Here is a 288,358-nt window from a genome sequence, read left to right on the forward strand (position 1 = left end):
GTGGAGGGTGCCCCTGGATGCTGGGGTGTGGGGGTGGTGGGAGACATGAGTGGGGGCCTGGTGGAGGGTGCCCCTGCACTGCTGGGGGGTGGGGGTGATAGGGGACATGGGTGGGGGCCTGGTGGAGGGTGCCCCTGGATGCTGGGGGGTAGGGGTGCTGGGTGACATGAGCAGGTGTGCAGGGTAGTCCCCTGTGGTGTGTGCTGCCTGCAGGGGCCGTGGAGGGTGTACAGGGAATACCTGGGAGCACACAGCCAAATCACGTGTAGAATTTCCAACGTACCCCTGTCATACACTTGCCCAGCCAAATCGCGTGTGGAACTTCCCGCGCACCCCTGAAATCCACGTACCCGGCCAAATCGCGTGTGGAACTTCCCGCACACCCCTGAAATCCACGTACCCTGACAAATCGCGTGTGGAACTTCCCGCGCACCGCTGAAATCCACGTACCCGGCCAAATCGCGTGTGGAACTTCCCGCGCACCCCTGAAATCCACGTACACGGCCAAATCGCGTGTGGAACTTCCCGCGCACCCCTGAAATCCACGTACCCTGACAAATCGCGTGTGGAACTTCCCGCGCACCCCTGAAATCCACGTACCTGGCCAAATCGCGTGTGGAACTTCCCGCGCACCCCTGAAATCCACGTACACGGCCAAATCGCGTGTGGAACTTCCCGCGCACCCCTGAAATCCACGTACCCTGACAAATCACGTGTGGAACTTACCGCGCACCCCTGCAATCCACGTACCCTGACAAATCGCGTGTGGTACTTCCAGCGCACCCCTGAAATCCACATACCCGGCCAAATCGCGTGTGGAACTTCCCGCGCACCCCTGAAATCCACGTACCCTGACAAATCGCGTGTGGAACTTCCCGCGCACCCCTGAAATCCACGTACCCGGCCAAATCGCGTGTGGAACTTCCCGCGCACCCCTGAAATCCACGTACACGGCCAAATCGCGTGTGGAACTTCCCGCGCACCCCTGAAATCCACGTACCCTGACAAATCGCGTGTGGAACTTCCCGCGCCTTTCTGCAATCCACGTACCCTGACAAATCGCGTGTGGTACTTCCCGCGCACCCCTGAAATCCACGTACCCGGCCAAATCGCGTGTGGAACTTCCCGCGCACCCCTGAAATCCACGTACCCGGCCAAATCGCTTGTGGGACTTCCTGCTCACCCCTGAAATCCACGTACCCGGCCAAATCGCGTGTGAGACTTCCCGCGCACCCCGGTATACACGCACACGTATTTTTTGTCAGCGGGTGTCCGTGTTTGTGGGTACGCCCTTGCACGTCATTTGTCCTGGAGGGCCACAGTATAGGACATTCATCATGGCTGTATATAGGTGCTATTTGTTGGCGCACCTTTTAGCGCACATTTCTTACAGGCGCAGAGACGCTACTGCCTGCTTTTTTGTGGCGGTCGTGTCTGTGCCTGTGCGCTGGTTTGAGCGTGCGCTTTTTTGCCCTATTCTATTCCATGAATACGTGTTGTAGGCGAGCATGTGGCCGTTCCGCGCACTTGTACCCTGTACTTCCCCCGTGACGCCCACATTTTGGCAAGTTGTTCCCCATTCCGAGTGTTACGCCCCGTGTTCCGCCTACTTTTGTTGGGTGCGCCGCGCTATGTGCGATTTTCGCTGTGGCCTGTGCGATTTTCGCTGTGACCTGGCGCACGCAGTTAGATGGCCTGTGCGCCAACGTGCGCCGCGTACTTTTTTATCGCACATCCAATGGTTTTCTCGCGCACGGCCTTCCATGAATCGATGTGCGCTGCTTTTCGTGCGATTTTCGCACTTGCACTGCGATTTTCGCTATTCCACTGCGATTCACACGTTTTTGGCCACTTGCGCCGCGCTAATTATTCCATGAATCGGCCTGTGAGTTTTCTAAGATATTTAGTCGTGCTGTGGCTTGTTGACACATAGGTACTGTCATACCATGCACGTCCAGTTTGTCTGTGGAGTAAATTTGTACTAGTGGTTGTATTTCTTTTTTCACCATTGTTTCATTGAATTGCGCACAGCTTGCTAGAGTTGGCATTAAGGACATACAAGATCTTGGATGCATCAAGGAAATCGCACCTTTCAGTGGGAGATACTCAAGATTAACATAAGATTCTCAGAGAAATATTGAAATACACCTAAAAAGTGAAAGAAAAGCACAACCATAAATATCAATCAAGATTAAGAAAGCAATAACGAGGAATCTCTCCTGAGGAACCATAGCTAAAGCTGTGGGGAAACACGTGTTGGGAGATTATTTAATGCTATAAAGACAGAGCAAAAGATTTGAATGTATGGATCAAATACATGAAGTAACCAGTAAACATACAAAATAAATAAAGCAAATTACATTGAAAAACGAACTGTTTAAAAATAATAATTTCTGGGGATCGCACCTCCAAGGTGTACCAACTACTTTATCTATTAAGGACATACAGTTTACATTAATGTGTGCTAATTGTTCCATGACATCAGTAGCACATTTGTTATGACCGTATAGCTCATTAATTTGTGCCTGTGTCTGCTATTTAAGACAGAGTGTGCTTCTTTAGAAAGCACACCAATGCAAATGCTTTTCAATATGTTGGCATAGGTGAGGTCTGCAGACTGATGCATGTTTTCAATTTTGTTTGTTTGTTTGCTTAATATTTATAAAGCGTGCCACACCCTAGGGTATCTGGGCGCATTATAAGACAACTTGCCGTTGATACATACCTACATCATAATGGGAGGCAAGGCAATAGGTACCAAGTATACATTTTTGTATGGCGCATAAGCAATTACCACAGTTCAAAGTTAATAGAAGAGAGAATCATTAGTACATGTTTGTTGAACGAGGAAGTGGCTAATTTACAGTCCTCAAGCAGTTGAGGCAATGGTGTCCTTCGTGATGACCCATTTTTTGGTGTTGGACCTGAAGTTATGGAAGGTTTGATCAGTGCGTAGGTTGAGCGGAAGCGTATTCCAGGCTAGGGCCGCTTGTACCGGGAAGCTAGTGCCTCCTGCTCTTTTCAGGTTGAATTGTGGGGTAGTAATGCAATGGGAATTAGCAGATCTAGTTGGTCTAAGCAATGTTTTTAGGATGATTTTGTCTGTCAGGTACTTGGCAGGTACTTGGGGCGGCATTGTTAAGACATTTGTGGGAGATGGAGACGAGTTTGAAGTAGATTCTATCCTGAATTGAGAGCCATTTGTGGATCCTTCTTGTTTCAGAAATGTAGTCTCTCTTTGGAATACTCAAGGCTGTTCTCAAGGCATTATTTTGTAAGGTGTGTAGTTTGTTTATAACCTGTTTATTTGCTCCTGCCTATAGTGCATTGCAGTAATCAAGTTTCGACAATATTAGTGCTCTCGCTAGTGTGATGCAGCTATTTGTGGAGAGGGATTCTTTACAGGCACAAATGTGTTTACATGTGTAGGCAGTAGCTGAAGCAGTTGCATTAACTTGTTTCCTGAGGTTCAAGGTGGAGTCAAGATAGAATCCTAAGGTTTTTGTTTCCTTAGCAGTTCTGAACGTGTTGCCATCTATATTGAAGGATGTGTATTTTGGATTCAGTTTGTTGAGGTTGGTAGGGGCACCTAAAATAAGAATTTCGGTCTTCTCGTCATTCAGGCAGAGGCTGTGGGCAACCATCCAGGCCTGAATGATGAGATAGATTTTATTTAGTAAGCCATTGTCTGAGTCATACAGCCTCATTACACGGTAGGCGGTAAGGATTAACGGTCACCGGTAAGGGTACTGGTGACCGTTAACCCTTACCTCCTTATTACGAGGTCCCTTTGCGTGTTGGTACTTTAACGCCTGTTAAAAAACGAACCTGCAAAGGGACCTTGGTGCCAATTACGATACCGTAATTAGCGCCTTCCCCATTCCCATTATGCCCTATGGGGGCAAAAAAGGGAATGGGTAAGGGCCTTGGTGAATGGGGAATTACCGCCCCCGCTCACCTTGGAGTAGGGCGGTAATTCCGCCATCAACCAAGGCGGACACAGTAAAATACTGGCGGCAACGATGGCGCTAATAGCGCCATGGTTACCGCCTACCGTGTAATGAGGCCCATAGTTACCAGATAGTGGTATCAGTATCTGGGTGTCATCTGCGTAATTGATGTAGATGACACCCAGGTGATCCAATTTGTCGAATAGGGGTTTGCTAAAAACATTATACAGTGTTGGAGTGACGCAAGAGCCTTGCGGCACTCCACATGTGATAGATATGGGGTCGGCAGCATCAGAGGGGGAACAAACTCTCATTGTTCTATTACTTAAAAAGGACTTGATCCATTTTACAGCCTCTTGTGAAAAGTTTGCCGCCAATGTGAGATTTTCACAAAGTAAATTGTGGCCCACCAAGTCGAAGCCGGCGTTAAGGTTTAACAGAAGAAGTAGTGCGCATTGTCTATTTTCTTTCACTTGGTCTATTTGTGTTTTTAGGTCAATTACGGCTGTTTCTGTTCCGTAAAGGGGCCTAAAGCCAGATTGTTTAAGCCCTAGGAGGTTATTAGTCTCGAGGTAGCTCTGGATTTGGATGTAGGCTGCCTTGTCAATGATTTTGAGTAGAAAGGGGACCGTTGTTATGGGTCTGTAGTTAGTTGGGATGGTGGGGTCAAGAGAGGCTTTTTTTAGTAAAGGGAGTACCCAGGCGTCTTTGAGATTAGTAAGATTTTGACATGATTTGAAGGAAGAATTAATTATCTTTGTAATAAATGGGGCAAGGTCTGTGGCTGCGTCTTTAATAATTTGTGCAGGGCAGATGTCGCCTTGGCATCGCAAGGGTTTCAGAGAAGCTATAATGTTGTTTACCTCTAGTGTAGTAACTTGGGTAAATTTGAATTCTTGTAGAGCATTAAGGGCGTGGATTTTTTCAGGCTTCTGAGATGTCTCAGTACTATTAATATTAAGTCATTTGGAGGCAATTATATTTTGTAGGGTGGCAATTTTGTTGGCCAGAGCATTTTGGATGCCTGTGCACCAGTCTTTGTTTTTAGTGTGAGAGTTGTCAGGGGCTATAGGTGATTCTAATTCTTTTAGAATTCCAAATAGTTCCTTGATGCTAGAGCTAGCATTCTGGATCCTGTCATTATAGGTTTCATGTTTGGTTCTGATGATCTCTGCTTTGTAGAGTGAGGAGATGTTGGTTACTTTATCTTTTTTCTCTTTGGAAGGTAGATTCTTCCATATGGTTTCACATTTCCTTTTTTCAGGCCTGAGAGCTTTCAGGTGTGGGGTGAACCAGGTGTTGAGATGAGCTTTAAGCTTACTCTTACAAAGTTTCAAAGTGGCAATAGTGTCTAAGGCCTTGGTCATGGTGTTACTGAATAGGTCGATTAGGTCTTCAGGGTTTTCAATACTGGCTGAGTTCAGTATTGGGATAAGGATAGGAGACTATGGGCCTCATTACACGATATGTGGTAAGGGATTACCGGCACCGGTAAGGGCACTGGTGCCAGTAATCCCTTACCGCCCTACTACGAGGTCACTTAGCGGGTCCCTTCCTTAACGCCTGGTTTTACCAAGTGTTAAGGAAGGGACCCGTTGAGGGACTTCAGAGCTAATAACGGGCGCTCTAATAGTGGGCCCGTTATTAGCTCCTTCCCTATTCCCATTGAGCCCTATCGGGGCTCAAATGGGAATGGGGAATGGTTCCCGGAATGAGGACTTACTGGTCCCGCCAGGGTCGGAATGACCTGTTAAATCCCCATTCCGGGAACATGGACCCGGAATGCGGTAAGGGGGTAGCCAAGGCGCTAATAGCGTCATGGCTACCGCCTACCATGTAATGAAGCCCTATATATCGGCTGTGATGTTACGCTTGTTTCTGGTGAGTAAGGGTGGCGTGATAATTTATATTTTAGTGGCAGGTCAATTAGCAGCTGTAGTGAAGGAGATAAGTGAGTGGTCGGTCCATGTCTGAGGTTCAATGGCGGTTATTGGTTATTGCAGTGACACAGTTTTGGTCAGCCAGCCAATCTAGTGTTTGTCCTTTCACATGGGTAGGTTGGCTTATTCTTTGCGTAAAGTTGTGTTCCCTTAAGGATTCCTCCAGAGAATGGCAGCCTGGTCATTAGGGTAGGAGAAGCCTAGGTTGAAAAACGCCTAATACTAGGATTTGTGACAATGGTTTGGTATTGTCAGAGAGCAGCGTAATGATGTCTTCCTCAAAGTCCCTGATAGGGGCAGGGGGCCTATATATGAGGTTGATGTTTAGAGTGCTAGAATGAGAGGTCGCTAATTTAAACATGAGGCGTTCACAGGACTTGAGCATAGGGGTGGTCGAGGGTCTGAGTGTCAGGTTAGCTTGAGCTATGAAGGCAACCCCTTAAACCTTTTGACGTTTCTCTATCCGCTCGAATGATAGTATAGGAGTCAGGAATGGCTAGCAGTAGAGAGAGGGCCCTGCAGCAGCATGGAGCCAAATTTAGGATATTGCTAGGAAGTCAAGTTTGTTGTCATTGATTAAGTCTGCTATGTCTGTTGCATGTGCAACAATGGTTCTTGCATTTATCAATGAAAAGGGGTACCAGTCAGAGACCTTCCAATGAGCGCCCACGTGGCGCCAGACTACTCTATCTCTGGTACCAAGTTTGTTAAAAAAAAGACCTCTATCTATTAATATTTGTACTGTTGCCACTGCAACCTTGACCATAACACAGTCCGGTCAACTATCTGGTTCTTCCGACTCACTGGCTCTGCTGAACTTGATGGCAATTATTTTGCCTCTGGAGTCAAAGACGGTAGCACAATGGTAACTGCGACTCCCTGCCCTGGCTATCAGTGCGGCAGGGTTCCATGTACAGCTAACATCCGTCACACCACTAGCCAGCTGTGCTCTTGTGCTCCGCCTTTTATTCCTATGGGGAAGGGAAAGGGCAGTCAGGTATGTGTAGTTGTCTGAAATTGCCTGACTCTGCCTGACCCTTGTGTTGGGACATGTGAGGTAAGCGGCTCTGGTATTAGTGTGTTGTCGCTCACGGTGTGAGAAAGTGTTCTTGCTGGAAAACGGGGTGGGTGGAGTTTCTAAATACCATATATAAAGAAACTGGGTCAAGAGCACTAACCAACAGCAAATCCTTCAGTCTCAAAGGTACTTACAAAACATATACGTTTTATTCAATATTCATAAAATATGATGAAATCACATACATTTAAAAAGCAAAATGCTAGTGACAAAAGCATAATTGATTATCAATAATTACAATTCCTGAGTGCCATTCACTAGATCAGTTTAGTTCCACCTTCGCCTATTCAATAAAGCGTGTAAAGGTGAACTCTGTTCTTTACAGATCTTTTTCCAAGAGAACCAGGTCTTTAAACAATCCTGGTATTTTGCCTCGACATGTTTCAGTTCCTTCACGTTAGTTTTATTAATCAGAAAATCACTTTCTTGGGGACTGATCCAACCCCGATCCTTAGCTTTCAAAACTTTCACTTCAGTCTGTCGTGTTAGATCTTCGGTAGGGACTAATAAAACTCCATCCATTCCGAGTTTTTGCTGTCTCCCCAAGATCCATAAAACCTTGAATAGTCCACCTGGTTGGCCGATCGTGGCGGGGATTTATTCCATTCGAGAACCCCTCTCAATTTTTGCCAATTTTTATCTTAAAGATCACGTTAAGACTATGAGATCTTATTTGAAAGACACTAAAGATGTTATCAAGAAAATAGAAAACACTGAATTCCATAAAGAACACCAGCTTCTGTTGGGTTTAGATATAGTGTCGCTGTATACAAATATTCCACAGCAAGAGACACTGGAAAAAAATCAAAGATATACTTCTTACAAGGACAGACCAACACCCAATACCAACATCCTTTTTAATGCTGTGCATCACTATGGCTTTAACTAAAAAACAAATTGAGTTTGCAGCTACCTTCTACCAACAGGTTGAAGGGACTGTTATGGGGGCCACGATGGCCCCGAACCTGGCCAACCTTTACGTTGAATTTTTTGAGAAGCAGTTTGTGTATGCACCCAACCCATTTGAAAGTAACATCACCACATGGCTACACTATATTGATGACGTGTTGGTAATCTGGCAGGGCTCTAGAGAAACAGCAGAAACCTTCCTCATATGGCTCAACAGCCCTAATATACACCCCCAGTTCACTATGAAAGTGGAAGAAGAGGCCATTAACTTTCTATATCTGACACTATACCACGAAAATGGTAGGATCCTTGTGAAACCTTTCCATAAAGCTACCGAAAAAAACTCTCTTCTGCATTTTGATTCCCACCATGTAAAACATCTGAAAGATAAATTGCCCTATGGACAGTTTTTGAGACTCAAATGCAATAGTTCCACCCCACAAGCTTTTGAAGAAGAGGCACAGCACTTGAAACATAAGTTAAACAGGAGAGGGTACCTTAAAAAACTTACTAGGAAAGCGGCTAAAAGTGCATTTAAGAATAACAGAGAGGCTCTCCTTGAAGAAAAACCAAAAAAAACATGTGACAATAAAATTGCATGTGTGAATACTTTCATGAATCATAGTTTGGAAATCAGAAACATTATCTCCAAACACTGGGAACTATTGAGAAGTACAGCTGCGAATCCTATGACACCCCTGTTTGCCTATACAAAATCATGCTCCATAGGAAATAGTGTAAGCCACAGTAGATATCGCTTTACCTCCTCTCCTGACACAAGCCTGACCAGCCAATGGGGTCTTCCTCCAGCGGTGGCCCACTCAAAATGTGGCCAGTGTATGGTATGTAAACTGACTACTAGGAGTAAAGAGGTAGAGAGAGGCTTAACCACACTATGGACACTGAAGACTTTCTCTAATTGTAATACTGAGAATGTTGTTTACATGATTAAATGCCCCTGTGGTTTGCACTATATAGGCAAAACGAGTTTCAAAATCAAAATGCGCATAGGCAAACACAAAAGCTGCATTAAGAATAAGACCTTGCAGGCTCCTCTGGTCAAACACTTCATTGAACAAAATCACGGCTGCAAAAACTTTACATGGACTGTTCCCTTAGTAGTGAAAGATGACAATCGGGTCATGAAGAATAAGAAACTGCTTAAGAAAGAGCAAGAACTTATTTTTAATACACGCAGGGACCTGAGAGGTCTAAACAATTCAATTGAATCGCATAAAGTCTGGTAATGCAAACCATTAGAATGGCAGTTCCAGGAATTTGTTGAAAGAAACTCCTGCTGGGCAAGGGTGCATTCACTAGTGTGGAATCTAATTTTTGCACCCTTTTTTCCTCTTTTTTTCCCACATTTGTTGATACTCTTCCTTCTGCCGGTAGGTGGCAGCTCCATGTGGCTCCATGTGTGTAATGATATTGTTTGGCGGTGGGTCCTATTCCAACAATTTCAAAGGACAGTAAAACAACTATAGTGCTTCTTTTTCAACCACTAGAGGGCTTGAGTCGAGATGGCTCCCACTAAACACCAAAAAGAGACTACGGACCTGTATGGAGTCCTCACACACTAGATGATTAAATACACATGTAAGAGGGCGCCCGCCAACTTTTTCCGGCGTTCTACAGCGAAAGCGAACTCAGGAATTACAACTTTGACTGGAAGGCTCCTCCTTACTGCACGACCTGCAACAACAGGTAATAGCCGCCGAGATTTCGAGCGAATGATGGGAAATAGCAAAGGCTAATCCGATGCAGCGTTAAGAGGGGAGAACCCATAGTGATCTACTTCGCAGGTTTCTGCTTTTTGGTTCCCCTTGCTTTTACACAGCAGTTGTCTGCATTGAAAAGTCACCGGATAACGACCTGCGGCTCATATTGAGGGACACAGAGTTTTTCGGGGATCCCTACTGCAAACCAAATAAGGTAACCTCCTGAGAATTCTATTTAAGAACTTTAGTTTATGACTCATTATTGTGAAATAGATTAAAACGGCAGAGATGAGGCACGAGTCTTTAGAATGATGTGAACTTGTGACTAATAGACAGATGGACTTCCGAGGCCCCCTGTCGAGAGGAATCTCTTTTTTTCTTGTTACTCCGCATAGGTGCATTTGTTGTTACTCCTCTATATGACGCGCCCTTCAGACGATTTAATTTAGTTTTATAGATGAAAAGACTGATAAATAATATCTTCTAAAAGTGCGGGCAGTGAATCTACCTGCCCCTTGTGTCACCATACTGTTTAGTATGTTAAACACAAACTGCTATATGAATTGGACCGCTAGAGCATTGGCAACTTGGTAATTGTCTGATTTTCTTCGATATGTATCTCCTATAGATGAGACCATCTCATAGGTGAAACGAATAATTACTGGTCGAATAAATTGAAACCAGCCATCCCCCTCATTTTCAGATGCCCACTACGACATACCGAGGTAATGAAATGTTTATTTACCCCTGTTTGCACAGACTAAAACTGTTCCCACAATATGTATTTAAGGTTGTTATTTTGGTTTTATTTGTTTGTCTACCAACAGCTATCAAAAGGGAAATGTAGTGTAACTAGGGCATGATTCGATGGGTGTATTGGGAGGATCCCATTGGAAATAACTGAATGCAATAGAGGGGCGAAGGAAAAAGATCTGATCTCACTGGTGCTGTGCAAGCTTGACATATCCATATATTCTTTAGATGATGTGTGAATTATTTGCCAGAATTCAAGTAACTTATGATCAATTATTACATGTTTCAGGATATTCCTGTCTTTAATTCCAGACACATCATACATAACCTGTTGACCTATCTAATAATCCATCTTGCACTAACTTCCAATCTCCTACTATTATACAAGAAACATTTCTAATCTCTGTCGAAATTTTATTAAGCATTGAGGGGAAACCACTTTTATTCCCAGTGGCTGCATAGTTGGAACCGATAACAAGACGTCTCCCTTTTATTTTGATATAAGCCAAGCATATGATGCCTTCCCTATCCATTCACATTCTAAGAATGATACATATCAACGTGTTACTTATTAGTATAGGAACAACATATTTCTTACTAGCAGGCAGGCAACCAACTGTCAATTACCTTTCCTAACCATTCCATTTTTTATATATCAGCCTCTTACGGAACATGTTATTTGTCTAGGACCAATGTTATGGTTGACTGTTTGGACTTAAAATATTGGACAATTGTTTTCCTTTTCTTTTTATTTAACTGTTCACGCTGTTCACTTTTTATATTATAATTGTTGAAACAGCTATTATTCAGACATAGCTAATAATAATGCCGGTAATAAGGTTGTTGATGTAATACGAGTAAGAGACTATGGGCCTCATTGAGACCCTGCCGGTCCAGAAACTCGGGTTCCGGTAAGCTACCGGTACAGTTGTTTCCGGACTGGCTTATTAAAGGTCTGCCTGCCGAAACCGCAATGCCTGACAGGTCTGACCCTGCTGGGCACAGCGGCCCAAGTAGGCAGACCCATTACGGAAGCACCAGCACCGTTAACAATGTTGCCTGTGCTTCTGTGTCCCCATTCCCATATGGCAATGGGGAACAACATTTTAACGTCACGTGATTCTCTGGGCCGCCAGGGTTGTAATCCCCCCGGTGGCACTGGGAAGTCAGGTGTTCGTAAATATTTACGGGTCCGGCGGCAACCCACCGGTAACACTGGCACGGTTACTGCCAGACCCGTAATGAGCCCCATTGTCCCATTGCAGAAGTCCAAACATATCTTTTTTTTTTTTTTAAAAGTATCAAACTGCCTTAGAATAAACCAGTTCAACAATATAACAACACTTATCACATAAGGGACATTATTGCTTAAGTATTCGATGGCCCAAGCAGGCAAGAGCTGTGCCTGGTGTCCCACTCTAGGAACACAATGTTCTGCACGCAGCCCAACTGAAGCTACGCAGATAGCATTCAGTGTTACTATTGGACGTCAGTGGGACATCACAGATCAGGCCCCGCTGCCTCTCTGAGGAAGCTAGATGCAGTGTTAGCAATGCATCAATCCCAGCCCCTGATGTCTGGTTGCAAATCAAACTAAACACATTTAGATTGCTGCATGCATTAAGACAAGATATCGCATTGATCATGGTGGTTAGGCTTCTACACATCTTATTGTGTAGAACACAATAATTCTTTTTGGACATCAGGCGCTCATCTCCCATTTGCAAACTCTCCAGCACACAAGGAGAGTACAAGTTTATCTCACAATTTCCTGCAAACGTTACTTGACCTCTACCCAGCTCGAATGCATTCCTGCAACTCTTTAACCAAGATAATTAAAAATGTAGTGATTTAAAAAAAAAAGGTGAACCATCCTGTACCTTTCTTGTATGTAATCGCATTATAGGCATTCTAGATGGTGGTAACTTTCTTTGATCAGTTTAAAAGATCTGCAGCCTTTCACACGGAGTAGCATTCCCTCAGTGGTCCCATCCCTTCCTATCTGATGCCCACATAGAGAGGAGTGAAGCAGGGCTAGGGCCAGAGTGCACCATAAGGTGGTGTTGTAAAAGATGTCATGGTATCATGGCCTCTTCAGCACTTCAACTTTGATTGAGCAAATGTTACCGGGCCAATTCTTTGGAGGTATCCGAGTTTCAAATACCTCACTCACATTAGGGTTCTTGCTGTAACTGCTGCTGAACAGCCCCTTCCTGTTTTCTATTCATTATAGCTCAAATCACAATCAGGCTCGGACCGGCCTATAGGACAATAGGGCACTGCCTGAAACAAAAACACAAATGCTAGTGCGGGCTAGTTGTTTGGGTCAAAGTGGGCCACATTTTTGGCCTATGTGGGCTAGTTTGAGAATTTACTTCACCATGCGGCTAGTCGCTTTGACCAGTGTTACTGAATAATTATTCTTTAAAATGCACAATTTGCATCACATTTGATCAAAAACCTCCCCCTTTAGAACTACTCAAACAGTCTGTCACAAAAGGAATGAACTGCCATTTGCAACTAAGGGCCACTTTTTCATTGGTGCCTGAGACAATTGTATGCCCCAATCCGACCCTGATCAGAATCAATTTTGTATTTTGGTAATTTATTTGTCTTTTGCCAGCAGACTTTTTACAGTTTGTGTGGCTAAAAAAGGATATTTTCCACTTGAGAGTTGATAAGCATGCTGAAAAGCTTGCTCTGTTTTGAAGCCGCACAATGCTATATTTTTCTCTGGCACGAAAACCATTTGCAAATGAAAACACACATTTGTTTTACAGTTTCAGATCATAGTGACTGAAGATTCATCTTGATAACTAACATGTTTTTTGTTTCTGACATCAGACCAATGCTTTTCAAAACAAGCACTGGCATTGCCAACAGTTTGGGCTTTTGTGTAGGCATGGGAAAGGCACTTGACAGGCACGTCCATAGTAGTATTAACTGTCCATTGATGGTAGCATGTGCACAATGATGCGAGTACCTGGCCTTTAAATAGCAGTGCCTGGCAAATGCCAACAGTTATATGCGAGCCAAAACTGTGGGCTTTGCCAATGCTTGTTTTTAACAGGACTTCAGTGAAGGACACATATACTTCGTATAAATTCAGAGGCTGAAGGTAGACCTGGTTAAAACATATTTATTACACCAGTAGCGTGTTTACAACTACAATTAAGGCATTAACACTCAGATGACTGCTTTGAAAATACACTGGCAGGCACTTTGAGTTCTACGTTTGACGGTAGACTTGGTTACAGTGAGCACACAGAGTTCCCATGAGGAAGTGTTTTGGGCGAGGATGGGAGAAACTGGGTGGGGATGGCCATACGGATTAGCATGCCATTGGGCAGTCAATGGGTGAGTAAATAACCAAACAACAACTATAAGCTGTATGTCCTCATGCCATTTCTCCCTTTCTGTACTGTAATGCAATAGTTTCGGCTTGTGGAGTCACAATTAACAATATGATATGCTCTTTGATGTACCAAAGCTTGGTACTGTGGGCTGATGGTGCATGTGTGTGTATAGTTATCTGATCATAACATTAAGTATATGTCAGTAACTGGATCCATTCAAACCAATTTTGCTGTAGCCCTACACGGAGACAAGGGCTACGTGACTGCAGCTGCTGTTTTTGCTGTTCGTGCTGGAGTGTCGGGAGGAGGGGCTGTCCCGAATCTTATTTATATCTCTGAATGCCTGTGTAAAACACACGCTTTGGCGGATCACCCCCATCCAAACTATCATAAAAGGAAGGTAAGGTTCATCAGTGTTACTGTATCTTGCAAATAACCCATTTAGGGAACCATGAGAGACTGCTGGATCTATATCCTTTGATCTCGTGCTCCACAGGGTTCACCTAACTGTAAACATTGGCTTCATCTCTGACTCTAATAATTCAGTAAAATCTCCAAAAAAGCTCCACGCCATATTTGCAAAAAAGAGAACATCTTCTGTGAATTCTGCTCTGGTGCCATCCATAGAAGTTCTGACTGAGGACTGTGGGTCTAGAGACCTTTGACTCAGTTGGAACCTGAAAGCATAAAACACCTAGAGCAGATCCTGCGAAAGTGGTACGCTGGTGGTAAAACAGGCAATGTCAACCACATATAATCTACGAAGTGCCCTAACGGCGGACAAACAACTGTTTCAAGAACCACAAGCTATATCTACTCCTGTTGCTCGGAGAATTTCAGGAACAAAACTCCCACTATCCCATTTCAAAGTGGGAGGTGGTACTTTTGTTCCGCCAATGAGCACCTTCATAGAAGATTTGGAAGTGCCTACTAGTTCGGGACTATCAGCCATTAAGATATTTAAAAAAAAGATCTACCACATGTCTCACATTTAAGTACTTCAGCACAAACTATTCTAATCTCCAATTTAAATTATACAGTCACATCCGCTTCAATAAAAAATGCGATCGAAGATCATTTCTCTAAACCAACTGAGGCATTAACAAAGGATAATGCTCTTATACCCACAGACCAATTTCCTCAACCAATTCAAGCATCAGACAACTCGGACAACCAAATTGTGATTAATGCACTCTCCTCGACTGTCTCCTCACAGCTGCAAACCTCTGATTTATCAATGGAGCAGATTCCAACTTTGGAGAACTGGAATGCATCTATTAATACTGCTCCCTTAAAACACAAAACAACTCAAGCTTCTGAATATCAAAACAAGAATGCAATATTACCACCAAATGTAGAGGATGATCTGAGCCCTCCTACCATCATAGCTTTGAATTTTGTTCTAACCTCGCTGGTTAAAGTGTTTGAAAATATTAAATCTAAAGTGGAAATGCACTCTGGAATCTTACTGGAACTATCGAAGGACATGGAGTCTTTGGACTCAAACATGGGGGCATTAAAAACAACTACAAATGAGCAGAGAGTTGTCTCAAGAAACCTGTGGCAGTCCAAGTAAGTAAAATGGACACTCTATGCTCACAAGGAATTGAAACTAAACAGATTTTGTCTCTACTAAAAGAATCTTGGGAACAGGGCCAAATAAATAGAAAAGAACCCAGTGAGTCCACGACACCAGAGAATCGTGAAATGGCGGATAATTGGGATGATACACCTCTGTCGGCCTCTACGATGGAAGAATTCATGCGGCTAGCACAGCTGGCTGAGGACGAATTTATACCAACTGTAAATGATGGTAAGTCTCAACAAGCTGATCCGGTAGAAGAACAGACCGGTAATAAGGGATCTTTACCTAAAACCTATAAGAAGCTGAATGGAAAATCCAAAAGGAAAAGAAACAAGAACATGGAAGAATTACAAAAGGGACAAAAGAACACAAATTTGAGTGCTAAACAAAAGGTCTCTGAATTTTGTATACCTAACATGAAGCATTCGGCTGAAACTGTGAAAAAACGGACTCTACCTCTTGGAGTGAAGCCCGGTCGGAAAGGCCCTAAACAAGGCTCGGCCAAAAATCAAAAACTAAAAGTGGTAGAGTCTGAGACAAAAAAGACTTTGGACAAGGCTCCTTCGCCTGTTAGCAAGGTGACAGTGAGTAGTCAGACAGATTCCATTGCTCCCCTAAAGAAAATTGCCCCGATATTTCTTCCTCCAAAACAAAAAGTGAATACTATTGCGTCCTCCTTTAAAAATGGCCCCAATCTTTTTGAAGCATATAAAGACGCAAGTACCATCTGATGCCCATGAAAATAGGAGAGGAGCGAATATTCCAGTGGTTGAAAAGAGGGACTTACAGAAAGAAGTGGCAATGGAGGATGAGGAAATGAAACTTATGGGACATACTTTTGGAAAACCAAGTACTTCAAAGGTTGATCATACCCAAATGATCTCAAGGGGAATAAACCTCTCATCTTCGGTCGCGAAAGAATTTCCTGGTCCGATTGGGAACATTTCTGCAATTAACTTCCCCTCACAGAAAATCTTCCTCTCTAAGACCAACGATAATAAATCAAGGAGTCCTATTAATCGACCAGTTATCTTGGAGGAGATGAAATCAATGAAACTATTGAAATTCCTTATCTCCAGCGATATTGATCGAGTACGTTTTCCAAACTGCCCTAATACGTCAGTAACGGAAATTCAACTGAAATCAAGATTAGCATCCGAGTTCATGCTTGAGTCAAATGAGGATTGGAAAAAAAGAGGCTATGTTGTATCAAGAACTAATCCCAATGCCGCCTTAAACACAGTCTCTGAAAAGGAGCACCCAATGAGGAAGGGATCTGGAAATCTTTGGGAAATGGTTCCGGAAATTCTAGCACAAGTTTTCCAGAAGATGGGTCTACCTGAACAAAGGCTCTAGCAAAACAGGAAGTTAGATGCCTATCATTGAACTCCAGAGGATACAATTATTTTGTAGGAGACAAACACAGAGATTTCATTTTCAAGAATTTTGGACTGATCTCCTTACAAGAAACATGGTTAGTTGAAGAAGTGGGCATTGCAGGTTTCTATGTCTTCCAACAAACTGCAGATCATAAAGGTGTCGGTCTTCCAAATGGAGGTTTTCTGTTTGCATGTAACAAAGAGTGTTTTAATGAATGTTCTATATTATCAAATAATCTTCAGGGCATATTGGTGGTCAGAGTCCAGACTAAAGAAATTTCAACACTATCCAATTGGATTGTAATTACAGTTTATTGGAATCCTGTATGGTCTGCTCGGGGCCTCTTCTTACAGCAGCTCTCCGATTTACTGGTTATAATATTAACAAATGTTCCCAGAGATGAACTAGTGATACTGGGCGATTTTAATTCGCAATGTGTTAATATAGACCCAACTCTGCTTTTGTCAAAAAGGAAGTTCATGAATGGAAAACTGTGGGTGGAATTTATGTCAGATTGGCATCTAATTATGCTGAATGGGAACGTGAGGGGGGATATACCATCTGTACCATCTTGGGAGAGAGGTGGCTCCTTCTCCACTATTATGTTTTTGTTTCTGGTAATATCTTTAATAAATGTGTTTCCCTAAAGCTCACCCATACTTTAGAGAGTGATCATGCCATGTTAGATTTCATTATAAAAACAGATGCGATATCTGTAGACCGGTACTACCCGCACACTTTGGATATAAATCAAGCTGGAAATCGGGTTGTAAAGTTTGGAAAAGGGGGCCAAACTTTGAATGACAACCTGGAGGAAGCGATTGACAAAATAACGGCTAAAGATTTGAGAAACCATTGTAATCCCAGCAACTTTATTGGTTTCATATGGTCTCTGAACCCACCTATTTCTGGAAAAGACAAACCAAATCAAAGGTATAAATATGGTTATGATAATCAGATCCAGGGCAAAAAGAAACATTTAAGGGCGGAGAAAAACAAATTATAAAGAACAGTGAAGGATGAGAGGTTATGCCAGAACCAAATTAAAAAACTACAGAACCAATATAAGAATTGGGTCAGAAGTTATAGATATATGCTCCTGCAAAAACAAGGGGAAGAAATGCTGCACACCGTTTCCTCTCAAAATTCAAAGAATTTCTGGTCACTTGTTATTCATGCAGACCCCTGCACCAGTTGCACCCTAGAATCGGTGGCAGAAGAAGAGGCGTGGGTGGCCCATTTTATAAAGGTTTATGCTCCTATTCTCTCTGAGTCCTATTATTACCAGGAAGACTCCATATGGACTCTTAATTTCGATGTAGAAGACATTATGTGTCTGATAAAAAAATCTTCAAATTCAAGGGCACCAGGGCCAAATGGTCTATCGAATTCAGTTCTGAGAAATAATCCAGCTTTGTGGTCACGCCTACTGAAAATCTTGTTTGACAACATTATTGATACAAAAACAACTCCGATATATGGAAACAGACTATTATTATTCCGGTTTATAAACAGGTAGATTGATCTCTGCCGATTAATTATAGGCCAATTTCCCTTCTGGATGCAGATGGAAAGATTTTCAGTGGTCTGGTCCTCTCGGAACTTAGAAAATTGGGCATCCTCAAATGATATAATCCCCAAGCAACAAACAGGGTTTCGGAGAGGCTTATCAACTACTTTGAATATACTCATCCTCACCTGTATCTCCTCATTGTCCTTTGTCAAAAATGGTATTCCCCTTTTTGCTGCCTAGGTGGGTCTCCCAGGCGTTTGATACTATCAATAGAAAAAGGCTGTGGCTCAAATTAAAAAATTGGGGTTTACTGGATGGCCTCCTTAATATTCTTATACATCTTCATGAAGACTCTGTCATCAGAGTCAGACTAACAAATTCTGGTCTTCTAACAAAGAATATTAAAACGGAGAGGGGGGTCCATCAGATGTGTCTTTTGCCTCCTATTTTGTTCATACTGTTCATGGCGGACCTGTCTAATTGGTTGCTAGAGAAAGGTTTGGTGGTGCCTAGGCTTGGGGGAGGCAAAATAGCGTGGCTTGCCTACGCAGACGACATAGTGGTTATGAACCACACACAAGTCGGGCTGCAGAGGCTTATGGCGGCACTATCTGAATACGCTAGTTTGAATGACCTGACCATAAACCCAGCCAAATATAAGATTGTAATATTTAAACATCCCATTAAAATAACTAATCACTATCCATGGCAACTGAATGACATTATGGTACCAGTAGGCAAGGAGGTTACCTATTTGGGTTGTCAAATTCCATCTTATCCATCTATGTCTCATCTCCAAACTACAATAGAACCCAAGCAAAGAAAATTAGGAGCGCAAATGAAAAAAGTCTACAGTAAATACTGTAAATTCTCATTAATTCCACTGATAAAATTCTATGGGGCGAAGGTTCTTCCCTCTATTAGTTATGGTCTAGAGTCCTATCCACAGTCCTTTGAACTAAATTGGGAAAAAATAGAATCTCAGCTATGGAAAGGGGTACTATTATTACCAAACTGCATACCAATGTCAAGCCTTAGATATGAGCTAGGCCTTGCTTCCCTGTTGTCTTTAATGGAATGGAAATGGATATATATATATAACTATATATAGTTATAGACTATATATAGTCTATATAGACTATATATAGACTAATATATATATAGACTAATTTTGTGTATATAGTCTATATATAGACTAATATATATAGACTATATAGACTAATTTTGTGCCCTCAAAAAGGCACAATGTATCAGAACGCAGCAGTTCAGCTGGAAAAGGGGGACAACACATTTCTGAATACACTAAGCTGTGTCTGTAGAAAAAATATTGGTAGCAGCAGATACCTCCATAGATATTCTAATCCAGAATCCTGTAATGGTAAAGAAACATCTAACTCGAATGGATTGGATTAGAACTATCGCGAAAATGAGAGAGGCCAAACTCTCGGCTTCCTGGACAAAAATTGATAAGCCTATTCGATCTCTGCCGGCCTAGCTAAAAAAATCCTCAAACCAGAGAATAATATCAGATTTCTTAAGATTTAGACTAAATATGGTGCTAACGTTAGAACTAAAGCATATTAGAGATCCAACTGTTTATCCATGTAATATCTGTGATAAATGTGAAGAAGGTGTTAAACAAAGTACGATCCATTTGTTGTCAGAATGTGGGGGGACGTGTCCACTGAGACAGAAAAGATTTCAAAGATTTGTACACAACCCGCAATCACTTAACTCACTCTTTTCTGGGAAAGACTTGTGCAAGGTCAAGAGACCTTTCTTACCTATGAAGTTATCTGCTTTCTAACAGATATGAACTTACTGTCTGGGAGGTTGGCAAATTCTGGTACAAAATTGGAGACTCTAGTGCTTTCTAAGTCTGTGTTGGTTAATTGGATTCTGTGGTGTGGGCAATCCTTGTATTGGTATGATTCGGCCTCATTTGGCTGAATCCGGGTTTAGAAATTAATAATAAAATGCTTAATTGGAGGGGCTGGTCTAACAGGGGCATTCTGAAAATAGGGGATGTATGGAGAGGGGGGAGGATGGTTCCGTTTAAAGAATTAGCTAATCGTTCTAGTCTGCATAATAGAGAGGCGGGTAGATATGGGCTTTTGGAGCGGTTGCTGATGGAAAGATTGCAAATGTTGAGCGGACCTTTGAGTGGTAGACCCCTGATTTGTGAGATTTTTGCTACGTCTCCTAGGACAGTTTCTACATATGTTAGGCTGATGCCTTTGCAGGACTGTATGAGGAGTTCCTGGGGTCAGTTGCGAATGAAGTGGGTGTCTGAATTGGAAACTGATCTTTCTGATGGCTTGTGGGATAATAGCTGGAGGGCTTCGGTGAGGGCCAAGGTTGATTTAAATCTGAGGTATATTCACCAACGTCTTTTAGGCCGTATTTATTGGACACCAGTGAAAATAAAGGAGAGAGGCTTGGCTGATGTAGATCTGTGCTGGGGGCGTGGGGGCTCGAGAGGGACCTATCTACATATGCTCTGGGAGTGTAGAAGAGTGCTGGACTTTTGGAGAGAAGTTTTGGATTGCATTGATATGGTAACTAGTATGACACTGCCTCGTACTTTTCTGTCAGTGATTATCCTTTCAACTGATAGTCGAAGTGTGGAGATGTGGGATTGTTCGGAATGGATTGATAGAGCATTGTTGATGGCCATAAAACAAATAATGAAGGTGTGGAAATCCAGGAAGAAGCCAAATTGCGAGAACTGGGTGTCGGATATGCAGACGCTCTCTTGGTATGAGAAGACTCAGGCAGTTCGACAACATTGGGAAACTGAGTACGAGGAGAGATGGGGTTCATTCAGGGATTTATTTGGATGAGGTGCAGGCTTTGGTTTATTTTGTGGATATTGAGGTTGGGGATTGGTAGGGGTGTATGTTTTGTCCTTTTTTTTGTGTTTTGTGTTGTCACGTCTTGCCATGAGGTAGGAGGGTGGGGATGTTTTCGGATTTCGTTTTGAATAGATGTTACTTTAGTAGTAATTTGCAATTTGTTGCACTGATGTATATGGAGTAATCTTTTGCTTGTTCCCATTCTGTTGTTACTCAGTTGTATTATGTTTTGTATAATTATTCAATAAAGTTGATATAAAAAAAAATGAACTTACTGTCTGAGAATAGTTAAAGGAATACTTGCTGTGCATTGTCAAACCTGATAGCTAAATTCCCTCTCTGTTGTTGTTTGATTTGATTTTTCTGCATTTCTTCCTTTTCTTCCTCTTTCCGCTTTTATATATAGAAAAGTCTAATTTTAAATTGATTCTTTTTATTGTTATCTGTTCTTGTGATAATGTTTTAAGTATGTTTGTTTTTGTATGTGTAAAAAGTCAGATTTTGACTAATATCACAATAAAAAAAATAAAAAACATTTTGCTGTGATTATCCTCTGTGCTCTTGTAGAGGAGCAGGTAAATCATTTTTTTGCCAGTTCCCGCACCTTCACCACTGTCATATTGGAACAGTCAGAGAAGAGCTATAGATGGGACCCCTGTATCATTCCTATACTGCATTGAGTGTATGAGAGACGTTATGCACTCACACAGCCATATAGAACGTACCCTCCCACTGAAAGTGTGGAAGGATGTTGTATGGAAGAATGCTACATGGAAGGATGTTGCATGCCAAGATATCAGAATGCATCAGTGAATATCAGTCATGGACGGACGTTAAAGTGAAATCTGATGAGGACAAAGTGATGTCATATGTGAACCTATGTTGAAGCGATATATAAAAATACTAAGCAACAATGTAACTGAAGCACTAAGAGTAACATGAACCTAAAGCTAAAGTAGTCATGATCTAAAAGAAGATGAAGTAACTTACTGACCAATAACTGTAAATATGCGGTAACACAAGGTAGAAAGAAAACGTATAGAAGCTTGCTATAGATGAATATATAACGTGGCAAGGATGGCCATATTGGAAAATGGATGCTGGTTCACGTTGAATATAACCAATCTACTTCAGAGACAGGCCAAAGATGTAAGCGTCAGGATATGTGGAAAAAAAGCCCTGTGAACTGACCCGACAATGATGAGTCAAGTTTGGCCCAGATCAAAGATGCTATTTTGAAGGACAAGCACAGAGCACAAAGGGTGTACATGGATAAGCTCTAAATGTGGGGCAGTCTTCATAAATGAAGGAAGATGAAAACGTCTATGACAGTCAAACTGCTGGTCAATTAAATGTGCACAAAATTCATATGAGATAGAGTGAGCAAGTCTCTAGAGGCCAAAAGGAGCAACAGCACCATGCATAATTAAATCAAATAGCAGTAAATGGAAGGCAGAAATGGACAAATTCGAAGGCTTTTTCACATGTGACTGAGAAGTCAAAAACAAAGGTTATTCATTAGAGCCTCAAGCTAAGATAGTGGTGTGCTCACACTCCCTTGAATGTTCCAGGACTCTGAGCAGCAACAAGGTCAACTACGAATGGTAAACTTTGGCTATTGGCCTACCGATGAGAGATGATGGACTAATTGGGAAAATGGGGAGTGGGCAGATGGGATTCAAACACCTAAGTTTTGTTTTAAGTACGTGCTGCTAGGGAGCTGAAACTCCAACGATGGGACAGTAGGCCAACCAACCAGTGGGGTCGGGGGGCAACCTAACACATAATGCTGCAGGAACCAATCCACTGTGATTGTGCACTATAATCAGAACAGTATGCATTTAGAGGGTATCCAATGAAGCACTAATCCTCAAATGTTCTATAAGTAACTTTGTTCCCTTCGTAAATCCCTACCCTTCATATGTTTTGAATTTTGCCACGTACAATGACGTCATAGATGCAGCATATTGAGGTATAAGACCTCCATGCATTCAAACTTGTTTGTGAGTGTGCACACATCAGTTCGATGTCTGGTAGTTGACCCTGCTTTATTAAACTGAGAATAAAGTAGTACTTTTCAATATTTCTTGAGTCTGTCTAGTTATTTGGTTAGTGACCATTATTGTAATTCCATCAAGCACAAAATACGCTTCAAGGTGCTAGAGCACAATCTGATGCTTTTCACCAAAATCCTAATGATTTTTAGTCAATGTTTGTGTACAATAATGCAGTAAATTCCAGTTAGAACCCCATGTTTCCAAATTTGTCTCTGGAGGAAAACCCCACCATACCCCCAAATTGTGTTTCGGGCTCACTTGCAAATTCGGGCTCAACCAATTATGCCCCACCACTATATAAAGTCACCAGCCACCACTGTCTATGACATCAATCTGTGGGATGAGAGTTTAGAGTGAGGTAAGATCAAAAGTAGCAAAGAGGTATATGTTTGTGTTGAACGTTTGTTCTTTCAGAACTTAAATATTGTCTATATTTTATAAATATATTTGCATGTAGGTTGTAGATGGGAGCTGTAAAAGGAGACAATACGTCCCCTTGGTACATTTACAAAGTCTTTGTTTACTTTGGTGAAGATATAAAATGCTGAACCTCTAGGGTCCTTGTCGGTAAGGAAAGCCTGTTCCTATTTCCCAAGATAAATGACAAGGATATGATTAGTGGGATTTCAGAGGTAGGCAATTTGTTCCGGTGTAATGTGTTATTGAGTAGCTCTCCCTCTGTGAGGTCATTTATGGTATTGCCATCATGACAATAACTCTCTCCTAGTCAGCTGCTACGACTGTCATTCTCTGGTTGGTTTGATGGGGAGGTAAACCTAGAATGTCCCTGTTGTGAAAATACTGGGGACATAATGTGACAAAGCATAGATCCCCATGATCCCTTGTTAATCTGGCTTTCTGAAAGTGAGCAATTCAAGAGGCATGCTTGGGTAAAGGGGATATGTTATGTTACATTAGATATGATATGTTGATTTATACCGCACAGCGCTGCCATTTATATGGTCACTAGGTGCTGTCGCGGATCTGAAAGGGAAGGTGAGGAGGGGTTGCTTATGTGACAAGAGGGGAAATGACAAGGCACTGTGCTTGTCTGTTGCTTTGTTCAGAGCCCGTAGTAACTGGCATCTGTGCAGGTGTGTTTTCAAGGAGTGTTTGGTGTATGCAATGGTGCCGTATTGTTTCCAGTTTGGGAGACATCCAGTGTTTGACTTGTCAGGTGTTTGAGCTAATTGGTGAGATTTTCACAATGGTTAGAGAGATCTGGTGTTTTGGAGTGTTTTAATGAGGGTGCTTTTCTTGCCATCTGTGCTTGGTTGGTCAGTATGTGGTGAGTGATGGTGATTGAGTAGGAGATTGCTAGTAGGTTCTTTGGGTACCTATTTGTACAAAATCACAGGTCACAGTGCAACTATGCAATTCGTCTTTGTTGGGGATCCACATTCAAACAAGCAGGACTAGTGCACAGCTTCAGACATGATGCAGACATTTTAGGCTTTTCTAGATATGAAGAACAGCATGCAGAAAGCTGAAATGCAGAGATTTTATTTGGGATACCCCTGTGTGAACACTGTACCTATCAGTATAGGTCAATACATTCACCAAGACACACACAGACAGAGCACTTGTCAAATTAAATTATATGGATCCTCTCTGCCCACCATCACAGGCACTTAGGTTTGAAATACCTCTGAGATTAGTGTGGGCACTGCATGGACATAATGCAAGCTCCCACAAAGGGTAACCAAGTGTAATGCACAATTAGGGTGCAATATCACGACTCTGCAGGGATGCCCAACTGGGTGGGGGCAATATTAGTGCACCATAAAGGGCAAATGCAGTATGTATTTGATATCTTGCCGAGGTGGGTGCAAGAATATATGGCACAGAAAATCATTCTCCTGTTGGCCTAGATGTTGTGTTAAGTTATGTTATTGGAGTTTTGTATCATACTCTAACACCATTGTTCAGATCTACTGGCAGTCCTGTGGTCCAGGGATCGCTGGGAAATGCAAATGGATTTGTGCTTATCAGATGGTGCGAGTAGAGCAAAGAGGAATCAGCACCTGTGTGGCTGAGTTCTCTTAATGGTGTGTGGCTTTTCCCAAAAGGATGGTGTTTCTGGCTTGGAGGCCTGAGGGGAAGGGGTTTGTGTGCTGTGGGTGGACTTTTACAGTTGGTTTGGGAGACCAACCGCAAATGTCATCGCAATTATTGTTATTGGTGGAAGGTATTTGGTCATCCTATGTGTTGTTCCTTCAGGATTTGTTTGTTCTGGTCACAGTCCACAGAGGGTCATCTTCTGAGGGCTATGGAGAAATTAACATTTCGAATGCTGACATGCTTGTCATTCTTAAGAGTTCATGGGGGAGAGGGAGGCATGCAGAGCTCGCTCAGCCCACTGTATCTGGATCAGTAATGGGAGCTAAGCTGCAGATTGAAGTTACTGACAAGCCAGGAGGAACACATACAGAAGTGAAGTATGTCTAATGTTCCTGGTCTCCTTTGCCCGCTTATTAAAAGTCTGAGAATAATGATGATGATAATGATGACAACCATGATAAAGGTGGTAACCGATCTGAGTTTACGCCACTGCAACACAGGATTTTGGAAACTAGTGATATGGAGGAGGAGAAGAAGGCGGATAATGCCACAGCCATAGAGGTAGTTGAGTAAGACACAGCTACTTTTCCACTTGTCTAAAAGGTGTTTAAGAAACAGACTGTCAGACCTGAATTTCCATAATGACAGAATGTGGAAGCCACAGGACCAATTCCACCACATCCATAAGCACAAGAGCACACAGCATAGTTAAACTGACATGACAAACAATGACAGCTTCTCCCCACCTTTACTGTATCCAATAAAACTGTATGGGGAAAGTTTGGGACCAAGTTGAGTATCACCTCTTTGTGGTGCCATTTGATACAACACCATGCACTGGACGGTTTGAGCCACAATACCTTTACTGCAGCCCTCCAATCACAAGGGGCCAGTCAGCATGCTGCCCCAGTCTGTGAACACACCCTAGAAAATGTTGCTTCTTTTTTGCCATATGTCTCTTGACTGACTACATTGAGGCTGACTCGGTTGTAATAGAATGCATTAGCATTGATTCTACCACTGCTATTCTTTGAGTCCTGCACCTGCAATTTTACAGCCACAAGAATTAGAAATGTCAGACAGCGGTATTCCTGGGAACGTTTCCAGTTCTCCTTTTCTAGGTGCGACAAGACAAGGAGGGGAAAGAAAGGGAGGACAATAACAATGATCATAGTAGGCCTTGTGTCATTCAGATCGTGCAAGTGCAGCGAAGAGGGAGGGGAGAAGTATCAGGGGGGTGGGGGGAAGGGAGAAGTGAAGGCAACTCAAAAAGTTCAGCAAGCGGGTGGCTCATAAGCGCAGTGAAAAGGGACTGTAGGGTTGCAGGTACAGAGCCTTAAGTACAGGGGGAGCCTGGAGGCGATGCAAGAGCAACTGGACATACAGGAGCCTGGGCCAGAGTTCAGAGGGTAGCCAGGTTGACCAGCGCCCGGAGCAGTCAGCTACATCAGCAGAAGAGAGAGAGAAAGAGAGAAAGAGAGAAAGCGGAAGCGAAAAGGACAGTCTTGAGTTGCTTCCGGAACCAGAGGCTGTTCTGCTCAAGTTTGAGATAGACAGGGAGGCTGTTTCAGAGGGATGCCCCAGCCAAGGAGAGAGATCTGCCCCCACTCTCTGCTTGGAGAAACTTCAGACCCTCAGAGAGTTGGAGGTGGATGAGCAGAGAGCTTGAGAAGGTGCAGTCCCAGATGCCAGAAAGCCTTGTGGACAATGCAAAGGGTTTTGAACTTCATGCCTGCAGCCACAGGGAGCCAGTGGAGAGATTTCAGAGCTGGAGAGATAAGATCCTGGAGCTTGAGACGAAGACAAGTCTTGCAGTCCTGTTTTGGATAAGTTGTAACGGTCAAAGTGTAGTGGCAGGCAGATTTAGAAAGAGGCTGCTGCTGTAGTCCAGCCTAGAGAGGACCAGTGTTCTGGACACAGTGAGCTTAAGGGGGAAAGTGAGAAAAGGAAGAATACCTCTGAGAAGTGCAGCTGGTAGCTTGATTTCTTAGAGACGTCGGCGATGTGAGGAGAGAAGGAGAGGGCGCATTCGAAGATGACACCAAGGTTCTTAGCCTCACAGGAGGGAGCAGGAAGAGGGCCCGGAGTGGGCAGCCAGAGAGGAAAGGAGCTAGCAGGTGTACCGATGAGGAGGATCTCAGTCTTACTGGCATAAAGGCAGAGATCATTGGCAGCACACCATTCCTGAATTGCCACAAGTAGAGAAAGAGAGAGAGAGAAAAGAGTAAAGACCCCAGTTGGACCTGAGAGAGTCAGTCGGCGAGAAAGGAGGTCAACCAAGCAACAGCCTGATCAGTGATACCCAGGTCATCAAGGAGGTGATTGAGCAGAATGGCATGGTTGACTGTATCAAAAGCATAGGATAGATAAGGGAGAACGAGGACAGAAAGAAGGTTACAGTCAAGATTATAGAGCAGGTCTTCACAAGTGTTCAGGATAGCAGTTTATGTGTTTCTGGAAGCTCGGAAGCCAGACTGGTGATCGTGGAGACAACCAATAGATTCAGTATGCAGATTAAGCTAGGAGATGGGCAGCTTTTCCATGAGTTTTCCCAGGAAAGGAGTGATGGAGATTGGGCGATAGCTAGCCGGAGAGGAAAGATCCGCAGAGGGCTCCTAAACAAGGGGGTGCACAAGGGAGTGCATGAGGGGAGAGGGGAATGTTCCAGTGGCAAAGAAGTGATTGCAGAAATTGGCCAAGGTTGAAGCAAGGGTGTCAATGTTGTCCTTGATGGTTCTGAATGAGCAGGGGAGAACCTGCTTTAACAAGACTTTCATAGATCAGACTTTTTTAGAAACATCATCAGGGGTGAATCAGGGAAAGGAGGAGAAGGAAGATGGAGAGACGGCCACAGACGGGTCAGCAGTGGTAGAGTAGGATGAAGAGGAGGTAGAGGATGAGAAGTAGGACAGGATGTCCTGGGTTTTAGGAGTGAAATGAGAGGCCAAGGCCATGCAGAGGGCCTGGGAGGGAATAGGAGAGGTAGATACTGCAGCAGGATTGGACAGCTCCTTGCAGATTTTGAAAAGTTAGGCTGAGTTGTTAGATGCTGCAGAGAGGCAGGCTTGGATGTAGACTCTCTTCTTAGAGAGGGCAGAGACACTTTATTGCCTTTGGAGCAGGCGGCAGGCCAGTTTTTCTGGGGGTGCACCTGATGCCCTCCACTTCCTCTCAGCTGTCCTACACTTGCGTTTGAGGGTGGTGAGGTCAGAGTCATACCAAGAGTTGCACTTGGATTTGGGCTTCAAGCAGATCCTCATGACACGGGCAAGGACATCGATAGTGTTAGAGATAGAGAGATGAAAGTTAGAGATGGATGTGTCAGGGTGTAAGTCAGCCAAAGGTGCAGGAGGAGGAGAGAAAGTGGTTGCGAAAGCCTCAACTGACACACGCGCCATGGGTCGGATGACCAAGAAGGTAGGTGGCAGTGCTGGAGTCTGCTGCTTAACCAGAGGGGTAGAGAGAGAGAGATGTGGGAGGAAAGGAGAAAGTGGTCACTGCAAAAGAGTGGTGAGTGGATTAGAGAAGGGGAGGTCTGAGATCAGAACCTCCAGGCTGTGCCCTGCAAAGTGAGTCAGGTCAGAGGGAAGAATATATATATATAGAGAGAGAGAGTCGCAGAGGTTGCGAAAGAGTCCCAAAGAAGGGCTGGGAGCAGCCAGGTGGATGTTCCAGTCTCAGAGGAGGAGAAGTTGAAAGTTAGTGGCAAGGAGGGAGGAGGAGAGGTCAGTCCACTCAGAGAGGAAGAGGGCGACCTAGCCAGGTGACCTGTAGATAGTGGCCACTGTGAGAGAGAGAGGCCAGCAGAGATAGAGAGCCTACAAACGAGATGTTCAAAGGAGGAGTAGTCCTGCATTGGAATGATAGAAACGGGGATCCACTCTGGGAAAATGAAGTCTACACCTCTACCTGGATGCTTGGTTCTGGGTTCGGAGAGGATCTTGTAGCCATCAGGATGGAGAGTGTCAAAACTTGTGACAGAGCTGGCCATGAACCAAGTCTTGGTGAGACAAAGTACATCCCAATCAAGCTCTTCCAGGAGACGGCAGATGTCTGAGGAAGGTTTGACAGCTGAGCGAGAGTTTGAGAGTAGCGATGAGGAACAGGTTGCCATTTATGAAGGACTTCCGTGGAGGGGTACAGGCCAGAAGTATGCCCTGCAGAAGTGCAGAGCAAGACAGAGGAGAAGGGGCAGAGAGTCTGTATTGCCTTTGGAGCAGGTAGTAGGCCAGTTTGTCAAGGGGTGCACCTGATTCCCTCCACTTCCTCTCAGCCACCGTACACTTACATTGAAGGGTAGCGAGGTCAGAGTCGTACCAAGAGTTGCACTTGGTTTTGGGCTTCAAGCAGATCCTCATGACATGGGCAAGGACATCCAGAGTCTTATAGATAGAGAGATGAAAGTTAGAGAGGGCTGTTTCAGGGTGTAAGTCAGCTAAAGGTGCAGGAGAAGGAGAGAAAGTGGTTGCGAAAGCTTCAACTGACACACACTTCATGGGTGGGATGACCAAGAAGGTAGGTGACAGTGCTGGAGTCTGCTTAACCTGAGTGGTAGAGAGAGAGAGGTGGGAGGAGTAAAGGAGAAAGTGGTCACTCCAAAATAGAGGAGTGGTGAGAGGGTTAGAGAAGGGGAGTTCTGAGGAGAACAGAACATCCAGGGTGTGCCCTGCAGAGTGAATCAGGACAGAGGGAAGAATATAGAGAGAGATAGAGTCGTAGAGGTTTGCGAAAGAGTCCCAAAGAAGGGCTAGTAGCAACCAGGTGGATGTTCCATTCTCCAAGGGGGAGAAGTTGAGAGGTAGGGGCAAGGAGGGAGGAGGGGAGGTCAGTTCACTCAGAGAGGAAGAGGGCGAATTAGCCAGGCAGCCTGTAGATAGTGGCCACTGTGAGAGAGAGAGGCCATGAGAGATAGAGAGCCTGCAGACCAGGCGTTCAAAGGAGGAGTAGTCCTGCATTGGAATGATAGAAACATGGATCCACTCTGGGAACATCAAGGCTACACCCCTACTGGGATGGTTGGTTCTGGGTTCGGAGAGGATCCTGTAGACATCCGGAAGGAGAGTGTCAAAACTTGTGACAGAGCTGGCTGTGAACCAAGTCTCATTGAGACCAAGTACATCCCAATCAAGCTCTTCCAGGATACGGCAGATGGCAGATGTCAGAGGAATGATTGACAGCTGAACGAGAGTTGAGAGTAGCAATGTGGAGCAGGTTGCCACTCATGAAGGACTTCTGTGGAGGGGTACAGGCAAGAGGTACACCCTGAGGAATTGTTGAAGGTGCCCGAGGATGGACAGCAGAGGAAGGAGAAGGCAGGGTAGTCAGATAGGAACAAGAAAGTGCCAGAGGGTTGGTGGAGGAAAGAGGAAACAGGGTGGCCAGAAAAGCAGCAGGCGGTGCCGAGAGGTGGCTGAGGAAGGAGTCAGCAGAGGGGCCAGAGAGGGATAAGCAGGAGAGGAAAGTAAGTTGATAAGGCACGGGAAGCATCTATAAAAAAGGAGGAGATAGGCCTAAGGGCCCTGGACCAAGGTAAGTGCCATTAAAGTAGAAATTAATTATCGTTTTAGAGGAGTGAAAGGAGAGAGAACAGAAACCAAAAGGGGGTACATAGGCCTGGAGAGGGAATGACAAAGAGGATGTTGGTAAGGGTTTGTCTGGAGGAAGCACTGGTGTAGGTATCAGCGATAGGGCGGCGTGGGTTGGACAACAGGATGTCCCTTTGGAGCTTCTTCCTGCCAGATTTAGTGAGAGGGATAGGATAGTCAATAGAAAAGCAAATATAAAAGACAGGTGAGACCAAGAGCACCATAGAGGGTGAAGGAGGAGAGATGGGTGGTAGGTAGAATGGAGCGCAAGCAGGGGAGAGTGGATAGCGCTGGGGGGGACAGGCAGGAGGGAGGCACAAGGGAGGATATGAAAGGAAGGAGAGAACAACAAAGAACAAGAACAATGGACCTGCGAAATCAGATGCAATACAGAATCTACAGCAAGGCAGAGAGCACAACAGGGAACCTACAAGTAAAGTATGTAGATGCAATACAGAAACCAACAGCAAAGCACAGAGCACAACAGTGAACCTAGAAGTGAATAAAGCAGGTAGTGCAATGCAATGCCAAAAACTGTATAGAAAAACAGTGTCAAAACCGTAGATAAAAACACAATACCAACGCCATAGAGAACACACAAAGCCAATACCATCAACAAGGCACAAAACACAACGGGATACTAGGAGTAAAGAATGCAGGCAATGGGCCTCATTACACGGTAGGCAGAGGACCAAGGTGCTGTTAGCACCTTGGTCCATGCTGGTAAAATACTGGCACCGCCTTGGTGGAAAGGGGAATTCCCGCCCTATTCCAAGGTTGGCGGAGTGGTAATTCCCCCTTCCACCATTGCCCTTCCCCATTCCCATTTTTGCTCCATAGGGCTCTACGGGAATGGGCGGTACCGTAATTAGCACCCTGGTCCCTTTGCGGGTTGGTTTTTAACGCTTGCTAAACAGCAGGACCTCGTAGTAAGGCGGTAAGGGTTTACCGGTACCGGTGCCCTTACCGGTAACGGTAAACCCTTGCCGCCGTCCGTGTAATGAGGCCCAATGTAATGTAATTCCAAACACCGTGGAGCACAACACAGTGGGGGTCATTCCGAGGTTGGAGGTAAGGGAAAAACGATGCCGGTAATGGATTATCGGCTACGGGCTATTCTGACCAACCAGACCGCTATTTACGGCACCGTAAAGTACGATGCAGTAAATAGTGGTCTTGGGTTGCGTGTTAGCTATTAGCGGCATGGCGTAAACCGGAGCTGATCACAAGTAATGCACACATATAAACAATGGCCTCCTGAAGCCCGTAAAGTACCTTAACGGCATGGAGTACATACAGGCATCTCAGAGAAGGTGTTAAGAACCCTGAGCAGTGGTTCCCAGAGCCACAGGTGCACACAATCAGCACAGGTGTAGGCAATGGAGTCTGCCACAGCAGAAAAGGATCACAACCACACACCACACCCCCTCCCACACCAAGATGATACCAATAGTGGTAGCATTACTGAAGCAGGAGGCCCTGCTTGCAAGGCCTCAAATACAACAACAACACCAACAACACCAGGCCCCACCACAGAGGAGACACAGGAGGAGAAGGAGGGTGAGACAGGCCCAGCATGCACGACCAGTGCAGCCACTGTTACCACACCGGCAGCCCCCAATCCCACGCATCGGGTCCAGTCCCTCAACCTAACCCCTGAGCAGATCCACACCCTGTACCAGCTTGACTGTGACGCCATCACCAGCATAGTCGACCTGAGACATGACGACATAGTGAGCCTCATAGAAATACACACCACCATCCCCCCTCTACTGAAGGTGGTGTCTGTGCTCCACTTCCATGCCACAGGCACCTACCAGCACACAGTGGGGCACAGGCATGGCATATCACAACCGTTCATTTCATGGACACTGAACCAAGTGCTGGATCACCTCCTCAAGCACACAAAGGACTATAAATCCCTACCATGGACTACCCAGGAGATATATGATACAAAGGTTGCTTCCCATGCACTGGCAGGCATGCCAAATTGCAGAGGTGCCCTTGACTGCACCCACGTGGAGTTGGTGGTCTCGCCTGGCATGGAGGTGGCGTATCGCAACCGCAAGCAATACCACTCCACCAACATGCAGACGGTATGCAACACACGCAAGATCATCACACATGGGTGGGGCCGACATCCAGGATCAACTCATGACTCAATGGTCCTGCTGAACTCCACGTTACCTCACTACATGGAGCGACATGCAGGACAATGTGCTTGGCTGCTTGGTGAGTTGCCTGACTGTGCCATGGCAGTGCATCAGTGTCATGAGGTGGATGCCTGCATACTCAAACTGGGTGGAAATGTTGACGCCAGTTCATGATGTGCACCCCACCAAACACTGTGCCACAGAGCCAGTGAAACGGCACATGACTACCAAATCCCACATTGATGAAGTAAGGCCCACGCCTAACACTACATTACCAACAGGTGACAAAGCCACATCCCACAACACATGCACCACACATCGGCGGCCCTCACACACCGTAAGGGCATGTAGGAAAACACACTGCATATGCACTATGTGGCTGCCTCCAGCATATCACCACACCGGAGAGTCATCCCTGGGAGTGGATTGAACTGAGGCCAGCAGGGATACCACACCGCATCACCGGTTCAGCACACTCATAGGAGTGCTGGAAGTCACCATAGTACAGATCATTGCAGTATGATGAATATGCTACTGACTACAGCCAACACACCCAACTACCGAATCTCACAATACACAGCACTTCAAGGATCTTACCCCAAGACTGCTGCATGCATAAACGATGCTTGTTCTACAAGATGTGCATGCCATAGTCCATAGATCATCTCGAAGATGCTACCCCCTACATCATTCCATTGCACAGGACACATAGCGGGGCCAGGAATGGGGTCAATGCATCCATGGACAGGTGCGTATGGGCAGAAATGACCTGCTGCCATGTAAGACTAGTTCAGTTGTCCACCATGAAAGTCCAAACACTTACCTTCATTCCCTACACATGCAGGTGATGGTGGCTGTCCCTTCACGCCGTGGCTCAAGACCCCTGTCAGAGACCCACTGAACAGGCCCGAGGAGGCCTACAATATTGCCCATACCCGTGCACGTGTGGTGATTAAGTAGGCACTTGACCTGTTCAAGGCACGAATAGGTTGCCTCAGCCGGTTGGGTGGGGCACCAATCTACAGCAATGAGAAGGTGTCCAAGCCCCCCATGTCATGTGTAATGCGCACAATATGTGCATCCATTGGAACATGCCCCTGTCCACTGACATGGGACTGCTACCACCAGATGATGATGAAGGGTAGGAGGAGGAGGAAGGGGCGGGACAGCATCATGGTGCCGATGTACAGGAGGGACATGCCGTGTGGCAAACATTGATCTGACATTAAAACTGAAACACAAGTCAGCAGAGGGTGTCATGACATGGGGACATAGGGCACTGGGTGTGGGGATACATGTACACCATGCACTGTCAGACATCAGAATACACATGCTCAATGATGAATGTCCACACAGGTTTACCTTTGCAACACAGTGTATTGAAACTGTACGTGCATAAGTGTATAACAAACCCTCCACCAATCCACCTCCCTCCCCCCCAACTCCCCAACACACCCTCCCCACTCCCCCCCAACTCCCCAACACACCCTGCCCCCCTCCCCCCCGATTCCCCAACACACCCTCGCCCCCCTCTCCCTCCCCCCAACTCCCCAACAGTATTCCCATGGTGTCCATCTAGGCCACATGTGGCAGGTATGCAAGTTACTCCGCGTTCCCGGGGCCTGGCGCAGCCATGTCCCGGCAGCGGTGGGAACGGAGTGAACGATGCAGTGGGCTCGTCCAGGTTGAGTGACTGGTCAGGGGGTGTCCTCATGCTGAGCCGGCTGAGAAGGACGCGCAGCCTCAAGGGCATCAGCCATGCATCCGAGGACTTCACATAGACAGTTTGTGCTGTCCATCACCACCTGCCGCATTGCCCTTAGTTCCTCCCGCCACTCCTCCCTGCCCTGGCGATTGTTTTGCATCACCTCGGTGATGAGGGCAGTGAGCTGCGCTGCATGCTGCGCATCAGCTGATGGGGTGTCGTCCCTGCAGGGGATTGGGCTTCCATGCCCTGACAGGGCTTCGGCTGGGGGACTGGGCACAGGATTGGCCTGTTCCTGTGCTTCTCCACAGGCACATCAGCCAGGTGTGTCTGGCTCCCCTGAGTCGCTGCATGACACCTCTGGGTAGTTGCTGGCCTCTGGGGTGTGAACGACTGGGTATATGTCCTCCTCTGCTGCTCCACAGGTGGACAAGGGGCTGTCCATGGTTTCCAGGGGGGCCGTGGCTGCCACCTCCCCAGCGATGCTGGACTCCTCCTACCTTGGGATTGACAATGTACCTGCCGCCAATGCAGGGAGGGGTGGGGGTGGTTCACCCTCCATGGGCCTTGCAGGAGCCGGTGTAGGTGTGTCCTTCCTGGCTGGGATGCGGCGGACCCTGCCTTTGCCCCAGGAGGTGGTGGGACAGCTGGTCTTGTGGTCCTCACTGTCATGCTCACTGCCTGTGGGGGTAGAAGAGAGGGACGGCATGAGTGATGATTTGAGACGCAACTTACATTCATGGCTACATTCACATATTCAGTCATTTGGGCTTTATGGGCATTTGGGTATGCAACAGCACTACATTCTATTTATGTGTGTGATATGTATGCAGGTTTCGGTGTCACTCATCCTGGCCGGGTACTGTGCAGTCTGACTCGCACACTGGCCACACCAGCTGCACAGTGTGCATCATGGGATGTGCCAGTTCATGTACTATGTGTGATGTGCGTTATGCCCTTGCACTTGGAACTTGCTTGGGTCGCAGTTGGCTCGGCATGATTTTAATGGGGGGGAGGGCACCATGCTGTGATTCCCTTGCCGGGCCTTGGGAGTGTATATCATGGAATTGGCATTGGCAGTGTTGACTTTGGACAATCACCTCCATCAGCAGATGACGGTGCCCCACACTCCATGTTGCCGACGCCTTCTATTGATTCCTGTCCGATCAAGCCGGTGCACGTCTCCTCCCATGGCATCAGTTTCATTGGGGAACTTGGGGCCCCTCCAGTCTCCTGTGCCTGGCTGCGGTTGGCAGAGAGGATGCTCCGCACCCTCAGCCGCAGGTCGTCCCACTGCTTGCGGCAGTCCTTGGGGGTGCAGGGGGTGGTGCCAACTGTGCTCACCCTATGGGCCACTAGTGCCCAAATGTTCTTCTTCCGGAGCACCGGCTCTCTGTGCATGTCCCCGCTGAACACGATGTCAGCTTGCTCCTCATGGGTGTCAACCATGATCTGCAATACGTCCGGGCTGAATCGCTGTTTGCAGAGCCGGTCTGCTGTCTTCTTGGGTGCTTTTGGCATTTCTGCTGCTTCTTATGGCCTTTTCCAAGGTTCAAAATGGCCCCAGGGGTGCTGCCTGTTGAGGATGGCAATGGATTGTGTTTTTAAAGATGGCTGCCACGCTCCTTCCCGTTCTTGTGCAATGACGATATTTCCAGTTCTGTTGTTTAACGGTGGCCGTAATTTACGGCCACCGTTATTTACGGACATTGCTGTTTCCACTTTGTTCTGTGGCGGTATTGTTAAGTATGGTGCGTTTCATGCCGCTAAGAGCTTTTTCAGGCCCTTTTGCGGCATGGCGGTAGGTACTTTACCGGCAAGTCGTAATAGGCCACAATTAGCAGTCTGTTACCAGATCGAACACGTTGTTTGCTCCATGACGGTAAAGCCTGGTACTTACCTCCAACCTCGGAATGACCCCCCCCAATGTCAAGTAGTGTACACACTAGAACAGAGAAGGGAAAGGGCTGAGATGCAAGAGGACGTTGGGAAGGCAGAGGGCCGGAATCAAACAGTTGTTTTTACTCCATTCCCTGCTAGTTTGGAGAACAGAGATAATGGGTGGAAAATAATTCATTGGATTCCTGCCGTCGGAATATTTGATGGAGGTGTCACAGCAACTTAAGTTTGCATATCACAACAATGTTGGCCAACATTTGATCCATTCACTTAATTCCGGTCTCAACAAACTAACTCCAATTAACAGAGTTATTCCTTCCCCACCTCCTATTGTTGCTACCATTTTGAAATCTGCAGACAATGGGGCAACTATGGGGCTTCTGCAATTCATTGGGACCCTTTCAGGTAGTGCGTGACAGAAAGATGCATCATTCAGGCCCTCCATACCAACATAAATAGCTACACTTCCACAGTACTATAGAAGAAACAAGCTGCCATGGTGCTCGTTCTGTTGGTGGCAACAAGCCCCTACTGGAATATGGTGCCACTGGTACAGTATACAGAAAGGGCAGAAGTCATTGGGGAGGCTAAAAGTGCTAAAGGACTGAAAGCTGCCCATGCTGGTATGTTCGGGACCTGGAACAGGGAGGAGTATCCTAACAGCCATCTCCACTGCTGGGGGGTGTGTTTGGAGATGGGTCGCAGGAACTCGTCCTTGGACAGAATGTGTCAGGCTATGCTTTCATTTAATCTATTCATGTTTCGCAGTGATCCCCAAGGACAAACCATTCTTTGATGTCCCGCGCTACACGGGTGTGTTTCATAGGTGGCGTCTGACAGTGCTTTCCTACCTCCTCACATCACCTCTAATGTTCTCCCAGACCCATGATGAGGTAGGAACTGTCTGGGCATGTGATGTTCCCTGTCCTGTCTGCTACCTGACAAATAATGGCTATTGGTCCCTTGTCCCCTTTTTTGAGAGCATGTAGCAGTGCAGATGCCTCCTCCTCCTCATTCTGAGACATTTCTTGGGGGATCACTTCTGTCAGCACAGTTTCTTGGTCGTCCATCTTTTTTGCACCACCACCTGTACTCTCCCTTCATCTGTTTCTGGGCAGCCCAACACCTTACATGCACACTGGCCAAACTCCTTTACAACTCCTAAGTTTGTTAGTCCTTTGTCCAGGAATAATGACTCTTGTGACTGCCCAACTGTAATGCCCCTCTGCTCCCTCAAATCAATAACCTGTCAGTCCTCCTCATTCATATGCAACACCTCTGGCATTGGAGCTCCCTGTACCAGCCTTGTCTTTATTATGTTCTCCTCTGCTGTGCTTCTATGACAGTAGCAAACCACCAATCAAGCCGCCCCATTTTCCCCTATCTTCTCACCCTTTAGCAGTCACTCTCCATTAGTCATGTCTCCTTTGCTCTTCTTATGCCATTCCCCAATGACGTACACACCTCAGACAACAGCTGCTCTGGCTACGAGCATTTGATACCATAAGGGTCTATTACCGCATCAGACACCCTATTCTCCCACAAGCACTCAATCTTGTAAATGTATCTTAATGTATTGTTAATTTATAATACAACAAGAAGACAACCTCCTCCTTCTCCTACAACACTTACTGTCCCAAATTCTTTCCCAGCTTCATCATTTCAATTAGCATCTTCTTATGGGGGTCTGGGGTAGGGGGGCGCTAACCACAATAGCAACAGTCAAGTGCAAAAAAATGCATTCACACATTATTCTTTGACACAAAAAGAAAGGTGACTAAAAAGGAAAGGATTAACTGGTTGACACACAAATGGGAAGCATTAGGTTTAGCAAACAAGTGAAAATATCAAAGGGCAAAGATTTGGATCATTGTTTGGGATTGGGGGAGTTAAACGCAAGGTAAGGAAACAGATGAACCAAGCTACACAATGTGATGTAGCATAAATACATGGTCAAATTGGATTAGGGATATAGGTGAAAGGGGCTTTTTATGTTCTAAACTTTTTGGGGTGACACAAGGAACAAGGGAATTGACAAGGGCAACAGTTTAGAATGAGGGAAAGCAAAGAAAAAAGGAACAAAAAGAAAGGAGGCACTAATAATGCACAGGAAAGGGGGGACTTGCAGCGATTGAGGTAATGCCCTAAAAAAACGAATCGGAAAAAAATGAGGCCAATAAAAACTAATTTTTTAAATCTCTTTTTTGCAGGATTTTTGAATAGATTTGTGGGTGGGGTAACGGTATACATTAAGGTGGGGGTAAGTGGAGGAGGTGTCCCCCTACATTATTAAAATGTATGCAGAACCGATTGAAAAGCACTCAGATCAAGAACGATTATTAGACTCCACCAAATTCTACTAAAACGCCTCCAAAACACAAGTTGTAGCCTTGCCAGCCATGGAAATTACTGCTCCTAGTGCCTTACAGAACTACCAAAGATATAGTGAAAGTGATATACTCTTTATTTAGCTGTCTCAAACATTACAAAGCTCCCCAAAGTTGCTTGGTGGTTTAATGATTAGCCCTCTGAACAGCACAAGGCCTCATTACGAGTATGGCGGTAGCCATGGCTGTAGTACAGGCACAGCTGTAGTCAGTATTGATTTTTTTCTGGCGTCCAGAAAAGTTCAATTACCGGGTCATTACAACCTTGGCGGACCCAGCAATTGCCCTTTTCTGGCCGCCAGAAAAATTGAATCCCCATTCCCATTTGCGCCCCATAGGGCTCAATGGGAATGGGGAGGGTGGTAGCAACGGTACCGTTGCTACCATTAAGTTCTGCTCGCGGGTGCCGGTACGGCCAGTCGGTAAAACCGGGTGGCTGTAAAGGCACCTGGGAGCAGAACTCCTAGTATGGTGGTACGGTAACAACGGTGCTGGTAGTGATACCGGCGCCGCTGTTGCCTTACCGCCATATTCGTAATGAGGCCCACAGGTCTCCTACAAACACAGGAGATTTCTGACACTATTCTTGGCTGCCAGTGGGTCACATATCGAGGTATGCATTTGGTTTGAGCCATTGACAAGGCTGGGTGGAGGTTTGGTCAGCCTTAGTTAAAACTGGTTGGAACAGATTTTCCGAAAAAAATTACTTTATGCCTTGTTACCAATATTTTTGAGGCGTTCACTGTCCCCTCAGGGCTTTCTGTAATGCTGAGACAGTTATTGATAGTGATCATTTATTTTAAGAGTCAGGAAACAGAGCATTCTATGGTGCCTGACATGTCCTTACATGTCTATTACTAATTTTGTTCAAATGTCAAAAAATGACATTTTATATGAAATTGCAGAATAACCACCAGAAGTTGTCCTGTAAACTTCAAAATAGGTTCCTGTTAATTGCCTATTCAAACTCACTGGTAATTGAACTTGTCTCAGAAAGTGTGGTTGGCAGGCTGCTAGCATCTCATAAGAGATCTGATTTTGGTAAAGAGTGCGTGGACTTGTGTGACTGTGCATCTGGACATGGGAGCGAATGTCCCCACCCCTGATGGAGCAAGGTTTCCACAACAGACTGGGAATGACTTTTACAAATGATACTTTAATTGGTAACATAAATAGAACAGCCAGCAGATTGTGGGATTGCTCAAAAGAGAGTTGTAACTTTTCAAAAGCTGAATGGTTGACTCTTTGTCGACTGGTGTGTGGCCTTATCATTGTAAGTGTTGCTTTTTTGCTGGCCTATTGATAGGACCTAGTGCTTGGGGTTCTGCCTCATGCATTGTTCTTGGAGTCCGAGGTCAAGTACAAGTATCAATGTATGTTTCCTAATTTTCTTACACATGTTACCAGTTCCTCTGAAGCAGGATTCTTAAGACCAATGGTATGCCAGTGTCTGCTGGCACTCAATTACCCCAGAATGTCCTCGTGGAATATAACACACGGTCATGGTGGCAGGTCCTTTCATCCCCTAGTTTGGTGGATTTCTTTTCTATCTTCTCATAATGGAACGACATGTTCTAGCTTCAGATTGGGGGGAGTCCTATATTTATTTATATATTTTTCTCAAATGTACCTGGGGCATGACCAGGCATTATGTGTGCTGTTTTTAAATAGCACATAGAAGGTGTACAGCTGCAGAAAAATCAGGCTAACTACATCCTGTGTACATGTCACTCCTGAAGGCTATCTCTCAGTCTATGGTTGCATGTGGGATCTCCTGGCGCTGGGTCTGAATCGTACCTTCTGTCACACACTCCTTATTTATTTAGTGTGTGTATACGGTTGGGTGCTTTGTTTTAAATACAAATGCAAACATACATATGTTGACATGAACATCCGCAGACCTTGCAATTACATTTATCATTAATGTTCCAATGGCTTTCTGTACAAAACAATTAAATAAATGTTGCGGTTCTATGTTTTAATAGTTACCATATAATCATTGAAGAAGCCAAGGTAACAGAGAGGGAGACACAAGTGCATGTTTTGGAATGTGAAGTTAAAGGTTTAGAAATGTGGATTTAAATCAAGCCAAATGCGTTTTATTTAAGCAAATGAAACTGGGCATGCTAAAAAAAACAACGGAGGCAGTTCCCGGAGCAAATGATTCAAGCCAGCATCTCATCGAGAGGAGCGTTCAGTCGTGTCAGATAATGCGAGCAGGAACATGCCTACGAGCAAAAGGTTTCAAGACATGCTGATATTTTACATACGTGAAGAGCCGTTTCTGTTTGGGAGAAGCAGAGAATGTGCTGGCTTCAAGTAGAAGCAGAGGGTCCTCCAGTGAGCACTCGACTGAAAGAGAATCATGCTGGAATTGTTTTAAGAGCTGATGCATTTCTCAAAAAAAATAAAAATCTTTTGAACTTTATTTCATTGACCAGACAACTTGTACAAAGTGAGCGAGCCAAGCTAATTATCAAGAAAACAAAATCGCCTCTTTCTCCTATCAGGCCAAGCAGGGCCCATTACAGTAATGCATTCCCCGGAACGATGCAACAGTTTCAGCGTTCGTGATAGCTGAGCCAGCACTATGGTTAATCAAATGGGAATTGAATAAGGAATAAAAGAAATGCATGTGCAATACAGGAATTCCGCTCTGTGATTTATGGCTGCGTGGAAGTTAATTTGCGATGGATTGGTAAGTGCAAAGAAAAAAAATCTATGAATACATTCAGAATTCGTTTTTTGCTCTCAAGGGAGGAAAGGGTTAATTAGCTCTGTTAGTGATTTAGGCAGCTACGCTGGGATTTCTGAGGTTCGCAGAACATCCTGCTGTGGGAAATATGTGGACGACATCAATGAAAAACAGTGGTTTCTAACGATCTGCCCCAGGCAGGGTTCTGATCGTTTCCTGCAACTTCTTTCCAAATGGTCAGACACCACCCCATCCCACTGACTAAATGGTATTGCTTGTATTCGTGTACAACTGAGCTAGGCTTTGTATCAGGTGGTGTGTAGCTGTGCTGTCAGATTATTAGCAATGAAACGTCCAGAATACTTATGAACATGATCAGTGGCCGGTGAAGAACCAATTTATGCCAGATTTTGATTCTTTCACACAGTCTCTCTTACCTTGACAAATATCCTATAAGTGTGCCTATTTTTTTAAAAATAAAATGATATAGTTTATTTGTAAACTTTTTCATTATATAGAGATACTTAAAAAGGGTTGAGATTAGAAGAAAAAAGAGAGAAGAAAAAAAAGAAAAAAACAAAGAAAAAGTATTTAAGGTCCAGAATGGCTGGAAGAAATAGGGCTATTGTGTAAGTGTATTTGTTGTGCTGCCCACTTAGGAAGGCAAACCATCTTTCTTCTGTAGTCATCTGTTGTTCAGAGAGTTCTAAGAAGGCACCAAATTGTTTCCTTTGGATAGAAAGGGAAGGGCATTCCATTACAAGGTGGAATAAAGTTTCAATGGATTTTTGGGCATCACAAAAGCGACAACATTGGTCCTTGACTGGGATCTGCTTGATGGCGAGGTGTGATCTTGTTGGGAGCATATTCAGCCGTATTCTGAGGAAAGTTGATCTTATAGATGCATCTGGAAAGAGCACAAGATATTTGGGTAGCTCATGTATTTTACGGGTATCTGCCTATGTAAGTGATTGACAGAATCTGCTTGGCACAATGTGGCCACTGGAATCACAGAGCACATTATTCTTTGATGCCACAAACAACACAAGGGTTGTACTATAGAAGGTCATGTCTCTTTATCTGACAATTCCTAATGCCACAATGATTATGATTTCTTTATCCATTAACCTTAACCTCTGAACTTCAAAGCCACATGTTAGAAGTGTAATATATACAGTATGTCTGATGGTTTCACATTGTTAGAATTCCCAGAAACGAATGCACTGCACAACACCTACTGAGTGGCCTTATTTCTCAATCTATGTCCTATAAAAGGTGGCCCAAGAGGTTTCTTGGGGAGGGGGAGATTTGCATTCGGAGACTTGTTGTGTTTTGAAGAGTTGTGAAAACAGTCTATCCCGATTAAAATTAAACTTAGATTCCACACTTTTTCCCCGTTATGTTGATACCCAGAAATCCCATTAGGTGTGCAAGATTGTGCACTGCTGTTGGTACACACTTACAGCACTTACCATTAACTTTTGAAATACCTCCCGACATATGATTTACCCTTTTCCCTGGCTGTCCCGGAAAATAACCTATGATTTCTTTATTCCATAACCAAGAGGCATAAAGAGAAATTAATGGCACTTCTCCATTCTGTCCAGGGGTGGTGCTAGATGAAAACTGCGCTGTTTTTGTGTGCGACTTTAGCCGAGCGCAGTGCTTGGTGACATGTTATGGCATGCGTGGCTGTGCTCCAGTTTACTTACACGCAATTGATTGTGAAGCAGTTAGGGTGCTTCCTTCCCGGGAAGCCATGGGAGCTGTGTCCAAATCTCACTTCCACAAATGTATTTTTGAAATATCCTTTGGTTCATTTATTTTAGTGCCATTGTTTACAAGTTGACAAATGGAACAAAAATACACATATTTGTCAATATGACATTGAAGCTTGTTGGCAGGAATTTTGGAAGAAATGTACCTCACATCTTGGTGGCCGAGGGGATCTGGGCTGCGTGGTTTAGCACTGCCTAGGTTTAATCATTCCAGCGATCACAATTGTGTAGGTATGGAGCCCTTTGACATCCAATGCTGTTTCTTAGTTCCTGCACCACAAACAGTCACACATTTTAATTACAATAGAATTTATATTTATTTATTTAAAATTCTTCTATAGCTCAAACCAGGCACTGGTGCATCCGAGCACTTCACAAAATACAGATATAATCGCATATAAGCTACAAAACAAAACAACTGATATACAACATTATTACCCAGTGCAATAAAAAAAAAGAAAATCACTTACCTCTGGTTGGCTGGATTCCGAGCCTTAACTGATGGTTATCACGATCCCGAAATGGCGTTCAGCTCACTCCCATCTCAATGGCATTTTCATTCCGGAATGGCCACCATGGAAGGGGAGAAGGGACTACATGTAGTCCCTTCTCCCCTTCCATGCCGGCCATTTTCTTTGTTTACTATGGTCACCACGGAAAGAGAAAACGGGCCGTTTTCCGTCCGCAGTGGGCATTATCTTAAACTTTTTAAAACTTTGTTTTTCTGGCTGCGAAACTGTGGGCCCTGGGGGCATTACCTTAGGTGATAATGGTCCACCGTCTCGGGGCTTATTGCCACAATAAAACCTAACAATCAAACATCTCCTTACATGGTCAAAATTGTCAAAGAGCACTTTGAAAGAAAGATTGCCATATCCATGATTTCAGATTTGTGCTGAACTTCAAGTGGTCTGTAATTACACGAAGATCACTAGGTCGGACATTCCACATGATAACAGAAGCTCCTAAAAAGAAATGTATTTTAGTGGAAGCCTTTTTAAAACTCCAGACTTCCAAACATAGAAAGGATTGATTTCTAAGACCACTTGAGCCCCCTGAAATCTTTAGTTTCTCGGTCAGGTAACTGGGGACTTGCCAGTGCATTGCTTTATACATAAGACTTAATAATGTGATGGCAATCCTGGCTACCAGAGAAAGCAGGAGAGCAGGATTGGGGTCATCAGATCAAATTTCATTACTCTCACCACCAATCACTCTGCAGCGTTGGAAGCAGCCATCAAAGTAAGAATGTGGGAGGCCAGACAAGATACAATTTACAGAATCAATGCAGAAAAGCACAAAGGCTTTTATAAGGTACGAAAGTGACAAGGTTAAATAAAGTACTCAACTTGCCGCAAGGCAAACTGGTGAAAGTTAGTTGATTTCACTAGACCATTAATATGATGAATCAAGGTGAGTCCTGAGTCTAACATTAAATTCAGTGATTTCACTAGCTGGAAATAAAACTGATTGCGAGTCCGGAATTTTCACTTGAAAGAACCAATTTAAAAAGATGTATTATTAGAATGGGACACTAAAAGAAATTTAGTCTTTGCCTGGTTCAGTTTAAAAAAAAAGAATCCGGTATCCAGGCTTCAATGTCAAGTAGAAATTCACCTATACGTGACATATATCTTTCTCCAAAGAGATTCTCAGATACAATTGTGCATCATCAGCATATTGGTGCATAACAATGTCAAATTTAGCAACCAAATTGCCCAAAGGCTCCATATATAGGTTAAACAACACAGGCAAAAGAATAGAACCCTGAGGGACCCCTTATTGACTCCTAAACGGTTCAGAGCTATTCTGTCACATTACTACCAATTTCTATCTGGCATACAGAAATGACCCAAACCACTGCAATTCTTATCCTCAAATTTCCATCCAATTCATTATACTATAAAACAAGATATTATGATCAATAGTTTTGAATGCAGTAGATAAATCTAATAACATGAGAAGACAAGAGCCACCATCATCCAGAATATTGTATGCATCATCAAAAATGTGTAAAGTAGTTGTTTCCATACTGCACCCAGTGTGAAAACCCAGTTGGTACGGGGATAATAACTTTTGATTGATTCATCCAACCGATTATCCAACCAATCAATTGGTCGGACACTGATCTATCAAAAGGCCCCCTAGAAATGACAAAGCAGACACAGGTCTGTAGTTGGCCATATCTTGCATATCCAAATTGGCTTTTTTTAATAGTGTTGACAAATGCCCAATTTTCAGAGAATCAGAAAAACAACCAGTCTCTAACAAAAGTTGGTCCAGTTGTTTAAAAAGTAGAAGAAAGATCGAAAAATTCTCTTTTATTTATAAAGCATGCTACTCTATTAAAATATGTGCTACTCGTTTGCATGCTTTTCTCATTTTTTTATTTGAATATTGTGTTGGGTTTAGGCCGCAGAAACACCCTCACCCTTCCGCAGTATATTTTGACAAATGTACTTCTGCTGTGCAGGAATACAAAGGTGAGTAATAAAAACCACATATTCAGCCCTCTCACTTCTACAAACCAATAGTGATCCCAATAATAAATGTAAAACAGACACAGTTAAGAGTTATACCTCCTTCACCTTTTGTGGTAACGTCGGCCAAGTGAAGGTTACACTCCCAAAAGGGGTGTGAATGTGATTCAGAAGCAACCCAAACAGCAAAGTATAACAGTCCAATCTAGGTTCTATACAAAATATATATACTCTAATGAAATACACCATGTGCAGGAAAAATAAAATAGAAAAACTATATCAAGCAGACCCCTATGGAAAGAACAGAGAACATACAAAAAGACAGAGAATACAGAAAAGGATATGTCTTTGATGAAAATGGTGCGCAAGGGACCTAACCAGTCTCCATGGTCCCTCCTGGGCTAAGGGCAAAGATGGCTCAATAGTACCTTCTGTTGTGCTAGTGGACAGAACCCTGTTCAGTTGTGGTGTGTTGTATTGGCCCAAGCGTGGAGCTGGTGTCAAGCTGGTTCCAATGTGGTTCTAAGGTGCTGGCTGAGCAATGCAGGTCAGAGTGTTAACCCAGATCTGTTTGGAGTTGAGCTGGTTCAAGGCATGTAGTAACCATTGGGTGGGTAGAAGCATCATGCTCCAGTGGTTGAGTCGAAGGTCTGTGATGGTTCAAATCGGTGATCCTGGTATTCCCATGTGTGCTTCAATGAAGCAGCATTTAGAGTTCGAGCCAGGTCGTGCTGTTCAGTAACTGCTGGTTCGAGTCGATGAGTGACACTCCAGCTGTTCATACCAAGCTGGAGATGGGCACTCTTAGGACGCAGTGCCACATCGCACTGGTAGGAAGTTACAAGCATGGTGGTTTAAATGTTCAGTTGAGTGCCAAAAGCAGCACCTGTGGGTCCCTCTGATTTGATAGCTACTTCGATCAGTTTGATGAGTCAGAACAGGGAGCTTTAGATAATAGTGTCCGGCAGAAGCTGAGAGACCCATTCCAGGGGCTGTAGGACAAGGTGAGTCTTTTCAGGGTCTGCTGTCCAGGCTAAGGAGATTTAGTGCAGAGTAGCAGGTCCTGGTCTATGGAACAGTCACCCCCAAAGTGCCCTGGGAGTGGATAGGGAGCAGAGCTTGCCTCTGCCTTGGAATGCTCCTTTTTCACCTGTCTGGTTAAGGCATTTGGAAAGATCAACTCTCCCAAAAGAGATTCAAATGAACTATTCCTCAGGTGTTTGTCCACGCATGAAGCAGTGATAGTTATGTGGATATAATACATATGGGAGATGCTAGCCACCATACCCTAACTTTAAAGTTTACAACTGCCAGCAGGATAGCAACTTTCATAATGATGCGGTTTTAGGAAGCAGGTGAATATTTTAAATGCATCCCCTGCGCTGCAATGTCTCTGAAAAAATAAGCCCCATCATTTGAAATGTGATAACATCAATACATTACAAGGCTTCTACACCCTTTCCAGATGGTAATCTTTCGCAAATACCTCTTGCAAGGTTTGACGCCTTGTTTTTTGTTGTTGCAGACATGTGCTTCATAGTTTAGTGACTGCGGGGATGTGCTGCAGCCTTTGCAACAACGCTTGATAATCTAAAATAATCTCACAATCAAAGAGCACAGGTTAGAACAAGCACTTGCATTCTGCAATAACTGTAGAATCTTAAAGGTTTGCCACTTTTTGAAACGCTTGCTGCTATTTCCTTTGCTAAACACGTTTGAAATGTTCCAACGTACCACAACAAATAACCATTTTATAAAATACATATTTTACAAAGATCTGTTAGATTAATGCCAGGAATACTGAAAAGGTACTCTGCCCTCCTGACACGTAGCCCCTTTATCTGCAGACATAACAGTAGACAGGGATTTATTAGTTATAAACACTTCGCATCACAGTTGCCTCGTGTCCGGTATACAAAAATACTTGTTCTTTATATTGGGCCAAAAAATTGCACTACTTTGCATATTGGGGAGGGGCGGTTTCTATTGTCCTGGGACAAAACACATATCAATAGTGGACATTAATTCAAATGTTCAAGGAAGATTACTCCCCTTTCCTCATGTTGTGCCTATATCTAATACAGGTAACTGGAGATAAAGTGAATATTTTGCCTGTGTGCCACTCTACATTAGTACTCGGCGCGCTGATGCTACAGGAAACACTGAGGGGGTAATTCATAGAATTCAGCGCACAAGTGGAGCACGCGGCTGGCGCACAGTGTGCGCGTGCGAATCCCTGCGCCAGCCGCGTGCACTAAAATCCATTTCCGCGCACAGCGTATTCATGGATTCCAGCCACCAAAACCAGCCGTGGCGCACAATGGCGCAGCGACCCTGCAGCAGCGCCAGTTACGCCCCCAAGAACGCCTCTAGCGCAGGGAAAAGCCATCAATATACCCAATCCAGCGCAAAGGGCTGCGCTAACCCTGTACCAGCATGGCAAGCGGGCTACGTGTATCACTGGGGTGCGCGGGAAGTACCTTACGCGATTGGCCCCGTGCGGGAAGGGTACGCGTATTTCAGGGGTGCGCGGGAAGTTCCACACGCAATTTCCGTAGGGTACGCGTATCTCAGGGGTGCGCAGGAAGTGCCACACGCGATTTCAGCAGGGTACGTGTATTTCAGGGGTGCGCAGGAATTTCCACACGCGATTGGGGGTACGCGTATCTCAGGGCTGCGCAGGAAGTGCCACACGCGATTTCAGCAGGGTACGTTTATTTCAGGGGTGCATGGGAATTTCCACACGCGATTGGGGGTACGCGTATCTCAGGGGTGCGCAGGAAGTGCCACATGCGATTTCAGCAGGGTACGTGTATTTCAGGGGTGCGCTGGAATTTCCACACGCGATTGGGGGTACGCGTATCTCAGGGGTGCGCGGGAAGTGCCACACGCGATTTCCGCAGGGTACTCGTATCTCAGGGGTGCGTGGGAATTTCCACACGCGATTATGCCCGTGCGAGCAAGGTACGTGTATTTCAGGGGTGCGCAGGAAGTGCCACACGCGATTTCAGCAGGGTACGTGTATTCCAGTGGTGCGCGGGAGGTTCCACATGCGATTCCATCAGGGTACGTGTATTACAGGGGTGCGCGGGGAGCACCACACGTGAATTGCACGTGTTGGTTCCTTCCAGGTGTTCCCTCCACACCCTCCACGGCCCCTGCAGGTGGCTCACACCACAGGGGCCTACCCTGCACATGTCCTGCAGGCACACCATCCACCATGGCCATGACCCCCAGCCAACCCACATGTCAACTTGCACTACTATTCCAAAAAATAAAGTTGGTACCCTTTAGTGCGCTCCTTGGGAAGAATTACTCAATCACTTGGTTATGTTAATTCCAATTTGTTTATTCAATATAGGTTCTGGATACTCGATGCACTTCCAGTTTCAATAAATAAACTTTGTCTCCCAGATTGTCTCCCTTATGAAGGTTTTCTGTTTTTTGTTCTTGATCTCTTCAGTGAATTTATTCAGATATTCATCTAGTATTTGGTAGTTTTTAAATGTCAGCTCTGGTAAATTCAATTTTTCTATTGTTTCTTTTTCAAAAATATAAATCTTAAGGCTTCCATTCGAGCAGAACCTGTGCACAACTTCAAAATGACAGACATATTCGATAAAAGGGATGCAGAAGCTGAAGAGCTTTTCTTAAGGCATAGACAAACAGGAGTAGTAATGGCATCCCAAACATCAACTTCATTAAGAAATCTTTTCGAAAGATTGGAAGCAGCATCAAAGAAAGAACTGTCCAAATGGTGGGAGATTAAAACAATGAAGATGTACATGGAGGTAGGGAGAATACCTAGGTACATACATTGCTGCAGCCACAATACAGGCACCCCTGGTGCAGACCCTTGGCCGTCATGCACCCCCAGTCACCAGGGGCACCCTCCACCAGGCCCCACCCATGTCTCCCAGCACCCCCACCCCCCAGCAGTGCAGGGGCACCCACCACCAGGCCCCCACCCATGTCTCCCACCACCCCTACCCCCCCAGCCACCAGGGGCACCCACCACCAGGCCCCCACCCATGTCTCCCAGCACCCCCACCCCCCAGCAGTGCAGGGGCAGCCTCCACCAGGCCCCCACCCATGTCCAACTCATGTCTCCCACAACCCCCACCCCACAGCACTGTGGGGCACCTGCCAGCAGGCCCCCACCCATGTCCAACACATGTTCCCCACCACCCCCACCCTCCAGCAGTGCAGGGGCAGCCACCACCAGGCCCCCACCCATGTCTCCCAGCACCCCCACCCCCCAGCCACCAGGGGCAGCCTCCACCAGGCCCCCACCCATGTCTCCCACCACCCCCACCCCACCAGTCACCAGGGGCAGCCTCCACCAGGCCCCCACCCATGTCTCCCACCACCCCCACCCCTCCAGTCACCAGGGGCAGCCTCCACCAGGCCCCCACCCATGTCTCCCAGCACCCCCACCCCCCCAGTCACCAGGGGCAGCCTCCACCAGGCCCCCACCCATGTCTCCCACCACCCCCACCCCCCCAGTCACCAGGGGCAGCCTCCACCAGGCCCCCACCCATGTCTCCCACCACCCCCACCCCCCAGCAGTGCAGGGTCAGCCTCCACCAGGCCCCCACCCATGTCTCACCCCACCCCCCCAGCCACCAGGGGCAGCCTCCACCAGGCCCCCACCCATGTCTCCCACTACCCCCACCCCCCCAGTCACCAGGGGCAGCCTCCACCAGGCCCCCACCCATGTCTCCCACCACCCCCACCCCTCCAGTCACCAGGGGCAGCCTCCACCAGGCCCCCACCCATGTCTCCCAGCACCCCCACCCCCCCAGTCACCAGGGGCAGCCTCCACCAGGCCCCCACCCATGTCTCCCACCACCCCCACCCCCCCAGTCACCAGGGGCAGCCTCCACCAGGCCCCCACCCATGTCTCCCACCACCCCCACCCCCCAGCAGTGCAGGGTCAGCCTCCACCAGGCCCCCACCCATGTCTCACACCACCCCCACCCCCCAGCCACCAGGGGCAGCCTCCACCAGGCCCCCACCCATGTCTCCCACTACCCCCACCCCCCCAGTCACCAGGGGCAGCCTCCACCAGGCCCCCACCCATGTCTCCCACCACCCCCACCCCCCAGCAGTGCAGGGGCACCCACCACCAGGCCCCCACCCATGTCTCCCACCACCCCCACCCCCCAGCAGTGCAGGGGCAGCCTCCACCAGGCCCCCACCCATGTCTCCCACCACCCCCACCCCCCAGCACTGTGGGGCACCTGCCAGCAGGCCCCCACCCATGTCCAACTCATGTTCCCCACCACCCCCACCCCCCAGCACTGTGGGGCACCTGCCAGCAGGCCCCCACCCATGTCTCCCACCACCCCCACCCCCCAGCAGTGCAGGGGCACCCACCACCAGGCCCCAACCCATGTCTCCCACCACCCCCACCCCCCAGCACAGTGGGGCACCTGCCAGCAGGCCCCACCCATGTCCAACGCATGTTCCCCACCAACCCCACCCCCCAGCAGTGCAGGGGCAGCCACCACCAGGCCCCCACCCATGTCTCCCAGCACCCCCACCCCCCAGTCACCAGGGGCAGCCTCCACCAGGCCCCCACCCATGTCTCCCACCACCCCCACCCCCCAGCAGTGCAGGGGCAGCCTCCACCAGGCCCCCACCCATGTCTCCCACCACCCCCACCCCCCAGCAGTGCAGGGGCAGCCTCCACCAGGCCCCCACCCATGTCTCACACCACCCCCACCCCCCAGCACGGTGGGGCACCTGCCAGCAGGCCCCCACCCATGTCCAACTCATGTCTCCCACCACCCCCACCCACCAGCACTGTGGGGCACCTGCCAGCAGGCCCCACCCATGTCCAACGCATGTTCCCCACCACCCCCAACCCCCAGCAGTGCAGGGGCAGCCACCACCAGGCCCCCACCCATGTCTCCCAGCACCCCCACCCCCTCAGTCACCAGGGGCAGCCTCCACCAGGCCCCCACCCATGTCTCCCACCACCCCCACCCCCAGCAGTGCAGGGGCAGCCACCACCAGGCCCCCACCCATGTCTCACACCACCCCCACCCCCCAGCACAGTGGGGCACCTGCCAGCAGGCCCCACCCATGTCCAACGCATGTTCCCCACCACCCCCACCCCCCAGCAGTGCAGGGGCAGCCTCCACAAGGCCCCCACCCATGTCTCCCACCACCCCCACCCCCCAGCAGTGCAGGGGCAGCCTCCACCAGGCCCCCACCCATGTCTCACACCACCCCCCAGCACTGTGGGGCACCTGCCAGCAGGCCCCCACCCATGTCCAACTCATGTCTCCCACCACCCCCACCCCCCAGCACTGTGGGGCACCTGCCAGCAGGCCCCACCCATGTCCAACGCATGTTTCCCACCACCCCCACCCCCCAGCAGTGCAGGGGCAGCCACCACCAGGCCCCCACCCATGTCTCCCAGCACCCCAAACCCCCCAGCCACCAGGGGCAGCCTCCACCAAGCCCCCACCCATGTCTCCCACCACCCCCACCCCCCAGCAGTGCAGGGGCAGCCACCACCAGGCCCCCACCCATGTCTCCCACCACCCCCACCCCCCAGCACTGTGGGGCACCTGCCAGCAGGCCACACCCATGTCCAACGCATGTTCCCCACCACCCCCACCCCCCAGCAGTGCAGGGCCACCTGCCAGCAGGCCCCCACCCATGTGCAACTCATGTTCCCCAGCCAACATGTCATCACAATCTAGATCCCTGGTCCCTATGGTCAGCCTCCAAATGCAAAACACCCACCCGAGTATTGCATCCACCCACTCATAATTTGCAATTACATCACAGAACACCAATTGCAAGTTCCGAAACAAACACATTTCCCTCACATAAACCCAATGGGTGTCAGTGAATCTCAAAACACATATCATGAAATGCATGAAACCAATGAGATACCACACATTGAAGTTCACCAAAAAAAATATGTATTAAAGGAAACATAAATAGAATAAAAAATGAAGAAACGGAAATGTGAATGTACAAAAATGAAAAGAAGCATGTCCGTTAAAAAAAGCAAAACCAAAAATAAAATTCCAAAGTAATGTTGTCCAAAGTCAATGTCCACAAAACAAAATCCAATGGGAAATAAAAAAGAAAGCCATTGCTCCATGGTTAAAAAGTGAAAAAAAAATACAATCCAACTGTCAACTATGTACATGGGAACAAGCCAGGGTCCATTATCCCAACAAAATAAAGGAAACCTATCTAACTACACTAACTAATAAAATAAACTATATACAAAAATGTGGCCAATGTCCGAAAGGTCCAAATAAAATAAAAACAAAAATGAAACCTAACACTACCTACATAACTATGTACAAGGGCAGCGGGCTAGTTTCACGGCTCACTTGTGGATGTCCCGGGCCAGGGCATCATCGAACTCCTCCTCAATGTCCCGGAGGCGGTCCTCCTCCATGGCCCCGAGGGTCCGCAGGGCCGTCAACGTCTCCACCTCCAAACCCCTGCGGATTGCCTCGAGGCACTCGGCCCGCCTCAGGGCCCTCCGCATGGAGTTCTCCGCCCTGACCATTGCGAGCCGTGCCTCTTCCGCCCGCTGCCGCTCCGCATCTATGGCGTGGCCCAACCGCTGCCACACGGAAGACACTCTCTGTCCTGGGTCCTCCTGCCCTCTGGCCGATGCCTGCCCCTCCGATGTTGAAGGCCCCGAGCCTTCATGGCTCCCACCACGTTGCTGCTGCTGCTGTGCCTCTGCCCGTGCACTGCCTCCTGCTGCCTGCACATCCTCCGCCGACTGGGGTGCAGTCGTAGATGTGGCCACCCCTGCTGGACGTCCGACTCCCGACTGTGGCAGGGATGCCTCCTCCACCAGCCTGGCCGCACCATCAGAGGCAGCTCCACAGGGCACCCAGGTGACTGATGGGTGGGAAGATGGCACAGAGGACGACTGGCGCGTAGGGGGTCCAGTTGAGGAGGGTCGTAGCAAGCCCCATCAGACGGAGGCATCCGGCCTGGGTGACCTGTCCCAGCAGGCTGACGTGGTCAACGAGCCATTCGAGATGACGTGCAGTCTCTTCATGAAAAGACTGCAGGTCACCTCGCATGGCCCATTGACGCAACGCCACACCAGCCAGGACAGGCTCAACCCGGACCTGGATAGCCACGTCCGCAGGCAGAGGAAGGCCAGTTGACGTGAGCTCATCCCCTGCCTGAAAACGGGTCTGGACGCAGGCATCCCTGGTGGTGCAAGATGATGCAGGGACAGGATCAGGGACAGGATTGCACACAGGCACCTCTGCGGCGGCCTGTGCTGCCTCCTGTCCCTGGTCCTGCACTGCACCACTAGCACCAGTGGGATCCCCACCTCCAGACCCCGTCTCTGGTGCTTGCACGACCTCCTCCTCCACCAAACCCCCCACCAACCTGGATGACTCTGTGCCATCTTGCCCTGTTGGGCCCTGTGGGGTCCCAGCTGCCCCTTCTGCTGCCGAGGAGTCCAACTCCAACCTCCGCCTCTTGGACCTCCCCCCGGCAGCTGCGGCCTGGGACGCGGCACCGGACTCCTCACTCCCCGACGAGATGACAACATGGGAGGGGAGCCGGGCCTTGCGTCTCCGGCTGGCGGTGGGATCCCCGCCGCTGTGCTCCACAGCACCTTCTCCGCCCTCTTCATAAGTTGACGCTGCAGACAGGGAGAAACAAAACACAGGCATCAGGGCACTGTACAATGGACACATACACACATGACAGTTGTACATGAGTGGCATTGGCAAACCTCAGACATGTCATCACAATCCCCAACACACATGTCATTACAACTCGCACACATGAGCCATACCACAGTCATATCGCAACTGCCACCACCATCCATACACATACAACAGCATGAGCAGCCAAAGGTGAGCCAGACATCACATGCAACACAGGAAGTGCACCACACATGTACACACACCACCACACTTGCATGCATGTGTACACCTCTGCCAAGTGTCGCAGTGTTCAGACGGGCATCCATGTCACATCTGCCAATCAGGCTTCCACATACCGCTGTCACATGCATCCATGTTGCATCACTGTTGCACTCTTGTCAAATACACACACATGCACATGTACACAGTGCTGATACATGCAGCCAAAAACAACATACATGCGTGACATCACGGACATGTCTACTTACATACACATTCATCCAAACATGTGTGCCCACACAACTGCATTTGGCATGCAAGCCCACACACACAAGCACCATCCATGTCTCACACATTACAGCCCTTGTATGTGTCAGCCCCACGGCCCTGTACACCCCCACCCATACTCGACCCCATACAAACAGATGTGCAACCTGCACACTACTGAATAATCACCACACGCACTGCTCACAATCAGGATGCATGTACACTCACCGCTCGACTCCAGACGGGTCTGCTTCTCAAGGACCTGGACGTGGAGCGCTGGGGATATGCGTTCCAGGACCCTCATCTGTTCTTCCGACAAGTGGCCCCGGCGCCCCTTGGCATCCGCTCAGGGTCCTGGACCTGAAGTCCTCCCAGCGCTTCTTGACATGTTGTAAGTCGCGGACTGCCACCCCCTCCGCGTTGATGGCAGTCACGATGTCAGTCCAGATCCGAGTCCGTCCTTCCTTGTCGGCGCGGGAACTTCCGAAGAGGGCATCATACTGCCCCAGGACTTGCTCCACCAGGACACCAACTTCGGTGGCACTGAAGCTGGTCCCCCTCTGCCTCTCTGGCCGGGGGTTGTCAGTGGTCCCAGATGGTGTTTGCCCCGACATGACAACCCCAGAGGCAGGAGTGGGTGGGCAACTGGGTCCTGGGGCTGGGCTGTGGAGCGATGGAATCCCAGTCTGGAGTCTTCGGTTCCAGCAGGGGTGGTCACAGCAACAGCACCCCTGGCTGAAGTGCAGGCAGCAAATGGCAGGGCACGTGGGCAGCAGGCAGTCAGGCAGCAGCAGATGGCAGGTGGGAGCGTGCTCGGGGCTCTGGGGGGGCAGTAGTTCGGCCTTCTGGGCAGGAGCGTGGTCTTCCTTGTGCTTACGCGTGGCCAGCTTGATACGGAGTGATTTGGCACGTGAAAAATCTGCACGTCAGCGTGTAATTCGATGAAAGGCCCTTAGCGCGTAAGCGCGTCTGCACGCATACGCATTTTCATTGGACAGAAGGCCCCTCAAGCGCCCCTGTGACGTGACGCGTACAGACGTGCATGGGCATTTCAGCGCGCGTGAAAAACTGCACGTCCGCGTGTAATACGAGGAAAGGGCCCATGCGCGTAAGCGCGCGTGGAAAACTGCACGTCCGCGTGTAATACGAGGAAAGGGCCCATGCACGTAAGCGTGCGTGAAAAACTGCACGTCCGCATGTAATACGAGGAAAGGGCCCATGCGCGTAAGTGACGTGACGCGCGCGTGTGTTTCCCTCAGCACGGGTTAAAGATGAGCGGGCCCAGCAGTTCGCTGTACGTGCCTTTCGTGGAGACCGACGTGTGTTGCTGCTTCCTGTTGTTTCGCGCGCCATCACAACTTCACAGCTATCAAGGACGTATCTCTTCTTTTGGCGGGGGTATTGGCTACGCGTGTTTTTCTGCATCGCGCTAGTCAGACGGTGAGTCGCACATGCTCTTTTTCCCACTACGGGTGCCCCTGTGTATCGCACCCATTTTCGATATCATAGTAGCCTGCGTGTCCCACGCGTACGCGTTATTCGTGTTACTGGGTGCCGCCGCGTACTGCGGGAGGTTGAATCCACACATGTAGGCTGCAGGGTTGCGTGCACGGTTTTACTGCAGTTTTGGGGTGCCTGAGCGTTGCGTGACCTGTCACCACATCACCGGGGTCACATACAGCCTTGCAGGTGCAGGGGGGCTGTTAACATCTTGCTTCCCACCCCCTTCACCCCAATTGCCCAGGTCAATTGTGCTGTACACCTCCCATTGGCACCACTCCATCTGTGCCAGCACTACTACATCTGTGCCATGGTTGGGAGGCCACCAAAGGTGAGGGGCGCCTCAGCTGGGTGTACTCTTCGTGGCGGGCGTGGTCGGGGACGTGGCCGTGGTGACCAGGGAGTAGGGGGACTCCAGGGTGTCCAGGGCAGCCACAGAGGGGGAAGAGTCAGCGGTGCGCCACTTGAGCACAATGTTGTGCCATGTGTCGGTGCAGCCATGCCACCACCCCCTGTGGTTCCGGGGGATGCAGCTCCTGCATCTGGCACTGGCACCCATATGACCCGGCAGTCCGTTCCATCGACTGCCACGGGCCCAAGGGTAGTGGTAGCTGCAGGTGCAGCTGTGGACACCGCCACCCAGGCTCAGAGTCTGCCAGCGCAGGCTGCGTTGGCACTTGAAGAGCCCTTGGTAGATCTCCAACAGGCCAGGGGGGAAACCATAGGGGCAGGCCGGGCTGCTCAGACCAAGACACGTGTCCCTGGGGCAGTCATGTCATCTGCTGCCCCGAACAGCCGGGTGTTGGCAAGTGCAGGGGCAGATGCACCCCGGTTGTGAGTCTGCCAACCAGGACCGTTGCGGTCAATGGCCCTGCCACAGCTGATGTTGCTGCGCAGGGTCCATTAGTGGGCACCCAGCTGCCACTCACACAAGTCAGGCCTTTGGTCATCCCTCCACCTGCCACTCCCTTGGCTCAATCCACCGAACCCACTGGCCATACTGGTCAGGGCGGCATTAGCCAGCCAGGGTCTGCGCCACAGTCCAAGAGGAGGAAGGTTGCACCTGCAGCACAGGCTGGGACCCCACACACAGCCACAACCTCCTGCACGTCGAGGAAGAAGCCTTTCTGTAAGCAGGAACTGGACTTCCTCGTGGACTACGTGCGGGGCCACAGCCGTGACATGCAAGTGGGTGCCAATAGTCAGACTACGGCTGCCCAACGTGACACCCACTGGAAGCATGCTGCGGAACATGTCAGTTCATTCGGCCATGAGGTGCGCACGGCGCAGGAGTGCAAAAAGCGTTGGAATGACATCAAGCGCAGCACTAAGGCCAAGCGTGCCTCAAATTACAACTTGACTCTGGTGACTGGCGGTGGGCCTGCACCAGAGGAGGAAGAACTCACTCCGCATGAGGCTCTCGTTGCGGAGTTCATACCACCTGAATTGGTCGAAGGAGTGGGAGAGATGCTGGACTTTGATGCCCAGTCCAGTGAGTGTTGATGCGTGTTTGTTGAGGACGTGTGTGTTTCACTTGTGGGATGTGTTGTGCATGATTGCTGCTACATGTGACGTGTACATGGTTCTGATGTGTAAGTAATGCAATGCTACCGTCATGCATGTCTCCTCTGCCTGCATGCGGGACTCCATGTAGGCATACTCCCTTGCCCCTCCTCCGCCACTCTGCACCCCAGTTCCACCTTTGCACTGGTCTGCTTCAATCTTGCCAATGTGTACTTTCTTGTTCATGTGTCCTGTGTAGATGCTAACGTCCAGCGTAGAATCTGCCAGACATATGCCGTGTGGTACAGCCTTAGTACTCGATGCAGGGTATCTCACTTGTACTGTGCATGGGTCAGATATCCCGCAGGGACATGAGTGCCCATTCATGCTCCATGTGCATTGCACGCATGCCCCTATGTGTCCTTGACTGGATGATCACTGTAATATAAGTCCTTGGTTACATACATTGCCTGCCATCTCATCAGCCTTCCCATGTCAACTGTGGCTCAGTCCTGCGTTGCACACATGTTTAGGCTCTGACAATCTGTGTGGCTCACAGGCCTCAGCCTGTTCAATGGCCAATGACTCTGTCCAACTCTTGTTTTGTCTTCTTCACACGTGGGCGGCCTCCGGAGTTTCCATCATGTGTCCTGCCCACTGTCCCAGCATCATTTGCAGTGTTGTAATTTGAATCACATTAAGCTGTTGATGCCAGTCAACACTGCCTGTCAATACACAGGTGTATGGTCAGCCTTTTGATACCATGCTAGGCATCTCTGCTTTGGTACTGGGGTGGAGGGGTGCTTGGCTTCTAGACATGGTACACATTGAATGCACAATGCACGTGATGTCTGAATTTGACATTGCACTGCCTTCACATTTCCTGGCACACACCATGTAGTGCTTGTACATGTAGGTAGTGAGTGGCGTACACATTTTCTGCACTGCATAGACCCACTTCCATGGAAACTGCCACCTTTCAACAGGTCTGATCACAGAAGCTATTCAAAGTAGACCCAGCATGCATGCCAGGTCATATGTTGTGTGTCACATGTCTGCCGGATGCCTTTGCTGTCGGTGTGTGTCGTGTGCTTCTGACATGTGTATTGACCTTTTTCTCTCTATTTTTCAGGTGATGACGCAATGGAGGCGGAGGATGGTGTTGTCATGCTAGACACAGGGTTGGTAACACCACATCAACCCGGCACTAGTGGGGGTCGTGGGGTGGTAGGCCACGAAAACCCCCAAGTGCTGCAGTCCATCTTGTCTCTGGCTGCCTATGAGTCCAGCCTTGATGACGACTCTGACGTCCATGTTGAGTTGGATGAGCATCAAGTCCATGTGTCAGAGGTGAGTGATTCTGATGTGGACACTCCTCTGTCTGCAACACCTGCACTGAGGGATCAGACAGTCTTGGTTACTCCACCCGTGGTGGATCGGGACGCAGGGTCACCCTCCACACCAGTCACTGATGTGCCTGGGACATCACGTCGACGGGGGCATGTAGTCGTGCAGCCGCAGGCGGTACCAACACAGCGAGGACCCCCGATCCTTGGGTCCCGCAGGGGTCAAGCCCGGCAACGCGGTCGCCGCGCGCAACCGCTGTATACTGAGTGGGAGCAAGACATGACTGCCAATTCCGAACAGCAGGGGGCAGCAATGGAGAACATCGCTGAGAGCATGGAGCGTGTGGCCCGATCTGTGCTCCCCACTGCTAGGCAGGTGCTTCTCCAGCAGCAGGCGGCACAGTCCACGACCCGCTCGCTCAGGCTGGGCATGGCGGCCTCAGACAGGGCACACCAGGCTGAAATGTCGTCTCTGCGTCAAGCAATTGCTGCTCACGCAGAGGCGCACATGGATGCCCTGAGGGAGGAGTATGCTTCCCTCAGATCCACTCTGGTGTCCTTATGATGTCCCAGAGGCAGCAGGCAGAGGAGAGGTTTGCACAGCTTGAGCGTACCATCTCGGCTGAGCTACAGGCTTGCCGGGAGGTGCAGCGGTTGTCGAGCCAGGCCTTGCAGGAGGAACTCTGTGTTACACGTGCTACCTTGCAAGAGGAAGCGCGTGTATCACGTGAGGTTCTGCATGCAGACCTACGTCACATCGCCACACAGAACCAGGCTCACCCGTCCGGCAGACTTGCTGCCGACGAGGGGCAAGCTGCGGCTAGGCGTGGCCAGGCTACTGTGCCACGTCCTCCTTTCCAGGATGAGCCAGACTCGGACGACCATCTATCTCCCACATAGGTCGTGCTGTGCAGGCGTTGAGCCCATGGAGGATTTTTTTTTTGGCTCAGCATCATCGCATGTGGATGTTGAGCAGCACCCTGCACCTCCCCCCTCCTGGGTGCCTCCCCTCCCCCCCCGGGTCGTATGTGGCCATTATTGATTTTTCTTTTAGTTTAGTTAGTTAAGTTTCTGTTTGATAGTTAGTTTAAATAGGTAATGTAGGTTTTCCATAGTTAGTGTAATTAGTTAATAGTTGAGTTAGTTTAAAATTGCTAGTCTATTGTGCTTTCATGTGATGGTGCGGTGCTTTGTGGCTTTTGAAGGCATCCACTGTCTGTTCCAGCTGGGCCCTTCATGGTTGTCTTGTGTATGCGTTTGCTGCTTGGGGTTCTTGACTCACATATGCCACTCCTGCCTCCCTTATCCATGGGCTCGCAAGGATGGTTCGGTGTTACAGCATTTTACACAAGGGCTTTGGACTGTCATATCTGTGGCATGTCTGGTGCTGTGTGACTTGTGTTGACACCCTTAGTGGGGATGATTTAGGTGTCATTGTCCACTGTTCAGCTTTTGCTAGATGGGGTGTGTCATGATTAATGTGGACATTGATTGCTATGCATTGTGTAGTATGTTTCATATCTTTCCTGTACATGTGCTTGTTGCAATTCATGCTGTAGATAGTGTTCCACACTTTGGAGGTGAAAGACGGACTGATGGTGTGATTTGTGATGTGACTCTCTGACATGGTCAAGTAATGAGATGCCTGATGAGACACACACAGATGACTTTGAAGCATTAATCATGTGTTTCATGCCCTTTCTGCAGGGGGATGAGCCTCCAGAGCACCTTTGCCAGCAGACATGGCCCATTGGACGACGGAATTCTGGACCCGTTTGTTGGTGCCCACATGCACATGTGTGCACAAGCAGAGGCACAGTGATTGCAGACCCACATCCTAGAACTGCTGACATGTTCCAAGGAACTCCAGGCAAGGTGAGCATCACAGGGGGGCCACGACACAGCAAAGCTTGCACCAGGCGAGTTGCACATGCAGGCTTAGTCACAGCACTGAGGGTGAGCTTAGACGAATATTGGTGTTGAAGCACAGAATGCAGCTCAGACTGGACTGATGGCTGTTGATAGTAGGGTTGTCTGGGACACATGCAGGGGCAGTGGCACATACCCTCCGGTACACCAAGGTCCATTGAGGCACTTGTATCAACCATGTAGCCTTCCGAGACATGGAAAGGGGCAGCTCACAGGGACATACAGCAAGGGACATACTCGGGTGCAGTGCATGTCTTTTCCACGTACTTCATGATAAATGCACTGCCAACTTTGTTTCGGTCATGGTGGTACGCAACTTGCTCTGTAGTCATGGCTTGCTATATGGGTCTGTCTGCTTACCCAGGGAACATTGCATGTTGTGTGATTTGTGACACATTGGTGTTCCATTTGCCACGCACCCACCAGCGGCTGACTTACTGCATTGACTGTGTATGACCCGTCACAGGGGTGATGTTATATATGGGTACGAAGCATCAACCACAGATTGTCTGTTTGTAGAGTAGTTTGTTGCTAGGGGGCATGTTTGGTGTTGTGTTTTTGTGTAATTGGCACGTACAGGTTGTTGACTGTGGCTCTTTGCAGCATTGCAGTGCTCCTGTAACCGGACCTGAGAGTGCGCAGGCAGGAGGCCAGCACTCAAAACCAGAGCTAAGTGTCTTGTTGTTTTTCTTACGAACTGCTCTGCATAGGCTTGCTGGGGAGTGTACTGATGCATGGATGTATGTGTGGTTCAATTTGGTATGTTTTTTTCTCCCTAATCACCCGTGATCCTATGCAATTTTGAAACCTGTACCCTCTACCCGGTGTTCCTGCTTCCCGTGCCTATCCAAGCAACGTTCCCTGACCCTCTTTCCCCACTGGGGTTGCGGATGCCTGTGTAAGCCCCGGACTTGCAGGCGCCAAAACCCTAGAGGGGGTGGTTGGTTCGTACCACTCCTGACCTGGACCACAGAAGGCCATGACAATGATGTCCAAGTTTGTTTGGATTGTGTATGTGTTCATGCAGGTTGTACATTTTCGTGCATTCCCTAGTTTCATGTGTCATTCCTCCTCCCCTCTCCTGCCACTCATTCCAGTCATCCAGTGTGTCAACACCTGTCCCGACTGCATATCCCTGAACCTCATTCCCCACCAGGGTCTCAGGGGCCTGTTTGAGTTTGACCTTGCAGGCACCCGGGACATAGTGGGGGTGGTTGTTTCGTGACACTCCCACTCCTGTACAGGGGACCTGTGACAGTACACATCCATTCATGGTGCATCATCCTATGTCATGTACCACACATGTCTCGCATCCTGTCATGACATTGTTTTGCTGTGCTACCTTGGTTGTTGCATCATTGTGGTAGTACTTGGCCTTTGTGAGGTACCGCTACGTCAAGTCATCTACTGGAGGGTGTTCGGGTTCGTTTTTATGCCTTGGATTTTGTGATTTTGGAAATGAGTGTGGATTCTGAGGGTTCAGGCATCTTTTTACACACAAGGTGGGAGATGGTGACGAAGGGTAAAGGTGATCCTGTGGCCAGGTGGAATTGAGGTTTGGAGGCTCCATGACCCAGGGGCAGTTGTTCAGTGGGTCATGGTCATTTGTGAGGGAGGGGGGGGTTGTTGTTGATAGTTGCCTTGCCCTGCAGTGTGATGGGAACTCTGACATAGTAATGGTGGTATCCTATGTACATGTTGTGTTCTGCTGATCAATACCTCTTCATGTGTTGTGTTTTCCTTTCAGGTGCGAGGGGATAGTTGTGGTTTGACATGCTGGGGTGTACACATGGTGGATGTTCACATGTGATGTGTAGGGAACACTGATGGTCACTTGAGTGCACATGTATATGTGGAGTGCATGTCCTTGAAGAACCACACACTTGCACTCTGATGCACTACATGTACTCCCACCCTTGCATATCCACGTGTACACTGTTTGCCTTCTGGTGCCCACTGTGTCCCGGCAGCACATGTTCTGTGACCGATCATGGATCCAGTACATGCCTAATTTGATGTTTGACGTGGTCTGTCACTTAGATGTGATGCTCAGGGTGTGCATCACACACAATGGCTGTTCACTGTGCTGTGCACTGAGCAGTGTGATGCAGGAGTGGGATACTGCACACATGAGCTGCAGTGTTGATTTTGCAATGCATAATGTGCATGTAGACAGGCATTCATTGTGATGTTACGTCTACGACTGTTGTAATGCATTTGGAAATGACTTATTTTGGGTGGGAGATTTTGTTGGTCTGTCATTTCATCTGATTCCGGGTCAGGCAGCAGTGTCCGATGCCATTGTACATTTAGGACATGGCAATGTGTACCTTAACGTTACTGCATTGGTGTATGGGTATTGCTTGCCATGTCATGTTGATGTTTGGGAGGGTTTGAGTGACATGACAGTGATGACCATGGCCTGTTTTGCAGGTGTGTGTGATGCACACCTTGCATGTCCGGGTCATCCGCTTCTCAGAGCAACTAGCTGGGGGTAGATTTCTCTCCGCAGCAGGGCCCTCCCCCTGGAACAGACTTCCGGCCTGACTTGAACTTGAGGGGAACATCTCCAGTTCTGGAAGCACCTCAAGACCTTCCTCTTTGCTTCTGCTTACTGTCTGCCTCTCCCTTGCAGAATTCTCCACTGGAACTGCACAGGAGCTGCAACTGGGCCACTCTCACCGACCTCGGTCCCTGGCCCAGCCACTCTCCACTTGCACTGCCTCCCTGGCAACCCCTGCACTGCAGTACTGTCTCTCTATCCCTACAGCCCTCCCTTCCCAGCACTTGTCTGCACTTACCTTTGTAGTTGCCACCAGGCGACCTATGTATTATTTTTTTGGGCTACTTCCCCTGTACTGGACACCCACCACCCTTCCCCTTGCACTTTTCCCATTCCCCCTACCCCTGCACTTGCACGATCTTAATGACACCTGGCCTAGTAGTACCGTTCTCTGTGTTCCCTTGTTCCCCCCTCCCAGCCTCATTGCACCTTGGAATACTTGTGTATGGCCCATATCATGTCATATGTCATATGTGTGCCTTTTGGTCACACAGGATAGCTTGTGTTGAAGTAGCTAGGGATGCAGACGATGTGGCGTTTCCATGGCAACTATCTCAGGGTGGTAGGGTTGTGACAGTTGACTGTCTCTTTGTCATCATCGATTGTCACCTGGTATGTGCCAGGCCTGTGTGCACTCCGCAGAGGTGGGAGTTTAGGTGAAAAATGTGGCCACAAGCTGGGTCCGGGCTTCCTCGCCACGTGCCCTGTCCCCTCCCATGGGCAGCGCCTGTGCCTGTGGTTGGGGATGTGGGGGCACCACCAATTCCACCAGGACGCCCTGCCGTGTTGCAACATTGTGCAGGACACATGCTGCCACAATGATCCTGCACACTACTGGTGGTGCATAGAGTAGTTGCCCACCAGAGCGGTCAAGGGAGTGGAAACGTGACTTGAGCACTCCGAATGTGCGCTCCACTATGCCCCTGGTTGCAATATGGGCGGCGTTGTATCTTACCTGGGGTGGTGTGGTGGGGTTCCGGATTGGCGTCATCATGTGGTTGCTCAGAGGGTAGGCACTGTCCCCTGTGGCGGTGATAATGGTTGAGATTATTAGGGTTTGGATATTTGTCTGTGTGTGACTTGCATGCATGTGCAAGGGCATTTGTACTGACCTAGGAGCCATGTGTCGCCATGCTGCCCAGCTTCCAGGGCCCGGCTCAGGGCGGACATTCTGTATATGAAACTGTCATGGGTGGAGCCAGGGTAGTTTGCATAGACAGAGGTGATGATTCCCTTTGCATCGCATACCACCTGTACATTAATGGAATGCCAGTGCTTGCGGTTTTGGTAGATGTGCTCAATGGCCCTAGGTGGACGTAGGGCCACATGGGTGCAATCTATTGCACCGAGCACTTTGGGGAAGTGTGCCACCCTGAAAAAATCCAGGACAACGGCCTGCCTTTCTGCGGGTGTTCTGGGCATGTATATGTGCCTGCGGACTGAGGGGCGCGCTGTCATGATTGCCAGTACCTGGTGTAGGCAGCGTGACTGCGTGGCCTGTGAGACCCCCCCCACTATGGCAGTGGTCCGCTGAAATGACCCAGTGGCCAAAAAATGCAGGACATTGAGCAGCTTCTCCAAGGGGCTCAATGCTTGGGAGCAAAGGGTGGGGGATGTGAGGTCATCTTCCCACTCTCTGACCAGGTCTAGGATGATATGGGGTGGAAACCTATACCTGCCATAGACCTGGTCGTCAGGCATCCCAAAAAGGCTTGTCCGTGGTGCGAAAATGCGTGCCCTGGCTATTCTCCTCCTCCTGCGGTGTCCCACGATCAGTGCAGCGACAAATGGGGCATTCATCGTAGCTGTATATACGCGTTTGTTGTTTGCGTGCACTTTTATGCTGTGCGCGGGGACGGATGATCCGCCTGCCTTCGTGTGGGCGGACGCGTTGACGCCTGTGCACGTCTTGTGCCGTGCGCGGGTTTCCCGTATTCGGATACGGTCCGAGTGTCATCGCGAGGGGAGTGAGCGTACACGCAACTGGCCTGGGTACGTGTGTTTCGGGGTGCGCGGGAAGTTCCACACGCGATTAGCCTGGGTACGTGTGTTCCGGGGTGCAGGGAACTTTCACACGCGATTGGTGGAAATCCACGTGTGTTCTGTCATCACGTGCAATGAGGGAAACACCTGCGCGCGTGACGCGCTCTTGCGCTAAGGGCCTTTGGTCCAATGAAATCGCATATGCGTGCTGCCGTGCATACGCGCTAAGGGCCTTTCCTCGTATTACATGCGGACGTGCAGTTTTCCACGCGCGCTTACGCGCATGGGCCCTTTCCTCGTATTACACGCGGACGTGCAGTTTTTCACGTGCGCTGAAATGCCCATGCACGTCTGTACGCGTCACGTCACAGGGGCGCTTGCGCTTGAGGGGCCTTCTGTCCAATGAAAATGCGTATGCATGCAGACGCGCTTGCGCGCTAAGGGCCTTTCCTCGAATTACACGCTGACGTGCAGATTTTTCAAGTGCCAAATCACTCCGTATCAAGCTGGCCACGCGTAAGCACACGGAAGACCACGCTCCTGCCCAGAAGGCCGAACTACTGCCCCCCCAGATCCCCGAGCACGCTCCCACCTGCCATCTGCTGCTGCCTGACTGCCTGCTGCCCACGTGCCCTGCCATTTGCTGCCTGCACATCAGCCAGGGGTGCTGTTGCTGTGACCACCCCTGCTGGAACCGAAGACCCCCGACTGGGATTCCATCGCTCCATAGCCCAGCCCCAGGACCCAGTTGCCCATCCACTCCTCCCTCTGGGGTTGTCATGTCGGGGCAAACACCATCTGGGACCACTGACAACCCCCGGCCAGAGAGGCAGAGGGGCACCAGCTTCAGTGCCACCGAAGTTGGTGTCCTGGTGGAGCAAGTCCTGGGGCAGTATGATGCCCTCTTCGGAAGTTCCCGCGCCGACAAGGAAGGACGGACTCAGATCTGGACTGACATCGTGACTGCCATCAACGCGGAGGGGGCGGCAGTCCGCGACTTACAACATGTCAAGAAGCGCTGGGAGGACTTCAGGTCCAGGACCCTGAACAAGGCCCGGCGCCTCTTGAAGGCAGCGGATGCCAAGGGGCACCGGGGCCACTTGTCAGAAGAACAGATGAGGGTCCTGGAACGCATATCCCCAGCGCTCCACGTCCAGGTCCTTGAGAAGCAGACCCGTCTGGAGTCGAGCGGTGAGTGTACATGCATCCTGATTGTGAGCAGTGCGTGTGGTGATTATTCAGTAGTGTGCAGGTTGCACATCTGTTTGTATGGGGTCGAGTATGGGTGGGGGTGTACAGGGCCGTGGGGCTGACACATACGAGGGCTGTAATGTGTGAGACATGGATGGTGCTTGTGTGTGTAGGCTTGCATGCCAAATGCAGTTGTGTGGGCACACATGTTTGGATGAATGTGTATGTAAGTAGACATGTCCGTGATGTCACGCATGTATGTTGTTTTTGGCTGCATGTATCAGCACTGTGTACATGTGCATGTGTGTGTATTTGACAAGAGTGCAACAGTGATGCAACATGGATGCATGTGACAGCGGTATGTGGAAGCCTGATTGGCAGATGTGACATGGATGCCCGTCTGAACACGGCGACACTTGGCAGAGGTGTACACATGCATGCAAGTGTGGTGGTGTGTGTACATGTGTGGTGCACTTCCTGTGTTGCATGTGATGTCTGGCTCACCTTTGGCTGCTCATGCTGTTGTATGTGTATGGATGGTGGTGGCAGTTGCGATATGGCTGTGGTATGGCTCATGTGTGCGAGTTGTAATGACATGTGTGTTGGGGATTGTGATGACATGTCTGAGGTTTGCCAATGCCACACATGTACAACTGTCATGTGTGTATGTGTCCATTGTACAGTGCCCTGATGCCTGTGTTTTGTTTCTCCCTGTCTGCAGCGTCAACTGATGAAGAGGGCGGAGAAGGTGCTGTGGAGCACAGCGGCGGGGATCCCACCGCCAGCCGGAGACGCAAGGCCCGGCTCCCCTCCCATGTTGTCATCTCGTCGGGGAGTGAGGAGTCCGGTGCCGCGTCCCAGGCTGCAGCTGCCGGGGGGAGGTCCAAGAGGCGGAGGTTGGAGTTGGACTCCTCGGCAGCAGGGACCCCAGAGGGCCCAACAGGGGAAGATGGCACAGAGTCAACCAGGTTGGTGGGGGGTTTGGTGGAGGAGGAGGCCGTGCAAGCACCAGAGACGGGGTCTGGAGGTGGGGATCCCACTGGTGCTAGTGGTGCAGTGCAGGACCAGGGACAAGAGGCAGCACAGGCCGCCGCGGAGGTGCCTGTGTGCAATCCTGTCCCTGATCCTGTCCCTGCATCATCTTGCACCAGCAGGGATGCCTACGTCCAGACCCGTTTTCAGGCAGGGGATGAGCTCACGTCAACTGGCCTTCCTCTGCCTGCGGACGTGGCTATCCAGGTCCGGGTTGAGCCTGTACTGGCTGGTGTGGCGTTGCGTCAACGGGCCATGCGAGGTGACCTGCAGTCTTTTCATGAAGAGACTGCACGTCATCTCGAATGGCTCGTTGACCACGTCAGCCTTCTGGGACAGGTCACCCAGGCCGGATTCCTCCATCTGATGGGGCTTGCTACGACCCCCTCCTCAACTGGACCCCCTACGCGCCAGTCGTCCTCTGTGCCATCTTCCCACCCATCAGTCACCTGGGTGCCCTGTGGAGCTGCCTCTGACGGTGCGGCCAGGCTGGTGGAGGAGGCATCCGAACCACAGTCGGGAGTCGGACGTCCAGCAGGGGTGGCCACATCTACGACTGCACCCCAGCCGGCGGAGGATGTGCAGGCAGCAGGAGGCAGTGCACGGGCAGAGGCACATCAGCAGCAGCAACGTGGTGGGAGCCATGAAGGCTCGGGGCCTTCAACATCGGAGGGGCAGGCATCGGCCGGAGGGCAGGAGGACCCAGGACAGAGAGTGTCTTCCGTGTGGCAGTGGTTGGGCCACGCCATAGATGCGGAGCGGCAGCGGGTGGAAGAGGCACGGCTCACAATGATCAGGGCGGAGAACTCCATGCGGAGGGCCCTGAGGCGGGCCGAGTGCCTCGAGGCAATCCGCAGGGGTTTGGAGGTGGAGACGTCGACGGCCCTGCGGACCCTCGGGGCCATGGAGGAGGACCGCCTCCGGGACATAGAGGAGGAGTTCGATGATGCCCTGGCCCGGGACATCCACAAGTGAGCCGTGAAACTAGCCCGCTGCCCTTGTACATAGTTATGTAGGTAGTGTTAGGTTTCATTTTTGTTTTTATTTCATTTGGACCTTTCGGACATTGGCCACATTTTTGTATATAGTTTATTTTATTAGTTAGTGTAGTTAGATAGGTTTCCTTTATTTTGTTGGGATAATGGACCCTGGCTTGTTCCCATGTACATAGTTCACAGTTGGATTGTATTTTTTTTTCACTTTTTAACCATGGAGCAATGGCTTTCTTTTTTATTTCCCATTGGATTTTGTTTTGTGAACATTGACTTTGGACAACATTACTTTGGAATTTTATTTTTGGTTTTGCTTTTTTTAACGGACATGCTTCTTTTCATTTTTGTACATTCACATTTCTGTTTCTTCATTTTTTATTCTATTTATGTTTCCTTTAATACATATTTTTTTTGGTGAACTTCAATGTGTGGTATCTCATTGGTTTCATGCATTTCATGATATGTGTTTTGCGATTCACTGACACCCATTGGGTGTATGTGAGGGAAATGTGTTTGTTTCGGAACTTGCAATTGGTGTTCTGTGATGTAATTGCAAATTATGAGTGGGTGGATGCAATACTCGGGTGGGTGTTTTGCATTTGGAGGCTGACCATAGGGACCAGGGATCTAGATTGTGATGACATGTTGGCTGGGGAACATGAGTTGCACATGGGTGGGGGCCTGCTGGCAGGTGCCCCACAGTGCTGGGGGGTGGGGGTGGTGGGGAACATGAGTTGGACATGAGTGGGGGCCTGCTGGCAGGTGCCCCACAGTGCTGGGGGGTGGGGGTGGTGGGGAACATGAGTTGGACATGGGTGGGGGCCTGCTGGCAGGTGCCCCACAGTGCTGGGGGGTGGGGGTGGTGGGGAACATGAGTTGGACATGGGTGAGGGCCTGCTGGCAGGTGCCCCACAGTGCTGGGGGGTGGGGGTGGTGGGGAACATGCGTTGGACATGGGTGGGGGCCTCCTGGCAGGTGCCCCACAGTGCTGGGGGGTGGGGGTGGTGGGAGACATGGGTGGGGGACTGGTGGAGGCTGCCCCTGCACTGCTGGGGGGTGGGGGTGGTGGGAGACATGGGTGGGGGCCTGGTGGATGCTGCCCCTGGTGGCTGGGGGGTGGGGGTGGTGGGAGACATGGGTGGGGGCCTGTTGGAGGCTGCCCCTGCACTGCTGGGGGGTGGGGGTGGTGGTCGACATGGGTGGGGGCCTGGTGGATGCTGCCCCTGGTGGCTGGGGGGTGGGGGTGCTGGGAGACATGGGTGGTGGCCTGGTGGTGGGTTCCCTTGCACTGCTGGGGGGTGGGGGTGGTGGGAGACATGGGTGGGGGCCTGGTGGAGGCTGCCCCTGGGGAGTGGGGGGTGGGGGTGCTGGGAGACATGGGCGGGGGCCTGGTGGAGGCTGCCCCTGCACTGCTGGGGGGTGGGGGGGTGGGGGGGGTGGGAGACATGGGTGGGGGCCTGGTGGAGGCTGCCCCTGCACTGCTGGGGGGTGGGGGTGGTGGGAGACATGGGTGGGGCCTGGTGGAGGCTGCCCCTGGTGACATGGGGGGGTGGGGTGGTGGGAGACATGGGTGGGGGCCTGGTGGATGCTGCCCCTGGTGGCTGGGGGGTGGGGGTGCTGGTAGACATGGGTGGGGGCCTGGTGGATGCTGCCCCTGGTGGCTGGGGGGTGGGGGTGCTTTGAGGCATGGGTGGGGGCCTGGTGGTGGGTGCCCCTGCACTGCTGGGGGGTGGGGGTGGTGGGGAACATGAGTTGGACATGAGTGGGGGCCTGCTGGCAGGTGCCCCACAGTGCTGGGGGGTGGGGGGGTGGGGAACATGAGTTGGACATGGGTGGGGGCCTGCTGGCAGGTGCCCCACAGGGCTGGGGGGTGGGGGTGGTGGGAGACATGGGTGGGGGCCTGGTGGAGGCTGCCCCTGCACTGCTGGGGGTTGGGGGTGGTGGGAGACATGGGTGGGGGCCTGGTGGTGGGTGCCCCTGGTGGCTGGGGGGTGGGGGTGCTGGCAGACATGGGTGGGGGCCTGGTGGAGGCTGCCCCTGGGGAGTGGGGGGTGGGGGTGCTGGGAGACATGGGTGGGGGCCTGGTGGAGGCTGCCCCTGGTGACTGGGAGGTGGGGGTGGTGGGAGACATGGGTGGGGGCCTGGTGGAGGCTGCCCCTGCACTGCTGGGGGTGGGGGTGGTGGGAGACATGGGTGGGGGCCTGGTGGAGGCTGCCCCTGGTGACTGGGGGGTGGGGGTGGTGGGAGACATGGGTGGGGGCCTGGTGGAGGCTGCCCCTGGTGGCTGGGGGGTGGGGGTGGTGGTCGACATGGGTGGGGGCCTGGTGGAGGCTGCCCCTGGTGGCTGGGGGGTGGGGGTGGTGGTCGACATGGGTGGGGGCCTGGTGGATGCTGCCCCTGGTGGCTGGGGGGTGGGGGTGCTGGGAGACATGGGTGGGGGCCTGGTGGTGGGTGCCCCTGCACTGCTGGAGGGTGGGGGTGGCGGGAGACATGGGTGGGGGCCTGGTGGAGGCTGCCCCTGCACTGCTGGGGGGTGGGTGTGGTGGGAGACATGGGTGGGGGCCTGGTGGAGGCTGCCCCTGGTGACTGGGGGGTGGGGGTGGTGGGAGACATGGGTGGGGGCCTGGTGGAGGCTGCCCCTGGTGGCTGGGGGGTGGGGGTGGTGGTCGACATGGGTGGGGGCCTGGTGGATGCTGCCCCTGGTGGCTGGGGGGTGGGGGTGCTGGGAGACATGGGTGGGGGCCTGGTGGTGGGTGCCCCTGCACTGCTGGGGGGTGGGGGTGGTGGGGAACATGAGTTGGACATGGGTGGGGGCCTGCTGGCAGGTGCCCCACAGTGCTGGGGACCACTGTGGGGGCCTGGTGGTGGGTGCCCCTGCACTGCTGGGTGGTGGGGGTGGTGGGGAACATGAGTTGGACATGGGTGGGGGCCTGCTGGCAGGTGCCCCGCAGTGCTGGGGGGTGGGGGTGGTGGGAGACATGGGTGGGGGCCTGGTGGAGGCTGCCCCTGCACTGCTGGGGGGTGGGGGTGGTGGGAGACATGGGTGGGGGCCTGGTGGTGGGTGCCCCTGCACTGCTGGGGGGTGGGGTGGTGGGGAACATGAGTTGGACATGGGTGGGGGCCTGCTGGCAGGTGCCCCACAGTGCTGGGGGGTGGGGGTGGTGGGGAACATGAGTTGGACATGGGTGGGGGCCTGCTGGCAGGTGCCCCACAGTGCTGGGGGATGGGGGTGGTGGGAGACATGGGTGGGGGCCTGGTGGAGGCTGCCCCTGCACTGCTGGGGGGTGGGGGTGGTGGGAGACATGGGTGGGAGCCTGGTGGAGGCTGCCCCTCCACTGCTGGGGGGTGGGGGTGGTGGGAGACATGGGTGGGGGCCTGGTGGAGGCTGCCCCTGGTGGCTGGGGGGTGGGGGTGGTGGGAGACATGGGTGGGGGCCTGGTGGAGGCTACCCCTGGTGGCTGGGGGGTGGGGGTGCTGGGAGGCATGGGTGGGGGCCTGGTGGTGGGTGCCCCTGCACTGCTGGGGGGTGGGGGTGGTGGGGAACATGAGTTGGACATGGGTGGGGGCCTGCTGGCAGGTGCCCCTGGTGGCTGGCGGTGCAGGGGGACATGCGTTGGTGGGCAGTAGTGCAAGTTGACATGTGGGTTGGCTGATGGGCATGGCCATGGTGGATGGGGTGCCTGCAGGACATGTGCTGGGTAGGCCCCTGTGGTGTGAGCCACCTGCAGGGGCCGTGGAGGGTGTATAGAGAACACCTGGGAAGACCCACACGTGCAATTCACGTAATACACGTACCCTGATGAGATCGCGTGTGGAACTTCCCGCGCACCCCTGGAATACACGTACCCCGCTCAATCACGTGTGTAACTTCCCGCGCACCCCCGAAATACACGTACCCTGCTCAATCGCGTGTGTGACTTACCGCTCACCCCCGAAATACACGTACCCCGCTCAATCGCGTGTGTAACTTCCCGCGCGCCCCCGAAATACACGTACCCCGCTCAATCGCGTGTGTAACTTCCCGCGCGCCCCCGAAATACACGTACCCCGCTCAATCGCGTGTGTAACTTCCTGTGCGCCCCCGAAATACACGTACCCCGCTCGCACAGGTCCAATTGCTGTATGTTGCCACTTTTGTGATGCGCTGGGACTCTACCGCCTGCCTTCGTGTGGCGGACGTGTTTCAGCTTGTGCGTGTCTTTGGCTGTGCGTGGCTTTGCCCTATTCGATTCCATGAATACGTGTGGTTCGAGTGCGTGTGGGCGTTCCGGCTGCTTCCCTGCAGTATATCCCCAGTTACGCCCTTATTTTCGTGCGTTGTTCCCCATTCCGCGTGTTACGCCCCATGTCCCACCCACTTTCTGGTGTATGCGCCGAGGTTGTGCGCTTTCACTGTGCGCGTCGCGCACGCCTTTCGGGATGTTGCAGTGACTTGTGCGCCATGCACGGGTTTGGCGCACATCCCGAGGTGTACACGCGCAGGGACTTCCATGAATCGCACGCGTGCGCCTGTTTTTTTCCGCTTGCGCCTGCTTGCGCCTGCTTGCGCCTGCTTGCGCGAAGATTTTCGGCGCACGTTTGTTCCATGAATCGGCCCCTGAATGTGGATTGGCTCAATTGCGAGCCTTACCGCAGTGTAATCCCTTTTGTGCGTCGGTGTACATCTCACGCCGGGTCTCCTACCTTGCTCACTTGCCGGCATTCGCCGGCAAATAAAGAATGGATGGAAATAAAGATGGAAATAAAGAAAGTCCTGGTCCAAGTGCTGCGCCCATCTATATTGGTATTTCCAGTGAGGTGTATATCCAGAAGACCCCCAAGACATTGTACATTAGGGTCATGAGACCCTTGATTATAAGCTAGTGAAAGGTCACATTTCTTTGCAGACCTTGTGGCTCATGATCATAAACATTTTGCAAGGCTTAATATTGGAGTTGTAGGTATTGAAACCTTTCAGAATCAAGTATACCATGCTCTGCTTTGCTTTACTTTTGTCACCAAATAACAAATCAGAAAACTAATGCAATCTCCTTTCTATCAGTAGGGTAGTCTACCCTTTTCACATCATGGGAAAACATCTCGATTGCTATGCAAGGGTCTGAAAGGGGTGTGATCCCACCTTTAATTGCATATGCTGCCCACTAGGAGTGCAGTCGTTTTCCCACTATTGTTTGTCTGAGTGGTGTGTCATCCATTCTTATTCCTTAGTTGGGAAGCCACAGAGTATTGGAGCAGATTTGAACAGCCTACAACCCCCTTTGTCTAAGCAGCAGTTCTTGTAATTGAATTCTGTTTGATCCCAAGGCCGTTTCAATTAAAGGGGTTCATACCTTTTGGGAGTGTGAGAAGTTTAGGTATGGCAAATTGTGTGGGGAGGACCTGAAAAAATAAAAACACAAGAATCTTGGGAGCACGTTCATCTTTAATATATTCATTCTCCAAAACCAGAGGACTGATAATCTCATTAGATCTACTGAAAGAGGGTTAGGTAGTTAGCCTCGTAGAGATTGCCAATCCTAGATATAATGGTGATGCCTACATATTTAACCCCCTTGACACACCATTTTTAATCAACTGTTTCTGTAATTTTTACTGGATCAGTCCCCTCCAAGACGAGTCCCAATATTTCCGATTTAGAGACATTGGCCTCATTTTAAGTTTGCCGGTCCGGGATCTGCGGTACTGGTAGGCATGCTGGTACCGTAGTTCCTGGACCGGCACCTACAAGTTGTGGTCGTGGGTGCCTTTCTGCCCGCCAGGTCAGACCTGGCGGCCAGATAGCCACCCAGAAGCACAGCATGTCGGATGCACCAGGACCGTTATAAGCAGTTATAAACCATTATAAACAGCATCCTACCTCACCATTCCCATTCAGCCCTATGGGGCCGAATCGGAACGGGGAGTGCCCACAAATGGGCAATTACCGGGTCCGGCAGGGCCGTAATGACCCGGTAATTGCCCATTCGCGGGCACCGGAAATTTTTACCGGCAAGTTACCGCCAAACTTCTAATGAGGCCCATTGATTCTGAAGCCGAAAACCTTTGAAAGGTTCTTGATTCCATTTGTAGGGCTGTGAGTGATGTTAACTGTTCAGAAGTGGCCTTCACTGCACAAATGAACAAAACCAAAGTATATTCTTTACCACCAAATTGGATTCCTTTAATACCTTCATTCGTTGCACTCTACTTGCAAAGGTTTCTATCAAGTAAACGAAGAGTAATTGGGAGAGTGGACCCTCCATTCTAACCACATGCTTCAGTCAGATACCCCTAGATAGCTCATTGTTTACTGTCACTGTCATTGCTTTTGTCACAGAGCAAACATAATTGGCTATTACACTGAGGATGATCACTTCACCGAACCCACCTGCCATTAGGGATTTCTCCAAGGAGGTTGGGTCCTATCTGCCAAATTCTTTTTCTGCACCAAGAGTCAGGATAGTGGTTGGGGCCAGATGGTACATGTTAACTCTGCCAAGCAAATGCATGGTGTTTCATAGGTTATGAATGGTCTAGTGACTTGAAATAAATCCAGACTGATCAGTGAGAATATGATGTGGTGAAACCTTCACTAGATGGGAGGATAGAATTTTGGTGTAAATCTTGACATCAGGGTTTAGCAGGGTTATAGGTCTGCATGATCTGCAAAATCCAGGGTCTTTCAGTAGCAAATTAAGATTGGCTTTCATCATCCTTATTCACTTCCAATTGTTGGGAATGAACAGAACAGCTGCACAATGAGGTTAATAATTCTCTGGGTTACTGTTTGAAAAAAGGGACTTATTTATTTAAAAAAAATATATGGCTACAAGGATCATTTGTGGAATCAAGCTACTCTCTTTTATATAGGAATATCCTAGAGATGTCCACCATCTTTGGATAGTCTAATAAGGAGGTCAGAACTCAAACCTCTGCTAAGTAGAAGGCGTGTATAGGCCCGTTATATATGCCATATCATATCAAATCATATATACAAGTCAGCAAAGACTTTAGTTTATTTGCAGCTCCTAAAATTGCCTGGGGCCCTTGGTATATTTAATAGTTGGTATATAAGCCCATTGTACTCTCTTCTTGAGTAAGTTGACCAGGGTTCTGTGTCATGTATTGAACTTCTCTTAGAGTGTGTGTTTTACGTTAAAGAGAACCCTCTCTGCTAGATTAGTCTGAAGCACTGTTATTACTACGTCTTGCTCCGCACAGTACCAGTGCACCCCAACATCAAATAAAGACACGGGAGACCAGCAGTAGAGAGAAATGGCCTGTAATGCAAACCTACACCAGTGCATGGGAGGGCTGCTCACTGCTCTACCCCCACCCCAGGCATGGCTCCTCCTTATATACAAATGGAGTGGGTAGAACCATTCTCCACCCATGAAACAAGGGAAAGAGGGAAGGAGTATTGCTGCAGTTGCGAAATGGTTCTTCTGTCAAATCTGCAAGGCAGCCCCTGGCTTTGGGCATCTGATCCTGTTCCAGCAGAGTCATCAGCTTTGTACCTTCTCAGGATGAGCCATGAGCTGGCGGGGCTGCGGAGGCAAAATATGCATTCCACAGCCCTGCGACCTTTCATGGCCCGGCTGTTGTAACGCTCACCTGATTCCCACAGAGGTGCTGACCCAAACTGGACTGCTACAGTTGCTTCTATGACTATGATGAGGCGTAGAACTCGGAAGACGCTCTGGGCAGGACCTCTGAATATTGACTGTCTGGCTTGTAAGGTGAGTTTTCTGCAGGTGGAAGAAAAAGGGGTAATTACAAGCTGGTTGGATAAGTTCTCCCACCAATCTTCTGCTTTTCCCACTTCTTGGTTCTCGACTGGTCTCCACGAACTCTCACCTTTGGTTTAGTAAAGCCGAGCTCTCCATCCTGCTTCTGGTGCAGGGGCACGTGGAATCCAGTTACGTCACTGGATGATTTCAGTATTTAGGCTCAGTGTCCTTTTGTGGCTTGTAATAGTCCTTCAGGTGCCGAGGAGCTGTTGGCGACACCACCACCACTGCTGTGCAAGAAGAGGCTCGTGAGTATAGAAGATCTGAGGCCGCTTCTGAAGGAGCACCCTTTTAATGTCCTTTTCTGTCTTTCAGGTGCCGAGATGCTGTGGGCGATTCCGCCGCTGTTGCACGTGCGGTGGCACGTAAGTATAACTGAATTGTGGCCGTTTCCAAATGGGCGCCTCTGATAAGGTCTTTCCCTTCCTTTCAGGTGCCGAAATGCTGAGGGCGATGCTGCCGCTGCTGCGTGTGAAGAAGCGCGTAAGTATTACTGAATTGTGGCCACTTCAAAATGGGCACCTCTAATAATGTCTTTTCCTTTCTTTCAGATGCCGAAATGCTGAGGGCGATGCTGCCTCGCGTGAAGAAGCGCGTAAGTATAACTGAGTTGCGAACCCTTCGGCTCGGACACCACTAACAATGTCTTTTGTCTTCCAGGTGCTGGGATGCTGCCGAAGCGAAGGCCGCGGTGAACTCCGGTGTGATCACGGATGGATAAGGTAAGCGAGCGCAGCTGCGAGCGTGTTGCCCGTTTTCTAACCTTATGTCTTTATTTGCAGGTTGTCGGAGACTGGACTCTTGTGGCTGAATTCTGGTGAGTAGATGTTCCTGTGCCTTTTCTTCATCCACAGGTTGCTGCTCGAGAAGCTGAGGGTGTGTCTGGACCTGGAGTGCAGGAGCCGACTCGGTGAGCGTCCTGCTGCTGTTGCAGAATAACGCGAAGCACGTGAATTCTATCGGGCGTGGTTTAAATAGTGGAGAAGTGCTTTGGTGCGTATTCTTCCTCCAGCCTAACCCAGGTAAGAAAAGAGTTCCTGTAACAGAGGATTGGCCCCTCCCAGCCAGTGGCTGGGACTTCACCCAGCTTGGATTGTTCTAGGTGAGTATGCAGCATGGTCTGCCACAGGTAAGTCCACCCAATCACTACTGCACACTTTAAGAATATGAGCCCGGCGCCCATGGCGCCGGGACTGTGGTTCCTTATGAGCCTGGCGCCAGAGGCGCCAGGACATGGTCCAAAGGGCCCCTGTAGGGGTCTGCTGGAACCGGGGGTGTGGATGATGAGCCTGCTTCCGGGGACGCTGGGCCAGTCTTGGCTCCTCGGGAGTAGCGCTCATGACAGCACCCCCCCCTCAAGGCCCCTCCCAAACTTGTCCTCCCCGGGGGTTTTGGTTTATCGGGAAAGGTTCGGTGGAATTTCCTGACTAGACGAGGAGCATGGACGTAGTCATAGGGTTCCCAGGATCTTTCCTGGGGTCCGTAGCCTTTCCAGTCGATTAGGTAGAATAGTTTTGATTTGATGATCTTGGAGTCCAAAATGTTTTTAACTTCAAATTCGGGCTCTCCATTCACCTGAATGGGTTCTGGAGGTCTGGTCAGTCTGGTTCCAGGTTGCATGGGTTTCAAAAGAGATACGTGAAACACAGGATGTATTCTCATATGGGTTGGCAAATCTAATTTAACGGCCACTGGATTAATTATGGCCATAATTGAATATGGTCCCAGGTATTTGGGGTTGAAGGTGCGAGGTCCTTTTAGCGATAAATGTTTGGTGGACAACCAGACTTGATCCCCAACCTGGTATTGAGGGGCATCGCTTCGGTGTTGGTCTGCTCCTTTTTTGTGCCTTTCTTTAGCTTGTTGTAGATGTGCAGTCGCTTCCTTGAAAGCTTGGGTAATAACAGAGTGCAACTGATCTACGGTGGGTGTTCCAAGATCTAGAGGTGGGTCGAGGTTGGAGGTTCGAGGATGAATTCCATACAAGATGTAGAAGGGACTCTTCCCGGTTCCTGAATGAACTGAATTGTTGTATGCATATTCAGCTATCCAAAGGATGTCCTTCCAGTTGCTTTCAGACTGTTGTAGCATGCATCGTAAATATTGATCGAGAGTCTGGTTTGTTCTCTCGGTTTGCCCGTCGGTCTGGGGGTGATGGCTGGTTGAAAGTCTTACATCGATTTGAGCTGACCGACAACAACTACGCCAAAAGTGAGAAATAAACTGGCTTCCTCTATCAGAGATTAGTACCGACGGGAAGCCGTGTAACCGGACAATGTTTTCAAGGAATTCTCTGGCTAATACTGAAGCTGAAGGTAAGCCTTTTAGCGGAATGAAGTGGGCCATTTTAGAAAACAAATCCACAATAACGAGAATAGTGTTGTACCCGGAACAAGAGGGTAAGTCTGTGATGAAGTCCATGGAAAGGGTATGCCAGGGACAGGGTGGAATGTCTAATGGTTGCAGAAGACCAGCCGGCCTTTTCTTTTGACCCTTGTTTTGAGCGCACACACCAGAGGACATCACAAATTTTTTTATGTCTTTTCTCCATGAAGGCCACCAGAAGTCTCTTCACTTTTTCTGTGGTTTTGGCGGTGCCAGGGTGACCCTCCATTAATGAATCATGATAACAAGAGATTACCTGTTTTTGTAAATCGGCGTGTAGTAGGAATAATCGTCCTTGGAAATAAGGCAAGTCATTGTTTACGGTGAAGTTCTCTCCTCTTTGTAACCAGCTCTGTAAGTCTGATGGGGTCACAAGTTGTTTAGTTTTTGCCTCAATATCCTCGATGGATTGCGAAGAAATCAGACCCAAGATCCTTTGTTCAGGAATTATTGGTACGGGTTCGGGATTGACAACGTTATCTCCCATTCCAATTCGGGAAAGAGCATCCGCTTTGCCGTTCTTGTTGCCCGGGCGGTAAGTGATCACAAAGTCAAATTCAGCAAAGAATAGAGCCCAGCGAAGCTGTCTGGAGGATTGAGCTTTGGCGGTTTTCAGATACTGTAGATTTCGATGATCGGTGATCACTGTAACGGTGTGTTTGGCCCCGAGGAGATAATGCCACCAGGCCTTAAAGGCGGATTTAATAGCTAAAAGCTCTTTGTCCGTGATGGTGTAATTAATCTCAGGCGGCGAGAACTTTCGAGACCAAAACGCCACAGGATGCAGTTGGTTAGTCTCTGGATCCCTTTGTGATAGAACTGCTCCCATTGCTAAACTGGAGGCGTCGGTTTCAACGATGTAAGGGAGATCCGGGCGTGGGTGTTTCAGTATTGGCGCCGAGGTGAACTTGGCCTTTAGCTCTTGGAAGGCTTGATCAGCTTCTGCAGACCATTCAAAGCACTTATTTTTTCTTAAGCGGGATGTGATGGGTTGTACCACTCGTGAAAACTCTGGAATAAATCTGCGGTAAAAATTGGCAAAGCCTAGCATGCTTTGAACGCCTTTCACGGAAGTAGGAGATGGCCATTTGAGGATTGCGTCAACTTTTCTCGAGTCCATGTGGACTCCTTTGGGTGTCAGAATAAACCCCAGAAATTCGACCTCGGTGACATGAAAGGCACATTTCTCGAGCTTGGCAAAGAGTTTATGTTGGTGAAGTTTTTCAAGGACCGCCCTAACATGATTTCGATGATCAGCTTCCGAAGATGAGTACACAAGAATGTCGTCTATGTAGACGACAACACAGACATCAATGAGCTCTCTGAGGACGTCATTCATGAAATATTGGAAGGCGGCCGGCGCATTGCATAGTCCGAAGGGCATCACTTGGTATTCAAATAGCCCATACTTAGTGCGAAATGCCGTCTTCCATTCATCACCTTCCTTGATCCGTACCAAATGATAAGCTCTCCGGAGATCAAGCTTGGTATAAATACAGGCAATTTTCACCTGGTCGAGGAGTTCCGGGATCAGAGGTAAGGGGTATCTGTTTTTTACTGTTATCTGATTCAGAGCACGGTAATCAATACAGGTTCTGAGGTCACCTTCTTTTTTTGGTACAAAGAACAGAGCCGAGGATGCAGGAGACTTTGACGGACGGATAAAGCCATTGGCCAGATACTGGTCTAAATACTGTCGCAGATGAAGGTTCTCAGGCTCGGTGAGGGCGTAAATCCTACTGCAAGGGGGAGTTGCACCGGGTAGCAGATCTATCTGACAATCGTATGATCTGTGAGGTGGCAAGGTGTTAGCCTGTTCCTTTTGAAAAACATCTTGGAACTCTCGATACTCTTGAGGTAATTGTGGACCGTCAGTCGTTGCTGACACTAGGCCAATGCTGGGACGTGGATAGCAGGTTGGTGCACACTCAGGGAACATTATCGTCTTTGCTCGCCAATCAATCTGAGGGTTGTGTTTCTCCAACCAAGGGATTCCTAGGATTACTTGGAATTGAGGAGCCTTGATCACGTCGAACACAATTACGTCCCGATGCCCGTCTTGGCCTAGTAACGTCACTTCAGCAGTGGTATGGGTTACCGGTCCGGCGGCGATTTCGGTCCCATCCACTGTGGTAATGACGTCTTTAACCGCCTTTGGACAAAGAGGTAGGTTCATCCTGGAAGCCAATTCGCGGTCCGTGTAATTTCCTATTGCTCCACTATCAATGTATGCCTTAATGGCATGCAAACGTTCTGGTTGCTTTGGGTTTACGAGGACCATAGGCATTATGAAGTGCAAGGTCAAAGAACTGGTTTTTAAGCTCGGCAAGCGGACCTCTACACTTGTCGGGCGAGGTCGTTTCCCGGCTCAGGCTTTTCAGAGTTCTTGTCAGAAGCTCCTGCTGTCTTCTTAGGTGGTTTTACCGCGCAATCTCGAAGAAAATGTCCAGAGTTTCCACAATAGAGGCACAATTGCATTTGTCGTCTTCTGTCACGCTCTTTCTGGGTTAAGGGACCCTTTACGGCCCCAATCTGCATAGGTTCAACGGTGTCGACCCCTTTGGCGTTGCTTTGTGTTTTCGTGAATACTCGGGTTTCAAACCTGGATCGGTCCGCCTTTCTGTTTTGGAGCCTATGATCCAATTGGACCACCAAATCAATATATTCCGAACAGTCCTGAGGAGGATTCACGACCTGGGCAAGGACGTCTTTAAGTTCACCACGCAGACCTCTGTGAAATAGCGTGATCCTTTTATCCTCGGGCCATCTAGTTTCCACGATTAACCTATTAAAAGTTGCAATGTAGGCTAAGAGGTCCTGGTTGCCCTGTCGCAGAGAGAGGAGTTTGTTGTCCAGGGCCTGCCCTTGGGAATGTCTTGCAAAAAGTCTCTCCATACTCGCCTGGAAGGCTGAGAAGTTCCGAAGAATTGGGTCATCCTGTGTAACCAGAGGGATCGACCAATCAGCGGCGCTGCCGCTAAGATACGAAAGTACAAAGGCTACCTTGGTCTGGTCAGTTGGAAAGGCTGCGGGTCTACAATGAAAGTGCAGTCGGAATTGATTTATAAACACTGCAAATCTTTTAGGGTCACCAGAAAAGCGTACAGGTGGTGCCAATGGCACATTTCCAGGTAGGTTGATTTGAACGGGATTGGTTGAAGTAACTGGGGTATAATTCCCCCCTGAGTTAGGTAGAGGAGTTTGCCCCGCTTGACTCTGTAATAACTGTCTGGCGAGATCGTTAGTTCGTTCTTTTGATATTATCAATTCCCTCTTAAGGGCGTTCATTTCCTGGCGAGCAGCATGGACTTCAGCTCTTAATTCCCCCAACAACTGGGCCAATTGGTCTGTCGGAAGTTTCCATAGCACCTGGGTAGGAGATTATGGGTAGGCTTCGCGTTCTGTAACGCTCACCTGATTCCCACGGAGGCGCTGACCCAAACTGGACTGCTACAGTTGCTTCTATGACTATGATGAGGCGTAGAACTCGGAAGACGCTCTGGGCAGGACCTCCGAATATTGACTGTCTGGCTTGTAAGGTGAGTTTTCTGCAGGTGGAAGAAAAAGGGGTAATTACAAGCTGGTTGGATAAGTTCTCCCAACAATCTTCTGCTTTTCCCACTTCTTGGTTCTCGACTGGTCTCCACGAACTCTCACCTTTGGTTTAGTAAAGCCGAGCTCTCCATCCTGCTTCTGGTGCAGGGGCGCGTGGAATCCAGTTACGTCACTGGATGATTTCAGTGTTTAGGCTCAGTGTCCTTTTGTGGCTTGTAATAGTCCTTCAGGTGCCGAGGAACTGTTGGCGACAACACCACTGCTGTGCAAGAAGAGGCTTGTGAGTATAGAAGATCTGAGGCCGCTTCTGAAGGAGCACCCTTTTAATGTCCTTTTCTGTCTTTCAGGTGCCGAGATGCTGTGGGCGATTCCGCCGCTGTTGCAAGTGCGGTGGCACGTAAGTATAACTGAATTGTAGCCGTTTCCCAATGGGCGCCTCTGATAATGTCTTTTCCTTCCTTTCAGGTGCCGAAATGCTGAGGGCGATGCTGCCGCTGCTGCGCGTGAAGAAGCGCGTAAGTATTACTGAATTGTGGCCACTTCAAAATGGGCACCTCTAATAATGTCTTTTCCTTTCTTTCAGATGCCGAAATGCTGAGGGCGATGCTGCCGCTGCTGCGCGTGAAGAAGCGCGTAAGTATAACTGAGTTGCGAACCCTTCGGCTCGGACACCACTAACAATGTCTTTTGTCTTCCAGGTGCTGGGATGCTGCCGAAGCGAAAGCCACGGTGAACTCCGGTGTGATCACGGATGGATAAGGTAAGCGAGCGCAGCTGCGAGCGTGTTGCCCGTTTTCTAACCTTATGTCTTTATTTGCAGGTTGTCGGAGACTGGACTCTTGTGGCTGAATTCTGGTGAGTAGATGTTCCTGTGCCTTTTCTTCATCCACAGGTTGCTGCTCGAGAATCTGAGGGTGTGTCTGGACCTGGAGTGTAGGAGCCGACTCGGGGAGCGTCCTGCTGCTGTTGCAGAATAACGCAAAGCACGTGAATTCTATCGGGCGTGGTTTAAATAGTGGAGAAGTGCTTTGGTGCGTACTCTTCCTCCAGCCTCACCCAGGTAAGAAAAGAGTTCCTGTAACAGAGGATTGGTCCCTCCCAGCCAGTGGCTGGGACTTCACCCAGCTTGGATTGTTCTAGGTGAGTATGCAGCATGGTCTGCCACAGGTAAGTCCACCCAATCACTACTGCACACTTTAAGAATATGAGCCCGACGCCCATGGCGCCGGGACTGTGGTTCCTTATGAGCCTGGCGCCAGAGGCGCCAGGACATGGTCCAAAGGGCCCCTGTAGGGGTCTGCTGGAACCGGTGGTGTGGATGATGAGCCTGCTTCTGGGGACTCTGGGCCAGTCTTGGCTCCTCGGGAGTAGCACTCATGACAGATGTTCAACTCCAGCCCAGTCCCTCTCATTTCATTAGAGGGCCCTCAGAGAAAACAAAGAAAATGCAATATCAGAGTTGATAACAAGCCCCATCACTTATCTCTTCCCCTCCTGCCTCTGCTTATATACCTTTCTAGATGCAGTTTCTCTGTAACAGGACACCAGTAGGTGAAACTCCCCCTTCAACATACTCAGAATCTGCTTACAAGCCTTCCCAAATGCACAACGGCCTTGTTAGGGAGAATTCTCCAGAATGGCTAATTTCTCTTACCTACTGAGTCCCTCAGCAGCTTTGCTGGATTTCTAGGATTTATTTCTTCACCTCGTAAGAGTGTGAGCCTTTTTTCCCACTCTTACATGTGTTTTTGGCTATGTGTTGTACATTTTTGTGTGTTCATAGACTGTGGAGCCTCACCCACTCCATAGGCATCATCTTTTTACTGTGTGTCACACAGCACCTTTAGTGCAGTGACACAGGGTTGTCTTTTTCAGACTTCCCACTATAAACTCCATTTTCTGGGACTGCCTACTGTCTCCCAGAACATGTAAACTTGCCATTGACTTTATTAGTCCTTTTAAATTCACAGACCCAGTGCAAAATATCTTCCACAGAGTACTGGGAAGGGGTAATAGTTATCCCTTTTGGTCTGTCTATCATGGAACATTATTTTGTTCCCTTTTCTATAAGATTTGGCTGGTCGCAGTGGTATCTATAATTTTTTCCCTACCGCGGACTATGAAAATAGTCCTGGTACTGTTTTAGGCTAAATTAGTAGCCTCAAACCTTAAACCTGCTAGACCCCTTTTATTTTATTTTGGTTCCAGCTGGGTTTATTCACCATTTCTTTTTGTAAAGGTCTTTCTCATGTTTTACTCTGCACGCCAAACCAGGTTTGGTTCCTTTGTTCACCATCCTTTGGCGGGCTTCTGCACAGAAGCCCTCCTTAGGTGCCTGAATGTCTGCTGGGGACAGGATGTGGGAGAGGGGTTTGAGACTCCCTTCACAGGGTCTCCTTGGAGACCCATGTCGCACTCTGTATGATTGGCTGTGGTGGCTGTCCTCTCAGGACAGCCACCCTGCTGGGTGATTGACAGCCAGGCTGTGTGAATGGGGGTAAACTGCATAAAAAGCAGATCTCTGGGACTGAGAAGGCAGAGTCGCCACTGGATCAAGAGAACCGAAGAGAAGCTGAAAGAAGAGGACCACTACCACGACTGAACCTCCCGGTGAAGCCCTGCTGCGGGTCCGAATCTCCAAACTTCGAAGACAGGGAAGATCTGCAAGGAATCTTCTCCCCTTGAGCTGGTGGGACCAACCAGTTCACCAAACTCCAAGCCAGGCCTCCCTCCTCTGGTCGAATTTGCTGTGCACAGCTACAGTGAACCGGATAGCCAGGAGGACCGGACCCTGCTTAGGTTTTAAGGAGCGCACCTTTTATTTGTCACTTTGTTCCTCTGCTGGTTTCTTCCCTGGGCAGTGCAGGACCCTCCAGTCTTCCTCCTTCGTGTCAGTCCAACAGTCGCATCAGGAACCGTAAGCCTGCAGAATCTGTCAGGAACGTCTGCCTCAGCTACAGCATTCTTCTGCTCTAAAGGTACTGTGCTAACCTAGTTGTTCGTTCCATCCGACTGCGGTGAAAGTGTTTGAAATCTTTTGCCAATCCGAGGGCTTGTCCTTCTCTATTCTGTACAGTAACTTTTCTTCTGAACTACTTCGTTACAAACTCTTGGCAAAGTCCTAATCGCGAACTGAACTGAGCTGTGTGATCATCTGCAAAGACTCTTGCCCATTGACTTTGGCTGCGGCCTCTTGATTTGATTTCCTCATTGTAGTAGCCTTTTCTAGTTTGCCCTGCTTACTTACTTGTTGGTGCTGCTTAATCTTTGTCTAACCTTGTCTTTCCCTCCCTTTTAAATTGTTGGAGTGCCATTTTGCGCACACTTCATTTTGAGCTCAACTTGTCCAGAAACTATTGGGTGGTGTGTAGTATATTAAGAGTGTGGTTTTTCTGCTGCCTTACTTTAGTGAATACTTTTACAAATTATGTGTAAATAATTGTATATTCTTTTACTCAGAAACCTTGAGTCAGTGTTTGCTTGAACCATAGTAAATTGCTGTCCTTTGTGTAACTTCTTATACTGCTCACTTTACTCTTGAGATAAGTCTGGCTGCTCAGCCATCACTACCACTTTACAGTGTAGTACAGGCTTGTGTGATTATTAACACAAGCAAGAAGAGACTCTAACGTGATTTGGCATACTATGTGTCTCATAGAGTCAGCTAAGAAGTTTAGAAGGCCTGCATGAGTGAGTGCCAGAATGCATGAGTACTAACCAAACTAAGCATTGAAATAATACTGTTACCCAAGAAATCCCCCAACCCATTCACAACCTCTACCGAACCCTCCTTCGCTTTCCCTAAATCCCCCTTAACTATTGTCAGATTAGATAAAACCATATCGGAGGAAGCTTAAAAATGCACCCTGAAAAAGGTGAGCACAATCAATATATATATTTTCAGTTTCTCTGTCCAGTCTCAGATAACACTCAGTTTAACAGTTTAGCATGTAACAAACACACCCTCAAAGTCTGAGACAAGGAACATGCTGGTTTGCAATAACAATTTCTTTTATTATATAAAATGGCATCAAAATTATGTGACAGGTGTTTCCCTGTTTAAATTATAATAGAACCCGCATCTCAATCTAAACCAGTCAAACTGTTAACATTTCCCTGTATGTAGGCACACAACCTGAGATTAATGGTTTGACAGAAAGTGAGATCAAACAATCCATATCAGAGAATTATGCTAATTTTAAACCTGGATCTACAACAAAATCGAAAGGTCAAGCAGTTTTCAGAACTTGGCTTACACCAAAACAATGTACCGCAGTTACAGCTCCCATAAAATATGGTTCTCCAGTTATTGGGTGATCTACATTTTAAATGTTGAAGACTACCTATTACAAACTTTTGCTACCTCCATTGGGCATAGACACTACTTGCTTGCATCTTCTATGCCGTTCAATATGTTGCAAACTATTATAAAGACTTGGCTTTCTCCATATTTCTGTGGTTTTGGTATACTGGTAAGCAGGACTTAACTCAATCGCTATTTTCAAGGAACCAGGTGCCCCCTCACAACATAACAGCTCAATGGCCCTCATTACGACCCTGGCGGAAAGTAACAGACCCGACCGCCATAGCATAAATAGCGTTTCCGCCATTGCACGATGGAGTAAAGTGCGGCCAATTATGACCCATCGGGCACGAGCATTACGCCATGGCGGAAGTGCAAAGTCCGCGATGGCGGAAATGTCCCCAAAACGCCCCTCTCCGCCGTCGTACGGCGCCCTAGGTGCAATTCCGCCACCCATCATAGCGGTCACCGTAATGAGCGCCAATCGCAAAATACGGTGACCGTAAATATACGGAAACGGAAGTAAAAACATGGGGCCGGAACGGGAAACAGCACGCCGCACACCTATAAAATCAGAATCCCAACACAACCATTAAAAATCCGACCCTGAGACACATCCCAACCCGACAGCCACCCTAGTTAAAACAAACAAAATGGGAAAAGTAGCAAAAAAAGCGTGCGACCGCAAGCGGCAGGTCCACTTCTCCCATGAGGAACTCACCGTGCTCACAGAGACCCTCCAGGAGAATGCTGCCGTCGTCTTCTCGACGCAAATGACCAAGACGGCACTTGCGAACAAGAAGGCCACATGGGCCCTGGTGGCACAGCGGGTAAGTGCGGTGGGGACCGCACCCCGCAACCCACAGCAATGCAGAAAGCGATGGGACGACTTGCGGATACGCGTACGGAGCATACTATCAGCCAACCGTAACATTGCCACAGCTACCGAGGGAGGATCGGAATCACCCATCAAGTTGACCCTCTGGGAAGAAATCTGTGCCTCCACCATTGGAATGGAGAGCATAGAGGGAGTCGGAGGGATGGAGAAAGGAGTGCAGACATCCGAAGAATCAGGTAGGTGGGCCAAATAAAACAATGCTAAATCCACAATGTCCAATCATGTGAAGTACCATGTGGCCACATAGTGCAACAGAAACACATGTCCAGGAGAACGGCCACATACATTGGCCTGATAGCGCACTTTAAAAGTCACATTAAATACATAAATAATTAAAAATCCTAAAAACACCCTCTACACGTGCAGCATGCACACCCTAACTGCAGGCTGCAAAACAACTGCATCCTCAATCCACACAGAAATGAAACCACCTCCAAGGCCCTGACCCAAATCACCCTCAGGTACCACCCCAATGCATGTGATACATTGCCATTCCAATTTCCACAGACCCATAAATAACGCTCGCCCTCCTTTACTCCACCACAGGGTCCGAGTCAAACGACGAGCTGCAGGACACCCCTACCAGCACACCTGCAAAGAGGGCCAAGACCAACGGCCAAAGACCCTCCACCTCAGCTGCACGGATCAAGACACGGCAGCAGCCCAAATCAAGTGGCAGAACACAGGAGGGGACTTCAACAGGCACCCCAGCAGCCAGCATGCCCACACCAGCAGCACCACAGGTCCCCCCAATGGATGCCACAGAAGGCACTGCTTCTGAAGGCAGCAGCACCATAGGTGACACTGCATTGATGCCAGCATGCTCCGACACAGACAACGGTGCTGTCGATGTAGGACCCATCCATGACCTGTCTCAATCCCCCTGTTTGTTTCATCCCCTACACCATGAGGATACCACGCAGGGGCACCCACAAGACGACGACTGGCCATCCCCCACAAGCCCTGTGGCAAGGCAACATGAGGTGATCAGCCCCTCTGTGACACCACCGCAAATGGCCATGGCACAGCAGAGGCAACAGTCCCTCGACCAGGTGATCGTGCAACAGCAGCAACTGGCCACGCTCCTCAAGGACCATGCTGATGAATGTGGGGGTACTAAGGCAGCCATAGAAACATCTACTGAGACACTTAGGGCACAAATGGAGAGAAGCACCGAGAGCCTGAGGGTACAAATGGAGAGAAGCACCGAGAGCCTGAGGGGGGAACTGCATGCGACGTCCAAAGACGTATGTGCTGAACTTGCCGCTGTGCGCCTTGTGCTCACTGAGCTCTCACAAACCCTTAGGGACATGCATGGACGTGAGCAGGCAGAGACATCATCCGTTGCAAGTTCCGTCCAGGGCAGCCCCCAACGTAGATCTGGGAGGAACCTGCGCTCCACAGGCAGGGGTGCCCCTGATACCCGGAGAGGGGGCTTGCAATAGCGTCTGCCCACTGACAATGAGCATCTTTGGACACTGGTGTTCGGGGGGGAGGTAGGAGGGTGGAGGGGGGGTGTTGGGCTTACTTGGGTGGCGGGTCGATGGGGTGTGTAACATAACTTCACATATGCTATAAACATTTCATAATCATCCAATGAGACGTGTGGACATTGATCTTTGTGTACGAGGCCTTTATAGGCGTACAGTCCACATTGTGCATGTTCCAGACACACACAGTGCCACAAGTCCCGTGTCCATGTATCAGCCACCAGGCGTGAGTGCTAGAAGCATGAATCTATGATACTCTGACGAATTTCACGGGCCTCCTGTGCCTCGCGGACTCCCTGAGGTGCTGCCACATCCCCAGCCTCATCATGACCATCTTCAGGTGCGTGCAGTTCTGCGTCAGGGGGCATGGGCACATTTCTACGTACGCACATGTTGTGTAGCATGACACATGCCATGACTATCTTTGCAACCTTCTCATGGCGGTACAGGAGTGCCCCGCCAGACCTGCTGAGGCAGCGGAAACGAGCCTTCAGTAGGCCGAATGCCTGTTCTATGACTACACGGGTACGTGAGTGGGCATGGTTGTAGTCCTCCTCATGCTGGTCCTGTGGGTTCCGGAGTGGTGTAAGGAGCCATCTCTTCAGTGGATACCCGGCATCACCTGTATGTGGACAAGAAAGGATGTTTGTGGAATGACATTGCTACGTACGCATCCCCCCCCTTCCTGCCAGGTCATTGCCGCATCACATACCCCACATTATCATGCATGGAATGAGACTCACCGAGTAGCCAGGATCTGTTCCCTGCGTGTCGCTCCATGTAGCGTGGTATTGTAGAGTTCCTCAAGACCATAGAATCATGGGTTGATCCAGGAAATCGGGCACAACAATGTGTAAAGATCCTGTTGGAGTCACACACCATCTGTACATTAAGAGAACGATATTGCTTCCGGTTGCGGTACTGGGCCTCCATGGCATGTGGGACAACCAATTCCACATGGGTGCAGTCGATGGCACCAATGCAACCCGGTATGCCGGCCAGTGCATGGAATCCAACTTTTGTGTTTGTAATCTCCTGCTCCGAGCGTGGTAAAGAGATGTAGTCGTCTGCGTGCTTCAGGAGGGCATCGAGCACTTGCAATAGTGTCCGTGAGAACAGTGGCTGTGAAGTGCCATGCAACTGTCCGACTGTGTGCTGGTAGGTGCCTGTGGCCAGGAAGTGGAGTACAGACACCACCTTCAGTAGGGGTGGGATGGCGGTTGGGCTATCTATCATGCTGACAAGGTCAGCATGTGTCATGTCCACAATGGAGATTATGGTGTCCCGGTCCAAACGGTAGAGGTTGTGGATCTGCTCATCAGTGAGGTTGAACGGATGAGCTCGGAGGCGTGGGATTGCGGGCTGCCTGCGTGGTGGTAGTGGCTGTGCTGGTGGGCCTTGCTGGCCCTGCCTTGCCCTCCTCCTCCTCCTGCGTCTCCTCTGTGCGGCCGGTTGTTGTAGTAGTTGGTGTTCGTCTTCTTCTTGAAGTTGGAGTACTTGCAGTGCTATCAGGTCCCCCAGGCCCAACATCGCTAGTCCTGCCGGTAGCATTTTGGAGTGGGTGTGGTTGTGGGAGGGGGTTGGGTGTGCAATTTATGTGTTTTCAGGCTGTATAGCCTCCACCTGTGGTGATTCATTCCACCTGTGCCAGCTGCAATCCCCTTTGGGCGAGCACTGTACCGAGGTTCACCGACGGGCGGGGCGTCCCATTTGTGAGTGAAGCCAGTTGCCATTTTCACACACTGCCGCACTACATGGATGATTTTGTGATTTCGAGCGCCCACGGATGCCTTTTCGACGTGATGTTGCAAATGAGGAATTCGAAGGACAGCGCTTTCGGTTTTCAGCTAGCGGCGAGGAGACGCCCACAGGTCTGACTGCAAATATAACGTTCTATTGTTTAATGTCCTTGGGACAGGGGCCATGGCGAGAATGCAATGATTGATATGAATAGTATGGGATGCGCAATAGCGTAGTGGACGATAAGGCAGGACGTTCCCAAATACATGTTACTTCACATCACTAGAATTCCCGGCTGGAGCACAGTGGATTTTGCAGGCTGCATTACGCACAGACTCAATGGAGATTTCAAATGTAATGTGAGTTAATAATCATGCGTTTTTATACCAGGATGAGGGAATGATGTATGGATGCATGGACAGATGATTTAATAGAGTTTGCCATGTACATGGCTTTTTGGTATCTATCCCCTTCCCCTGCGCTATGTGATGCAGAGCTGCCATAGTGGGACCATCGTCTATCTGCCCTTGTTGAACCCTCCCTGTCTCGACGCGCCTTCCAACACTTGTGTCTATGCACGTTACTAATCCCATCTCATGGATTCTGTTTTAACAGACGCATGCACACAAACACTCGTTTGTAATAGTGTTTTCACCTCGATTTATATTGTTATGATTGGCAAGTGATTCATGGGTGGAAATAATCCTTTTGAGTGGGTTAGCATGCATATGGCTGTAGATTTGGTGTGATCATTGTAGTGAGTGATTCAAATGAAGTTCTGATGGCCATACTATTGTTTTTCATTTCATTTGGGTGACAGGTATCTCCTCCCCTTTTGCCGCTGCCATCTGTATGCCACTCCTGCAGATGGCTTTTACTCCCGACACCTGCTGCTTCGAGTTCATCAGTGGAGCACCATTACGATCTTATGGGACGATCGCCAATGGGCCACATGCCCTTACGCAGTACTAGTGGCTAGGAGCAACATATCTACCTTTCAGCTGGACTAGTGCCTACCTAATGGGACGGGCCTGCGGTTCTAGGCGCTTCCATGTTGCCTTTTTGGACGTGAATGTAGCCCCTGTGTACCATGAAGGAACAGGGCGTCACACAAGGAGTAGCTGGTCATTTATTGCGGATGCAGCCCACAGTAATGTAGATATTTTGGGGTTCATGACCTAATAGCTGTATGGGCTTGGTGAATTTGATGTGCATTAAAATTTTAGTCTGATGTTAACCGTGTAGCGTTATTCTTTGGAAGTAATGTAGCATATTCCTATTTGTGGAGCGATGTATTGTGAGTAGATCTGCATTGGGTTCCGGCTTCTGAGTATAGTTGCGTGGTACTGTACTGGCCGCGTTTGCCTACGAAGCCCAGTGAGGTCAGGGATAGGGGCTGCCATCATGACTGTTTTAATGATGTCATGCTTAGGGGCGGGGGTTTAGCTTTTGTGTAACAGATGCCGGTCAGCCAGGTGGATTGGTGGAATGATGTGATTATCAGATAATGGCTGGTCACAGGTGCCTGTGTTTGCGTGCGTTTCTTGGAGGGAGACTGAGGTCATGTCCATTGGAATAGCTTCTGTATTTGTGCCATCTGTGCCCTGCAGCTCCCATTGGCCCCTCTTGAGATGAGCCTGGCTGCTCAGTCACTCTGCCAACTTGTGTGGTACATGCTTATGCTGATGGTTGGTTTGTTTACTGGCATGTGTACAGGGCTGGTGCAGTCTCCCTAAGGATGCTGCTTTGAATGTTGCCTTACACTGGTGTCAGGCGATGGGGGCCTGTTGTTGTTTTGTCTCATCTTTCAGTTCATTTTGCTGTACTTGAACCTTCGCATGCCTGTGCTGCATCAGTACGGCAATGGTGACATGCCAAATATGGATGGCCACTCACAAGGCACTTGGAGCCCCTACATTCATTTGTTCGTTGGCATGCGTGGGTGACTTGTGCATTTCACTGGTTGCATTTTACTTCATTGCACCTACGAGGTGTTGTGCAATGTGGCCAGGGAGTGGTGTACAGGCACTCAGTTGGGCCATTTACGGTTGGTTCACGATGCCGTATTTCTCGCCATGGCGGATTGGTACTTTCCGCCATGCTTGATGGCGTAATGTAAATGTCCGCTAGGGTCAGCATTCGCGTACCGTTGCGCCATGGTGGTAATTACGGTTTTGCATGGCGCGCGTGCGCGTACTTGGTGCAGTTAGCGTTGGCGTTCACTACGGTGTCGCTAATGGCATCGTACTTTACGGTGACGGGTCATAGTCGCAACGAGCGGTATTCGATGGCGGTATTGCATTTCCGCCATCGTTTTTCGATTTCCGCCAGGGTCGTAATGAGGGCCAATGTGTTTATTAAGGATAGAGTTCAATTCCATTATTGACTCTAGCAGACACCAATCATATGACTTGTTATTCGACGTTGAATTTGAGATAGTTGAAGCTTCCAGAGTTCAGGGTCCCAAGGCAGGGCAGAAAAGGCTGACCTTGCAGATTCCAGGCAAAAGGGCTGCATCCACAAGGTCAGACTTTTGTCCCGGACCCTCTTTAAGGGAGGACCCACCTCACTCCCTGGCCACTGCGCAGACCGCAAACCCACCTGCTCTGCGCCAACCCACCCCTTCCCACCTTACTTACCTGCTATGCTCTGGCGCACTTGTCCAACTCCTATCTAGGATTCCCCCCTACATACTACGTATGGGAGAAAGGCCTTTGCATGTGGCCCTGTATATGTAGGCATTAGGCGATATGGGTTAGAGACCATGAACAAGTTTCCAGAGATCCCAAATTGCAGGAAAACGTTCTAATATGATCCTACTTAGGGTTTCAGTTTCAGTTTTAATTATAAACCACTTGAGTTATGTTTCCTTTTTCAGTGATTTAACTTTGGTTGTTTATTGTTAATTTCGTTAAAACAAAGCATGCCCCCCATAATATAACCCTTAAAAACAAAACCACAAAGTTCAGGATCCAACAAAACTTAATAAAAATGTTCTCAAAGACAAAGCATGTTTAAAAAAATCAATAAGACCCACCCCACCTGCATAGAGTCCGTCTGTAGCAGAAAATGCATTGCCGACTCATAACATCAGAAACTTAAAGCCTGCAGAACAAATTTCAGTGTGTGCTGCCTTATTGCTGAAAAAGCGGAGCAAATAAAAAGAAATGTGTTAAATTTTCTTTACGCGCCCTACAGATCACACATGAATGAACCATGTTTCCCTTAGACCAAGCCACCCCAAATTTCTTAAATGAACACAATTAAAGTGTGCCCTTGAAACAAGGATGTGCTGAGACGACTGCTGAGCCCAGCTCAGATACTTCGGCAAACCACAGGGTGTAATGATTGAATGCTTCTTATTGGCAGGTGTTATAGGCTCCCTGGACTCTCTCTTGTCCCTTATAAACTGGAGTACATTTGCCTTTGCAGATTTTATGGCCCTATTAGATGGAATAGCGGTGGTGGAAAAACAGTGACCGACACCCGCATCCACTACCAAAACTTTTACATACCTGAATCAGGAGATCTTCAGATGGACATCTCTAAGCAAAAGATAGCTAGCGAATTCCTGGTACAAGATAGCTTTAGTATTCCCCCAAATTCTAAACCAGTGTCTGGCCAGTAGGGATGCAACCAGATTGCCAGGAAAACCTGCTGCCCATTTCTTGGTGGACTGCAAAATTGGGAGCAGACCCAGGTAACCCCAAAATGCTCAGATACCTAGATAGGGTCGATTTTGCCAAATCCCCACAGTTTCATCTCCACAGTGCCACCGGAGAGGCTTTACCATGAAAGACTTTGAGCACCAGCTCGATTGGCTTTGTTTTAAACAAGCCCAAAGCTAGTACTACCCCACAGCCCCCCCATTGCCTGTTTGAATCTTAGGGTCAGCTTCTTGATATGTGCCTCAGCCCCAATGTTTGATGAAAATATCATCCTCAGATAATCAAAATGGTCCACTCTAGGGATTAACTCCTGTTGCAGAAGATAACTGAAAACCTTGGGGATGCTTCACCCTAAAGCAGGGCATGACAGCTGATTACTGGGCATTGATCTTCAGCCGCAGAGTATATATAAATCAGGCATACTTGTGAACAAACACTGTAGGGATCTGGGAGTGCGATCCAATAATGTGTCATCTGTGTATGCAAATAAAGGCAAACGCCTATTACCCAACCTAGGAAAAATCAGAGATGGATTTTAGTAAGTGGTCACATAGGCCATTTATATAAAGACAAAAAAGCAGGGGGGGGGGAATACACAGCCTTGGCGCAACCGACATTCAACCTGAAAAAAAGAGGTACAGTGTCCTGTGGCTCCACTCCGCACACAAGCCACCACGAGAGATGCAATCTCTCCAAAAAAGATCCACCAAGGCACAGAGACAATTCACGGATCTGAGCATGCTCCACAGTGCAGCGCGATAAACCTTGTCAAATGCATTGCTCATATCCATGAGAGCCAAAAAGATAGGCTCATCCTTAATGAATGATGAATATGCCACCAACAGGTAAAGATTCAAGGCCTGCTCTGCGGTTCCCAAACCAAGTCTAAAACCCAGCTGGATAGGGGAGGGGAGCGGATGTTTGGACTCTCCACCCAAGACTCCAGTCTTCCAAGAAGTGCCCTCCCAAGATCTTAATTAAATAATCTAAAAGAGAGATTAGCCTTTATGACGCTGTTAGTGCCCTTGCCCCCTTCTTATAAATTGGATGAATCACAGCGCAGGACCAGTAAGCAGGATGGGTACCTCCAGCACATACAACATTGAACCCCAGCACCAAGATTGGGGCCCACAGATTTGGTTCCACCAAAAACAAGTCCGCAGGGACATTATCCAGACCTTGGGCCTTGTTTCTACCTTGACTCTAAATGGCTGATACGATTTCCTCAACAGTGAAAATAATATTGTCTTGCATAGTGCTTCATGACTGATTAGAATCCCAAACAGAGGGCCAATCAATCGCCCCCATCCCCCGGACTATTAATGGGCTACCCAGTGCTGGTCAGAAGCCCTCACAGAAGAGCCACCAACCATAAATGTATAAAAAGGCCCAGTATTAACAATATCCCTAAAAAGTTTGACATCATTTGTAATCGAGGAATTAACCCATTCCGCCCAAGACACTGTTTCAATTTCATGCTTTCTATGAGCTATGGCTTTCTTATAAATAGTTTGAGCCGTAATAATATCAAACCTTCAGATGAGAGATTCTTCAAGGTTTTCAGCAGGCAAGACTTCAGTGTGACACACTCAGCATTAAACCACCTTGGATGAGGAGTGCTCTTCCTTCTACCCAATCCTCATCATAAATGGGGCCGAATGTTTCGTCAAAATTAGTCAAAAGTCAGACCGAATGTTACTTTGATTTAAATTGCCAGAGAAAAGATGTTAAAAAACCTACCTCTTTTTTAAAACGATACCCCTCTGCAGGCTCTCACAATCCACTAACTGCCATTTTAACCGATGCTTCAAGCCCCCAGCAGACACTTAGACAGACCTGGGTAGGAAGAACTGCCCTGGAGCCTAGACTCCACTCTAATGGGAAAATAATTGCTACATATATCATCCAGCACCCTGAACCCAATAACACTATGTCAGAATTTTACTGGCACACAAAAATAATCAATCATAGAGTGACCCAGCATTGAAAAAAAAAGTTCCTCGGAACATCTTCTGGGAAGCGGCCATTAACCACCTGCATGCTCCAAGAAATGAGGAACTTCCATAAACTGGGCCCCTCCCTACACATTCTAACATCTCTCATAGTCGGTGGCAAGGTACCCGCCAAATCATCTTCAATAGGGTCAAACAGAGTCACACCTAGCCCACTGCCCAACTTGACATTAAAGTCCCCCCAAAATAAGAAATAATTGGCTTGCAGCCAACCAGCTGACCAAGCCCTCCATCGCAGTGGTTAAAATAGAAAGACAGTTTCTACCAAATTGGGCATGAGCACTATTACAACAATTAACCGCCAAAATGTCATGGCCACCCCCCACTGAATTAGACTCCTGTATTAGAATGGTATTAGACCCTTCAAAACGTGAGAGACCAAAGATAGTCTAATCTATATTTAAGACCTGCCACTTTCCAGGTCACGCATGCCAACAATTCCCCAGGTTTCGAGCTTTGGGATTGCGTACATAAAGCATCCGAAAAAAGAGGACAAATGGCCACAAAGCAATCACAAGGGCCATGCTGAGCCTCCCCGTCCATTGACACCCCATGAGACCTAAACTAGCTTAAAGGGAAGGACCTAAATGGCAAAGGCATACACCTTATCCTGGGCCTGTTGTGAGACCTGAAACAGAGCTGAAGAAATCTGCCTCAGCCTCTGTTCCAGTCAGATCTGGTTAAGTCGATGTCAGGGGAATTGGGATCAATGAAAGGCTCAGAATTACTACCACGCCCAAAAATCTGAGAACCCATAACAGAATACTTAGAAAAAGAACCTTCCTTGACTCCCCCACCTCCTTCCACTGATACCAGGAATCATGTACGTGACAGATCTCAGCCGTCGCATCTTCAAAAACCTCTATCCCCTTCAAAGTCAAAGCCTCACGACAATTCCAGAAACACGTGCGAAAATTGGCATTAATTAAAGAAAGATGAACATTGCACCCCTTACAGAACATGTAGTGAGACAAAATGTGGGCAACAGGGAACCTTTTAAAGAGAGTTTCATTCACCCCTAACACCTCCGACAGGCCCTGTGCTATAGTCTTTTATAGGCATTTTTGTTGCCATCAGTGAGGCCCTTAAAACAACAAATCAGATTTAAGTCACGCCAGCCCCCAAGGGGATCATCTTTTGCGGGTCCTTGACCCATAACATCACAAGGAGCATCCTGGGAGACCCGGAGTGCCACAGAGGTTGAAATACCATTTCCACAAAGACCTTGCACAGTATTGTTGAGCCTGAACAAAGCCCCCGAGCCAGAATTAACACCAGCCAAACTTGGGCCCACAGAGCTTGGGGGTCCCATTATGAGACTTCACCAAGCCATCAAACTGTGTAGAGATAGACAGACCTCTGCCTCTTCAAAAAAGGTCTCTGGACCACAGACGGAATGGCCAGACCAGCACATGCTGTGCAATCCTTCCCAGCATTTATATGGGGGCAAGTCCAGCCAGGCCCTGCAGCTGTCCAAGTTGCCTTACAGTGAGTAACCTAGTCAAAACAAGCTTTTGCAGAATTCAAAGCTTCAGAAGCACTATGCACTGTTGCCACAAAGTCAGACAAGGATTTTTCCAGCATATTGATCACCCACAGACATGAGTCCAGTATCCCCACATCGCTTTCACACTGATCAGTAAGCAACCTAAACATCTCCTGCAATTCCATGAAGGCTGTGACAAGTCTGTCAAAATGTTAAGCAAAAATAGAAATGTGATCAGCACTAGGGCCCAACAGGGTCTTGTCGACCAACTCAGCGGGCAAAGCATTGGTCGCCGACAGCCCAAAGGCCCCAAGATGGAAAAGAATGGAGGGCAAAGGACTATAACCAGCCTGTGAGTGTTCAAATAAAGAGCTGCATTGTTTCCTCATAACCAGTGGTCAAAGTGGGCAGGAGCGGTTGGGAGCAGCACTCCTATAATTTTTTGAATTAAGTTTTGAAAAGAAACGTTCCGGAATGGTTTTGTTTTAAAATAAAAGTGTAGGAAGATGCTGAAACTTGCATTTTCAGGGCAGTGCACTGAACATTCCCTTAAACAGCAGGCACATGTGTTTGGGGGTTTGTATTGTGCATGGGAGGTGGCATGGCAATGGGGTTTGTGGGGAGCGGGGGAAGTCCAGTAGAGAACCTAGTTCCACTACTTCTTTTTGTACACTTCCACCACTGCTTGTAACCAATGGAATGTATGGAAGTTCGCTGAACCGGCTGCACAGCTTAATATCAACACGGCCAGGACCATTAGCTGGGCATGCCTGCAGACTTGACATACTTGGCAGACCATCTGCTTGTGGGGAACTATGACCCCCGGTACCCCAAATGAGCACCAAGCTGGAGGAATCTGCATCAACAAAAACAATAACAGACTGGGAAACACACTCCCCTGTCTCCAGTACTTCGTCCTCATGGCCAAGCAGCCTAGGCAAGCAGTTCTCAGCATAATAGTATTCTAATGCCTCCAACGAAGCTCTGGACGAGAGATCAAGAGCAGGGCCTAAGGGTGCAATAGAGCCTCTATCAATTGCAAACCTTGATGCGGAAATCAGCTGGGGTCCACTGCAAGTAGATCCCATGCCTGTAGTAGAAGCTGTAGTAGAGTCTCAAGTAGTAGAATCAAGAACCCAGGCATCCGAAACAGCTCCCAAATCATTTAAACGCTAGTGCTGGAGCTTTAGGAACTGCTTGAGGGACTACACCCAACTGCCCCACTGTGGACACTTTCCCTGCAACCAAGGCAACCATCTCTTTTGCAAATGCTGCTCCCAAACCATTTAGGCCCAGACCATTTGAATCCCTTAAGCCTGGATCGCTTGAGCACCCCCACAAAGATCATTAGGTACAGTGGCCAAGTTTCACTTCTGTTTTCACATATTTCATTAGTAATAGGCCCAATTTGCAGGACCCCAGAAGCATCAGAAGCATCAGGGACCCCTACTACTCCTATGGAAGCTCCCGCAGCTCGCTGGCTGAGAGCCAGCCGGTCAATAATGGTCTGACTAGGCGGATTGCAAGAACCAGAAGCCCTGCAGCCCAGGGTGCTAACTCTGATGCCCACCTTCTTGGTGGCCTTGCGAGTACGAATTCTGGTCACCATGAGCACTCAGCTGCTATCAGATTTGACCAAAGTAAATAGTAAACAGCTGCACAATGCTGGCCCAATCACTCAAGACTCACAAGCGCCAACTACAACCCAGATTCCAGCCACAAACTCACTCCACCCTGGATAATTAATACCACATTCACCTTCTTTTTCCACCTTCTGCTACAAGTACCACAGGTGCCAACTGGAACACTAGCAGAACTGGCAGGACTGGCAGAACTCTGGCAGGGTTCCAGGGTCCGGTTATGGTTCATAAAAGAGCACAAGGGTAAGGGTATAAACACTCTGTAGCCTACAACAAGATCAATGAGCGCAATATCCAATTGAGGCAGTGAGAACAATGAGACCAATAAGCTATGAGCAATAGAGCTCAAAATTCAAGAGCTACCAGGCTTGCTGATGCCGGCACAGGTACAAACACAGGGACAGGCGCAGGAGCTGTGGATAAAATTAGAGGTGCTCGCCATGATTGCAGAGTTAGCAAAGTTTGCCTTGCCCAGCGCAGCCTCTTCACGGCCTTTTTGCAGTCTTTCTGTACACAGCTGCAGCTGCAGCCTCAGTTTCATGTTCTATTTGTTACCAGCAACAAGGATGCAAAAAGATGCAAAAGCACCCCCCACGCACCCCCCACGCCACACCGCACCACACTCAACGGCCCATCACATTGGGCTCAACAAGGAAAGGTGGGGCTCTCCACTTTTAGCTCTTTCCTGAGTCTTCCTCTGCAATGCCGATCAAGCGCACCATTTGTTCAGAGAATCAACACCCTCTTTCGACATTTCTGAATAATACTACAGCATAGGTACTATTTCTTTCAAAGTACCAGGACATGTAAATTTAACCACTCGCCTCAGACAGCTCAGTCAGGAAAGTGTTCCTCCCAGCATGTGTACCTTCTCCAAAATCCCTCACAGGTAATCTGGTCCTGTTTTTCAATCTAATCTGCGCAAGGTCTTTTAAAGTATTTCTCCATCAACTACATCAATTTCGAATCCAGTCTGTTTCTTTCCTTTCAGATAGAGCCCTATAGCTTCTCTTTTTTCCTAAAACCGTCCATTCCTCCTATGTGTTTGAGTGTACATGTCCAACACACTCCACCCATAAGTGGAAGTTTAGTAGAGCAGATTTGGTCTGGTCTATGTAGACCGAAGGGAAAATGGCCCATCAACCACCCACTTCTTTACTATTGTCTCTTTCACATAAGTAGGCTGGGTACAGGGGTGACTATATACATTTCTGGTTTTATTTCCTCGTATGCCCACGTCTCAGCATCTGACATCACTGAACTACAGACTTTAGGCACAATAATTCCATAATGTTAAATAAGTAGGTTCTGTGTATCTACCAGTTTACAAAGTCACGTTTTCACAGGTTTCTCACTGGGTAAACTGTGTCCCAATTAATCCCATCTCTCTTGAAAGTATCAGTGCAAAGTTATGATTTTAATATTTTAAGCACAAAATGTATTTAATGCTGGAAATCTGTACATGTATAGATACAGTATAAAGTCACAATAAAACAGATATTTTAATTTACTGTAGGGGATATGGAGGCTAAGAAATGATGTGGCATTTAAGATGGTTGTACACTTAAAGTAGATTTAAATTCACTTTAAACCTTATTAACAACACAATAAGCTAAGATTAATTTTGATTATGTCATCCCAATCCATATTTCCTGCTTCTCAGCTGACTTGAAAACACAGGCATATCTGTGCTTTTAATGCTTCCATTGAATAGTCACACTGCGGAATGCTATTAGCTTTAGGGCTTGCTAAACTTAATGACCTGAGGTTGAATTACCATAATAGATTCTGTTTGGCCAGCTTTGCCACTCATAGTTAGTCATTAATTGAAAGGTTAATCTGCCAAGGAAACACATGACAATCTGACAATCTAGGAATAGTCCAAGGCTTCAAGGGAATTTTTGTATTTTTAAGCAATGATGCCCTGGCTCGAGATATTTATGAGGACATCAGTTTTTATTTTGCTCGTACAATGTGCTTTCCAGTTGTTTATTGAAATGTGTGGCAGTACAGCATCAAAGCCTAATAGATTGGTTTGCTTTAAACAAACACATTATTTCGCACAGTTTTCTGAACGTATTCGGTCGTTCTTTGAGAAAACAGGTAATTTACAAGACTCTGCTTTTCCCATTAAACGTGTGTTTGTTTTTGCTGTGCATATTACAAACCCTGTACTTGAAGTTACATTCTATAAAATGTTAGCATACATACACCTAGAAACACTTAGTATACAGTAACAATTATTCCCATGCTTTGCACAGTAATTCCTACTAAATTAAGAAAAAAATAGACAAAGGTATATATAAATGTTATACTTTGCACATGTATTTATTTATTTCATTTTATTGTGTTTTAGTATAAAACTTTACACACATTTTTCAACCTTAATATTACAATAACAAAACAATCAAGAACAGGTGCATATATACAGTAATCATACCATTCAGAAGATAACACAAAAATGAAAATTAAATTAAAATCAAATTAAAATTTGTATTGTTATTCTATTTTATTATTTGATCGCAATAGGACACTCTGCATGCCCTTAAGCCATCATCATCACGTTTCACTACTTTCACTACTTTCGGGGCTAAACTGCTACATCACATTAATTCACTTAGGTATTGTGGACTGTACTTTGGCAATAATATGTCTTAATCTTCAATTTGGCTAGAGATGTCAGCATCTGTATTTTTATTTAGGTTTCTCAATATTGTCTGCCAATGCTTTTCGACAGTTAGCCATACTCGATATAGATTCAGATGTAATGCTCTATTCTCAGTGTTTAAACATCTCAACCAAAATTACTTACTCGAGATCGAATTAATTGGTGCACATATTTGCCCAAATATATTATGTAAATTGCACCCAGTTTGGGACATTCCGTCAGGACGTGTTTAGGCGTCTCCATCACCAGACGGTTGCAACACAAGCAGCAACATCTTTCCTTTTTCTCAATCTTATTTCTACATCCCACAACCGAGAGTAGCGGGAGCCTATTTAACAGAAGTAGCAAGATGAATCGACGCATGATTTTAGAGAGGCATATGATTGCGTATGGTTGTGGCTTTAAGTACCAGCAAAAGATTTCTGATACAAATCCATAGGACTTACGAGTGGATAAGTATGAGAAATGTTTCTCCCAATCCCACAAGTCGATTTTTCTACTTGTTTCCTTCTTTAGTTCGTCTAAAGATAACTCCCAATTGGGGTACCAGCCAAGTTTGTCAAAGCATCTGAATACTTTAATTCAAACTTAGACTTCCCTCCATTCCTGCTAGCCTCAGAGCAAGTTAAGTGCAAGGAGTGGGTTTCCGAGACCACATTACTCTGTAATATAAGTATCTATGTGTTTTCTGTACTGTAGCAGTTAGAGAAAGCAACCCCAACTCTAAGCGTATGAACTCCACGGGAATGCAGCTAAGTAGCCCCAGAATCGTACACCAGAACTTTCCTTTGACTATGTATAGCCAACCAGTGCCCATTTTCTACACCATGGAACCTACCAACATACCAAATTTCAGGTTTGTAGCATGTTGAGAAGTATGTTGAACATTTCGAACAGACACACACACACATCAAAAAATTCCCCCCAAGAAACAAAGAAAGGTATTTTACATTTTATACAGACTCGCCCACATATCCACAAAAGATATGAAATCATGTACTTGACTCTTGTGTACAAGTCAGAAAAGCCAGACCAAAGCCCATTTACATTTTTATGGCTGCTTCTTTACATTTTATCTTTTTTAAAAAAAACATTTTAATGTATTTTACATTTTGTGTAGAAAACCCCCTACATTATCCACAACCTCTGTCTAACGCTCTTCCATTCCATTGGCTGATTTGTGGATGACATGTGTATGTCACTACATGTGCTAGATGCAACCAAAGTGAGGGAGTGTTATCCTGGTGCCTCCTGTGGTTGTGTTGAGGGTGTATCTACCACTGCACATGACAAACAATCAAAAAACCTAACCTTTGCAAGCATTTTGTGCTATAACTAATGATCTTTATGATTTGCTTATTTTCACTTTTAGAATATTGTTACAGATACTCAGTGGTACCACAGTGCTGAATTCCAGGTAATTAGAATATTTGTTTTTTGTATGCTCTGACAAATGCGATCCAAAATACATTTTTAAAAAATGTGTCTGAGGAACCTAACGTCAATTGAAGACACAGAGGGTTAAATGCTGAACAACATATTGTGTAACATAAAGGCACTGGGGTGAAGTGCAAGGGGTAGCTGCTGGCTGAGAAGTGCATTGTGGGAAGAAGAATAGTATGGTGCAGCTTTGCTGACTGTTGCTCTATGAAGAAAGCAATTTTAGACTTTTTTAGTCACATCAAAACTATTAATGAACATTTGTTAGTAGGCAAGCTGTCTTTCCCTACTTCAGAGCCAAACAAATGGGTAGGATTGAGTTTGTTTTCCATGGGAAGAAAGCAGGGTTTTCCTATCCCTGTGTGTGTTAGGAGTTAGGGATGGAGGGCAGGGGATCTTCCAAAGTGTGCTGCCAATATTCTGGGGTTTGAAGGCACAGAGTGTTGTGGCTTGCTGCTCTGGCAGGGCTTTGGGATGGTGATGAAATTGGGCATTGCCTGGCCACCCCACGTGTAGCTTTGGTAATGCATTGCCTTGCCACCCCACTTTGAGCTTTGGTAATTAAAGCTGCTGTTCTGTGTCCTGCATTTAAGAATACATGGGAAAAGGAGATGTATGACTTAAAGACCATTTACTATGTCTTGCACCCATTGTAGGAAACAGCTCGTCAGAAGCGGATCATGGGTCAGCAAGCTCTTCAACAACCACCAGTTGTGATGTCTAAACTGATATGACAGCACCTTGGGACCTCAAAGAGATTCAGCTGGCTGATGTTGTAGAAGAAGACACCAGGAGAGGAGGAATAATGAGAGGATGCATACATGCTGCTGCATTAGGAGCACCTTCCAACCTGCCAGTGAATAAGCAGAGTACATGATTAGCAATAATGAAAATATATGGTCAGCAAGGCCACCAATAATCCATTTGTGGTCCTCAGCACATATTAAGCATTAACACGTGGGGGAGCACAGAAATGAGAGAACCAACTCAAAATACATGTGTTCTTCTCTTCACTAAAGATATCCAGTAAGTAATCCTGACGGAAAGTAACCATGAGGCTGATCGTGTATTCATGGTTTGCAATGGCTGCCATCCAGAGAAACAATACACTTGGAAACAACTGGATGCACTAAAACTATAAAGCCTATTCTGGTCTATTGATCATGTCTCTCATGTTTAACAGCAACCACAAAGCTCTCAATGGATTTTCACAAGAGCACTCATGATACCATGTCTTCCAACCATTATAATTCTCCTAAGATTCAGCAAAGGTTCCTGTGCTTTGATGTCACGAAAGAAGTCAAGTGGACAACCAGGCACTCGGCGGCGATTTATGGACTTTGTGGCGCAGCTTCAGAAAGGCTATCATCCTGGGAGAGACCTGATAGTTGATGAGCAGTTACTGGGTTTCCATTGGAATTTCCAAAGTAAAGCAAAGATACAGCATCAAGATGCAATGGTGTTGCGATGCTGCCACTCCTAATCCACTGCTTGGTGATGTGTATTTAGAGAAGTGGCTGTAGTCCCAAAATGGACGAGTGTAGGCATGGATGTGGTGCAGTGCTTTGTGCAGCCATGGAGAAGAAAGGTAGAAATGTGGTGAGGATGATTCTTTCACACAGTCAGGTAGAACCCCATACATTATTCCACATCTAAACGGAGACATGTTGTCCCCTTTGTTTGAATTTGAGGGACCTAAAACCAATTGTCCTCTATGTTAAAAAAGAGGAAAGGATATAAATGAAGATTCATCATTATCCAATCTAATGTATTTGATAATTATCTATGTACATGCTGAATCATATTGAATTTGGTATGAAATTTGGTTGGAGTTTTGCTCGATTGAAGAGCAAGGAGTTCTCAAAGAGATGCCTTTCGGATTTGTGTTATATACTTCTTACGGTCTCACATCCTAGGAGACCTTAAGTCTCAGAACCTGACATTTTTTTGCACAAACGTGACTAAATTGGTTGTCAATAACACACATTCCTTGAAACCTGTCACTATATATTGAACCATTAGCAGTGCACTGATTTGCCTGCCCATATGTGCAACGCAGTTTCAGGCTTTCTGTAAGGGGGTGAAGGCAGGTTAGAAGACACCCACACTCATGACATCACCATCCATCTGGTCATGGGTCTGGAACTACTTCACCTTTCTGGAGGTTTTAAATATCAGGGGGAGGTAGGCACAGTAATGTGCAACCTCTGCCGAAGACAGTTCATTGGGGTAATGCAAACAAGAGTGTGTTGGGCAACTTCTATATGATACATCACTGTAAGCTGTGGCACAAGGAAGTGTATTGGGGAGTCCATATCACATGCCCCAGATCCATTACTATATCAACCTCTTTCAGTGATCACTACATTGCTTGTGAATGCTCTAGAAAGCAAGCTTCTTCCCCTCTAACTCTAGGCCAGTCAAAACATCTTCAAACATCTTCCCAAGCTACCCCCATGTCTAGACTAGCACAGCAGGATTTACTGGCATCACTGAATAGCAAAACCTCTTCACCAACACTAGTAGGGCAGTCTCAAGTAGGTGGTGTTCAGGGTCTGGAACCATTTAGTCAGAAGAGTAGAGAGAGAGTGATGAAAAGTGCCAGCACATACAGCCTGCATTGCCTGTCTCATCCCGGTCGGGGTATCTGGATCCTGTGCAGTGTTGTAAGTCATGGTAAAATATAATACTCCAGGACCAACCCGTCCTCTTGTAAGTGACTGGGCAATAGAGTATTAAACATGGAAACTTGGAAAACTGGAAGTGTCCAGAAAGAAATATAGGAGTGACTTATCTGGTAGGTAGAGCCAAATGAATTGAGCCAGAACCTCGCCAGTGTGAGTGTTGTACTTGGACATAGGCAGTGGGTTTTCTGAATGGTAGAGCTAAATAGATCGAGGAAGAACCTCCAGTATATGTGTGTGATACTGGGGCTCTGATACCCACTCTGCTGATTACTAGTGCCAAATCATGTGTCCTCCTAGCTGGTAAAACATGGTACTAAAATGAGAACAGAGAGAGAATCCTACTGTCCAAAGGTATTCTGTATCATAACTCATATGCCTAGATGTTGTCATTTGGTAGTGGCAAGTAGCTTGAAACAGAACCTCCAGTTTGCGAGAATAGTACAATGATGTAGACAGTGGCTTTATTAGTTGGTAAATGGTACAGACAAAAACAATTAGGATGAAGGGAAAATGAAAATGTCACTCTTGCAATGCTCTCAACTGCCTGTCAGGAGCTGAGTATTGCATAATCATGGATGTTTGCATATCAACCACTTCTGTCAGAGTCAAAATCACCAGCCCGTTGCGAGCACCCCATCTGTGTGACTATAGCTGGCTTGCACACAAATCCTCATTATCTGAAGAAGCTGTTCTGTACTCATCCAACTGCTAGGCCTGGTGTGTTCTCCCTTGATAGTCTTTGACAATATGATGCATATTAATTTTCATTTTAGGAAAGTAAGCTCTCTCATATTTGTGTTACTGATGTGTTGCCTGTGATCTGAGATATTAGGTACATGAGCTCTAAATACCTGTTCAAGGTACACCCTACCCAAGGGGCACCTTAGTATTTCCATAGCTCCATTAACAAGTACAGATTGCTATATTGATTACTTACCAAGTCATAATTGTAGTGGCTCATCATCACTACCTAAATGGCATTAATTGAGGACATAGCCATCAAACATCTGGTCTGCCGTGGTCCTGGGGAATTCTAGTGTGGACACTGATGCACACAGCAGCCATACTGGGAAAGGAGTCTGCCCCACATTCTATAACACTTTTCCACTGTCTGAAAACATGTCATGGTGCCCCCTGAACCAGTGTCAGAAGTTGATGCACTTTCTGTGTTGGGCCCTTACTATCTACAACGATCTCTTCCCAAATACTCTCCTTCTAGAGCTCTCTACTCAGCCTCCTCCTCTGCGGGTAAGCCATTTCTCCAAACAGAGATTTGTGGTTAGATCCTTATCCTCTGCAGGTGCCTCCCTCTGGAACAGCCTCACTGCCTCTCTCTGTCTTGAGCCAGACCTTTTTAAGTTCCGGGAACTCCTCAAGACCTACCTCTTCTCTTCCTCTTTCTCTCTCCCCTGTTAACATCCTTTCTCTTCGTTTCTTTCCCTCCTCCCTTCTCTTCCCCAACCTGCTCAGTGGTGACTAATCGCCTTGTGCACCTTCAGACCCTCCCAATTCTCAGGCTCCCCCGTCAGTCCTGCCCTTGCCTCCGGGCCTCTTCACTCTGCCTGTCACTACTGCAATACACTCCTTGAGAGGGGCAACCACCCTGCACTTAACCCAGGCACCTGCTGGACTTAGCGCACTTGTCCCCCTCCCTTGCACAACCTTGAATGTTCTAAATCTTGCAAGACTGACTGTCCGGCCCTTCCTCTGTCTCCCCTCCCTAGCGTGGACATGCTTGAAATACTCATGCTTAGGCACATTGCATGACCACCTAACAAGTGATCTGAAATGCCAGGCCAGTACTGCAGTTTTCGGATTTGTGTGCTACTCTCCCTCTGCCCCCTCACACTTTGGCAAGCACTTCACTAGTAGATATGTCTCTGCCCTAGTATGCTAGCTATGCTTTGCTAGCTATTGGTGTTAGATCATTCGGAATCTTAAAGGCCTAAAAATGACGACTGTATTCCCAACAAAAAAATTTCAATTACAATTACAATTGATCTCTGGCCTTTAATTCTCCCATTTTGTCTTTTAAATATCTCTTTAATGCATCCTTACATATGTATTGGACGTCCCGTTGTGAAAGACAACCACTTTTGTTTTACTCAGTCTCCTCGCATGCAGTTTGTTTGAAAGTTGCCACCTTGATTTTAAACCATAGGTCAAGAAAAGATGCTATAAGGTACTTCATATTCCCATTCATAGCAACAATACCTGGATCCTGTCAGCAGGTTGATAGCTTTTTCAGGGGCAAATGCCCTGTTGCTGAATTGACATAGTGTTTATGTTCATGCATTATGTTGGGCAGTTCTAATTCCAACAGACCAATGACAGAACCTGAGTGATATCATGTATAGGCTAACCCACTCGGAGGATGCTTCAAAAGGCTGCAGTAAAGAGCGAACATTGTCCAACACTTGCCACTATGAAGTTGTTAGTTTGTTAGGTATGCATCATTCATGTTTAGGCTCTGGTTATTGAAGTAACCTGTGTTTTCATTGCATTGTTCTCACATTTGCTCTACCTAGCATATGAAGGAATGAAATCTGCTGACTCATAATTGCATTTTTCAGATGGTCTAAGGGAGTGGGCTAGGGCATTGAGTGAAAGGAGATATTCAAACTGGGCTTGTAAACATCTGTGGGTCAAAAGAACTCTCTGATGTAATTGTGCCCAAAGGCAGCGTTTTCCCTGCAATTAAGAGGTGGGTGAATGATCTATCACCTTTTGCTTTCCCCATTTGGGCCCACCAAGTAGAAAGGCACACATTGGTTCTCGAGTTCCCTCTGAAGACACTGATTACCGCAGAAAAGCACCACACACATATGTCAAGATGTGCTTGTTTGCTTTTCTGCTGTAAAATAACTCCACATGTCCAATTCTATTCCGCTTCTTGATGTCTCCTTGATGTACTTTGCAGTGAAGGCTGTATGGATGCTTTTGACTACCTGATGAAGAAGCTAATGCTGTTCATGTGACTCATCTGATCTACCACTAGCATGGTTTTTTCATGGTGATTTTGGAAAGACCATGAACTGCAACACAGGAAGTGTGCTAAGCTTGCTTCCTGTGCACAGTGCTTGCACTTGACAGTTACATGTGTGTGTCAATACCTGCACTCTCTTGTTCTGATGTGTTGTCTCACTCTGTGTCTTTGCTGCTCTCGTAGTAGGGGTGTCTGAATCTTGATCTTGAATCAGGGGATAAATCATAATCTTCAAGTTCCTCATTATGATTTGATTCTAAGGAAATCAGTTGTGGGAACATTTCTTGACTTTTGACAAATCTGTCAATGTATTTATCACTTTTGACATAGAATCCGTGTACACCTGTTTTCCCCAGGACTCTGCAGAGGAGATAATTTGACAGCATCTTGGCTTCCACCACTATTCTAGTATTGAGGATATTTTATCATGTTGTCCCCCTCCCTCTGCACCTGGAGCATGCTCTACTCAAATTCCGGAAGCTCCTTAAGACTTTCCTCTTTTCCTCCTCCTTCCATTCTTCTCTCCTCTGCTAATCGCACAGCTACTGTGTTTGTATCCTAAGCCCTTATGCATCCTCAGGGCTCTGACCTCCCACACTAATTCTCCCCAGCTCCTGTCTATCCACAGAACTTCCATCTGCACACCCTCTGCCCTGGAGGTTCGCACTTACACTTCCCGCAGACCCAGTCTGTGTAGCACTCAACATCCCTAGCACTTGTTCTGTGGCTCGCCCATGAGCTCGGACTCCCCAGCACTTACCCCCTCTTCCCTCTTCCTTGCTGCACTTGCACGCTCTGAATAATCACAAGGCATAGTAGGTTCGTCCCTTCCACCTTTTTCCCCCATTGCTCTTAAATATTGTTTTTATGTATTTTCCACCCACGCTCCCTCCCTGCCCTGTGGCGGTTTTAAGACTATATTTTCTTATTGTATAAGTGTCTAACAAGCAAACAATAAATAAATAAATATGTAACAATATAGCACTTACCAAAAACATGTTTTCATTTTGAACATAAATTGTATCAACAGATAAGTGGTACAGCCATGGGAGCTACGATAAACCATGATGTGGCCAATCCCAATATAGAGTCACTCATGGCAAATCCACTCCACATCAAACTTATTTCCATAACATCTCGTAGAAATGCTACGTAAATGATGTTTTGGGATCTGAAACAGCTCACCAACCTTAGACACCGATTTTGGGGGATGGGGAACACTATTATCCCACACCTCAGGCTCATCTGCCACATTAGTGGCTAAGAGGGAGACTTTGTTGACATTGCTGTCTACTGAGAAACCGATTTAATCAAGGTGCATTCTTATGCTAAACCTAATGCAAGGAATTTGTCATTACGTTTTGACAGCTTCCATCTGCTTAGTCTCAGGGCGACCTTAGCTGTTGGGCAGTTTTGCGATGCATAGAAATAGCTCTGACAGATCCCAATTCAAGAGTAGTACATCTATCTTGGTAAGTAAATTGATTTAATGAATGAGGATACTCTAAAAGCATGTAAAGAAAAGTTACAAGCGAGCCTCAAGCAACAACAGGGAGGCACTCTCAGACAAGCTTCCTTATGATTCACAATGGGACAGGCTGGTATGTGTAAATATCTTTTCTAATCTCTCCAACAACATTAAAAAAATCATTTTAATCCATTGACATCTTCTTAAAAGGAGCACTTCTAAACTACATAACCCATTCCCCTTTTGAAGCAGGGTACCAATTTAATAGATTGTCCAGTAATGTAATTTAATGTAAGTGGTCTTTGAAAGCGCCAATCAGCCACTATTGTTGGGCTCGCTGTACTTGGCTCTGTAAGAAAAATGGGGGTTGGGGCTCATTAGTTCGATAGTGGAAAAGGTAGATGTGAATCCTTTGATGTTGATGGGTGCGGGTCGCAAGAACCCAATTCATGAATGCCAATCTGCTTTATTTGGGTTTGGTGGAAAATCTTGGGCGTATGTTATCTATAGGGAAGACCCCAATATCTAAAAGGCTACAATACTTTGGGTCTTGTTAGCTGCTGTTGTAGGAGAGTGTGAAAAGTCTAAAGATGAGAACTTAGTTGTAACTCAGTTAGCGTTGATTGTCTAACAACTAGGTCTTCGGTGGTCATCTGTGGGGGGTTTATGTGTGTAGTTGTTAAGATGGATTTCTGAACTCTGACCTGGTGGGAAAAGGTTCAGAAGGCCACCCTAGTTTCTTGGAGCAGGGTAGCCTCTGGACAAGCCAGACCAATCAGGGTAGCTATGGCAGGCGGTCAAGACTAAGTCTCATGAGGGGTGAGGGTGACTGAAGGACCTCAATGAGCACACAAAGCAAGGACACCTACAAATTACTCCAGACAGGTGTTATATCAAAAATATAGACACATCTATTACAAGGCCTTTGTAGCATAGACCATAGCAAAAGAATCACAGTAAAACTAGGTAGACCAACACAACACTATCAATACAATGTATATACAAGACCATCAGGGTATAAAGGGTTAAGTGCACAAAATATGGTGACAAACCTAGAGGGGAAGGAAACAGGCAGTGCAGATAGTCTTTAGGCCCAGTTCGACATCAACAATTCACCTAACTAAGAGGCAGTCCAAGCCCTAAGAAGAGAAGAGCCTTGTGATCAATAGTACATGCAATGCCAGTGCATGCGGTTGTGCCAATGGGCAGAATAGGGTCTCTTCAGGGGTCTCTAGCAGCTCGGGAAGGTAGATTAGGCGATGCAGAACAAGTTCCCCATTTTAATGTATTTTACATTTTGTGTAGAAAACCCCCTACATTATCCACAACCTCTGCCTAACCCTCTTCCATTCCATTGGCTGATTTGTGGATGACATGTGTATGTCACTACATGTGCTAGATGCCAACCAAAGTGAGGGAGTGTTATCCTGGTGCCTCCTGTGGTTGTGTTGAGGGTGTATCGACCACTGCACATGACAAACAATCAAAAAACCTAACCTTTGCAAGCATTTTGTGCTATAACTAACGATCTTTATGATTTGCTTATTTTCACTTTTAGAATATTGTTACAGATACTCAGTGGTACCATAGTGCTGAATTCCAGGTAATTAGAATATTTGTTTTTTGTATGCTCTGACAAATGCGATCCAAAATACATTTTTAAAAAATGTGTCTGAGGAACCTAACGTCAATTGAAGACACAGAGGGTTAAATGCTGAACAATATATTGTGTAACATAAAGGCACTGGGGTGAAGTGCAAGGGGTAGCTGCTGGCTGAGAAGTGCATTGTGGGAAGAATAATAGTATGGTGCAGCTTTGCTGACTGTTGCTCTATGAAGAAAGCAATTTTAGACTTTTTTAGTCACATCAAAACTATTAATGAACATTTGTTAGTAGGCAAGCTGTCTTTCCCCACTTCAGAGCCAAACAAATGGGTAGGATTGAGTTTGTTTTCCATGGGAAGAAAGCAGGGTTTTCTTATCCCTGTGTGTGTTAGGAGTTACGGATGGAGGGCAGGGGATCTTCCAAAGTGTGCTGCCAATATTCAGGGGGTTGAAGGCACAGAGTGTTGTGGCTTGCTGCTCTGGCAGGGCTTTGGGATGGTGATGAAATTGGGCATTGCCTGGCCACCCCACGTGTAGCTTTGGTAATGCATTGCCTTGCCACCCCACTTTGAGCTTTGGTAATTAAAGCTGCTGTTCTATGTGTCCTGCATTTAAGAATACATGGGAAAAGGAGATGTATGACTTAAAGACCATTTACTATGTCTTGCACCCATTGTAGGAAACAGCTCGTCAGAAGCGGATCATGGGTCAGCAAGCTCTTCAACAACCACCAGTTGTGATGTCTAACCTGATATGACAGCACCTTGGGACCTCAAAGAGATTCAGCTGGCTGATGTTGTAGAAGAAGACACCAGGAGAGGAGGAATAATGAGAGGATGCATACATGCTGCTGCATTAGGAGCACCTTCCACACCTGCCAGGGAATAAGCAGAGTACATGATTAACAATAATGAAAATATATGGTCAGCAAGGCCACCAATAATCCATTTGTGGTCCTCAGCACATATTAAGCATTAACATGTGGGGGAGCACAGAAATGAGAGAACCAACTCAAAATACACGTGTTCTTCTCTTCACTAAAGATATCCAGTAAGTAATCCTGACGGAAAGTAACCATGAGGCTGATCGTGTATTCATGGTTTGCAATGGCTGCCATCCAGAGAAACAATACACTTGGAAACAACTGGATGCACTAAAACTATAAAGCCTGTTCTGTTCTATTGATCATGTCTGTCATGTTTAACAGCAACCACAAAGCTCTCAATGGATTTTCGCAAGAGCACTCATGATACTATGTCTTCCAACCATTATAATTCTCCTAAGATTCAGCAAAGGTTCCTGTGCTTTGATGTCACGAAAGAAGTCAAGTGGACAACCAGGCACTCAGCGGCGATTTATGGACTTTGTGGCGCAGCTTCAGAAAGGCTATCGTCCTGGGAGAGACCTGATAGTTGATGAGCAGTTACTGGGTTTCCATTGGAATTTCCAAAGTAAAGCAAAGATACAGCATCAAGATGCAATGGTGTTGTGATGCTGCCACTTCTAATCCACTGCTTGGTGATGTGTATTTAGAGAAGTGGCTGTAGTCCCAAAATGGACGAGTGTAGGCATGGATGTGGTGCAGTGCTTTGTGCAGCCATGGAGAAGAAAGGTAGAAATGTGGTGGGGATGATTCTTTCACACAGTCAGGTAGAACCCCATACATTATTCCACATCTAAACGGAGACATGTTGTCCCCTTTGTTTGAATTTGAGGGACCTAAAACCAATTGTCCTCTATGTTAAAAAAGAGGAAAGGATATAAATGAAGATTCATCATTATCCAATCTAATGTATTTGATAATTATCTATGTACATGCTGAATCATATTGAATTTGGTATGAAATTTGGTTGGAGTTTTGCTCGATTGAAGAGCAAGGAGTTCTCAAAGAGATGCCTTTTGGATTTGTGTTATATACTTCTTACGGTCTCACATCCTAGGAGACCTTAAGTCTCAGAACCTGACATTTTTTTGCACAAACGTGACTAAATTGGTTGTCAATAACACACATTCCTTGAAACCTGTCACTATATATTGAACCATTAGCAGTGCACTGATTTGCCTGCCCATATGTGCAACGCAGTTTCAGGCTTTCTGTAAGGGGGTGAAGGCAGGTTAGAAGACACCCACACTCATGACATCACCATCCATCTGGTCATGGGTCTGGAACTACTTCACCTTTCTGGAGGTTTTAAATATCAGGGGGAGGCAGGCACAGTAATGTGCAACCTCTGCCGAAGACAGTTCATTGGGGTAATGCAAACAAGAGTGTGTTGGGCAACTTCTATATGATACATCACTGTAAGCTGTGGCACAAGGAAGTGTATTGGGGAGTGCATATCACATGCCCCAGATCCATTACTATATCAACCTCTTTCAGTGATCACTACATTGCTTGTGAATGCTCTAGAAAGCAAGCTTCTTCCCCTCTAACTCTAGGCCAGTCAAAACATCTTCAAACATTTTCCCAAGCTACCCCCATGTCTAGACTAGCACAGCAGGATTTACTGGCATCACTGAATAGCAAAACCTCTTCACCAACACTAGTAGGGCAGTCTCAAGTAGGTGGTGTTCAGGGTCTGGAACCATTTAGTCAGAAGAGTAGAGAGAGAGAGTGATGAAAAGTGCCAGCACATACTGCCTGCATTGCCTGTCTCATCCCGGTCGGGGTATCTGGATCCTGTGCAGTGTTGTAAGTCATGGTAAAACATAATACTCCAGGACCAACCTGTCCTCTTGTAAGTGACTGGGCAATAGAGTATTAAACATGAAAACTTGGAAAACTGGAAGTGTCCAGAAAGAAATATAGGAGTGACTTATCTGGTAGGTAGAGCCAAATGAATTGAGCCAGAACCTCGCCAGTGTGAGTGTTGTACTTGGATATAGTCAGTGGGTTTTCTGAATGGTAGAGCTAAATAGATCGAGGAAGAACCTCTAGTATAAGTGTGTGATACTGGGGCTCTGATACCCACTCTGCTGATTACTAGTTCCAAATCATGTGTCCTCCTGGCTGGTAAAACATGGTACTAAAATGAGAACAGAGAGAATCCTACTGTCCAAAGGTATTCTGTATCATAACTCATATGCCTAGATGTTGTCATTTGGTAGTGGCAAGTAGCTTGAAACAGAACCTCCAGTTTGCGAGAATAGTACAATGATGTAGACAGTTACTTTATTAGTTGGTAAATGGTACAGACAAAAACAATTAGGATGAAGGGAAAATGAAAATGTCACTCTTGCAATGCTCTCAACTGCCTGTCAGGAGCTGAGTATTGCATAATCATGGATGTTTGCATATCAATCACTTCTGTCAGAGTCAAAATCACCAGCCTGTTGCGAGCACCCCATCTGTGTGACTATAGCTGGCTTGCACACAAATCTTCATTATCTGAAGAAGCTGCTCTGTACTCATCCAACTGCTAGGCCTGGTGTGTTCTCCCTTGATAGTCTTTGACAATATGATGCATATTCATTTTCATTTTAGGAAAGTAAGCTCTCTCATATTTGTGTTACTGATGTGTTGCCTGTGATCTGAGATATTAGGTACAGGAGCTCTAAATACCTGTTCACGGTACACCCTACCCAAGGGGCACCTTAGTATTTCCATAGCTACATTAACAAGTACAGATTGCTATATTGATTACTTACCAAGTCATAATTGTAGTGGCTCATCATCACTACCTAAATGGCATTAATTGAGGACATAGACATCAAACATCTGGTCTGCCGTGGTCCTGGGGAATTCTAGTGTGGACACTGATGCACACAGCAGCCATACTGGGAAAGGAGTCTGCCCCACATTCTATAACACTTTTCCACTGTCTGAAAACATGTCATGGTGCCCCCTGAACCAGTGTCAGAAGTTGATGCACTTTCTGTGTTGGGCCCTTACTATCTACAACGATCTCTTCCCAAATACTCTCCTTCTAGAGCTCTCTACTCAGCCTCCTCCTCTGCGGGTAAGCCATTTCTCCAAACAGAGATTTGTGGTTAGATCCTTATCCTCTGCAGGTGCCTCCCTCTGGAACAGCCTCACTGCCTCTCTCTGTCTTGAGCCAGACCTTTTTAAGTTCCGGGAACTCCTCAAGACCTACCTCTTCTCTTCCTCTTTCTCTCTCCCCTGTTAACATCCTTTCTTTGTTTCTTTCCCTCCTCCCTTCTCTTCCCCAACCTGCTCAGTGGTGACTAATCGCCTTGTGCACCTTCAGACCCTCCCAATTCTCAGGCTCCCCCGTCAGTCCTGCCCTTGCCTCCGGGCCTCTTCACTCTGCCTGTCACTACTGCAATACACTCCTTGAGAGGGGCAACCACCCTGCACTTAACCCAGGCACCTGCTGGACCTAGCGCACTTGTCCCCCTCCCTTGCACAACCTTGAATGTTCTAAATCTTGCAAGACTGACTGTCCGGCCCTTCCTCTGTCTCCCCTCCCTAGCGTGGACATGCTTGAAATACTCATGCTTAGGCACATTGCATGACCACCTAACAAGTGATCTGAAATGCCAGGCCAGTACTGCAGTTTTCGGATTTGTGTGCTACTCTCCCTCTGCCCCCTCACACTTTGGCAAGCACTTCACTAGTAGATATGTCTCTGCCCTAGTATGCTAGCTATGCTTTGCTAGCTATTGGTGTTAGATCATTCGGAATCTTAAAGGCCTAAAAATGACGACTGTATTCCCAACAAAAAAATTTCAATTACAATTACAATTGATCTCTGGCCTTTAATTCTCCCATTTTGTCTTTTAAATATCTCTTTAATGCATCCTTACATATGTATTGGACGTCCCGTTGTGAAAGACAACCACTTTTGTTTTACTCAGTCTCCTCGCATGCAGTTTGTTTGAAAGTTGCCACCTTGATTTTAAACCATAGGTCAAGAAAAGATGCTATAAGGTACTTCATATTCCCATTCATAGCAACAATACCTGGATCCTGTCAGCAGGTTGATAGCTTTTTCAGGGGCAAATGCCCTGTTGCTGAATTGACATAGTGTTTATGTTCATGCATTATGTTGGGCAGTTCTAATTCCAACAGACCAATGACAGAACCTGAGTGATATCATGTATAGGCTAACCCACTCGGAGGATGCTTCAAAAGGCTGCAGTAAAGAGCGAACATTGTCCAACACTTGCCACTATGAAGTTGTTAGTTTGTTAGGTATGCATCATTCATGTTTAGGCTCTGGTTATTGAAGTAACCTGTGTTTTCATTGCATTGTTCTCACATTTGCTCTACCTAGCATATGAAGGAATGAAATCTGCTGACTCATAATTGCATTTTTCAGATGGTCTAAGGGAGTGGGCTAGGGCATTGAGTGAAAGGAGATATTCAAACTGGGCTTGTAAACATCTGTGGGTCAAAAGAACTCTCTGATGTAATTGTGCCCAAAGGCAGCGTTTTCCCTGCAATTAAGAGGTGGGTGAATGATCTATCACCTTTTGCTTTCCCCATTTGGGCCCACCAAGTAGAAAGGCACATATTGGTTCTCGAGTTCCCTCTGAAGACACTGATTACCGCAGAAAAGCACCACACACATATGTCAAGATGTGCTTGTTTGCTTTTCTGCTGTAAAATAACTCCACATGTCCAATTCTATTCCGCTTCTTGATGTCTCCTTGATGTACTTTGCAGTGAAGGCTGTATGGATGCTTTTGACTACCTGATGAAGAAGCTAATGCTGTTCATGTGACTCATCTGATCTACCACTAGCATGGTTTTTTCATGGTGATTTTGGAAAGACCATGAACTGCAACACAGGAAGTGTGCTAAGCTTGCTTCCTGTGCACAGTGCTTGCACTTGACAGTTACATGTGTGTGTCAATACCTGCACTCTCTTGTTCTGATGTGTTGTCTCACTCTGTGTCTTTGCTGCTCTCGTAGTAGGGGTGTCTGAATCTTGATCTTGAATCAGGGGATAAATCATAATCTTCAAGTTCCTCATTATGATTTGATTCTAAGGAAATCAGTTGTGGGAACATTTCTTGACTTTTGACAAATCTGTCAATGTATTTATCACTTTTGACATAGAATCCGTGTACAGCTGTTTTCCCCAGGACTCTGCAGAGGAGATAATTTGACAGCATCTTGGCTTCCACCACTATTCTAGTATTGAGGATATTTTATCATGTTGTCCCCCTCCCTCTGCACCTGGAGCATGCTCTACTCAAATTCCGGAAGCTCCTTAAGACTTTCCTCTTTTCCTCCTCCTTCCATTCTTCTCTCCTCTGCTAATCGCACAGCTACTGTGTTTGTATCCTAAGCCCTTATGCATCCTCAGGGCTCTGACCTCCCACACTAATTCTCCCCAGCTCCTGTCTATCCACAGAACTTCCATCTGCACACCCTCTGCCCTGGAGGTTCGCACTTACACTTCCCGCAGACCCAGTCTGTGTAGCACTCAACATCCCTAGCACTTGTTCTGTGGCTCGCCCATGAGCTCGGACTCCCCAGCACTTACCCCCTCTTCCCTCTTCCTTGCTGCACTTGCACGCTCTGAATAATCACAAGGCATAGTAGGTTCGTCCCTTCCACCTTTTTCCCCCATTGCTCTTAAATATTGTTTTTATGTATTTTCCACCCACGCTCCCTCCCTGCCCTGTGGCGGTTTTAAGACTATATTTTCTTATTGTATAAGTGTCTAACAAGCAAACAATAAATAAATAAATATGTAACAATATAGCACTTACCAAAAACATGTTTTCATTTTGAACATAAATTGTATCAACAGATAAGTGGTACAGCCATGGGAGCTACGATAAACCATGATGTGGCCAATCCCAATATAGAGTCACTCATGGCAAATCCACTCCACATCAAACTTATTTCCATAACATCTCGTAGAAATGCTACGTAAATGATGTTTTGGGATCTGAAACAGCTCACCAACCTTAGACACCGATTTTGGGGGATGGGGAACACTATTATCCCACACCTCAGGCTCATCTGCCACATTAGTGGCTAAGAGGGAGACTTTGTTGACATTGCTGTCTACTGAGAAACCGATTTAATCAAGGTGCATTCTTATGCTAAACCTAATGCAAGGAATTTGTCATTACGTTTTGACAGCTTCCATCTGCTTAGTCTCAGGGCGACCTTAGCTGTTGGGCAGTTTTGCGATGCATAGAAATAGCTCTGACAGATCCCAATTCAAGAGTAGTACATCTATCTTGGTAAGTAAATTGATTTAATGAATGAGGATACTCTAAAAGCATGTAAAGAAAAGTTACAAGCGAGCCTCAAGCAACAACAGGGAGGCACTCTCAGACAAGCTTCCTTATGATTCACAATGGGACAGGCTGGTATGTGTAAATATCTTTTCTAATCTCTCCAACAACATTAAAAAAATCATTTTAATCCATTGACATCTTCTTAAAAGGAGCACTTCTAAACTACATAACCCATTCCCCTTTTGAAGCAGGGTACCAATTTAATAGATTGTCCAGTAATGTAATTTAATGTAAGTGGTCTTTGAAAGCGCCAATCAGCCACTATTGTTGGGCTCGCTGTACTTGGCTCTGTAAGAAAAATGTGGGTTGGGGCTCATTAGTTCGATAGTGGAAAAGGTAGATGTGAATCCTTTGATGTTGATGGGTGCGGGTCGCAAGAACCCAATTCATGAATGCCAATCTGCTTTATTTGGGTTTGGTGGAAAATCTTGGGCGTATGTTATCTATAGGGAAGACCCCAATATCTAAAAGGCTACAATACTTTGGGTCTTGTTAGCTGCTGTTGTAGGAGAGTGTGAAAAGTCTAAAGATGAGAACTTAGTTGTAACTCAGTTAGCGTTGATTGTCTAACAACTAGGTCTTAGGTGGTCATCTGTGTGGGGTTTATGTGTGTAGTTGTTAAGATGGATTTCTGAACTCTGACCTGGTGGGAAAAGGTTCAGAAGGCCACCCTAGTTTCTTGGAGCAGGGTAGCCTCTGGACAAGCCAGACCAATCAGGGTAGCTATGGCAGGCGGTCAAGACTAAGTCTCATGAGGGGTGAGGGTGACTGAAGGACCTCAATGAGCACACAAAGCAAGGACACCTACAAATTACTCCAGACAGGTGTTATATCAAAAATATAGACACATCTATTACAAGGCCTTTGTAGCATAGACCATAGCAAAAGAATCACAGTAAAACTAGGTAGACCAACACAACACTATCAATACAATGTATATACAAGACCATCAGGGTATAAAGGGTTAAGTGCACAAAATATGGTGACAAACCTAGAGGGGAAGGAAACAGGCAGTGCAGATAGTCTTTAGGCCCAGTTCGACATCAACAATTCACCTAACTAAGAGGCAGTCCAAGCCCTAAGAAGAGAAGAGCCTTGTGATCAATAGTACATGCAATGCCAGTGCATGCGGTTGTGCCAATGGGCAGAATAGGGTCTCTTCAGGGGTCTCTAGCAGCTCGGGAAGGTAGATTAGGCGATGCAGAACAAGTTCCCACTATTCAAGAAGGACCTCCACATGAAGGCAGAGGCAGTTCGAGAGTTCGGGATTGAGTCGCTATTTCACAATAGCAGTGGAAAGGAGAGGGGACCCCCAGCGGCCACATGTGCGTAAAAATGGGCCCTTGCACTAGGGGCCACTGGTTGGGGTATGGAGTACTCACCGGTCTCCAACGCAAGCGGACCCAAACTTCGCCAGTTCAGTCCACTTCGCTTGCATGTTCGAATGCGGCAAAAAGGACATCTCAGCACCTTTCAGTTCCTGAGATACAGAGATGATTCCCAAATGGGACAGTGGAGATTTCTCTGCTCCGGGTGGATGAATCGATCCAGTTTCACTGCAGCAGGCTTCAGGGGCAAGAGGGTCACAAATGCAGCAGAATTGCAAAGGACGTTGTCGTGGCATGGCAACACGGTAACCGCGTTTACTCCAGCCCTGGCACTCGTCTCACTTCAGACCTGGGTACGCTAAGTGTACGAAATTCGGTGTGAAGGTGCTGGGGACACAGAGCTAGCAGTATGCCAAGTTTTGAGGGCCTGCTTGAAACAGTGACGGTGACAGAGCAAAGCAACTGGGTAAGCTGGTCAGTCCAATGGTTGGCCCAGGGACACTTCTGAGAAAGCTTACTTGCAGGGTTTGATGACGGTGCCGAGAATAGTTGGTTCCACAATTCCAATGGGTCAAAGCCCAATGGAATAGTGGACCAGATGCAGAGGGGTCCCACGGGATGACGGCGGGCTCAGGGTGCCAAACCTTCCAGCCGGTCACCAGCAGTTCCTCGACTCGGCTTCGTATTGCAGGATACTTGGATCCTAACCTTTGTTCAGTGAGAACTCAGGAGATTGACATGGTAGTGGTGTTTTCGCCTCCTCTTATCCAAAGTTCCCTTTGCGCCAAAATGGAGAGGAGCCAATGGGAGATCTGCTCACAAACACACACTCCATACGTGGACCAATCATGGACCACGGTGGTCCCAGGCATTCATGGCACTCCAGACTCTCTGGCACCCAGGATGTGTATTGGAACCAGACGTTTCAACCCACATCCTGGAGGCGCACACATAAGGCATGCAGAAGCCCGCAAAAGCATTGGGATTCACGGGAAAGTGCATGACCAAATAAGGACTGACCCGGGTCGACTCGACCTGGGAAAGGTGAAGAGGCAAGATGGCCCAAGGACAGGACAAAGAACCTCGTGGCATGGCCATTTTGGAGCCAGGCCACCTATTTGTGCCAAACGCAGTTAACGTGGTTAACATGGCAGAAAAGGGTTAAAAATAATGTGAAAAGATGGCTGCCACCAGTCCTGTCCATGACGCATCTGCACAGTTCATGACACGTCCAGCAAGAGTATCTAGGGCCTTTGCAAATGACTGTAGACCCAAGTGTGCTGTATGGTAAGATACATTGCACACTTGTTACATGTTGCCCAAAAGTTGCAACATGAGGAAAAGACTCCCAGTACTGACTATCTTAAGGGCATGTCAGTTTCCCCATAAAAAAGTGAGCGAAAGCCCAGAGGAGTGCTGCTGAAGGCTGTGCTTCTCTGGCAAAGTCAGTCAATGGTGTCTAAACAGCAGAAAAAAGTTTGGGGGTTGACACATGGAGGGAAAACTACATACAATTATGAAATCTTTCCTAACAGTAGTGTAAAGTGGTAGCAGATCTAAGACGGAGACAGTTAGTTAGGGAATAGGGAATAGGTCTTAGAAGACAAACAACCTGCTACCCTCCATTCTCATCACTTTCCTCTTACAAGGTCCCATTTCACCGGCTCACTCTATCCCTGTCAATCGCTCTGTCTCTATCTCTCTCTCTTGTTCTTTCTCTCTCTTTCTCTCTCAGATCAATACATTGTATTCCATGTGTGGCAAAACAAGCAGCTGCAAGTACATAAGGTTGTGACACCAATAACCTAAAAATGTAGCCTACAATAACTAAGATGTATGGGCTTGTCTTGCTCCACAGGCCTGTGTCACTGCAGTACCTTTTCAGTTTGTCACCTTACTAAACCTAGTAAGGAGTTTTACATTGGCCTTAAGCAGAGCACACAAAATAGGTCTCAAAGACGTAATTGTCTCAATTCAAACAACTGATTGAATGTAACATTATGCCTTTCTCTTATTGTTCCTACATTGGCTGATCTGCATCCGCCCACATCATATTTAGACAATTCAACATGTGTTCACTAATATCGCCAGGTAACCAGTAGCTCCTCATTAAACATCATCAAGAATCTGGCAGAACCTCAGATTTTTAACACATTCTGACATACAGATATTGATGCCTTGTGCTCTATATTTTCCAAGCAATTATCTTTGCCATCCTTCATTTTGAATCAGTCGTCCCGTCTTTTGTGGCTGGTCACTACACCTGCAGCTCGTTATGCTTGATGGAATTTTTAGCTTTGTTTTCTGCAACAATGTTTCCTTCAAATTATTTTTGTATGTTTCATTTAGAATAATTATGCCTTTCTGCTATGTCTATATTTATGATTCTGTCATTATGTGCCTTGCGCAGTATATGCATATATATTAGATACCATGTTGTTTGACAATTTCACCCCTATTCAGGTGCCATCCTTTAGTTTCTTAAGTTTCATTTCCAAGTGACCATCAGCCAGATGGTCGCCCATGTTCCATTCAGGCGAGCAATTTTGTGGTTGTAACGTTCAGTTTTATCTGCACTAGCAGTATGGTGGCCTCTGTTCTATCCTGGATAGCCTTTTTTCCTGAGTGACAGCTCAGATATCACCAATTAGTTGCAAAATACTTGTGTTTTCGGCATGTATTCCAATGTCCTTCAGCAACCGCTCCAGAAGATCTCCCACAGGAACTTTTTCGTACCATATTTGGCATCCAATTTGTTTTCTCCCTGTGTGAGGCTCTTACCTCCACATACTCAACATTCAGCAATGTAGAGTTATTTTTCTTCGTTCCTCTTGTTCCCATTTACTGATGAACAAAACTTCCCAACTCAACACACGTTTATCGGTAAGCTGTAATTGTATTCATTTTCCACATTATGTGGCTCAGTTTCAGTTTTAAGAGCCTGTGAGGTGCAGAAGGAGGGGACTGATACACAAGTGGCATAGGAATTAGTATAGACTTTTATTAGCCAAGAAAATAAAGAGAAAACCTAACTTTCTCTATCTCTAAAGGAGGTTTCTCTGACCCAACTAAAATGCTAAGGGCTCTGTCAGAAAGTTCGTGTAAATCAATAGTCCACTGTCCTGTGTCAAAAACCCTACTTTGACCCTTACACTTTTGGTCCAGAAGAATGACTCCCTTCTTTTGGACTCGGGATAAAAGTTCACTTCAAGGTTTTGACTTCTTCTTAGGGAAATGACTCCTTTGCCTGGGTCATAATTGTCATCCAACACAAAAGACGAAGTTCCAGCACTTCTCCTTGGAAGGCACACTCCTTATCATTTCACCCTCTGTATCAGAAAGTATTTTCAGCTTTGGTTACAAGGGGAATGACTCCCTTCTCTTGGCATCTTGATTTTACAGTTCACCACATCCAGGGGGATTTAATCCCTTCCCCTGGCATTGGTTACCAGGAGAATGACTCCCCTCTCCTGGTGTCTTGACTTCAGAGTTTGATGCAAACAGGGGAATGACTCCCTTCTTCTGGTTCACTTTGGTTTCACAATTCAACACTTTCAGTCTTGCACCTTGAGAGTCCAAGACCCAGGCTTCCCAGTCTCCAGACGTAGGCAGACTTGGTGCACTCTCCTGACAAGTACTGCCACAAGGAAGATGGTTTGCGCTTCTCTTTTCTTGTGGGTGAGGGTTCCAGACCCGTATTTCTCTACTGCTTTGATTTAGCAGTCCTGGTTCACTCTCTTGCCAGGCTATGCCAAAAATAAGATGACTTAAACTGGAATACTGATAAGGGGTCCAGACACTTCTCGGTGGTCGGTGGTTTTACTTTCCCCACTGACCTTCTCACTCTTTACATTCGGGCCCCAGACCTTTTTCTGGTGTTCAGTGACTTCTGTTATGCCACTGAGCTAAGGGAGCATTCCTCGGATGCAGGACCCCCCTCACTGCCTGCCTTGACTCTCTGCTGGGTCTCCGGAACTTCCCCATACGTTTGACTGAGATCAGGCAATGTTCTGGTTTGTCCCAGGATTGCGTGCTTCTGTGGCAGCTCTGCTGCTCGTCTTCCAGTGGTTTGTCGGATTCTAGGGTCTTCTCTCCGCTTCTCTAGTTCTTGATTGGTTTGTGGTTACCGGACCATCTAGTTATGGTCAGGCTACCGCTCTGCTTGTCAGGTTGGGCAGATAGGTCTTGTCTGGCTCGACCTCCTCTGGGCCACAACAGCTGCTCACTGGTGTCCACTGCTCCGGTAAGGAGGTGTACATAGATGTTACCCACCTTTGTAGGTTGATGCCTCATGACGTGTTTGTTTTCAGGGGCCTTTGTGTTCAGGACCCTATGAGTATGTCCATTTTTCCGTAGTAAATCTATTTTTCCATCATTCGCATACGATGTACATGGAACATATATGTATTGTGTGGCAAAGTACTGTGGGTCATATATGGTTACATTTCAATTTGTTGTGATTGATGAACCATCGCACTGGAAATTATGTTCTAATTTTTTGGATTCAACATTACCAGACAAGGTACACAGGATGTAGATGTGCTGTGTGTTTCAAGTATTGTGGGTTGCACACGGATAGAATTAAATTTGTTATGATTGATGATCCATCCTATTGGAAATCATGTTGTTATTTGGGATTCATCATTACCAGAAAAAGTGCACAGGATGTATATGTACTGCACATCTGCATATTTCATATACGGAGAACAGATCGTATTCTCCCTTGTTTTGCTGCACTATTTTCTTGTGATTCTCTGTTGCAATAAATACATCTCCAGGGGTTGTTTTCTCTGAACATTATTTGCCAACTGTTACAGTCTGTTTTTCTCTCTGTAACATTTATATTAGATCAGGTGTGTTAAACATTATGGGTGAGTTGGACCCCCGCCTTTTTCTTTCATCCTGCATCTGCGGTGGGTGTGGCCCTGTCCCTCATTTCATTTCATCTCTTGCCTGGCAATGCAGTACGGCCAAAAACAAACTTGTTTTCGTTTCACACGTGATCATTGACATGTGATGGCTGGGGCTTACTACTCTGCCATTCAACCAGCCTTGTCACTGTTGACTCACGTCGGCACGAGTGTGTGATCCTTCACGGTCATGTGATGGGTGCCAGGGGCAACATTTAAGTGCCACCAGGGGCCGGAACCCATGAATGAATTCCCTGCAGGATTGTTGCTCTACAGGCAGTGTCCGGCATAAATAAGGTCCCCATTTCGATGTGCTTAAAATACCGGAAGTACAATTGCCCTCCAATGGCATTAGGAATTCTTTCACACGCATGAAACGGCAGATTTTCTCACGGTGGACATGGTGCATTTCAGGAACTTTCCAATAGGGCATGGCTTTAGAACCAGGAATTCACCAGTGAACATTTCACTGTTTTAGGGGCAGAGGGATGAGGGTCTATTGTAACACATTCCCATGTAATGGACCATCTGATTGGCCCCTTGTTATTCCTCCCCTTCCCCTGTTGCAGTTAGACTGACGAGTAAGGGGTCATTTGGGGTCATTTCGAGTGCGGCGGTAAGGGGTTAACAGCGCCGGTAAGGATGCCGGTGACGTTAACCCCTTACCGCCACATTACTAGGTCCCTTAGTAGATCCCCCTAAGGACGGCTAGTTTTACCAGCCGCCCTTAGCGGGAGCCGCTAAGGGACCAGGGATCTAATAACGGGCCAGTTATTAACGGGCCCGTTATTAGCTCCCTCCCCATTGAGCCCTATGGGGGCTCAAATGGGAATGGGAATGGGGATGGGTATTTTGAATGGGGACTTCCCGGGTCCTTTAAGGTTGGAATGACCCGGTAAGTCCCCATTAAAGGAGCCCGAACTCGGACTCGAGTTTGGAGGCAGCCATGGCACTAACAGCACCATGGCTACCTCGCAACTGCTAATGACCCCCATTGTCTTTACTGTCTTTATTATCGAGGGAGCGGTTCAGTGATTTTTTTGATTCATCCCCTTCCATGCACAACTGGCCATGAGTACCAATAAGGTGCTGCATAAACCCCAGGTGATTGTCTTCATCCCCAGACGGGGAGTCTCTGCCCATGAGATCCTCCCACTGGGGAGGGCCCGCAGGGGGAATGTCGGTTAGTGGCCTCACCTCCCTAGCCTCATGGGAAGAGGCTCCCCCTCAGGGAAAAGTGACAACATCTCAGGATTCATCACATGCCGTTCCCTGTATGCTGCTGGCTTCCTCATTTTATAATGCAAAATGGGACAGGAAATCCATGTTTCCCTGTTCCTTTCCTCTTCTGTGCTTGACACTAAAACAGAAAGGTTGACATCTGAGAAACCAGGGCATTTCACTATGGTTGGTGTCTTTTCTAAGAATGAGCCATCTAAGGGGTGAATGGTCCGTAATCAGTTTAAACTTCCTATCCTTGAGATTATATTTGAGGTATCCTTTGGCCCATTTTATCGCTAAGGTCACCAACTCAATAGTGGCATAACTGCTCTCCCCTGGGAATCATTTCTGGCTGATGTACAGCACGGGATGTGCCACTCCATCATATTCTTGCAATAAAGCTGATCCTAGCCCCACCTTTGAAGTGTCTGTTTGAAACAAAAACTTGTTGTTAAAGGGGGGACTTTTAAGATGCGTCTGTTACATAGGATGAACTTCAGGGTATCAAAACAGACCTGATCTTCTTTCTGCCGTAATACTTTCTGAGGTTTAGCAGCCTATAACTTTTCTGTCAAACAGTAGGTGAAGGCAGAATACTTAGGTATGGACCTCCTGTAGTAGCCTGTAAGTCTTAGCAAAGCATTAAAATCTGGTTTTGTCTTGGACACTGTAGTTTCTAGAACAGCTTGAACTCTTTCTAAGTGTGGATGAATCAACCCATTGCCCACAAAGAAACCCAAGTATTTTACTGCTAATTGAGCTAAGTGTCATTTCTTGGGGGGTTTATAGTCATAATGTAGAAACCAATAATGTCAAGTCATTTTTCCGAAGAAAAAAAATTTGAAAAAAAATTTTTGAATTTTTTTTAAATGCATTTTTTATTCGAAATGGGGGGTTCCCCCAACCCCCCTTTTGAAATTTTTTTTTGTTTTACCCATTTTTTCTATCCCGAACCCCAAAATAAATATATCATTTAAAAAAACGGAATTCGACATTTTTTTTTCGACATTTTTTCGAAAAAATTGTCATTTGACATTATTTTTTCGAAAAAATGACCGACCACCTCTTGGGGTTGGCAGTTAGGCCAGCTAGTCTTAGGGCTCGAGTAACTTTATACAGGTGGAACATATGTTTGCCTCAGGTTTTTCTATGGATAACAATATCATCCAGATAAGTGCTGCAAAAGCTGGAATAGGGTTGCAGAATCTAGTCCATTAATCTCTGGAAAGTGGCAGGAGCACCATGGAGCCCAAATGGAAGGACCTTAAAGTGAAAACGTGGAGCGATAGACGACCGAGCCCACTCGATCAATAAGGGTGTCAATGTGTGGCATCGGGTAATTGGCTAATTGGCACACAGCATTGAGTGTTCTAAAGTCTATGCAAATCCTCTGTGGTTGATTGGGATTTGCCACCGGGAGTATTGGAGAGGACCACAGACTTTATGATGGTTCAATAATATCCACGGCCAGGATTTTCTCCACCTCTTGGAGAACTATTTATTTTCGGACTTTGGGGATCGGATATGGCTTAAGGTTAATGATCTTTCTGGTGGAGTGCATTTATATATGATGGCAAATCCCTTTCACTCTCCCATGTTCACAGCTAAAGACATCCATGAGTTGGTTTACATTGTCTTGGATGCCTTGTTGTTGGGATGATGGAAGGTCTGACGGTACAAAATGTAACCCGCCTGTCTCTTGTGACAAGAGACTGGTCATTAGCAACCATGGAGGAAGACACCATTGCATGGTCAGAAGTAGGGAGTAGTACTCGGACCTTCTGTCCAAGAGAAAAATAGAAAGACAGATTGACGCCCTTTTTATCATATTGCGGCAGGACCCTTACTCTCTCTTGCCATTCCAGATGAGTATTCTATCACTCCACTAGACAGAGAGTCCTCTAACGGCAGAGGCATCGCCTTTATTGCCAAAACAACATTAGGCCTTAGGCCCTGTTGGGGAGAATTCTCATAATGTGCTGATTTCCCTTACATTTTGAGACCCCCCACAACTTTGCTGGATTTCTAGGATTTTATTTTTTTACCTGGGAAGAGTGTGAGCCTTTTTTCCCACTCTTCCATGAATTTTGTGTGTGTTTTACTTTTGTGTTCTTTGGTTATGGAGTTTTAAAACAACTCCAGTGGCATCATCGTTTTCTGTATGTCACACAGCACCTCAGTAGCACAGCAGTGTCTTGCAGACTCCCCAAGGTTTAAATACCTTCTGTGGGACTGACTACCATCTCCCAGAGCCTGTAAAGTTAAATTGGCTTTACTAGTCTTTTTAAATTTACTGACCCAGCACACACTCTCTTCCTATAAATTGCTGGAGGAGTTGCTTAGCTTCCCCTGAGTCAAAACACTCATGTAACAGTCAAATGTTACCCTTTTCCTACTTTAAATGGCTGGTGGCAGTGGTTTAGATCAACTACTGTGATTTTTCCCGACCGTTAACAACGGTAGCTAAAAATCGGGTCAGCCATGTTTTTTAATATGGCGTCCAAGACCTATCTGTAAAAACAGACTCTGGTCATCTTGTGTTTGTCTATGCGCGCCAAACCAGGTTTGGTCCTTTTGTTTGTTGGCCTTTGGCAGGCTTCAGTGCTAAAGCCCTCCTCTTGGGCCTGACTGTCTGGGGTGGACAGGATGTGAGGGAGGTGCCCAAAACCCCCTGTGCATAGTCTCCTAGAACACCTGAATGCACTCTGACGTGATTGGCTGGCTGACTGTCCGGCAAGGACAGCCACCCTGCTGTGTGAGTAACAGCCAGGCTGGAATGAATGGGGGAAAACTGTTTAAAAGCAGGTCTCTGGGACTTGGAAAGCAGAGTCGACCACTGGAACCAAAGAACCGAAGATGAACTGAAGGAAGAGGACTGCTGCAACTCCTGGACGACTGGTGAAGCCCTGCTGCAGGTCCGAAATGCCTGAAACTCCAATCGATAGAGAAGCCCTTCAAGGTTAACTTCTTCCCTTGAAATTGGTGGGAATAACCAACTCGTAAACCACCTGGACACCGTCCTTATCTGGTCGAATTTTCATCAGAGTGCTGTTGGAAACCGGATAGCCAGAGGGAAGGAAACCAGCTTGTGGACTTTAAGGCACTCACACCTTAAACCAACGTTTTGCTACAGTTTTTGTCCTCATCCCTGGGCAGTGCAGGAACGTCGTGACATCCTCCTTCTTGTCCCCATGACTGAAGCCCAGGAACAGCGAGATCTGCTCGAACTGCCAGGAACAACTGCCTCAGCTACAGCTTTCTTCATTGACAAGTTACTGTGCAAACACGGTCTAGAACTATTTTCAGCCATCCAGAAAGTGCTTGAAACTTTCCTCAACTTCAAAGGCTTGTCCTTCTCTAAACATTCGTCAAACTTTTCGCCTAGCCAAATTCTTCTAAACTCTGTGGCAAAGACGTAGCCGTTATCTACCAGAACTGTGCTATCCTACACAAAGACTATGGACCATTGACTTTGGCCCAGGCCTATGAGAAGAATTGCTGGTTGTATTTAACTGAAACCCTTTGCCTTGCCTATGAATGGATTTGGGCTGTCTATTCTTATAACCTTCTCTTTGTATCCCTTTATTAAGTATCTGCAGTGCCATTTTGCTCCCACTTCACAGGAGCTAAACTTGTTCATTTACTTACCGGTTGGATTATTGTGGTGTATTAGTGTGTTATATTGAGCTGCTTATGCTAGTGTAATGTTTTCTAACTGACTGAGTAAATAAATGTATGTTCTTTTACCAAGAAACCTTGTGTAACTTGTTCTACTGCTCACTTAAACTCTTGAGATAAGTCTGGCTGCTCAGCCATCGCTACCACTTTACTGTGTAGTACAGGCTTGTACCAAAGGTGAAATTGTGCTTACACTTGTAGTCCTAATGGCCTGTAGTGTTCCCAAAGTGTACTGCAGATGATTCTGCCTAACAGGCCAACACCTAATCAAACCTTTCCCTCAGCAGAATGACTTTCTATTAAGCTACCTATCAAACATCTCAAACAATTACTATCCACCTCATGTATAGACCACCGGGGCTTCTCTCTATCTTCGAAGAATACATTACACTACTCCTCACCGCTAATATTAAACCTGGATTGTAAATCATACTACTGGTCGATCTCAATCTAGGCTTCGAGGACCCCAAAGATGTCAATGCATTAGCCCTTGCTGCTAATACTATTTCAGAATTGGGCTTTCTACATAGCACCTCCAAACCTACACACAATAAAAGGAAGGACACTAGATTGGTTGGCTGATTTCAACTGCGACACAAATATCCTCTCTAACACACTGTGCGCCTGGTTGGACCACCACTTTATCACATTCACTATCAAGGAAGGTAATCATCTCAATCAACAGAACCCTCTAGCTCCACCCATATGTACCAGAAATAACTGCAACATAACAGTTGAGAAACTACTTCCCTTGCTACAGCCGATTATCAACTTCACTACCACAATCACGGACCCTACTGTCTTAGTAGACTTATACAACCAGACCCTACATAATGCCATTTAAACAATAATGCCGCTAAAAATGTGCAGAGCCAAACCCTGCACCCATCTAAACTCTTGGTTCACTCTGCACCTCAGAACATTGTGGAAAATCAAAAGAAATGCAGAAACATTATGGAAGAGTCTTTCTTCAACCCTCAACACAGTCAAATTCCTAATAGCATTCCTCAACTACAAAGAGGCCATTCTTCAGACCAAAAAAGACACTTACACGAATCCTCAAAGCAAAATCCAATACCAAAGAATTGCTCAACATACTTAGAGAGTTGGAATCCCTGGCCTCACCACCGGACACCTGCACCAAAGATATAACATGGTGTACTAACAATCAGAAAGCATTATTGGACAAAATAACAATATTACAAGCTAAAACAGAATGGAAAAAACCCAGTCTCTCCTCTGACATATCTCAACCTCTTCCCTCAGAACCCCACCCTAATATGCATACGCTTTTCAACTACTCTCCTCTCGCCAGTAAAGAGGCTGAGGACATAATCAGTAAACTAAAACCCTCTAAATGCCAGGGAGATATTTGCTGTTGTCGCATCATCAAAGATGCAGCTAAAGAACTGGCACCCTTCATCACCACTTTAATTAATTCCTCTTTTGAAACCAGCATAGTCCCCACTAACGTAAAAGATGCATGGGTCCTTCCCCTATTAAAAAACCTATACTAGATCCAAACATCTCTACTAATTACAGACTGATCGCTACTGTATCATTTCTACTGATAATTCTTTATAGAGCAGCCTACCTGCAGATACAAGAACATCTCGAAAATAACAACCTTCTTTTTCTCAGGAAAACCGGCTTCAGACCAAGACAGGGTACGGAACCGGCTCTGATTGACTTAAAGACACAAATGGACGATTTAAAAGACAAAGGCAAACTAGCCCTCCTTCTACTAGACCTAACGGCTGCCTTTGAATTAGTAAATCACAAAGTCTTAAGTAACCACCTCTCATCCGCAGCACACTTCTCTGACAAAGCCAATACCTGGATACAGTCATTCCTTGATAACGATCCATGAGGTTCTTTCCTTCCTCAGCTTCTGCTGAGCCAGCTCCCGTCACATGTGGAGTCCCTCAGGGATCCTGTGTGTCGCCAACATTCTACAATGCACTCATGAAGCCTCTCTTAGACGATCTAGATTATTTGGGTGTCACCTACACCAACTATGCGCTTGACACCCACATACTCATCCCTATCACTGGTGATAACAACACTGACTAAAAAGTATTACATTTCACTTACCGGATCATACAAGTCTGGATGGCTAAGCACGGATTCTGTCTTAATGATGACAAGACAGAACTACTCCTCTTAGGATTCCAAATGAAACTTAACGGATTAGATGGACAGTTTAACTTATTCAACATCGACGGCAGCATCAAAAAGGTCTCTAAGGATGTGCTAGGCATCTATATTGACTCTGCACTAACTGTGACAAGACAAATCAATGCCAAAGCTTCCTCTACGGTTCAAACCTGTAAATTAATACCTGTAGACCGTTCCTAAATACAACCAATTGCATATCCATAGCCAGAGCACTAGTCCTATCAAAATTAGACTATTGTAATGCGCTCTACCTAGGAACTAACCAGTGAAACTTAAAAAAGATGCAAGTAATCCAAAATAATTCCCTTAGATCCATGTTGAATATCCCTAGATCTCACCATATCTCTGTGTCTAGATGTAACTTGCACTGGCTCTCTGTTAACCAGCGAATTGCATTTAAATCTCTGTCACTTTCTCACAAGTGCCTTGCTAATTTAGCACCTAGATACTTGACGACCAATTTCTCATGAAACATCTCAGACCGCCCAACCATGTCCTCACAATCACATTGCCTTAAGATTACTAGGTTCAAGCTCCAGAAGGCAGGAGGCAGTAGTATCTCTGTATTAGCAGCTAAGCTGTGGAATACTTTACCATTAACCTTAAGATCTGAACCTTCCTACCATGTATTCATGGAAAAACGTAAAAACCTGGGTCTTCTCGCAAGAGACCAAGAAATGTTTGTATCCTCATGCCTGTTTGCCTGAACTTCTTTTTTGGACTTTCAATGAACTGGTTGTATTACTTTAATTGTATGCAATTGCGTAACATATGCACCTGTAAGACATGCGCCCAGATGCCTCAGGGCTTGGTGCGTTATGTAAATGAATAAATATACATTTTGAATTTTTGGTGTTCTTGGGTCTTAACCAGGTTTGAATGGACTATATCTCTTTCCACAGCCATAAACTCTTTAATCTGATGTGCGGTTCCAGACAGTGGAAAGATAGCCTCTTACCTTTCTTCCCAGGTCTACCTTAATATGCCAAACAAATCGTCATGGTGCTTCTACCTGCTTCTCTGGCTCTCGATTGGTGTGCGGTAACTGGACCATCCAGCTATGGTCGGCTACCTCTCAGCTTGTCAGAACAGGCAGGGAGATCTCTTCTGAATCTATCTCCTCTCAGCCACAACCACATGGGTGTCCAAATATATATTGTTTATTGTCTCCATATAAAGATAAGGATCCATACAAAAATGAACACATACAATGGAAATAGACAATAGACACACAAGAACTATCAAAATAACAATATGTACGATTTTTTTTAAAATAAACATGCTAAACAAGAGAAAAAATAGACCATTTGAACAGCTATTGCGGTCAAAAAATGGACCATACATAGATGGAAAATGGGCAACTAGCTGAGGTCACATTGCATTGTAAGAAACACATATCTTGTTGAATGAAAATGAAACCAACCAGTACATTGAATATTCCCCCTACAGATTAGGGTGACACAGCAGGGCACAACAACTTTTGCAATATATTTTTTCAACTACCTCATACCTTTTCTTCTAAATAAGTGTGTCTTGACAATATAAATGACCTTCCATTTCATATCCCCAAATCTTCACAGGTTTCTTTTTCTTGATTTCTGCACACCTTTTACTTGCCCCTGAACAAGGCCTGATATGTTGCCAGGGACAGAAACATGTAGATTTTTCTTGTACAGCACCAAATATGTAGAGGGTTATTTCCAACTTTTTCAGTTTTTTCTCTTTTTATTTATTGCAATTATGTACTTGTTTGTTGTCATTGTGGGGTGTAGTTTTACTATGTTGTATTAATACGATTGCACTATTAAAACAATGTGTTTCATTTTGTTTAGAGGTTGGTATTTGGAGACATCAAATGAATAGTAAAAGAGTTTTGAGTTGGTTTGTTGGGGAATTTTCAAGAATCACTTATTGTTCATCATCTGTGTATTGCTCTCTTTTTTTGCTAAGGTGATGTCATATCTTCTCCCTCTTGCATTTTCGATGGTGGGGCTCAACATCTTCTTTCTCTACCAGAATATCTACCACTGTCCCCAAACATAAGTAAGACAGAGATGCATCTATAATTACATGTATTCACAGATGCCCCTGTTTCTTCCAAAGTATGAACTCTGCCGCTACTGATTGATTGCTGTGACTGGCTCACAGACCTATGTACTATTTGGGCTTTTCCCAGAGAAACAGATACTTCTGTAGCAGGTGAAAAGCCACAACTGATACATTCCTCCAGGTATCTACCCCCTCTACTTCCATGTTTTGTTGCTGCAGCAGAATCTGACATGCTAGTTTTACTCAAACCTGCTGCAAAATAATCAAGACTCCCCAACACTGATTGTGCGTTCTCCTCTGCTTGCAATATGCATACGTACCTAAGACTGCTTGGACATAATTCCTCACCTACCAAAACTCATGCCTTCTAAGGACTGCTTTGGCGTACTCTTCCACGTGTGCCTACACTTCCGCAGTCGCTAATACATACTCTACCACCTACAAACATTCACAGGACTGCTTGGTGTTATTGCCCCACCTAGAAAATTCACTTGTGCCTGCTTTGGGTACTTCCCTGCCTGCAAAATTCATATGTTCTAAGGAATGCTTTCATGTATTGCCCTGCCTACTAAATCTGCATGTGCCTAGGCTGCGTTAGTGTACTCCCACATCTGCATAATAAACATGGGCCTAAAACTCTTTTGGTGCACTCCCACACCTCCAAAATGCTTTTGGGGTTTTCTTTGCTTCTGCCTTCTCCTGGTTTGGTGTGCACAACACCCCCTCACAAATCATTTGCCAGTAAACCCCATACAAAATTGTACACTAATTCCCTAACTCTGGCTTGGTCTATTATCAATTGAACAGTGCTTGAGCCTACACGATAACTAATCCTAACCATCCCCTAATTGCCCCAATTCTCATGCTTAAGTAGTCATTGATCAGTAGAACACCCCTGCCTCTTCAAACACCAACCACAGAGTGCCCCAAGATTAAACTTACCTCGTTCCTGGCGTATTTCCAAGAGGGAATTATGCCCTGGTGAGGGGCATGGCCAGGTACACTATCTACAAGGCTTTTACACAGGAGGCAGAAAAGGCCTTTCATGCACTTCCATTGGAGCACACCATCTGGTTATGTCCTGTATGCAGGGTAGATGGTGGCCTTGTGACTGCAGAATTGATGGAAGTATGTCATCACAAACATTACATTCACAAAATTAATTTAAGTTAAAGTCAAGGTTACACTTACAGCATATAACTCAAGTCTTTGAGAAAGGAAATTCAAATTCACAGGAAAACTTATCTTGAGTGACATTATGTTTGCATTCCAAAACCGCAAAACGTATTTAATCTCTCAAGTGCTGAGGACGAGTATGTTTGTCGTATTGTCATAGCCATGCATAATAGCCCAGCAGTTACTAGTTAGTCGGAATGTAACCTTAATCCCACCCTTCATGCACTGCCCATATCATCACAAATCTCATCACCAATAACATCACCTCTGCACATGACGCAAAGGAAATAGCGGCAGGCCGTACCCTGCTTGACCCGCACCATGAATGTGCTGTGCACAATGTAGGTCATCAGGGATTCATTAGTGATGTCATATTTGAGGCTGTGTGTGATGTCATCGCTGATGTCATTGTTGCTGTCCTATGTAAAGGTCTCCCAGTTCCCGGTCCTCCACTCTTTCTGACCGTTTCGGGACAGAGGTAACAGGTGGTCAGTGTGTTGTGTGGGGCTTGTTCTCTGGTTCATAAAAGTTTGTATTGATTAGTAATACTCATGATTCGGCAAATCTGATCCCAAGTTCCCATAGTCTTACAGATATTGTGCATTTAATTATGATTGGGAATGTCATTTATATGCGAGAGGTTAATTAAGCAGGGCGCTGGGCAGTGCGGCAAAGCAGCCATGCTATTAGCAGGTCAGTCAGGTCTTCCATGCATAGTGTTGTAGAGATCCATGATGAACTATCAATGAAACCAGGGTTCAAGTCGTAAAAAAAAGGTGGAGGGACTCATTAACAATTAACATACCAATTGAATGTGGTGCCCTCTGAAAAAAGTGGGGGGACTCCGTCCACCCGCATGTACCCTCGACTTGAGCCCTGGAAGAAAGGCCCTTCATAAATTCTGGATTATTAGTGCATCAACAGTGGGGGCAGCTCATACTGAAAACACGACACGTGGCACTCAGTAAGAAAATACCTTTGTTTGCAAGCATTTAGACATATTTGTACATAAGCCCATCCCGTTTCACACCTTAACCTAACGTTGTTCCTAATTTTGTGTACTATAGTAAGAGCCCTGGTCAGCACTCTTTTTAATCTTGACATTGGATTGTTGTCCATGTTTAGAAACGACTTTATTTACATTGTATTCTGATTTGTGTGTTTTTTTTCTCCAATGTCTAACCGTTTTTATTTGCTGGCATGAGAAGGTTATGCTGGAGTAGCACCAGGAACAGCTGCTGCCTCAGTGTTCTGCACAGACACTCTGGTCTAGGTCTTAGCTGAGTGGTCAGGGTACTCCTGGTAAGGACACTTGGTGAAGACTGTCTCCTTCCACTGATCCGGGATCAGGTAGCTGTAAGTCTTTGAGATGGCATCAAAAGTCGCCTTCGCGAAATTGCCAAACGTGGCCCTGCAGCCCCGGGCTGAAGAGTAACAGTCCTCAATACCAGCCACCATCAACAGTTAAAGGGAACAGGTGCTGACACAATGCCAGTACCGCGGGGTGCAGGAATCGGGCGCACAAGAACTGAACCACAATGACCAGTCACCTTGCAAGGCACAGTGTGGGGTGTGGGTCTTGCCAATTTTGTTACCCCTGTAACCTCGCCTCACTGGCACAATGGATAACTTCACTAATACAAAATATTCTGTTCATTTGTAGCTTTATATTTCATTTGTTTAGTAGCATGCACATAGTTGCAGTTGGGCGAGATTCATAAACAGTTGCAGGCCTACTCTTATGAGATTTCTGTGCATCAAATATCCAGATGTCACATGCACACACACTGCGAAATCACAGGCGTCCATTCTTTGTGAAGGCACTGATGATGAGATGGACCTGGCTTCATTAGTGCTTTGGCAGGTCAGCAAGGTGCCCCGTGTTACTTGTAATGGAAAAGGTCAAACTACAATTGTACACATGCATGCCTGTATTTAGGCATTTATTGTTTGCTGTTTCAGAAATAGCATCCGTTTAGAGTGCAAGGTCACATGAGTCAAGGCTTATGTCATTTTAGAAATACTGTTAATATAGTCATGGTCCTGAGTCAACACTGTATTTATTCATGACCTATGATGATTTTGGATGGCATGTAGACTCTGATGAATGTATCACTTCAAATGGAATTTAGCAAATCTTTCATGTGCAAACAGATCGGCATTTTATTTGATGAGCAGCCTGCACTTGGACCTGGTTGAGAGAGGCGTGCGTGCGGGTGCAGTCCGACTCTTTGGTGATGACTGTGTAGCAAAGTTCCCAGTATCATAAGCACATGCGGACCGTGCTAAATCGCCATCTGTCTTAATTAGCGTACATGTTCACACAGTTACCCCTGGGGGGGCCGCTTAGCCAGTGGCTATAGTGCTTGCATGCTTCCTGTGGAACGCTGCATCAAGTTTGACATGCTGCAGGCTGTCACTAGCAAATTGCACGTATTGATGAGTGTCAGTAAATCACCGTATAATTGCTGATCCATGCTACAGAGGAGAGAGGGGAGCAGAGCTAAGCCTGCTAATAGGCCGTGTTATGCCTTGCTCCAGGGCTGTGGTTATTGGCCCGCAGCCCATGTAGCCATTTAGCTCTGAATGCTGTTTTGTTTTAGGTGGCTTCTCATACAGGGAAACACCAAACCTCTGGGAAGCTGTTATGTAGATTTCTGAAGGCTCGGAAAGCTGCAGTTCGATCAGATGCTGTGTGATTCAGAGCTGAAAGAGGCAGCTGTAGTATTCATTGCAATTAACCAACTTATTGTGCGCCATGAAACGGCTGGGTGACTGAAATGCACGTGTAAGAAACCTTCACTCATTTCACACTATACACGTATTTAGGCCATTTACTCTTTTGGAGGTGTAATATGCCTCACTATCTTGAGAGGTCATTTAGATTCTATTTAATGCACAGAGGCATACATTACGCTTTAAGACACATGCATTTACTATTCAGCAGCGAACAACAGTTTTAACGTTTTTTTTCAAGTTTTAACTGGAAATGTCTGTTCCTTTTTAACATCCAGGGTATGAATCCACCTGCACCAATATGTGGTCCAATGTGTCCTCCATACTCCCCTTCTGAATGACACCTGCACCGCAGAAAACTAACATTCAGAAGGAGAGAAGCCATTCATCCAATTGTGGACAAGCATGCCAGTAGAAGAACATCTAGTCCTCCTTCCTGTCTCCAAGAACACTTTCTAGCTGGAAAACAAAGTGCAAAAGGTGGGTGGTAAAGATGACGTTCACTTTCGTGTCTTAAACAGAAAGCAATCCTTCTCTAGTATTAGTGAGAGGGAGACTAGACATGTTGCAAGACTGAAGGCCTCTTACTATGCATATGTTTAGTACGTATTATTATAAGGGGAAACATACTCTATGGGGGTCCTTATAAGTTTGCCGGTCTGGGAAAATTGCCAGGAAAACCTCTGATAATTCCGTGACCAGCAATTTTCACGTTGCCGGTGAAGGCTGCTGATATGTCTCCAGCAAAGAGCTGGAAGTAAATCATGCCCCCGACTAGCAAAAAAACTGCCGGCATTTCCAGCACCAGTACTACCAGTGCCGGAAATACTGACAATCCCCTCCAACGAGATGAGACTCTGTAAAATGGGGATTTACCACCTTTTCGCCGCCTGTAGTATCCCGGTAATACCGGGATATTCAGCGGCAGAAACAGTAGGTCAGTTTTCCAGTATGTTTGGTATGATTGTCAGCATACCCTACTTGCCAACACTTTATCACCTCCCCACAGGTGGCACCAACACCTAACTGGGGCAGAGGAAGGTTTTCCAGAAGAGAAAAATTATATACCTGGTGCAAGACTTCAGAGGAAGCTAGGTCTCTATGCTTTATAACAAGAGTACACTCTATGCTTGAACACCTGACAGGTTTAGAATTTAGTCAACATTTTCTGTCCTGGCTCAACTCCTAGAACTCATAGCAACCACTTTCTATTACCATTGTGTAAAAGAATTAACATTAAATGCTATGAAACATTCCTACAAAGTACATCACTAAAACTAAAAAGCATTTATACTTCTACTGTGGGGCATCTATACTGTGTTTACTCATTATGTGGCCCGCCAGATGTTTTGAATTATAACTCCCATAATCCTTCATTATTGACTAGGCTGGCTACGGATCATGGAAATTGACTTCCATAACATTTGAGAGGACATGTAATGAGAATCCTCTCTGTTAGGGGGACTTCTCTGTTTAGGCTGAATTTCCTAACCTAGTGAGTCCCCCAGCAGCTTTGCTGGATTTCTGGAGTTTTTTTTTTCCATCATGCCAAGAGTGAGACTCTTTTCCTCCCACTCTTGGACATGAATGTGTGTAATTCCTTTGAATGTCAATGTGTTCTATGGGCTATGGGGTCTTTTACTCCATAGGGTCTCATATGTTTTTCTATGTGTGTTACACCGCACCCTGCGTGCCGTAACACTGGGGCGTCCTAGCGGACCTCCACCATAGACTCCATACCCGGGGATTGACTACTGTCTCCCCGGGCATGTAAAGTCACCAATGGCTTTACTAGACCTAAATTTACTAACAGAACTAGTACCAACCATCTTATTGTGGACGTGCTAGTAGGGGTAATTCGATTACTCCTAAATCTGTTAATCGAGGGGGCACTGTCCCGTCCCCCCTCGTCGAGTTTTGGCTGGTGGCAGTGGAAACTACTTGTTATGTTCGACCCCGGACATAACCCTATGGGATTCGTCCCATTGTTGGAGATTGATACTTTTTCTCGTTAACCTCTAACGTACCACCGGTCTACTTATCTTAAATAAGTTTATCGGATGGTATTTCCTGCCAGAACTCGGTTTTTAAAATGGCGTCTGTGTTCGTCTCTGTGACTCCTAAACCAAAGGTTGAGCCATTTGTTCCATTTTTGGCGGGCCGCTGTACAGAGACCCTCCAAAGTGGTGCCATTCTGTCTGGGTTACCACAGGGGTGTGGGAGGGGGTTTAGGCACCCTGGACCGAGTTGCCTTGCCAACTCCGGTCGCACTCTGGTGTAATTGGCCCAAGTGGTGAGCCTCCCCGCTCACCACTTAGCATGTGTTGATTGACAGCTAGGCTGAATGAATGGGGGTTTTCTGCATAAAAGCAGGGCTTTTGGGACTGGATCTTGAGAAGTCGCCACAGGACCTAAGAATCCGACGAGGGTAACGCTGAGCCGACCTGCACGACGACACCTCCGGTGAAGCCCTGCGGAACCAACTCACCGCTTCCCGACGACAGAGGAGATCTCCCTGCCGGAGAGACTCTTCCCCTGCCTGGTGGGAATAACCAGTCCCTTTGCTTTTTCTTCGCCTCAGGACGCAGTGTCCGAATTGCCCGTGCAGAGCACCTCGGCAACCGGATAGCCACTACCCCTGTACCACGACCAAAAGGTGGTGCCTTGTGATGGAGCACTCCGCGGCTGGTCTCTTCCCTGGTGGTGCACCGGACTTCACTTTTCTTCGACGACGAGATCATCTCTACTCTTGGCAAAGACCCGACCTGCATCCACCACCAGGAACAACTGCCCCCGCCGGAGCTGTCTCTCCACAAACAAGGTACCGTGTCCGCCTGGCCTCCCTTTCGATCGGTTCGAGTGAGGTGTCTTAATCCTCTCCTTTCCGTTGGGTCGCCTCCAAGCTTTCTCACGTATTGTTCTGAACTGGTTCAATCTGCCGATAACAATTTGCTACAAAGACTCAAACGCATTTCCACTAGAGACTTTTTGGGACGCATCGCCTTGCCTCTCTCCGAGTGGGCCTGGCCTCTGAACTTTATGATCTATTGTGGTTCTTGCCTTCTTGCCTTGCATTTTTCCCGTGACGTATTGAACTGTGTTGATTTCGTAACCTGCCTATTTTTCTCTCCCGTCCTAACTAATATTAGAGTGCCATCTAGGTTGAGGCATACACCTCTGTCTGCAAATAAGTGATGCTGGTAGAACCTAGACTTGTCGAAATATTGTTAGGGGGATTGATCGTTTCTTCTTCGTAGAGTAATTGTGATTGAAGTGTTTGCCGTGATAGTGCCTTAGTGTTTTCCATAGATGTTTCGTTATAAATAAATACCTTAATATCTTTACACTGAGCCTTGTTGCGTGTTTGCTTGTCTTACTGTGAAGAATTGCCCTATATTGTATACTCCACATACTGCTTAACTCTTCTTGAGGGAAGTCTGACTGGTCAGCCACAGCTACCAAGTGAATCTGTGTGCTACCAAGTGGGTTTACTAAATTTTTTGCAGTGGTCCCAGAGGGAACTGCACAGGTTTCCGCCTAACACTGATGTACAGCGGTGGGATTTGTATCAAGTATACAGTTTAGAGTGCTTTTCGACACTTTAGGATAACTAACCACAAAACTTAGCACTAAAAAGCAACTTTCAAAAGCATGTCTACGATGGAAACTTAGATCAATCCTTGTCAGGTGAAAATACTGAGAGTTTGCGAGCTCTCTGTAGGCAAGAGAATCTTTCTGTAAGAGGCAAGAAGTTAGAATTAATAGAGAGATTGCTGGCGAACCAAAGTCTGGGTACTGGTTCAGAGGAACCAATTTCTCCAGCAACTGTAGATAACAGTGATGGTATTGATCTGAATCGTAATTCTGATGATAGCGATGAAGAGGCTAACGAGGACGGAGAGGCTAACGAAACTGTCTCCCCTGCTCCTCTACCTGCCTTACCAGCTGTGCCTACGGGGCCCATACAAGGTCCCACAAGTAACCCTGCTTATTTTGAACTTGAAAAAATGAAGCTCGAATTAGAATACAAGCGGTTCATGGCTCAATCTGAACGAAACCAAGAGCTCGAGTTCAGACGGATGAATGCCCAGGCTGAGCAGAAGCAAGCTGAGTTAAGACTCAGGGAAATAGAACTTAATCACGAGTTAGAGATGAAAAAGTTGTCTATTGAAAATGCTTCTCTCTCCTCTGGTTCCTCTAGGAGCTCCAGTCCCAAAAGACCCCGGATGACGAAGGAATTAGTGGGTATGTATGAACCGAGATTGGATGTGTTGGATTGGTTAAAACTGTTTGAGTACAATCATGGGCTCCAGACATCACCGGGAATGATTTACTTCCCTGGTTGTTCTCTAGGCTCCCTCCTGTTGCGACTGATGTGGTAATGGAGTTGGGGGAGGCGGATAAGACGGATTACGAAAGTGTGAAACTAGCTTTAATAGCTAGATTCGGGAAGACCCCTTCCCAGTATCTTAAGAGGTTTAGAACCCTCAAAAAGCATGATGGTACCCCTTGGGCTACCTGGGTGAGTGAAGGGATGAAAAACTTAGAGGGATGGATTAAGGGTTACAAAGTGAACACTTATGAGGGTATGAAGAATCTTTTTATGTTGGAGTCGATTTATGATGCCTGTTCTCCTGAGCTCAGACAGCACTTGGCTGATTCGAAGGAATTGTATTCCCGGACGCTAGCTAAGGCCGCTGGCTGTGGGTTGCCAACAGGGCTACTCATAAGGATTCTGAGGCAACTCAGAAAAAGGATGAGGGAAAACAGCCTAAAAAGGACTCAAAAGAGAATTCGAATAACTCAAATTCCAAAGAGGGCCCCAAAAAAAACCAGAAGGGTAAGCCACCGGGAAAACCACAGCAGAATAGTGTGTCTTCTGGTGCCAAACCGGAAGGAGGTCAGAACAAGCCACCATTCCAAAAAGCATTCGGTAAATGCTTTGTTTGTGGCTCGACTGACCACGTGAAAGGAGATCCCAGATGTAAGGGTAAACCTTCAGGGGTCCAGCTTGTCTCCTTAGCCTTCGCTCCAGAGGAGGAAGTCCAAATGGCAAGTGGAAACTTTCTACTGCTAGCTGACGAACCCATTGGAGTCTCAGCCAGCATTTCTTTAGTATCTCTGGGGTTATGGGAACAACAGAATTTAGATGTCTATAATTCTATCCCCGATAATACTAAAGAGTATTATAAGGACAGTGTCCAGGTGAATGGTCAGGAGACTCCTGCCATTAGGGACACTGGGGCCAGCATAACTGTGGTGGATAAATCGTTTTTTCAGGCTGAGGATGTTGCTAAGGCACCCAAATGCCTCACCAAGTTAGCTGGAGCGCCTGTGCAGATGCTTCCCCAATTACCAGTTCTCATCCAGTGTAACGACATGACTGTAAAGATACCTGTCAGCATACAGAGTGAGGTACCAGGACGCGTACTGTTGGGTAACGATTTGAAAACTCTCGGAGTTGTATCGCATACTCCCAGACCTCCTAGTAAACGGTTACAGGAACTAACCAGACCCGCAAGAGAGAGGACCATGTGCAGTACTCTCCAGGAGATGATGAAGAAAGAAATCACTCCTGCTCCACTGGAATTGTCGGCAGCTGTCTCCAAGAAATCAGAAGCGAAAGGGAAACCTAAGACTTCTATTCCGAAACCAGCAGCCAGCATTTCAGTGCAGCCAACACGGACTTCCCTGCGGTTGTCCAAAGTTACACCCGTAACTCCACCTCCAGCTGAGGCTGAGAGAGAGGTACAACCCTGTGTGGTAGAATTAGACTCTGAGGAAGAGCTAATGGAAGGCCAGGAACTCATTGGAGATCTGGATCCTGTTGACCATCCTGAGCTGCAGTCTTTACTGGCAGAAGGTGGACCCAGCAGGGCAGACTTCAGTAAGTGACAGAGAGAATGTCCAACTCTGAAAGGTCTTCGCCACCAGGCAGAAGCTCAGGCTGAAGGGCAAGAGCCTGGGAAATACAGGTTCCACTGGGAAGATGGCCTCTTCTACAGTGAACTGACCGAGTCTGCACCTGGAGACTACAAACGACTTGTAGTACCCCAAGAGAACAGACCACAGTTCTTGCAGTTAGCCCACGAGATTCCTTTGGCTGGTCACTTGAGTTTCAAGAAGACTAAGGAAAGGCTCTCTCTCTACTTCTATTGGCCGAAGATGGGGGCCGAAGTAGAAAAACACTGCAGGAGCTGCCACATCTGCCAGACCTCTGGTAAGGTTGGCTCCAAGAATGTGGCACCTTTAGTGCCTCTCCCAGTTGTGGGAGTCCCGTTTGAGAGAGTAGGGATTGACATAGTTGGTCCCCTTGATCCTCCAACCTCCTCAGGCAACAGGTTTATACTTGTTGTAGTAGACCATGCTACTAAGTATCCTGAGGCAATTCCTATGAGGACTGTTACAGCTGCGGCTGTGGCCAAGGCCCTCCTTGGTATTTTTACTAGGGTCGGGTTTCCTAAGGAAGTAATCTCTGACAGGGGGTCAAACTTTATGTCCCACTCCATGAAAGCCATGTGGAAAACCTGTGGAGTTACTTACAAGTTCTCAACAGCTTACCACCCACAAACCAATGGGTTGGTAGAACGGTTCAACCGAACCATGAAGAGCATGATAGGTGCTTTAGAAGAACCCCTTAAGCGTAAGTGGGACCTTCTACTGCCATGCCTTCTCTTTGCTTATAGAGAAGTCCCTCAGGAGGGACTAGGTTACTCTCCCTTCGAACCACTCTATGGTCATCCCGTCAGAGGTCCATTGGCCCTGATTAAGGAGGGGTTGGAGAGTGCTCCGTCCCCCAAGCCAGTCAGAGTGACTGACTACGTGATAGATCTCCGGAGGAGAATGTCGCACATGATGACGTAAGCAAGCGATAACTTGAAAGCTGGACAAGCATTGGTCAAGCACTGGCACGATCAAAAGGCTAACATGGTTGAGTTTGCTCAAGACCAACTCGTTCTCGTTATGATCCCAACAAGGCAGAGGGCCTTGCAAGATAAGTGGATGGGACCCTTCAGAGTTGTGGGTAAACTCGGAGAGGTTAACTATCTGGTGGACTTGGGCAATCCCAAGGAGGCTCCGACAGTCTTCCACACCAACCGCCTTAAAGCGTATGTCTCACGACCTGATGTAGGAGCGTTGCTTCGAGCATCATCCGAGGAAGAAGAAGAGAGTGAAGCTTTTCCGGATCTCCTCAGAGGCTTACCTCTAGACGAACAAATTGAAGGAGTAAATCTCTCCTCCAATCTGACACCCGAGCAACAAGAAGATTGCAAATCTATGTTGAATCAGTTTGCCTCTCTGTTCTCGCTTTCACCAGGCTTGAGCCCTTGGGGCCAGCATGACATACTCACTGGTGACTGTCTGCCAGTCAAAAGCAGAGGATACCGAATGTCAGAAAACGTACAAACCCACATCAAAGGTGAGGTCAGCAAGATGCTTGATCTCGGGGTAATAGAGCCCTCTACTAATCCATGGTCTAGACCAGTTGTGTTAGTGCCAAAGGCCGGATCTAAAGAGCTTAGATTCTGCGTGGATTATAGAGCTCTTAATGCAGTCACCAAGACTGATGCCCACCCTTTGCCAAGAACAGATGAGTTGGTGGATAAACTTGGCGCCGCCAAGTTCCTCAGCACATTTGACTTGACCTCAGGCTATTGGCAAATAGCCCTGACCGACCATGCCAAGGAGAAAACTGCAATTTCTACCCCCGTTGGCTTATACCAGTTTAAGGTAATGCCTTTCGGATTGAAGAATGCACCTGCTACGTTTCAACGGATGGTAAACCAGGTTCTGAATGGGATGGAGGACTTCTGCATGGCATACGTGGATGACATCGCAGTGTTCAGCAATACCTGGGAAGAACATGTAACCCACCTGAGAGATGTTTTGTAGGCTCTTGGATGAGCCAATCTGACCATAAAGGCGAGTCAATGCCAAATTGGACAGAGTAAGGTAGTCTATCTTGGACATGAGGTAGGAGGTGGAGAAATAAGGCCTTTGCTCAGTAAGATTGAAGCTGTGCAAAATTGGACAACACCTACTACTCAAACCCAAGTGAGAGCCTTCCTAGGCCTCACTGGGTATTACAGGAATTTCATAGAGAACTATGGGACCATAGCTTCTCCACTGAATGTCATCTCCTCGCCCAAATTTCCTAAAAAGGTTAAATGGAACGAGGAGTGCAATCAGGCTTTTGAAAACCTGAAAAAGGCTCTTTGCCAAACCCCAGTACTCAGAGCTCCTGGTTACGCCAACACTTCATTGTGCAGACAGATGCTTCAAATGTAGGGATAGGTGCCGTACTCAGTCAACTGGATGGGAAAGGTAGGGAGCACCCCGTTTGCTTCATCAGCCGCAAGCTGAAGTATCCTGAAACAAGGTGGGCAACAATCGAAAGAGAGTACGTTGCTATCGTGTGGGCTCTGAAGAAGTTTAGGCCGTACTTGTATGGTTCTACTTTCGTCATTCAGACTGACCACCAACCCTTGAGATGGTTAATGCAAATGAAAGGGGAAAACCCAAAACTATTGAGATGGTCGATCTGCCTGCAAGGGTTTGATTTCACCATTGAGCACAGGTCAGGATATCACCACCAAAATGCTGATGGTCTCTCTAGGATGTATGTCATCGACTAGAGGTATGAGATACATCCAGGAGTGGATTAAATCCTCCTGTCCCTTAGTCTGGGGGGGGGGGGGCGAGTGTTAGGGAGAATTCTCTGTTTAGGCTGAATTTCCTAACCTAGTGAGTCCCCCAGCAGCTTTGCTGGATTTCTGGAGTTTGTTTTTTTCCATCCTGCCAAGAGTGAGACTCTTTTCCTCCCACTCTTGGACATGAATGTGTGTAATTCCTTTGAATGTCAATGTGTTCTATGGGCTATGGGGTCTTTTACTCCATAGGGTCTCATATGTTTTTCTATGTGTGTTACACCGCACCCTACGTGCCGTAACACTGGGGCGTCCTAGCGGACCTCCACCATAGACTCCATACCCGCATAGACTGACTACTGTCTCCCCGGGCATGTAAAGTCACCATTGGCTTTACTAGACCTAAATTTACTAACAGAACTAGTACCAACCATCTTATTGTGGACATGCTAGTAGGGGTAATTCGATTATTCCTAAATCTGTTAATCGAGGGGGCACTGTCCCGTCCCCCCTTGTCGAGTTTTGGCTGGTGGCAGTGTAAACTACTTGTTATGTTCGACCCCGGACATAACCCTATGGGATTCGTCCCATTGTTGGAGATTGATACTTTTTCTCGTTAACCTCTAACGTACCACCGGTCTACTGATCTTAAATAAGTTTATCGGATGGTATTTTCTGCCAGAACTTGGTTTTTAAAATGGCGTCTGTGTTCGTCTCTGTGACTCCTAAACCAAAGGTTAAGCCCTTTGTTCCACTTTTGGTGGGCCTCTGTACAGAGACCCTCCAAAGTGGTGCCATTCTGTCTGGGTTACCACAGGGGTGTGGGAGGGGGTTTAGGCACCCTGGACCAAGTTGCCTTGCCAACTCCGGTCGCACTCTGGTGTGATTGGCCCAAGTAGTGAGCCTCCCCGCTCACCACTTAGCATGTGTTGATTGACAGCTAGGCTGAATGAATGGGTGTTTTCTGCATAAAAGCCTGGCTTTTGGGACTGGATCTTGAGAAGTCGCCACAGGACCTAAGAATCCGACGAGGGTAACGCTGAGCCGACCTGCACGATGACACCGCCGGTGGAGCCCTGCGGAACCGACTCACCACTTCCCGACGACAGAGGAGATCTCCCTGCCGGAGAGACTCTTCCCCTGCCTGGTGGGAAAAACCAGTCCCCTTTGCTTTTTGTTCGCCTCAGGATGCAGTGGTCGAATTGCCCGTGCAGAGCACCTCGGCAACCGGATAGCCACTACCCTTGTACCGCGACCAAAAGGTGGTGCCTTGTGACGGAGCACTCCGCGGCTGGTCTCTTCCCTGGTGGTGCACCGGACTTCACTTTTCTTCGACGACGAGATCATCTCTACTCTTGGCAAAGACCCGACGTGCATCCACCACCAGGAACAACTGCCCCCGCCGGAGCTGTCTCTCCACAAACAAGGTATCGTGTCCGCCTGGCCTCCCTTTCGATCGGTTCGAGTGGGGTGTCTTAATCCTCTCCTTTCCGTTGGGTCGCCTCCAAGCTTTCTCACGTATTGTTCTGAACTGGTTCAATCTGCCGATAACAATTTGCTACAAAGACTCGAACGCATTTCCACTAGAGACTTTTTGGGACGCATCGCCTTGCCTCTCTCCGAGTGGACCTGGCCTCTGAACTTTATGATCTATTGTGGTTCTTGCCTTCTTGCCTTGCATTTTTCCCGTGACGTATTGAACTGTGTTGATTTCGTAACCTGCCTATTTTTCTCTCCCGTCCTAACTAGTATTAGAGTGCCATCTAGGTTGAGGCATACACCTCTGTCTGCAAATAAGTGATGCTGGTAGAACCTAGACTTGTCGAAATATTGTTAGGGGGATTGATCGTTTCTTCTTCGTAGAGTAATTGTGATTGAAGTGTTTGCCGTGATAGTGCCATAGTGTTTTCCATAGATGTTTCGTTATAAATAAATACCGTAATATCTTTACACTGAGCCTCGTTGCGTGTTTGCTTGTCTTACTGTGAAGAATTGCCCTATATTTTATACTCCACATACTGCTTAACTCTTCTTGAGGGAAGTCTGACTGCTCAGCCACAGCTACCAAGTGAATCTGTGTGGTACCGACTGCTACCAAGTGGGTTTACTGCCAAACACCTGTAGTCCTAAATCTTTTGCAGTGGTCCCAGAGGGAACTGCACAGGTTTCCGCCTAACACTCTCTACCAACCACCAATATATTCAGGGGGTACTTATCCAGCCGAGAGGAAATAAATTGGGAGATGCAGGTTTTTAATTATGCTGTCCTAACACTTGTATCACCACTTGACAGTCTACAACTGTGTTCAAGTCCATGGCAAAATAAAAATGAGACATACATGCAGTTCAGGTTTCTAAATAAAATAGTAGCAAGAATAAAAGAAGAATTGAAAAAACAAAAAGATAAAATAGAGCCAGGCGGCAGAAGTTCTTTGCTCTGGAAGGTTTATCAGAAAAGCTTCTAGTCCCATTTGCTTCCAATGCAATTCTGCCAGATTTGCCCCTTAATTGGGTCAATTCTTCTTCAATGTGTGTTCATTATCATCTTTGTAAGACCACCTCTTTCAGGTGTATTAAGTAGGATTGATGCAAGCCATTTTCTGATCACATGAACTCAAACAGCCAATCCTAGCCTTCACTTTTCTATAATTCATTGTGTTTTTCCCCACTAGGAAATTGTTTGATATTCACTATTCTTCTGAATATGCCCATCCCTTTCTTTGGGAGGTGTACAGTTAGCACAAAGGAGCTCAAATAGAGTTTGGCATAAAATCTGCTGAAAGTCCACCGGCGTATGAATTTGACATCCGCCAATGCAGATCTACAGTACACCACTGTATCATGGCCTTTGCACTGGTGCAGAGGTATCATGGCGTCAACATCGACCGCAGATCTGTTTCCAATGGCGGACTCACTGACACGAGCGACATTGGAACATGCAGCAGTTAGATTGCAGGCAGAGGTGATGTCAACCCCTTTTCTTCAGTGGTCAGACCATTGGAGGAAGCAACGATGCCACAACCAGAGATACAGGTCTGAAGCAAAGTCCCTGAAGAACAAGAGAAGAGGTACACAAAGCCCATCAGGCACATTCCCGCACATCGGAAATGGCGGCTGCAACGGCCCCACAGTTCACTGACACAGAATTGCAGGTGCTGGTGGAGAACATGATGCCAGTAGAGGCACGCTGCTTTGGCGCAGAGATGCACATCTCAAGTAGTAGTGAGAAGCATGGCATGTGGATGAGATTAGTCAGTGCAGTAAATGCTGTGTTCACTGTGCCACGAGAGAAGGAGGATCTGCGTAAAGTATGGAATGACCTCAAGCATACCAGCATAAGAAAATATCAAAGGCAGAAGAAGCCAATGCCAACTCTGATGATGGTGGACCAGAGACCATTTCATGGATTGCCTGAGAGCAGAAGGTGCTCCCACTGATAGTGGAAAGCGTGACAGGCCTACAGGATGGACATGACACAGGTGGGTGGACACCAATACATCCTGCCATACAAAAATAAACCATGCACACACATATATTCACAATCATACAGGTCCAGCATGTGCGGCTGTCAAACAACATTACCCACATGCCAAGTGTACTACAACTCCCATTTCTGCAAAACCCATTAGATATGCATTTAAAAGGCAGCACTCACAGAGATATGAACATACCACAAGCTGATGCCATGAATATATATTTTGCCCCATGAAGGAAACACATCACAGCAGTCCAGATGCCATGAAGCTGCACATGCCAAAAAGTAGAAAAGAAGTGATATGCACGAATACTCAGATGACCAGCCATGAGATTGGGCCAGCACTCCGTCTCAGGTGTCTATCCAACAGTACATACCAGATACAAGCAACTATGTGGAGATCCATGACCAAAATGCCATGTTGGTTAAAGGCCAACTCAAACTAGTCCACGAGGCCAGACAGCACTTTAATGCAGCTGAAAAACAGGTGGGCATCCAGGGGAGGATCCTGCGACAACTGAAGCAGCACAACCAGCTCCTCACATGGCAGAATGGAATGTAGCCATCACTCAAGGAATCCATGGATAAGCACACATCCGCCAGCATGGGCATATGTGAAAATTCAAGGGTAGAGCAGGTACAGTCCACCAAAAACAGGAGAATGCTGGAGCGAAGCAATGTGGGAATAGCAGAATCAAACAGGGAATTCACACATGCTGTGTCAACTGTGGATATCCTGCAGTGTGGCATGTATCAGGACATGGTCCGCTGCATGGAGGCCACCAACAGGGTGTAGGAACATCTGACAAATGTGCTTGACAGGCAGGACCAATCACTGCAACAGGCCCTTTTACAGCTACAGCAGACACAGTGCTCCACATGGCATGTGCCCAGCATGACATCTCAGGAAGCAATCCTACCTCGCACACCAAGCTGCCTAACTCCCACACCACCATCAGAAGTTATTCCAGTGGGCCAGGAAGCACCTGCAAAGAAGACGCAGAGGAAGTGAGGGGGCTATTGCATGTACATGTATACGGCACTGCATGGTTCACAGAGACATTTGTATTGCAGACATATGTGGGCGTAAATGTGTGCTGCTTGGACCCATAGTCCCAGCTAGGTCATTTACATTGCAAGGAAGTGGTACATAAGGCAATGTGTCTCCTGCTTGGACCCATAGCCCCGATTGGGCCGTTTGCCTGACAAGGAAGTGGCACATAGGCAACGTGTATGGTGCATTTGATCACTCTATGCCATGTGGGGTGTACATAAATGACACTCCAGGACGGGAACATGCAAGTACAAGGGGTACGTTCTCATACATTGTTGACATGTACAGGTCATTCATCTTGTCCTTCTCTGTGGTAATCAATGTGCACAAAATGTAATTGTGCAGACATCACTACCTACTGTGTCGAGACTTTGGGATGGAATGTCAATGTTGTGTGGGACACATGATTGGTGGTAATGCTACTCTGTGCCACATTGCTCAATGCTGTCATAGAAGAATGTGGTAATTTGTGGATCGAAAGTCCCAGGTGTGTGCTGCTTTGTGTGCTACTATATGCACCTAGAGAAGTAATCACATATTAGTGTCTGTCGCATTGCTGTGTATCCGTGTGTTGGTGAACCCTCCTTTGCTGGCTCTCCTTTGTCAGGGGCATACATGAGCGTGCCTCCAATACTGTGCAGGCAATGCCATCAGTTCTTCAGCACTGCAAATGCACATTCTATGACATTGTGTGTCCTCATCTGTGCTCAATTGTAGGGCAGGTCTGCAGCAGTTCGTGGATTGTGCACAGGTGTCAGTAGCCATGGTCTACATGGATAGGCAGCCTAACCTGCAGGTGAATTTCCGACACATTTGCATGTTTATGTTGGATTTGAGGCATGCACATTGACAGTACAGTACTGTTATGCCCTGCTTGTTTCAACAGTTACCTATCATCTATGTCCTCCTGTTGGCCATGCAACGGATCATTCATGGCACACTACTTTTCTGCATTGCCATGGCGTCATGTGTGGATCCTGGGAATTTTGCACATATGTGAGTTAATGTTATTTATGGTTGCATCACTTACAGCCTGGACATTGATGCTATGGAAACCTTTTTTGTTCCAATACATGCTTTCATGTGCCTTGGGGGGTACAACTGCTACATTTGTCCCATCTATTACACCTACCATGCTGGGTAGGCCAGTACCACTGTAGAATTCTGTCTTCAGGTTGTTGATTGTAGGGGCATCTGTTGGGAATTTGATGTGCCCTCCCACGTGTGCAATGATACTGTCCAGCACCTGTGTGAGGATGCCACTAAATGCTGGATGTGAAATGAAATGCCAGCTACATGTCCCACAGAGGTTTCGAAAGATCCATGTAACATACTTGCAACACACTCATCACCTTCAGTATAGGAGGAATGGGATGTGATAATGTTGATCTGCGCCTCCCGGTCAGCAGCCATGCCATCTGTCAGGTCCATAATCATCCTTTGGTCGAGTCGGTACATGGTAAGTGTGTGCTCTGCTGACATCACATGGAGACATACATGAATACGTGGTCATAGGTGCTGTCTGCGATGTGTCCTGTAGGGTGCATGATGTTGTGTGTCAATTTCAATTTACCAGTGTGTATGTTTTGTGCATTACATGATTTTCATGCACACCCCATTTCTGCCATTTCCCTGGGTTCAACAGTCATTGGTGCTGCACATAGATGATGTACTGTTCTTTGCATGCTCTACCTTTTTTTTTAAAATCTGTTTTTATTGTTTACATTGTGCCAATAACGTGGTTACACACCAAAACAAAGTGCAGTTACATCCGCCCCACCCTCCCTCCCCCCAATCCCAACTGTCCGGACCCAAACGTGATGCACCACAAGTTCAGCTTTGTGATTGTTGTGAGTCAATTGTGTCATTGCCAGAGGAGCTTTCTGCATTGGGGTTGAACAATGTAACAGTTAGCTCCACCCATTGTAGAAGGTCGTCTGAGGTGTCCTGTCTTTGTTGGCGCTGGGCCATCTCCCAAGCCGCAGTTTCGGCATTCGTCCATTTGCGGAGGTCTTCCCACCATGTTAGCAGGCAGGGGGCCTGCGGGCGCTTCCAGTTCATGGCAATGCGTCTCTTTGCCAGCATATACATTAGGTCTTTTAGTTTATTGAGTGGTCTGTTCTTCTTACTTCTGGGGTATCTACCAAGGATACATGCTTGTGGCGTGTGGACCTCCAGGGTGATGTTCGCCTCGGCCACCTTAGTTTTGACCTGGGCCCAGAAGGACTGTATGGCGGGGCATCCCCAGAACATGTGTGTCATCACTGCGTGGGATTCGTTGCATTTAGGGCATCCCATACTCACGGCTCCACTAAATCTGGAAATGATGTCTGGCGTGAGATACGCTCTGTTCGTAATGTAAAATTGGATGAGTTGGAACCTGGCGTTCCTGGATACCTTCTTGTGGTATACCATTATGGCCTCCCATTCTTTGTCTTCAAACTGCGATCCAAGTTCCTGTTCCCACATTTCCTTGCACTTAAGGCTTTGCTGGGTGACGCTGTCTAGCAATGTGTCATATATTCTGGAGGTCTCGTGGCCTCCCTCCGCCGCCGGGAGCAGGCTCTCTATGTTTTCGTGTCCGGTGTACAAGTTCTCCATCGTGGGCCAGCGAGCTGCTAGTCTCTTGACCACTGCATTGTGTAGTAAGAACTGTCCGGTGTGGATTCCAGAGACTTCGTGTAGCTCTGTGAAATTTAAGATTCCTTGGTCGTCCACCAGGTCGCCCAGGGTGGCAATGCCGCAAGGTTCCCAAGTGTCTCTTATTATCCTTTGGCTTCCCGGTCTGTTAGCCATGATGGCAGTTATTGGGATCTGTGGAGAGTAGGGGTCCGGGAGCAATGCGGCCCTGCATGCCCTTCTCCATATCTGGATACCCAGAAGGATCAGGTACGAGTGAGGTTGTTTGGTTCTGGGTTCAGACCATAGCAGATCCCTGAGGAGCAGTTGCGTGACTCCTGGTTGCAGCAGGCGAGTGTCTGTAGTGGCCTCGTCGGCCATCCATTGTATCACATGCTTCAATTGTCCAGCAAGGTAATACAGTTCGAAGTTAGGTACCCTGAGGCCCCCCCTGTCATACGGTCTCTGCATCGTTTCCAGGGCGACTCTGCGCCTTCCATCTTGCCACAAAAACGTCCTGCACAGCCTATGTAGTTCAGTGAAGAATTGTCGTGGTATGTTATATGGTACGTTGGTGAAGAAGTATAGGAGTCTGGGCAACGCTACCATTTTTAGTAGGCCCACTCTGCCCGCCACCGACAGTGGTAGTTTGCTCCAGAACTCCATTGATCTTGCCAGACCTTCCTTTGCCCTTACTGTATTCAGCACGTGCTCTGTCTTGGGGTCTCTGTGCACCCTAATGCCCAGGTACTTAAAGGAGGAGGGTTCCCATTTCAGGGCTAGTTTGGGAAGCTCATCGGTCGCTACTCCGCTCAAGGCTGCTAGGGGGAACAGGCAGGATTTATTCTGATTGATCTGGATCCCCGTATATCTGTGGAACTTGTCTAAGGTTTCTAGTACGTAGGGCAGCATGTGTGCAGGATTGGTTAGATAGAGGAGCATATCGTCGGCGTACATAGAAATCACATGGTTCACCCCGTCTACCATTATGCCCCCATCTCCATATTCTTGTCTCAGGTATGCTGCCACTGGCTCTATAGCCATAATGTACAGCATGGGTGATAGGGGGCAACCCTGCCTGGTTCCTCGAGAAAGCTCCCATTTGTGTGAGAAGGTGTTGTTGGTGCGTACTCTGGCCTCCGGGTTGGTGTAGAGGAGTGTGACCCACTTAATGTAGCTAGGCCCTAACCCCAACTTGGACATGGTAGCCAGGAGCCATTTCCAGCGCACTGAGTCGAACGCTTTGGAGGCGTCCAAGGACACCACTGCGCATTGCGTCCGTCTGCCTTCGGTGCTGTAGATGACATGGTGCAGTCTGCGTAGGTTTTCTGTGATGGTTCTGCCGGGCACATATGCCGTCTGGTCTTGGTGGATCAGTGTCGGGATGACTCTACGTAACCTCATGGCCAGAATTGCCGCGAGTACCTTACTATCTGTGTTTAATAAGGACAGGGGCCTATATGAGCCGCACTCTGCGCCGTCTTTGTCGGGTTTTAAGAGTGGTATAATGGTCGCCTCCCTCATGGTGCTAGGTAGTTGACCTGTATCGTATGCCTCATTGAAGACTTGAGAGAGCAGCGGGGCTAGTTCGTCTTCATAGGCCTTGTAGAACTCGCCTGGGAGTCCATCCGGGCCCGGTGCCTTCCCAGAGGGAAGCGTTCTAATGACCACTGCAACCTCTTCAAGGGTTATTGGCCCTTCCAGGGATTCAGAGGCATGTTCCTCAAGATGTGGTAATCTAATGATGTCCAGTGCATCCTCTATTTCAGTGTCTGTGGGCGGTGGGGAGTCGGTGTAGAGGGCCTGGTAAAACCCAGCGAATGCATGGTTTATGGCGGCTTGTGTGTGCGCGTCTATGCCGTTATCGTCGCGTATGCGGCAGATGGGTGTTCTGGGGGTTTCCCGCTTGCAAAGCCATGCTAGTATTTTGCCCGGTTTATCACCGAGGGCGTGGTTCCTTTCGATGTACTTGGTGTAGCTGAGTTTCCCGAGGGACTCCCCGTGTTGTAGGCAGGCCTTCTTTAGTTCGATTATTTTGTGTACGTGGGCAGGGTCAGAGGAGGCTATAGATTCTAGGTGCTTCAACTCATCTTCGGAGCTAGCCAACTTAGCTGTGATAGATTTTTGGGCTCCCACTGGGATGGCTATCATCTCCCCTCTGATCACTACTTTGTAAGCTTCCCATGCCGTGCGGACGTGCTGGACGCTGTCCATGTTCGTCTGCCAATAGTTTACCGTGCATTGTCTGATCTGTTCCTGAAATGCCTTATCTAGCAGTGCTTCGCCTCTGAGTCTCCATGTGGGTATGGGGGGTCGGGGTGCCATTATTGTCCAAGAGGTTACTATGGGGGAGTGATCCGATAGTACTCTGGCAAGGTATTGCGTATCTTCAAATGTGTCTAAGTATTCTTCGCTCACCAATAAACTGTCAATTCTGGTGTGTACCGCATGTGGAGGTGAGTAGAAGGAGTAGACTCTGCCTTCCGGGTGCCGAGTCCTCCAGAGGTCTAGTAAGGCGTATTGATGTAAAAGGGCTTTCAATATTTTAGTGGGAGGGGAAGGGCGGGTATGTTTGCTATCCGATCTGTCCATGCGTGGATCAAGGGTGCAATTTTGACCCCCCCCCCATATGAACGTGCCGTCTCTGTCCGGACTGAGCCGGGTGTATAACGAAGGGAAGAAGACCGTCGCATCGTGGTTAGGGGCATAAGTGTTCACTAGGCAGAATTCTCTGCCTTCAATGGTGCCTCTGAGCAAGGCCATCCTTCCTTCGTTATCGATATTAGTGTATGTTAGGTTGATGGGAATGGAGGGGGCAATCCATATCAGAACTCCCCGTGCATAGTTGGAGTACGTGGTGCCTATCAGGGTTCCTCTCCAACTCTTAGCCAATGCTGCTAGCTTCTGTGCATTCAGGTGGGTCTCCTGTAATGGGGCAATTCCTATCTTGTGGCGTTTAAGGAAGGTGTGGACCCTGTGCTGTTTAATGTAGCTGTTCAGGCCCCTCACGTTCCATGACATGACTTTGACTATGTTATTCATGGATGTGGCGTATATGTGGGTATGTGGGTGGGCTGCATTGTGGCGACGCCCTCTGGCCTATCTGTATGCGGTTCAGTGGCTTGTTCTGGCAGGAGCTCCTGCTGACTCTAGGTCAGAGTGGTGCTGTGTGGTGATCAAGGTGGTCCTGGACTTCCCCTTTAACTAACTGGGACGGGATTCCAACAGGCGGGCTCCCGTCCTTACGAACAGTGAACTTGGCGTTAGCCGTTAACAGAACTAGTCTAGCGGGGTTCCCCCCGTTCTGACATCCCCGTTTCCGCTCCATTAGACCTACGGTCTCTTGGTGCCCTACGGGCGGGTTAGTCACCCAAAGAGATTCGGGGGTGCGGGCCAATCCCTTGGTAGTGTCCGACACCACGCGGTGCCATTCGGTCAGCTCCTAGACACTCATTAGTGCCACAATCTGCAAGGTGAGGATACTGCGCATGCTTCCCAATAAGGTTTCGTTAGGCTTCCCTGGGGGTGCCGTTTTCTCGTGTTTTCCGTTGCCTTCCATCTATGTCAGGGATCTGCTCCCTGTCCATCCATTCATTTATTTCTGCCGGCGATTCGAAGAGGTGCGTTCTATTGTTGTGGATGATCTTCAGTCTGGCCGGGTACAGTAGCATGTATCGCAAGCCCGCATTTTTCAATCTGGCCTTAATGTGGGCGTATTGAGCTCTACTTCTCTGAACCTGGAGGGTATAGTCCGTGTAGATTGCGATTTTGGCAGAGCCAAATTCTATGAGGCCCCCGTTCCGTGAGTGAGCTAGGATAGTCTCTCTGTCTTTATAATTGAGGACTTTAGCAATTATCGGCCTCGGCGGATTCCCCGGTGGTGGGCGTTTAGTGAGGGATCTGTGCGCCCTCTCGATGGTGAACCCCTGAGACAGTTTGCCAGCTCCGACCCCTTGCAGCAGCAGATTTTCGACAAAGTTCGTGGGGTCGTTTCCTTCTGTTCCCTCCGGCAGTCCAATGATCCTGATGTTATTGCGGCGCGCCCGCCCTTCCGCCTCGTCCGCCCTGTCTTCGAGGTTCTTAACTTTTTGGGCTAGGGCATCTACCTCACTCAAGAGGTGGGTTTTGGCTTCGGTGTTTTCCTTTACCTGGGACTCCAACGCTTCAGTTCTGCCTGCAATGGAGCGCACATCCTGTCTAAGTAGATTTAAATCGATGGCCACGGCATCTATTTTGCCCTCCATGGTTTTTTGGAGTGCCATGATGGCTTCCAGTAGTTGCGAGTTCGTGCGTTCGGGGGGCCCTTCCTCCGAGGCCGCCGAGGTTGTGGCGGCGGCACCTGGTTTGGGGGTGCCTGTGGCTGCGAATGCCTCCATCGTTGTCTGCTTGTGCTTGTTCCTGGCGCCTTTTACGGACATCTCTTGTGCGGGCGGGCTTGGGGGTGGTAGTCGAGGTCTGGAGTGTGTACTGTGGCGCCACCCTAGAGCGCGTGGTCTTGCAGTTCAATTCAGTGCGAATGTGTGCTCCGTGGCGCCCGCCGCGGTGGTCTAAGAAGGGGCACCGGCAGTGGGGTGCGGCCCGTCTCCGGGGTGATGCAGTGGGCTCGATCAGTTGAGCCGAGTGTCCCCCCCCAGCCCCACTTCCACTCCGTACCTTGCAGTGTGGTGTCGCCTCCGGGCATGGCCGATCCTCGGGTCCAGGCCTTTCGATGTGTGCCCCTGCCACAGGCGCTGCGGGCCACGGGCCAGGGAGTCGCACGGAGGCGGGTGCAGTCCTCGGCCAACGGACGACAGGGTCAGCAGTCCCCCGGGCCGCCGGAGCCTGGGGCAATCCTCCTCCTCCGCACTGTTCTTTGGCGCGGTGCGGCGCTCGTCTCTTCAGTCGTCAGCAGGCAGCCGCCATTTTAGGCCATGCACTCTCCACCTACACCACGGCGTATCTCCTCGTTGGAGCTGCGCCCAGGTCTCGGACCACCGTCGGAAGGCTGTACTGAGGCGAACTCCGGGTAGCAGGTATAGTTTAATTCAAGTTAGATGCAGATTGTGGGCAGAATGATGGGCGCATCGGCGGAGCTGCAACGAAGCGCGGCTTTCTCACATGGCGGTTGGCCACGCCCCCCGCATGCTCTACCTACTCTGCTAAATCTGCATGCAGTATGCCTGTCCAGGTCCTTCCGAGAACTTTGTCCCCAACACATGTATGCATTTCCCTTGCAGCACTCACCTTCCATGTTGTTCTGCATGGTCATCTGGTTCTGCTCCATCTTCAGATGCCTCCTCTCCGTTCTGTGCTGCCCTTGCCTCTCTTGCTTGCTGTCATCTCAGTGTCTGCAGGTGGATGGCCACTAAAGATAGGTGTGCCCCTGCAATCGCCATCTTGCTCTGGTGGATGGTCAGTACTTCATGCATTGCTTTTATGTCATTTCCACTGCATCTGTTGTGGCATACATTTCCGATGTAAGTTACAATGATTTTTTGGCGCAATTACCAGTCCTTACAGGCGGATGCATGTACGCCAGAGGAGAGGCTTTCCAACGGTACACCAGCATTTTTCCCTCAGTGTTGTGGCAGGATTGCCGTTAGCTAAGTCGCCAGTTTCACTGTTCTCGTGATCGGCCAGAAATATGCCAAATGCACTTCCGTCACTATTCTGTCTGTTTTTGTGCAGATATCTGGCAGAAATGCACTTTCCGTTACCCTGTAAATGAGCACTAAATGTTTCCCGTTATTGACATTTTGACCAGTAATTTCATTGTAAACTGATAACATAAGTGAACCGTGGCAGTCTAGTCTTTAACTCCATATATGACTTTACAATAGCTAAAAGCAAAATTGTCCTTTTACCTATTATTATAATATTTCACTATCCAAGTGTTTACATTATTAAATGAGTTATGATTGTGCTAATATAAACTTTAACTTAAATTTCAAAATGCATCATGTCTTACCTATGCTGAAGATACAGCAATTCTCTCCAGAAACCTGATTGGACTACAGCGTTCATTAACCAGACTACGTTAATGTTAATGTTAAAGGATATTTGTACCGCGCACTATCACCACAGAGTGGTCCCCTGGCGCTCTACTATACCAATATGCCAATGAAATGGACTGGTAATCAACTCATCCAAAACCAAGATCCTTATATTTGGAAAGCAGGCCCAAAAGAACAACACCTTTGTCTGGTGGGTGAGCGATTCGCAAATTGAGTGGATTGGCATGTACGAATATCTAAGAATTCAGCTTTCCAATGACCGGTCTTGCAAACCTCTATCTAACGGCATCAAATATAAATCCTGGAAGAAGTGGATGGTTCTCGGAAAGATCATCAACAGGATTAGTGGAGGTTCAATTGAAGCAAAGGTCCGAGTCGACAAGATTGCAATTGTTCCAGCGATCCTATATGCTCTGGAGGTGTCTCCTGAAGACACCATTAAATGTCTCATGCCTCTTGAAGGTAAAATACTATGTTTGCTACTTGGTCTACCTTGTGCCACGCTGGTCGAGGCAATCAGACTGGAACTTGGGCTACCATCACTAATTGCCTATTGGAAAATGGCGGCATGCAGACTTTGGGCCAATATAACGTTTGCAGAGGAAACAAGCAATCAGCTGTTGAGGGCTGCCATGACACATCAGACAAGGTGGTCACAAAGCACTTGATTCACAGACCTAGACCGTATGGTTGGTAACCATTTTTTCGCCATTGTGGTACTGCAACTTCCAGCCAGTCTCATTGAGTTCCACCTTTCTGGTCTAGTCAGCAAATCTATGGAATATAACCGAATACAGTCTTTATCAAATCGCTTGTTGAAATATAAATACAAAAGATATACACACCAGTGTGGATTCACACATAGACCACGTAACTAACTAAACTATCTAATCAAGTACCATTCCTCCCTTATACATTTCATTGTATATCTGAGACTCAAACTCCTACCTGTATTCAGCAATATGGGGGCTTGTGCAAGATCGGATTTGTAGAATATGTAAAAGGAAAATGTAAACAGCGAGACATGTCCATACCAACTGTTGCTTATTGGTTGATCTCTACAAAAAAGGATACAGGGAATTTCAGAATTTTGCTTTCGGACCAGTCTTGGAGCGCCATGTATGGTGTCAAATCACTCGTGATTATGGCGGCTGCTTTCCCCTTATGGAACCAGATTAAGGATAGATTGATTTAACATTGAAATTACGGTTGACTGTACTGTCCAAAAATTAATGTTCTATGATAGCGATGCTATAGTTTTGTTCACAAAGGGGAAAATCTGGCTATTTTTAATTTTTAAATGATTATTTTTATGTTCTAAGAATACAATCTGTTTTAACTTATGTGCTGAGATTTGACTATATGTTTGTATGTGCAAAGGTTGTATAACCATAGGCACAAATATTTTTTTTTTTAAATAATGCAGTATTAAAAATGAATGAACCTTGCTTTAATGCTTCAGCCATGAATCTAATTAACAGGTCACATTTAGCACTAGGTCATTGATTGATTATATCACTTAATGGAAGGGTATCTAACAGAAAGCCGAGATATGCTACAAAATGAGTGGAAGCTCTACTGGTCAGAATATTACCAAATTTGTCCAAGAAATGGGAGGGCAAATTTGCCTGATGAGGTATTTGGTCTATCAGAATCTACAAGAAAGCCAATTGCAATAGAAGCTCCTGTGCAACTAATAGGTTGATTGCGAAAATGTAAGGGAGCGATCTAGTATCAAGGCTGTTGTCATCTTTAGAAAATAACCTCCTGACAAAGTGCCATGGGCACTACTGGGTGATAGAAGTTCTAGGAGACGTGAACTATGAATTCCAGAAAGATGATTGGCAAATTACCTCCCAAGTAAATCTGAACTAGCTGAAAGCCTGCAAGACGCTGGCGGATTCGGAAGTACTGTGCAGTGTTAAAGCAGGCCTACTCTAGAGACTAGTCTACAATCCAGAATAAAAAGCTCCAGCAGAATGTCAAGCCTGCCCAAAAAAGAATGGGATTATTTATAACATTTCTAGGGCATCATTACTGAGAAGCCTGTAAGAGCTTGAGGCTTTGCAAAATAAAACTGCGCACTTTCATCCAGCAAATGGTAGCTCGCTACATTGAGATAAGGTACTATATTTATCGCAACAAATAAATGAATGTGGAGACTGCCAGGTTCAAAGCCTCATTGCATCTAACCAATAATGATAATACCATTCTTACAGCTAATGGAGAGCAAACATATATGAAAGCATAAGGAGCAGTGCCAGTTCCTGAATATTCTGTCGGAAATGTGACCAATCATAAAAGAAGGCATGGCACCAGTTCTCTCATGATTCAGAAGACATTGTTAAGTTTTCAAAGGAGCTTAATGTAATTAGCAGTAATTTCATGAACCAAAATGTCGGTATTTGTTTTGAAATGAAGCATCCCAGTGAACAACCCTTTCATTTCATAAAGTGTTGCCATATCATTTAAAGTGTAGTATCATACTGTACCATGCAAGTCAGTTTGCAGTGTCTTTCATTTGGAATAAGTAAAATAATACTATATATAAAAGTGATGCCTTCATATGTGCAATTAATATTGATATTCTGATATGGCTTTGCTTCTGTTAGATTTCTGTTTATTTTTCTGTTAGCCTGGTCAGAAGCTTGACTTACGTTCAACCTAGTATGTGCAGTGCTGGGGGGGACATCCCAGGAGATACGCTTGTAATTTGAAGATAGAAAAGTCCTATTTATCTTACATTAGAGAAACACATTAAAGTCCCTATGACAAATAACAAAAGCCATCTGTTCAGGGCCCCCAGTTAATGGGATGCCTCCCATTCACATGGGGCCATCTCAAGGGAAATAATCTTCAGGGAAAATACATTTAACATTCCAGCAGAGTTAAATCCATGATCTTCACAAGATATAATATCTGGATCATTCACATGTCAGGAGATCTGTGTTCCAAACTCACAGCCTTCAAAGGTCCAGAAAGCCTAGGCTTTCCAATGCAAATCTCTAGCTGGAATTTATTAGAGGCTTAACAAACAAAAGAAGCCATTGCCAGTTTACTGATTAATCATTAACTGAAAGGGATAGCTGGATACAAGGCTGCATAATTCAAGTAGATTAAACTCATTTAAAGTTACCACCCGAAATGCATTTAAAAATGACTTTCAACAAACCTCCACGACAATATGACATAGAATTTAAAGAAACGTGTGTTGCAACTGTGAGATTCTCCTCTATCAAAATCAGTATATGCATGATGTGTGTAGGATTATTAATAATCAAGGTAAAATGAATCAAGTGGGCAAAGTCAGACAGATTATGCTGCATCTCAATGACGTAAAGTCCTTCTAATTGCGACTTGCTGCATGTGCATATGTGTATTAGTTTATGCCCAAAACCTAAGCAATAACATAAGTTAAAATATTGAACACTTAGCCCTCACATGCATAGCATGCAATAATACTCAACAGTATATCATATGAAAAAAGAAACAATGCTTATTTGAATCAACACCTAATTTTCATATCAATGATATTTTAAATCCTAGCCATAATCAATCTTAGTCCAAAAATATATTAAATCCTTGCCATAGTCAATCTCAGTCTCATCCAATGTTAGCCCTAGCCAGCACATGCTTTGACTAAATGTGGTCATTTTCAAGACTCTAACTTGGCATCCATGCAATATAACATTTCACAGTCATATGTGCTACTGATCATCTACATGCCTATCATTTTGATATCAGTCTATATTCAGTCTATTTCAGAATGTAACATTCCTTTAGGGAGAGAGGGGAGGAGGTACAAAGGAGACAAAAAAGAGAAAGTGACCCATTAACAACATAGTTAGGACCAGTGATAATCATAGTTCCTTACTGGCTCTGTGCCTTAAAAAATTATTTGAAAGTGAGTATGAAAATTCACCATTGATATTAGATTTTGGCCTGCTAGTGGCATTTCTCTGCTAAGGGTGGGTGGAATGGGAGGTACTTCCACTAGGGGGAGCTCATTCTGAACAGAATAGGATGCTTTAACATGTAGAGTGGTAACTGCACTTTGCTTTCTCACTATGTTGAAAACCAATTACATGAAACCCTGTGTGCTTTCAGAGGTGTAGACTGACACCGTATCTATGGAAGAGTGCACATTTCCACATCTTCCTGATTGATTGTGACCTGTGAAAATTATAGCTATTTAAAAAAAAGACATATTTGAGAATGAAATGGAGTTTAGTTATGCCCTTCTATAGAAAATGATGATGAAGTAAATTACATTCACTCCTCACTCATATCATCACACAGTCTGTGGAGGACCTTGCACCATAGGGACCAGACCTGCCCTTTATAAGAAAATCATAAAAATATGTTCCAATGTTGAGTGGTACCAGGATATTACGTGTTGCGGCAGAACAGTAAGTTCCCATTCATGTGGACTACCATAGGATTACATGGGAATGGGAACATTGAAGCACCAGCACCATTAACAACAGTGCCGGCGCTTAAGTGAATTATCTGCCAGTAGGGGCATTTTCCAGCCCCTAGCGGCAGACTGAGAGTGAGCCGGTCTAGAAAAGGTGCTGGTAACGTCGTTCCTGGCACCTTATTTCTGGACCTGCTCACTCCTAATGAGGGCCAGTATCTCTAAACACATGCCTAAATAGTCTTATGCAATGCATCACAGCTTGCATTCAACTCCCATGAATATGCTAGAAACCAACAGTATCACAATTACAGATAGGGTGAACTAAATTCAAGCATGCTTTACATTAATGTTGTTTTTCTCTGCAAACATTCTCTTATATCTGCACTTGCTTTTGATATTAAGATATTAAAGAGAACAAAGTGTTTTAATTTGCTATTTAGAAATTAAACTGTCCTATTGGAATTGAATTCTGAAATATATGTATGTTATCTATGGTGTGAATGCAAGTGTGCATAGTTTCTTAGTGAGATTTGAACAAGCAGGGCAATTTTTATTTCTGTAAACCACATACATGTATCATAGGGCAGTGGTTGCCGCTCTATAGTTAAGGTGAAACCTGTTTACCCAGACTTGTCCAAAAATGTTATTGCTAATAACCTTTGACTGACTGAATGAATTGTTGTGAAATCTTCCAAAACAAAATGTTGTCCTGTGCCCCCAATCTTTAGAGAACATTTGTTAAAAGGTGAAACTCTGCTTTTGTCCTCTCATTTTTCTTTTCCCATGGTGAAAAAGGGCATTGATCCTGTGCTAATGGGACTGCACCAGTGGGACCATCACTCAAAGACTGAGGTTGCCTTTTTTCCTGATACCACGATCCCTCTGAATCTTCCCCCTTCTCTTTCTTTTCCCCCTTCCTCTCTATGCCTTATTCTTCTGCTCGTAACTTGAATGTAATCTTAACCCTTCTCTTTCCTTCTCCTTACATGTTTCCTCTACTCCCTGATCCTGTTGTTATGCTCTGTTTAATATTCATTATGCTCAATCCTATCTTTCTTGTCATGCTACTAAGCTTCTTCTTTTCTGCTTGTTTTTTTCTCATATTCACTACTGTTCAGTTCTCCTTCTTGGTTTTCCTGCTTCTCATCTCCTTCCTCTTCACTCTATACTTCCTCTGTTCATCTTCTTTTCTCTCTTTCTCCTCACTCCTCAAACACACCTCCCTACTTTCTATATCGAGTCTGCCTTTTGAGTTTCGTCTTTATCATTTTCTTACAATTGTCTTTAAGTGTATCAATGGCCTCGGTAAGGCAGGAGGACATGCTCTCCAACCTTGACTCTAACACCCCTTGTGTTCTCATCCTGCTTGATCTCTCTTCTGCCTTTGACACAGTCAACCATGCCATCCTGCTCAGCCGTCTCCATTATTTACCTGGGTATCACCGGTCAGGCTCTGGCGTGGCTGACTTCTTTCCTCTCCGACCAACCCTCCCAGGTCCAACTTGGGTCCTTCCTTCTGCTATCTTTTTCTCTACTTGTGGTGTCCCCCAGGGGTCTAACCTCTCTCCCTGGCTGTTCAACTTGCACTCCTGGCCCACCGCATCGCCGCTCTCTGCCCCAATTTTCAGTGCTACGCGGATGACATACAGCTTATCTTCAGGCTACCCTCTGCCTCCTCCTCCTCCATTTCCCTCATCTCTGACTGTCTGCTATCCAAGAGTGGTGTCCTGACAATGACCTCCATCTTAATGCCAGTAAGACTGAGATTCTCCTCATCGGCAGACCCGTTCCTTCCTTCCCTTCAGCTCTCTGACCGGCCTCCCTTGGCCCTCTTTCTGCTCCCACCGGCAAGGCTAAAAACCTCCGGGTCATCTTCGACTCTACACTCTCCTTCTCTCCACACATCTCTGCGACTCTAACAAGTCACGCTACCAGTTGCACCTCCTCAGAGGTATACTTCCTTTTCTCTCCTTCCCCCAGAAGCTCACTGTCTCCAGAGCTCTGATTCTCTCTAAGCTGGACTATTTCAACAGCCTCTTTCTAAATCTGCCTGCTTCTACTCGCCCGCTGCAACTTATCCAGAACAGGACCGCAAGACTTGTCCTTGGCCTCAAGCCCTGGGATCGTATCTCTCCAGGACTGAAATCTCTGCACTGGCTCCCAGTGGCTGCGAGGATTAAGTTCAAAATCCTCTGCATTGTCCATAAGGCCTTCTGGGGCCTGGGGCCTCAATACCTTCAACTCTCTCTCCCTAAATACCTTCCCTCTCGACCTCTTCGCTCATCTACCTCAAACTCCCTCAGTGTCAGTCACTTCGTCATGCAACGAGTTGGTGGTAGATCTTTTTCTTTGGCTGGTGCCTCCCTCTGGAACAGCCTGCCTGCCCCTCTGAAATTTGAGGAGAATCATCTTCGATTCCAGAAGATCCTCAAAACCTTTCTCTTTGCTTCTGCTTTTTCTCCTCCTCTCCCTTGCTGACTTCCTGGCTGACACTGAATTTGCACCGGTTACCTGGTCAACCTCTGATCTCGGGGCCAGGTCCCTTCCCCTGCCAGTCGCATTCCTGCACTGCCTTTCCAGCTTCCCCCGCACTTGGGGACTGGTTCTGTATCCCTACAGTCCCACCACCAGGACTTGACACCTGATGGCTGCACTTATCTTTGCCACCTGTGGGACATATTTTTACTTACTACTTATCTTATTTATTTATTTATTTTGTTTGGTTGTTATCCCATGTACTACACTGTCCTCTCCCCCTTCTCCCTTCACTTCTCCTCCTTCCCCTTCCCGTGCACTTGCGCGATCTGAATGACACCTGGCCTAGTAGGATCACTGTCTGTCCTCCCTTGTTCCCCCTGCCCTGCCTCGTCGCGCCTTGAAACACTTGTGTATAGGTGCGTTATAAATGCCATATCATATCATATCAATCCCCCTTATCTTTCTTCACTGGATTCATTCTACTTCCCTTCTCTATCTCTTCATTACCAGATTCAGTTTCTTCTTACTGTTCCTAACTTTTTGTTCCCAGAATCAGTTTCATCTTACTGTTCCTAAGCCTCCATGTGCATCTTTTCTCTTTCGATTCTTTGCCCTTCTTGCGCATAAACATTGGAACTCCTTCCTTCTTTCAGTCTAATCTTAAAACTCGTCTGTTATCTGCTCTTTCCAATAACTGAATGTTGTGTTTCGCCCCTTTGCTGTTTTTAACTGGATTTGCATTCTTTTTTATTTGTACTAGTGGTTTTGGTGAAAAGTGCAATATATAAATTCAATAAAATACAAATACAATTGATTGAACACCCATAGCTTGAGCACATCAGGATGGATCTGAACGAAATATGAAACATCTTAGGGCAAAAAGCACCACATATGTGCGTTTAGCTGGTTTGTGGTAAATTCATCCAGTAGTTTATAAAATATTCGATTGAGCCTCTGCTCTGCTCCTGAAAAAACATGTATATATCTCCTATGTTGCTTTGCAGCAGAGATGCTTTTCAGAAATGAAAAGTCCCTTTTTTTGCTCAATGCGAGTGATTCTCGCTGTAATACTGAAAGAAGCAAAAAATGAAAAGCGATCACCTGCAATTTGCAGGAGGAAAAGGGGTGTATTCACATCAGGCTAGAGGTGGGAAGGGAGAAAGAGAACAACATGTAGTATTTGGGGAGCCCGCTTGGGGTAGAACATTTTTGGCTTATATGGGGAATCCCGAGGGAGTCTCGCAAGGTTACTGCGGTAAGGTTGCAAAGTGTACTCAGAAATGAAAATGTGTCACATGAATCGAAGAGTAAACGGTGGGAATGCAAGAGGTTTAGGGCAGGAAAATACAATGAAAGGGAGTGGGGGCCAAAGAAAAGAGGCAGGGACACATTGTGAGTGACAGCGAGAGTGGGAAGACTTTTTAATTTTCAAACGTGTTCCCAATGCTATGGGTATCGACACATGTTGCGTTACAGCAGGAATCGGCATAATAGGGGATGATTACAGGAAAATTATTGTAGGAATAGGAAGGGTGGAAATAAAGTCACTTGCACTGTCTTTTAAAATAGCACAGATAACATTTACTAGGCATGGGGTAATGGGACTTTGGGAAGAAATGGTGTAATGTGTACAATGATTCAGCTGTAGACAGTTAAAACACACGAGCTGAATTTCAAGGGTTTTGTTGCAAGAAATCTGGTGACCTTAACTATCTCATAGCTAAAAATGTGTCCACCTTTCAGATGATCATATTTGAATAAAATGAAATTTTGAACCCTAACACAGTCTGCTTCTTGCCCCGGAATGATATACTAGGGGGCAATATATTAAGGGATGCACATTCTCAATAACTATAATTGAATCCACAAACCATCTGACAAGCAATCTAATCTTAGCATCACAACCATGTTCATGTTTGCTCTTGTCGCTCTGTGGCCCCTGGGCAGTGTCGGGCCAGATCCACCTCACTCCAGCTTTGTTCCCCTTGAGTCAGAGGTGCTATGGGGCTTGATCAAATGCCATCACCACCAGGCTCACCACTGACCTTCCCAGACTGATCTCTTCCTCTGTCTTGCAAGCAACCTCAGGTTGTGGCACGGAAAAGGGTAGTCAAAGGAGGGGCCATGGGTTCCACCGTTGCATTGGCAAAAATGTGCTTATTTTATTCTGACAACATCTGGGCATGGACAACCTCAATCCTTTTTAATTAATGTGATTGTACATGCACAAACATGAGGATGGGGTTCCTCAGAAGAAGAGCAAGTGCCCCATTGCTCTCTGATCCACCAAACTCACTTGATTGCACCACTGCTTATAACTCACAAATGTGACAGATTTTTTAACAGTATGCAGAGCATATCCCTGAGTTGTGCATGTAGGCAGTAATTATAACTTTCTCATCCTCTTCTGAAATGGTATGCAGCTCAGAATTGGGCAACTGAGTACCTAGACTTTTCTTCCTCAGAGCCACAGCAGGGAATCTGGGCACGTGGCATAGAAGGTATTACATGGGAAAGGGTGATTTAAGTCAGTAGTTCCAAGATGGAGGCGCAGGGAAGTTCCCATGCTGACTGGCCAAAGGGCTGGGTGAAAGGAGAAGGAGCCAGTGAGAAATGAGCAAGGGATGGTGGGTGATGAGAAGGTGGGGGGACTGGATTGGGGTTGGTGGTGTGGAGAAAGGAAGCAGGGCTGAACTGCTCAGATGTAGGTGCAGAGGAGATCATCAACAGGGGGTCAATATGGTTACTCTTGGGCCTGGCTTCAGATCTGGTACAGTCCTTACTTTAATGTCATGCTCCTGATGATCATTATCAGTTTCAGGTGCAAGTTAAAAGGTTGGAGTAGGTACCCTCGGACTCTCCAGCTGCATGCCCAAAGTGTTTCTGAGTCTGATGGACTCTGAGTCTATGGTGAATGCTGAAGTGGAGGGAGTCTGAGTCTATGGAGCGGGTACCACGAAAGTCTCCTGTGTTCTGACAGCTCAGCAAACATCTTTTGTGTTCTCAGTGCTTCCGGTGGGCATGGATTTCATTGACTTAGCGCTGTTGATTTGTGGGCAAATCTTGGTTAACCACTGCTCGGCCCACTGGAAGGCTGGGACCCTCCTGGAGTGGGAGGTGCACGTCAATTGTTTATAGCCCTTCAACTCTATGGTGAAGTCCAACACCTCTTTATCTAGTACAAGAAAGAGACATCGGCCTCAACAGGTTTTTTCTGGGAAACAGAATCTTGCCTGCAAGAACAAATAAAGCACAGACGGGGAGTTGTGGGGGCAGTAGGCCATGGGTTCATCATTTCAAGACTTTTTCTAAGGCAGTGACCATCATTGAGTGAAATTAATGGACGTTTGCATGGTAAATGATGAATGGCAGAGTGGTAAATGAATAATAAAGATAGAATCAATGTTTGATAACAAAGGAATGACTGGTGGGATTAGATGAAGAACGAGTATCTGAGTGGAATGAGCTTATTAGCTGGCTGGTAGGGAAAGGCTGACTGAATCATAAATGATGAATGGTGAATTCTGAAAGAAAAGGTTGATGGAATTAATGCAAAAAAGTCATTAAGATATGATAGGTGGAAGAGATTTTAGCGACTGCACAGTAAAGTAAATACCATGTGCAATTCTGAGCTGAATGAGAGTGTGCAGGTTTTCAGGTCCCCTTTTTGAGGTAGAAGACATTCAATTGCAGAGCTTCTGTAAAGAAAAATAAACAGAAACAATGTTAATGAGCGCAGAACATTTTGGAATGATTTAAAGATGAAACGTAAACATAGAGAGTTTAGCTGCTGGACAGTACAGTATTTACCAAGTTCAGTGCTCACCATCTTTTTTCTCTGACAGCTTTAGGGCATTCAGAGGCCACTTTGAAGATACTTTGATGTCAGGTCTTGTTTCTGCTTCAGGGCCATTAGTGCCGTCCTAGCTTTTTCTGCTCTTTTTTCCATGGCAAAGGGCAGGTCTTAGATCTTCAGTGGTTCCATTGTCACGGAATAGTTAAAGTCCACAAACTGTGGTTCAGTGAAATATTTGCTGGGCTTTTAGGTATAACACAGGCCATTGTCCTAGATACAGTCACATTTGTATGCTAAGTATGTGCATCTTTTAATATTGGGTTGGTGCTTGACGCCTCACAGGTGGGCAATGCCAAGGTCAGGGGCAAGCAGTTGGGGGATAGGAGGTCTGGATCGAATTGAGGAATGCCTGTGCATTAATTTAATTCCCCTTCTTAAAGTTCTGTGAACATAAATTCCTCCCAAAGAGATGTGAAGGGTCGCAGTATTAATAAGCATATGGGGTGGGTGCATGCTATTCCTGTGGCACCATCCACCACCAGAGCCCTATTCACACCACAACTGTTGCTTGTTGGTGGTGGCAATATTTAGACAGGAAAGGATGGACTGATTGATGTGTCATTCTGACTTCTATTGCTGGTATTGCTTGATGAGTATCAGTTGGGGTGCTAAACTACATGCTAGAGGTGGATGCCACTCAGGGTCTGCACAAACGGCAAAGAGTAGGAAATGTGCTTATGTGCAAGAGGCTGGAACCCCAGACAGAGCTCTGGCCTCCGGCACGGCAAGGAAGAGGCCTTTCAACAAACAGGAACTGGACTTCCTTGTGGACTACGTGTCGGCACACGACCGCGATATGCTGGTGGGCTCAGGTTGCCATACTATGCCTGCCCAGCGTCAGGTCCACTGGCAGTTCATTGCGGATAGTGTCAGTGCCATGAGATATCAGAGGCGCATAGGTCAGGATTTCTACAAACGTTGGACTGACCTCCGACTCTGTGCAAAACAAAAGCAGGCCTCTAATTACTCCCTGACTCTGATGACTGACAGTGGGCCACCACCAGAGGACGATGAACTCACTCCGCGCAAGGAAATCACTGCAGAGTTCATTGATCAGGGATAGATCCAGGGTGTGGGAGAGATGCCAGATTATGATGCAACGTCCGGTGAGTGTTGATGCTTGTGTGTCCAGCGCATGTGTGTGTAGCTTGTGTAATGTGTTGGGATTGACTGCCAGTACAGGCTATGTATTAATGAGTGCCATGTGTGACACATGCAGTGCTTGACTGATGCATGCTTGTAGTGATGCAGTCTGCATGCAGGCCATGTGCTGCACACAAGGGCAGTCCTCATCAGCACACATGCACCCTATTTACATGCAAGTCACTCGGCGGCCTCTCCTGTCCATGTTCAAGCTCACTGACATGTTAGCATACAACCTGTGGTGTAGTTCCACTCAACACTTGGCCTATGTCGCCTCATGACTGACAGCTATGTGAGGTAACCCTGCAAGCTGCTCCTCCTCACGGGCATGCTTCCTTGCCTCTCCACCACCCGGCAGCTCACTGTCTCCATGTTACTGGGGATTTCCGTGTTAGACTACTGCAATGGCCTGTTCCCCATTCCTTTGTAGATGCACACTTCCCTCTTCAACCCTGTCAAACCTGTACTGTGGGGTGCTTCCTTTGTCATGGAAGTAGGGTGTCTCATTTGGACCGTGCAGATGGCATGGCACAGGCTCAGAGTGGACATGAGTGTTCATTCATGAACCATGTGCATTCCCTGCAAGCCCCTATGGGTCCGTGGCAGGCTAATCATTGTACTACATCTCCGGTATTTTATCCGTCTCATGGTATTTGGTCATCCATATCATGCTGACTCAGGGTCACTTCCTCATCACACTCATGTTTAGGGTCTCCTTGTGTCGAGCACAGGCCTCCCTCTGTTACAGCCATCCTGCCTCTAGGCTACTGGTGTTGTGGCTCCTGCATGTATAGATGTACTTGTGATGGTTCCTCATGTGTCCTGCTTACTGCCCCCCTCTCATCTGCTTAGTCTCAGTTTACTGAGATGATGCCATTGAAACCTGCCAACACTGTCTGCAACTCCAGAGTACTCTGGTCAGCCATTCAGATCCATGCATCGCCTTCCTGCCATTCCCTTGGGGGTGGGAGGGCAGATTCACTGCATCCCTACAGCCCAATGCCAAGACTTTGCACATGATGACTGCACTTGCCCTTACAGTGCCGTCATGTCATGAGATCGACATCACTACGTTTTTGGTTCTGTTGATAGTTGAGGACCTACACATGGGCTGCACTGCACCCATGCAGTTCTGAGCCATGTTTCACCCTTCAACATGCCGATTCACTTGTGTGATGTCAAAGTGACCTGGCATGTATGTATCCATGTGCCTCCCTCCACTGTATTTCAATGCACTTGCGTTGTTGTATCCTGTGGCATGTGTACTTTTTGGGATATTTTATTTCTTGCAGTGCATGTTGACATGCATTTAACATGTGTCATGGGCAGTTCAATTTGACTTTATGCTGTGGCTATTTGGTTATTGTGCCATGGCTATGCTACGTGCCATCTCTTTGTTGACATCTGTGATTTTCGCCTAAGATCTATGCCTGCCAGAAGGTTGTGCATGATGCAGTACATGTGTGGGTTTCGCATTTGACACGCATCCATGTCTGCTTTCACGGTCGCCTTCCATTTCATTGCCACTGCATGCATGCCGGAATTTGGGTTGTGTCTGACATGGCTGCCTCATGTCTCGGCCCTCAATATTGTGTTGTGTATGTGTGTGGTATGTGCTGCTGACATGTGTGCTCATGTCTTTTTCCATTTTGTTACAGGTGATGATGCATGCACCAGAAGCAGGAGATGGCATTCAGGGTGCGGTTTTCAGGTCAACAACCATGCACCAATGGTGGTCGTGGGGTGGTAGGCCGCGGACATCCATGGGTGCTCCAGGCCATCCTGTCCAGGCCTGCTTCTGGGTATGGCTCTGAAAATCTCTTTGACTCCGCAGTGGACGCTGTTCTGTCCGCCACACCTGCAGTGGAGGTTGAGCCCTCAAGGGGCCAGTCAGTGTTGGAATGTCTGCCTGTGGTCGTTACGGGTGCAGGGTTACCCTCCACACCAGTTGCTCCTGTTCCTGGGGCAGCAGATTGACGGAAGAATGCAATCCTGCAGCCACGGTCAGTGCCACCACAACAAGGACCACGTCTCAGCAAGGACCATGTCTCAACAGGTGTGGTGTCCGGCAACGCGGTGGCCGTGCGCCACCAGGAAACACTGGGTGGGAGCAATCCATGTATGCCATAGCACAGCAACAGGGGGGAGCGGTTGAGATGTTGACTCAAGGTATCTAACATGTGGCCAATTCCATTCTCCCCCCCTTATAGGCAGGTGGAGCTCCAGCAGCAGGCAACGCAGTCCACATGCCGCTCACTTACGCTGGACATGGCAGCCTCCAACAGGGCCCTCCAGGCTGAACTGGTGGCTCTGCGCTCAGCTATTGCTGCTGAGGGACAGGCCCACAGGGAAGCCCTGAGGGAAGATTTCACCTCCCTCAAAAGTACTCTTGCTGCACTGATGATGAGCCAGGGGACACAGGTAGAACAGAGGATGGAGCATCAGGAACAAGCCATCTCGGCTGAACTCCATGCAAGCCGGGAGGAGGTCCGTTTGTCACGTGAGGCCTCACTGGCAGAGCTCTGTGTTACACGTGGGTCCTTGCAGGAGGAACTCTGTGTTACACGTGAGGTGCTGCATGGCGACCTCTGTGCCATATTCATGCAGAACCAGGCTCACCAGGCCTGCATGCTTGCTGCCGTTGAGGGGCTTACTGGGGTTATGCATGGTCAGGCACCTGTGCCACGCTCACCTCCTGATGTATAACCAGGGGATGACAACGACAACATATCTCACACTCAGGTCGGGCCGTGAAGACCAAGAGCCCATGGAGGATTGTTTTTTGTCTCAACATCATCGCATGTGGGTGTTGAGGTGCATCCTGCTGGGTACATCGACCACCACCCCCAGCCCCCCCACCCCCGGGGTCCACTATGGCCATTTTTATTTTTTGTCTATTGTGCATTTATGTTGCAGTGTGGTGCTATGCAGTCCGGACACATATGCCACTCCTGCTTCCCCTTTCCATGGGCTCGCAAGGATGGCACTGTGTGACAGTAACTTACACAGAGGCATTGGACTTCCGTCATATCTGTGGCCAGTCTGAAGTCCAACTTGTGTATACACCCCTAGTGGGGAATCATGATGGTTTCTCCAGTGCATGGTTGGACTGTATTTTGGTGAGTATATTGTTGACTGCGCATGATTTCATTTTGATTTGTCATGTATTGCCTTGACTGTATACATTGTTGATGCACCTAATGCTGTATGCGGTCCCATGACCCCTTTACCTGTCGAAGCCACTCTCATGAAGGTAGGGGGACGTGTGGTGGCAATGTCACATTGAGGCACTTGTGCTATGGTGTTTCCTCACTGTCTGACATTGTCACTGTTGGGTCCTGTGTTCATGATATGTTATGCTGGTAAATTGGTAGTCCTGTTTTGGTTTTGCTTATGATGTGTCACGGGATCAGCAATATGTTTCTTTTGCAGATGTGTCCAAAACAGAGTGGTTCACATGGGAATTGTATGCAACACCGAAGGTTCATGCATTTCCCATGCTAACATGCATTGATTAGCCCTGCAAACATCCCCCCACCCCCATCACCACTCAAACATCCACCCACGCACACTAGTTGCCTTCTGAGACATGCTGTGTCCCTGCTGCACAAGTTCACATTGACTTTCGTGATCGTGAACTGGCGGCGCAGGCTAATTTTTTTATTTGTTTTTTTATGCAGCTGCAGGTGTTTTCAGGCCACAAACACCACACAATGTATTGTGTTGTGTAGTGAGCGGGGTGTTGCGGGGGACATCCCTGCAGCACCTGCATTTTCTTTTCTTCTTTGGGATTCCCTGAAATGCATGCCACCGAGGGTTCGAGGTTTTGGTGTTGGCACATTTGTTGGCATGCATTCACGTACTTTTAGTATAGGTTGGATATTTGTGCTCACTTTTTCTTCAGAGACCATGTCTGAGAAGATTGTCTGTGGCCTGTTTCCATTGTGATAGTGCACTTTGTGACAGTTGTGTGATGTGTGTTGATATTTGTATTGTACTTTTCACAGAGCATGAGATGGCATGGTGTGTGGGGTGGGTGACATGGGGTTGGGGGTGGTGTACATGACATACCAGCATTTGGATGTGATGTTTTGCATGGGGTGTGGAATCAAGCTTTCATGTGTGCTGTTTGGTCACAGATGATTGTGTTTATTTAAGTGGCTAGGGATGCACACAAAGCTGCGATTCCAAGTGCACATTCTCAGGGTGTTAAGGTTGTGGCAGTTGACTGTCCCTTTGTCATCATCGATTGTCACCTGCAATGTGCCAGGCCTGTGTGCATGTGCCATTTTCCCTCCAATGCGCAGTGGGCATGCATGTGGTTAGGGATACAGGGGCACCACCATGTCCACGGGTACGCCCCGCCGGGTTGCAACGTTGTGCAGGATACAGGCTGCCACAATGATCCTGCACACTACTGGGGATGCATATAGTAGCTGCCCACCAGAGCAGTCAAGGGAGCGGAAACGTGACTTGAGCACTCTGAATGTGCGCTCCACTATGCCCATGGTTGGAAAATGGGCTGCGTTGTCTCTTACATGGGATGGTGTGGTGGGTTTCCGTATTGGCGTCATCATGTAGGTGCTCAAAGGGTAGGCACTGTCCCCTGGGGGGGTGATAATGGTTGCCATTGGTTGGGTTTGTGTATTTGTCTGTGTGTGACATGCATGCATGTGCACAGGCATTTGTACTCACCAATGAGACATGTGTTGCCATGCCTCCCAGCTTCCAGGTCCCTGTGTAGGGCTGACATTCTGAATATGAAACTGTCATGGGTGGACCCGGGATAGTTTGCATAGACAGAGGTGATGATTCCCTTGGCATCACATACAACCAGCACGTTGATGGAATGCCAGTGCTTGCGGTTGCGATAGATGTGCTCAGTGGCCCTAGATGGGTTCAAGCAATGGCACTGAGCCCTCTGGGGAAGTGTGCCAACCCGTAAAAGTCCTGGACCACGGCCGGCCTTTCTGCAGGTGTTCTAGGCATCTATATATGCCTGCGGACTGAGGGGCGTGCTGTCATGATTGCCAACACCTGGTGTAGGCAGCGTGACTGCGTGGCCTGTGAGACGCCCCCAACTATGGCAGTTGTCTGCTGAAATGACCCAATGGCCAAAAAATGCAGGACATTGAGCACCTTTACCAAGGGGCTCAGTGCTTGGGAGCACAAGGTGGGTGATATGAGGTCATCCTCCCACTCAGTCACCAAGTCTAGGATGATATGAGGTGGAAACCTATATCTGCCATAGACCTGGTCATCAGGCATCCCAAAAAGGCTGGTCGTTGGTAAGAAAATGCGGGACCTGGCTATCCTCCTCCTCCTGCGGTGTCCCACGATCACTACTGCGAGAAATGGGACATTCGTCATAGCTGTATATGCTTCTTTGTTGTTTGTGCGCCCTTTTATGCTGCACGGGGGCGCTTCCGCCTGCTTTCGCGTGGCGGATGTGTTTCCAGCTTTGTGCATCTTTTGGCGTGCACAGGTTTGCCCTGGTCAATTCCATGAATACGTCTTGTTAGCATGCGTGTGGGTGTTGCCGGGATTTTGCTGCTGTACTTCCCCCGTTACGCCCACATTTTCACGTGTTGTTCCCCATTTTGCATGTTGCACCCCTTTTTTGGGTGTGTGCGATGGACATTGTGCTCCTTCACTGGGTGACTCGCGCACAGCTTTCGGGTTGTTGCAGTGATGTGGGCGCCACGCGCGGATTCCGCGCAGGTCCCAGGTAAGCCAAGCACAGGGCCTTCAATGAATCGGTAACGGGCGCACGGATGCGTTTCACATGCGTGCTGTGCGTTTTTCATGCTTGTGCCACACATTTCAGTGCACAATCATTCCATGAATCACCCTGTGAGAATATAATTGCAACTTTTCTAAAATGGCAATTCTGCCAATGTTGCGCGTATCACACATTGACAAAGTATTGTTGCCAGTTTCATTTACATATATATGTGGATTGAAATTTTAATTTTCAGGACCCTGTGTTTGGTTGTTATACAGGTTTAATATGGTTGGTTATGTGGGCGCACAGGGTTGTTTGGAAAACATGTGAAGGCTGAATTAAAGTGTTAGTATTTTTAAACATGTAAGAGCTGTACTTTGGGTTTATTCATTGTGTGCGAAGAATTGAGAATATAATTTCAATTTTTTATAAAAATGGAGCTTCTGCCACTGTGGTGCAGATCACACATTGACAAAGTGTTGTAGCCAAGATTCATTACATGGCCTGCGGTAGCGACCATGTAGTTATGGTTAAGTTGCTAAACCCATAGGAAGAGCACTTTTTGGGCGGCTTATTACTTCTCTACCCCTGGACGAATCTTCACCATACTTTGCAAAAAAAAAAAGTTATATGGAGCAACCTGAATTTGTTGCAAAGTTTGGTGATGTTTGGTCAGGTGGGCAAAGTTATAAGGGGGGTCCCAAAATGTATTTTTTCCCCATAGATTGAATGGAGAAAAAATGTCTGTTGCGCCTACAGCCCGAACCGCTGGACGCTTTTTCACCAAATTTGCGGCAGGAGCGGCGGCTTGGTCCCAAAAGCGTGCTTTTGTAAATTTGGTGAAAATCCGTTCAGTAGTTTTTTTTTAAACAACCAAAAAGTAGGTCTAAAAAGATTAGTGATATCTATGTCTGCTCTGCGGACACACTTCCCTGTTTGCTGTGCGGACAGGACACCGATTGGATAATCGGCTTGCGTCATGTCCATGCACACGCAACGTGTTCTCTGATTGGCTGAGTTGAGGCGTGAGGTGCGTGCATTGTTTTGATGTGCCCACCATATTGGATCCGCGGACATCGCAGCGTGGAAGTGAGCATAAATCCAATTTTGGGGAGTGTGTTGGTGTGTATGAGTGCTTGGAGAGGGTGGGGGAGTAAGAGATGGGTCAAATGGTAGATTCGTTTAGGTGGGAAAAGGTTGTGATGGGTTTGCGGTGTGCGCGGACATCATAAACATTGGGCACACTACTGGCTATTTTAGTTTAGTATGATGTTGGCTTTGGGTCATTAGAAGAGCATTGGGTGAAGAGGGTATGTATTGAAGAGTTTCTATGTTGGTTGTAATTGTTTTTTAGAATGGTAATTGAAGTGGGTAGGTTTTGAGGTGGATGTATTATGTTTTTGGGTTGTAGTTATTTGGTAGGAGTTTCTTTCTATCGGTTGTTATGCAGCAGTGGTTGTGGCCAGTGCCTAGAGCCTTGGGTGCATGGCCGAAGTGCTGTAGGTCTTCGGCCATGCACCCAAGACTCTAGGCCCTGGCTACAACCACCGCAGCATAACACACCCATGTTACCAAAGATTTTGACTGTGGTATGTGGGCTGCTTAGCGGATATTTTTTAAAAAAATGTATGTACTGCTTGGTGGTCATGTAATAGTGTTTATAGGAAAGTGACATGATGCGTCTTTGTTTGTTGGATTGTGTTCAGAATGTTGGTATTGAAGACTGTAGGCATTTTGGGTTGTATTTATTGGTGAGGTGTTCATCTGCATGGCTGTGTTATGTTGTGGTGGTGGTGAGTGTAATTATTATAAACTTAGTGTTGCTTTTGGTGAAGAGTTTTGGCTAGGCCATGCAGTCAAGATTGTACTGTTTGGCAACAAGTGCTGCAGTATAAGCTACCCATGGAAGCAAATATGTTGGATTGTGGTGTATGGTGAGGTGTTTGCTTGAATGGGTGTGTTATGCTGTGGTGTTTGTGAGTCCAATCGTTATATTCTTACTGTTTGACTTTTTGTGGTTGTATGCAGGTTTTTCATGCAAATTACCAAGCAAGGTCCTGGGAGTCCCTCTGCTAGACATTAATCCTGGTTACGAGAGACTTACCCAGAGTCCTCATCTCACTATCTTCCACAGAGAAGACATGTCCCAAACATATCAGTCTGTGTCCTGCCCTGGGGCAGTCCAGCACCGAAATGTTAGGCAATTCTCCTCTGAAGAAGAGTACCAATAGCAATCCCAGCAACCCCTTGTTTTTTGCACATTAAAGTAACTTTGGGTCTCACCCTAAATTACTTGGGGAATCCAGACGTGGACTCCTTGGTGACTATTCTTAGAGAGGCACCGCTCCATCCTACTGTTGAGGTCCAACCAGACTGAAACACGTGCCTGGAGTTGCTTTTGGTACTTTTGTTCAGAGTACAATTGCCTAGCTATTCGGTGCTAGACTGCCCCTGGGCAGGGCAAAGACTGATATGATTGGGATATATCTCCTCTGTGAAAGATAGTGAGCTAAATATTCTGGGTAAGGCTCTCGTACACAGGACTAATGTCTGGCAGAGAGACTCCAAGGAACCCCCTTGTTTCTTGCAGTTTTTTCTTGACATGGGTAGTTGGAGCAGACATTTTAAAAACACACATGTTAGTGTAGGTAGTTTATAATGAGTATTACATAGTAGACATTTCTGGATTTTCTAGACCCTCATAGTTAGCACTTTAGAAGTACTATAGTTCAAACCAGTGTACTGTGCAATTTGTTCAGTTCCTGTGTTTGTTGATTAAATCATTTGGTGTGTGGGAAAAAAAACAATGCTGCATTGAATAAAACACGTTCTACATTGTGGTACAATACATTTCTTTCATTGAGTTCAGTAGGAGGAATTGAATATGTGTATGGTTTTTTATTTGGAATAGGTGGTAGTATTGTTGCAATTAGATAGCAATTGGTGTATTTTGTTTCTTTATTTCTTTTCCAATTTTAGTGGTATTCGTCTATCTGTTGGTTTGTTGCAGATTTTTGGGTAAGTTAGATGCATGCTGGCATATTGTAACTGTTTATTTCTTGTTTCATTTTAATAGTATTCATTTACTTGTTTGCATGTTGCAGAATCTTGGGTCAGTCAGGTAACTGTTGGCGTTTTCTAACTGGTCATAGTTTTGAAGTTCAAGTTTTGTTTAAGTTCATACACAGATTAGTTAGTAAATTTTGGTTTTAAGAATATTAAGTAAGCGTTTACAAGATTTGCTAGTAATCTCTGTTTTACAGTAATGTTATTATCATTACATTTGACCCATCCACAATTGTTTTTTATATATGCAGTGTAGTGACCTGCATTGGTTGTGGCTCCTGCGTGGTAAATTACATCTATTGTTGTGAAGGTTTCCTTACCAAGTGATACTTTGCCATGTGTGAATCCACTTAGCTTGCAGTTGCAGTTGTTTTTGGAACCATCATTAAGAAGTAAAAGCATTACTATTAAGTATTTACTATGTATCTGTATTTGTAAGGTGGCAAGACCCCCACACCGTTCACCTCGCTAGTGACCCAAAGTGGGATAGTACAAACACACGTGTGCAAAATATAGGCCTCTAATATATAACTGCGGTCATAGGATCATGGGCCGTGGCCTGGCCGGAGGGGGTTTCAGCAGGGCTTGTTCGGACATTCCCATATGAGCACATTTTATCAGGGCTCAGACTTGCTCCTTGAGAAAAAATGTTTACGTGATTTGCCTTGTGAAGAGGAGATGGGCTGAGCTGACAGGTGGTGTGGCCTGGATTTGCGAGTCCCTGGGAGAGTGCGAAGTTCTCCAGAGGAACAAAGTAAACCCATAGAAATGTAGCCCGCATTGGTGAATGGTAGCAAACAATTCATATCTTTTAAAAAATATTTCTAATGCCACTATGGCCTGAAGCGCTATTGGCTCCCATTTTGAATGAAGGTCAGTGCAGTTGAAATTTTGCTTCAGAGCTGAGCAAACCCATGCATTGTACACAGTACAAGGTTCAATTGTTTTTCGACCTTGAAACAGAGGATTCCAAAAGGAATGCAAGAAGGGAGGGATGTAACACTGTCAAACATGGTAAGGTTCACTATTCCAAAACTAAAATAGCTATAGCTGATCATAGTTGCCATTTTTCTGAATTACCCTTGGTTTTCTCAAAAAGGGTCGTGTTTTCCACCCCGTCACAGAAAGCAATATATATGGGTTCTAAAGCCCACCCTGTGTCACCCTAGTGTTAAGCTGGCCCTGTCAATAAAATTGTATATTCAAATTATATAATGTTTATATGAAATGTATTCAGGGCTTATCAAATGTATTCCAGCTTTATATGAAAATAATATAAAGTTTATATAAAATCTGTTATATAATTATAACATCACCCCGCTTTATATTACAGCTCTAATAAATCTATATAAAGTTTAATCAAAATTATTCAAAGGCTTATTAAATATGCTCTAAGTTCATATAAGATCAATATACACAGATGGTGTCGTCCCATTTGTCTAGCTTTATAATATAGCTCTATAAAAATAATATAAAGTTTATATAAAATTATAAAAAATGCCTTATCAAAATAATGTTGATATCAATTTGTTTTTATTTTGATATAAAACATTAGATAGAATTTAGATATCATTTTTTTTAATGGATATATAATTGTAAGATTTTTATATCAAAAAAATTTGAATTTTGATACACCCTTTTATATCAATTGTATTTACACTTTTGATGTCAAAAATGATATCAAAAACATACTATTTTGATATGAAAAAATCAGATTTAATTTTGATATAAAAAATCCGATATCAAAAATGTTTGAAATAAAAAAAACATTTTGATATCCAATTTGTTTACACATTTTATGTGACATTTTACTTCCAGCGTAACGCTGGAGGTAAATCTTCCACTTCAAGGTCAAACTTGGAATTCAGCAGTGAGGTAAAAATGCTTGAGTTAAATCCTTCACTTTAAGGGAAAACAATTAATTTAAGGTTTTACAGCAGCAGAATTACTGCTCATGCCAATTCTGCCAAAATCCCCATGGAGATTTAGCGACACCAAAAATGGGGGCTAATCCACTTGTACGTCCATGGGACCGAGTGGCCATAATGGTAAATGAGTTTGACGGATTTACCACTGAGCTACTAACTGGTAATGAGGCCCATAATCATTTAATTAAACAATATGTAAACAGATGAGACATCACTAGAAAAACCCATCCCTGAAAAATAAAACACTGAGAATGCAGACCTTTTGTAGAAGGGCACACTGGGTAAGTGAGCAGAGGTGTGCAGGACATCAATTGTCAACACTGTCATTGTTCAAGGTTAAGTCATGGGAGAAAAATGTAGTGAAGGGTCTTAAAAGACACTATGGTCCCAAAAGTGGACCCGGGGATCAAGACCTCTTTGCAGTATCTTTGGGTCCTGAACAGATGGTGAGTCAATATGTTCCAATGCTTTGGGCAGATGGCAAATCAGTCGTAAACTGGCAGCTTCTGCTTGGATAAGTCAGCGTCAGCGATGGCATGTTCAATAGCTTCCAGCAGGTCCAGTCAGTGCACATATTAGTTGTTTCCATGAAGGCCAAGCCTGTGGTTGGGTTTCTCAGCAATGGGCAGAGCTGTGATCTGGACCAGCCAAATTGCGAGCAGTTTGAAGTGGTGTAGAGTAAAGCAGTGTAAAGTGCCAAAAGGAGCACAGAGGGTCCAGTGCTGGCTTACAACTGTCACAAGGTGTAGAAACAGCATTCCAAGTTGCTTCTGAACTTCTGGGTTGCTAGAAGCCCCAATCTAGGGTTTCCAGAGGGAGGTGAGTTTTGCACTCCCTCTCTAGGGATCTTGGCTGGCACCTACAGGGGATGCTTCAACTCCAATCAACAGGGTCTTGAACTTGGCAGTAGCCCCCAAGAGGCTTGCCAACAATGTCCTTCTGTCCTGGCTCTCTGGCTGAAGCCAGGATCTGAGCTGCAGCCCCCAGTAGGCTCTGCAATCAGCCTATTTCCTCTTTGGATTTCTGGTTCTAGGCTGGTTCTGGGCCACATCAGGGAATGAACCATCATTCTCAGAAAATCACCCTTCTCTCTTGCTTTCACTTCCTCTATACCAGCTTTCAACTTCTGTTATGGCTGCCTTTTTGTACTGCGTTCTAGATCTTGATTGACCTAATAAGGGCTTGAATTGGGTGGCTTGTTTTCCGCTTTGTGGGTGTTTCATTCATTTGCATTACTTCTCTTTTCACCATTTAGCATTTTCAGTTAGGGTGGAAACAGTTTTCCACCATTCTCTTAAACCCTCCAAAGGACTACACAATGTGGCGTTCCGCGTGGCATTAGTCTTTCCAGTAGGTAATTTATGTGTATTTCTTTCCACAGACTGGTCATGGTCTATGGCCCTTTTGAATGTCCTGCAAGGCATGGTGTCTCTGTGAATATTGTGAACGGGATAGATAAGTGATCTGCCATGGGGATGTGCACTGGGGAGCAGGCAGTGATTATGTTTTCATCACATAAAATGCCATACAGAGTGTATCCAGCTATGTGGGTGGGACCCATGACCATCTGAGGTGTAATGAAGCGAGGTTTGCCCCAAGTGACTTTGTAATAGCGTTGTCTTCTTTCTCGAGCCAGATGTTAAAATCACCACCATCGTTAGTAGTTGGTGATCTACAGACAGGATGGTGGCAGTCAATTTGTCAGCAAAGTGTGGGCTGTAGGATGGATGTCGATAGATTAAGAGGAGGCTTAGTGTAGCTGTAGGTGGGATGGAGCAGGTCAGAGCGAGGAATTTGCAGTCTGGAATGGTGTCAATGGAGCATGTTGAGACTACAAAGGAGTCTTTGTGCACCAGAGCTATACCACCTACTTGCCTATTGTTGTGATCAGCAAAGATGATATTAAACCCTCATAGCATACTTGTGTGGAAAACTAAGGACTGATAATCTGAGAGACACGATTCTGTGATGAAGAGTAAGTCTACCTGTCTTCGGAGAGAAGGAAATACATGTTTAAGGGGAGTGCTTGAAGACAGGACATGCATTGATCAGGAGTACTCTTGTGCCTGACATTTCTGGGTGGGGTTTGCTCCTTGGGCCTGTGCTGTTGGGTTTTTCAAGGCTGCTTCCACTAGTTTTCTGGGGCTCCACGGTAAGGCTTTCAGATTCAAAGAGGCTTAGCAGGTTCTACTTAGGGTCTAGCACATCTCTTTGTGCCTGCTTCTTGGCTGTGATGGATGTTGCATGGTGAATGGAGTAACAGGTATTGTTTTGTGTGGGTCCCGTTTTATGGTTAGTTGACTGGCTGTCAGGGTAAATGCAGGTGAGGATGTTAGACTGTTGGTGAGTCCTGTTTCCTGGAACAATGTTAGGTCATAGTTATGTGGTTTGGCTGGATGCTTCAGGGGGTATCTGGAGATACAATCAGTCAATGGTCTCTTGAGGTGAGGTACTGTGAAGCCTGTAGAGTCTCAAGATGCCTGATAGGAAGGGGTAGTGAGAGCTGCTTCCATTGGTCTCCTCGTTCTTTCTTCCTTTCTGGTTCTGCGATCTTTGCAGTTTCTAGAGATTTTTCTACCCTATAGTTATTAAGGATCGGAAAGAGGGGGAAATAAGGTAGCCGGAGATGGGAGGGTTGATGTTTACCTTTTGATTTTCTTTGGGTCTGCATTTGTGGTTGGTTAGTTTAAGGATTTACTTAACCCTCTGTGACAATGTTTAGTTGGGAAATTATGGAACAGCTGCAAGCATGTCATAGGCCAATTGGTGTGTAGACTATGCAGATGGGAAGATTTTCCAAGGGGCAGGTTATGCAAAGGCTTACTTCAGTGTAGCAGTGTATGCGACTATGGTTATATGGTTTTAATTATTCCAGAATTATAGAATTGTTTGTCTCTGATACTCTATGTGTGAAGGGCCAAGTGTCAGTGAGATAGGACTGATTAAGACAGAATATGTATAGTAGGCGTGGTGATTTAACTTAGTGCTGGTTGTTCAGGCAGATACAGTAGTTGTAATTGTAATTGTTTATTTGTAAAGCGCTTATACACAAGTGAAGTGTTTCAAAGCTCTTCAAGGCGGGAAGGGAACAAGGGGATATCATTGTCATTCTTAGACCTTGAAGATTCCTGATCTAACAACAATAACTAGCATATTAGGCCAGAGGCATTTCTACTTGTATAAGTGCATGACAAAAAGTGGGGGGAAAAGGGGGTGAGGGGAGAGGGAGAAGCAACATACAAAGACAAAAAGGTTGGTCATCGATGCGCCTATGCATGCAGGCACAACCAAGCTAGGGAGGGGAGATAGAGGAGGACGGTTGTAGGTGAAAGGTCCGAAAACAAAAGGCTCAAATGTCTTTTTTTCGACACCAAAATGACCGGAAAATAGGGTAGATTTTTTTTTATGGGGGGGTTCCCCCAACACCCGTTTTTCTTTTTATAAATAACTTTTTATGTACACTAAACTTAAAAAATATATAAAGAAATAAATGTAAAACATTCGACCTTTTTTTCCGGTCATTTTGGATTCGAACAAAAGGTTATTCGATCCTTTTGATTCGATCCTTTGACCGGACACCGAGGAGGACAGGACAGACAAACATGCTAATACTAATACATTCAAGGTCGTGCAAGTGTGCAGACAGAAGTGCGAGGGTGGGAGAGGGGGACAAGTGCAGAGCGGTTGCCACGCTCATGGAACATATTCCGAGTGCAGCAGTGCAAAGCAGAGTGCGGAGGCCTAGAGGCAAGTGCAAGTTCCAACCAGTTATGTGTTTGTGGTGTAGCTGAAATACGAGCTATATAGTTATTATGGGGATAGTACAATGAGTTAAGGTTTGTAGGTGATTGGTATGCAAAGCTGTAAGTGTTTGGCACGTAGGCACAGCTAAAAGTATACTAGTTATGTTCTAGGTATATAGGCAGTAGAAATAAGTCTGCAGTTATTGTGGAGGCACACACACTGATTCAACCTCCCTAATTACTTGGGATGCAGGCACATGATTGAGCTATGCAGTAGTTTGGCTGGATGGACAGGGCCTTGTTTGAAAGGGACTTATGTGTGTGTGTGTTCATGCACTAGGACCATCCCAGAGCGAGGACACCACTGCAGGTTCGTCTTTGCTAGAAACAATGAACTCGCCTAGAATAAAAAAAGGAAACTCTTTATACTTTACATTTATTTTGCAATAAGTAGCTAAAATGGCAAATAATCCATCAAACATTACATTAACTCCTCTGGAAGCTTATGCTAACCTATGTTTGATATAAATGTACTATCTGCAGCAGGGTTCCAACATGTTCCTTCGCTCCTCAGCCCTAGAGACTGCCCGGGCCTCTTGGAAACATTTTTGAAATGCGGTCTTATCACTGGCCAAGGTAATTTTGAACTTCTAGTGCAATCTCGTACCTGTTTACATGGAACATTGTAGTGAAAGCAAAAGCTGAAGTCTGGATTTGTGTTACAGTTCCGATTTGCTTATGGGGTGGTTGCAGTTTGCCTACAAGTGTAGTTCAGGGTGCCTCCGTAGCTAAAGTGCACTGTGCTTTTACAGTGCAATTGTGTGGTGTTGGTGTATGTTTGATTTGCAAGTTGTTGGATGCAATTTTTTGTTTTCAGGCCCCGTGTTCTGGTTCATGGTCGGCAGCAGCGTGATGCTTTTGGCTCAGAGGTTCAGGTCAGCATGCTTTCCTTGTGCTTTGGGTTAACTAACGGGCGGGGAAGTGCTGTAATGTGCTGGTGTAATGCTGGTGCTGTGGAATCCTGAGTGGTGGAATGTTGGTGTGGAGTATTTGTCCTTTGAGTGTGGAGGTTCTAAGAGGACAGTTGGAGAGAGAGAGTGAGCTGTGTGAATGAGCCAGTGATTCTTTCCTATGTACTTGATGAACGTACCTGTACATCTGGGCCCAATAAACTTACTTGAACTTACCTGGTTCCTGTGTGCTGTGTGGTGGAAAGACCCCACCTTGGTTACCTCATGCTGTTTGTTGCTTCTGATGTGGAATTCATTCTAAAAGACACTTTGTATCTGACCTAGTACTCCTACTTCTTGTCTGGTGAAGCTGGGTAGAGGTAGCAGGTTGGCTACTAGTAGGCTCATCACAGTCCTCTGCCAATTCTTCCATGTCTTTTACTGCAGCACAATCAAGCATGTTGTATAAGATATACTGAAATTATGTATCTCCATCTGGTGAGTTGATGGAGACATGTATTGTAAGTCCTTTTGCCCCATCAGCTCAGTTTCAACTGCTATTAGGTTTGCTTGTGAAACATGGAATAAGCTGACTGATTCCAAGTTCCAATGGTGGGCACAGGTAGAATGCTACACATCTCCTCTCCTCACATAATACACACATTGTACAACCCGATTACTTTGTTACTAACTAGATAATGCACATCACACTATATAAGAATTAGAAACATACAAAATGTGATTGAAACAGACCTACCCAGATGATTTAAACAGCACAACACAACAACTGTAACCAACCACCATAAAAACTGTAAATGTATAGAGAACACTAACAACTATTTCAATCTACTCAACATATCCATCAAGATATGTCAGCCTCCTCCTTTCACGTCTAGGACTATTCATCTCGCCATCTCTTCGATGCTGCCCACCATTGACAACAGAAGCACGATCACTCACCCTTTTCTTCTCACTTCCTCTTGCACCATCTTGGCAATGCATGAAACGTGTTCCTGCAGCCTCTTCACAACTCCCTTGCACCTACGTATTCTACACATATTCCATCTACTACTCGTATTCCACACTCTCCAATCAGAGCTTCTAACAGCTCCATAAACACCTTTGTTACCCTTATGAGCCTAGACCATGTCACACCCCTCTTCTGCAGCAGATGGGGTACCTTAATCTGCACAAACCCACCACTGATACATTGAATATTTTAACTGTTTTACTCTACTTACATCATGTACAACTTTATTATTTTCCTGTCTTTTTCGTATTTTTTGTCTGACGCACTCCTAATGCATTTCACTCACAAGCAACCTACCCAACCACCCGGACACCCTCTTGTGTTGGGTTTCCTACCGCTGAGAACTTGAAATGCAGTCCCACCATTTGTGAAATGAGGTGTGAATCTGTAAGCCACAACAGCATCTCTTACTGCCTTTTTCCTGTTTTTGTTCTCCAATATGGCACTGTGGATGCTTTGCTTTATCACACGGTTAAACGTCTCAAATAAGCCACTAGTCTCAGAGTGATAGATGGAACTCATGCAATGTTCTATGCCGCTTCCTTTAAAAAAATCTCGATTTCTTTAGATACCACTGTACCCCATTGTCAGTCAGCTGAACCGTGGGATAACCTTCCCTCTGAAAAACTGTGTCCTAAAATATAATTATTTCACTGGTACATATATTTTGCATTCACTGTACTTAAACCCACCTTGACAGAAAATCAGCCAGCACTATGCAATTTCTCCCTTGAGTCCTCACAGGACTTAAAATATCAAAACCGACTCTTTCCTATGGCTCTGTGGGAATGGTCATGATCATCATAGGAGTCGACATACTGACACAACCCTTATTCGAACTCTCAAACGCACTACAATCTCTGATTATTCTTATTATCCCTATGGGGCAAAAATGGGAATGGGAAAGGGCAATGGTGGAAGGGGGAATTACCGCCCCGCCAACCTTGGAATGGGGCGGTAATTCCCCTTTCCACCAAGGCGGTGCCGGTATTTTACCGGCATGAACCATGGCGCTAATAGCGCCATGGTTCACCGCCTTCCGTGTAGTGAGGCCCATAGATTCGCACAACAGTACACGACGACTACCGGCCGCAAACACTCCAGGCCCAGCCAACGGAACCACCGGGCTGAGGCTGCCAACAGCACATCACTGCTCTCTTGCCCTTTTCCAGTTCCTCCCACTAACTCTCGTCCCTTCCTCTTTCATAGCCGCCAGAGCGCCAGGGGACCACTCCGGTGGTGATAGTGCGCAGTACAAATGCCCTTTAACATAACATTAACATATCATCACTCCTACACTCACCACTCTTCCCAACCCTCCCCCCATAGCACCCTGTCACTCACAGTACAGGACATTAGTATCTTGTACCTCCCTGTCAGACCAATCAGCCAATACACAACCTGTGCTATTTACACAGGCCATTCACAACTTCACAACCTCAACCTTCGTCACCACACTCCTCAGTATTATAGCCACATTCGACAAAATAAGACAATGAATAACAGCACAACATATCACGGACAGTATTTGTATTCGTTTTGGGTACATCAGAGAGTGTTTCAGACCATTTTCTCAGGCATATCTTAAGATCTAATTATCTGCTCCAAACATTCCTGGATTTATCAAAAACTGTATGTATGGTCTACATCTTAAGGTTACTAATTTTTCCCATGGAATATCATTTAATGAAAGCCTGTGCCCCCTTTCTGGCTAGTGTTTAAAAGTTCAGCTTTAGGAAATGGAAGAATTAGCAGCTTTTTCCACTTGTCATTTCGCTTATGAACAATATTCTGTTGCTTTTTCATTCTCTCAATCTTCCTGTTTTCCATTTACTGCAAATATATGGCTAGGGATTATTCCATATGGTAGATAGGGAAAGGGATAGGGATTATTCCATATGCTAGATCATTTGCTGATAATCAAAAGACTGCTAATGAGCATGAGTGCAGAGAAGGCATTTGATACAGTACAGTTATTTAATGAGCACGTTGAGCACATTGAGAACATTGGAATTTTGTCTTATGCTTTGGAGAGGTGAGACTGAATTTCTTCACAGTAAGAATTGTCGTTAATAAACATTTATCGGATGACATTGCTATAATAAAAGGGGTTAAACAGGGCTGTCCTCTTGCTTCACAATGAGACAATCGAGATTTTGGCTACAATTCTCACAGCAATTGAGGAGTAATAAAGGCTTGAAGGTAAATAAAACGTTACGAAATGCAGACAAATTGATGTTGATAACCACCAACCCAGTCCATTTCATCATACCCACAATGGAAGAAATTCAACAATATGACTAATTAAATATATATAAACTGTTTTTGAAAAAAATCAAGTAATGCCCTGATGTTTGACTTATACTAAGAGAGCGTAACATGCGGACCCATTGAATGATCTGGAAATGTAAAATGATATCTGGAAATTGCTTTTCCTGAGGTAACTCTGATTGGTTCTAAGCCTTATCCTTGATCTCTTATACAAAACAATTGCAAAAGGAATTAAGAGATGGAAACGGCTTCATTTACATTTCTAAGCCAAATTGATCTTTTTAAAGATGAACATACTACCAAGACTTGTATTTATTTATTTATTTATTGGACATTTGTATGGCGCATATACACAAGTATTTCAAGGTGCCACAAGACAAAGATGGGGTGGGGCCAGGGGAGAAACAACAATAATTGGTCCTATCAGGCCTTGTGACATTCGGACAATGCAAGTGACAATATGTGCAGGGGGATGGGGTAGAACTTCCTGCTCCTACCTGCAAGGCAAAAAACCTTGGGGTAATCGACTCCACACTCTCCTTCTCTCCTCACATATCTGACGTCTCTATGAAGTCACACTACCAGCTGCACCTCCTCAGAGGTATCCTTCCTTTCCTCTCCTTCCCACTGAAGCTCACTGTCTCCAGAGCCCTGGTCCTCTCGAAGCTGGACTACTGTAACAGCATCTATCTAAATCTGCCTGCCTCTACTCTCCGCCCTCTGCAACTCATCCAGAACAGGACTGCGAGACTTGTCCTTGGCCTCAGGCCCAGGGACCGTATCTCTCCGGGACTGAAATCGCTACACTGGCTCCCAGTGGCTGCGAGGATTAAGTTCACAACCCTCTGCATTGTCGGCAAGGCCTTCTTGGGCCTGGGGCCAAAATACCTTCAACTCTCTCTTCCTAAATATCTTCCTTCTCGAGCTCTTCGCTCATCTGCCTCCAACTCCCTCAGGGTCAGCCGCTTCTCCAAGCAACGGGTTGGGGGTAGATCTCTCTCCGCGGCAGCCTTCCTGACTCCCTGAAACTTGAGGAGAACCATCTCCGGTTCCGAAAGCACCTCAAAACCTTCCTCTTTGCTTCTGCTTTCTCTCCCCCTCTCCCCTGCTAAATTACTGAAACTGCGCTGAATCTGCAACTGGGCCACTCACCGATCTCGGTCCTTGGCCCAGCCACTCTCCCCTTGCACTGCCTCCTTGGCAACCCCTGCACTGCGGGACTGTCTCTGTATCCCTACAGCCCCCTTCCCAGCACTTGTCTGCACTTACCTTGCACTTGCCACCAGCTGGCCCTTATTATTTATCTTGTATTCTACTAACCCTGTACTGCACTTTCCCCTCTCTCTTTCTCCTTGCACTTTTCCCTTCCCCTCTACCCATGCACTTCGCGATCTGAATGACACCTGGCCTAGTAGGATCGTTGTCTGTCTCCCCTTTGTTCCCCCCTCCTTGCCTCGTTGTGCCTTGAAACACTTGTGTATAGGCGCGTTACAAATGCCATAGCATATCATTTAACAGGGCAGAGGGGCTGGGATAAGGGAAAGGGGGGGCGAAGTAAAGGACGGATGGGGCTCCAGAGGCAGGGCAAGTGCTGCGGGGAGCCCAAGAGGGCAAGTGCTGGTGGAGTCAGGGGTAGGGGTTAAACAGTGCGAGGACGGGGGACCAGATTTAGGCTAGTCGGGGAGGGTCCCATGGGGGTAAGTGCTGGTTAAGGGGTGCTGGGGAAGACTGGATGAGGTGGGCCTGGCCACTGTAAGGCACCAGGGACCAGGTGCAGTGGCAGGAGGATATTAGCAAGGGAAGGGTAGAGGGAAAAAGGAGGAAAAAAGGAAGGTCTTGAGAAGTTTCTGGAAACTTAGGGAGATCCGGCTCAAGTCCATGAAGGCCGTTCCAACGTCTGATCTGCACAGAGTTGAAGCTAGAGGATGGAAGGGCTCTAGCAGGGAGGTATTTTGGGAGAGAAAGTTGACTGTAGCGGGGTGCCAGGCCCCAGAAAGCCATGTGGATGATGCAGAGGCCTTGAATTTGATCCTTGCAGCCACCGGGCGCCAGTGGAGTGATTTTAGGGCCCAGTGGAGAGATTTTAGGGCTAGAAAGATGCGGTCCCTGGGCTTGCGGTCCCTGGGCTTGAGGCCAAGGAAAAGACTTGCAGCCCTGTTCTGGATTAGTTGAAGAGGGGGCAGTGTGGAAAGAGGCAGATTGAGAAAGAGGGTGTTACAGTAGTTAAGCCTAGAGCAAACCAAAGGTCTGGAGATGTTGAGCTTCTGGGGAAAGGTGAGGAAAGGGAGAATGGCTCTAAGGAGGTGTAGCTCGAAGTCAGACTTCTTGGTAAGGTCTGTGATGCAAGTGAAGAAGGAGAGAGAGAGGAGATAGAAGAGTCGAAGATGACCGCATGTTTTCTTGCCACTCAAGAGGGTGGGGGGAGGGGGCCCAAGGAGGATGGCCAGAGAGTCAGAGGGAAGCAGGGAGCAGGCGTCCCAATGAGAAGGATCTCAGTCTTACTAGCATTAAGGCAGAGGTCATTAGCAGAATGCCATGCCTGGATGGCAGTCATATATGTATATGTGTTCAACATTATTTTAGTATTGGTAATCCAGAATCTGTCACTTGACAAGTGACTAAAATAAATGCTATGGCTACACACTGGAGTTGATCGGTGGTGACTGCCCTTATGCGTGCCAAAATGTTGATATCGGGAAATAGGTGTAGTAACTCAAACCACCTAGTCTGCAATGTCATTGTAGGGTGCCTATTGCCTGTTATAGACCAGTCTCTGAAATACGTTACAGAGTGAGTGATTGCCATGTAGTAGATCATGTTTTCTAGATTTTGTGTTTTATTTATAGTTTGACATTTCCTATTAGGCGTATATGTGCACTTCTGTGAAGGATCTGGCAATACTCAAAAGACAAGTTCCTAAAGCTAATTTACCATGGTAGAACGATTTTTATTTTCAAATTAATTTTATTTTTATTTAGAATTTGACATGTTTCCATTGATTGGTATTTGTGAAAGATCAGATATTGGGGAGATATACACAGAGGCGGTGGGTTGACCCCGTCAGTAGCAGCTCACCACCGAAGTTAAGGGCCTGAGTAAAGCAAGGACCCCTTAAGCGTGTGGCGGCACGGTTACCGACAGGTCGTCCTGCCAGTGAGGTGTATATCGCCATTAGCACCCATGTAATTTTTTGCACGGGTGCTAATGGTTTCATTTAAAAAAAAAAGAAAAAGATACGTACTTCACTGCATGGGCCGGTGCGGTGCCGTTGTTCCCCAAGTCCATTTTCAATATTGATGACCGCGATGTCACCAACAATGAAACGGACTTGGGAAAGCACGGTGCTGCGCCGGGCCTTACAGCGAGATACGTTTCTTTTGTTTTTAATGACACACTCTTAGCACCCGCATATGAAACGACACGGATGCTAAGAGGGGGAGGGGAAGGAGCAATGGCTAGCAGCACCCAGGTTGCTTGGAGCATACAATAAAGCCCGTGTTCCGAGCATCCTGCTTGGCAAGCGCCCCCTTCCAGGGTGCTAATACTTAATACTAAACAGGTTATTAAGACTACATTGCCCCCTTAGAGATCTGTTTTATTTTCTTGTTCATTGGTGTTTTATTTAGAGTTTGACATGTTTCATATAGCCGTACACCTCTATGAAAATAAAAGATCTGGCCTTCCTCAATAAACACGTTACTAAGGCTTACTTTCGCACTCAGAGGGCTTGGCCTAATTTGGTCTCACCAGCAAGTTATTGAACAATGATAGATGTATGGCTAACAAACCTCTTGAGGGCACTCGCATGTAACCTGTGTTTTCTTTTATATGCCCAAAGGACAGAGGTATATAATGTGTTCACGTGCGTGCTACATGCTGATAGTATCTGTATCTAATGTGTTTACTCTATAATGTATTTCCAACTTTAAGACAGTGTGATCGTGCCCTTCTTCTGACATGTTCCGGTATAGCCATGCCTCTAGCAAGTGCTGCTGTAGATTAATTAGAATGTTTATGAACTGCTTTTGAAAACATTAAGTCTGAGTCATATGAATTAAAAACATTTTTTTGGACAGGTTGAAAATGTTATAAAAACAAAAAAACGAAAAAGGAAAAGAATACTTTGTAATGATGAATACTTCTTAATTTCAATGTACAGGTTCTATATCAAAGGGAGTTTTGGAATACATGGGTTCAAGACAGAAGCAAGTAAGATGTTCACGGCCCCCCTATTCTTGATGCAAAACTGGATTACTAGAGAACATGCAACAACCTTTAACTATGGCAGATTTGTTACATGCATGAAATAAGTAAGAGCGACACAATGCATGCTGTATCTGTGAATCTGTATGTAAGTGAATCCGCTGTAACAGCGGCACGATGCCTCAGGACCGCTGTGCGCTTTATAAATTCAAATAAATAAATACATAAATACATAAATACATCTGCATTACTTTAATGTTCTTATGTGTTTGCACCATTACTAAAATTTGAGCAAATGCACTAAGAGACAATTTTGTTGATTTTATAATGTGGAATGAAGCAAGCAGGTTTTGCCCCAATCAATAACACAGAAAGATGTTTCCAATTGAGGGAAATCGTTTTTCTTTTTTTTCCATTAATTCTGCCAGCCTGAGAGGCATTAAAGTGAATTGGCTCTTTCAAAAATGTAGTACGCATCCTTAGAAATAACCCTCTGAAGCAAGACTAGTGAACATAGCGCACACATAGATTTTCCTTTAGTTTAGGTTTATGTAAACAAGGAACAAGAACAGGATATTGCTCCACTTTGCCTTTGTGAAAGTTGGGACTTAGTCGGAAGCAAACATTGTTTCTTTTTAAGTCGCACTGCACACACAGTACAACAATAAACCTGCTTAATGTTTGCCCCAGTGCAGACATCTTTGCTGTATTACACAGGCAGCAAAATGGGTCGTTAGTGAATGTGTTCAATTATTGCAGGGGTCCTTTGGCTCGCCAGATGTTTCTGCCTAAAACTCCCAACAGCCTGGTCAAAGGTCATGTGAGTTGTAGTCCAAAACGTCTGGAGAGGTCAGTTTAAAGACTCCTGAATTAAAGGACTGATGTACACGTTACATGTCTCTGGAGAAACTATGGCCAATCTTCGCGCACATGGCGCATCACAGTTTGGCCCCCTTATAAAGTATTCATCATTGCGTTCAGGTATTTCAGACTAGTGCAGAACTACACATGAGACAATGCATGAATAAGCATGAGTGGAAGAAGTCATACTCAAGTTGACATAGGGCAACTTGAGGTCTCTGCATTTGATATTGTTAATTGAATGGGAAGAAGGCGAACTGTGCTTTTTCATCAATTCAAATCTGTAGTAATAAAACATAATTGTTGCAGTCCGCCATTGCTAAAGGTAATTAATGTTTTTATGCAATAGTAATTAGTAATCATATCATTTAGCCCCTTAATTTGCAAAAATCAGGTGTGCTGGCACTGTTACTGTTCAGTATGTGATAATGAGTGTAATTATTGTTTCATTACGCCGCACAGCGCTGGTATTAAGAGTGGGCCTTTTGTTCATGTTTTGCCTGCAGAGGAAAAGGAACTGAAATGCATCAAGGACGCTTTAGCGTGTTCTTTCCTAACAATGTGCTGCTTTTAGCTTAATTGTGTGCGAAATTACAGTTTTGCGCAGTAATGCACCTCCCCCCGTTTTCTGAATTGCTATGGCTAACTCTTTTTGCCACCTGCCTAGCCTCCGCGTTGAGTCGCTTGGAGGGGGTTCCATCTTGTTTGAAGCAAGCTGTCATGTCTCTGTACCAGAGCTACAGACATACCGATGGTCTCATGATCCTCCAAGAGCTCAGTATAGCCACCGTTTTCAATGGTGCTAAACACTAAGCGCATGCACATAGTACTAGTTGTGTTGCTTGTGTAATACAGATGGGTCTGGATAATTCAGGTGTTGCCCAACTCCACATTGCATAAGCATTTTGCAATGAAGAAAAACTGTTTTTCCCCTTGTAAAAGTGAATAGAGCAAGTAGTGTGTTGTAGTGTAATGTATCTGGAGGCTGACGTGTTGTTGATGGCAGAGTAGTCTGAGTCACAGTGGAATGTTATGTTTGGTCACAGTAGAATGTTATGTGTGATGTGAATGAATGTTCCACGCAGTGACATTTATATCTGGAGCTGGCCTCTGGTCTGTCTGTCATTGTAAGGATTGAAAAGGAAGAAGTAGGGGTGCTGCTGCTGCAGCGGCTGGGGTGGCGTCGCCGCCACAATCAGGTAAGTGGGGTTGAGGATGGCGGCTTGGAACATAGGCTAGATCGGGAATATCAGCCCGCGGGTGCAGCCACCTGATCAGCTGGCTCCCACTTGCGGGGTGCTAATATCCAGGAACTTAGAAAGGCAAAGTAGTGGAAAGCTGTCATGGTAATCAACAGTGAACGAGCCATGAGCCAGACCAGCTTCCATGAGCCATTTGAGCACACCAGTGTTAGGTTCAGGTTCAGAATCAGACTGCCAAATGGAACTTTCGAAGATATGAGGTTGTAGTCTCACCTGTGTCGGTTTAGGAGTCTTGTTCTGGCATTCATGTAGGAACGGGCATTTGTCTCTGGACGCCACCCTGCTCAATGAATGTCCCACCAGACAGGGGAATACCAAGGGCCAACCACCAGTTAGGAAAACCCAGAAGGGTCAAAGCCTGACATGGAATCAGTGTGGGTCTTGCAGACTGAAAGGCCAGGCAAGTAGATTGTGGTTACTTAAACCCCAGGTAACCAGGTTAAATACACAAAGACTATGCAAATACGGAGAAAGACTATCCAAATACGACCCCAGTGAGAGAGGTGGGCCTCTAGAGGTCTGAAGAGTGCAGGTAGGAAGGCAGCACAAACACAGTAGGCAAAAGTCGGGAAAGCTAGATGCAAGCAGGAACAGCACAAATGTAGAAAGCATAGTCCAGGAAATGGTGCACAAATACAGTGGGTAAACATCCAGGATGCGGTGTGCAAGCAGGAGTAGTACAATGATAGAAGGCACAATCCAGGAAACGGGCAGACACAGAAGACGAGAGAGCAAGAGGGAGGTCCAGGAAGCAAAGGCATATGGAGCAATGGAGAAGGCAGTATCAGTAGAATTCACGAAGAATGGAAAAATCGAGAAGCGCAGAGACAAGAATTACATTAACGCTGAGACGCTCTGAATCAGGCCTGACTGAGGCTGATAACTGATGTGGCAACGTGGTCACACACGATATTGCTAGCAGAGCACCATAATGGACGTGTAGATATCTCATGAGGTATGAAGAATAAGGGCACCTTCTTGGAATGGAGCATGTTAAGAGAGCGTCTATAGGGGAGCCTCCACTTTGACCACAGGGACCAGGGTTTGAGGGGTCTATACATGACATTATGACCCTTTCGATGGCTCATGCCTCCTGGCTTCCATGGATGTGACACATGGAAATGCCGTACCATGATGGGGGCATGTATATTGGCACTAGGTTCCCAAGAGCGTTCGCTGGGGGGGGTACACCTTCCAATCAACTAGATACTGAAGTTTGCCATGACGGAAGCGGGAATCGCAGAAGCGGTATACTTTTTACTCAGGGGCCTGATTAACCAGCACGGGGTGAGGCAGTGCTTTTTGTGAAAGGTAGGTTCATGGTATGGTTTCAACAAGGAAACATGGAAGATGGAATGAATCTGATGCCAAGAAGGGGGTAGTTGAAGACCATACACCACTGGATTGACTTTATGAGTTATCTGAAAAGGCCCAAAATACTTAGGGGACAATTTCTTTGAACAGATGTGTCAAGGTAGGTATTTTGAACAAAAGCCAAACCTGATCACCAGGTTTGTAAGATGGAGCCTCCTTTCTTCTGCGATCAGCATAGTGTTTCCTAGTTTGTCGAGCAAAGCCCAACTGCTCCACTGCAAGCTTATGAATGGCTTGGATGTCTGCATTCTATTGTTCCACTGATGGGAGGGTAGTGGGTTCAAAGGTTTGTACTGAAAAAACAGTTGGGTGATACCCATAGGAATAAAAGAAAGGACTCACTTTTGTGGAGGCATGAACAGAGTTGTATGAAAATTTCACTACTGGGAGAAGAGTGACCCAATCATCATCCACTTTGGTAGCAAAACATCGAAGATATTGTTCCAGGGTTTGGTTCACCCTTTCTGTGACTCTATTACTTTGTGGGTGATAACCAGAGGACATGGCTCTCTGAATACCAGTGAATCGACACAGATCTGCCCAAAACCGTGAAATGAATTGTGATCTGCAATCGAAAATTATTGTCTCAGGTAAGCCATGTAACCTGAATCTGCCAGTGTAGAAAATAAGGGCCATCTCTGTGGCAGTTGGAAGTTTGGCTAATGGTGAACATTGAGCCATTTTAGAAAAGTAATCAATGGTTACCATGATTGTGTTACAGCCCTGGGACCTCAATAATCGTACTATGAAATATGTTGCAATCTTTTGTCACGGTCTTGAAGGCAATTACGGTTGCAAGAGGAGGCCTGCAGGCTTATCTTTAGCTTCTTTAGTTGGAGCGAATGGAAGACAAGATTCTATGTGCCGTTTAATGGTGGAGGTAATGGCAGAGCAAAAACAAAGAGGTGATGGCTGGAAGGTTTAGACTGAATCTTAACCACTGGCATTGCTCGGGGCAACCCTCCAGACCATCGTTCTTTGCCTGCCAAGCCATTACAGAAGGGGAAAGACCATATGCAAATCAGGCTTGGCCCCACCCCAAAAGGGGAAGTCCAGCCCGAACTGCTAGGTCACATCCCTTCTGCACGAGACCACAAGCATCCCCAAACATGTTTCACCCTTGTTGGGGCTCATCAGTGAGGAGTAGCTTGGGTCTCTAGGCCCAGCAGGCACGGGACCCACGTCTGGGCATACCCGTCCCACTTGGGGTGACAAAGCAAAAACAAAGAGGTGATGGCTGGAAGGTTTAGACTGAATCTTAACCACTGGCATTGCTTGGGGCAACCCTCCAGACCATCGTTCTTCGCCTGCCAAGCCATTACAGAAGGGGAAAGACCATATGCAAATCAGGCTTGGCCCCACCCCAAAAGGGGAAGTCCAGCCCGAACTGCTAGGTCACATCCCTTCTGCACGAGACCACAAGCATCCCCAAACATGTTTCACCCTTGTTGGGGCTCATCGGTGAGCAGTAGCTTGGGTCTCTAGGCCCAGCAGAAACGGGACCCACGTCTGGGCATACCCGTCCCACTCGGGGTGACAAAGCAAAAACAAAGAGGTGATGGCTGGAAGGTTTAGACTGAATCTTAACCACTGGCATTGCTCGGGGCAACCCTCCAGACCATCGTTCTTTGCCTGCCAAGCCATTACAGAAGGGGAAAGACCATATGCAAATCAGGCTTGGCCCCACCCCAAAAGGGGAAGTCCAGCCCGAACTGCTTGGTCACATCCCTTCTGCACGAGACCACAAGCAGTAATGGCAGGCCACAAAAAATGACAAAGAATATGTTGTCTGTTTGTCATGACCCCTCTGTGCACAGCAGGGGTAGAATCATGAAATAGACACATGACAACCATTTTGGTCTTTTCCGTGGGAACAAAGATTCAGTGGCCTTTATAGAGAAGATCCTGTTCTTTTCTCAGTTTCCATGGATTGAGGGTGGGTATCGTTGAACAATAGGGTGATTTCACAGACTATTGTTTGATAAGATCCATAAACTTTTCCACATAGTAGATGAACTTTTATTTTTGTAGTATGGTGGTATGGGGCATTGGTGACTCTGTAGTTACAGATGATTTGTATGACAGTGCATCTGCCAGTGTGTTCTATGAGCCTGGAATGTATGAAAGAGTGAACTGTTATTGAGCAAAGAAAAAGGCCCACCAGGCTTGGTGGCTGTTTCTACATTCCAGTGACTGCAAGGCTGGAAGGTTTTTATGATCTGTCCACATCTGTAGCAGACACAAAGCAACTAATAGGAGATGTCTCAATTCAAGACTTGCCTGTTGGATTGCCAACAGCTCTTTTTCTAATTTCGAATATTGTTGTTCGCTGTTACTCAATGTTTTTGATAGGTATGCTAGCTGTTGTTCTATTCTGTCAGTTTGGTGTTGTTTGAGTATGGCACCAATTGCAGAATCTGAGGCATCTGTTTAAACAATGAAGGATTTGTGTACAAGAGAGAATGGGAGCTTGCGGAAATCATGCCTTCAGGTTAGAAAAAGCCTCTTCTGCTTCTGTAGACCAATGAAACACAATACCCTTTTTCAGTAAGGATGTAATAGGTAGCGCCAAAGCAGAAACATGAGGAATGAACTATCTGTGGAAATTGTTCAGACCCAAAGAACTTTGGGTCTGTTTAACACTAGATGGAGTTGGCCAATCCAGAATTGCAGAGACTTTCCTGGGATCCATAGAAACTCCTGACTTGGAAAGGATCAAGCCCAGATAGGAGACTGAAGACTGTTTGAAGTGACATAATTCAGGTTTCACCAAGAGATGATATTGTCGCAACTGTGCCAAAATCTGACATACATGTCCCACATGCTCTTCGGTTTTGGATGAAAAGACCAATATATCATCTCAATATATAATAACGCAATCGAAGAGCAAATACAAAAATGACATGTCCTTAAATCTTTGAAATATAGAAGGCGCGTTCATAAACCCAAACGGCATGACCAAATACTCATAATGGCCAAATGTTGTCCTAAAGGCTGTCTTCCATTCATCTCCATCACGGATGCTGAGCATATGATGAGATCCAATTTGGGAAAGATTTCTGTGCCTCTGAGAGCCTACAGAATATCCGCAATCAGGGATAAAGGATAATTGTCCTTTATAGTGACTTGATCTAGTCCCCTGTAATCCAAACAGGGCTAGAGATCTGCAGTGTTGTAGAGGAGCAGCTGAACGCCTCTGCATGACGTCCCACCCGCATCCTTCCTATAAGTTGGAAACCAGAGATCGAGACATGCACGTCACAAGTGATGGTGCCTATTCCACACAGAGCCTTCGTGAAAAGGTATCCATTGAGAAAACCCCATCTGATGTATCCCTGTAGAGATGACAATCTCTTGGAGGAAATCCCCGAAGGAATATGAAGATGAGAGAAATGGAAGTTGGTGATGTCACGAAAAGTAAATGTGATGCACTGAGAAGAGTGGCTGAAGAAGAGGATGTATGGACCATGTAGAATCTGATGACAAAATAAAGTATCGAGTGAACTTTCATATGCAGAATGAAGATTGCACATGTGAAGAGCACTGCAGAAAATGCAAGCTGTTTTATAACTGTACAGATGGAGCAATGCAAGTAGACTAAGTAATCTTACAGGCTAGCTATACGTAGTGAATAGACTGCAAGCCGTGGCACCGTTATATAGAAGCTGGACATCAGTGTCACATGTTTAGCGAGCTCAGACCTACAGAGAAGGAAGGATCAGAAACCTCTGTCGCAGCAAACATGAAGCAAAGAGCATGGAGAGGCCTAGAAGAGCTGTCTGGCCTGGTGTCAAAGGATGGAGCGGCCAAGAACTGGTTACCTATCGTTAAAGAACAGTGAACATTAGAAGCTGAATCATTCCTTTTTAAGGTACAAGGAAAGAACACCCTGGGTGCCAAGTTTATTAATTCAAGACAATTAAATGCTGCAAAACAGGCCGCAATACGGTCTCCTGTCACGTGGAGTATAGATGGAAATAGAAATTGGACATGCAGCACCAGAACTGAGATAAGCACGTGCTCACACTCTATATTCTCAGGAGCAAGGATACTTTGCAAGGCCAAGTTCAAAGACCATCTGAATGGCAGAAGGCATGAGCGATGAGAGATGTTGGGCTAATTGGGTGGGGAGACACGGTCAAGTCCACCCACTGACACCTGAGGAACCAGCTTATGTGCTGCTAGTGAACTGAATGTTCCAGAAGGGCACGAGCATGCCAACCAATTGTAGAGGGCCATATATAACGAAGGGCCTGCTGTTTGAGAGCCACTGATATCCCGTGTATTTAATAACTGTTGAAGAGGACTTGCACTAGCGGTGGGCATAAGTTGTCCACCTGACTGTAGAGACCCAATCACAACCTGTTCCTATAGAGAAAGTATACTTAGATGTTCCCGTCAAGCCAACCACAACACCCCATATGTTTTTCTTGTTTGTCACCTAGTATGACTTCATGTATGACAAGATTTTACTATAAAAGTATTGTTTTTTATGCAAAATATTTGAGAGCTCGAGCGAACGTCCGTTGACGTCTGTTGTAACTCCCCGTTTTAGACAATTTGCCAACTTCCTGAGTCGGTTTTCTTATTTGGTGTAAGAGTTATTCTGCATCCCATCCATGCATGACGTGTTACTGATTTAAGGACCCCTGGGTTCACTTGGTAGCAATGTCAGATGGTAAAGACCAATTGACTTGTTGACTCCAAAGCAAGACGGTGGGCAGGGTCCCTTTTTGACATAATCCCTACCTGGTTTCCACAGGCGCTTTGCAGATGGAAGGCGAAAGTGGTCGATTGGAGGAGGATATGTTACCCAGGGCTTCGAGCTAAATGAGGAAATGGTGAGTAGACCGGGGGGAATGACAAACTAAGGGGATGGGGTTGTGGTAATTTAAAAAGTAATGAAAGTAACAAAAGTACTTAGAGTAAACTAGACTATGTGCAGGACAGGTCAGAATAAATTGACAACCTAAACTCTGTGATCAGAGAATTAATTAGGGGCAAGAGAAGAAGGGTGATCACCGAGGTTTTTATGTAAAGAGTCGACTAGTCTGTATGTTTATGTATTTGTGTTGAATTAAGGTGTCGAAGAGCGACACAAACAGTTATGTGCGAAGTGAGAAAACGTCAAGAAATCATACTATCTATCGAGGGAAGTGGTTGGTACCAATCCAGAGGTAGACAGAGAAAAATTGTAGAAATAGAGGTTTTGGGCAGCAATTGTTAGAGCGTGCTCATATTTATTGTTTTTAAGAATTGAAAAACGGCAAAGGTATTTTATAAACTCTGGTAAGTATTGACAGTCAATTGAGACTTGTAACATTGGGAGATATCACTCCTCTGATGCATTTATGTAAGACATTGCAAAAGCACATGCCCAAGCTCAAACAGTATAGTGCAGAATGGGTAAAAGGCACGGCAGATAAGATGTTCATGCCATGGCCACAAGGGGGATCATTGTCAATAGAGGTCTGGCAGCATATGACCACATACTTGCATGCTGTGTACACGGGAAAAAAGTTAGAGAAAAGATTTGCTATTTTAGAGCTCTGGAAAATGTACCAGGAAGAGAGGGAAGATCCACCACCCGAAGAGTGGATGCTCAACCAGTGTAAGGAGGAAGGTCTTGAGCCCTCAGCTCCCATTAACTCACCAGACGTAAAAAGCAATAGTACTGAATGAAAAGGATTGTTTCCTTTAAAGGAACTGAAAGTGGCGACAGGGTATAGTAATCCGATATACGAACCGCCTGCTTATAGCAGTGACAATAGTCCAGAGGAGAGTATGAAAAAAGAGGAGATCTTTAAGATCTTGCAGGACAAGGAGGAGAAAAGTGAGCGTTTGAATATATTAAAGGAGATGGAACGAGAAATTAAGAGAAGGGGAGAAGGATAAAGCTGATGAGGTAACGCTCTTACTGAACAAATGGATGGGAGGACAGATATTACTCAAGCTAGATGGGAAAAGCATTGAGGAAGTAAGGCAAAAGGAAAAATCAGGACAAACAGGATAGAAAAGACAGGGAATGAGAAAAGAGACTAAAGAAAGATGAGCGTAAAAGAAAGAGCCCACAGTGGAGAGAACAGATGTATCAGGAGGAGCAACAAAAGAAAGAAGAAAGTGCAGAGGAGCAAAGAAAGCATGATAACAGGCAGAGAGCAATGTAGTGAAGAGGAAGGCTACCCCTCCCCCTTAAACTGAATGCAGTGGAGACAGACCCCCTTCCCCTTAAACTGAACATAGAAAACTTGGTGGAGTGATTAATGCCTTCAAATGTGCAGAAAACTAGAATTATAGTGCTTTGTAGCATAAAAAGCTTAAGGTCAGAATCCTTTAAATAATGAAAGGCTTGTTAAGTAGTACATAATAAGTATATGTACTAAAAAAACTAGGCTTGAAATGGATTAGGTGTCAAGATATGAGCAGAAATAGGGTAATCCACCATTTTCGTGCCTCGAAACACTTGTGTATAGGCATGTTATAAAGGCCATATCATATCATATTTTGTGAAGTCAGGCAGAGTCAGGGGATTTCTAAAATGGTGGATTGCTGTGGGTCATGATGACACCAGTGGAGATCTTTTTTATAAAAAGAGTTCAAGTAAAGGACAAAGAAGGGGGCTCGGAGTGACTAGAACCAATTTAGATTAGGCTCGAGTGCCAGATGAGTCAGTGAAGTGGCAGAATAAGTCAGCCAATCACAAGCAGTAATAGAAACAGTTCATTGATCAGGCCATATTGTAACGCTCACCTGGCTCCCACGGAGGCGCTGACCTGGCATGGATTGCTGTGACCTCTTCAAGCGTGATGCCCTGGATTCGAAACACCGACTGAACTGGACCCCCAAATCTGGCTTTTCTGGCCCGTAGAAAAATCTTTCTGTAGGTGGAGAAAGGGGATTTACTGACTGCAGAGTATTGTGATTGATTCCCACCTCCCCTTTGCTCTTCTCTGACCACCTCCAAAATCCCCAATCAAGGCTCACCTTAATGTTTGAATGGATGAGCTCTCCATCCTGCTTCTGGTGCAGGGGCGCGTATTTGACCAGTTACTTCACTGGTTTCGGAAGGCGAAATGCCATAAGTATGCAGTTTAAAAAGTTCCAGAGTAGAGTCTTCTCTTTGTTTGCTTTTCTTAACCCGCGATCTGTCCTTATTTTCAGGTGCTCGCCAATCAGTTCTAGGATTATGTGTCTCTAACCAAGGAATTCCAAGAATAACCTGAAACTGTGGGGCCTTGATTACGTTAAACACAACTGCCTCCCGATGGCCGTCCGGACCAATAAGAGTCACCTCAGTAGTGGAATGTGTTACCGGTCCTGAGGCAATTTCAGTTCCATCGACTGTGGTGATGACATCTTTTGCTGATTTTTGGACGCAGAGGGAGGAGACCAATTCACGATCCACATAGTTTCCTATAGCCCCACTATCGATGTATGCCTTTATTGCATGCAACCGCTTAGGCTGTTCCGGATCTATGAGAACCATTGGCACAATGAAATGCGAGGTCTGAGAGTTAGTTTTCAAGCTCGGCAAGTGGACCCCTACGCTTGTCGGGCGGAGTCGTTTCCTGAAACAGAGTCTTCATGGTCTTTATCAGCGGCTCCTACCACCTTCTTGGACGGTTTTGCCGGGCAATCTCGTAGAAAGTGTCCAGAGTTCCCACAATAAAGACATAATTTTAACTGCCACCTCCTTTCACGTTCCTTTTGGGTTAAAGGTCCTCTAACCCCTCCAATTTGCATAGGCTCTGAGACATCGGCACCCTTGGGAGTGACGTGGGTCTTGACCAACACCCGGGTTTCAAACTTGGACCGATCCGCTTTTCAGTTTTGGAGCCTGTGATCCAATTGGACCACTAAGTCTATATATTCTGTGCATTCTTGGGGCGGATTTACAACTTGGGCCAAGACATCTTTAAGTTCTCCGCGTAGACCCCGATAGAATAATGTGATTCTTTTATCCTCTGGCCACCCAGTTTCCACGATTAGTCTGTTAAAGGTTGCTATGTAGGAGAGGAGGTCTTGGTTGCCCTGTCGCAGGGATAGAAGTTCATCATCCAGAGCTTGTCCCTGAGAATGTCGAGCAAATAATCTCTCCATGCTTGCTTGAAATCCTTGGAAATCCCGGAGGATTGGGTCATCTTGAGTAACCAGTGGTACTGACCAATCGGCAGCACAGCCGCTAAGGTATGACAACACAAAAGCTACCTTGGTCTGGTCATTAGGGAAGGCCCCAGTTCTGCATAGGAAATGCAACGACATTGATTCATGAATACGGCGAACCGTTTGGGGTCCCCAGCAAAGCGTTCAGGTGGGGCCAGCGGCATATTTGCAGGTAGATTGATTTGCACAGGGTTACTTGGAGCAACAAGAACAGAATTCCCCCCGGAACCAGGTAGATGGGTTTGCCCAGCTTGACCTTGCAATACCTGCCTAGCCAGGTCATCAGTTCGTTCCTTAGATACGATTAGTTCCCTCCTGAGGGCATTAGTCTCTTGACGAGCGGCATGTACTTCGGCCCGTAATTCCCCCAGTAATTGGGCCAACATATCAGTCCCAGAAGTTTCCATAGCGCCTGGATGGGAATTTGTAGGAAGGCTTCGCGTTCTGTAATGCTCACCTGGCTCCCACGGAGGCGCTGACCTGGTCTGGATTGCTGTGACCTCTTCAAGCGTGATGCGCAGGATTCGAAACACCGACTGAACTGGACCCCCAAATCTGGCTTGTCTGGCCCGTAGAAAAATCTTTCTGTAGGTGGAGAAAGGGGATTAACTGACTGCAGAGTATTGTGATTGCTTCCCACCTCCCCTTTGCTCTTCTCTGACCACCTCCAAAATCCCCAATCAAGGCTCACCTTAATGTTTGATTGGATGAGCTCTCCATCCTGCTTCTGGTGCAGGGGCGCGTATTTGACCAGTTACTTCACTGGTTTCGGAAGGCGAAATGCCGTAAGTATGCAGTTTAAAAAGTTCCAGAGTAGAGTCTTCTCTTTGTTTGCTTTTCTTAACCTGCGATCTGTCCTTATTTTCAGGTGCAGAGTGAAAGTGATGCTTCGAGGGATATTGCCGGAGATAAACTCAGGTGAGTTCGTGATAAAATGATCCCTTTAAATGTCTTTGAATCCCTCTAGTAATGTCTTTCTTTTTTCCCCTTAGGGGCCGGGGTGCGGTACCAGGCCAAGAAGTGGCACCGACCCGAAATGAGGAGTGGTTCCGTCAAATATGGCCAGGCAAATCTTGTGACGGAAAATCAGGCTTTCCTCATTTGTTCCTCCTGCTCACCTTTTGTCTCTTCTTCTCCCCTGCAGGTGCAGATATGTGGCGGAATACCCAGAAGGTCGCGGTGGATAGTGAAGAGCCCACGAGGCAGGTGAGTGATGCGCGGCGCTGCTACAAGTAGCGCGATGCTTTTAAAGAATATCTATCTTCAGGATCGCTGGCGTGATGATTCTGGAGACAGGTAGGAAATTAGATTAAGTTCTTGGTTTTCACCTTTTCTTTTCCCTGCCTTCCTTTCAGGTATCCCAAGATCGAGGCGGCGTGGCTGGAGGCAAGATGCAGGAGCAGGCACGGTGAGCATTCAGCTGCTAGATGCAGAGCAGCGCGAAGCACGTGTGGCAGTCCGGGCGTGGTTTAAATAGCCTTGGAAGAAGTTCCAGGTAAGTATTCTTCCATGGTCCCCACCCAAGTAAAATAGTTCCTTTGATAGAATAGTCCCTCCTAAGCCTCACTTGGCTTGAGGCTTCATGCAGCATGGTCTGCGTCAGGTAAGTGCACCAAACACCCTCTTTTATGAGCGTGGCGCCTATGGCGCCAGGACTGATGTCCAACATGAGCCTGGCGCCAAAGGCGCCAGGACAAAGTCCAAAGAGCCCCTATTAGGGGCCGCTGGGCTTTTACCCGAGGGCATGATGCCTGCTCCCGGGGGTGCTGGGCCTGTCCTGGTGCTCCGGGGTAGGCATCATGACACATATGAGTTAACGAATCATAGCTAGGATGGGGTTGTCTTTATGACTAAAGCATTAGCTCACCTCCCTGGAACTGTATTTAAAGGTGACTGAATTCAGTGTTAAAGAGGCGAGTTCCAGAGATGTCCAATATGTATGAAGTGTGCCAACCTGCTGGAGAAATAAAGCCTGATGTCTTCTTGAAACCTGTCTCAGTTTCCTGCTTGATCTAGAGTCTCCTTTCTTGCCCCAAGAGATGCCAAGGCCCAGCAGATGGGGTTTTGGGGACCTCAAATACATTTGGCGAGCCAAGCCAGGACCTGAGCTAATGTCTCCAGGACTGGCGGACCAAGGGAAGATGAGGTAAGCTATACTGCCCTGCCTGGATGAGGGGTAAAAATGGATTAGGAAGAAGACAGATGGGGGGAGGACAGGCTGCTGTTGCCCTAGCCCGTAGAAGAGAAAGGGCATGCAGGCATGCAGTATGCCTGCATGACTATTTATTTTTGGTAAATTTCCAAGATTATTATTTTAAAGTCCAGTTTTGGAAAAATTCCAAGAAATTAAAAATCTGAGGGTCTTCAAAAAATGTTAATTAATTATTTAAAAATCCATGTTCGGGAAAAGCAAATAGGAAAACATGTTTTCAATTTTTCAAGAATAAAATTTAAAGTCACCTTTGAGAGACATCTCTTAGATTAATTGTGTTGTGAGGCAATGTTTTAACGGCTTAAAGAAACAACTTCAGTCACTCTAAAGGAACCCCTCAAAGAAAAATATTTTGAGATTATTTGTTTATCTTTTTCAGACACGATTCACCAATTATAGGGAACCTCCCTAAGATTTTTGTTTTTATAGAAAAATGTTTTTAAGTGTAATATAAGTAGTTTAGAAAAAGTAACAGAGAATGGGAGTTAACCCAAGATGTTGAGCATTAAGGAGTTATTGAGATATTGGGGGTCATTACGACCCGGGCATAAAGGGATACCGGGCACCAGTAATGAAACTAGTGCCGGTAATCCCTTTGCGCCCTATTCCGAGGTCCCTTTGCGGGTCCTTCCCTTAATGCCTGGTTTTAGCAGTTGTTAAGGACGGGACCCGCAAAGGGATACCGGGGTCAATGACGGTACCGTAATTTACGGTACCGTTATTGCCGCCTTCCCATTGAGCCCAATGGGGGCTCAAATGGGAATGGGGAATGGCATTTCAAATGGGGACTTACCAGTCCTGCAAAGGGCGGAATGGACCGGTAAGTCCCCATACCACCACGTCGGTGGCGGTACCGGTATTGCTGCTAGTCATGGCGCTAATAGCGCCATGACTAGCACCAACCTCGGAATGAAGGCCATTGACTTGAGTTTGGCCAAGCAATATATGAGGAAAAATAGCCATGAGGTGTAGCCACGCATTGCGGATACGCCCTGTTCCTAGACTTTAAAGAGTGCTAGCAGAAGCTTTAATTCAGAGCCCTTTACAAGGGACATATAGGAGACGAGATTAGTGTAAAGACTTTCTTGAAGGAATTAGCTTAAATTCCAATCGGAGCAGAATGTAGAGGGTAAAACGAGTCCTAGGAGAGGATTGTGAGGTGCACGTACATGTGGCCGGTCAAGTGTGTTTGTTGTCTGTTTTGTTTATTTGTTGTATTTTATGCCAATATATGTGCACTGTATATTATTGTTTATGACTTGAGAAAGAAAAAGGCATTATTCCAAGAATTAAAAGTAATCAAATATATAAAAATTCTGAGATAAATAAATACTATAGATCAAAGTAAACAGATTTGCGTTGTTTTCATGTTAATAAAGACAAACCTTAGTGATAGAAATAGAAAATACCTGGAAGAAACTGCTTCCCTTTAAAATTATGAAGTGCGTAGCTTGTCATAAATCCAAGACATCCGATTGCTAAAGTAATGAATCTGTTTTAAGGACCTACAAAGTGCAAATTAGATAAAGGAGAGGTGCACGGCACTGCAGTAGGGAGGAATGTCAGTTTTGTTTCAAGACAAAGCTAGCCTTTTTAAAATGGACTGAGATGTTGACAAAATTGGTGTCTTTTAATGAGAAAACTTGAATCGATGGAGCACTGGCTTAGAACATATGTGTGTCATGTTTTAAGCATTATAGGCTGTGTGATGTTATGTATAGAAGTGATCAGGGAAAAAAGCATATTATTTTTTGGCTTTGAGGAAAATATGTTGCCACAAGTTGAAAATGGTTTGTGATAAAGACATTTGCGCAACTGTAGGCAACATAATCAAAGAAAGCTTGCATATATAAACAGCTTGTAAAGGCCACAGCTGATTAAAATAGAGATGTTTTTAGTGATATATATATATTATGTTTGAGAATTTAGAAGGCATTTGGACATGAAGTCAGAGAAAAGGTGCCCAGGAGCACATAATTTGAGAGAGGTGTAGCTGAGATTTAAATTGTGTTTTTATGTGTAGAATACAGTAAAAAGCAGGCCAATGTGCTAATAGATGGTACTTGGACCAAAACAGTAAAATAGGTCATGGGAAGTGCCGTAGTATATTATGAAAAAACTTTATTTGACAAACTTTTTTGAGATAGACATGACACATTTGGAAAAATATTAAAATACAGGTTAAAAGGAAATATGCTGGAATATTGAGATTCTTGTAGTGTGCAAGCAAGAATAAAAACAGCAATTATGTTCTATTATGCCAGGAGGCAAAAGCTGAGGCAAAACACGAAGGAGAAATAGTGAGATTATTTGACAGGAATGCAGTAATACCACACGATGGAGAGGCCTTTAGAAAAATGAAGTTTGCCAAGTTAAAACTGGCTCATGTTAAGAGAGGATAAGGAATGCAGCACCCACGCATTGCGAGCAAAATTTTATTAATTTAACATAACAGCTTGCGAAGACCATAGCTGAGAAAAACGAAGTAATGGGAAGAGTTACAAATCACGTACAAGTGAATGAACCACTGATAGGTTTTTTTAATCAAAAGCGTGCACCACTGCATAGTGAAAATATGAAAGGTTTTTGTTCTGCCTTAAATATACAGGCCAGGACAGAGCAACCAGACAGTGTGACTTTGAAGGGTATTTTTGAGGATGGTCAGATTTAAATGCATTTTTGTATTTGAGCATCAGAATCACTGGCGCAGTCATAACAATATATAAGGCAACCTCATGATGAGTGCGAGGAAGTTGCCATCTCCTGGGAGCAAAAATGAGATCATTGCCAGGGAGAAGGCAAAGCCATTGCCCTCGCAATGGACAGACAGATAATGATAAATGAGAATGAGTTGGGGCTCTATAGTTCTCTTGCCAGAGAAAGGGCAAACCAGATCACAGTATGTACCTTGATCCCAGATGAATAAGAGTAAATTAAGGTGCAAACTCCTGAGTTTTTGACTTCTAGCACTGAGAAGTGGGTACATAGACTAGAAAAAGTGTTGGAAAGAGGCACATTAACTACAGAAGACAGCAAAAGGTCTTCTAGTTGGGGGCACAAAAACTGATGACGGTTGGTCAAAGGCAACATATTTATAAGCATTACCGCTCATAATGGAGCACTGTGAAAACAATTAAAGAGCGACTCTTAAAAGCGTTTATAACGCTGCATCCGGCACGCCCGATGGGGGAGCTATCGAAATGTCAGAGACTGTCAGAGCCTATGCTGACCCAGCCTAAGGAAGTAGTGGGCCTGGAAATAAGGCCATGATTAAGAGATGCAGTTGACCCATGTGCATTAAGTGCAGGCTTCTGCAAGAAAAAGAATCGCCTGAAAAATAATGCTGGGAAGGTGAGAAAAAAGTGAAATAAATGCAAAAAGGATTGTTAAAATACACCATTGGAAGAGTGATGGGAGTAATAGAGGCAAATCGAATTCACAGTAAGCAGTACCATAAGGTGGGGGAGGCTTCTAGGATAGAGGCATCCAAAATAGTTAGAGGAAATTCGCAGAGTAAACCGGGTGTGTTCTAAAAATATACAGAACAACAATCAAAATATGCAGGAAGGATAGGTTAGGAGTCCTCCTTCTGTGCATTTCACATGAGGTATGTCAGAACATTTTTGCACGCATGTGTAGAAGGCAAAGATTCATGTTCATGCAGAATGAACAATCTATAAGAAAAAGGACAGCATGCCCCCTAGTGTACAGCTGACAAATCAAGGAAGGGCTTTGATGCATGAGAGAAGGAGTACAGAATAGACTCCAGTTCAAAGATGCTCAAACTATACTGAGGAAATATTCCTTTTGCCATATTCAAATGAAACTGATTTAATGAATGTGCACATGTAGAGACTCATATTGGGGTGGGCCTTGTGAGCACTACAGGGGGATCATTGGACCCATTCATAAGGGGTGACTCCCCTTGTGAATAGAGATGACAGCCGTTGAGTATGCCATTATGAGGACTGACAGCAGAGTGATAAGATTTGGTTATTTTATTTGTTTTGCATTTTTAAAGTGCTCACATAGCCCAGTAGCATCGAGGCGCTGAAATGATTTTTGTGACATAATGTATTGAACATGTAGGGGGGTTTTCTGGTTAGGAAAATCTGAGGGTAGGATGGTGTCTCCAAAGGCTACTGCCTATGAGGAGATTGTGTCAAAATGGATGATCAAATAGTCAGACATGAAAAGAGAATTCTGCCATGGAAGCAGCAGAAAGCACTGGCAGAAACTGAACAAGTCATGGTTGTTGGCATTTTGAGAACTTTTATGATAAACCCTCGAGGATAAGGGACGAGATAGTGGTAGTAGGGAAGATTTTCCTTTCTGACGGTTCTTTTTTTAGAAGCAGTCAGGGTAATAGACTTGGAGATGCAGGTGCTGCTGAGGTAAAGCACCCGATTAATAAAGATGTTTGAGATATTGACAAAATATATGCCTATCGTCTTGACTTTCGTCATAGGCTGCTGAATTAGTGGCACTGATTGTCACGCCAGAGAATCTTGCAGACCAGGAAGTAATGGTGTACAGTGACCCCGGCTATGTAACATCGACAGTACATGCAGAACTAGCGAGTTGGAAAAAGGAGGGGTGACCTCCGAGTGGGTGTCAGCCCTGTGCAGCACGCAGCGTTATTGAATAGACCCATGGGTGCGAGCACTACGACTCCCAGTAGTCAGTATAATAGGGTGATAGGACAGCTATACTGTTTGAGTATGTTAACAAAAAGTAACCCAACTGCAATGAGTGCAAGGAGTGGTTTGGGGTTGAATAGAGAACATGTTATATTTTGTGTAAATAAAGTGCAACGGATGCAAAATGAATTTACTGCAGAGGACAAGTAAGTGAGATCACATGCAGGCTCAGCAATGTGTAGACACAGAATGCATAAAGACACCTAGGAATAAAAGGTGTTATCCTAAAAAGAAAGAATTCATGCGTTCACAATAGGACAGCCTCATAGGGTGACCTGATGTGTTTAGAATTGTTAGTGGCACCAGGTTTTAAAGGTGCCAAGAAGTAATATTGCAAAGAGAGAATTTTTGGGCTAGTGGTAGACATTGGGACTGTGTGTCCATGGAGCAAAAACAGAAAAGTGGTAAATGAATATTAAAAGGCTGCGGATGGCTTTTTGAAGATTATAAAAGTAATGTTGTTTAAAAAAAAATTAGCAGTCTCTAAAGGAGAATGGGCTTCATTACGAGTCCGTCGGTAGCCGTGCCGGAAAAACCGGCAGGCTGCCGCTGGACCCGTAATACCATTCCGCCTCCGTGATTGCCGGAATCACCTGGGCATTACACCCCCAGTGACCCGGTAATTCTGGAGGTGGAATTCTGTTAATCCCAATTCCCCATGTTAGTCCCCCATGGGGACCATTGAAACACTTGTTCCGTCTATTTGAGAGCCAGTGTTTTCATGTCTGCCTGCAGGCGGGTGGTGTTAATCCCGCCAGGTCAGACCTGGTGGGAGTGACACGACTCTGAATCAGCTGGTCCGGAAAGAACGGTGGCAGCGGTTTTACCACCACCGTTCTTTCCAGACCGGCTGGGTTGTAAAGAGGCCCAGTGTGTCATGACTAGATTTGGTATAGTTGTTAAAGACACCTGACAGTGATTGAGGAAAGGATTGGATGACAAAACCTAAGCCTAATGATGTTGTTTAGGTAATCAAGAAAAGTGTGTTTTGTTTGTTTTGAGACATGCACCATTTGAATATGGGTATATTTCTAGGGGTATGAACAATGCAGAAGGTCAATGAGATTATTTTGGTAGAGACTAAAGGTTTTTATTGTTGTGGCAAAAGAACAGTAATATAGATGGCTGTGTGATCTAGTGGAAAAGTAATGAGAGTATTGATAAATTCAGTCTCAGACCACAGATATTTATGACCAAAAAGGAGGGGACAGATGACCTCCATGTAATTAGAGACAGCCATAAAGTAAGGAAACAAGGCAAATAATTAGGGAGTACAAACTAAAATTGAATCATGAAGAATAGTAATGGTTCAGATAAAAGATTTAGGTTAAAGAGTGTCACAGATGACGGTATAGCTAGATAGGGCTTAATGGAGTATGAGGTGGTGCTTTCTTTAAGACTTCACACATTAAAAGTAAAGGAAATATTTTTTAGTATACATGACAAAAATGTAACAAGTACCCAGCATAAATGAAAGACGATTGGAAAAATTATTAAATACGTTAAGTAGACTTAGGGCCATGTGGCATAGGTCCAGAAAAATGAATTGGGAAAAGATGAAAATAATTGATTTACCTTAAACTGCAAAGGAGTAAAGTAGCTCAGTAAAAAATAATGATGTAAATAAATATAAAAATCAATAAAAAAATGAATAAAAGAGAAAATTGATGGAAGGAATGATTGGATGAATGAATAAAGGGATAGGGAATAAACCAAGGAACATTAAATAGGTAAAAAATCAAAAAAATGAAAACAAAAAACAGCACCAATGAGGATTCCTAGCCGACATTGAAAAATGGCACAGAGCTTTAAAAACCATCAGGAAATATGGAACACCAGAAAAGGGGTATGGTTGACCAAAATTGGGTTAACCAGACAAAGAATATTGTATACAGAGCCAATTTAAGAAGAAAATGCAAGGGTAAGTAAGATACGATTTTTAAAATATTTGTAATGATTTTGGTTTATGTTACAGATGAAAGTCGTGGATCTTGTGTGAAAACAAGAGAAATGTCTACATGGCCTTGAAATAGGGAGAACAAAAAAAAAGAGGTAAGTACTAGTTCACACTAAAACGGTGGGGACACACAGTTGATCATTACTAAAGAGTAAGAGGACCCAGGTGAGTAACAGAAATAGAGGTAGAAAGAGACACAGTGGGCCTCATTACGAGTTTGAAGGCAGCCATGCCCTTAATAAGGGCATGGCTGCCTCCAAACTCGGGTCCGGGTTCCTTGAATGAGGAATTACCGGGCCATTTCAACCTTGGAGGACCCAGTAATTCCTCATTCAAAAAACCCATCCCCATTCCCATTTGAGCCCCCATAGGGCTCAATGGGGAGGGAGCTAATAACGGGCCCGTTAATAGCTCCCTGGTCCCCTTGCGGGACCCGCAAAGGACGTCTGGTCTGGCCAGACGTTTAGAGCAGGTCCCGCAAGGGAACCTCGTCATAGGGTGGAATGGTTTTACCGGCACCAGCACCATTACTGGCACCGTTAAACCGATTCCACCCACCTCGTAATGAGGCCCAATGTCTTCAAGTGTGTAGTCATTTCCCCAATCAGGTGTGAAGAGAGTAGAAAATAGATGAAAGCATGGCCACTTCAGACAAACGCAGAACAAAGAAGTCAAATTGAAGGTGAGTAATTATGTTTGTGTTTATGGTGCCAAAAGGGCTTGATTTGGCGAGGGTAAAGATGTTTAGAATAGGCAAACAGTAGTTTTATGATACAAATGAAGGCATGTAGAAAGAATTGGTGCCATAGTCTAGAAAAACAAGGGTAGACTAAATTAAGTATAGTGGGATAAGGAAGAGATATTGCACAGCGAATTGCTTCTGTTTGTCTCAAAAGGGTGAAAGCAAAGCACAGAAAAAAAGACCATGGTCCGACGAAATGAGGAGAAAGATGGAGAAGCAAAGGCATGAAGAATTTACTGCTGAGGAGGAAGTATTTACAGCATTGCTGAATCAAGAATGTACTGCTGAGCAGAATGAAGCACCTGCAGCAAAGCAGAAACGCAGATTGAGTATTGGCCCTGACATTGAATAAGGGGTGAAAAATAGTATTGTTGTGGTGCACCAATAAGTTAGGGAAGGCCCATAAGTTAAATGGGCTGAAAAAAAATAGAAGTGGATCTAGAAATAATTTTTTGTTAGCAGCAAGGAGGAAGGGGTTTAGGGTAGGAAGAACCACGACCCCCTTGCCAGTCCCCGAATGACTTTTGTCTCTATTTCGATTTTCTACAGACAACAGGGATCCTTGAGAGTCATCCTCGTTTGCTACCGATGTGACTAGAAGATGGGAAAAGAAAAAGACACCCTTCTTTTAATGTATTTTTAATGTGTTTATTTGTTTTTTGTTATTTTTGTCTCCCTGGTTTGAATGTGTCAACCTTAGGAGAAAATGTGTCCCTCGAAAGACAAATATTGTTAACGAGAATGCCCAGATGTCATAAGGGCAGAGGAAAATTAGGAGATTATGGGCCTCATTACGACCTCGGCGGTAGCCATGCCAGGTTCCCAGAATGAGAAATTACCGGGCCATTCCGAGTTCGGAGGGCCCGGTAATTCCTCCTCCTTCTAGGAACCCGGAACCCTAGCAACCAGACGTGCAGACCGGGTCCCGCGAGGGACCTCGTAATCAGGCGGGACGGGGTTGACGGCACCGGCACCTTTACTGGTGCCGTTAACCCTGTCCCGCCTGGGTTATAATGAGGCCCTATGTGTTTTTTGAGAGCATATTAGGTTCTAGCAGACTGACAGTAGAATATGTATAAAAAATGGAAACAATTAATAGCTTTTGACATACCAAAATATGTTGGATATAGTTTGTCTAGGAGGCAGGACTGACCCGAAAATGTTTAACTATACATTTTTCTAGGAGGCAGGGACTTTCAAAAATAAGATAAAGTGCAGTTTGTTTAGAAGGCAGGTGAAGGTTGACAGAATATGCTACCAAGGGTATGGGTTGACAGGAAATGTCTAAAGATAGAGACATGTTTAATTTTCAAAGGAAACTCATTCCGTTTTTATATTACAGGCCTACAATCAGGAACCTATATGGCTCAGAAAATTGGCCTCTTCAAAGCAGAGCGAGATCTCTGAGGAACCCAACTACATGCAGTGATATATGAGTCCACAGTTAGTTTCTGCAGGAATAACTCCCCCATCCTTGTGTTCCATTGCTAAAACTGCCCCCATGTTAAATGGACAACTAATGCTTTGTGAGAAAAAAAAATAAAGACACTGAAAAATAAAAGGACTGGCCTTGGATTAAGGGCCAGAGGGCTCAAAAGGAAGGACAAAGTCAACAGGACACAGACGGTCCACAGTTGCCAAACCGAGATGAGTCGGGTGGAAGATTTACCAGAACTTTTGAAGTTTAAGAAATGCATGGACACTGCAATTGGAGCAAGGAAGATGTCATGGGGTGGTAGTAGCAGAAAGGAAGTGGATGATGAGCCACGATATGGCTAAAATGTATGCAGATGATGGGCTGTTGGGTTACCTCAAGTAGTGACTGTCTCTCACAAAAGACATAGTGGCTGTAAAAAATGTCTGAGGCATATAGTTAGTTTAAAGAATTAAATATGTGTAGTTTTAGGGACACACACATGTTTTTAGACTAGGAGAGCATAATGTGTTAGTACTATCGTTGTAGGAATGTGTTAGGATACCTCTTAGATTAAAGGAAATTACCTATAGAAAAGGATGGATAGGCTAGAAATGTGTTGGTACATTGAGAATTAAGGAGGATGAACATGGGTGTGATTGTAAGTATTGAGTAACAACTAAATACTTTACAAGATGGGGGAGTGAAGAGGAAGGCTACCCCTTCGCCCTTAAACTGAATTCAGTGGAGACAAAATCCCTCACCCCCTTAAACCGAGCGTAGAAAACTTGGTGGGGTGATTAATGTCTTCAAATGTGCAGACAACTAGAATTATAGTACTTTGTAGCAAAAAGCGTTTTGAAAACCAAGTTATGGTTATAAGGTCAGAATGCTTTAAATAATGAAAGGCTTGTTAAGTAGTACATAATAAGTATATGTACTAAAAAAACTAGGCTTGAAACGGATTAGGTGTAAAGATACGAGCACACATACGGTAATCCACCATTTTGTGAGGTCAGGCAGAGTCAGGCGATTCCTAAAATGGTGGATTCATGCGAGTCATGATGACACCAGTGGAGATCTTTTTTGTGAAAGAGTTCAAGTAAAGGACAAAGGAGCGGGCTCAGGGTGACTAGAACCAGTTTAGACTAGGCTCGAGTGCCAGAACAGTCAGTCGTTTGGCAGAATAGGTCAGCCAATCACAAGCAGGATTAGGAACAGTTCATTGATCAGGCCATATGACTTAACGAATCATAGATAGCAAGGGGTTGTCTTTATGACTAAACCATTAGCTCACCTCCCTAGAACTGTATATAAAGGGGACTGAATTCAGTGTTAAAGAGCAGAGTTCCAGAGATGTCCAAGATGTGTGAAGTGTACCAGCCTGCTGGAGAAATAAAGCCTGATATCTTCTTGACACCTGCCTCAGTTTCCTGCTTGATCTAAAGTCTCCTTTCTTGCCCCAAGAGATGCCAAGGCCCAGCAGATGGGGGTTTTGGGGACCTCCAATACAGTAAGAACGGGATAGGCAAGAAAGCAAGAGAGAAGAGGAGGAATCACAGAAATTAAGCAGGAGTAAGGAGAGAAGAGAGAAGACAAGAAGAGGAGAGAGTTAGATGGAAGGCAAAAAAGCGAAGACCCCTGGGTTCACTGTCTTTTTTGCGAATGAAAAATAGAGAGGCTCCCACAGGAGTTTTGGAGGTCCTTATCAATCCATTGTGCAGGTTAACTGAAAGATATTCTTTAAGGGCATGTTTCTCGGAAGCAGAGAGGATGAACATGCGTCCAAAAGGGATTATGGAATTGTGTGTTGTAGGCCTATGTGGAGGAACGTCTTTTGCATAGAATCTGAAATTATCTCCTGAAAATCCCGTTATTCAGGAGATACTTGTTGTAGATGAGAGACCAGAAGTCACAGATCAACAACAGGAGTGTCATTGTATTGGGTGGGAGTGCTGGATTCTGCTATGGTGCAATGTTGAACACAGTATTCTGAACCTAAAAACAGGGTACCAGCTGACCAATTGTGTAGGGATTATGTAATTGTAACCAGTGTATACCCAAAAACAGGGGGTAATGAGCCGCCTGGATTAAATCAAAGGAAGCTTGTTCTTGATGTTGAGAGATAAGCAACTGGACTGATTCAGTATGCTCAACAATGGGACTGGATGACAAAGGGCATCCATTGGTACCTTCTACAGCCTGTATCTTTTCTTTAGTTAGTCTAGGAATATTATGGGCTTGAGCCCAGGGGTTGTCCATGAAAATCCCAGCTGCTCCACAGTCCACTAATGCTAGGGCAGTATTTGGTTCTTTCTTGCTGGAGATAACAGTAACATATAGAACAACCAAAGAGAGAGAAGACACAGTAGACATTATCTGAGAATGATTGGAGCACCGTAGGCTCTCCCGATCTTTTGCTCCATCTAGGAATGGGAGGCTGCGTCTCCGAGTAGCGTGGTGGTACAATGGGGCAGTCTTTAACCATATGTGTTTGGGAAGCACAATACATGCAAAGCCCCTGTGCTATGCATCGTGTTCTTTCTTCAGGAGTACGAGAACCTCGAGAGGCACCAGGTTGCATAAATTCAGGTTCTGGCTGGGTTGCAGCAGAAGCACCTGGAGTAGTGAGCGGAGAGCGAACATATGGATTCCTATGCTTCCTTTTCTTGCTCCTTCTTCTTGGATGCAGAAATCAATGTACAGTGTAAGTGTTACTATGACTGAAAAGTATCAGGACGAAGCACCTTTGCTAGTTCATCCTTGATTTGTTCGTTTGACCCTCTGCAAAAGAGGATGTAACATGCGTCATCCCGCCATGATGCTTCTTTAGACAGCTGTTTGAATTTGGAGACATAAGCCATTACATTTTGGGACCCTTGTTGACAATCCAATAGGGACTATACCATATCGGGTCTATCAAACATGGACTTACAGGCAGTTAGAAGTGCAGAATAATTAGCATGCAATGGATCACCCCTAGTGACAAGAGGGGTGCCCCAAGAAAGAACATTTCTGGAAAGATGAGACACCAAGAATCCCACCTTAGCCCTATCCGAGGCATAAAACAATGTCTTGAAAGTAGATAGTGCAGGAATCAACAAATTGTCTAAATCGTTTTGGGGAACCATCATATTTCTCTAACACCTTTCCATAGAGAGGGGTTTTCCTGGGACAAGACGTATCGAGCAAGCACCATCTGTTTCAAAGCAGCGTTTCCGTCTTTAAGGCTTGGACCTCGGTGGCTAGTTCTTACATGGAGCGAATTACATCTTTCATGGGATCCATTTGGGAAGGAAACTGTTTGTGGCATCTCAAACTGTCAGGTTCAGGATCAGAGTGATACGTGGATATTTCAGAGGAATGTGGTTGTAGTCTCAACTGTGTGGGCGTATCAGTCTTGTTCTGGTGTTTTCTTTGCTTGATCTGGGAGTCGTGTAGGAACGGGCATTCGTCTCTGGATGCCACCCTGCTCTATGAATGATCCACCAGCCAGGGGGAATACAAAGGTTCAAACACTGGTCAGGAAAACCCAGAAGGGTAAACACCTGGAGTGAAATGTGGGTCTTGAAGACTGAAAGGCCCAGCAAGCAGATTGGAGTTACTTAACCCCAGGTAAGCAGGATACATACACAAAAACTATGCAAATAAGGAAAAAAGACTGTCCAAATACGACAGCACAAACACAGCAGGGAAAAGTCCAGAAAGCGGGATGCAAGCAGGAACAGCACAAAAGTAGAAAGCACAGTCCAGGAAACGGTGTACAAACACATCGGGTAAAAATCCAGGAAGGGGAGTGCAAGCAGTAGTAGTAGTACAACTATAGAAGGCACAATCCAGGAAACGGACACACACAGGAAGATGAGAGGTCAAGAGGGAGGTTCAGGAAGCAAAGGGATACAGAGCAATGGAAAAGGCAGTATTAGGAGAATTCACGAAGAATGGAAAAAAAGAGAAGCGCTGAGCCAAGAATCACCTTATCCTTGAGGCGCTCCGAGCCGGGGCTGACTGAGGCTGATAACTGATGTGGCAACGTGGTCACACACGATGTTGCTGGCAGAGCGCCATATAGGACGTGTAAGGATCTCATGAGGTATGGAGAATCAGGGCACCAACTTGGAATGGAGCGCGTTAAGAGATCGTCTATTAGGGAGCCTGTACTTTGACCACATGGACCAGGATTTGAGGGGTCTATACATGACAACCAGAAGCTTCATCTGAGTAATTTTAGAACATATTCAAAAATGTATTTTCCCCATTTCTTCCTAAGTAAGGCACAGACTCCCAAATGCATTGACATGATTGGTGATTTATAACGTGCTTAAGCGGGACCGGACCCGGGGGATCGAACTTGTGTTGTTACGTGTCCTCTTGCTTCCAAGACGAGCACGTTGCCCCTGAGCTATCCTCCCAAGACAAATTATTTACAATGAATAAAAACTAAACAAAACAAGTGTGTCTGCTAAATGGAAACTGGCATTGATGCAAGCAATGACTGCCTTATAGACAAACAGGTTTTATGGAATTGATCACAATTTCAGATCAGTGATGTCAAAGCAAATTCCCATTTGCCATGTCTGTGTAGATAGTACTCATTGGTTGAAAGATCGCTTTGATATCCACATTTCGACCAGCTGTTAAATCACTGGTCGCATAGCAATGATAAGAAACGGAGCCAGCTTCTCAGGAAACAGGAGGGGTGGAAGGAGAAGCATGCTGTTGATTATAGGGGCAATTGGGATTGTTTGTGGTTTGGGAACAGTAACACCAGTTAATAATGTTAAGCCCACACTGCTGTATTTTCGAAACACACCTGTTGCTGTGTAACAGTCTGTGTTAAGCATTTTAAGGGATGTACAATGGTTGTTGTGCACTGCAGCCGTGTGAAGCGGTCATGAAATATGCACTGCATGATAGCTGGAGCAGTGAAGTAGTGACAAGGGGCAGTGGCGATCCCACAGATGGCAACAGCCATAGCATGGACGCATACATTATTCCCGTGGTGGGGAATGATTCTGCTGTGGATAGCCACAGTGGTTCTTTTGTGACGTGTGATCAAGCTTAAGGGGAAGTGGTTCGTATGTGACATTACAGTTCAAATGAATTATCACATGATCATGCTGTGCTAAATGACCTGGAACATAATTTACTGGTGGAGCCAAGCACTCGCCCTGTAATTTGCATTCCAGACAATACTGATTGCACGTTCAGCGGAGCTGGGGGACGGACGTGAAGTCTGCTTTGGTCTTACATCAGCTCTGTGAGAAAAATATGCCAGCATCTTTGTCCGTATCTAATTTTTATATTTGGAGAGACTAGAACCACTGTGCATGCTAAATGCAATTGACACCTTCCTAAAGAAGGCTGAATTCATGTGGACTCATTGCATAGCCGACTGACATACACGTACATTGCAGTCCGCATTACAGCGTGTTTTTCCTTAGCACTGTTGTTAGGCAGAATCACATGCAGTACCCTTTGGGAACACTACATGCAATAAAGACTACAAGTGTAAGCACAAGTTCACCTTTGGTACAAGCCTGTACTACACAGTAAAGTGGTAGCGATGGCTGAGCAGCCAGACTTATCTCAAGAGTTTAAGTGAGTAGTAAAACAAGTTACACAAAGCACCAACTAATACAGTGATTCAAACAAACACTTACTCAAGGTTTCTTGGTAAAAGAATATACATTTATTTACTCAGTCAGTTAGAAAATATTACACTAGCATAAGCAGCTCAATATCCTACACTAATAAACTACAAAAATACAACCGGTAAGTAAATGAACAATTTTAGCTCCCCTGAAGTGGGAGCAAAATGGCACTTCAGATACTTATTAAAGGGGTAAAAAGACAAGGTTATAAGAATAGACAGCCCAAATACATTCATAGGCAGGGCAAAGGTGTTTCAGTTAACTACAACCAGCAATTCAATTTGTAGGCCTGGGCCAAAGTCAATGGTTCAGAGTCTTTGTATAGGATAGCACAGTTCTGGTAGATAATGGTTAAGTCTTTGCCACAGAGTTTAGAAGAATGTGGCTAGTCGAAAAGTTTGACAAATGTTTAGGGAAGGACAAGCCTTCGAAGTAGAGAAAGTTTCCACGAACTTCCGCAATGGCCGAAAAGATGTCCTCGCCGCGTTTGCACAGTACCTTGTTAGTGAAGAAGACTTGTAGCTGAGGCAGTTGTTCCTGGCAGTTCGAGCAGATCTCGCTGTTCCTGAGCTTCAGTCGTGGGGACAAAAAGGAGGACGTTGGGAGGTTCCTGCACTGCCTAGGGATGAGGCCAAAAGCTTTAGCAAGACGTCAATTACAGGTGTGAGTGCCTTAAAGCCCACAAGCTGGTTTCCTTCCCTCTGGCTATCCGGTTTTCAACAGAACTCCGATGAAAATTCGACCAGATAGGGACGGTGTCCAGGTGGCTTGCGAGTTGGTTGTTCCCACCAAGGGAGTTAACCTTGAAGGGCTTCTCCGTCAATGGAGTTTCAGGCAATTCGGACCTGCAGCAGGGCTTCACCAGTCGTCCATGAGTTGCAGCAGTCCTCTTCCTTCAGCTCGTCTTCGGTTCTTTCATTCCAGTGGTCGACTCTACTTTCCAAGTCCCGGAGACCTGCTTTTAAACAGTTTTCCCCCATTCATTCCAACAAGGACAGCCAGCCGGCCAATCACGCCAGAGTGCATTCAGGTCTCCTAGGAGACTAAGCACAGGGAGTTTCGGTCACCTCCCTCACATCCTGTCCACCCCAGACACTCAGGCGCCAGAGGAGGGCTTAAGCACAGAATCCCGCCAAAGGCCAATGAACAAAGGGAACAATCCTGGTTTGGCGTGCAGAAACAAACACAAGAAGGACTTTTCCTAAAAGAAATGGCAAAAAAAGATGACCAGAGTCTGTTTTTACAGAGAGGTCTGTGGCGCCATATTGAAAAACATGGCTGACCGATATTTAGCTACCGTTGTTAGCGGTCGGGAAAAATCATGGTAGTTTGATCTAAACCACTGCCACCAGCCATTTAAAGTAGGAAAAGGTAACATTTGATTGTTACATGAGTGTTTTGACTCAGGGGAAGCTAAGCAACCCCAACAGCACTCTATAGTAAGATAGCGGGGGTCATTACGAGTTTGGAGGCAGCCATGGTGCTAACAGCCGTGGTGTCAGAATGGGGATTTACCGGGCCATTCCGCCCAAGGCGGACATGGTAAATCCCCATTCTGAATGACATTCCCCATTCCCATTCGAGCCCCCATAGGGCTCAATGGGAATGGGGAAGGAGCTAATAACGGGCCTGTAAAACCAGCCGGCTCTAGTGGCACCCGCTAAGGGACCTTGGAATGCAGCACTAGGGGCTAACAGCACCGGCATCCTTACCGGTGCCGTTAACCCCCTACCACTGTACTCAGAATGACCCCCAGTGTGTGCTGGGTCAGTAAATTTAAAGAGACTAGTAAAGGCAATTTAACTTTACATGCTCTGGGGGACAGTAGTCAGTCCCAGAGAAGGTATTTAAACCTTGGGAAGTCTGAAAGACATCCCTATGCCACTGCACTGAAGGTGCTGTGTGACACAAAGAAAAAGATGATGCCTATGGAGTTGTGTTAAAACTTCATAACCAAAGAACACAAAAAGTAAAACACATCAAAATACATGGAAGAGTGGGAAAAAAGGCTGACACTCTTCCCATGTAAAAAAAAGCAAATCCTAGAAATCCTGCAAAGTTGCTGGTGTCTCAAAAGGTAAGGGAAATTAGCACATTTTGAGAATTCTCCCTAACAACTGTTAAAAGGCAATGGAATCAGGGACCACTCGAATTCATCCTGTGCCTTCTTAACAAACACCCTTGCCAAAATACACTAAAAACTGCACAAAGAGGGCCACGGATATGCAAGTGTTGGCAGCCTCAGTCCTCTCTCTGCAAATTAGCCTGACCTTAAAATGAGGTTGTAAGTGGTTTGGCGAATTATTAGCTTTCTTGAAGCATTTTACAAGAGATTACATATTTCTTTTTTTTCTGACATTTTGTTTCTTTTTTGACAAAACAAATTGAAAACCGAACCATAACAACTGTCCTACCAGCTCTCCAACTGCACAAACGTTGATTTGCAGAAGTCCTACAATGTACACATGGCCAGGAAGCAACACTTGAATCGTTAACACAATTAAATTCAGCAAAGTGCACAATATATTCTTGATTTTTAGAGAGAGGACTTATTGAATATGTGTATCCATCGAAGTAAAGTAGAAAATCACAACAAAACCTATCAACGAAAGCTTGCAAAGAACTAACCAAAGGCTTAACTATCTGAAAGTAAAGCAGAGCGCGAACACAACAGCTTCTGCTCCTCCTCAGAATCATATTCAACAATAAACATGGTCTACGATAACCCCCTCCTTTGGCACTGTCCCCAATCCTTTATGCCTTTCTTTGTATGTGACTGGGTTTGTGGTCCAAGAAACGCTTCCAGGCAATCACCTTTCTTCCGACCTCCTCTCATGTGCCTTGCTGGGCTGGGGTCCACATACTATGAAGACCCCTCCCCCAATCTGAGGAACCGTGTTCTCACTCTGCCTGCTCATCAATATTGATAGTGGATGCCATTGGCCGTGGAGTGTGCCAGGCACTAGCGGTATCTCTGTGTGTCAGTAAGGCAATGGCAGGTCTTGCCCAGTACACTGGACAGGCCACATATTACATAGAGACTTCCCTCTTTCTTTAACGTCTGGGCCGGCCGCAGAATGGTGGTCTGGAGGAGGACCAGAGATACACTAGAGGTTAATATTAATTCTAAACCTTCCAGCCATAAACTCTTTGTTTTGTTAACATAGAGTTGATGACTTGGTGACAATATTGTTGTCCAGACCCAAACACATAGGAAGATCCTGCAACCTAGTACTCATGGTTCCACATCGTGCACTTTCTGCGCTCCAGCAATTCATCTGCTGCCACTGAGATCACCCATTCCTACCTACCTGGCACCTTGTCTGTTCCTTTTAGGGAGTGATTTTGCAGAGCATATACATTTGGAAGTCTTAATGTCCACACTACAGATCTATGGGGGTGAATGACACGACCTCATCAAATGTGATGCCATGGAAGTTTGCTGGCTTCCTCATACAATTATGAGTTTCCAGGGAGCCTGGCAATTTAAATTGGAGTGGTGGTTGAGTGTGAGCTGAAATATAGAATTTCAGTTTTGCTTGCATTTAGGATAAGGTCGTCATTCAATCCTGAACATCTGGAACACAAATGGAGAGGATCTTTTGCGTGGACAATGCAATTCACATGTGATCTGAATACAGATGGGAGGACTATTGCTGAAGTTTAGAATAGCTGTTAAAGAACCAGGGGTAGAGAGTGGAGCCTTCGAGTACCCCACTTTTTGGAGCAGATGGGAGTGATCAGAACTGCCCTACCTACACGTAGTCCGGTTACTGAGGAAGGACCCTGACAAGTTCAGGGCCGTTCTTCAATACCAATTCTTGAATGGAAGCTGACTAACCACCATGTGTGTTCCCCTGTGTCATGCTGCAGATAGGTCCAGCAGGAAGAACTGGTATAGGAAGGACGCTCATATCTTGGTATCTTGATACTTTTTGCCTTGTAGAGATGAGTCTGATTTCAGTACTTCTGAATCGTCTGAACAGTGGCTGGTTATAATGATATAGGTCATATGATTCACTATAAATAGAAATCTGTTTGGTGATATATTTAACTAGGACATTGACCATAAAAGGGATATTTGAGATCGGATGGTAGTTTTCTAGGTTAACCAGATCTGCTGAAGGTTTCTTTAGGAGAGGTTTGAGAGAGGTATGCTTAAATGCCCAGAGAATGAATCCTATATTATGGATGTTTGGAGCATTTTCACCCGGGTGGCAGAGGTAGGTGGCATACACTCCTTGATCAGGGTTACTGGGAAAGGTTACATTTGTTGTCTAGATGTCTGTGTTGTTTTCACCGATTTAGCAATGCCCGCCGAGGAGCATTGGTCAAAGAGACATATGCTGATAGCGTATCTGGGGCTCTGAAGCATGGGACCTTTTGTGGGGGGTAGGGGTGACACTTAATTGATGTCTGTAAAACCTGAGCCACATTATTTGCAAGGTTTTGTGAGGGCCAATTAAATGGAAATGGTGGTTGCAGAGGTGCTCTGAGCTCAGTGAAGATTTTAAAAACCTCAGGTTATGGAATGTTAGCGGATGTGGCAATCCAGTTCTGTAAGAATCCTCTTTCTATTTCTTCCCATCATTGTGTGATAACAGTTAGTTTGGATTTGGAATGGTAATTTCTCTGATTCTGATTCGGCCTGGCTACGTTTATGCCCCAGCTTTACTTTGAGGATTACATTCATCAATAAATCATTTATGGAGCCCTTTTATTGTGTGGTGCGAGTTTTCTGCTAGTAGGAGGAACCAGGTGTTCAAGGCCGTTTGCTACTACTGCCTGGTTGAGACATTCCTAGAGTAAACTAGCCAAGAGACAAACCACTGAATTTTTGGGGTTGAAGATTTCTTGAAAATAAGCATGGTTCATTTTTTAATTTGGCTTAACGACACAGATGAGGGTACGGTAGGTCAGGTACATTGAGATTTTAATTGGCGGGACAAAGAGCGTAAAAATTAGGTGATCTCACCATGAGACTGGGACTAAGACTAAGGGTGGGCAATATTAGCACTGGTGGTGGTGTTGCCATCTATTTCGCTTCACCAACAGAGCAGATTTATTTTATGGTACATAAATTGGCATTTCGCACTGTTGAGTGAATTTCGTTTTCTAGCCCGAAATGCCAATTTTCTGGGTTGGTTTTGCATGAAATTTCGATCAATCAGTGGGCCAAAGCATTTAGCAGAAAATGTCTAAAGAACTGGAAAAGGAAAACGTTTGAAATGGGCAATTTTAGATGTTGGCAAAAATATGTGAATTTTTCAGTGTAGTGAATTCCAGCATTTTTGCTCTGACGTGTCAGCCTCAACCCAGGTATATGTAGAAGTCATAATGGTGTCAACTGTATGGCCATCTGTGTGTGTGGGGGTCTTGACCCAATTGACACATTTTAGATTGTACATGGTTGAGTTAAATTGTTGGGCAACTTTTTCACTGACTGGTGTAGCCAGAGGCTAATATCATTTAGGACTGACGTTTCGATTGATCGGTGTAAGGGGTTTGAAAGGAAGTCAGACCACTTCTGATGGACGTTGATATTTTGACCTGGGCGACAGTAAAGTAATATGCAAGTGATGGAAGTCTTAACATCAATGGCCAATTTGCTTACCAAAGCACCCAACGCATGCATCTGGATGGCGGAAGGAATAAAAGACTTGAGGCCAGATTCTGAACACTTTTTTTTTTGCTGCAATTGATGAGATGACCCCCCGCACCTTCTCACTTATCTCAAAAAAAGAAGCAGCCCAATTCGCATCGGCGATCCGAATGAGAGTATCAGCGATGCGCTCATTCAGAGGCCCTGCCTCCCCCCTTTGAGCATTTCTGAAAATCAGGGGGCATTTCTTCACATTTTGAAGCCCATCTCCAAGTCACAGACGGGATGATGCTCTTTTGAATGCGCAGAAATGGTGGTCACCCCTGCGTCTGTTGGGAACGGGTGCAGGGGAGATGCAAATCACGACAGGGTCATTCCTGACCCTATCATGATTTTTGCTTTAAGCGTGACAGCCGCAGTTTGAGGCATGGTTGTCTCTCTGGCGTGTCCAACCCCTATACAGGAATGGACATTTTTTTTAAAATGTTATGAGCATTTCACAGAGATAATTACAACTAAGTTAAATATGCTCCCAGCAACCACGTGGTTGCTGTGATTCTGTCATACTTTTATGTCTGTGGCTCACTCCCGACACTAATGTATGCAAGCGGGCTGGACAGCACAACTTTGTGCTTGTCCAGCCCCTCCCGGAAATGTGCAGGTCATCTTTGAGAATATGGTGGCCTGTGTATTTCAGTAATGAGCGCAAATGAAACAAGCACATTCTCTGTGTCTTTTTCATTTAATCACATTTTTAAGAATCTGCCCTTTGGTATTTATCCAGATAAACCAAAGCTCTTCCACCCATACAATCTTCTAAACATGTGGATAGGGGGAAGAAGGGTGTCCAAGTATGTGGTGTAATGTTTAAAAAAACAGGTCTCTGCAATGCTGATGCAGTCTTTCTGTAATTGTTGTAACACATTACAGATATAATCTGCATCATTGCCAGTCGGTTACAAATTTAAATTGCCTAATCTGATGATATATATAGGGATTTTGAACCAATTTGTATGCATTTATCTCTATCACCCTTGGCTGCATCAGGGTTACCCAGGTGTACCTGTCGTAATGTTCTGGATTGACTAATAAGGGAGGAAAAATGGGTCCTCGGTTTCTGTCCTCCTCTTTAGTGTCAGCTGGTTGTGCATCTCATGTGGGACCCTATTTGGTAGCTGGCATGGTCATAGCAGGACCAATCTGTGTTCCAGTGGGATTTCGAGAGCGGGGCACCCTAGACATGGGTTCATTGATACTACCTGGGACTACGGGAACTGGGTAAGAGTTTGTCTGTCACTATCCTTTAGAGGTCATGGAAAATATTTGTGGGAGCTAGGCACCTAGCAGATTCAGCTTGGAACATAATAGTTCCATTATCATAGATGTTAATTGTAAATGGTTTCATTTTAGAAGTGGGTAAACCAGCATTCCTTCCATTACCATGATGTATTTATACATGGTCATTAGTCATAACAGGATGCTCGTGGGTATGTTTTATTTGTTAGTACAGTGTGAGAACAGGAAAATGTAAGTAACCCATTGTTCGGAATGTGTTGACCTGTGGCTGTCTGTGCAGGGAATAGTGGGGTTTTCCTTAAAAGTTGGTTTATTTGAATGCTTTTCTAGCATTTTTCCATAGGGTGGCTGTTGGAATACTGATACATAAACAGTTATGAAAGAATAGTAATATGGCGATGGCTATACTGAGACAAGCAGAACAATGCCTGACCTAATTTGGTCCCCTAAGCAAAGCAACCAGTGCCCTAATTAGAAACTAGAGTGATTTTAGTAGTAGAGAATGGGCAAAGTTCTTCTCTGAAATGAATGCAATGCAAGCAGCGAACAATCATAATACTGGGGAAATACTATAAGCTGGAACAATATGGTGTAAACCAAGGCTTAATCTATATCTTGAAATTCTGTACCAGGGTAAATAAATTGAGGAAACATGGGAGTGGGGCAGTCCCTTTTGACAATAAAACATTTAGACACATGATGCTCTCCATTCTGGAATACTTCAGGAAGGTTTACTGAAGCTCCTGTAGACATTAGGTCAAACAGATTGATTAAATTACACTCCATTTTTAACAAAACTGCATCCTTTGATAACCCATAAGTCGTTTCCCCATTTCAGGTGCCGGGAAAACAAAGCTCACACAATCTTTCTTGGAAAGCTGTAGACTCAGAGACATCTGTATTGTCTTTCAAGACAATCAGCATAGATACATGTTTACTGTACCGGAACAATCTCACAACAATCTGACACACCCACCAGATTTCCACCTTTATATCTCATGCCTTATGACACAACCCAAGCCATCCAAGAATCTTCCTGATATCAGTTGTGGCTGGTGAATTTCTTTGTTGGAGGGGCGTAAATATTTCCCACAAATTTGGCAGAGTGACTGAGCATCGTGAGGGAGCCTGAACCAACCAAGGAGGGCTCGAGGGTGTTCTCCTCCATGAAAATGTGTTTAATAATATGTTACAATGGTGCATTGTACAGCATACGTCAAGTGAAACATTGCCCATAAAGCCAAACAGTTTTCAGTTGGTTTTGGAGGGTAAGACTTGAAAAAATGTAACATATGCAAGTCACCAACAGTGCACAGGAGCATTTCCCAACACATGTTTACGATGATTTGCCCACAATAAATGGCAGTATAAAAACATTTTCATGCTGGCTGTGTCCATACATTTCCATGCAGGCTGCACCGATAGATGCCAGTATTACCATATAAGAACAGACTTATGTTTGATTTGAACTAAATGCCCATAATTATCCTATTAGAAAGAATGACCATGCTGTTTCTGCCCATGTATGGCAGTATCCCAATGTATGAAACTACTCCAGGTGGCTTTGCAATTAAACATGCTATGCCACAATATGAAAACATGTCCAGACAGGCTGCAACAAAATGACAGTCTAGCCACGCAATATCACTTATCATGCTTGCTTTATCAAAGATGCCTTGCAAAAATTGTCATGCCACAGTAAGAAATGGCTAGGCTGGCTGCGCCAAAATACCGGTCTAGCCACATAACACTTATCATGCTTGCTTAAGCAAAGATGCCCAATACAATATGTCATGCCACAGTAAGAACTGACTAGATCAGCTGCACTAAAATGGCAGTCTAGCCAGGCATTCAAACATATCCATTGGCTATGCGCACTGAGGAACAAGAACTGTCAAAGGAAAACCATGTTAAATGAAGTGAAAGCCAGGCCAGGTGTGCTTGTTCAGCTGCAAAAAGCAGCTGAGGGAGTGCTCAGTCTTTACAGTGGGCTGGCTTGTTGGCTCCTCCATTATTGGCAAATATTCTAATGGGGTAGTGGCTCCTTGCCTATTATGGATGTGCCAGGAACAGCCAGATATGAAACCTAACTGTTACAATTGGGGAGGAGGCCTCCCTCACAATCCAGTTAATAAAGATGGGAAAAAGAGACCATCATTGACGCACATGTTTCTTACACATTAATTCATATACTTGGTCTTTCTAGAAAGGTCCTGCTGAAAAACAAACAAAATAGCCATCTTTCCTTTTTACGCGTGGTACTCATTTTTCCTTAGTTGCATCCTCAATCCACAGTCTGAACTGTTCCACCTCACATGACCTCAGAGGAGTTTCTCACACATATATTCTTTTCAATAACTCTGAAGCCTAATATGAATGAGCACAAGACAAATATCACCAGAGATTTCTGATGTATGCAACAAAATTTCATCACTTGTTATGTAGTCCATGTGTATTGGCTAGAGGAACAAGGTTAGTTTTACCTATACACGGAAATGATGTATTCACTAACCAATAGAATAAAGTGACAATAATAGAACATCCAACAAAAAAAACACAGCTGCTAACACACACAGTACTTACAGGTAATGTAATGTGACTTACAGGGACGTAGGTCAGACAGTTCACCAAATTCTTCTCATCATTTAACAAAACTGTTTGTAGCATATTGTAACATCACTTTCCCCAGTGGGTTGGCACAGTCAAGACTAGTGTACTTGTGGGCCTGGTTTGGGTAGTGTGGAGCTGGCTTAGAGGATTTAGCCTAATACAATACCCAGAATGGTGACAGTGATTTCCACTCAGATGTTGGTAGGATTATAGTCACAAAGAATGAGGTTGTATGAATGTCTCCCATCGTGAAATGTTACAGCCAATCTAAAATGAGTGTAAACTGCCTAAAGCATATGGATGGCAGTGGGCAGTTCGGTCTCTGAAAACCATATAGGAAGGCTGAGGATCTTGTGAGAGAGACAGGAAAAGGAATGGGGCAGGGATAAGAGGGAGTGACGTGACAGAGTAGCTAGAAACGGGGAAGCAGTAAAGTAAGTAAGTAAGCATTTCTGTGCAGGAATCGCAGCTCAGCTAAGAGGCTAAGATGGAGTACCCTTTTCCATCTTCCCCTTGCCGGCTACCCTAGTGAGGCTTGCAAGATCTGATAATGTTAGTGACAATTGTTCACGTAACTACTGGCTGACCAATCCGGTTACGCCATAGCTCTTACTGAATTGATGGGACTTGACTGGGTGAGGTGTTGATTGTTCATACCCACTGTGACCAAACAGCCACACATGCCACAAGCTCCTCCATTTCACTGGTGAGGAAATCGTTTTGGGGACAACAATACTTCCAAGTGAACAGGCACTCATGCTGGTCATGTGACCTCTCACTCTACCAATCAGTTTGCACCCAGTGCGGCTCAGTTCTTGTGGGTTTATGGGAATTGGGTGGGTTGGGTGGAGTGGTGGTTCTTTTTGCTTGGGGCAAGTAGGACTATATGGCACAGCCACTCTCCTTCAATGACAACGAAAATTCATTGGGCACAACAACACCATCAAGCATTTTTTTAAAGGATGTTCTGCCTTCCAATGTGACTTCTTTCTGACCCATAACATCATGCCCGTGACTGCTTGGTTCTGGCATAGTTTATAGTAGTCTTGCAGGCTTGGTGGGGTGGTAGTTTCTGTTTCCAAGGCTCCCTGGGGCAAATTGGGCTTGAAGGCACAGTGTGCTCCACTTCACTGGCAAACAATACCTTTTGGGCACAACAGCAGACAGCACTTTAAAAAAGGGGTCCAGGGGCCACTCAGGGGACTTCTGGCTGACCAATCAAGTCACATTCTGATCAAATCTGTTCTTGTAAGGTTGATTGTTGTCAAGAGGGCTTGGTGAGGTGATGATTGTTCTTGCCAGGAGTGCCTGGCGAGATCAGGCCCAATTGGCCCAGGCTGCCCTACTTCACTTGTGATGAACACGTTCTGGGTAAAACACCAAAACCAAGCACTTTGGAAAACTTATCTGTTTGGTTTTAAGTTTGCAGTTTGTACATCAGGGGACAGGTAAGTACAAGATAAATGAGACTGATCCTTTATTAAAAATTAAGAGCGCAAAACAAACAAGCATTTGAAGAACTCAGTTTTCAAGTGAGCCAGACCAAACTCCATCCTGATAAGATTTTCCTTTGTCATTACTCTCTGGGTATATTTTAATTAGGTCATCAATTCGTACAATAGCAATTGTGGCCTCTGTTGCAAACTTCAAGCTCTTAGTCTTTACCATGGTAGGCTCAAAAACACCAGCTTGTTTGTTATGACTTGTTTTTCCCTTAACTAAATCTAGACCAATCAATTCCAGATTCTTGCGATCAGGTTCCAACTGGAACTAATTGTGAAAAGCCTGCAATTAGCAACAATATCTGTGGAATCCTGTTCCGCTTTTGCTGCCAATGTGTTTAGAATAACAAGGAGAGATCTTGCAAACTCTGCAATAGCTAGCTGTTGTCGTGACCCCATGCTGGTAGTATAATTTTCAAGATAAATTGAAAGTGTGGCCCACACCGTGCCACCTCCTGGGACTAGAGACTTTGACTCCAGTACTCGCTTTACAACACACAAGGTATCATGAACAGAGTGCTCCACCATCTCATCACACATGTAATCATTGGCTCCATGAAGAATGATTGAGGAACAGGTTCGTGTTTTGGTATTTTTTTAACAAAGATCAGCTTGTCGTCACATATTTTGTCCTGGACATCTTCTTCTGCCTGTCCAAGCAGGAGGGACTCAAAGCTTTCTTCAACATCCAGATTAGACAGGGCTGAGTAAACAGTTGCTCCAGTTGCCTTAGCGATGCATTTGAGGTCCTTCTTTAAGACTCTGCGCATTGCCATAACACCCGCATCCACAAAATACTTAAAGCACATTTGCGCTCTGAAACACTTGTGTATGAGGGCGATACAAACAAAATATCACATCATATCGTTGATGCCCCCACGCTTAAAATAACATTGGCTCCTGTTGCAAGAATCTTCTCAACTCTCTCTTTAGTGATGTGAGACTCTCTGTCTGATCTGGTCCAGTTAATCTGGATCACAAATAAGAACTTGAACACCAAGTTTCGTTGTTGTTTTCTGCAAACTGAGGTCAAGACAAGCGATCTTTGCACGGACAACTCGTTTAATCATTCTTTGAGAACCAACGGTGCAGTTTAAAGTATAACCATTAACAAGAAGGTTCTCAGATTGAATGCAGCCATGTGTCTTCAAGACATTTACAGAATTGATGGGATAACGAGCTTGACCTTTGGCATCTGTAAATTTAACAGCGAGTGCAGCATCCACAACCAGATTAGCGAAGAAATAACTATCAACCTCTATTATTTTAGAAGACATTGATGTTCTTGCTGCATTGGACATGCATTCTCTTCCCAACTCATCCATGTTAATGGTAAGATTTTCATTGACGTATCAAACGGCTTCCTTGAAAGCAAGACAATATCTACCTATAACGGAAGTGAGGTGAATCTTCTGCTTAACTAGTTCATCTTCATTTTTTAAACTTCTGCAGCAATAATCACCACAGACGTGGCACCATCACCAACTTTGTTGTCCTTTAAATCAGCGAGCTGACTAAGAACCTTTGCAGCAGGGTGCTCAACTTCCAACCATTACTGGTGATCGTCACATCACCAATGTCATCAGCCAGCATTTTATCCAATCCAACTGGGGCGAGTGAACTTTTCACAATATTCGCAATAGACTGCAAGAACTTTCTGGCTGTGAACTGCCACCTCTGAGGTACTCTCGCCAAGCACAGCCAGAGGGCCATCCATGGCCACCATGTCAGATCTTTAGAAAAAAGAGAAAGGAAGGAGCCGACAAAAGCAGAGGTTCAGCACACATTCAGTCTGAGAGAGGAAAATGGGCACTTGACCTGCTCATGTGACTTCAGAACCACAATTCAGGTTGCATCTCCAGGAGGCTCGGTTCCTATAAGGTTAATGGGAGTCCGATGGGCTCGATGAGACTGCAGGTCTACTTGAAGGTGTTGCCCAGGACAAGCAGGTCCAGGTGGCACTGGTTCTTCCACTTCACTGCCTGGGGGAAGAAAGACAGATATAATTGTTTAGATCACTACGATCTACTTTTTGCCTAAATAGATCATCACAACCTAGTTGAAAATGGTAGTGGATGTTGAATCAATAAACCTCTGGGAAATGGTTGGGGCATCACACAACTAGAAGAGCATCACATTGTACTCCGACAATCGGCTGTCCTAATAGCCTTCCATTCATCAGTGGGCACTAATCAAAGCATTGAAAAAGAATGCAGCCCATATGCAGATTCCAACATGTGTTATATTATTGTGTTTTATAAATTTCACTGTTGTCATGTTGCTCTTCTTGCTAGCCCTGGATCTTTATAGTCCCATCCAGTAAATAACAGGTTCATCCTTGGTTCATGTTTTTCACACAGAGTCTAATCTTGTGGCCATCTAAGAAAGGTAAATGGTGTATTAAATGTTTTTCTAGAAATTAAGAGGATTGCATACCCGTTGTTTTATTGTTGTACTGCTCAACATCCAGAAGGTGTGCTGTTTCTCAGAAAAATTATTCCTGGGTTAGCCCAGCTTAGTGATATCAATAAACCAACACAGAAAACAATGGTTCACACATTACAGACTAAGCCAATGAATATAATGTGGTCCCTCATTTATATGCCCGAAAAGGTTGCACTGTAGAAACCAACCTATATGGCGTCCTAGCAGCAAGCAGTGGATCTGAACACTTGCAGTTTCTTTGGGACACCACTTCTTACCTCAGACCTCTGATTTGTAATTTCTGGCCTGGATCTTTCCTTTATTTAAGATATCTTCTGTCCGGCTGATTTTTGGCAGACATGAGAAGTGACCTATCTCCCCCCTCATCCATCACAGTGGAGGCATCAGGGGGATCAATCACAATAATGAACTGAGCTTCAGACAGAATCATGTAGATCACCATGCTGACATGTACCAGTGTACTCTGGCCCGGAGTGCATTATGTAAAAGAGCCAGCAGCACAGAACCTTCAAGGTCATAATTGTGAAGGGCCCTACATGGCAGGTTTCTTAAAGAAGAAAGGATAGAAATATATGTGTAGTGAAAATCACCTTCTATAATTGGAAAGCAACAGAAAAGAACTTTATTGAGTCTTGCCTCGCTAAGGTGAAATGGAAAAACAGGAGTTCTGAATATATTGTCAATAGTGTTGCCTGCTAACTCAGAGTGTGAGGGGAGGCTAAATAATGTTTTATGTGGCAACAAGATGCCTGTCTCACATGGGTGAGTCAGCATCATTGAATAAGGACAGCAGCAAGGAAGAGGGCTTAAGTAGTAATTCAGAACTAAATAACGTAAATTAAAATTAGACACACATTTTGATGGCCTCCTGGTTGAGAAAGTGATTGCTTCTGTTTATTTGATTAACTGAGCCAAAGCAAGTTAAGGCAATAAAATTAGGAACATTGCTGCTATTTGACATATTTTCATTCTTTTTAGCAGATTTGCGTTTTTATAAAATCATCTTGTCAATTTTCGCCCATTCAATTGAATTTGTTTTTGTATAAAAATGTTTATCTGAGTTAATTTCTTAAAGTTTTGTTTATACCAGGAAAACATTCAGTGAAGATACATAGATGCTTAGTGTGAACAGGGATGCAAGTCTGATGTATTTTTCATCCTATATCAAAATTAGTGTGGGAATATGCTAGCTTCATACTTGGCCAATATAGTCATGATGGCAATGAACACTCCACACCATCACAAATGCTTGTGGTGTGCCTCATACATTTATATGCATTTGGGAGCTGGCATTTAATACAGAAAGGTAGCAGGATATGGCACTGAGGTCAACTCAAGGAATGTAAGGTCTGGAGGAAGAGTAGTAAGCAGAAGTATCTCAAGGGAGGGTTCATAGGGAGGCTGGGGGCATTACGTTTAAATTAGCAGCACACGGGAAAGTGCTGTTAAAATGTTTTTGAAACTTTTCATTGATTCCGTTAATATCATTTTACAGAGCCAAAGTGGTTCTGATTTTGACTTACGGCACCGCAACATCACTGGCCGAAGACTCATGTTTCCTACTGGAGGGCATCTTCTGGAAGTCAGTACTGGGATTAACAAGAAGTATTCCTATACAGTTTGTCAGAAGGGAACTAGCATTGACATCCCTAAAGGCCATTGCTAGGTGGAATCCCATATCTTTCTATCGAAAATGTCTGGAAGAAAACCCAACGGGAGACTTTAAAATCTTAAAAATGGCATTGACGGACCTGAAAGAAACAATCCTCAACGCGTGGAGGGATATATGCCAGAAGATAATACAATATCTGAATGAAACAGAGCAATCACTGATCCAAAGCCCAGGCAGGTTAAAGAAGAAGCTCTACCGTAAAGATTGTATTGACACTCTGGATGAAATCTACAAATATTAGAACTGAGAACACTTCTGGTTTGCTGAGCGAAAGCTGAATGAGCTTGCTAGATATATCCAAATCTTTCCCATTTGGTTTCTGAGACACCAATATATGAGATTTCGCCTTAATGTTTTCCTTCCCATACTGGCCAAGACTAAGCTAAGTGGACAAGAGACAACTCCTATAAGTAGCTTGTGTCAAGAATGTATCTCTATGATTCAAATCAAACACCTAGTAATGAACTGCCCGACGCTGAGCACAGAAAGACACAGTATGATGGGACCTACCATTGATAAATATAGCGCCTCTTCAGAAAATGCTTGGTGGACTATGTTAATAGAGGGGGATAAAACAGATATTATAATTGGTCTAATAACATTTCTGCTAACAATTTACGCTAAACTTGAAACTGTGAATTGAGTAGTTATGCAACCTAGAGATAGGTATTTTTCTGTTTTTGCTTTTCTGCAATTTTTCATTCTCCTTTTTATTCTTTCTGGTTATTCCTCCTTTTTATTTAACAGGTAATTGATTTTAACAATGTGGGTACTACATTTGTGTTTGTATTTGTATCAATAAAATGGCTAAAGGTTTTATAATTAGGAAACCACATAAGCATATAAAAAAATAATGGCTTTAGTTTGTTGGCATGTTCAAATAAATGGAATTCTGTTTATACTTAATCAATAATGAAGATTGTAATTTAATTACTGAATAGGGTCACTGGTTTAACTGCCTACTGCATTATTGATATTAGCTCTGAATGCAAATTAAGATACCTCTTTGGTCTAAACAATTGTTACACATAGTAGAAACTCAGTTTTTCTAAGCTCAATATACCCCATGTCTCACATGTTTTGGGGTATGCCCTTTTTGTACCCCTTGGGCATTAAGGGAGGCATCACATAGTTGTTTCAGGGGACACGCTGGGAGAGGAGAAGGTGATTAAAGACTGATGGCACAAAGACCCACCAGCATTCTCACTGAAAATGATAATGGCAGCAAAATCTTCTGGCAGAATGACACTTGCATAAAATGTCACTGGAGATTGACATAGATTTATATTTTTAGGCACAAAAAACAGAAAGCCATAGTGAGCGCGGTGAGGGGAAAGTCTGGAAAACACATTTGGGGTTATTTGGTGACTGAAAGAGGGACTGGTAAGGGTGGGGGAGTGTAATGAAGATGATATAGAGCTGTTTGTCTAGGTGAAAAAAGGGTTTGCAGATGCCGCCAAGTCCACGCTCAATTTTTGTGTCTGCGGACATCATTTGGATGGCAGGGGGATCTGGGTGAGTTTTGTTATTGGAAGGTGTATTGTATGTATTTGTTATATGGTTTCATTATATTGTGGTGGATGTGGCCAGTGGCCAGATTCTTGGGGGCATGGCCAGACCCACTATAGTAATATGTGTATAGTAATTATAGGTATTTTAGGGGGAGTATACTGTTTGTGTAATATGGTGCAATGATATAATGGAAGTGTATATGGTATTTATGGTTGGAGTGCAATTGAGGAAAGTGCTTCTTGATGACTACTCCCCCTTTCACATGGTCAACCATTGTATCCTCATTAAACGGTTACATGATATCTTTAAAATCATGGACTGGGCACTGGACTGGCTGACATGTTTTCCTCACTAACTGCCCTTCCCAGCTGCAACTAGCCGTTTGCACTTCACCACCTCACTGTCTACCTGCAGAGTACCCCGGGGTTCTATCCTGTGACTGTGGTTCTTCAATACCTATTTTCTACCTCTGGTTCACCTGATGTCCTTCTTCATTTCTCATTTCCAGTGTCATTTTAATGACACTCAGCTTTCCTTAAACTTCCCTCAACTTATTTCTTCCTCGTTTTTTATCTCTGCCTCAATGACAGTCAGATGGAGAGCTTTCTTATTGTGACACTTGTGCCCTGTTATTCTCCTAGACTCTGGCCGTCCTCTTTGGACCCTCTACTCTCACCATCCTGTGAGGCCAAGTTCTCTCTCTCCTTTAGTCGTTACATTTTGAAGCTTGTAAAGAAAGCCCATTTTCAGCTTCACCTCCTTATAGGTATTCTACCGTTCCTCACCTTCCACCAGAAGCTGAATGCCTCTAGAGCCCTGGTCCTCTGTAGGATGGACTATTGCATCAGCCTCTTCCTTAGCCTCCCCCTTTGTTGTCTGAGTCCCTTCAGGTAATCTAAAATATAGCTACAAGACTTATCTTTGACCTCAAGCCCAGGGATCGTAGCGCTGCAGCCCTAACAGGTGCACATTGGCTCCTGGTGGTTGCAAAGATGAAATTCTAGATCCTCTGTATCATTGAAAAGGCTTTCTGGGCCTGGTACTACAATATCTCCAACTTTGTCTCCCTAAATACTGCCCTGCTAGAGCCCTTCACTCCTGTTACTCCATTCTCTGCTTGTTAAACACTTTTTGAAACAGAGAGCGGGAGCCATGTCCCTTTCTTTGGCTGGTGCCTCTGTTTTGGAACAGCCCTCCTGCTCCTCATACTTCAGCTGGACTTCCTTAAGTTTTGGACACTTTTAAAAACTCTGCTTTCCTTTTCCTGTTTTATTTAATCCGTTCCCTGCTAACTCATACCACTGTCACTGAGACTGGTGGCCTGGTCCCCCATGAACCTCACAGGTTCCAGGCCCTATATCTAGTCTACAACAGTACATCCCCCTACCTACTGCATTGCAGATCTACCGCCTGGTGGCTGTGTACCATACCTTTGAGACTCCTCTGCCTCAGCAATGACCCTATAGCCTCCCACCTTGGCATCTGTTGGCACTTTCCTTCTGGGCTCCTCTCAGCACTTGGCAATCCCTACTCTCCCTTCCATTCAGGCATTTTTCCGACTGCACAATACATATGTGCATTTACAGCTGCAATGTGTACAATGTTTTTGGATAAGCAAGGAAAATGCAGATGCAAAAGATTTCTACAACATTCTTAAGTGGTAGTTGGTTTGTGGAAGTTTAATGTGGTGATAACTTTATATATGGAGTTTTCTGAACTGATGGGTGTATAGATGTATGACTGAAACCAGGCAATGAGGGAGTGTAACAAACATAACAGTAAAAAGGGTAAAATGGCTGTCTTGTGCAATGGTGTGCGAGTGCAATCCAGGTTTTTTAATAATGCATGGGCTGGAGAGGGGACTGCAGAGACCTCGGATAGTCATGAAGGTACATGGATTGTGGTCCTTATTGTATGCTAGAGAAAAGTATTTGGGACAGAACATTGTTTCTGTGCTTTTTTCTTTTTGTCCATTATTTCCATTAGCATAGTAGAAAATGCTAATGGAAATGTTGAAGAATTGTATTGAGTCTAACTACTTTACTGAAAAATGTAAAGTAGATGGAGTCTATAAACTTATTTTTTACTTCTATTTTTTAACTGTAAAAGGTGGTTCCTAAAAAGGAACCTTTTTTTGGTGTTTTTGTATTTTGTATTTTGGACTTTGTATTTTGGACTTGAACAATGTTTTTTCACTGAATTTTGTGGTTTTTATTAATGCAAATTAACCATAACCTCCCTTTAACAAAGTTGTTCACTGAATTTCATAGGTTTTTATTAATGCAACTTAACCATGATGTCCCTTTAACAAGGTTTTTTCACTGAATATATGTATATATATATATATATTTTAATTCAACACAACAGCTGAAAAAATAACTGAGGGGCAAGCTGAGGTTTTATGGGCTTCAAAGAAGTGCAGATTGTGAGGGCTTCCAAGGTAGGTTTTACAGTTGTTTCGAGGGTGAGGATGCTGGTGACAGGATGCACAATTCAAGCTGTGCAGTCCAATGCATCATCGAGGGTTGCTGTTCGGTGAGGCCACCAGGGTAGGCTTGATTGGCGATGAAGATCAACAGCAAAGATGCTGGCAGTTTGTCGAGTGGCTCGAAGTGGTGTCCAGTGAAGTTCAGATCTTGAAGACCACCAGGGTTGATTTGACAGTCGGTTCGATGGTGAAGGTGCTGACGACTGAATGTGCCGTTCAAACCAGGCGACTCCAGTGCAATAACCAAAGGTTGCAGTTCAAAGAATCCCACAGGGTCTGATCAACTAATGATGAAGATTGGCAAAAAAGATATTTAAAAGGTGGTTTCAAGGGAATGGGTGCAACGATGAGCTTTCAAGTTCGAACAGGGCAAGAACACGCCCAGCTGGTGCGGTGCAATGGCAAACTGGTTCAAGAGTGCAGAACAGTAGCTTGATGATTGGTAGAGTGCCAAAGGCAGCTATTGATACTCCTGGTGATTCAACTTTGTCAAACAAGATCGAATCACTGTGTGAATTGGTTTGATGACGGAGGCACAGGGATGCTGGTTGTCTTGATTCTCGGGTTGCTGTGAGTCCCAATCCCGGTACTCAATGATAGAATTTGGTCTTGTTCTCGGCTTCCCACCACAGGGGAAGCTGGCAAACACATTCAGGTGTCCTGCAATATGATGAGGTCCTGGGCAGCAGTGTGGCTGGCAGAGATGCTCATTTTGCTCAAGCAGCAGGTCACCCCAAAAAAGTGCCCATGGGATGGTTAGGGAGCAGAACCTGCCTCTGCCTTGAACACATAGTCTTGAACTCTGACAGAGGACTTTCAAAAATACATCTTCCCAAAAGTGATCCAATAAATTCTTCCTCAGGTTGTTGTTCAAGAGAGAATCCAAGAATTACTGAGATACCCCTTCTTTTAAAGGCAAACATCTACTGGTGATTGTACAAAAGCAAGCCTGCTTTTGGGGTCCAATCCTTTTCATTGGAATACATAGACTTTGCCTTAAGACAACACACCCAAAGTGCCTTGCATTACAGGAAGTGGAGAGGACAGGAAGGAAAGATAGAGTCAGCGAGAAACTGGATGGTGGAACCTTCCTCCAGCTAAAAGGAGCTTCATCTGTCTACAGTAGCCTGCCCACTTCCCTTCTCAATAGGATCAAAGGCCCTTTTGGTATGCAAGACCCTGGTGTGAGGCCACTCCATTTGTGAATGGGTGTGCCCTTTGATTCCTGTTCCAAGGAAAACTTACTGTGGAGTGGCTGTCTCTCTGGGAAGGATGTCACCTGCCCACACAAAGGAATGGAGATTTGCAACTCTGGGGCTATTGTCTTTCTGGGAGCGGCAATGACATCCTGGCTTGGGGATACACATAATCCTTCCATGGCTAAGCTGGACTCTAAGGTTGGACACTTGTGTGATACCAAATTTGTGTGACTGTAATAATTCCATCCACAATAACAAAACTCAGGTACTGCTTATATTTAAAGGTCAACATTCCACCAGGCCAGCTGACTCACAATTATGTAGTTTTGGAATAGAGAAGCATATTGTAAATGTAGCCCTGGTGCTGCAGACCCTTGGCTTTCACTGCAGCTGTCAAATGGGAATCTGTGACTAATGAACCTGCTCTGTGGCACTTGACTTGAGAGCATGTGCTGCAGGTTAGTCATGCAGTAGGGCGCAGGTGTACACTATACTTTGGCATGGAGCTTGTGAAAGGGTTAACTTATTGTCAGATTTCCCTTCTAGGGAAGGAAAAACTGTTATGATTTTTATAACTTAATCAAAAATCGAAAAAGGTCACAGTTTCACATCTTTTCCAGGTGGTAATCTGTCACGCTGATTCAGGCAAGCAATCTGAACACTCTGCAAAAAACATCCAAGAACATCAATACAAAATGTTTTATGACAGGTGAGGTTTACCAATTAGGTAATATTGTTTCCTTAGAGAGGTACAAACCCTGGAAGGACCCTGGCTATATTTAGATGACTTGAATTCATTATATGGTGAAAAGGTATTAACCGTTTTAGATGGAAAGAAACATGTATGCATGCACTGTGAATCTGGGATTGCATTCATTCATCTGGGAATGGGCTCATTGTAATTGTGAAAAGGATTGTTGGTATGCAAACTGACTTATCACCAGGGAACAGAATGTGAATATTGTTTTCCTGATATCAGAGGTCAGTCCTCAGCCCTGCATTGCAAAAGATGCATTAAACATGTTCACATTTCGCATTGATTGTGCAAAAGAACATTATTTTGATTAAGTGGATTTTTGGGGATGGAAGAAATAGGGAGTCTAGATAGGCAGTTTTGCTCACATTAATTTAAATATTAGAAGAATGGTGTTCCAGAGCTGTGGTTTCTTTGAGAGGATGCTGACAAATGGTAGGATCACATTCTATTGTTAATAGCAATAGAAGTTATCCTACCAGACTTGAACACCTATTCACATAATATTTATTTATGAAAAAGAGATGACCAAAATCAAAGAAACATGACCATGCCCCAGGAGCCTTATGCCAAAACCCATCACCCACACCACAAATTGTGGTAATCCATTGAGACAGAAGACTTGCCAACCTCTCCATAAGCACAATGTTGGACTCTACAATCAGTAATCCCCTCAATCTGCATAATACGGTTATCTGGAATATTTGATTATTCTGCACCATTTAAGCTTTTCCTATAAACTGAATACAACACAAGAAACCATTACTATTACCATAGAAATCATACTTTGGGAGCTTTGAGGAGGCATTAGCAGAGCTGCCGGCGCTGTTAAACCCATACCGCCGCATTACGAGGTCCCCTCGCGGGACCTGCTCTGAACGTCAGGTTTTACCAGACGTCCTTTGCGGGTCCCACAAGGGGACAAGCATGCTAACAACGGGCCCGTCATTAACGGGCCTGTTGTTAGCATGCTCTCCATTCCCATTGAGCCCTATGGTGGCTCAAATGCGAATGGGGATGCTCCGGGTCCGGGTTACCTGAATGGGCAAATACCGGGCCATCCAAAGTTGGATGGCCCGGTATTTCCCCATTCAGGGACCACGGATCCGGACCCAAGTTTGGAGGCAGCCATGCGCTTGTTAAGGGCATGGCTGCCTCCAAACTCGTAATTAGGCCCATTTTATTCATCCGTTGTCAGCTAACCATTGGAAGTGTGACTTTCAGGTGTAGGTAACTGAATATTTTGGGGTTATCCCTTTTCCTAGTGGTTGGTATTTGAATCCAAGAAGATACTGGCTGTTGTGAAATGGACTGCCTTTCTTCAAACAAGAATAGCCAATGTGTTTTCTTTAGTTTGAAAATGTGTATAGTCAGATCATTAAGAATCACTTAAGGCATACATCTGTGCTGTCTTCTCTTTTAGGAAATGAGAACTGGTGAAAGAGTATTCAGTAGAGTTATTGTGCTGAAAATAAATTATGGGCACTTAAGAAGATTTTACTTCTGGCCCAGTATTCCACCATCCCTCTCAGTACCTTTTATTGTGGCAGTGGCTCAGTGTATATATTGTCTATTGAACAGATTATAGGTATGACCATCCTGTTATTCTTAGGGTCCTGGAGGTTGTCAATTTTGAATGAGAGGATTTGCTTCCTTTCCCTCTTTCGATTTGACTGCATAAGATGGATGGATTCTATGTTTTGATGCATGTATTTTTGATGACCAATCAGAAGCTACTAGTGGTGGTGCTGGGAACATAACATGCTACCGAGCCTTTGCAGTAGAACCATGCGAGTATTACTTTGGATTTGGAACACCTATAGCTTTGGTAGCCTACGTTGTCAGATGAAAGACACTGTTATGTGCTTTCAATTTCTAGTGTGTGTGTGTGTTTCTGTGTGTGTTTAAACTGTTGTGCTCAGTCCCACAGTCATTGCGTTCCAATGCAATAGACTTCATGTTAAAGGTGCCCCTTTCCAGGCATGCTCTGTTTTCAAGGTTTTGGTGAACGTGCACATTTTACATCGTTAAAGGGCTTGCCATCTGTTGCTGAATTGACTCGGTAATTTGTGGTTGAGATATTTCTTCTTCATGGTCTCCCCAGAAACTAAATTTCTGATCTCATCCTGTTTCAAACTTTTAGGGAGTAATTTGTAAGGCACTCAAAATTCAAGATAAACAGATATTGGAACTGTGATTGCATTGTCTAGTGAATACGACTCCGACAAACTGAAGCGTTTTGCTTCCTCGTATGAGACGGCATATTTTATATCTGTGCATTCCTCCTCTGGCATACCCTTCTCATGTATAAATGGTGTGCACGTGTAGTTTTTCTGAATATGGTTCCATACTAACATATGTTGCCTGCTTCTTTGTGAGGTTCAAGAGGATTGTGATGTGTTTGTTGAGAATCTCTGTGCTTTGAAAAAAGGCATAAAAGGTTTTGCTTAAACTTCCCATCACTCTGTGTCCATTCATTGTCTGTTGTGGTTATGTGTACAATTTATTTCTGAGAGCATTTTGCTGGGTAAGTTGTCAACTCATTTTTATAGACCCCATCTTGTCGAACAGGTCCTAAGTGACTTGCATGTCCACAAGGCTTTCTGGGGCAGGGGCCTGCACTACATCCAACTCTCTCTTCCGAAATACCTTTTTCCTAGAGCTCTTCTCTCAGCTACCTTGAACTCTCTGAGGGTCAGACGCTTCTCCAGGCAGGGTGTGGGGAGTAGATCTCTCTCCTCTGTAGGGGGCTCCCACTGAAACAGCCTCCCTACCACTCTCAGACTTCAGCCAGACCACATGAAGTTCCGGAAGTCACTCAAGACTCTCCTTTTCTCCTCTGCCTTCTCTCTCTCTAGCTTCCTTGCTAACTTATCTGTCTGCTGCGCCGACTGGTTGCTTGGCACCATCAGAGTCTCACTGGGTACCAGGCTCTTCCATGACCAGTCTTCCATGCACTGACTCCTGGCCTACCGTGCACTTATGGGCTGTAACTGTAACCCCATATTAATAGCCGATTATTGATCTGTGATGTTATCATTGTGGTGATAGGCTGAGGAACATGGTCCGCAAAGTTAAGATGGCCTTAGCTGAATTTCAAGGGTTTCGTTGCTTTAAGTTCTCACCTTAACATCCCTGAAACTAAAGGTGTTTCCTTGAATTTCAAGTTTATTTTTACTCCATACATAATAGACGTTATTAATAGAGACAATTGGGCTAATGAAAACAATTATTCATGTGTAGAAAGTAAAATAAAAAGAAACTGTGAAACCACATTCCACCCAAATAAACTTGTTCTTAAAAAACTTTGCATATTTAGTCAACCTTTTAAAGTGTTTACCTTTATGCATACTGTAGATGAATAGAAAGTTATTAAAGTGTTACAGTAACTGTGTAAAAATGTATCCTAAAATAAATCTTTACAAGACTACTGCCCACATATGTATGTAGATATGTTTTTTTAAAAACTGTTTTATAGCCACGGCCACCAAGGATGCACATGCGGCCGAATGTGACAACCACTGGGGGTGTTTACTGGTGGCTTCCACAGGGGATAACCGCGGCTATAATGAAACACATAAGGATATGTAGCTTTTTTTAACATACACTGGATTGAAAGAATCCATTAAAGATCTTTTATCGATAGATGCAGTATGTGTTTTTATTGTCTAACTGAAAAGATGGCCCGCAAAAGGACCGTTTCGGTGGATAAGGAAAAAAGAGGTAGGAATTTGGAAGGGAAAAACACTAGGATATATACATATAAAGGTAATAAAAAAGAACATTTATTTTTTCACATTTTATATTTTGTAAAATTTTTTGTGTTTTGTTTCTAAAGTATAGGGTAAAAAAAATGACACTTAAAAATATACCTAGTGTTGGCAATTGGCTCTATGTTCTGAAAGAGCCTTGCCAAAAGTGTCTGGGGTGCCAACGCACACCTCGATCAAGCTGTGACAGATTTTGCACATCACGATAAAGTTAGAAAGACCAGGTACAAGCAGGATGGACTGAGGTTGGGTGTTAGTTGGTGGAAAATAGCTAGAAATCGTATTGGAAGTCTGTGGCGCAGATGATAAATACTGCTGTACTGATCTTGCTCCATATGCTTTGACCTTATGTTTCACATGAGCCTTCCTATATGAATCATCCACTTCATCCCAATGAACTCGGACAAGATGTTGAATTAACGTGAATGCACATTGCTTCTTCCGTGGTGGTAAAGCTGAAGCCACCCATATCACCTCATCATCACTGCTGGTCTGAGTCATTTTGAAATGTGGGACCGTGGAGGAAAAATAAATACTGTAAAAATACACAACACAAAAAGGACTCTAAAATAACAAAAAATGACAAACTACAAAGCACAAGACAAAGGACAATTGTATAGGAGGAAGAAAGGTAAATAATTAATGGATACATCAAGGTACTGCTTTTAAATGTTCCTGAAGGCTTACAAAGAAGTTCACCCACCAAGAAACAAAAAGCAATGACAGAAAACAGGAAAGAAGTGCTTGGGAGAGGGGAATACCCACGGTTACGCAATACAGCGATCCAGAATTTGTTTTCAGTACACGCGAGTACGCCCAAGCGCAATTGTGTGTTTGTATTAAGGGACGTGTCAATTACATTGAAAGCTGTGCTTGCGTGGCTAGGCGGCATTGTGCCGGTTTTCCACAGCCAATCCGATCATGCTTAGCCATGTGAACAAACAGCAAAATCACACACTGTGGTATATTGACGAGGCTACGTCGATGTGGTACAACTAAATCCGTGGATGCCAAATGACCCAACGGGACATCGGGCTTCCTCGACGCGGCTACCTGTCTTAATGCCTGTGGCACCAGCCAATCATATCATGTGCAGCGGTTGCATGTGATTCCTAACTGCATCAACGAATGGTCCAATCATGCGTTATGATGTATTGACGCGGCCACGCTCATACCATGTGACAAAATCTGCGCATGGAAAATCACCCAATAGGACGTCAAAATTCTTCAACGTGGCTGATGCACCAGCCAATCATACCTTGTGCTGCGGCTGCACATCTACATGTGATTCCTATCCATGTAAACTAATGGTCCAATCATACGTTAAGATCTATTGGCACAGCTATGCCCAGCCACGCGCATAAGTGACCAATCAGGGCATGTGGCAGCTTGTAGCCACAAATAATCACCCCAACCACCACACAAATAAGTTTATATCTATCATTGCTACTAGTGCTTGTTAGTGAAATGTTTACCAAATAACTACAGGAAATATTGGTGCTTTCACTCTTTAATTGTTCCTCCTTTTACCCACTTTTAACCTAATCGTCTTTTCCCTTGTTTTGTCATTTGTTCAGTTTGTCTATTTTTGTTTTACTTTTTTTCTTCTTTTTTAAAACACATTTTCATTTTTGTGGAATTGTGTTTTTAGTGTTGGAATTTTTGTGATTTAACATTTTCCTCCCCAGTTGGACATTTCAAAATGTCTAACCATGGGAACAGCAGAAGCAATGATGACAATGTCATCTGGGTCCACAATCTATCATCACCCAGAAAGAAAGCCACAGGAATGAAAGCCCACGCAGACCATCGAACTCTGCTCTAAAAAGGAGGTGCATGATGTACAGTCCACATTGTGCACAAAGACTCTAAGAAGTGGACCATCAAATGTATGTACCGTCGCAAAACTTTGGAACATCTGTGATGATCAATGATCTGGTGAGAGTGCATTGTAATGATGTGGATGACACATATCAGAAATCGTACAACCACCACAAACTTAAAATGCATGAGGCTCATGCATTGCATTCACGAAAATCAGCACCATCTCCAGCACTTTCCTCCACCAGTGGCACATCACCAACACTAAATGAACTCTCAACTTCTGCAACAGTATCAACTGCACCTGTTCCAATTTTACCGGCTCCCAATGTCTCAGTTATGAGAGTCATGTGTGAACTATGGCACCAATAGGTTTTTTAAGTGGCCTTTTTTACCCCTTTTTGTGAAAAAATAAATAAAAACAAAAAGAAAGAAACTACGAATACATGTCCCTTTTTATTTTAATTCTGTTTGTTATATGTTTCATCCTTATGTGTTTTCCTTCCCTATTCCACCCCCCTCTTTGCTTCCCCCAAAATGGACCTTTTAAGGGCCACCCTTTAAGTTACAAAAAAAGATGAAATTGAACACAGACTGAAAAAATATATTAGAATATATGTTGTAATTTATTTTATACAGTTTGAGTGACTAAAATCCACCTAACTTTCACTTATAACCGCGGTTTCAATGTTGCCGTTTGGGCCTGTAGCTGTGGATATAATCACTCCAGTCATTGCTCGCCTTTGCCCCACCTGCATATACTTACATCTCATTGGTTGGTGCTGTAGCCGTGGCTATGAAGAATAATATAAAAAAATATACAACTTTATGTGTATACATATGTGAATTGTATATATAAATATATTCAGTTAAAAAACTTTGTTAAAGGGATGTTATGGTTAAGTTGCGCTGTTAAACGGACGTTATGGTTCCAGATAAAACCGAAAAACCCCTGAAATTCACCAGTTATGCTAAGCTAAGATACCATAACTCGCGCCACCACCGTGCACTGCTAAGACTAACACCCAGGACATCAAAGATGACATCACAAATGTCATTGATGACATCACTGATGACATCACATGTCTGGCTCCCTCTTTTTTCTTCTACTGACATATGTAAGCCAGTAACAGTCAGCATCTAAACATTCAAAGAGTACTATATTTGTAGACTTATACTTCAAATATGTTCTTACAGTAATTCACTTGGGGTTCACTCACAGAATATAAAACATATACATAGGGAAAACACAGACTTGGAAGACAGCAACGCTTTGGATGTATGAAGATGATCAGTAAGGTTATCATCACTTTTTTATAGTTCTGCTGTTTTTTTATTACTGTACTTTCCCTGGATATGCTCATATTTGTGTACATTGTATTCATACTACATAGGGAAGTAGTAGCTTTACAGCAGAGCAATCCTTTCTGTGTATGAAGATAATCAGTTAGGTTATGAAGATTGTCTGGTAATACTGCTGTTTTTGTTTACTTCATTTTCCCTGTATATGCTCATATTTGTATGTGTTGTTGTCTGTTTCTGTTTTGTTTGCAATAATGCAATTATGTAGTAACTGGGTTTTATTAGCTACTTAAAAAATGTTCCACAGTTCGCAAAACTCTAATAAGAAAGCATTTATCATTTTACTATTCAACGTGGCAAGATTATTAATATTGCACCTCCATCATGTATGCTCCACACAATGATTGTGTTTCTACATGAGTATCTAAGTATACTAAAGAACTTCATACTTGAATGCTATTTGTATCACTGCATTGCTTAATGCACTACATACCTCATGATATTTATTCCAATGACCCTTGACACCTTTTTATCAACATTTCAATGAGAACCCCTTGTACAGACTTTTCATGAAAAGTAATTGCACATGTGATGTCATCAATGACATTTGTGATGTCATCTTTGATGTCCTGGGTGTTAGTCTTAGCAGTTCACGGTGGTGGTGTGAGTTATGGTAGCTTAGCTTACCATAACTGGTGAATTTCAGGTTTTTTTTGGTTTTACTTGGAACCATAACGTCCCTTTCACAAAGTTTGTTTCACTGATTTTCACAGGTTTCTAGTAGCGCAACTTAACCATAACGTCCCTTTAACAATGTTTTTTACTGAATTTCATAGGTTTTTAGTAGCACAACTTAACCATAAAGTTCCTGTAACAATGTTTTTTCACTGAATATAGATATATAGATAATGTAAATTTGATAAATGTTTACCAGGATGCCCTTAGTTTATATACATATAACATAGAATATACTAAACCCCCTACCTACGCTAGTGGGTCTAATATCCACGGACCATGCGCCTGTTCGCGGATGGACTCGGACAACATCAACACTATCCAAAAACTCACGGGGTATCTTATATTGTTATATCATCCAAAAAAAAAACACTAAACATGTTCAAAAAGTAGCACATACATAAATTACATTCAATAATAAATAAGAAGGGAAACAGTATATGTCAGACGCCAACAGTCCAATTACATAGCATATGCAACATAGTGGAACATACCAAAACACAATAAATATGCATCCAACAGAATTACCTCACAGAAATTGCACAGCAAAAATCAACAGGACACCTACGCAGCAGTAACAGCAAAACCTAGCAAGAAAGTAGTGAGTACACTATATTTATTGTATATATTTATAAACTTTCTGTATTAGGTACACTAAAACTAATATTATTTTTTTTTTACACAAAAATATCCAGTACTTTGGGTTTTGGCTGAAAGAAAATATTCCTCGGGATGAAATGAGTGAAGACAGTGATACTAATGGTAGACACTACACTTCTCTATATAAGCCAATTAATAACCATTACTTTATGTGTACTTGATAAAAAATACATTTCTAACAGACCACATAGACATTAAAAATTATATACCAAGAGAGACGTTCGAAAATCCACTGCAGTGAATGGAGCTAAAAATGGATATGTTAATGAAAAATGTCATTCTTATAAAAAACTTTGTGGAGGACCACATAAAATACAAAATTATATATCATCGCCCAAAAAGTACCTGTTCCCCCTCGCCATTTCCCAGCCAACTATCCTCAAACCCTCCCCAGCAAGAAAAACGTTACGATGAGACTTCCATCCCTTCCTCCCCTCCCATCCATCATGTCCAAACCAGTAATTCCCCTGTATTTGTTTCAGTTTCTGCTTCCCCCTCTCTTTCGTAAATGTGATACTGTTACACAATAATAAAATATTAAGTGTGTTGTTAGTATATTCCTCTGTGTCTTATTTTTTTAAAAGGCAGTTAGGGTATCCGCGGACAGCGTAGCTGTCCGGGATGTCCTCAATTAACCAAAATGGGGGTGTCCTAAGGACACTATAGCTGTTTGTATTGTTGGCAATCAAAATGGAGGTGTCCTTAGGACACACAAGATGTACGTCTGTCCGCAATTAACCAAAATGGGGGTATTCTAAGGACACTATACCTGTTCGCACTGTCCTCAATCAAGATGGAAGTGTCTGTAGGACACACAAAATGTCCGCCTGTCCGTAATTAACCAAAATGGGGGAGTCCTTAGGACACTATACCTGTTCGAATTGGCCGTAGTCAAAATGTGGCCGTCTGCAGAACACTAAAGACGTCTGAATGTTCATAGCTATGCAAAATAAAGTTTCCTAAGAACATTCCCCCTGTTCGCATTGTCCGTAACCAGAATTAATATGTCCATAGAATACATAGCCAGTCCGCCTGTCTGCAAAGTTTTGACGCACATTTGTTTTGTTTGTGGACCTGAACACTGTCCGTAGAAAACCTGTGCACCTGTAGCACACCCTTGTCCCTACAAACATTGTGCCTATCAACAACTGTCCACCGCATGTGTGTCGCACTTTTAATTAGTTTGGGGCCTGCAAGACTGTTCGTAGAACAACTGCACACATGCCTAGACTCGACCCCATGCATTTGGTGTCCTACGGACAGCCGTCCCATTCACCAACGTGATGTCATCATGTGACCGCACCCGTGCTAAGCGTAACAAACACTGTCCGGGCCCCCGGACACCTAAAAAGTGTTTTTTTTCAGCAATCCAATGTATTTTCCTGGGAAAGTTAAGCCTTGCACATGTCCCACACTATGTTGCTGGCGATCTGCATACTTTTGGGAATTTTTTGAGCCCTCTCTTGGTGTTCGAAATGTTCGGGGACTGCGCCGGTGTCTGCGGACACATCAACAAATCTGAGCATGGGGAATTAAAATTTAAATAGTGTGCCCCATTTCCCCTTTGAGGTTGGCTCTGAAAAAAGTATTTTTTTTTTTGCAGATGCTTCAGAAACACCTTTTATTTTGTATTTTGTATTTTGATAGTTTTTTTTTTCCTTATTTTCCTCCAAAAATCTTCACATTAGCTACTCCAAAGCAGCTCTTATATTCCAAAACAGCATGGCATTTCCCACAAAAGATAAAGACATGCCATGTTCTTTAAAGTAATCTGCATTACCAGAGTCAATGTTGTCATTGTTGCAAAAGAACATGCCAGCTCTAAGCATAAAAGCAAACATGCCTCGATTGATTAAACACCTACCAATATTTTGGTGAGGACAAAAAACAGAACTTTTGTCCCATATTGCCCTATGTACCAAACCAGAAAAAATTACCTTGGCATTTAGAAGTAGTTTCATTACTGCCTGAACCAGGTTTTCTAAATCTTTTAACAAAGTAGGGGCACTGACATAACCCAAATGCAAAGCACCACAGTGCAGGACAACCACATGTGGGCTGTTAACCCTAGTCATATCTTGGCAAACTTCTATCATTGCCTGCAAATTCCAACCAGGCACAGTGCTCCACACCACCTCCACTCCTTTTACATCAAAATTCTTTCCCACATTCCTACATTTTGCATACTGCTCCAAACCATTCACAAACATATCTCCAAGCAGCACCACCCTGACGTTCTCCATCTCCGCCATCTTCAATACACACAGCCTCTCTCAATACGAAGCAGAATGTCAACACCTGATTGGCTAATCCTCAAAATACACTCCCATTTCATGCTCGGAAGCCCCGGATGTCACATGTCCTATCTGCGAACAGCCGCGCTGTCCGCAGAGCGAGTATGTAACACTAGGGCAGCTCTTCTACCCTTTACACTTCACTCTCTGCACCATTCCCTCATTGACTACTGTTAAGCAGTCAGACAACCATCCACCAATCACATGCAAGACCTCAATTTAGCACTTTAGATGTACTGTTGATTACTCTGAGTACAATTGAGCTGTGACTACAAAGCACCTACAACTACTAGTAAACTCTCCAACATTTCTACTTGCAGATTCATGCACATCCACATGCATGAACACAAACTACAGGTATGAATAATTTTTGCACAGTACATCAAACATGCCAACATTCCGACCCACATGGGAGGCACATTTCCTCTGAAAAATCGGGATACAACATGTATGTCATAAGAATGTATCAGCCAAAGATGTATTTTCGGTGGGAGAACATGAAAAATAACAATATTTTTCACTGAAAAATGGGGAGTCTCCCGACAAAATCAGGAGGATTGGCATGTATTGCAGATGTACATCTCTTGTATAAATGCATATAAACATAGTAACTGCCACTTACCCTGTGTAACCTGTAACTGTCATTTCTGCCATCTGCTATGATCAAGTGTCACTTGCAAAGTTGTCTGCTCTCCAAATCTTTATTTACCCATATTATTAACTGCAATGTGCAAACTGTTATTTTCTTCATTCATTCTATCATTTCTGTAACCATTGCCACGTACTTATCCACATTTCAACTATGATAGCATTTAATGCATTATAGTGGATAAGATGTACATGCAATTTCCTTTCTATACATTCTGCATTCTTCACATACATTCTATCATTTCAACTTCCTTTACAAATAACTATATTAGTAATCAGACACAACAAACACAGCTATCTAACAAAGTGCAATTCCATGTTAAAAGATGGGAGAAATAATATAATTATGGAAAAAGGCTTTCTAGTGTGTTATAAAATTACATGCAGCCAGGATGATTACATGCATCTTTATTTATGCACACAGATAGCCAATATCATTTAAAGGCTTTTAGCTCAAACAACACCACACCCTATTCAACTCTTCTTCCAATCTACACAGCTCTCTCATTCCAGCTAGTTGCCCATTCCATTCTAGATTTCACAATAGCATTCAACTATGTACGCCCAAAAAGTGCTCTTCCTATGAGATGAGCAACTTAACCATAACTACACAGCCGCTACCGCGGGCTGTGTAATATCTTATTAATGAGATGTCTTACCTAATACCTTTATATGTGTGTTGAATAAGAGTAATTCTGAAACAGTATGAAATGTATTTCATAATAAAATGAAAAAGGGTATTGATGTTTATTTATTCATAATGGCACTAAGTGAATACTGAATATATTCCTAGTACACAAGCAGCAAAGGTTGTATTCATTAATCATGCTACAATAGAAAAAAATGACTTCTCGTTGGAGAAAAAAAAAACTGTATTCACATCTTTAAAATATGTAACAATAAATATATATACATATATTCAGTGAAAAAACTTTGTTAAAGGGACGTTATGGTTCCAAGTAAAACCGAAAAACCCTTGAAATTTGCCAGTTATGGTAAGGTAAGCAACCATAGACTAACACCCACGACATCAAAGATGACATCACACATGTCATTGATGACATCACTGATGACATCACATGTGTATTTACTTTTCATGAAATGTGTGTACAAGGGAGTCTTATTATAATGTTGCGAAAAAAAGTGTCAAGGATCATTGCAATAAATATCATACCCTAATTAGTGCATTGAACGATGCATTGATATAAATAGCATTCTATTATGGGGTTCTATCTAATATACTAAGCTAGTCATGCAGAAACATGGCATTGTGTGCAGCGTACAAAATGAAGGAATAATGTTCTTAATGTTAATATGTTGAATAATGAAATGATAATTGTTTTCTTAATAGATTTTTGTGTACTGTGAAATATGTAATAAGTAGCTAATAAAACCTCTGTATTACATAATTGCATTACTATAGACAAAACACAAAGAGACAAGAACACATACCAATATGGGTATATACAGGGAAAGTGAAGTTAGCAAACAAGCGCAAGTAGTAGCAGAAACAATTCATAACTAAACTAATTATTTTCATGCAAATAAATGATTGCTCTGTTTCAAAGCTGCTGGACCCTAAGGAAAGAAGTGTGAGTACAATGTATACAAATATGACCATATACAGGGAAAGTACAGCCATCAAAAAACAACAGAACTATCAGAAAGTGCTGATAAGTCTATTGATTATATTTATGCACAAAAAGGATTGCTGTCTTTCAAGCTTGTGTCTTCCCGTATGTATATGTTTCATATGATGTGACTGGACTCTAAGGGAATTACTGTAAGAACCTACTTGAAGGATACGTCTACAAATAAAATAAAATGTTTAGTTTCTGACTGTTACTGAAGAAAACCATGTGGCCTAGATATGTCAGCAAAAGAAAAAAGAGTTAGCCAGACATGTGATGTCAACAGTGATGTCATCAATGACATTTGTGATGTCATCTTTGATGTTGTGGGTGTTAGTCTTAGCAGTGCACTATGGTGGCGCGAGTTATGGTTGCTTAGCTTACCATAACTGGCGAATTTCAAGGGTTTTTCTGTTTTACTTGGAACCATAACGTCCCTTTAACAAAGTTTTTTCACTGAATTTCATAGGTTTTTATTAGTGCAACTTAACCATAACGTCCCTGTAACACATTTTTGTTAACTGAATTTCATAGTTTTTTATTAGTGCAACGTCACCATAACATCCTTTTCAATAGATGAAGACCACTAGCATCTTAGGTCCTCAAAGTGGGAACACCGGGTGGTAAAAAAAAGATTATTCCTCCCAAACCGGGACACCTTCGGCGTCCCAGTGTAGGAAGAAAAATCTTTTACCAAGATGGCCACCATGGAAAGGCAAGGCGGGGTGTAAAAAGAGAACACAACAGGGCATGAGCGGGGAGTGGGGAGGAACAGGGGAGACACGGGGCATGAGCGGGAGGTGGGGGGAACAGGGAAAACACGGGGAATGAGCGGGGTGGGGGGAAACGGGAGGGAGACACGGGGCATGAGCGGAGGGTGGGGGGGAAAAGGAGGGAGACACGGGGCATGAGCGGGGGTGGGGTGGAACAGGGGCGACACGGGGCATGAGCGGGGGGTGGGGTGGAACAGGGGAGACATGGGGCATGAGCGGGGGGTGGGGTGGAACAGGGGAGACACGGGGCATGAGCGAGGGGTGGGGGGAACACGAGGGAAACACGGGGCATGAGCAGGGGGTGAGGGGTAACAGGAGACACACAGGACATGAGCGGGGGTCGGGGGTACACGAGGGAGACACAGGGCATGAGAGGGGGGTGGGTGGAACACGAGGGAGACACGAGGCATGAGCGGGGGGTGGGGAGAACACAAGGAAGACACGGGGCATGAGTCGGGGTGGGGAGAACACGAGGGACACACAGAGCATGAGCGGGGGTGGGGGAACACGAGAGAGACACGGAGCCTGACTGGGGGGTGGGGGCAACAGGGGAGACACAGGGCATGAACGGGGGTGGGGGGAAAAGGAGGGAGAGATGGGGCTTGAGCAGGGGGTGGGGTGGAACAGGGGAGACATGGGGCATGAGCGGGCGGTGGGGGGAAGAGGGGAGACACAGAGCATGAGCAGGGGGTGGGGGGAAAAGGAGAGAGACACGGGGCATGAGGGTACACGAGGAAGACACGGGGCATGAGCGGGGGGTGGGGAGAACACGAGGGAGACACAGGGCATGAGCGGGGGTGGGGGGTAACACGAGGGAAACATGGGGAATGAGCGGGGGGTGGGGGGGTACAGGAGGGAGACACGGGGCATGAGCAGGGGGTGGGGGTAACACAAGAGAGACACGGGGCATGAGCAGGGGGTGGGGGGCAACACGAGGGGGACACAAGGCATAAGCGGGGGGTGGGGGAAACACGAGGGAGACATGGGGCATGAGCGGGGGGTAGGGGCAACACGAGAGAGACACGGGGCATGAGCGGGAGTGGGGGCAACATGAGGGAGACACGGGGCATGAGCGGGGGGTGGGGGGAACAGGGCAGACACAGGGCATGAGTGAGGGGTGGGGGGGCAACAGGAGGGAGACACGGGGCATGAGCGGGGGTGGGGGGGAACAGGGGAGACATGGGGCATGAGTGGGGGGTGGGGGGATCGTGAGGGAGACACGGGGCATGAGAGAGGGGTGGGGGGGACAGGAGGGAGACATGGGGCATGAGCGGGGGGTGGGGGGAACAAGGGAGACACGGGTCATGAGCGGGGGGTGGGGCGAACAGAGGAGACATGAGCGAGGAGTGAGGGGGAATAGAGGAGACACAGGGCATGAGCGGGGGGTGGGGGGAACAGGAGGGAGACACGGGGCATGAGTGGGGGTTGGGGGGAACATGAGGGAGACACGGGGCATGAGCGGGGGGTGGGGGGAACAGGGCAGACACAGGGCATGAGTGAGGGGTGGGGGGGCAACAGGAGGGAGACACGGGGCATGAGCGGGGGTTGGGGGGAACAGAGGAGACATGAGTGGGGGGTCGGGGGGAACAGGGCAGACACGGGGCATGAGCGGGGGTGGGGGGTACAGGAGGGAGACACGGGACATGAGCGGGGGTGGGGGTACAGGAGGGAGACATGGGGCATGAGCGGGGGTTGGGGGGTAACACGAGGGAGACACGGTGGCATGAGCGGGGGGTGGGGGGCAACACGAGGGAGACATGAGGCATGAGCGGGGGGTGGGGGGCAACACGAGGGAGACAAAGGGCATGAGCGGGGGAGTGGGGGCAACACAAGGGAGACACAGGGCATGAGCAGGGGGTGGGGGCAACACGAGGGAGACAAGTGGCATGAGCGGGGGGTGGGAGGAACAGGGCAGATACGGGGCATGAGCTAGGGGTGGGGGGCACCAGGGGAGACACGGGGCATGAGCGGGGGGTGGGGGGAACAGGGGAGACACGGGGCATGAGCGGAGGGGTGGGGGTAACAGGGCAGACATGGGGCATGAGCGGGGGGTGGGGGGTACAGGAGGGAGACACGGGGCAGAAGCGGGGGTGGGGGGTAACACGAGGGGACATGGGGCCTGAGCAGGGGGTGGGGGGCAACACAAGGGAGACACGGGGCATGAGCGGGGGTAGGGGCAACATGAGGGAGACATGGGGCATGAGCAGGGGGTGGGCGCAACACGAGGGAGACATGGGGCATGAGCGGGGGGTGGGGGCAACACAAGGGAGACATGGGGCATGAGCAGGGGTGGGGGAACAGGGCAGACACGGGGCATGAGCGGGGGTGCGAGGCAACAGGAGGGAGACATGGGGCATGAGCGGGGGGCTGGGGGAACAGGGGAGACACGGGGCATGAGTGGGGGGTGGGGGGATCGTGAGGGAGACACGGGGCTTGAGAGGGGGGTGGGGGGATCGTGAGGGAGACACAGGGCTTGAGAGGGGGGTGGGGGGAACACGAGGGAGACATGGGGCATGAGCGGGGGGTGGGGGGAACAGGGGAGACACGGGGTATGAGCGGGGGGTAACACGAGGGAGACACGGGGCATGAGCAGGGGGTGGGGGGAACAGGGCACACACAGGGCATGAGCAGGGGTTGCGGGGGAACAGGAGAGACACGGGACATGAGCGGGGGGTGGGGGCAACAGGGGAGACACGGGGCATGAGAGGGGGGTGGGGGGAACACGAGAGAAACACAAGGCATGATCGGGGGTTGGTGGAACAGGAGGGAGACACAGGGCATGAGCGGGGGATGGGGGTAACAGGAGGGAGACAAGGGGCATGAGCAGGGTTGGGGGGGAACAGGGGAGACACGGGGCATGAGCGGGGGATGGGGGTAACACGAGGGAGACAAGGGGCATGAGCAGGGTTGGGGGAAACAGGGGAGACACGGAGCATGAGCAGGGGGTAACATGAGGGAGACACGGGGCATGAGCGGGGGATGGGGAAAAGGGCACGCACAGGGCATGAGCAGGGGGTGGGGGAACAGGGGAGACACGGGGCATGAGTGGGGGGTGGGGGGAAACAGGGGAGACACAGGGCATGAGCGGGGGGTGGGGGAACAGGGGAGACACGGGGCATGAGCGGGGGTGGGGGGAACAGGGCAGACACTGGGGGGTAACACGAGGGAGACACGGGGCATGATCGGGGGCTGGGGGGCCACACGAGGGAGACACGGGGCATGAGTGTGGGGTGGGAGCAACACAAGTGAGACACGGGGCATGAGCGGGGGGTGGGAGCAACACGAGGGAGACACGGGGCATGAGCGGGGGGTGGGGGGAACAGGGCAGACACAGGGCATGATCAGGGGGTGGGGGGCAACAGGATGGAGACATGGGGCATGAGCGGGGGGGCTGGGGGAACGTGGGAGACACGGAGCATGAGTGGGGGGTGGGGGGATCGTGAGGGAGACATGAGGCATGAGTGGGGGTGGGGGGGACAGGAGGGAGACAGGGGGTATAAGCGGGGGGTGGGGGGTAACACGAGGGAGACACGAGGCATGAGTGGGGGGTGGGGGGCAACACGAGGGAGACACGGGCATGAGCGGGGGTGGAGGGAACCAGGCAGATACGGGGCATGAGCTAGGGGTGGGGGGGAACCAGGGAAGACACGGGGCATGAGCGGGGGGTGGGGGGAACAGGGGAGACACGGGGCATGAGCGGGGGGTGGGGGTTACAGGGCAGACACGGGGCATGAGCAGGGGGTGGGGGGTACAGGAGGGAGACACGGGGCAGAAGCGGGGGTGGGGTTAACACGAGGGGACACGGGGCCTGAGCAAGGGGTGGGGGGCAACACAAGGGAGACACAGGGCATGAGCGGGGTGGGAGCAACATGAGGGAGAAACGGGGCATGAGCGGGGGGTGGGCGCAACACGAGGGAGACATGGGGCATGAGCAGGGGGTGGGGGCAACACAAGGGAGACATGGGGCATGATCAGGGGTGGGGAAACAGGGCAGACACGGGGCATGAGCGGGGGGCGGGGGCAACAGGAGGGAGACATGGGGCATGAGCGGGGGGCTGGGGGAACAGGGGAGACACGGGGCATGAGCGGGGGTGAGGGGGAACAGGGGAGACATGGGGCATGAGTGGGGGGTGGGTGGATCGTGAGGGAGACACGGGGCATGAGAGGGGGGTGGGGGAACACGAGAGAAACACGGGGCATGAGCGGGGGTGGGGGGAACAGGAGGGAGACACGGGGCATGAGCGGGGGGTGGGGGTAACACGAGGGAGACATGGGGCATGAGCGGGGGGTGGGGGGAACAGGGGAGACACGGGGTATGAGCGGGGGTAACACGAGGGAGACACGGGGCATGAGCGGGGGGTTGGGGGAACAGGGCGCACACAGGGCATGAGCAGGGGTTGTGGGGGAACAGGGGAGACACGGGACATGAGCGGGGGTGGGGAGGAACAGGGGAGACACGGGCATGAGAGGGGGGTGGGGGGAACACGAGAGAAACACAGGGCCTGATCGGGGGGTGGGGGAACAGGAGGGGACACGGGGCATGAGCGGGGATGGGGGTAACAGGAGGGAGTCAAGGGGCATGAGCAGGGTTGGGGGGAACAGGGTAGACAGGGGGCATGAGCAGGGGATGGGGGTAAAACGAGGGAGACAAGGGGCATGAGTAGGTTGGGGGAACAGGGGACATACACGGGTCATGAGCAGGGGGTAACACGAGGGAGACACGGGGCATGAGTGGGGGATGGGGAAAAGGGCACACACAGGGCATGAGCAGGGGGTGGGGGTGAAGGGACGACACGGGACATGAGTGGGGGTGGGGGGTAACACGAGGGAGACACGGGGCATGAGCGGGGGTGGGGGGAACAGGGCACATACAGGGCATGAGCAGGGGGTGGAGGGAACAGGGGAGACACAGGGCATGAGTGGGGGTGGGGGAAACAGGGGAGACACAGGCATGAGCAGGGGTTGGGGGGAACAAGGGAGACACGGGGCATGAGCGGGGGTGGGGGAACAGGGCAGACACTGAGGTAACACGAGGGAGACACGGGGCATGAGCGGGGGGTGGGGGGCCACACGAGGGAGACACGGGGCATGAGCGGGGGGTGGGGGGAACAGGGCAGACACAGGGCATGAGCAGGGGGTGGGGGGCAACAGGAGGGAGACACGGGGCATGAGCAGGGGGGCTGGGGAACATGGGAGACACGGGGCATGAGTGGGGGTTGGGGGGATCGTGAGGGAGACACGAGGCATGAGAGGGGGGTAGGGGGGACAGGAGGAAGACAGGGGGCATGAGCGGGGGGTGGGGGTTACACGAGGGAGACACGAGGCATGAGCGGGGGGTGGGGGGCCACACGAGGGAGGCACGGGCATGAGCGGGGGTGGGGGGACCCGGGCACACACAGGGCATGAGCAAAGGGTGGGGGGAACAGGGGAGACACGGGGCATGAGCGGGGGTGGGGAGGAACAGGGGAGACACGGGGCATGAGCGGGGGTTGGGGGGAACAGGGGAGACACGGGGCAAGAGCGGGGGGTGGGGGGTACAGGAGGGAGACACGGGGCATGAGCGGGGGTGTTGGGGGTAACACGAGGGAGACACAGGGCATGAGCGGGGGGCAACACGAGGGAGACACGGGGCATGAGCGGGGGGTGGGTGGTAACACGAGGGAGACACTGGGTGTGAGCAGGGGGTGGGGAGTAGGGGGCAGACACAGGGCATGAGTGGGGGGCAACAGGAGGGAGACATGGGGCATGAGCAGGGGGCTGGGGGGAACAGGGGAGACACGGGGCATGAGTCGGGGGATTGTGAGGGAGACACGGGGCATGAGAAGGTGTGGGGGGACAGGAGGGAGACACGGGGCATGAGCAGGGGTGGTGGGGAACAAGGGAGACACGGGTCATGAGCGGGGGTGGGGGGAACAGAGGAGACATGAGCGGGGGTGGGGGGGAACAGGGCAGACACGGGGCATGAGCGGGGGATGGGGGAACGGGAGGGAGACATGGGGCATGAGCGGGGGGTGGGGGGAATAGGGCAGACACGGGGCATGAGCGGAGGTGGGGGTACAGGAGGGAGACATGGGGCATGACCGGGGGGTAGGGGTACTGGAGGGAGACACGGCGCATGAGCGGGGGATGGGGGGTAACACGAGGGAGACACAGGGCATGAGCGGGGGTGGGGGACAACACGAGGGAGACACAGGTCATGAGCGGGGGGTGGGGGGCAACAGGAGACATGGGCATGAGCGGGGGGTGGGGGAACACGAGAAAAACACGGGGCATGAGCGGGGGGTGGGGGGAACAGGAGGGAGACACGGGGCATGAGCGGGGGTTGGGGGGTAACACGAGGGAGACACGGGGCATGAGTGGGGGGTGGGGGGAAACAGGGGAGACACAAGGCATGAGCGGGGGGTGGGGGGTAACACGAGGGAGACACGGGGCATGAGCGGGGGGTGGGGGGAACAGGGCACACAGGGCATGAGCAGGGGGTCGGAGGAACAGGGCTGACATGGGGCATGAGCGGGGGGTGGGGGGGAACAGGGGAGACACGGGGCATGAGCGGGGGTTGGGGGGAACAGGGGAGACACGGGGCATGAGTGGGAGTGGGGGGAACAGGGCAGACACGGGGCATGAGCAGGGGTTGGGGGTACAGGAGGGAGACCCAGGGCATGAGCAGGGGGTGGGGGGTAACACGAGGGATACATGGGGCATGAGCAGGGGGTGGGGGGGCAACACGAGGGAGACACGAGGCATGAGCGGGGGGTGGGGGAAACACGAGGGAGGCATGGGGCATGAGCGGGGGGTGGGGGCAACACGAGGGAGACACGGGGCATGAGCGGGGAGTGGGGGCAACACGAGGGAGACACGAGGCATGAGCGGGGGGTGGGGGGAACAGTGCAGACATGGGGCATGAGTGGGGGGTGGGGGGCAACAGGAGGGAGACACGGGGCATGCGCAGGGGTGGGGGGGAACAGGGGAGACATGGGGCATGAGTGGGGGGTGGAGGGATCGTGAGGGAGACACGGGGCATGAGGGAGGGGTGGGGAGACACGGGGCATGAGCGGGGGGTGGGGGGAACAAGGGAGACACGGGTCATGAGCAGGGAGTGGGGGGGAACAGAGGAGACATGAGCAGGGAGTGAGGGGGAATAGAGGAGACACGGGGCATGAGCGGGGGGTGGGGGGAATGGGAGGGAGACATGGGGCATGAGTGGGGGTTGGGGGGGAACAGAGGAGACATGAGCGGGGGGTGGGGGGGAACAGGGCAGACACGGGGCATGAGCGGGGGCGGGGGGTACAGCAGGGAGACACGGGACATGAGCGGGGGTGGGGGTACAGGAGGGAGACACGGGGCATGAGCGGGTGGTGGGGTGTAACACGGGGCATGAGCGGGGGGTGGGGGACAACATGAGGGAGACACGGTGGCATGAGCGGGGGGTGGGGGGCAACACGAGGGAGACATGAGGCATGAGCGGGTGGTGGGGGGCAACACGAGGGAGACAAAGGGCATGAGCGGGGGGGTGGGCAACATGAGGGAGACACGGGGCATGAGCAGGGGGTGGGGGCAACACGAGGGAGACACGGGGCATGAGCGGGGAATGGGGGAACAGGGCAGATACGGGGCATGAGCTAGGGGTGGGGGGCACCAGGGGAGACACGGGGCATGAGCGGGGGTGGGGGGAACAGGGCAGACACGGGGCATGAGCGGGAGGTGGGGGGGTACAGGAGGGAGACATGGGGCAGGAGCAGGGGTGGCGGGTAACACAAGGGGACACGGGGCATGAGCAGGGGGTGGGGGGCAACACAAGGTAGACACAGGGCATGAGCAGGGGTGGGGGCAACATGAGGGAGACACGGGGCATGAGCGGGGGTGGGGGCAAAACAAGGGAGACATGGGGCATGAGCGGGGGGTGAGGGCAACACAAGGGAGACATGGGGCATGAGCAGGGGTGGGGAACAGGGCCGACATGGGGCATGAGCAGGGGGTGGGGGGCAACAGGAGGGAGACACGGGGCATGAGCGGGGGGCTGGGGGAACAGGGGAGACACGGGGCATGAGCGGGGGTGAGGGGGAACAGGGGAGACATGGGGCATGAGTGGGGGGTGGGGGGATCGTGAGGGAGAAACTGGGGCATGAGATGGGGGTGGGGGGAACATGAGAGAAACATGGGGCATGAGTGGGGGTGAGGGGAACAGGAGGGAGACAAAGGGCATGAGCGGGGGGTGGGGGGTAACATGAGGGAGACATGGGGCATGAGAGGGGGGTGGGGGGAACAGGGGAGACCCGGGGCATGAGCGGGGGGTAACACGAGAGAGACACGGGGCATGAGCGGGGGTGGGGGGAACAGGGCACACACAGGGCATGAGCAGGGGTTGTGGGGGAACAGGGGAGACACGGGACATGAGCGGGGGTGGGGGGGAACAGGGGAGACACGGGGCATGAGCGGGGGGTGGGGGGAACACGAGAGAAACACAGGGCATGATCGGGGTTGGGGGGGGAACAGGAGGGAGACACGGGGCATGAGCGGGGGATGGGGGTAACACGAGGGAGACATGGGGCATGAGCAGGGTTGGGGGGGAACAGGGGAGACACAGGGCATGAGCGGAGGTAACACGAGGGAGACACGGGGCATGAGCGGGGGATGGGGGAACAGGGTACACACAGGGCATGAGCAGGGGGTGGGGGGGAGGGACGACACGGGACATGAGTGGGGGATGGGGGGTAACACGAGGGAGACACGGGGCATGAGCGGGGGTGGGGGGAACAGGGCACACACTGGGCATGAGCAGGGGCTTGGGGGAACAGGGGAGACACGGGGCATGAGTGGGGGGTGGGGGAAACGGGAGACACAGGGCATGAGCGGGGGTGGGGGGAACAGAGGAACAGGGGAGACACGGGGCATGAGCGGGGGTGGGGGGAACAGGGCAGACACTGGGGGTAACACGAGGGAGACATGGGGCATGAGCGGGGGGTGGGAGCAACACAAGGGAGACACAGGGCATGAGCGGGCGGTGGGGGGAAAAGGGCAGACACAGGGCATGAGCAGAGGGTGGGGGGCAACAGGAGGGAGACACAGGGCATGAGCGGGGGGGCTGGGGGACATGGGAGACACGGGGCATGAGTGGGGGGTGGGGGGATCGTGAGGGAGACACGGGGCATGAGAGGGGGGTGGGGGGACAGGAGGGAGACAGGGGGCATGAGCGGGGGTGGGGGTAACACGAGGGAGACACGAGGCATGAGCGGGGGTTGGGGGGAACAGGGCACACACAGGGCATGAGCAGGGGGTGGGGGGGAACAGGGGAGCCACAGGGCATGAGCGGGGGGTGGGGAGGAACAGGGGAGACATGGGGCATGAGCGCGGGGGCAACACATGGGAGACACGGGGCATGAGCGGGGGTGGGTGGCAACACGAGGGAGACACTGGGTGTGAGCTGGGGGTGGGGGCAACACAAGGGAGACACGGGGCATAAGCGGGGGGTGGGGGCAATACGAGGGAGACACAGGGCATGAGCAGGGGTGCTGGGGGGAACAGGGGAGACACGGGGCATGAGTGGAGGGATCGTGAGGGAGACACGGGGCATGAGAGGGGGTGGGGGACAGGAGGGAGACACAGGGCATGAGCCGGGGGTGGTAGGGAACAAGGGAGACACGGGTCATGAGCGGGGGGTGGGGGGAACAGAGGAGACATGAGTGGGGGTGGGGGGGGACAGGGCAGACACGGGGCATGAGCGGGGGGTGGGGGGGAACGGGAGGGAGACACGGGGCATGAGCAGGGGGTGGGGGGAACAGGGCAGACACGGGGCATGAGCGGAGGTGGGGGTACAGGAGGGAGACATGGGGCATGAGCGGTGAGCGGGGGGTGGGGGTACTGGAGGGAGACACGGGGCATGAGCGGGGGGTGGGGGGAACACGAGGGAGACACAGGGCATGAGCGGGGGTGGGGGACAACACAAGGGAGACACGGGTCATGAGCGGGGGGTGGGGGGCAACAGGGGAGACACGGGCATGAGCGGGAGGTGGGGGGATCGTGAGGGAGACACGGGGCATGAGCAGAGCATGGGGGGACAGGAGGGAGACACGGGGCATGAGCGGAGGGTGGAGGGGAACAAGGGAGACATGGGTCATGAGCGGGGGGTGGGGGGAACATGGGAGACATGAGCTGGGGGTGGGAGGGAACAAGGGAGACACGGGTCATGAGCGGGGGTGGGGGGAATAGGGGATACATGAGCGGGGGGTGGGGGGGAACAGGGGAGACACAGGTGATTAGCGGGGGTGGGGAGGAACAGGGGAGACACTGGGGATGAGCGGGGATGGGGGGGAACATGTGCGAGAAACGGACATAACCTTAGTGTGCAGACGGCAGATCCCCCTCCTCGGCCCTCTACAGGCCACCGTGTGCCGATAGTGTGAGCGGGGTCTGGAGGAACAGGGGAGACACGGGGCATGAGTGGGGGTGGGGGGAACAAGGGAGACATGGTTCATGAGCGGGGGTGCGGGGAACAGAGGAGACATGAGCGGGGGTGGGGGGAACAGGGCAGACACAGTGCATGAGCAGGGGGTGGGGGAACAGGAGGGAGACACGGGGCATGAGCAGGGGGTGGGGGGAACAGGGCAGACACTGGGCATGAGCAGAGGTGGGGGTACAGGAGGGAGACATCGGGCATGAGCGGGGGTGGGGGTACTGGAGGGAGACACGGGGCATGAGCGGGGGGTGGGGGGAACACGAGGGAGACACGGGGCATGAGCGGGGGTGGGGGACAACACGAGGGAGACATGGGTCATGAGTGGGGGGTGGGGGGCAACAGGGGAGACACGGGCATGAGCGGGAGGTGGGGGGATCGTGAGGGAGACACGGGGCATGAGCAGAGCATGGGGGGACAGGAGGGAGACACGGGGCATGAGCGGGGGGTGGAGGGGAACAAGGGAGACACGGGTCATGAGCGGGGGGTGGGGAGAACAGGGGAGACACAGGTGATTAGCGGGGGTGGGGAGGAACAGGGGAGACACTGGGGATGAGCGGGGGGTGGGGGGGATCGTGTGGGAGAAACGGACATAACCTTAGTGTGCAGACGGCAGATCCCGCTCCTCGGCCCTCCACAGGCCACCGTGTGCCGATAGTGTGAGCGGGGGCTTGAGGAACCCGGGAGACACGGGGCATGAGCGGGGGTGGGGGGACAGGAAGGAGACACGGGGCATGAGCGGGGGGTGGGGGGAACGGGAGGGAGACACGGGGCATGAGCAGGGGGTGGGGGAACAGGGCAGACACGGGGCATGAGCGGAGGTGGGGTTACAGGAGGGAGACAGGGGGCATGAGCGGGGGTGGGGGTACTGGAGGGAGACACAGGGCATGAGCGGGGGGTGGGGGGGAACACGAGGGAGACACGGGGCATGAGCGGGGGTGGGGGACAACACGAGGGAGACACGGGTCATGAGCAGGGGGTGGGGGGCAACAGGGGAGACAAGGGCATGAGCGGGAGGTGGGGGGATCGTGAGGGAGACACGGGGCATGAGCAGAGCATGGGGGGACAGGAGGGAGACACGGGGCATGAGCAGGGGGTGGAGGGGAACAAGGGAGACACGGGTCATGAGCGGGGGGTGGGGGGAACATGGGAGACATGAGCGGGGGGTGGGAGGGAACAAGTGAGACACAGGTCATGAGCGGGGGGTGGGGGGAATAGGGGAGACATGAGCGGGGGTGGGGGGAACAGGGGAGACACAGGTGATTAGCGATTAGCGGGGGTAGGGAGGAACAGGGGAGACACTGGGGATGAGCGGGGGGTGGGGGGGATCGTGTGGGAGAAACAGACATAACCTTAGTGTGCAGATGGCAGATCCCGCTCCTCGGCCCTCCACAGGCCACCTTGTGCCGATAGTGTGAGCGGGGGCTGGAGGAACAGGGGAGACATGGGGCATGAGCGGGGGTGAGGGGACAGGAAGGAGACACGGGGCATGAGCAGGGGGTGGGGGGAGTGGGAGGAAGACAAGGGCATGAGCGGGGGGTGGGGGAGCAGGGGAGACACGGGCATGACCTTACCAGCAGTTGGCAGATACCTCTCCTCGCCTCTCAGGCAAACCATAAACAAAGATGGCGGGGGTCTTGCAAAATACAACGCATTGCACGCTGCACCGCAGCCAATGGTAAAGCACGTAACATGTCTGCGGACACCACGCAAGCCGCTTGCCCAAATCATGTCCTGTCCGCGGAGCAAACAGGGAAGTGTGTCCGCAAAGCGGACACAGATATCACAATTTTTTTCTGACCTACTTTTTGGTCATTTTTTAAAATACTACTGGACGGATTTTCACCAAATGTTCAAAAGCACACTTTCGGGACCAAGCCGCTGCTCCTGGTCTAAATTTGGTGAAAATAAGTCCAGCAGTTTGACCTGTAGGCGTGAGCAAAGTTTTTTCCCATTCAGTCTATGGGAAAAAAATGTTTTGGGACCCCCCCTATAACTTTGCCCCCCCTGGACCTAACCTCACCAAACTTTGCAAAATAAATCTGTATATATCCAGAATCCAGTGCTTTTTTTTACAAAAGGGTAGGGTAGCCCTTGGGGTGTTAAGTGTGGATTCAGGGCAAAATTATGAAATAAACATAAGACAGCGATCCACACTGTGATTAGACAAAAGGATTATTGTCTTATTTTTACTTATTTTTACCAAAAAACATGTTTCTGTGCTCATATAATGAGTCACACTTATAGTAGAAAAATACCAAACAAAGGGCCTCATCACGACTTCGGCGGTAACCCTTAAATCCGGCGGTAGCGCTATTACCGCCGGATTTAAGGGTCTGCCGAATCAGGGCTTCAGCGGATTTTGCCCAGGCTCTGAGCTGGGGGGAAATCCGCCGAAAATTCGCGCTATTACCGCCGGCGGGAAATCCGCTGGCGGTATTAGCGCGAAGATTCCCCATTGAGCCCAATGGGGAATGGGGCATTCCCGAATGAGCTCAGTGGGGAATGGGGACTTACATTACCGCCGAACTCGTGATCCGGCACTATTAGCGCCGGGGAGTTTGGTGGTAGGGCTAATACCGCCCGCGCTAATAGCGTTAACGTTACCGCCCAAGTCGTGATGAGGCCCAAAGGGTTAACCATTTATAGTGAAGAAAATATGAACATTCAAAAAACAGAAAAAAAACAGATAAAGTGAATTGGAGCAAGCTTGAAAATAAATTGTTCAAACACAAGAGGTCATACATTTCTCTAAACATAAAAAGTAAAATCAAAAAGAATATCATATTAAATCATGAAATATCAGAGACATTACAAACAAAATGCAAACAGGAATGAAATACAAATAGTTGTGTCAAAACTTTAAATGAATGCACACAAATATATCACTCTCTAATAGACATAAAGGCCGATTCATGGAACAAACGTGCGCGGAAAATCCATGCGCAAGCAGGCGCAAGGTAGCGCAAGCGCGAGAAACGCAGCGCACGTGTGCGATTCAAGGAAGACGCTGCGCGTGTTTCCCGCTGTCCGTGCGCCCAATCCAGTCATGGCGCACGCAGGCATACACGGCGTGTGCTACGCGTACAGCAAAAGCGCACATAGCGTGGCGCACACAACCAAAGTGGGCGGAACAGCGGGCGTAACACGCGGAATGGGGAATAACGCGTGAAAAAAAAGGCGTACCTGGGGAAGTACTGCAGGGAACTACACGGAACGCCCACACGCACGCAAACAACCCGTATTCAAGGATCCGAATACGGGAAACCCGCGCACGGCAAAAGACGCACACAGGCGTCAACGCGTCCGCCACACGAAGGCAGGCGGAAGCGTCCCCGCGCACTGTATAAAAGTGTGCGCAAACAACAAACACGTATATACAGCTACGATGAATGCTCCATTTGTCGCAGCACTGATCGGGGGACACCGCAGGAGGAGGAGAATAGCCAGGGCACGCATTTTCGCACCACGGACAAGCCTTTTTGGGATGCCTGACGACCAGGTCTATGGCAGGTATAGGTTTCCACCCCACATCATCCTAGACCTGGTCAGGGAGTGGGAAGATGACCTTACATCCCCCACCCTTTGCTCCCAAGCATTGAGCCCCTTGGAGAAGCTGCTCAATGTCCTGCATTTTTTGGCCACTGGGTCATTTCAGCGGGCTACTGCCATAGTGGGGGGGGTCTCACAGGCCACACAGTCACGCTGCCTACACCAGGTACTGGCAATCATGACAGCGCGCCCCTCAGTCCGCAGGCACATATACATGCCCAGAACACCTGCAGAAAGGCAGGCCGTTGTCCTGGATTTTTTCAGGGTGGCACACTTCAGTGCTCGGTGACATAGATTGCACCCATGTGGCCCTACGTCCACCTAGGGCCACTGAGCACATCTACCGAAACCGCAAGCACTGGCATTCCATCAATGTACAGGTGGTATGCGATGCAAAGGGAATCATCACCTCTGTCTATGCAAACTACCCTGGCTCCACCTATGACAGTTTCATATACAGAATGTCCGCCCTGAGCCGGGCCCTGGAAGCTGGGCAGCATGTCGACACATGGCTCCTAGGTGAGTACAAATGCCCTTGCACATGCATGCATGTCACACACACACACAAACAAATAAACAAACCCCAATAATCACAACCATTTACACCTCCCCAGGGGACAGTGCCTACCCTCTGAGCAACCACATGATGACGCCAATCCGGAACCCCACCACACCACCCCAGGTAAGATACAACGCTGCCCATATTGCAACCAGGGCCATAGTGGAGCGCACATTCGGAGTGCTCAAGTCACGTTTCCGCTCCCTTGACCGCTCTGGCGGGCAGCTACTCTATGCACCACCAGTAGTGTGCAGGATCATTGTGGCAGCATGTGTCCTGCACAATGTTGCAACACGGCAGGGCGTCCCGGTGGACATGGTGGTGCCCCCACATCCCCAATCACATGCACAGGCGCTGCCCATGGGATTGGACAGGGCACGTGGCGAGGAACCCCGGACCCAGCTTGTGGCCACATTTTTCACCTAAACTCCCACCCCTGCGGAGTGCACACAGGCCTGGCACATACCAGGTGACAATCGATGATGACAAAGAGACAGTCAACTGTCACAACCCTACCACCCTGAGATAGTTGCCATGGAAGTGCCACATTGTCTGCATCCCTAGCTACTTAAACACAAGCTATCCTGTGTGACCAAAAGGCACACATATGACATGACATGATATGGCCTATACACAAGTATTTCAAGGTGCGATGAGGCAGGGAGGGGGGAACAAGGGAAGACAGACAACGGTACTACTAGGCCAGGTGTCATTTAGATTGTGCAAGTTCAGGGGTAGGGGGAAGGTAAAAGTGCAAGGGGAAGGGGAGGGGGGAGTGCAGTACAGGGTAAGTAGACCCAAAAACAAATACATAGGCCAGCTGGTGGCAACTGCAAAGGTAAGTGCAGACAAGTGCTGGGAAGGGGGGGCTGTAGGGATAGAGAGACAGTACCGCAGTGCAGGGGTTGCCAGGGAGGCAGTGCAAGTGGAGAGTGGCTGGGCCAGGGACCGAGGTCGGTGAGAGTGGCCCAGTTGCAGATCCAGTGCAGTTCCAGTGAAGAATTTTGCAAGGGAGAGGCAGAGAGAGAGCAGAAGCAAAGAGGAAGGTCTTGAGTTGCTTCCCGAACCGGAGATGGTTCTCCTCAAGTTCCAGTGAGGCAGGAAGGCTGTTCCAGAGGGAGGGCCCTGCCGCGGAGAGAGATCTACCCCCAGCCAGTTGCTTTGAGAAGCGGATGGCCCTGACATGCAAGGTGTGAATCACACACACCTGCAAAACAGGCCATGGCCATCACTGTTATGTCACTCAAACCCTCCCAAACCACAACATGACATGGCAAGCAATACCCATACACCTACACAGTAACAATAAGGTACACATTGCCATGTCCAAAATGTACAGTGGCATCAGACAATGATGCCTGACCTGGAATCAGATGAAATGACTGACCAACAACTTCCCACCCAAAATAAGTCATTTCCAAATGCATTACTAGAGTTGTAGACGTAACATAACAATGAATGCCTGTCTACATGCACATTGTGCATTGCAAAATCAACACTGAAGCTTCTGTGTGCTGTGTCCTACTCCTGCAACACACTGCTCAGCGCACAGCACAGTGAACAGCCATTGTGTGTGATGCACACCCTGAGCATCACATCTAAGTGACAGACCACATCAAAAAGCAAATCAGGCATGTACAGGATCCATAATTGGTCACAGAACATGTGCTGCAGGGACACAGTGGGCACCAGAAGGCAAACAGTGTACACATGGATATGCAAGGGTGGTAGTACATGTAGTGCATCAGAGTGCAAGTGTGTGGGCCAGCAAGGACATGCACTCAACATATGCATGTGCAATCAAGTGACCATCAGTGTTCTCTACACATCACATGTGAACATTCACCATGTGTACAACCCAGCATGTCAAACCACAACTATCCCCTCGCAACTAAAAGGTAAACACAACACATGAACAGGCATTGATCAGCAGAACACAACATGTACATAGGATACCACCATTACAATGTCAGGGTTCCCATCACACTGCAGGGCAAGGCAACTATCAACAACAACCCCCCCTCCCTCACAAATGACCATGACCCACTGAACAACTGCACCTGGGTCATGGAGCCTTCAACCCTCAATTCCACCTGGCCACAGGATCACCTTTACCCTTCGTCACCATCTCTCACCTTGTGTGTAAAAAGGTGCCTGCACCCTCAGAATCCATACTCATTTTCAAAATCACAAAATCCAAGGCATAAAAACGAACCAGAACACCCTCCAGTAGATGACTTGACGTAGCAGTACCTCACAAAGGCCAAGTACTACCACAATGATGCAACAACCAAGGTAGCACAGTAAAACAATGTCACAACAGGATGTGAACCATGTGTGGTACATAACATAGAATGATGCACCATGAACGGATGTGTACCGTCACAGGTCCCGTGTACAGGCGCGGGAGTGTCACGAAACAACCACCCCCACCGTGTCCCGGGTGCCTGCAAGGTCAAACTCACACAGGCCCCTGAGACCCTGGTGGGGAAGGAGATTCAGGGATATGCAGTCGGGACAGGTGTTGGCACACTGGATAACTGGAATGAGTGGCAGGAGAGGTGAGGAGGAATGACACATGAAAGTAGGGAATGCACGAAAATGTACTACCTGCATGAACACATACACAAGCCAAACAAACTTGGACATCATTGTCATGACCTTCTGTAGTCCAGGCTTAGGAGTGGCACGAACCAACCACCCCCTCTAGGGTTTTGGCGCCTGCAAGTTTGGGGCTTACACAGGCATCCGCAACCCCAGCGGGGAAAGAGGCTTAGGGAACGTTGCTTGGATAGGTACGGGAAGCAGGAACACCGGGTAGAGGGTACAGGGTTCAAAATTGCATAGGATTCCGGGTGATTAGGGGGAAGAAAACATTCAAAATTGAATTACACATACATCCATGCATTAATGCACCCCCCAGCAAGCCTATGCAGAGCAGTTTGAAAGAAAAACAACAAGACACTTAGCTCTGGTTTTGAGTGCTGGCCTCCTGCCTGCGCACTCTCAGGTCCGGTTACAGGAGCACTGCAATGCTGCAAAGAGAGCCACAGTCAACAACCTATACGTGCCAATCACACAAAAACACACCACCAAACATGCCCCATAGCAACAAACTACTCAACAAACAGACAATCTGGTGTAGCTGCTACGTACCCATATATAACATTACCCCTGTGATGGGTCATACACAGTCAATGCAGTAAGTCAGCCGCCGGTGGGTGCGTGGCAAATGGAACACCAATGTGTCACAATTCACACAACATGCAAGGTTCCCTGGGTAAGCAGACATACCCATATAGCAAGCCATGACTTCAGAGCACGTTGTGTACCACCATGACCGAAACAAAGTTGGCAGTGCATTTATCATAATGTACATGGAAATGAAATGCACTGCACCCGAGTATGTCCCTTGCTGTATGTCCCTGTGAGCTGCCCCTTTCCATGTCTCGGAAGGCTACATGGTTGATACAAGTGCCTCGATGGACCTTGGTGTACCGGAGGGTATGTGCCACTGCCTCTGCAGGTATCCCAGACAACCTTACAATCAACAGCCATCAGTCCACCAACACATCTGAGCTGCACTATGTGCTTCAACACCAATATTCGTCCAAGCTCACCCTCAGTGCTGTGACTAAGCCTGCATGTGCAACTCGCCTGGTGCAAGCTTTGCTGTGTTGTGGCCGCCCTGTGCTGCTCACCTTGCCTGGAGTTCCTTGGAACACGTCAGCAGTTCTAGGATGTAGGTCTGCAATCCTTGTGCCTCTGCTTGTGCACACATGTGCATGTGGGCACCAACAAATGTGTCCAGAATTCCGTCATCCAATGGGCCATGTCTGCTGGCAAAGGTGCTCTGGAGGCTCATCCCCCTGCAGAAAGGGCATGAAACACATGATTAATGCTTCAAAGTCATCTGTGTGTGTCTCTTCAGGCATCTCATTACTTGACCATGTCAGAGAGTCACATCATAAATCACACCATCAGTCCGTCTTTCACATCCAAAGTGTGGAACACTATCTACAGCATGAATTGCAACAAGCACGTGTACAGTAAAGATAAGAAACATACTACACAATGCATAGCAATGAATGTACACATTAATCATGAAACACCCCATCTAGCAAAAGCTGAACAGTGGACAATAACACCAAAATCATCCCCACTAGGGGTGTAAACACAAGTCACACAGCACCAGACATGCCACAGATATGACAGTCCAAAGCCCTTGTGTAAAAGTTTGTGACAGCGAATCATCCTTGCGAGCCCATAGATAAGGGAGGCAGGAGTGGCATATGTGAGTCAAGGACCCCAAGCAGCAAACACATACACAAGACAAGCCTGAAGGGCCCAGCTGGAACAGACAGTGGATGCCTTCAAAAGCCACAAAGCACCGCACCGTCACATGAAAGCACAATAGACAAGCAATTTTAAACTATATTAACTAATTACACTAACTATGGAAAACCTACATTACCTAATTAAACTAACTATCAAACAGAAACTTAACTAACTAAACTAAAAGAAAAATCAAAAATGGCCACATACGACCCGGGGGGAGGGGAGGCACCCAGGAGGGGGGAGGTACAGGGTGCTGCTCAACATCCACATGCGATGATGCTGAGCCAAAAAAAAAAAACTCCAAGGGCTCAACGCCTGCACAGCCCGACCTATGTGGGAGATAGATGGTCGTCCGAGTCTGGCTTATCCTGTAAAGGAGGACGTGGAATAGTAGCCTGGCCACGCCTATCCACAGCTTGCCCCTCGTCGGCAGCAAGTCTGCCGGACGGGTGAGCCTGGTTCTGTGTGGCGATGTGACGTAGGTCTGCATGCAGAACCTCACGTGATACACGTGCTTCCTCTTGCAAGGTAGCACGTGTAACACAGAGTTCCTCCTGCAAGGCCTGGCTGGACAACCGCTGCACCTCCCGGCAAGCCTGTAGCTCAGCCGAGATGGTATGCTCAAGCTGTGCAAACCTCTCCTCTGCCTGCTGTCTCTGGGACATCATAAGGACACCCAGAGTGGATCTGAGGGAAGCATACTCCTCCCTCAGGGCATCCATGTGCGCCTCTGCGTGAGCAGCAATTGCTTGACGCAGAGACGACATTTCAGCCTGGCGCGCCCTGTCTGAGGCCGCCATGCCCAGCCTGAGTGAGCGGACCATGGACCGTGCTGCCTGCTGCTGGAAAAGCACCTGCCTAGCAGGGGGGAGCACAGATCGGGCCACACGCTCCATGCTCTCAGCGATGTTGTCCATTGCTGCCCCCTGCCGTTCTGAATTGCAGTCATGTCTTGCTCCCACTCAGTATACTGCGGTTGCGCGCGGCGACCGCGTTGCCGGGCTTGACCCCTACGGGACCCAAGAACTGGGGGTCCTCGCTGTGTTGGCACCGCCCGCGGCTGCACAACTACATGCCCCCGTCGACGTGATGCCCCAGGCACATCAGTGACTGGTGTGGAGGGTGACCCTGCATCCCGACCCACCACGGGCGGAGGAACCAAGACTGTCTGATCCCTCAGTGCAGGTGTCGCAGACAGAGGAGTGTCCACATCAGAATCACTCACCCCTGACACATGGACTTGATGCTCATCCAACTCAACATGGACGTCAGAGTCGTCATCAAGGCTGGACTCATAGGCAGCCAGAGACAAGATGGACTGTAGCACTTGGGGGTTTACGTGGCCTACCACCCCACGACCCCCACTAGTGCCGGGTTGATGTAGTGGTAACAACCCTGTGTCTGGCATGACAACACCATCCTCCGCCTCCATTGCGTCATCACCTGAAAAATAGAGAGGAAAAAAGGTCACTACACATGTCAGAAGCACACAACACACACACACACACTGACAGCAAACGCATCAGGCAGACATGTGACACACAACATATAACCTGGCATGCATGCTGGGTCAACTTTGAATTGCTTCTGTGATCAGACCTGTTGAAAGGTGGCAGTTTACATGGAAGTGGGTCTATGCAGTGCAGAAAATGTGTACGCCACTCACTACCTACATGTACAAGGACTCCATGCTGTGTGCCAGGAAATGTGAAGGCAGTGCAATGTCAAATTCAGACATCACGTGCATTGTGCATTCAATGTGTACCATATCCAGAAGCCAAGCACCCCTCCACCCCAGTATCAAAGCAGGGATGCCTAGCATGGTATCAAAAGGCTGACCATACACCTGTGTATTGACAGGCAGTGTTGACTGGCATCAACAGCTTAATGTGATTCAAGTGACAACACTGCAAATGATGCTGGGACAGTAAGCAGGACACATGATGAAAACTCTGGATTCCGCCCATGTGTGAAGAAGACACAACAACAGTTGGACAGAGTCATTGGCCATTGAACAGGCTGAGGCCTGTGAGCCACACAGATTGTCAGACCCTAAACATGTGTGCAACGCAGGACTGAACCACAGTTGACATGGGAAGGCTGATGAGATGGCAGGCAATGTATGTAACCAAGGACTTGAATTACAGTGATCATCCAGTCAAGGACACATAGGGGCATGCGTGCAATGCACATGGAGCATGAATGGGCCTCATGTCCCTGCGGGATATCTGACCTATGCACAGTACAAGTGAGATACCCTGCATCAAGTACTAAGGCTGTACCACACGGCATATGTCTGGCAGATTCCACGCTGGAAGTTAGCATCTACACAGGACGCATGAACAAGAAAGTACACATTGGCAAGATTGAAGAACACCAGTGCAAAGGTGGAACTGGGGTGCAGAGTGGCGGAGGAGGGGCAAGGGAGCATGCCTACATGGAGTCCCTGCATGCAGGCAGAGGAGACATGCATGACGGAAGCATTGCATTACTTACACATCAGAACCATGTGCACGTCACATGCAGTGGCAATCATGCACAACACATCCCACAAGTGAAACACACACGTCCTCAACAAACACGCATCAACACTCACTGAACTGGGCATCAAAGTCCAGCATCTCTCCCACTCCTTCGACCAATTCAGGTGGTATGAACTCTGCAACAAGTGCCTCATGCGGAGTGAGCTCTTCCTCCTCTGGTGCAGGCCCACCGCCAGTCACCAGAGTCAAGTTGTAATTAGAGGCACGCTTAGCCTTAGTGCTGCGTTTGATATCATTCCAACGCTTTTTGCACTCTTGCGCCGTGCGCACCTCATGGCCGAATGAACTGACATGTTCCGCAACATGCTTCCAGTGGGTGTCACGTTGGGCAGCCGTAGTCTGACTATTGGCACCCACTAGCATGTCACGGCTGTGGCCCCGCACGTAGTCCACGAGGAAGTCCAGTTCCTGCTTGCAGAAAGGCTTCTTCCTCGACGAGCAGGAGGTCGTGGCTGTGTGTGGGGTTCCAGCCTGTGCTGCAGGTGCAACCTTCCTCCACTTGGACTGTGGCGCAGACCCTGGCTGGCTAATGCCACCCTGAACAGTATGGCCAGTGGGTTCAGTGGATTGAGCCAAGGGAGTGGCAGGTGGAGGGATGACCAAAGGCCTGACTTGTGTCAGTGGCAGCTGGGTGCCCACTAATGGACCCTGCGCAGCAAAATCAGCTGTGGCAGGGTCATTGCCTGCAACGGTCCTGGTTGGCAGACTCACAACTGGGGTGCTGTTGGGTGCATCTGCCCCTGCACTTGCTAACACCTGGCTGTTCGGGGCAGCAGATGACATGACTGCCCCAGGGACACGTGTCTTGGTCTGAGAAGCCCGGCCTGCCACTATGGTTTCCCTCCTGGACTGTTGGAGATCTACCAAGGGCTCCTCAAGTGCCAACGCAGCCTGCGCTGGCAGACCCTGAGCCTGGGTGGCGGTGTCCACAGCTGCACCTGCAGCTACCACTACCCTTGGGCCCGTGGCAGTCGATGGAACGGACTGCCGAGTCACACGGGCGCCAGTGCCAGATGCAGAAGCTGCATCCCCCGGAACCACAGGGGGTGGTGGCATGACTGCACCGACACATGGCACAACATTGTGCTCAAGGGCGCACCCCTGCTTCTTCCCCCTCTGTGGCCGCCCTGGACACCCTGGAGTCCCCCTACTCCCTGGTCACCACGGCCACGTCCCCGACCACGCCCGCCACGAGGAGGACGCCCAGCTGAGGCGCCCCTCACCTTTGGTGGCCTCCCAACCATGGCACAGATGTAGTAGTGCCGGCACAGATGGAGTGGTGCCAATGGGAGGTGTACACCACAATTGACCTGGGCAATTGGGGTGAAGGGGGTGGGAAGCAAGATGTTAACAGCCCCCCTGCACCTGCAAGGCTGTATGTGACCCCGGTGATGTAGTGACGGGTCACGCAATGCTCAGGCACCCCAAAACTGCAGTAAAACCGTGCACGCAACCCTGCAGCCTACGTCCGTGGATTCAACCTCCCGCAGTACGCGGTGGCACCCAGTAACACGAATAACGCGTACGTGTGGGACACGCAGGCTACTATGACATCGAAAATGGGTGCGATACACAGGGGCACCCGCAGTGGGAAAAAGAGCGTGTGCGACTCACCGTCTGACTAGCGCGATGCAGAAAAACACGCGTAGCCAATACCCCCGCCAAAAGAAGAGATACGTCCTTGATAACTGTGAAGTTGTAATGGCACGCGAAACAACAGGAAGCAGCAACACACGTCGGTCTCCACGAAAGGCACATACAGCGAACTGCTGGGCCCGCTCACCTTTAACCCGTGTTGAGGGAAACACCCGCGCGCGTCACGTCACTTATGCGCATGGGCCCTTTCCTCGGATTACACGTGGACGTGCAGTTTTTCACACGCGCTGAAATGCCCATGCACGCCTGTGCACGTCACGTCACAGGGGCGCTTGCGCTTGAGGGGCCTTCTGTCCAATGAGATTGCGTATGCGTGCAGACGCGCTTACGCGCTAAGGGCCTTTCCTCGAATTACACGCTGACGTGCCGAATTTTCACGTGCCAAATCACTCCGTATCAAGCTGGCCACGCGTAAGCACACGGAAGACCACGCTCCTGCCCACAAGGCCGAATTACTGCCCCCCAGAGCCCTGAGCACGCTCCCACCTGCCATCTGCTGCTGCCTGACTGCCTGCTGCCCACGTGCCCTGCCATTTGCTGCCTGCACATCAGCCAGGGGTGCTGTTGCTGTGACCACCCCTGCTGGAACCGAAGACTCCCGACTGGGATTCCATCGCTCCACAGCCCAGCCCAAGGACCCAGTTGCCCACCCACTCCTGCCTCTGGGGTTGTCATGTCGGGCACTGCAACATCTGGCACCACTGACAACCCCCGGCCAGAGAGGCAGAGGGCCACCAGCTTCAGTGCCAGGGAAGTTGGTGTCCTGGTGGAGCAAGTCCTGGGGCAGTATGATGCCCTCTTCGGAAGTTCCCGCGCCGACAAGGAAGGACGGACTCGGATCTGGACTGACATCGTGACTGCCATCAACGCGGAGGGGGTGGCAGTCCGCGACTTACAACATGTCAAGAAGCGCTGGGAGGACTTCAGGTCCAGGACCCTGAACAAGGCCCGGCGCCTCTTGAAGGCAGCGGATGCTAAGGGGCGCCGGGGCCACTTGTCGGAAGATCAGATGAGGGTCCTGGAACGCATATCCCCAGCGCTCCACGTCCAGGTCCTTGAGAGGCAGACCCGTCTGGAGTCGAGCGGTAAGTGTACATGCATCATGATTGTGAGCTGTGCGTGTGGTGATGCAGGCTGCACATCTGTTTGTATGGGGTCGAGTATGGGTGGGGGTGTACAGGGCCGTGAGGCTAACACATGCGAGGGCTGTAATGTGTGAGACATGGATGGTGCTTGTGTGTGTAGGCTTGCATGCCAAATGCAGTTGTGTGAGCACACATGTTTGGATGAATGTGTACATGTGCATTTGTGCATTTGTGTGTATTTGACAAGGGTGCAACAGTGATGCAACATGGATGCATGTGACAGCGGGATGTGGAAGCCTGATTGGCAGATGTGACATGGATGCCCATCTGAACACTGCAACACTTGGCAGAGGTGTACACATGCATGCAAGTGTGGTGGTGTGTGTACATGTGTAGTGCACTTCCTGTGTTGCATGTGATGTCTGGCTCACCTTTGGCTGCTCATGCTGTTGTATGTGTATGGATGGTGGTGGCAGTTGCGATATGGCTGTGGTATGGCTCATGTGTGCGAGTTGAAATGACATGTGTGTTGGGGATTGTGATGGCATGTCTGAGGTTTACCAATGCCACTCATGTACAACTGTCATGTGTGTATGTTTCCATTGTACAGTGCCCTGATGCCTGTGTTTTATTTCTCCCTGTCTGCAGCGTCAACTGATGAAGAGGGCGGAGAAGGTGCTGTGGAGCACAGCGGCGGGGATCCCACCGCCAGCCGGAGATGCAAGGCCCGGCTCCCCTCCCATCTTGTGATCTCGTCGGGGAGTGAGGAGTCCGGCGCCGCGTCCCAGGCCGCAGCTGCCGGGGGGAGGTCCAAGAGGCAGAGGTTGGAGTTGGACTCCTCGGCAGCAGAAGGGTCAGCTGGGACCCCACAGGGCCCAACGGGGGAAGATGGCACGGAGTCATCCAGGTTGGTGGGGGTTTGGTGGAGGAGGAGGTCGTGCAAGCAACAGAGACGGGGTCTGGAGGTGGGGATCCCACTGGTGCTAGTGGTGCAGTGCAGGACCAGGGACAGGAGGCAGCACAGGTTGCCGCGGAGGTGCCTGTGTGCAATCCTATCCCTGATCCTGTCCCTGCATCATCTTGCACCAGCAGGGATGCCTACGTCCAGACCCGTTTTCAGGCAGGGGATGAGCTCACGACAACTGGCCTTCCTCTGCCTGCGGACGTGGCTATCCGGGTCCGGGTTGAGCCTGTCCTGACTGGTGTGGCGTTGCGTCAACGGGCCATGCGAGGTGACCTGCAGTCTTTTCATGAGGAGACTGCACGTCATCTCGAATGGCTCGTTGACCACGTCGGCCTACTGGGACAGGTCACCCAGGCCGGATTCCTCCGTTTGATGGGGCTTGCTGCGACCCCCTCCTCAACTGAACCCCCTATGTGCCAGTCGTCCTCCGTGCCATCTTCCCACCCATCAGTCACCTGGGTGCCCTGTGGAGCTGCCTCTGACGGTAGGGCCAGGCTGGTGGAGGAGGCATCCCTGCCACAGTCGGGAGTCGGACGTCCAGCAGGGGTGGCCACATCAACGACTGTACCCCAGCCAGCAGAGGATGTGCAGGCAGCAGGAGGCAGTGCACGGGCAGAGGCACAGCAGCAGCAGCAACGTGGTGGGAGCCATGAAGGCTCGGGGCCTTCAACATCGGAGGGGCAGGCATCGGCCGGAGGGCAGGAGGACCCAGGACAGAAAGTGTCTTCCGTGTGGCAGCGGTTGGGCCACGCCATAGATGCGGAGCGGCAGCGGGTGGAAGAGGCACGGCTCACGATGGTCAGGGCGGAGAACTCCATGCGGAGGGCCCTGAGGCGGGCCGAGTGCCTCGAGGCAATCCGCAGGGGGTTGGAGGTGGACACGTCGACGGCCCTGCGGACCCTTGGGGCCATGGAGGAGGACCGCCTCCGGGACATTGAGCAGGAGTTTGATGATGCCCTGGCCCGGGACATCGAAAAGTGAGCCGTCAGACTAGCCCGCTGCCCTTGTACATAGTTATGTAGTTAGTGGTAGGTTTCCTTTGTTTTTGATTTTTTTTGGACCTTTTGGACAATGGGCCACATTTTTGTATATAGTCTTTTTTTTTTAGTTAGTGTTGTTAGATAGGTTTCATTTCTTTTGTTGGGATAATGGACCCTGGCTTGTTCATACATAGTTCACTGTTGGATTTTCTTTTTCTTTTACAATTTACCCATGGAGCAATGGCTTTCAATTATAATTTTCCATTGGATTTTCTTTTGTGGACTGTGACTTTGGACACCATTCCTTTGGATTATGATTTTTGGTTTTGCTTTTTTTCAAAGACATGCTTCATTTCATTTTTTTACATTCCCATTTCTGTTTGTTTATTTTTGATTCAATGTATGTTTCCTTTAATACATATTTTTTGATCAAACTTCAATGTGTAGTATCATCTCATTGGTTTCATGCATATCATGATATGGGTTTTGAGATTCACTGACACCCATTGGGTGTATGTGAGGGACATGTGTTTGTTTCCAAACTTGCAATTGGTGTTCTATCATGTTATTGCCATTTCTAAGTGGGAGGATGCAATACTCGGGTGGGTGTTTTGCATTTGGAGGCTGACCATAGGGACCAGGGATCTAGATTGTGATGACATGTTGGCTGGGGAACATGAGTTGGGGCCTGCTGGCAGGTGCCCCACAGTGCTGGGGGGTGGGGGTGCAGGGGAACATGAGTTGGACATGAGTGGGGGCCTGCTGGCAGGTGCCCCACAGTGCTGGGGGGTGGGGGTGCAGGGGAACATGAGTTGGACATGAGTGGGGGCCTGCTGGCAGGTGCCCCAAAGTGCTGGGGGGTGGGGGTGCAGGGGAACATGAGTTGGACATGAGTGGGGGCCTGGTGGAGGATTCCCCTGCACTGCTGGGGGTTGGGGGTGGTGGGAGACATGGGTGGGGGCTTGCTGGAGGCTGCCCCTGCACTGCTGGAGGTGTGGGGGTGGTGGGGAACATGAGTTGGACATGGGTGGGGGCCTGGTGGAGGCTGCCCCTGCACTGCTGGGGGGTGGGGGGTGGGAGACATGGGTGGGGGCCTGGTGGAGGCTGCCTCTGCACTGCTGGGGGTTGGGGGTGGTGGGAGACATGGGTGGGGGCCTGGTGGAGGCTGCCCCTGCACTGCTGGGGGGTGGGGGTGGTGGGAGACATGGGTGGGGGCCTGGTGGAGGCTGCCCCTGCACTGCTGGGGTTGGGGGTGGTGGGAGACATGAGTGGGGGCCTGGTGGAGGCTGCCCCTGCACTGCTGGGGGGTGGTGGGGAACATGAGTTGGACATGGGTGGGGGCCTGGTGGAGGCTGCCCCTGCACTGCTGGGGGGTGGGGGTGGTGGGAGACATGGGTGGGGGCCTGGTGGAGGCTGCCCCTGCACTGCTGGGGGGTGGGGGTGGTGGGAGACATGGGTGGGGGCCTGCTGGAGGGTGCCCCTGGTGGCTGGGGGGTGGGGGTGGTTTGAGACATGGGTGGGGGCCTGGTGGAGGATGCCCCTGGTGGCTGGGGGTGCAGGGGGACATGCGTTGGTGGGCAGTAGTGCAAGGTGACATGTGGGTTGGCTGGGGGGCATGGCCATGGTGGATGGGGTGCCTGCAGGACATGTGCAGGGTAGGCCCCTGTGGTGTGAGCCACCTGCAGGGGCTGTGGAGGGTGTAGAGGGTCCCTGCGCACCCCTGTAATACACGTACCCTGATGGAACCATGTGTGATACTTTCCACGCACCCCTGAAATACACGTACCCTGCTGATTTTGCGTGTGATACTTCCCGCGCACCCCTGTAATACACGTACCCTGATGGAATCGCGTGTGATACTTTCCGCGCACCCCTGAAATACACGTACCCTGCTGATTTTGCGTGTGAAACTTCCCGCACACCCTGAAATACACGTAGCCAGGACATTCGCGTGTGGAACTTCCAGCGCACCCCTGGAATACACGTACCCTGCTGATATCGCGTGCGAAACTTCCCGCGCACCCCAAGATACACGTAGCCAGGACATTCGCGTGTGGAACTTCCCACGCACCCCTGATATACACGTACCCTGCTGAATTCACGTGTGAAACTTCCCGCGCACCCCTGATGTACACGTACCCTGATGGAATCGCGTGTGGAACTTCCAGCGCACCCCTGAAATACACGTACCCAGCTGAAATGACATGAGGTACTTCCCGCGCACCCCAGTGATACACGTAGCCCGCTTGCCGTGCTGGTACAGGGTTAGCGCAGCCCTTTGCACTGGATTGGGGATTTTGATGGCTTTTCCCTGCGTGAGAGGCGTTCTTGGGGGCGTAACTGGCGCTGCTGCAGGGTCGCTGCGCCACGGCTGGTTTTGGTAGCTGGAATCCATGAATACACTGTGCGCGGAAATGGATTTTAGCGCACGCGGCTGGCGCAGGGATTTGCACGCGCACACTGTGCGCCAGCCGCATGCGCCACTTGTGCGCTAAATTCTATGAATTACCCCCTTAATGTTTTTGGTACACACAGTTTACTAAAATGGTCTATTCCCAGGGGTTTCTCTATTATTAGATGTGTATCATGATCAGTATGTGATCATGTTTTGTAATCTGCGAATGTGCCCGTTTTTAAGCAAAAAAATTATGTTTTCAGTGTTGCTGCTCTAGAACTTTGAAATTAGGCACATACTGAAGGCAAATTTTGGCTATTGCCATCTCTGTTGGCACAGGTTTCAAAGCCTTCCTCAGAGCAAGATGGACCTAGAAATAGTCCAGGAGACAAAAAAATGGAGGCAGATATGTGTATTTAATCAATAAAATCTTATTCCAGCATATCGAGGGTATTTTCTACCAAAGTAAAATCGTTTTTGGAGTAGAGACGGTACTGCTTTAAAGGATTTGAGAAAAGGGTGCCTGCATAATACTCACCCTGTATGTTGAACGGGGGTATGCAGGCTGGTGAGCCTATAGGTTTCCCGGTGACAGTTCTCTCTCCCCGGCCGAGGGGCTGCGGGCAAAGGTCTCGCGGCACTCAGCTGGGATCACTAAAGGGTCCACAGTTCGGGGGGGGGCTAAAGAGTCTGGAACAGGATGGGAAAGAGAGGAGGGGAGGGAAAGAACAGCAAGTGGTGTGAAAATGTAGGTCTCGACTACTGGTGTCATGATTACCTTGTGAATGCTCAAGCACAGTGGCAGACCAACAGTTATTGAGGTTAAATCAATTGTAGTAGAGAACCTTGTAGTA

At 47.1% G+C, this 288,358-nt stretch overlaps 1 long non-coding RNA gene and 1 pseudogene across 3 annotated transcripts; one reads left to right on the top strand and one right to left on the bottom strand.

Annotated features, from left to right (window-relative positions):
* Window positions 1-9,463: 9,463 nt before the first annotated feature.
* Window positions 9,464-196,137, top strand: LOC138526132 (uncharacterized). Of its 3 annotated transcripts, none has more exons than XR_011283503.1 (5): window positions 9,464-9,812; window positions 10,227-10,323; window positions 104,739-114,279; window positions 139,607-139,808; window positions 195,886-196,137. It is a non-coding gene; the product is annotated as an uncharacterized lncRNA (long non-coding RNA). The 3 variants fall into 3 exon arrangements; XR_011283505.1 differs by having other exon boundaries at window positions 9,464-9,584; XR_011283504.1 differs by lacking the exon at window positions 104,739-114,279.
* A 39,160-nt stretch (window positions 196,138-235,297) lies between these two features.
* On the bottom strand, window positions 235,298-237,004 carry LOC138526593 (T-complex protein 1 subunit alpha-like; annotated as a pseudogene).
* Between the last annotated feature and the right edge of the window lie 51,354 nt (window positions 237,005-288,358).

The sequence above is a fragment of the Ambystoma mexicanum genome, chromosome 7p (assembly GCF_040938575.1).
Source record: "Ambystoma mexicanum isolate Mex_15411 chromosome 7p, UKY_AmexF1_1, whole genome shotgun sequence".
NCBI classification, from domain to species: Eukaryota; Metazoa; Chordata; class Amphibia; order Caudata; family Ambystomatidae; genus Ambystoma; species Ambystoma mexicanum.